The sequence below is a fragment of the Rousettus aegyptiacus genome, unplaced genomic scaffold, assembly GCF_014176215.1.
Source record: "Rousettus aegyptiacus isolate mRouAeg1 unplaced genomic scaffold, mRouAeg1.p scaffold_m13_p_5, whole genome shotgun sequence".
In the NCBI taxonomy this organism is placed as follows: Eukaryota; Metazoa; Chordata; class Mammalia; order Chiroptera; family Pteropodidae; genus Rousettus; species Rousettus aegyptiacus.
In genome coordinates, this window is record NW_023416308.1 from 37,772,030 (window position 1) to 38,060,387 (window position 288,358).

A 288,358-nucleotide genomic window follows, 5' to 3' on the forward strand; every position below is an offset into this window, starting at 1 on the left:
AACAAAAACAAACTCATAAATACAGAGAACATTTTGAGGGTTACTGCATGAGAGGAGGGTTGAGGAGGGGAGAGGGGCTGGAGATTAAATTAACCACCAACAGCTTATGATATAATCAACCATGGCTATGTAATAAAGCCTCCATAAAAACCCAAAATGATGGGGTGTGGAGAGCTTCTGGGCTGGGAAATAAGAATTCATCAACATGTGGGAGGGTGGTGCATCTCAAACTTCATGGTAACAGAAGCCCCTGTGCTCAGGATCTTTCCAGATCTCATCCTATGCATATTTTCATCTGGCTATTTATTTGTATCTTTCAATGTCCTTTGTAATAAACTGGTAATCTAGCAAGTAAATTGTTTTTCTGAATTTTGTGAGGTGCTCTAACAATGAACCTGAGGAGGTGGTCATGGGAACTTCTGATTTATAGCCAGCTGGTCAGAAACACAAGTAACAACCTGGATTTACAATTGGTATCTGAAAGGGTGGAGGTTGGGGCAGTCTTGTGAGACCGAGCATTTAACCTGTGGGATCTGATGTTATCTTCAGGTAGTTAGAACTGAATTGAATTGTGGGACGCCCAGCTGGTATTGTAGAACTGCTTGGTATAAGAAAAGTGCTCCTCCCCCTACATTTGGTGACCAGAAATGTAGTACTAGCGGTGAGTAGAGGAGGAAAACAGAGAGCTTTTTCTTTACAAAAAGCTACTAAATTCCCTGCAGTACTTAAGCTAGTTTTTGTTTCTACAATTTACAATTTACAACCAAAAGATTCCTGACTAATATAAGGGGAGAGGGACAGTGGAAGGTCAAACATTGTGCCTATTTTAATTTGCTCCTTTGCACTATTTTCTTAGTTTGGCTACTGTAACAGAATGCCATAGACTGGGAGGCTTATAAACAACACTTAGTATTTCTCACATGTCTGGAAGTCCAAGATCAAGGTGCCAGCAGATTCAGTGTCTGGTGAGAGCCCATTCCTGGCTCTTAGATGGCCAACTTCTTGCTATGTCCTCACATGGCAGAGAAGCAAAAGAGCGCTCTGAGGCCTCTTTTATAAGAACACTAACCTCATCATGAGGGCTCTTTCCTCAGGACATAATCATTTCCCAAAGACCCCACCTCTAAATGCCATCACATTGGGGATTAGAGTTCAACATATGAATTGAGGGGAGTAGGGAGGAAAGGGAAACACATCCAGTCTATAGCAACTATTTACAATTTTTTGGACCTTATTTCTTAGGTTTTCAGAGGGTGTCTCTCAAGGACATTCCCTTGATCCTATCTTTCTTCTCATTTTTATTAGTCTTGTCCCTTTAATTCCTTTCTTTTGCTTTCTCTTGGTATTTATCACTTTCCTTAGAGAAGTAGTCAAATTTCAGTACCCCTAAGCTTTCTTAGGTATATAGTAAATTTCATATTCTCAGTTCTCACAGGCCATCAGTAGCTTTAGTCATTCACTCAGTCCTGCTGCTCTGTAGCAAGGAGAGGAAAGTTCTGGAGTTAGGGTTAACTGTCTCCCCCAGGAATGGAGGCACTTTGGTATCAGTCCTGAGGATAAGTGGAAGGAGGAGAGGAGCAATATTCCACACTGGGCTATGGGTGCCTTACTCTGGGAGTATCTGTAATCAAGCACAGCTCATGTAAGGAATTCTTATTCTCCTGTTATCATAAATTTGACACTTTGAGAGCAATTATTCTGGCCTTCATTTTATTAAGAAAGCATTTATCCCCTTACTATCTTGAGTTATAACTCAATTTAATGAACAAAAATCCCAAAATAAACAGACAATAAACAGCTTGGGGCCCAGAACACTTCTTTCTAACATGTTCTGTTGCTGGGGTATGGTTAAGGTGAGAGGTTAGATTGGAAAGAAAAGTTTTAGTTGCTCTACTACTGTGGTAAAAAGATATCTAAGGTTCATTCAGGAGGGTGAGGAGTAAAATGTTTAAGAAAACTTACTGAAGGGTGGCTCCATAGAGTAGTGATTAGCAAGTCTGCTTTACATGCAGAAGGTTCGTGCCTTAGATGAAGCCATGGACCATACCCCAGGTGCGCCAGGCCCCACCCCCGAGTGTGCTGGGGGCGGGGGACATGGGAGGAGACACCTCGCCTTCAGAGATCCAGTTCTTAAAGGCAAACGGCAACATCTATAGGTCAGAGGTGGAAGTGGGGGGAGGGGTGATTATAGAGGAGGGAAAAATTTTTTAAATAAATTAAAAAAAAAAGAAAACTTACTTAAAATCGCTTTTGACCCCAAGCTGACTCAACGCTTAAAAAAAATCAGAACTTAAAACAATCATGTATGTGCTCAGGAAGGTTCTCACTCCAAGAAAAATTTCAGGATAAAGTTAGAAGTTTCTTTTTTAATTTAAGCCGAGAGAGTGAAGAGATATTTTCTACTCAAATGGCTAACCTTACAATCAGCTCTTTATTCTGCTTCTGTAGACACGCTTGCTGCATAGGCCGAAGAGCAGAGTGATCTCGAAATCAACTAAAGCCTCATCCTCCCCTTTGATTGTTCTGTCTAGAAAACAGATATATTGCCTTTGCTTGTAAGCCCTAAAAGTAAGGTTACCCCTGACATCGGGACCTAGATCTTCAGAGCATTAGCTCTTCTGGGACCGCCAGCATAATAAACCTGAGTTCTCCAATTCTCTGAGTGGTGCTTGGTTTCTCACTGGTCTTCTTTCTGCAACAAGAGAAATCCAAAAGTAGTTTGAGAAAAAAAAAAAAAAACAGAATAAACAACAGGCAGAGAGAGAGGAACCAAATTATACCTAGGTATTTGGTCTTCATCCCAATTTCTGGCACAAAGCTCCTAAAATTTTTGTCCCTTCAGGCCTAGGGGAAGTAAGGATACCATTACTAATGGTAATAATAATGATAACTAGAATTTTTTGAGTGCTCACTCATATTTTATGTACATTATCTCATTTAACCTTCACAATAACTGTAAAAAGTGAGTATAATCATTATGACTATTTTCGGGATAAAAAAAAAACAAAAAAACAAAAACTAAGACCTAGAGAGGTTAAGTGAATTTCCAAAGACCACATAGCTAATAGAATAGTAGATTTGAATCTCTATCTAACTTTAAACCTTGTGCTCTGAAGTACTGTACTATAGCCTATTAATATTTAGTTACTGTTAATATTTTACTGTTTTAATACAGTTTTAGTTTTTTATTCTTACACAGTTGAGTTTTAAAAAAGCAAGCTAACACCTATACATATTTAACGAGATTATTATCTGGTACAACTATCCATTTGAAGGCAGCTAATTCAAATTGGAAGCATAATTCACAGAATAAGATGGAGAGTTTTTGAAAGTTCCCTTTGCAACAATCCAAACTAATAAAGTTAGAAAATAAAATCATAGGCAGTATATAAACTTTCTATCGGTTTGACAGATGTTAGTTAAATATAAGGTAATTGAATATCAGAAATGTTCTCAGTAGGCATACACACTCTAATATTTTAAGGAGAGTTTAATAAAGCTACATTTACAACATGTGAAGAAATTGCAAGTAATAGCACAGTATCCCAGGCTAATCATAGGGGCAAATTCTTGCCTCCCCCAGGCCTAAAGGGACAAAGCGAAGAAGGAAGCTGTATGGAAGCGGGCTGCCCCATATGAGCTGGGGATCTTTAGTACCGGGACATGGCTAACCCACATAGCTATCTGGAAGGTAGGAAATTGGGAGAATAACTCCCCTGGCTTACTTTCTTTGCTACGTTATGTTCTCCTGCCAAAGCCTCCAATTGGCCAAAGTTAACAAAGTCAGAGGGGCAAAGATTCTGTTGATGTGCTTCATACTACCAGCCTCCAGAAGCACAGAACTGGGTGAAAAGGGATAGAGACTATCTTAAAAGCAAATAGATGATAGCCAGGAAATTGATAATGGCCCAAATCAGTGTACTTGCTTTGATAAAACTGAATTTCTGAGCCTGCCAAATTAAAAACCAGCCCCTGAATATGGGGAGTTCCCAAATGTGGATTTCTATATAGTCTACGTAATTGGTTGGTCTGACTATTATAATTCTCTCAATCTCTCTCTCCACCATTTAAATTCAAAAAGGCCTCTGTCCCAAATTGGACCAGCCTACAGCTTTGGTAATTTTATATAACCACTTGGCACAATAAAAAGTGTAGAATACTGAAAGTCCTTCAGATCTCAAAAGCCAGCATAGTAATCATGCCTTGAATCTACCTCTGGGGTAGCTCTGTTTGTTGTTGTGGCCAAAGTCTTCCTCAGGAAATTTCACAATCCCATCTTCCCAATAGATGTCTGCCCTGAGGTAAGCCTGGAAAGGTTACAAACTTAAGCAAAAACTAGAAAACCTGGCTCTTGTTTCTGGGCTTGTGAAAAGCATGCTGTTGTTGCATAGGCAACAAGACAAGATGCTAGAGCTGATGTATTTATTCAAACTGACATGTGAAAATGTCAACATGTTGGCCTAGTTTAGTTCCCTTTCTTTACCCATCTTTAGAAACCACTTGAGGGAAGTGTTACACACAACTGGCTTGTCTTTTTTCAATTTACTTCATCTAAGGTGGCTCACCCTTACCAGGATGCCCCACTACAATGCTTTGCTCAGTTTGCCCTTCTGAACAATACTCCATGCATTAGTTCTTTCTCTCTGCTCCGGTCTCTATAAAAATATACTTGTCTTGAGTCTTGAGTCTCATTTCTCACACTGGTTGAAGAAAATGGGAAGAGATTAAAAGAAAAAAAAAAACTGACCAAGTAACTGCTGCTAAGTTAGTGATATAGTTCTCAATGTGTGTTCACTCCTTACTAGCTTTTGGATCATACCTTTAAAACCTCCCACTTACCCACTTGATGGTCTGAGTCATCTTGAGTTGCAAATCTGAGGATTGGGGTCAGGCTTTTGAGCAAGGAGGACCCATTTTCTGGGTTTTCACAGAACTATTTCTGAAAACAAGTATTTACCCATAATACAGTCATATGCACTAATGAGAAGGAAGAGGAAAAGATGGAGAAATGAATCTCTAGTAGGTGCTAAGTATATTTGATATGATTTTCATTAATTTTGACAAAGTGACCATGGAGAGAAGATCGTTGTAAAAGTTCAGCATAACATTGCTACACTTTCTCATTCCTAGTTCCTATGTCTACTAGATTAATTTCTTGTATTTACTTTGGTTTGGTCATAGCTTCCTGTTAGAACATACTCTGTGGTCTACTGTGCTTATACCTTAGTGAGAATGAACCCATTTCCCATTGCCTTTAATGAACATTTGCTTCTTGACTCATCATGTCCCCTCATCAGTACCCCTTTGTGTGGCTCTAGAGTACACTGCTATAGCAACCTGGAAAAACTCAGACACATAGCAGATGCACCAGTATATTTAGAATCCTCATACAGCAGTTTGTGCATCCTTCTGCTTCCACTGAAATTATTAGTATAAATAAGACTTAAGGTCACCTAATAATGATAAAACAAAAATAGAGGAGACTCAGATTAACTACAAAGAAGAGTGTCCTGCCTGAAAACATTAGAGACACTGGAACAGGTTACTGAGGTATGCTATAAGCTCCTTTTCTGAGATAATCTAAAAATGGTCAGTTTGGGCTAGTTGGGGTATCTGGAACCAAGAGACAGGACAAAATGATTTTGGCCATTTCTTTCCAGGACAGCGTGAAGCATAGTGATTAGGAGCATGGACTTTGGAGTCAAGCAGACCTGGAAATGAAACCCAGTTCTATCACTTACTAATTGTGAAATCTTGGGCATACTACTTAAACTCTCTGCAGAGAATTATAATGAAAATTAAACGAATACAAAGTGTTTAGCGTAGAATCTGGCACCAGAGAAAGTACTTCATAGATATCAGTTTCTGCATTTAGCCTTGAATTTTATTCATCCTTTTTTTTTTTTTTCAAACTCGTGCCTCCCATGCCCGTCGCACCATTCTCATGCAGCCGCTGAGCTTAATTCTTTTATATCCAGCCTCAAATATGTAAATCTCCAAACTATACACTAGTTTGACAATCTCAGCTGGCTCTTATCAATCAGCTGACAATGTAATATAATTCCCATAAAAATGTGTCACCCAGGTCATATTCTTTCATTGAGTTGACCTTATGTAGAACCTGTTGAAGATGCTACTGCTGACAGCTTGACTGTTTTTCTTCATTGTTCAAGTCTGAAATCACACGTTTAAATGAGCTGGAATCTTTGAGGTGGAAGGAACCTAGGCATCATTTGGCCCAGGGTAAATCCTATGCTACAGATAAACCTAGGGTGGAAATAGAACTCAGACTGTGAGGAGTAGGGCTTATAGTGAAGTTCTATAGATGCAGTGAACTTCTGCATAGAATCTTCAAGGAGGGGGAGAAGTTGATGAGAAGTGGCGTGGGGAGAATGTTTAACAAAGGAAATGTGCAAACAACCAATGTTCTGAGATACAGGAACATAGAATGGCTAAGGGATTGGGTATCACAAAGGAAGTAGAGATAAGGCCAGATAGACAAAGAGTTTCAGAAAAGAAAGAAAAAAAATTTAACATGCTTTAAAGTTTATGATATCATAAATTTCCTTATCATTTCTAATTCTTACCTAATTCCCTTATCTATTATCTAACAAAAAGTTTCTTATCTATTTTCTAATATAGAAGGCGAAGGCAAATATTGCCTTTTCTGAAATATATGATTAGATCAATATCATGTACATTAAGTTCTTAAAATCCGAGGGTTTTTTTATGACTTAAACTGAACCCTCCACAATATCTCTGACAAGCATTTAATCTAGCTTGAATACTTCCAATGCCAAGGAGCATAATACTGAAAGAAGCAACTCATTTCATCCTTTTATTTATTTAAAATTATTTTTAAATGAGGTATGATTACATATAGTAAAATGCACAGCCCTTAAGTATATAGTTTGATGAGTTTTGACAAATATGTCTGTGTATCCAATGGCTTAATTAAAATATAGAAAATTGCCATCACACAGAAAATTTCCATATACTCCTTTTCAATTAATCACCATCCCCATCATCCTTCCACAGACAATCATAATTCTAATTTCTATTCCCAAAGATTAATTTTGCTTTTTCCTGGATTTTACATAAGTAGAGTCATTCATTACGTGCACTCTTTTGTGTCTGGCTTTTTTCAAGTAACATAATATTTTTGAGTTGTCTATGTTTGTTTCTTTTTGTTTATTGGGTAATATCCCACTATATGAATATACCTCAATTTGTGTACCCATTCTCCTATTGATAAACATCTGCATCATTTCCAAAATCAGGATTTTAGAAATAAAGCCACAATGAACATTCTTATATGATATTTTTGTAGGCATATGATTTAATTTTTTTAAGAATTCCTAGATCACAAGATAGGTAAATATTTATAAGAAAATGCCACTTTTCCTAATTGGCCATACTATTTTATACTTTCATCAGCAATGTTTAAGAGATCCAGTTGCTCCACAACCTTTCCAACATTTGGCATTGCTAGAATTTAAAAATTTTATCCCATCGAGTTAAATCCCATTGTGGTTTTAATTTGCATTTTCCTGTTGACCAACAATGCTGAAGATCTTTTTTATGTGCTTATTGACCACACATACATTCTCTTTTGTGAAATGTTTGCCCAAATCCTTTGCTCATTTAAAAATATTAATCATCTTTTTATCATTGAAATGTGGGATTTCTTTGCACAGTCTGTTTATGAGTCCTTTGTCAGAGATACATATTTCTCCTAGACTGTGACTTGCTTATTCATTTTATTAACATATTTTTTGATAATCAGAAATTTTAATTTTAATAAAGTGTATTGAATCAATTGTTTCATCAGTTGTTATTTATGTGTGTATGTGTGTGTCCTGCCTAAGAAATCTTTGCCTATCCCAATCCACAAAGATATTCTATTCTATATTTTCTTCTAGAAGGTTTGCAGTTTAGCATTTACATTTAGGTTTATGATCCATCTCAAATTAACTTTTGTATATGATGTAAAGTAGAGGTTGAGGTTCATTGGGTCCATTTTGTTAAAAAGAAACAACAGGCCCCAAATGGAGTCGTTTGTGCAAGCCTCACATCAGCAATCAACTTAATACCTAACCTAATTGTGGTCTCAATCTATCCCAGAAATATAACCTTTAACCAGCCAACTAGGAATTACCTGGTCAGCACTGGGAAAGTAATCCACCCAGTAGGCTCCTTCTGTTTCCCTTAGGAGGGCAGCCTCGGCTGAAACAATGAATTCTTTGCTAAAAATTTTCTTTCTGTTTTTTTTTTTAAATCTTCAGCAACGCTCCTTTCTATTTGCTAAATGATATGCTGCCCAATTCATGAATCGTCAAATTTGATCTTTAAATTTTCTAACTGGATTCTTGTTTTATAACAATATAAACAACCGATTATTCAATTATTCACTTAAAAAATTACTTTCTTTTCCCCATTCAATTTCATTGGTGTCTTTGTCAAAAATCGTTTGACTTTATAGGTGCATTTCTATTTATAGACTTCTAGTTTTTTTCTCTGTTTAATCTATTTATGCCAATACCACACTGCCTTCATTACTATAGCTTTACAGTAAAATCTCAAAATCATCTCATATAAAAGCTTCAGATTTGTTCTTTTTCAAGATTGTTTTAAATATTCTATATCCTTTATATTTCTGCATAAAATTTACATCAATACATTTAATTTTTGAATAGCTCAATTATTAAAAGTTCTTTTTAATTTGAACTTATCTTTCTGGGCTCTCCTGTAATGTCTCAGTCCCACTCTATAAAGAAATGTGAATACTTCTACTTCCTCTTTCACACAGTAGGTAGTAAGTATAGTACTAGGGAGAAAGCTTCTACTTTTCAGCCAGATAGCCAGAGTTTTGAAGCTTGATGCGGGGTTGTATATCTTCTACAACTAACTCAATGTCTCTGATTTTCAGCACCCTTTTCAGTGAAATGAAAATAATTCCTACCAATACAAAAATGCTTTGAGAATTTAAAAGAGGACATAAAACATTAAGCTCAGTTCGAGTCATGGCATATAAGAGACACTTAAAAGAAAATTTAAAGGTAGTGTTTATTATTTAAATGCTAAAAGATCATGGATGGTTGAGCCAAATCTTCTCTATTTTAGGTTGCTGCCCAAACTTACCTACCAAATCTTCTCTATTTTAGGTTGCTGCCCAAACTAACACAGTGATATCTCACTGTCTAGGCTGAAGTATTTTACATAAATTACAGGCATAAACATTCCTACTGAAGGAGAATCTATAGTTCTAAAGAAGAAAAACACCCCTCGTGTTTTACTTTATAACACACCCTCCACTGCAACGCGACTTCGCTTCTGGCACAAGGATTGTGGACATTTCATACATTGAGCAACCCTGTGATACAAGTTACAATTTAACTCAATACTGACAATATCTATTTGAAGATCTCATCAGACCCCACAGATTAAGCCCTTCAAATGTTAGTCACAAATCCAGGTTATGCCCTGTGCTTGTGACCAACCAGCTATAGATTGAAGGTTCTCATGAACCCCGTCTCAGGTTTGATTAATTTGCTACCCAAATTAATCAATTTAATTGGCTCACAGAACTCAGAAAAACATTTACTGGTTTATTTCAAAAAAGATATAACTCAGGAACAGGCCAGATGGAAGAAATATGTAGGGCAAGATATGGGGAAAGGGCACAGAGCTTCAATTCCTTCTCTGGGTGTGCCTGTATCTCCACGTGTTTATTTACTAGGAACGTGCCAGAACTCCATCTTTTGGGGCAGAGGTCCCCAACCCCCAGGCCACAGACCAATCCACACTTGTTGAGAACCGGGCCACACAGCAAGAGGCAAGCAAGCTTCATCTATATTTGCAGCTGCTCCCCAGAGCTTGCATCGCCACCTTAGCTTTACCTCAGATTAATGGGCATTAGATTCTCATAGGAGCACCAGTCTCTGGTGCCAAAACAATTGGGGACTGATGCTTTGGGGTTTTTGTACAGGCTTCATTACACTGGCATGATTGATGAAATCATTGGTCATCAACGATTGATTTAACTTCCAGCTCCTCTCCCTTCCCCAAGGTGGGAGAGGGATGGGATTGAAAGTTCCAACTCTCCGTTCTTGGTTGGTTCCCCTGGTAAGCAGGCTGCATCCTCAGGTTACTCAGGGGCTTTCCAAAAGTCACCTCATTAGCATAAACTCCAATTTGATTGAAAGGGGCTTGTTATGAGACATCTTCATTTCTCTTGTCACTTAGGATATTCCAAAGATTTAAGGAATTTTGTGCCAGAAAAAGGATGAAGACCAAGTATATAGTATATTTCTTATTATAAATCAATAATTTACAGAGCGTTTCTGTTTTGATGATGCTGGAAGCTTTTCCTTATTTCCTTATTCAGTTGCTATAGTGTCAGGAATTAGTTTTTAAATATTTAAATATAAAGTGTCAGGTACATGTGTATAAAGTAACCATAATTCATGTAGGGGGCATACTATTGACATTTGGAGGATCCTAGTCAGGAATCCATGCTCTGTGATCAGCTTTAAAAGCACCCTGGTCAAGAATCCACGTTACAGAGGTGGCTGGCTCTACCAAAAACTTGCAATATTATTAACTAAATCTGAATCAGATGATGCATGAATTAGCATAAGGGATATTAGAAATAATTTTTCATTGGTGGAATCAGTGCTGCTTAAGGAATTAAGTTGGCTGGCCCTGGCTTGCATGGATAAGCTATAAGAATTCAGTAAAAGGCAGGCTAACTCTCCTCTGGAACTAAGCTAGGGATGGCGTTCATTTAGCCTTTTGTCCCTCCACTTAATGAAGAACTCTGTTCCCTGATTTGACTAGGAGTTTGGTGGATACCTGGCTTCACAATACTGCTACATCTTCCTGGGGTCCATGTTTTCCCGAAAGGGTCCTGGGACGAGAGAAAAGCCTGAGAGCAGGGCCCATCCTGAGCTTCTGGGAACAGGCTGTTGGAGCGCCTCTCTGCCTGTTTGCTAAGAAATGTTTGATGTTTGTGTGTGGCAGAACTGGATCTGAGACACGCTTTTATAGCAACACGTCACCTGGTTGTAAAGTCTAAGGGACACATGCAAACTTGAATAAAAACCTGACAGTTGCTGAATGGCTAAATTGATTTAGTAATAATATCTCTAATCTGAACTTTCCACAATAACAATAGGTTTATATGCCAGGGTTCGAGCTAAACCCTTGATGTACATGGTCTCCTTTAATTTTTTAAACTTGCAGATGTAGGCAATTCATTTACAGATGAAAATTAAGTTCTGAGAAGGTGCCCGAGATGATCCAGCTAGTTGGTGGCAAATCTGGGATATAAATCTAGATGAGTTGGCTCCCAAGTGTCCAAACTGATGCCTCTGATCTCTCCATGTTGCTCCCTGATGCAGGTTATGTTCGTATCAACCTCTTGTTCCGTTTATGTGATAAATGTTCTCGGTGAGATTAAATCATGAGGTGGAGGAGGGAGAGAGGGTCACATCTAACTTTAGTGGGCAGGTAAAACAAGGACACAGTGGGTGCTCTCTTGCTGGGAGGCAAATAAGGCAGATGGGACCGAATGAACCACACACCATGCTTGGCAGACTGTAGTATTCCATGGTGTCATTATCACAGAATAGCAGCCGTTTAGAATCAAGAATAGTCTTAATTTGCACTTCTTTGGGTTTTTCATTTACATAAGTGTTAGGATGCAAAGAAAATTCATACACAAAATCTACTGCTAATTTAGCATTGAAGTTCTTGTTTAAATAACCACTGAAGAGGAGAGGTTTTCTCTTAGTTCTCAGCTTAAGTGGTTGGACAGTTTTCTAACTCTGGCATTGTGTCAAACCCCAAATGAGAATGCATTTGCCTTTGAGCAGATCTGTTGGTATGATCCAAACCCCAATCACTGTTTCAATAATTTATTTGGTGTAAAGGATTTAATGTAATTTGTTTAAGTGCTCTGAGAAAATTTATTCCTTTATCCGTGGCCCCAGTAAAAGCACTTGCAGTTTTGAGTCTGGTGGGAATGATCATTTAAACAGGTATTAATTTGGCCGATGACATCAAGTAAAATTCTGTGTGTGATGGATTTAGAAACGGCAGACAGTGAAAGAGATGATCTGCGTGCCCTGTGAAAGATACCATGCAGGATAAACAGGAGCCTCCAGGTGCTGTAGAAGGAAGTGGACAGAAGAGGCGATGTGGAGCATGTGCAGTGGTTCTGGTAAAATGGCTGATCGAAGAAGCACAGTTCAGGCTGCCCCGGCTGCACAGCATTTATAAATTACCTTGTACTGATAAGAATTAGATGAGGTACTCCATTCAATTCTGATCTCCCCACACCATGCCCTTTGCCTTCCTGCCTCCCGTAACAGGTACCACCCTATATGTTTGCACTCACACTGTACCTTGCCACCATCCTTTTACATTGTCCTCATTCTCCTCAGACACATAAAATAACTTCATGCTCCCCCTGGACACGGAAATTTCAGCCTTCTCCTTCCTTCCTCCGCCATCCCCCACTCCCCTATTTGCATACACTTAAAACCACTCCCCCAAAAGTCTTGTTCTGCAGAAAGTTTTCTCCAATTCACACTCACCAAACTCATTGATCATCTTCCCTGCCACCCCCACCCCATTCCCAAGAACAGAGCCCTTTCTGTTAAAAGATAAACTGGGACATGTTACAAATTTTAAGAGTTTTTTTGAGCAAAAATTAACTAGAATTGTACAGCACCGAACTGGAAATGATTAGGTGTGCTCCCCAGACAGGAGCCAGGGAAAAGACTTCTATAGAGAAGATGTGAAAAGAAAGGAAATTATTCGGTTGGTTATAGTTTAAATCCTAGTTGGCTGTTTGTGATGGGTTTTGCTTAGGTTTTGATTTCTTAACCCTGAACCATTTATAGGTTTAGGTTTTGATTTGCTTAGATAGGCCACCACTGTATGAGAGCCACCTTAGTCTAATGGCCTCCGTGTTTAATTAATACTGTATTCACACATTCCTGCAACTTTTGTTTATCTGTGTTTGTTTTCTTCAAGTTCCTTGAAGGGAGTGGCTGAGTTCTATCCTAGTATTCTATTAGCCTTATCCTTGGGCAGTTGGTAATGAGATAATGACTAGGTTATATGTAACAGTAAATTATAAGGGAAGGACTCACTTCTTGGCAAGGTTGACTCACCTGGTGCTGACAGGGCCCATGGCTATCCTTTGACGTGGATACTATGACGGGAGCAGTGATTCAAAAGTGTTCTTCCTTGCAGAACCAACTGCCAAGGGGTGTGAGTAACAGAGATGAGGGGAATTCTACCCCTCCCCCAAAATCGTTTCTTTCAATTCAACAGGTTGTAATCTATTAACTGCAAGCCAGGAAGATCGATTCAAAGACCTAATTATAATTTAGAAAAGGAGGTAGATACCAAGAGAGTTGCTATAATGCAAAGCAGAAGATGATTATCTCAAGAAAGGCATAAATCAAGGTTGCAGGCCTTTGGGATGGTTAAGTGGAATTGGGGCAGAATCAAGAAGTAGGCTTTTAGTTGATGGGGTAAACAATGACTAGGGGGTAGGGGAGCATTTTTATTTTCCTGGTACAGTAAAATGGAAGAAGAAAAAAATTCTAGGTCCCTGTTGCAATGTATCACAGAGAGGTGAGCCAAAAAGCCAGCCTGGGCGTCTGCTTTCTCAGTCTTGATGACTCCAAGCTCACTTCAGGTCATCTGCTGAACTATAAAGCAACACTTAAGAGTTGTGTCCAAGCTGCTTGGGGGATGCCTCTTGGCACTCTAGTGCCCAGAGCTGTGCTCATCCAGTTATTGTACTGCAAAGGCTCTGAGGGGAAAATATATAATAAGCCTTTGATATGTATTTATTCAGAAATTTCAAAGAATCAGCTTAAATTCTTCCATTCTCCAAACCAGGGAAGAAGAGTCCTAATCTATATTCATGGGGAAGGAAATAATTTCTGAGTGACCCACAGGAAACCATTGTCTTACTTCAGGACATTTTGTCCTTTAGTTTACATAACAATAAGAAACTTTTCTAGGTTTTTCCTTTCATTTACAAAGGTCTGAGTACTTTCTTGTCACAGAAGTTCAAGAAGATGTTTCTGAGAGGCCAAAACAAAATGCCCAGAGTAAACAGTGGAACCAGCCTGTGCTCCCTCACAGATTTTGCACCAAAATCCCTCATTTAAAAATTTGAAACCAAATCCCTAATTAAATTTATCTTCTAGAAAAGTATAGAAAACAGGATTGACTTATGAGCTCTGTAACATTACTCCCTAATTTAACATCACACCTCCAGAGGCACCCAGTGCAGGGACAGCTTGGTTTATGAGGTTTAAAATAGGATAGAGCTGTGAAAGAGGTGAGGACTTGAGTAACTCAGTCTTTCCTCCCACGTTCTCACTGCCTCTCTCCACCTAGGACCTGAAACACCAGCTCCTCTCCTCTCTTCCTAAGGGAAGTATCAGAAGTGGTAGAAAAAGTTAGAGAACTTCGGTTAGACTCTAACACTTACAAACTGTGTGACTTTGGGCAAGTCATGTAATCTTCCTTTCTGAGATTTAATTCTCAAAATCTGTAATTAGAGGTGTCAGTAATGCCTGCTTTGGCCCACTTGGAAGGCTTGCTGTGAGATGAACTCTGATTGATAATGCCCTTACAATGCTATGCAAATGTAAATCACTGCTATCAACAAGTAAGTTACTACTCTTTCCAGAACCTCCTCTTTGAATTTAATTTATTCAAGACTGAGAATATAATTTACTTATTCTATGTTCTCAGTGCATATATATTTTAAACCTTATAAATTATCCTGGAGGTTGCCTTAAATATCCTAAAGAAATTTTTGGCAGCAGTAGGAGAATTATTTCCTTGGGACAGGAGGGTATGTCTATCTTACCCTGCTTGGTGAGGTAAATGGTAGTTATTTGACCACAGGGATGTAGAAGAGGGAATGAAGTTCACCACACCAAGTTTTAGAAGTTCCTTTTTCTGCTTCAGTGACTCAGAGGTCTGGTTGTGACTTATAGTCCAGTTTTTAAGGAATGGTGGTAAGAAAAGTTTTGAAATTCAACTGCATTGGTCCCTTAACCACTCCCCAATCCTTACCACAGCACGTGGGGATGTCACTCCTTCCTATCATTCATATCCATATATTCTATACATATCACCGAGCACCCACCATATGTCAAGATTATGTTGAGCACTGTGAACATAGTTGTGGGCAAGATGGACTTGGTGTTGCCCTCCTGCTGCTTGTAGTTTAAGAGAAAGATGAGGTTAAATAAGCAATGTGACCAGAGAGTATCAAAGACTGCAGGGGACTTAGAGCCTTAAAGCTGGTGATATAAGCTAGGCTAGATGAAGAGAGAGGCTTCTTGGAATATGAAGGATGGATAGTTGTCAGGCCAGGGACTCGGGGGAGGATGAGCGGACAAATCTCAGCATTTGGGAAGGCCACAAAGGGAGAGAGAACAGACAGAGGACCAGCTAGGCTTTGTGAATTTGTTTCCCCTTCTCTTCATGACTTGTCTTGTTGCTATTTAAAACATGACCATCTGGATAAAAATGTGGGATGCTGTGACCTCTGGGTGGTTTTTTTCCCTAGCCCCAACTCCAGTCCTAGCTCAGGATGGCCTAGCATAGGTAGGACAGAGGAGGAGGACAGTTTGAAGTCTGCCCATCGGCTTGACTTTTTAATACACAGTTGTGAGTCAGTATTAAATTTCTATGCAAGTTAATTTTCCTCATGATGTTGGGCAGCATCAAGAGCAAGGCTGTGCAGGTTTGGGGTAGAGGGAGATGGGGTACTGCCTTCTGTCCACATTCCCACCCTAACTTCATGTCACTTTGGAGGAAGTGGTGGCTTGTTTACAACCTAAGTCCAGTTTTGAAGCTAAGAGGAACACTCCTCCCCCCCTCAATTGCACAATTCAGCTCTGACCTTTGTCCTGGGCAGCCTTTCCTGTGACTGCTCCAATCTTATACGTAGGTGGGGTATCCTGAAGGGGGTGGAGAACGGTCAGAGCTGCAAGGTCTTTTATTTCACATATGAAGAGAGAGGTGAGATGACCAGGACAAAAATCAAACAGTAACTCGATTGCAAAGCCAGGATAAGAATACATGTCTCCAATGCCACCTGCATACAATACTACTATCTGGGGCCTTCACAATGTGCAAAGTGATTTTACTTTATATACATTATCTCATCTGATACTCTTAGCAATCCTGTATGACAGGTAGGGATTTAGGTCCTTATTTTGCAGATGAAAAAACTGAAATTCACAGAGGTTATTTGGCCAAGTGCCCAAAGTTAGAGGGTGGACCTTTTGAGTCAAAATTCAGTGTACTTTCCACCTGAGAATGGCTTGGAATGTAGATAATGATTACAGAGGATGGCTTTCAAGGAGTCAGTTGACCATGTTTGAGCATTTCTGCCAGTTCTCTGGCATCCAAGCTGAAAATCAAAATCAAAATCAGCAAGTGGCTGGCCCTGCCCTACTAATCCTTCCCTGCAATCTGAATCTAGAGCCATCAGTTTGTGTGGGCAAAGCAGCTCCCCATTTTCAAATCCATACTTCAAGGACTTGTGTCTCTGTTTTCTGCAGAGATTCTGACACTTGCTTTTGTAGAGAAGGTTCTCATTAAATATATGTTGAAGGAAAAAAAAACCAAACAATAATTGAATCACCTATAGGGCATTCTGGCTCTAACCATGTTCCTCTCATTTTCCCTTGGGCTTTACACAAGGGTACAGATAGATGTCTTTGCTGCTGGTCTTGGGAGGTCACACTCCTGGTAAGGTGACAAGGCAGTGCTGATCTGGATGGGGAGAAGGAACTGGCAGTCATTCAGTGGGTTTCCCAGAGGATAAGCAATTTGCTTGGAGGGGAGAACTGGGTAGTTCTGTGATTATGCTGAGATGGACAGAAAAACTGAAAAAGGGAGGGTGGGAGGAGATGGGGACTGCAGAATCTGAGGCCAGGTCCTTAGCAAGTCTAGTATGGAGACCACAGTGGATATACCTTGGTTGCTTCCACGACCCTGAGAAAAATATTTCCTTTGGCTATGCCTTAGCAGTTTAACAGCATAGGTTTTATCTCTTGTGGTTCAGCGGGTCTGGATCTTAAAGCTGAATTTAGGGTTAAAGTGTGTCCTCCCCACACCTTGGTGTTTGCAAGCTTTATACCCTTGGGTAGAGGACTTGCCCTGTGTTGGCTGTGGCCTGAAGGGACTGGTTTACATGTCCATTTTATGGCTGAGGTCAAGTAGCTCTGTGCTTGGTCACTTTGGAGGGGTCATGAGCAAATCACTGTGCTGGGGCCCTGTATGTGACTGTGATCACTTCAAGTACATTTTGGGGCCCAGAGTACTTGACACTCTGAATTTCACAATGGGAGCGGGCGCATCTAATGTATTCGCCGTGTTCTCCGAACTAATTTTCTTTGGTTTTGAGCGCTTACTCAGAGGTGGGGGTGCGGAGAGGGGAGGTGGCGGTGGTCATGTGGCGGGACAGGGGCTGAGGACGACCTCGACACGATTTAGGAGGCAACTAACCCCAGAAGAGATGAGGGGGCCCCGCACAACTCTTGACTGCTGCAGGGTGAACGAGTAGGTGCGTCCGCGGCGAGGAGGAAGGGGACGCACCATCGCGAGCACTCATTGCCTTGACTTCCCCATCCATGGGGGGAAGTAAAGGGGGAGGGGCTGGAGTCGCCTCTGAGGCCGTAGATCGGAGAAGGTGCGCGAAAGGGACGCGGTTGCCCGCCTCACACGTGACGGCGCTGGGCCGAGCGAAGCAGGTCTGTGGGCTGCAGAGGCTGCAGGCACAGCGGGGCGACTGCGAACGGCGCGGGCGGCCTGGAAGCCCCGGGAGCGGCGTGCGCGGCCACGGGCCCGCAGCTCTCCTGGCCTCGTACTGCACATTCTCTCCTGGCGGCGGCGCCACCTGCAGTAGCGTTCGCCGGAACATGGCGACACGGAGCAGCAGGAGGGAGTCGCGACTCCCCTTCCTATTCGCCCTGGTCGCGCTGCTGCCGCCGGCGGCTCTCTGCGAGGTCTGGACGCAGACGCTACACGGCGGCCGCTCGCCCTTGCCCCAGGACCGGGGCTTCCTCGTAGTGCAGGGCGACGCGCGCGAGCTGCGGCTGTTGGCGCGCGGGGACACCCGGGAGGCGGACGGGAAGCAGCTCCGGAGGAGACGGAGCGCTGTTCTGCAGCCCGAGCCCATCAAGGTGTACGGACAGGTGAGCAGTTTGCAACCTACCTTCTAGTCCTTTCCTCTCCCTGCACTTCCTCATCCCCGTATCCATCCTTTGCAGTCACCTCCAGGTGCAGGCACCTCTGGGGACTTCCCGGCTTGCATTTGTCCTCCTCCCCCCTCCCATGAGTACAGCAGTCAGCACTTGAATTGCATTGTTTTTTTCCCCTTCTTCCTGTCCATTTAAGCAACGTTTTCCAGGTAACTGGAGGGGTGCAGTGCATACTTCCCCAAAGTGAGTGCTGACCAGTGTAGTTTACGATAGGTATAGGAGGGGTGCACCTTCATTTTGCGTGTGGATAAAAATCCGGCTTTCTTTAGTGTATCACCAGTTGGCAGTGGAGACGAGCACCCTGCAGTTGTAGTACACTTACACAGAACATTAAGAGGAGGGGGTTTCCGCACTTAGCATTTATAACCACAATTAAGGTGAGCAAACCGGAAAGCTTGACTCTCTTGATATAGCCCAGAGGAGTGTGTGGGTGGGTGAGCTTCTATCCGTTCCACCTCCCCTTCAAGCTATTGACTTTGTTTTGGACGAGAATATCCCTCATGACACTTGGGGATTTGAAAGACTGCAAGAATTTGGTTAGCATGAATATTCTGTAATATATTTCTATCTAGTCAATAGGTTTATTAGATTGTAAGTAACATGAATTCCACTTTTATGACCAGGCTTACTGCTAGGATTTGCAAATGGCATTTACGGGTTAGTATCATTATTGGCAAAATTAATTTGTCTCTTATGAGCTTATGAGACTCCCAGCCTGGTGGTTATGATTGACATCAGCAGAACTAGAAGGTCAGCGGGGGAGAAAAAGTGGTACCAGTGGAGGTGATAAATTACATGATTTCTAGAGTCAAAATGCTCTTTTAAAGTAAAAGTTAAAGGATTAGAAGTTTTGTCTCTCTTCGCTGATTTTCCTTTAGTCATTTTTTCAGGAAATATATAGAGTTAAATATTCAACCTTATAACCCATCTTACTCTGTTGTGTCATTTTGCTGATGAAGAAACCAAAGCCGGGGAAAGTGAAATGACTAGCCCAAGATCTCTTGGGGCAGCGTTATCTGCTCTTTAGCTTTCGTATGCATTATTTCAATGACCTCTGGGTAATCAAATGGTTTCATTATCCTTATACAATGCTTCTTAAATACCTACTTTTAACTCCTACAACATTGTGCGCGCGCGCGCGCGCGCACACACACACACACACACAGAGCTATACAGGGGGAAAGGATGATGAGTGAGTGGGAGCATTTGACTTCCATCTACCATCAGCCCCAAACCCCCCCCCCCCGCCCCCCGGGCAGAAGTTTGTGCCAGTGGGCATGTAATTACTGGTGGGCATGAGCTGCTGGAGCCTTCCTGCTCAGTTCTGGGTCCAGATCCTTATTCTCTTCCCTATCCCCATCTGAAACTTCTTTTTCATATTGTTGAAAATAAGTCAGCAATGTCCTTGCTCTCAACTGGGATGCCATCATCTTGATGCAGCAGAATGGAGAAAGAGAGGCTCCCTTATTCCTTGAGTCTTCCCAGTCAGCCCAGCTCTGTTGTGGGCTTGAATCAGCACTCTTGGGGCTGGAAGTGGGAAGAGGTGGGAGCTCATGTCCCTTGCAGCTATAGTTCTGGCTGAGGGAAGAGCTTCCTGGTCTCAAAAATATGCATGCAGGTGCCATTTCTTCCTTGAGTTTGGTTTGGGAAAGCTCCTGGGGATTTGGAGCACGTTAAAGATGAACTGTGTTATCACTGAGAGTCACTCCAAAATCCTTGGCTTTTATAGTCCTGAGCCAGCCAGATTGAGTTTTGTTTAGTTGAAGGATGGAGAACTAGCAGTCCAACAAATAAGAAGGAATTCCTACTAAAAGTGAGGTAGGGCAGTGTTTTTTTTTTTTCTAAGGCTACCTTTCTATGGCATTGTTCTCTGTTGCCCTGGGGGTAATAAAAATAAAATTAATTTGAATTTTTAAGGATTTGAGTTACAAAAAAGGAAGATCTTCCTGGTACTGGGCTTTCTGCCATGGGCACTATTTGGTGCAGATCCTTCGGACTGCAAGCTCAGGAATCAGTGACTGAAGGGGCCTGGCCTGCCCCTCTTTGAGCTCTGGAGTAATTCACATCTATTTGGAATGACCTTTTTGGCAAAGGTGACTGACCATTTGCCTGTTTTAGCTGAGACAGATCTGGTTTATAATTTGTACATGCTGGTTATGGAAAGTACTGCCTTTACTTTCAGAAGTGTGAGGATGTGGACTATAAATTATATGGCCATCCTATTTCTAACTCAAAACTAAGTTACACTTTATACTCCCTCCCGTTTAAACCTATGGAATTGCAATGTTTTTCCACAGTATCACTTGAATTGAGAGTGGTTCTATATAGAGATGGGGCTGGGGAATATTTCATTCCTGCTTTTAGAAAACTTATAATTTAAGGAGGAGATAAAGCAGATGTAAATACAGGCATGTAAGTGAAACAAGTGGAAACTAGTAAACTAAACATGGATATAATAAACCAGTCACAAGTCTACAGTGGGGTGTTAGTGGGTTGTGTTATATAGGAGGGCATGGGAGATGGAGTGATAAGGGGTCAGTGGGCTCCAATACCCTCTGACCTCTGAATGAGGTGAAGAGGATGCCTGGCGGTACAGATTGAGCTGCCTGAACAAAAAGTCTGAGGCGCGGTGATGTTAAGGCAATAGCTTCAGGGAGCAAAGAAGTCTTTTACCGTTATATCCTGTATCTGAGAAAAGAGCCCTGTGTTGTAGTCAGTTCTTTTTCTCGGGCTCTGCTAACTTATACAATCAACTAGGCATGGTTTTTCGACCATATTCTTCATGTTTTCAGTGTGGGAGTCTGGGTTCTGCCATGACTCCTTAAAGACATGTTTGTAATAATGAAATATAGTAATAGTGGTGAAAATAATCTACTATCAGATATTAAGACTTACTTTTCTTCTCAGGTTCAAAATTGAGAAGTTGAAAAACTTCTAAAAAAAGACCACTCCATGAATGGGGATTTTGTAATTCTTACCACACTGAATTTATTCTCGATTTCTTCCTGTCAGCTCCATGCCTTTGTACAGTCATACTTGCTTTTTCCTCTGCCTGAAATGGTCTTCTCCTCTCTTGTCTTTGCCTGGAAAACCCCTATTCCATTCTTCAGCATCCAAGGAATACCTCCTAGTATTCGCAGGCTTTAGTGGGAACAGTTTTTTTGAGCTCAGGTACAGCATTTACTGCCTTATGTTGTACTTGTTTAACTGTTTCATCTCCCTATCTGCTCCTTGAGAGCAGAGGTCAAGTTTTTCTCTTCTCTGTGTCCCTGAGGCTTGGGAGACCCTTAAGGATTATTGATGGACCTACTGAACACCTGGAAGTAGAGAAGCCTGGAGGGTAGGAAGCAAATCTGAGTTATAGAAGAGATATTTATAAGGGGGGCAGTGGTGAGTTCACAAATGGAGTGTAAAAATGAGTTGGCTTCCTCCATGGTGAGGAGGATGGTGGATAGTGGAGCCCTGATTTTCCTGTGATATCCTAGGGGTTATTTTGAGCAACATGCTGTGATTCTGTTGTACATAATTCTCCCTTTTAGGGCTCTCTTGGTTATTGCTAATAGTACTGTTTTGGGGAAAAGTCCTTTGGAATGAGGTGCAAAGCCTAACAGGATTTACAGGTTTATTTTCCTTCCAATGAGCTCTGTCCTCATAATTCCTGCATTTTAGAGAACAGGGAATATTCGGTGTCTTGATTTGAGACTGAAAATAAAGTGTATGTTACAGCACGATTTCCTTGGACAAAGAGCCTCCTTTGGAGGTGGAATACTTTTAGCTTTAGATCTCTTTTGAGTAGATTCTTACACGATACAGTTGATTGGGAAAGAATTGTTTGGTTGATTTTGAAGTTAGGATGTTTGACCTGAATGCTTCCACGAGATGAAAAGGCAAAGCATTTGCTGTTTCAAGTTGGCTTCTAAGTAGGTTAAGAGTTGTTTGGCATGTTGGGTTGGCTTGATAAGGGATGTGACCTTGAAAAACTTCCTGGTTCCACTTGGCATCTCTTCTTATTGCATGCAGTTCTTTGCTCAGTCTCTGGCTACTGTTTAGTTCATTAGTAGCTTGCTTGTTTTGGGTATGGTGGGTGATGACTTTCAGAGGTGGAAAGAATGGGAGGTAAAGGGGGCAGGGATAGGAATGAGGAGATAGAGAATTAAAGGGATGAAATGAAAAGCTATCCAATTTGTTTATTTAGTCTTCAATGGGTAATATATATGTACAAAACAAAATTTGGACAAAAGAGTATGTATTGAGAAGTAAATGTCCCTCCCTCCTGTGTCCCCCATTCACATAATGAACTTTCCCAGTTGGTAACTGTCGTCATCAATTTTTTTTTTTTTTTGTATATTCTTCCAGAACTGTTCTACACATATATAACATAGATGTACATAAAATTTACTAATTGAAATTTTGGTGGCTTTCTGTTACCTTAATGCCTGATATCATGAATAATGAGATTAACTCTAGCTCCAAAATATATTTATGGCATTATGACTGTCAATTGGAAGGGAGTTACCTGAAGTGTCATAGCAGAAAATAGATCATTACTTTTTCTCCAGACCAGGTGAAAGAAATGTCATTCTCATTTCACTTGGAGGGTTCCTGCAGGCCAGGAGAGCAGCAATATGTAGTTCTTTCATAACTTGGAAAAATGCTGGAGGATATTTCCCTAGGGTCATAGAGCCCAGATTTGGAGTATACCAGAATAGAGAGATCATGGATCTTGGTTTTAATTCATGTTCTTTTCAAGAATGTTTTCTTATAGTCTGAATAAAGTTAATGGTACTCTTAATAAATTGCTTTGATACCTGGGATCCAGGAGGCAGAGCCTAAAAGCAACTAACATCCTAAAGCAAAAGATAGATGTTATAGGAATATTTTATTGTCATATTTTGGTCTATTCCTCCTTAGAGATGACAACCATCTTTGCGTTGTTATTGTTTAATCCCATGGCCAGAGATAGATAGAGCCAGCTTTATATTGTCCACATAGGAACATTCTAATAATCTGGAGAACAGGTAATCCAAAAATAAGCTATTTGCCTTTTTATATTTATTTAGTCACTTTTTAAAAACATAACGTTACCTTTCTAATTAAATTTTGCTTAGGCAAATATGAAAATGAGTTTGCATTTTTTGAGCAACTGATAATGTGAAATGGCTGGCATAAATGTGCTCAGGAACAGCCAGTTTGGAGTTTACAATTTTCCACAATTCAGATGCAGATAATTAAGAACTGACTGTGTGGAAACGTATTAAAGCTGAGGAGTTACGTTGATATTTAGATTTAGTTGTGGTGGAAACTAAAGGAGAGCTCGCTCACTCTACTTTGGTTTGAGTATTTGGGGATTAGTATTTTTCCAGAAGTGATCTGGTCGGCAGAGGGAAGGCATTCTTTTTGTTGGTGAGCACAGAACCTACCTATGCATTCTCTAGGTATGCTGGAATCCACCGGCACATTGCATATTCAGTACAGCCACATAGATGCAAAAATTTATTTCCCTCAGTTAATTTCGATTTAATTTATCGGTTTATTGACTTGTGAACCTTAGGCCTTCAAAGAAGTGGCGTGGCTGGTGATGATATAAATCAGAGAAGGCAGTGTGGGCTGCTGATCAAGAGCAAGATTTGGGTTTCACCGCATGTTATTGTGAGACTCTTGTTTTCTTTATTGCAACATAAAGAATGCTTTGGGGTGGATTTCATAAAAATAGGATCAGGACCATGATAGTGAGTTAAAAATAATTAGAAAATTCTGTTATCCATTAGAAAGTTAATAACAATGGTAACACTCATGATCGTATCACTGATACTATATGAGAGCCTGATGATCCTATCTTCCTGGCTTCATGACAGATCTAATATAGCGCTCTTTGATAGATCTTTCTGCGATGATGGAAGTATTCTCTATCTGTGCTGTCCAGTGTGTCCACTAGTAATATATGGCAGTTGAGTACTTCAAATACGGCTGGTATCACTGAAGAAATGAATTTATTTTCTTTCATTTAACTTTAATCCCTTTAAGTTTAAATAGCCACATGTGCCCCTCTCTACTGTATTAGACTGTATAGCTTTCACAGATTGTGGGGAGTCTCCTCTTCCCAATGGTAGGCAACCTCTACTTCGGCCAGGAGAGAAGCTGTAGTTACAGCAAAAGCCTGCATTTGTTTTCACCACAAACTGGAGAGAAAGCAAAAGTTGAGGGGCTGTAGTGTAAATCCCAGGTTTTGGTGGCTGCTGACTGCCAAGCTGAGTGGTAGGAGACGGTGGCCTTTATTTCCTAGATTGGAATGTATATGGGGTCTGTGGAGGGTCTGGCAGGTTTAGTGTTCATTTTAGAGGATACCTCTGCACTGTTACCTCTTTCCAGTGCCTTGAGCAATGAAGGCCGACCTCTATGTCTTTACTTCTGATATGGTTTGCACAAACAGCCTTCTTGCATGGCCTTTGCTGAGATGGTGTGCAGACCCTGCAGGTCAGTTTGGCCGTAAAAGATGTAAACAGTGCTTTAACAGTGAAGCCATCTTCCCATCCCTGTACTGTGCCTCCTATGCTCTTGTTGACTTGCCTCCATGTAGCTGGGTCTGTCTTTCATCCCTGCAACCTTTCAGGCTGGCATGAAGACAAATAGCACTGGCGTGTGGTCTTCATCACTGCATATAACCCCGCTTCCCTTTATTTAGCATGCCACTGCTGTTGCTGCCACTGCAGGCTCTTGGCTAGGAAAATCGGGACCCTTCATGATGATTTATCTCCAGTTCCCTGAATTATATTGAAAACACAGCTACAAATTCTCAGAAAGGCAGGCTGATGTGATTATATCTCAAATCTGAGTGGCAGATAAGAGCAATGATAAGATGGATGTGTATCAAATGCTTTTCATGTCCTGTAAGGGCCAATGTGCTGTTGATCATCTCCATTTTTTTTTTTTTTTTAAATGAAGAAGGTAACTAACGTTGCTACTCTTATTTAGAAAAGAGACCAGCCTATGGAGTGGAGACCCATTTCCCCCAAATAACTGGATCAGAGGTGGGCAGATGGCTAGTGTGATTCTTATGTGAAATAAATATGGGTTCGAGCTAATGAGTGGGTCCTGAATTGGGATTTTCATGTTAGTTGGTACTGAGGTGAGATCCATTCTGCCTTGATGGGCTGGGGAGCTGAATAGTGTCATGAGGAAATTTTTAACTCTTAGGAAACCCCTGTGCCCAGAAGAAATTGAGAAAAGCTGGGATGATCTGATTGAGCATGGAGGGCCAAGGTTAAAAGCAACTTTAGGAGACAAGCTAGTTTAAGGACTGTCACTGGGAAGACTCAGGGGTGCTTATGAGATGAGCCTTATGTAGGGCAGGAGCCCGGATAGTTAAGGACACTGTTTCTCTATTAGCCCAGGGGTCACATGCGAGACTGTTCCATGTAGGTCTGCCCCTGGGACCTGGGAAGAAGGACTAGTGCTGGCTGCCCAAGGATGTTAGAAGAGGAACCTGCTGATGGTAGGATGTGGGGACAGAGTGGAGGTGGGTGAGTAGCCTGTGAAACTGTGGCAGTGTTTGGAAGAAACTTGAAATGTTTAAATCCGTGCTCAATTAATTGAGTAACATGAGATTCTATAACTATAACTTACCTCATCTGTATATATTTAGTTCCCTGAAGTTTTCTCACTGAGCAGTTAAAAAAAATCTACAATTAACCGGGAATGTGGTTTGCTGAATTTGGCAAGGTGTGCTGCTGCTGCTGGAGATGTAAGGATTACTGCAGGAACAAGGCTTTGAATCTACAGGAGAAAAATTAAGTGGTGGGTGTGGAGAGTTGGGTAGAGGTGAAAGGGTTACCAACAAAGAGTTGTGGAAGTTAAACTAGGAGTTAAGCTGGTAGAGGGGTGCATGAGGAGCTTCTGCAGGGTGCCTTGCCCCGCCTAGGAGTTCAGGAGCAACCATTTTATTGAGAAATTGGCCACGCTGTTGGTTGATGTGCCTTCTCTTCTCCACTGGCTTTCCCTCACAGTTTGGTAAAGAAGCCACTGGTAAGGTTTGAGGCCTTTGGTTCTGGAATGTAATGTTTCCCTTTAGGGTGAGGAAAATGCTAGAAATGAGTGTCACCACTGTGCTGGAGCCTTGGGAACTGAAGTTGGGTTTCTCCGGCTTTCTGAGCTTGGCTGTGGCTGAAGACTGCCAAAGTGCTGCACTTGGCCATGAGTTCTGAGCTTGACTGAGGCATGCAGTTTCATCATTTCATGTATGCCATTGCTTGGTCTTCAGCTTCGGTGTTCCAACCCTGGTGATGCTCGTGTTAATTTTTTATATGGTGCCATTGTGTGTAGAATGGCTTATTTGAGTATCAAGACTATACCAATAACAAAAGGAAATAATGTTTTAGCATTTTAAGGTTTATGGATAACATAACATTTAATTCTTATGAGTCCTATAAAATTGGGAAGGTAAGGATCATTATTACTCTCATTTCACAGATGAGTATCTTGAGGCTCAGAAAGGTGAAGTGATGTAGCCAAAGTTACACAGCCAGTAAATCATAGAGACCAAGATCCAAAGCCAAGCCTCTGACTTACTGTGCCACATTTGCCTCTTACCAATATTCCAATGAAAGCTTTGCTTTCAGCCAGGGATCCACTGCCTTTTTGACTGTGAACTCTCTTTTCTCCTTTAAAACCTCAAGATCTCGTATAATTCTACCTTCTTTTTGGCTCTTCTGGCTACACTAATTTTCTTTTAACTTTTCAAATGTGACTCGTCCTGATTCTTTTCCCCCACCCTCCTCCCTGGCTCTTGCTGTAGGTCTTATCCTCAGTGCAGCCATGCTCTCTCCCATACATGCAATTATACCTCCCTCCCCCAAAGTCTGCTATTTCCTAACACCGAGCTTAGAATCTGGTATATAGTAATTACTCAATAAATAGCAGAAGCAGGTAGGGGGCTATTCATGGTGAAGCTGCAGAGCTAAAGAGGAGGGTCCAGAAAAGATGTTCTGGAACCTTAAAGAGCTCATAGAAACAGCTTTGGGCTATTAGATGAATCCTCACTTAATGCTAGTCTTGGGTCAGGGCACTCAGCAGCCAGTTAACACTGGTGAGAGGGACTTGCCATGCTCTCTGCCTGTGTACCCTGCCTTGGGCTTGGGTTTGAGGGTGTATGGGACACCAGCTCTGACTCTTTCTTTGAGCTTAACTTTATCTGCAAAATATGGAAGATGGCTTAGATGTTCCTTGAAGTTACTTCTGGCTCCGATATTTTCTTATTTTTCTTACTCACCACCTGGTAAATTAAGGGGTGATTATTTTCAGGACAAAGATTTTTCACAGGTTCTTTTTAATAAGGAGCCCTCATGGAACAGCAAAGTATGCTATTTGCTAAATGACAAAGTGGGGTTCACAGGAGGATATGCCATATAGAGGTCAATAGTGAATAGATTCTATTTGCCAATTGGTCTCTGAGCTGATAATGTAAGTCAGTAAAAATAGGATTATCATTCTTTTGGTAAAGATAAAGGAAAATATGTATATATGTATAATTCCAGTTAAGGAGATTGTAGTGAAATGCTAAGTTTTTTAGCCCAAAGTCATTCTCTCTCATCTGTGGTGGGCATCCTGAATTTATCAGCGAAGTACTTCATGAGTTCTGTGTGCAAAGTGTAGAGAAAACAAAAGTCGAATGAGTGAGCAGAGATTCCATGAACAGGGGCTCAGTGCAGGGAACTCTTAAACTAGATTTCAGCTCTCCTTCTGAGGTAGAGAGTCCAGAGAGGCTAATGAGCTTACTAAATATAGTGAGAACACAGTCTTAACAGAAACTCAGAGGAGTGATTTTCATACCCAGCATTTAGGTTGTGCAAACGGATGATTGGAGAAAACCTGTTATTCTTGGACCTCAGGAGTCTCCTCTTTGGTTTCCTCAGGCCTGTCCTGTAGTTCAGGGGATTTAGCAGCTGCTTTTGTCTCATACTTGAAGGACAGTGTATTTGTTTTATACTTCACTGTAGAATTTTAAAAATGCTTCTTTGTATGTCATTGCTATTGAGACAGAGAAATAAACCAGACTGACTTATTTGTCTTCCTTGTACTGTGTTCTGGAAAGAAGCTCTGCAGGAGTGGTGAGGACTGTAGGCAGTGGTGTGAAGGGCATTCCTAATCTTTGGGTTTGATCGATGCGAAAGAAGTAATAGCAGAAGAAATTAATAAAGATGATGTGTGACCCATTCCAGTAAGGGCCACCATCTTCCTGAATAAGCCTTAATAGTTTATGGTTTCAGATTTGCAACACTAATTTCCCCCAGAAGGGCTCTGTGTGCTCTTGACAGGTAAGAAATGATTAAAGAGCCCTACTGGGTGTCTGGCACCTAGTAGGCCTCAGTGCATATGTAAACTGTAAGTGAATGCATGAGCAATCAGAACCTTTATACAACTGAATTTGTCCTCCCTTCTATTTATAACAGCCCAGAGCTTGGTGCTTGGGTGGCAGCATATTTTCTCCCTTACTCTGAATAATAAGGCAAATCCATTTAACCTCTTTGGAATGCCAGGGTGTGTTGGGGGGCTGAGAGACAACACAGACTGAGGTGTGAGGTGTGTCAGCTTAGGGGTGGTGATGATTGTTGTAAGCTGGAAATGGATGCTAGTGCTATCTCTAACCCTGAGGCCATTTCTCCAGCCAGGGACCAGGAATCAAGAGGCCTGTGTGGATGCTGTGTCTCTGCAGATGCTGCTGACAGCACTTTGAAGGGTTGCTTTGGCCAGAGACTCACTACTTGGTCTGCCTCCTCTCTGACTCATTTTAGCTGCATATTTTGGGTACACGAAGGATCCAGATTAGAGGAAAGGAGCGCTTCCTTAGAGTAGGAGCTCCTAGTTATTAGATCAGCACTTGAGAAGTTAATGTTCTTTACTGGTTATGGAGCCTTAAAAAAAAATGAGACGAAATTCACATAACATGAACTTAACCATTTTGAAGTGAAAAACTCAGTGGCATTAAGCATGTTCACAATGCAGTGCAATCACCACCTATTTAGTTTCAAGTCGTTTCATCACTCTAAAATAAAACCCCTTTTCTTACTCTCCCCAATCACTGACAACTACCAACCTCTTTTCTACCTCTATGGATTTATCTGTTCTGTACATTTCACATAAGTGGTATCTATAATATGTGACCTGTTATTTCTGGCTTCTTTCAATAACATAGTGTTTTTGAGGTTCGCCCACATTGTGGCATATATTAGTAGATCTTGGGATTTTAACATCTACCCAAAATATCCAAAGACAATTCACCTCCTCCCACCCTCCCACCCCCCCCAAAATGAGTTTTCCAGCCACTGTTGTTTAAGTCACAGGTCCTGCTAGGAGGAAGGGGGAAGGACTAGATTCATCACTTTCCAAATAAACTGAATTAGAGACATGTGCAGTATATCTTTTAAAAAGATTGATTCCTTGGCTCCAGTCAGAGGGATTCTGAATCAGTAGGTCTGGGCGATTCTGTCATCACTTGGATCAGGTGACCTCTGGAAGGTTATCTTGACTCTTAACCACCAATCTGTGAGCCTAGCAGAGGCCTGAAGCACGTTCCAGCCCCTGGTGGCTTGGTGGCTGTTTATGGTGCTGTTTCTGTGCAGAGATTTCTGTGGTGTGTGATTTTTCTCTGTTTGCCTTCTGAGGGGTATCATTGGGCCCCCTCCCTGCTGCTTTTGCAGCTCCAGTTAATTGTATCTCCTTTATCAAGCCAGCTACATCCTGTGAGCTGGAGGTGGAGTGAAAGTTGTTCAGGCCCCAGGGTTGTGGTTATAACTGACTACACAATAGGCTTGTATTCCTGGAAAAGACACTCTCCCACCCTCCTGCCCCATCCCAGACCAGTGTCTTCTGGGTGCCCAACCTTGTCTATTGTGGGACCTTAGTGAGCCAGACTGATGAGAGTGATCTGGAAGCCTGAAGCTACCCCAGAGGGCTGGTCTTGGGGAGAGTATAGGGAAAGGCTAGGGAGAAGTCCCTGGGGATGGAAAAGGACTCAAACAAATCGAAAACCACCCATAAAGTGTCATGATTTAGTCAAGTTCTGCAGGTGTTCTTGATGGCTGGGGGCTGCCCTCAGCCTCTGGTTTCCTGGCCCCTTTCCTTGGAGAGCCAGCTTTTACTTCTTTTTCTTTCTTCTTTGCAGGGAGGTGAAAGTGGAGAGAGAGGGGAGATAAGAGGAAGATGAGGCCAGAGAACAGAATGCATGCCTTTGCGTTAAGCTAATTGCCTGCCTGCTGCCTGCCTGCCTGCTGGCTCTATCATCCTCTCCAAGTCCTAGTCCTAGCCCTTGTTATCCTCCGTTTATGTGGATTCCTGTGGCTGACTCTGGGCTTGTGCTCTGGGGGTTGGGCACCTGAGCTGCTTTGAGGATCAGCCATGCTCAGCCAGAGGCAGTGACTCACCAGGGAGTCACTCCCATGATCAGAATGTGCCCATGCTGACATCTTGCCAAGTAGAGGAGCTGAACTATGTGTGTGAGCTGCTTGGTGGCCCTCGGACAAACCATTTCTTGCCAGGAATTTTTTTTTTCTCCCCACTGGGCTGCCCTTTTACAATCTGTTAGGAATAAAAGGGACATCTGATAAAACGAAAAAGGAATTTTTTAAGAAAGTGTTTCACCAAGCTCGCCTTTTAGGCTTCCTTTGTAAAAAAGTCCCTCGGATGTTCTGATGCTTGTCCTTTGTGATGCTTCCACCCCTTCACTTCTTTTAGGATTGGTCGAAGGGGTCTCATAAATCTCATGTCCTCTAAGTAGAATGACTTCAGCAAGTTGTATTCAGACCTCTTTCCCACTCTGATCACTGATGGCTTTGTAACCATTTCACAGTGTAATTTGATTGTTACCTGCCAGAGGGACTTTTCTGTGGTTGCCCAAATTAAATACCAGTGGGCTTTTTCATCTCAGACTCCGGCTAACGTTGGATGATGATTACTCTAGGTTCCAAATCTTTTATCGTATTGATGTTTGTATAAGTTCTCTGTTTATTCTCCTCTGGTTCTAAGGGTGAGGATATTTTTGGAGAGAAGACTTTTAGCCTGAGTTCCTAGGGCACCTGTGCTCGTAGGCTTCTGATCCACAGGTGCTTCCAGATTCCTTTCAGAGGTGAGGGCTGGAAGGAGAGAAGGGGAAAAATAAAGGCTGAAGTAAGGCATTTGTTACCGGCTGGTGAAGAGTCCCCTGGCTGCTTTCTCCTGGTGGCATTCTGGGTTATATAATTGACTTATTTTCTATTTTTTATTTATACTTCTTGGTTGAGACTTATCTCTCTGGGAATGAGAAGGAACATTTTGGAATTGACATATTTTCCTAAAAAATATCAAGGGTCTTTTTCTTTAAAAAGATCTTTTCAAATATTTTCCAAAAGAATTTGAATGTGGATCAAATTAGATGCAGGTGCTTAAGACCCAAAGCAGAGTAGTAAAGGATTAGCTCCTTTGTCATTCTGTCTGCCAAGTTTGTGGCACAGGTGTTTCCTTTCTCTCTGGTGACATCTGAGAGCATCTCAAGAAGTGGGCAGGGAATGTTAGGGGTGGAGTTAGGAGTGGATGGATAAGAAGGAAAAAGTAGGAGAAAGGCCCTCAGGGCAGGGGAGGGGAGGGTTTCTGCTGCAGAGCCTTGATAGGAAAACAGCTCAGAGGGCAGTTCAGCTGGGGCTTAACGGTTTGCATCAGTCCCAGTGAGTGTGTGTGTGTGTGTGTGTGTGTGTGGTGGGGGGGGGGAGGCGCTGGGGAAATGTACTGGCTGGACTTTGCAGAGGCCGCTCGGAGCCTAGAAGCCCGACTTCCTTCTTCAGCAAGGTTAAAGAGGCCAGCAGAATAGGCTTCCCCCAGACATTGCTTAGCAAGAGGGAGAACACGTGCTCCTAATTTTCAGGGCCTTTCTAACATCAGCTCTCAGAATGTTTGTCATTATGGTCCTTGGTTTGCTCTTCACACAGAGGGGTGCAGGGTATGGCTCAGGTCTTCTAAAATGCCAGCCCTTGAACTGTCATCAGTGTAAAATAGGAAAAACCAAAGTAATGTAATTTTTCATAAAACAAGGACTATCTAAAAGAACTGTTTTTTATTCTGAGATTGTATCTTTCCTCAGGTTTCGGTATAAAAATGTTTTTACTTTAAACAGTGATGATCATTTAGATGGTGGTCATATCGCTCAGGAGGGTTAGGTACATAATAGGTAATTCCAGAAGCTCAGTGGTGTAAATACATTTCCCAAATAAGAGAATTTCAAAGTGGGTGGTACTGATTAGCAGAGGGCCTTCTCCTTGGGGACATGGGCTCCCTCTGTTCTATGGTTTTGCTCTCCTCTGGGACTCCAGGATCTTGAATGCAGCCTGCGGAAAGAAAACAGAAAGCTGCATGGGGGCTGTGGGGCTAGCAGCAGGGACCACCTTCTCTCACATTCCACTGGCTGGAACTCAGCCCTGGGGCCACACCTCCCTGCAAGGCCACCTGGACTGGAGAATCTGTGTTCTTAGGAAGCAGAGGAAACGGATGCAGGGAGCAGATGAGTCAAGCTCTGAAACAGTGGCTTGTTTTGTTTTTCTCCTTACCTGGCAAAAGAGAAGTGGCCAACCAATCTTCTGTTAGCTTTTCTAACTTATTTTCATTTTACTGGTTTATAAAATTCAGAAGCCTGGAAACTACTGCTAGCTATAATCCAAAGGTCATTTCTGTGAAGTCCTAGAAAATATTTCCTTACTTGAGGCACTTCAATACTAACTAAATAAAACTGCACTGTGATGTTTTTCCCTTCTTCCTTGTTATGAGCTAAGGATGAGCAATGCCACCTAGAGGCCAGAGACAGCACTAGTTTGAACAGTGGTTTGAAAGTATGTGTACTTTCCTGTGTACTTTTTTGAATAAGGCAGATGTTTTGGTTTCAGCCTTTGGAGTGCTTGTCTCATGTAGGGAGTAAGGATAAGAATAACCAGAAATTGATTTCACAAAGAACAAAAACAAGCAAAGTAATCAGTTATGCCAATGGGACCCGGAGAGGATTTTCTTTGCAATTTCATTATGTTTCAAATATATAAGGGCAGAGGACCAGTGTTTCTTCTTGGGGAAATTGAATGAGGTGGAATTTGTATAGGGGGAAAAATAGGCCACCTGGGTGCTCCAGATCTAAGAATTTTAGTCTTTTCTGAATGACAAAGGTAGAGAGAGTCTTGCTTTGGAATGTTTATGACCTTACTCTCCATGAGTCTTAATTCCTGCATTGGTTTTCTACCTTTCAGGTTAGTCTGAATGATTCCCACAATCAGATGGTGGTACACTGGGCAGGGGAGAAAAGCAACGTGATCGTGGCTTTAGCCCGAGACAGCCTGGCATTGGCAAGGCCCAAGAGCAGTGACGTAAGTATTGGTGTCTCTACTTTCACTCCTGTGTGCTGCCAATATGTTCTTTTGTGATCTCTGGGGTTATCATTCCAGAAAAAATAGTAAATGGGGAATGGGTGGGATTAATTATATGACACAGAAGTGAATCTAGAAAATAATAAATATCCTTTGTTTACTGAACACAGTGTTGTGCAGTCAATTGTAACTCGATTTATGTGATGTGTGATTACTTTCGTGAAGTGATAGGGTTTGATCTGGATAGTCATATCTGCTCAACAAAATGCCAGAAGTACATTTTTGGGCAGAGCTGCATGTCTGTAGCAGAGCCTTGTGGACTCACTGATCTTTCCCTTTGCTGATTTCTTCTAACCTCTTACGTTGGGTGAGTTGTTGAATTGGATTTACTTATGTTCTTAATTTTACAGTTGTCTTATACATGAGATATTTTAATAGGTTGGGTGCTTCAAAGACATAAAACCAAAGCTCACAAATTCAAAGGTCAATGAGAAGCCAGGCGGTAATGGGCAGGAATGAAACTGTCTCCAAGTTTATAACATTCTTTACCTCCACAAAGAATAATAGTCTCTCCCATTTTTCTTGAAGTAAATAGCCCTCTGGGACAATATGTGATTTTCTCACTTTTGAAAGAGATACAAGTTCAAGAAACATTCACTTGTATTTTAATTTGAACATGATGAGTAATACTTGGTCTCAGTGTCTGAGAGAGACAAAGAAGTGGAAAGGACTTTGGCAAACTGGAGAATAAGTGCTTCTGAGGGGGCCGTTGTTCATTGCATCTCAGCTCTGGATAGCATGCAGGAAGCGGGGCCGAGTGTGGCCACATTTGACTTTTTGAGAGAAACTCAGAGATCTGGACTTTTATGTGAAAACTACTGAGTCTTACAAATTGGCAGCTAATGTGTAGTTTTACAAACAATGTATAAGCCAAGTCACACATACATGAGGAGGCAGAGCTGGCCTTTGGGTCCTAAGTCTCCGCCTTTGCTCCAGACTTCCTGTTGTGGGGAAGAACAGCCCTGGCCTCGGGTTAGGGTCTGACATGGTGACAGGGTGACACTGTGGACAGACAATGTGCTATGGAGCTTTGGCTACTCTGTGCTCTGGCTAGAGGAAACCTCTGGATTTGCTAGCACTGTCACATCAGCTTAAGAGCATAATTGTAATTCTTGAGTGTAGATTTGTTTTCTGTGAGGGCCCGCTCTGTATTCACTATTTGAATTGGATATGTTCTAGGGTAAGTGACTGGAGGGAACACCAAGGGTGTTTTCTGTGAGCTGAATCAGGGAGCCACAGACAGGGAGGGCAGAAAAAGGACCGGCTATAATGATGCATAGCTTTGCCCAGGGTGGGTGCCGAGCAGTGACAAGTGGAAAATCACTCACTGTACCTGACAGCCCGTTTAAGTGTAGTGATCTGGAACAGAGCTACGCTTGTGTGGGGTAATGGCTTTGGCCAATTTATAAATCAGTGTTTGCAAGCACAGACAGCAGCATATGGATGCCTGTTGGCCCTGGGAGAGTGTGTAGGCACCTTTGTGTATATTCAGCATTGTTACTGCCCATAGGCATCTCTTTTGAGCAAAGAATGGCTCTATGACTTACTGTGTTGAAAAATGTCCTCCTTAGAGTTTTTATGCATTTAAAAAAATTATTTGTTCAGAAAATATTTTCTTTGTGCAATAAGTAAGGCCCTTAACCATTGTTTTATGGTTTTGCTGGACAAAAAGGAGGCTAGAGACATTAGGTGATGTGCATGAGGTTCCTCGGCATTCCTGTGGGAGAGCTATAACCAATGAGAATTAAGACCCAATCACGTACTTGGCGTGTGAAGATGTAGTATTGCTAGGTGACCAAACCTGGGTTTTAGCACTGTAAGTCCCACATCCTGGGAGTGCCCTCAGTTCTGGACCAACCAGGATTGTTGGTCACTGTGATGTTACCTGTCAACCCAAACGCAGTTCTCTCTTTGTCCAACTATTTGAGCATAGCTAAGAAGCCGTTAAACACTTGAAGTGATACACTATCCTGGAATGAAGTATATGATAAGATTAAAGGGAAAGGAAACAATGCTTGGAGGTAATAAATAAGGATGACAGATTTCCCCCATATATACAAGCTACATTAAAGAATTGGCAGATGAAACTGAGATGTTCTGATGTGAAAAGCTAATGCAAAAATAAATTATGACTCAGAAGCAGGAGTTGGTGGTGCCAGAGTAGTAACATTCTTAGTTTTCTTTAAAGAAGACTGGATTGTAAGGCCCTGTCAGTAGTCCAGTAGGGAAAGAGCCTATACCAATAAGGAACTATGAGTGTTGGAAAATGGCTAAGTGATTGCATATTTAGTATATAAAAAAGGGATGGACCCGGGCGCTGGAATCCCAGAAAATATGCTGTTAAACCAGAAAGAAATGAATATTGTTTCTGAGAACCAGTAGCAAGTGAGCTCCCTTGACGAACGGATCCTGCAGGACCCCTGTTTGTGACGGGTCAGGTAGGTGCAAGAAACAATATTTATCTTGACCCTTCCTACCTCCTTGTTTCTGCCCTCTCCTATTTTAGGAAGTACTCAGGTGTGACATAATTGGCCAGAGTTCTCCAGACATAGTGCTCATCACAAGACCAGAGTCAACCAGAGGAGATGTTGGGAATGGTAGGACTTGCTGCCCTTGTACCCAGTGTGGTATGAAGTTATGGTTGGTGCCACTGAGATTGACTCGGGAGCAGGGACAGGATAGCAAGCCCTTAAAAATGTATAATGAAACTGATTTTAGCACAGGCTAATGGACATGAACAAGAGTTAAGGTCCAAGGTATCTCATCAATATTATAATGAGACAACATTGAAGGAAATGACATTATTTAAAGTCACATTATACTTGCTTATAGTGCAGAACTTGGTAGCCCATGGGACCTGATATCTAGCTGAGCGCTGACTCTGAAGTCAAAGTGCCTGAGTTCGAATCCTGGCTCTGCCATTCATTAGCAGTCTGGCCTTGGGCCAAGTCATTAACCTTCCCTTCATCTTGTCTCCTCATTTGTCAGTGAAACAGTACTTGTAAAAAAAAAAAAAAAAAAAGTTACTTCTTGAAGTGTAGCCTGTGGATCAGCAACTACGGGTATTTTTCTGGGAGCCAGTTAGAAATGTGGAATCTCTGGTCTCACTCCAGACTTCCTGGATTAGAATCTGCATTTTGAACAGTGTCCTGCCGGGTGATTTGTAGGCATTTTACAGTTTGAGAAGCACTGGTAAAAGTACTTAGAACAGTGCTAGATAGGAAACGTTTTCTCTACATTTTAACTCTTTTCCCACTTCTCACTTTTCACTTCTTTTCTTCTTCTCCCCTCTCCTCCTTTCCCTCTTCCTCCTCCTCTTCACTATTATTACATGGTTTTGAAGTACAGAGAAAATAACTTAAAACCATTCATATGAAGGACTGTCTTTACAGGTGAAACAGTTATCTAACTAGCAACTTTTGGCAGTTTAGTACTGCCTTCCCCCTTTAGCTTTGTTCTTAGGGAGTAGTGTCTTATGGAGGTCAGAGAGGACTAATTACTGCAGAGCCCTGTGTTTAGGTGACAAACAAACTAGAAGGCAAGATGATCAAGTACATGGTACTTGCCCAGATTCACCTGCAGGACTTAGTGGGCAGTGAGTGAGTCAGCAGCCTAGTTTTCTTTAAACAAACCAGAATGTACTAGTCAGGGTGCAATGTGGAGCCCATGAGGCAGTTAACCCCCTTGACATTATCTGGACATTACAGGCAGGAGCCTTTTCTGGACTCCTCACTGTGGATGAAAGTGGACAGCTGTGCATAGCCCTTAGTTTGGTCTTCACCCTTTCGAGTTTAGGGTCTATGTTAATCAAATAGAAATAAGAATTATGAGGATAGGATAAAAATATCATGTTGGAATCATTTAAGCCAGAGAAGGGAAGGTTGATGAGCATTTTGAGAGCCCTTAGGTGTAGGGCTTACTCTTGACTTCTGTTGAGCATAAGATTCGAAGAGATGGGTTTTGTTTACAGGTGAGAATTAAGGAAGAGTTTTTGGTGGTGAGGGTTGTTGTACCTCCAAGTGTGAAATGGAAGGAGTATGACCAAGAATCTCAGAAAGCCTCGTACTTTATTAATGTTGGTCTTTTCTGCTTGCCGTCCAGTATTCCTTCCACTGCCTGGCCTGTAGGTTTGGTGTCTGACCTCCGTATGTGGAAAAGAACATTCTCCTAGAAGGTTAACTTGTAAGAGTGGAAAGACAACTGGACTTGGAATTGCAGGAACCCATCACAATAGTCTTGTCATTTACTAGCAGTATGACCTTTGGATAATCATTAACTTCTCTGAGTCTTAGTTTTTGTTATCTCTTAAACTATTCACTCAGTCACTCACTGATTCATTTCACTCTTTTATTCATTTATGGAATGCATTCATTTATTTCGTGGTTTATAATGATATTTATTGACTTTAGAAAGCTTTACTAAGTACCTGCTATGTTCCAGGTACACCAAAGGAGGCAGAGGTGAGAGTAACTCAGTTAGCTTTTGAAGATGAAGAGAAATAATGTATACAAAACAACATTGTGTATTGAAAAATGTTATGCTAATGTGAAACAATTATCATTTTGTACCTCTGAGGAGATAACTCCTAGTCAATTATCAATTTATAAGATGCTGGAGCTGGAAGGGGCCTGAGTTCCCATTATGAAAAGCCATTCATTTGTTACAGGTGACCTCTGACTCTAAGAGGAACCCCTAATGTCCATTCTTGGCCAGGAGGATGGAAGCAAGAAAGTACTACTCTGTCTTTTAACCCACTCAAGTTATCTGTGAATTCTCAACCTGCTGCATTTATGAAATTGCTCTTGCGGCAGCCCCTTACTGTGTTTTTGGGAGTTGGGAACACGCGCTGTGTTTACGTGTGTGTGTTTGTGGTAGGGTTTCTTCTATTCTGAGCCAGGTTTTGGCAGAGGCTCTTGCTGTGCTCTTGTGACCTTGACCTCTAAAAAATTTTGACCCATCTGTGCTCTCATACTTTGTGTAGTTCATTGTTTATGTGGACATTATTTATAAATATTTACATGTTTACATTGTATCTAAAGGGCATGTCTTTTATGTCGGTTGTCCGGCACAGTATCTGGCTCATATAAAACCCTCAAAACATGTTTGCTGTTAAATCAGAGGGCAGTGGAGGCAATATACTTTCTGAAATTAGTTTAGTAGTTCCCATTCTTCTTGGAATTCACCTGTTCTTCTACTTTAATGCTTACTCCAGTTCTAACTAGGTTATCATTAATGTTATATTCCTCTTTCAAGCTTGTTTTCAATCCACTGATTACATTAATTGTATTTTATGTTACGCTGGTAGTAAAGTCAAGGTACAAAATCATGGACAATTTCCATTCTATTCATTACCTGAGGTGTAATGACTTTTGGATTTTGGCTTTGGAGGCAGGCAGCCTGAGTAGGAATCCCATGCTACAACTTACTTTCTGTTACTTTGGCAGGCAACTAGTCTCATTAGCCCCTGTTGTCTTTTCTGACAATTATTTTCATAATTGCATTTGCCACGCAGGGTTGTGGTGAGAGCTACTTGAGATCAGATATTTGAAGGCAGTACGTATCTGGTACCTAGTAAGCACCCAGTGGATGACTCTGGATAGCCGGTGACTCTGGATAGCTGGACACCTAGAAGCAGGAGAGAGAGACTGCTGGTCTGTGCATGGGTCTTGCTGCTGTGGTGCATGCTCAGTCTCCCAGAGTACAGAATCAGAAAACAAGAGTGCTGGGAAAGAGGCTCAGGTAGCCATGTATTTAACCTCTGTGTATACTCAATCTTTTAGCATTTTTTCTTTTCCATCTCTTGGGCTGCTCTGTGGAGACTCATGAGGCTTCTTTTTTTTTTTTTTTTTTTTTTTTTTAAATCTTCTAGCATGCTATAGGAACAGAACTTCCTAGCAGAGGGACGAGGTATTAGATTACCTTTGGGGGGCATTTTAACAGATGGCAAACATTCTCAATCTCTTCCCCTCACAAAAACATTTTCTCTGCCTCGAGATGTAATTTGTTCAGCATTTAACCCAGCCATGGGGAGGAGGTTATCATTGTTTTCATCCAGGTGTCTCCCCTTCCCGAGACTTCTCTTGGCCTCAGACAAGAGGCCTGTGTATTCCGGGCTGCAATGCTTTCATGCTTTCTCCCCGTATGTGCTTGGGGACAGACAGGGAGGGGCCCTGTTTCTCCTTTATGGGTTATCTTTTTCATATCTAGGGATCTATTGGGAACCACATTCAGGATCTAGGGCAGAATGTTTGAAAGTGAGAGCTCTTTCTACCACATTTCTCACCAACTCTTCTTTTTTTCCCCTTCCTCTGCATTCCAGGTGTACGTGTCTTATGACTATGGAAAGTCATTCCAGAAAATTTCAGCAAAGTTAAACTTTGGTATGGGAAATGGCAGTGAAGCTGTGATCACCCAGTTCTACCACAGTCCTGCGGACAACAAGCGTGTAAGGAAGTAGCTATCCCCTTTTTGTGACTTCATGGGGCTTTATTTTCGGATGATGACTGCCCTTGGGGGCTGGGAGGTGGAGCTGACAATTATTAGGATGGAATTGTACATAATCATTCATGTAGGCCAGGTACTGGCCAGGCTGCTTTCATAGACAAACAATGGCAAATTACAGCACAGAAAATCTATCTGCCAACTAAGTTGCTTGACTCACAGGTGGCAAAAATGTTATCAGTCTCCTGAGACTTACCTTGCAGGTCTTGTACTGTGCTGCTAAACTCTTGGTTTTATTGCATCACCAGTGCCTGTGCATCTGTGCAAGTGTGTGTGCATGCTTGTACATTTGTGCACCCATCTCCCTCCAACCTATACAGGTATAGAAAATGAAATAAAGGCGGCAATTCCTGCTGTGCCTCCCAATTTGTTTTCCCAACTAGCTGGCCTGGCCTTGTTTCTGCAAGAAAACCCCATCTCCCTGTGGATAGATCTCTGTGCCCCCTGACTCCCAAGAATCAAATAATGCTTGGATTACTCACTTTGTCAGCTTGTACCTGTCTATTATTGCTGTCATTAGTTTTATACATTGTCCCAGAGCTAACACTTATTTAAGTGATGGCCTTGAAACCACCCATTGTCTTCTTGGAATCTTCCTTTTCAGCACCCCCACACCCCCACCCACTTCCCTTCTGCACCTCCAACCATAGGGTACAGATGTCTGTAAGCAGGGTTCATCTTTCTTCCTGCTTATCACGGTTTGTGGTAAGCAGCCGCTAAAGCCATATGCCTGAATCGTCAGAAAAGATGCAGTTTTGGGCTTTTGGGGGGAGGTTTAGTGCAGGGAGAGGGTAGGGAGTTTTTTGAGCATTAGGTGTGGAGAAGGAGCAGGGCAGGGCCATGGAGAAAGACAGGGATGATTGCAGTGAAGGAATATTAGGTGCTGTGAGGTAAGATGGGAGCAGCATGCCTGCAGCCCAAGTGCTGTCTGCCTTGAAGAGCTGTGCATCTCAGGTTTCTCCTGGTTGAGTTGGATATGCTTTAAAGTTGATGGAGAAAGTGAAAAGGAGTTGCCTTTTTGGAGAGCTTAGTGACAGTAGGACCTGGGCCTGGAGCAGGCTGAGTGAGCTTAGGAATGGAGCTTTCTCTGCTGAGCTTCTAAGTCCCCAGAGAAGGCTGTTAGCCCTACCCAGCCTTCTCAGGAAGGAAATGATGACTCTTATTGTGGTGATTACTTTTGTTGCTTTTGCCTTTGTCCCTTGGAAGGCAGTTTGCTCCACCAAACTTACCACTTTGTGAGAAAAATCACATAAGGCTGGGTGCCTCGCTGTCAATGCCAAGGCACTGGGGCCAGGCACATCACCTATAAAATGTTAAGTGGTTTGTCAAGGAGCCTGATTTGAAATGGTCGAAATGACTCTTAGCATCTGTTCTGAAAGGTTATGATATGACTATAGAGCCACATGGAAGTCTCAGGGGGTGTGTACCTGTGGAAGGGGAAAGTAGATGCTAGTTAGGCGACCAGCTCTGGTCTGCTGGCTCTGCCTTGCTGTGGTGATGGTATGGTTACAGGGGATGGAGTGGTTGTGGGTCATATGAGTGCGTGAGTCTATTTTTGCATTAGCCCGAAGTCCAACTTTCTTCTTCTCCATCCTGTGTGCTGCCTCCTGAACCAGTGTGCAGCTCTAGCCACGTGGCAGTTTCACTAGCCTCATAGCACACCCAAGATCACTCAGGCAGTGTCTAAATATGTCTGGGCTCTTTTAGAAAAGTTGCTGAATGTGCAATTAGGCTTTATGACCTCAGCAGAAAAGACAGTTGGTCCTTCCTTTTACCAGGCAGCGTTGGTCCTATGTACAATTATAAAGTAGCTTTCTCTTTCCCTTGGTTTCCACTTCCTAGAGATATGTTTCTTCATCACCTCTTCTGCCCTTCATCCTTTCATTGTGCTTGTGGTTTCTGCACTCAAAACTAGAGAGAATCTCTTATGCTAACATGGAGATAAATTCTGTTGCTAATTTAATCTTTCCAGAGATATTTACATTTTGAGAAAAAACTTCAAGCTAATGGATGAAGCTCTTCTGGAATATTCTGTGTTTACAAACGGGGTTGGAGAGCTGGGGTATGTGAGGACACTCCTGAAATCGCACAAGTTAGAAAACACCTAGTAAGTCTGTCCTGGGAAATCTATGGGGTTGGTCTTGAATAGGCAAATATAGGGACTGAAAAGCAGAGTAGGACATTCTGTGCCTTCCTAATGTGCATGTGTGACATGGTTATGTAACAGCACGAAGCAACACATGCCTAAATGATGAATGGAACCTGCAAGTAATAAGGGCTGGTGTAATTGAAGGAGGTTGCAGCAGAGAAGTAAAGGCTCCATGGGGTATTTAGGATTAGAAATGAAGCTTCAAGCACAGGCATGACTTCAGTGGCTAGAGCAGAGTTAGTGGGAGCTCTCCAAGAGGAGGAAGGTGTGGGCAGAGACTTCAAAGTACCAATATGTGGTTTCTATGCAGGTAGTGAGGAGATTTGCTTCTCAGGGGTGGAAGATTTGCACTGAGGTGCTTCCTGATATCAGTCAGGCCCCTGTCTGAAGGTGGAGGAGTTTATAGTTTACCTAGAGGGCAAAATGTGTAGGGAGCCAGAAGAATCTCTAAATAGGAGAGTTGCTGTGAATACTGTCTCAGGGAAATGTGTCTTCTGGAAATATGTAGGATGGACTGAAGGGAAAGACTAGAGAAGGGTCAGAAAGGAAACCATTGTGGTATTACAGGCACGAAGTTGTCTACTCACTCAATCAAACCTAATATCACACCCTAAGTATTTCACACCCTGCTAGATCCTAAAAGACATGATGAATTACACCCAATGCCCAGTTTTGCTTATGATCTCTAGAAGGGACATGGGGCAGGCTAGTAGCAGTAGGAATAAGAAGGAAGGCATAGATTGTGAAAAATATTTTAAAGTAAAACATAACAATGTAGGTGGCTGATGAGAGTGGGGGCCAAAGGAGGGCAATGTGTAAAACCCCAATGTTAATTGTGAGTAATGGGCTTGGGAGAAGAGCTTGGGACACGAGGAGGGAGAATTGGGTTTTGAAGGGAAGGTGTTGAAGAGTTCAGTTTTGGACATAGTGAAATATCTTGGCATAACAGTGGAGATCCTAAGAAAAAGGTAATGACACAAGAATCTCAGTAAGAAGTCAGGATTAGACCATAGATTTGAAAATCAGGGAATGCTTTTTCTTGGAAGCCATAGTTGAATTTGTGTGGAGGGATAAACCAAGTTAGCAGCCAAGGATGGAAAAGTGATGAGGTTATGTGAGGGTAGGGACCGGGCTAAGAGAAAGGAGCCAGCAAGAGAGTCAAGGACAGAGATGGTCAGAGCTGAAGGATGGAGAGTGGAGATGAGACCCTATTGCAGAAAGCAAGGGAAAAAGGTTTCCAGTAAAAGCTTAACGAGTGAATTAAGAGGAGGTACATGAATCAAATTCAGGAAATATTGCCTTTTGTTGGAAGAAAAGAAGTAAGGATTGATGAAGTATTAAGAGATGGTCTCTGAACCAGCCATACATTGACCCACGTGTTTCCTACTCCTGGGTCTTCTTGGGCAGTTAATCTCTCTAAACTACAGTGTCCTCATTAGTAAAAGAAGAGATAGTGATGTCTACGGCATTGAGTTGCTGTGAGTGCTAAATGGACTAAATGAGATAAGGCTTGCAAATCTTTTAGCTCAGTGCCTGACACATAGTAAGGGCTCTTGAAAAGTGTTAGCTATTATCATAAACAATAATAAGTTCTATGACTGTGTACATGATCTTTAGATTTTAAAATACTAAACTGAAGAAAGCTATGGAATAGATCTCTTTTCAAACTTAGAATACTCCCTTCCCCAGTAACCAACATGGTTTCAGAGCAGGAGAATGGGCTAAATTATTTCTAGGGATCACTTTTATGCCCCAAATCATGATGGTTCTCTTAATTGTTTTTATAATGTTGCACTTGCTTTGAGTAGTTTTTGCTTTTAAAACATTGACTACCCTTTAGAGTTATTTTTCATTAGACTTCTACAGAGATGGGAGTTTTATATTAGATGTGGAGAAAACCTAAGAGAAAGAAGACATAAAACATCTTTCTGGGAAGTTTAGAGTCTAGATTTGGGGGCAGAGAGTGCAAAAGAAAAGGAGCAAGAACATATGAAAACAACATGTGAACAAGTGCATAAGTATTAGTACTCGCAGAAGCTGTTAGTGCTGAGAGAATCAGAGCTGAAGATTGACCTGGATCAGGTGGAATCAATTAGCAAAAGTGGTTTTGGACTGATTCCTTTGGATTGTTGATTTCTAGAATTTCAGTGATTGGTTGATGGTAGAGCTGGTTCCCCCTGTCACTAGTTTCTGGTTCACATATTCCCTTAGTCACCCTGTTCCTCTGGGAACAGGGGCTGTCATCCAGATTTCTTGTGTTCATTCAGGGTCTGTCATCATCTGTGCTTTCCAGCCGTGTTTTCTAATTATTCCCCTCAGCCTTTAAGAGCTATCATCAGACCTATGCTATATTTTTTTTCCCTCCTTTGTTCCCAAACTCTCACTACCCTAGTTTTGGAATGTTCTTTCCCTATGGAAGTCTTGCCTGTCCTTCAAGGTCTAAATCATACCTGGAGTCATTTCTGATCTAAAAAACTATGACCTGTAGTCTGTGGTTTCATAGGACTGTTCATCGTTTCTCATTTAATCTCATTTTCCCTTTACATAGAGTTAGCTGTGGACCTGTCTTTCTCCCATATTAGATTTTAATCTACTTAAAAGGAAGGATCCTGTGTTTTCACACTGGCACTCCCAACGTCTGGTCCATGGTGAATATTCAAATACATATTTGTTAAATTGAATCCTTTCCCCTAGAAAACACTTTAGACTGGCAGTCATCCTCCAGCCAAACTTGTTCTAAGTCACTCGGTTGTGTGGAACCAAAATAAGGTGAGGCCCTTACCGGAATCACTTCCTGCTGTGCCCCAGAGACAGTCAGCCAGCCCCAGTGGCAGCTTGGTTCTCAGTGCTGCCCTGTCACCTGGCCTGGTGGCGAGAGGGTAAATCGAATTTTCGTAATTGGTTGTGATTTTAGGGATTTTCCTGGAAAGGCATGCTAGAGGATAGACAGCCGTTCAGTCTGTGTGCAGCCAGTCTGAAGAGCAGGACTTTTCTTTCTCAGCTTCTGGTAGCTGCCCTCTGATTCTGACCAAGTGATTCACCAGGGAGTGGGAATGGCTGTCATTTGAAAGAAAAATAGAAAGCCTTGACCAGCTTCATTTCTTGGCTAAATGAGAGCAGTGTGTGACTTACCCTGCCAGCCCATCCTGCACCCGTTCCTTCACTGAGCCTTGTTTAGTGTGCACCGGCATCTCTTCATTGCCAAGAGACAGTGACAATGCCATGTGGAAGTCCTGCAAGTCCTTGGCACTGGGTTGGTGCTGGTTGGCCCCTGCATTTGTGTGTGCTCAAACATTGTTTGGGGGGTGTTGGATTGCGCTGGTCAGGTCATGCTCTGAGCTCATCTCTTTTCTCTTGCAGTACATCTTTACGGATGCTTATGCTCAGTACCTCTGGATCACGTTTGACTTCTGCAACACTATTCAAGGCTTTTCCATCCCATTCCGGGCAGCTGATCTCCTTTTGCATAGTAAGGCCTCCAACCTTCTCCTGGGCTTTGACAGGTCTCACCCTAACAAGCAGGTAAGAGAGCTTCTGGAACACAGGTGGAGCTCCTCATGTTTTCTGCTCTGCCCTCTGCTTGTGTGGATTGCATGTCTTTTGAGTGACCTCCCTCTGGCTCCTCCCTCCTCCTCTCTCAGGCTTAACTTTTGTAGCTACTATTTCACTTTCCATGGCTAAGGAAAAATGTATTTCCTGGCACTCTCAATCTGCATCTCAGCTAGAGAGCAACATGTAACATTTGGAAGGCTCTATTAGTTAAATATCATGGCTTTCTCTGTGCAGATGTACCTTTGTTAGTCCTGAGGGCAAATTGAGGCTATGAAAATTAATTGGAGAGATCCAGGTAGAGAAGTCTGAGTTCTACTGGGACCACTTGTCAAATTCCTATTGTGCCTTTCCTATCTGCCACCTTAAGCACACTGCTTTTGCCTACCATTTATTTGAATTTGCCATTAACATTAATGTTTTTTTCCAGTGTTTGTGTATACATGTGCATGTAATATAAATGTGTGTATTTTCCTCCTTTCATCCAAATTTGAAGGAAAGGTGAGTAATGGGGAGGAAGCCTGAGTAGGATTTATATTTCAAGGTTAAAATTTGCCAAGTCAATAATACTGGTCTGGCATAATCCTATGAAACCTGTAGATCCTATAGGATTGGATTTATAAGTTTTGAATGGCTTTGTTCAAAGGAATCTTGAAACGTTTCTTTCTATTAGCAGGTTGTTTAGCCCAAAACATTACCTTCACTTCCTTTATGGAGGAACCTAAGTGTGGACAGGGCCAGTTTACCAGTGTAGATGAATTATTGGTATTTTTTGTCTCCTGCTTCTCATTACATGGTTGCAAGGGCCAGAGGAATCCTCAGGATATGTATGTATTTGGAAGTTGAGCAGCCTTGGCAAAGATCAGCAATTACTCATGGCCACACCCTGTGTATTCAGTTGATTCACTTTGGTACTTTTCGACTCTGTACTTAGCCAGTGTCCTTTCCATTCAACTTTAAACACAATGGCCCATTATGGGTTTTTAAGGACATTATTTCTCAGGTGAGAACTACCAAGTATATAATCTTTATGTTTACCATCACCTGAGGGCTTCTCTTGGCTAAAATATAATTTCTGATAACCTATAAATGGAAGACAAGTCATAATCATTTTTCCTTTCTTTATGCCTTCTATTAAGACCTTAGTAACTATGGAGAAGAATGCAAAGGTGCATTCTGTTCTTCCTTTCCTGCCCTTGTTTGCATTTGGAGTAACTGTGCTGGTCTTGGTGATCTCTGTGCCTGTCTTCACAGATAGCATGTTTTTGAGGATGTATTTCAGTGAATTTTTGGTGATGCCATTCAGGTTGTGTCTGCCTCTTGCATCATGACCACTTCTTATTGCTTTTGTCTTTCTAGCTGTGGAAGTCAGATGATTTTGGCCAGACCTGGATCATGATTCAAGAACATGTGAAGTCCTTTTCCTGGTAAGTTATGCCATCTAAGAAATTTGAATTACATAATCTCTTCTCTTCAGTTCTAGCTCCTGCATGGAGGATAAACCTGCCCTTGCATGAAATGTGAAGCACTTGATTCATGAAATGCATTTCTAAACCTGAGAAGTAGAACTGCAAGTATAACAACCTTGGGATGAGGATGAGAAAAGAAGATTGTGAGAAGAGTACAGAGCTTTTGCATTTTTTAGTCCACCAGAGAACCCAGAGGAATCCTGAAGCTCTTGTATATATAAGTTTCTAAAGACTTTCATTTTTAGAGCGTCATATCAGAAGTGGAGATTTTCTTTTTTACATAAAATCAATTCATTTGTTCATTCATATCATATTTTTTTTAAATATATAAAACATGCTAAATACTTTAGGGTATAAGAAGTTGAGTAATTTACAGATATTAGTTATTAAGGAGATCGCAGTTGAGGGAGTAAGGAAAGATATTTTGTTCACATAACACACATTATAGGAGAAGCTCAGAAGTCATGGACATAGCATGAGGAGGCTTTCCAGATGGGAGCATCATCAGTAGCACCAGGAAATGTACAACAGGTAGCATGCATCTGTGTGGAGGTGTGCAGGATGGGAATTGTAGACAGGAACAGACTGGCCAAAAGCAGAGATGAGACAATATGGTGCTTGGGTGCAGAACACGAGTCTTACTTTTGGGCAGTGCATTGGGTAAAGTTTGGAAAGGGTTATTTGTGTCAGAATCTGTACTGCGTGGTAAGGGAATTCGGACTGAATTCTGAAAGCAATGGGAAGCCATTGTAGGTTTTTGAGAAGGGAAGTGAAATCAGCAGGGCTTTACTTTAAGAGGTACAGTTATTTCTAGTCCTAGTTGCTCCTGAACTTTCAGTGTTACAGGGACGTAGTATATCAACTTGAATGCATGCATTTGTACCTGTGTAGGTGAATATGTAGAACAGATTCCAGGATCAGACTTGCTAGGTCGATGGGTCACTCAACCCATTCAAACATAGCAAACTTGGTACCTTTCAAATTAACTCTTGATCTTCACTGCCTGAAATCAGATCCACTCATGATCTTCCTTATTTCTGTGTGTGGTGCTTAATTCAAAAACTTTGAGTCATCATTGATTCCAGATTTATTTTCTAATTCACATTCAATCAATCAAGAAATCCTTTTGGCTCCACCTTCAATATATAGGATTTATTACTCAGCTACTACTCTATTCCAAGCCACCATCATTGCTCATCGGTCCTCCGATTGGTCTTTCTGCTTCCACTCTTGTACTTCTACAACCAATACTTAGCACACAGCCAGATGGATCCTGTTAAAAACAGGTCAGATTATATTGTTCCTCTGCTTTGAACTCTTCAATATGCATCATTATTTCTCTCAGATTAAATACCAGAGTATATTCTTACTACAGGGACTTTACACTTGGCCATTTTTTCTGCCAAAATGCTCTTACTAAAGACATATTTACTGTTTTCTTTCCTACCTCATTCAAGACTACTCAAATAACGCCTCCTAAATGAAGCCTACCATAGGATCCTATTAAATTGCAACTAATGTCCTGTCGCTCCCAATCTACTGTACCCAGATCTCTTCTTTTTTTGCATAACACGTCACATTCTAATATACTATGATTATGCTTATTATTTGTGCTTCTCTCTTCAAAAGAATAAAAACCCACAAGGGCAGGGACTTTTGTGCACTGATATATCTTCAGTAAATTGTAACTTTGGTAGAGATTGCCAAATTTTCTGTATAAAGTGTCATATTTTGCACTCATCTCAACAACATGGAATTGGTCTTTCTCCATGGCCAATGTGTTAGGAAAGAAATAGTATCACAGTGTAGTTTTAATTTGCATTTTTCTTATGAATGATTTTAAACATCTTTTAACCCACTTAAAGGTCATTTTTATTTCTTTTTTTTTTTTTTAAAGAAATGTCTGTTCATGTCCTTTGACCTTTTTCTACTGGATTGTTAGTCTTTTTGTTATTGATTTCCAGGAACTCTTTATGTATTTGAGATCAGACATGTGTGATAGGAGATAGAGTATATATGTTTATTTATGTTTCTCAGTTTGTCATTTGTCTTTTGACTTTTACATGTAGTTTTAGTCTTCATTAAATGTAATGTCCCCAAAAGATGGTAGATACTGTCTGTCCTTTTTTTAGCCCCCTGTTTGAAGAGGACTATCTTTGAGTTGGTACTACTTTCTTAGTAATTGAGGACAGTAAAGATGGAAGGATCACAGAGAGGAACCTTATACCCGAGTGTCTTCAGGCTTCAGTGGACTGTCCTTTTTATAGAGGACAGCTGATTCTGACCTTTTTGTTATTTTCCTTGGGCAGAGGTTATGGAGTCTTAGTAAAATTATAACTGTAATTTCATCCAAGTACAGCCTCTATCCAAGGAATACCATTAGAACTTTCTTTTTCTTTATTTGCATTTTAAAGGGACAAATTACTTTTTTATCTGTTCAGGGAACCATATATTAAGAGGGCAAACCAGCTGTATTACTGAAAAGAGGTACTTCTCTTTGGGAATTGGTATGTTGTACCTTCTGCCTCCCTGCAGATATCTTAGGAGAAAGGACTGTCCTACCTTATTTTAGATAATAACATGTCTGCTATGAGGGAATTTCTGGCTATTTGGGAGATTTTCCCCTAGGAGATCCTGTAATAAATGAGAGTGTAATCTCAGAGAGTAATGGCATGTATTTGTTCAACAATGCTTGGCAGCCTGGGAGAAGCAGGAATGAAGAAAACCAATGATTTATGTTATTTAGAGCTGGATATGGGCAAGACAGGACAGTGGAAGAGCTATGGAGGAGGGGCTGTAGGATGCCCTGTGGAACATCACTGAAGGGTTGTAAGTGAGTCAGGAGATGGCAGATGATGCCAGGTAAGGACTGAAGACTGTGCTTAAAGATAGAGCAAGGCTTGGAATTTCCAAATGAGGGCAAAGAGAACAGGAAGTAGGTGTGAGTGAGTGTAAGAAGTGGATGGAAGACTAGAAACTTCAAAGTACAAGAACTTGTAGGGGAATGGCTCTCAGAAATAGAATGCCCAAAGATGAATTACGGAAGAGAATTGGGATGAAAGTCACAGCTCTATCTCTAGGTGTCAACTGCTGATTTTGGCTAGGAAGGAATAATGAAGTAAGCTTGTTCTCAAAATATCCAAATAAAGGTCCTTTCCTCTCTGCCTTTTAAAATATGCCCAGCAACCTCATTTTAATTTGCACATCCTCTAGGGTAGAGGAAGTATTTTAATCAATACTTCTAATTGTGGAAAAGAAGAGACCATCACTCTTCCCCCCCCAACACACAACAATTGATGATAATTGTCTCCCACATTAGGACCAAGGCTGTTGGTTTCTACGCTGCCTTAGTAAGACTCCAAAATCAAGTCTCCCCCCATTGTAAAAAAAAAGGGGGGGGGCTCCTTTATTTTTCTATTCCTGTCTCCCTTCCTCTCTTTCACCCTCCTCTTCTTTCCTTTTTTCCCCCTTCTTTCTTTCCTTCTTCCTTCCATCCTTTTTTTTCCTCTTTTCCTTCCTTCCTTCCTCCCTTCTTTCCTTCTTTCCTTCCTTCCTTCCTTCCTTCCTTCCTTCCTTCCTTCCTTCCTTCCTTCCTTCCTTTCTTCCTTCCTTCCTTCCTTCCAATATGCTTGTGACAGTACATTTTTGAAGGAATTATATAAGATCAACCTTCATTATCCTGAGAGCTGTTGTGCATATGGTAGAACTTTACAAAGATAATTATATAAGTGAGCCCTTCTGTATTTCTGTGGGTCATACCTGTATCCTCACTCTGAAGCTCTCTTCCTGATTTTTCTAGTTATTTGTCCTCTTGATGAATAGACTGCCTGGCCTTGATGTTCATGTGAATTCTTATGAGTTTTAGGAACTTGGGGAAGATTAGTCATTCTTCCAGCTGCTGTTTGGGGCCATATTTGGGGGAACAGCATTTCAGAGATTATTCTCCAAGGTAGTTTGATCTCATCGCTCTACAGTCTTCAGTTTGGAATAGTCTCTATAATTATGGTCCATGGATGCAATGCAGCAAGGACCAATTCAACTAGGAACTCTGTAGGATAAAAAGAAATATAAGACATGGACTTTAAAGGCATTCGTATTCTTGGAAGCTCAGACAAACACATTATGGTAAAACAATATAATACAGTATAATGTAATATATTACAGTGTAGAACAGTATAATGAGAAGTGCCACTGTATAAAATAAGGAGATTGATTTAAAATTCACCCAACCAAAGCAGTTCTCTACTTTTGTTTAAAACTCATGTAAAACTCATAAAAAAGGCTTGAAATTGAGTGCTATAGAGATACATTGCCAGTGTTGGGAGAAGGGAAAAGGGCATTAGGGGAAGGCTTCCTGGAAGAGGGAAACTTGAATTTGGCCTCAGAAGATGAATAGAATTTAGAGGTGCAGAATGCCAGGGCATTTCTGCAGAGGGATGTAGTACAGACAAAAGCACAGGGGAAGAAACGAGCCCTGCATTTCTGAACCGATCAGTATATGCAAAAAAGAGTTTGTAAAGTAGCCACACAGGACCTGAATTTGCATTGGATGAATCCTGGCTGCACAAATGGGTGACAATAGCAACAGCACAGTGCAAACATAAAGAGAAAGGGCCAAACATCAGGCCTACTGGTTCCTCACGTGGTTTTCTCTCAGGCTATTTCATCCTGGGGAAACACTTTCCTTTTTTCCTCTGAGGATCATAACTTGAGGCCAGAAACTTGCTGACAGCCTTAAGCCATCCATTTCTTGCTGATTCTAAAACACTCTGCCTTTTACTTTTTCTTCTTTTTGCTCTTCTCAAGCCTGATCAGAGCTTGCCCTGAGTGGAAACCCAGGATGCTTTAAAAACATCTCTAACAACACAAAACACTACAAATGGCAGTTCGTTTTCCTCTATACTGAGTCAAGGAGCAACCAAGGGGAAATGTATGTGGCACAGAGAGTATCGTTTGTAGATCCCAGCATGGTGGCCCTAAGATCTGGTTGCTTGCATAGCTGAACCTCCATGCCTCCAATGGAAATTATGATAACAACTGTTTTTTCTTTCCAGGGGAATTGATCCCTATGATAAGCCAAACACCATATACATTGAACGGCATGAACCCTCTGGTTACTCTACAGTTTTCCGAAGTACAGACTTCTTCCAGTCTCGGGAGAACCAGGAAGTGATCCTTGAGGAAGTGAGAGACTTTCAGCTTCGGGACAAATACATGTTTGCTACAAAGGTTGTGGTGAGTTGAAAGTGCTAAATAACAAACTGCTTTGGGGTTTTCTTTCTGAGGTTTGGCGTTCTCTGATCAGGCCAGTGAGTTCACACAAGCAGGGCCTGGATCATGCTTGGGGCAGCTTGACTGAAGGGCGCTGGACGGAAATAGGTATTCTCAAAGGGCTTGAAAGGTACTGGGAGGTCAAGGAGTAGAGAAGCTTAGACAGCCGCTCAGAGTGTCTGTAGGCTCTAAGAATTTGGTTGTTTCCCAGTAGCCAGGCATCCTGGACAAACATTTCTTTGAAATCCCAATGAAAAGAATTCAGAAAGGAGGGTTGGGGCTCAGTGTCATATTTCTTCGACCCCACTGCCTGATTTCCTTTCAATTTAGGCTAATTTCTTTGCAAATTTTGGCCCCATGTTAATTTACATGGCTAATAGAATGCATAGTCATTGGCGAGTGGGAGTAAAACACTAATAAAAGCAGTAATTAAGCTTCCAGCTGTCAGTAAATAGCTAAACTTTCAGCCTTTGGGAAAATCTTCCCCTCGATTTGATGCATTGGAGCCAGATGCTGAAATGGAGAGCTTCCTCATTTAATACCCCAATTGATTTTTTAACAGGACCTGCCTTGTAGCTGTACGAAGTTGCAGATTGCAGTTATACTGCCCTGTGTAAAGTAAAAAAACAATCCTGGCCAAGAGCAGGCTGGGCTACTATCCTGTGGCGCTATACGCTTGCTTTCTTCATGGTGGCCACTCATTGGCTTCAGGCTGTTGAGGGCCTTTGGTAACTGGGGGATCACTCTGCTTTCTACCACTCTTAACCTTAACAACTAAAATCAGATGTAATATTTTCCTTCAGGTTCTCATTTACTTATACGATTGGCAGCTGGCCAAGCAGAAACAGGTCAACCCCATTGGGATTTTAGGGTAGAAAGAAGGAAAGCAGGGAGCAAGGTTGGAATGAGGAGAGAAGATGGGGTGGCTAAAGACAAGAGGGGTTTCCCATTACCTAGTTTGCAAAATGTTTTTTGTTTTTTTTTTTTTTTTTTTAAACTATTAAACTACGGTAGTTTTTCTTCTGTCAGGCTGCTTACCTTGAGTCACTCCTTGGGTCATTGTCTTTCTACTTTACCTGGCTCTTTCTCTTACACACACACACACACACACACACACACACACACACACACATGCGCGCGCACTCATACACACACTAACTCACATACAGACACTCACATTCCAGCCTAAGAACACAAGCATTCTTGAATTTCCTCAGGCAGGGATGTGGTGGTGAGAAATCAGCCCTGAGGACTGGCACCTCACGGCTTCTAGTTGGGCAGTTCTGCATCCTAGGACCATCTCCAGTCATCCAGTGTTCATAGGTCTTTTCTGTTTTAGTTTCTTGGGTTTGGATTTTTTTGGTATGATTTTAATTTCTTAATTTTAAAGCACAGTGACTGATTCCCAGATTTGTCCCGTGTAAGAAATGAGGTGGGGGTGGGTATAGTACATTATTCTTAACCCTATTATTTCTGGATAACACACCAGAAGTCTGAGTTATATGCCAGTTGGAACTTTCTGTGCCCTTCATTCCAGAGTAACAGCTATGTCTGTTCTCTAGATGTAGGTGATTTGCAGAGTGCTTGTGGTAAGTTTTTTTTATTGTACCTGGCCAGTGATAAAATTGGGGCTGTGCCTATTTTGATCATCACTGATATAATACTCAGTATCTTGCACAATGCTTGATACATAGCAGATGTGCAGTAGAGTTGAATGAATGCCATAAAGATGCCTTAATTTAGAAAGCATAGGCTAGTAGATTTGGGGGGGATTTGGGGAGTATTAAATTATTGGTACTTTTATAGTCAACTCTCAACTCTTTATTTGGCTTATTTATTTACATTGTATTGGTGGCAAGTCTGTAGTTATGTGTTGGCTTCTTCCTTCAGCACATGGATGGGCCACCATATCCCAAGGCCAGTAGTATTAGCTAGAGGATCTAGGTAAGATGAGCTGGGCCACTACTTGGAAGTGTTTCTCAGATTGTGCTCTTAGGAGCACCTGCAGCAACATCACCCAAGCATAGTTGTTACAAATACAGAGTACAGGGCCAAAATGCATTTTTTTCTTTCCTTTAGCAGCCCCAGGATGCCTAAGAATCTCTAAAATTTGAGGAACTCATCCTTGAGGTCTTCTGTATGCAGATACCTCTAATAATTGTCAATTATTATCAAAGAAACATTTCTCAATGCATAGATCGATGAGAAGAAACAGCTGGCAGTGGATCATAAAATGGCTGTTTTCCTCCATTTTATTACACTAGACTATTAAACCATAAGGACAGATAACATTGGCCCTGGTTGGATAACCTAATCAGTAGGAGTGTTGAGGCCTACAAGTGTAATTCCTTATCTGGCTGTGCCTAGTGCTCAGGATGCCTGGGTTTGGGGAATTCTGCAAAGGTCTGTATAGAAATAGATTCAAATAAAATTTGAAAAGTCAAGGAACTAATTGCAAAACCATAGAAATTCATTTTGGGCCCTTAACTCTTTTGTTTTATTCCAACACCGTGAATAATTACAATTCTCTGCAAGTTAGTTTTTTAGAATGTGTGGGGACAGCCATCTGGTTTCTGGGCTAGAGCATGTATCCAAGTCTTCAGAACTTTATGGAGCCCTGTTGGCTTCTTACTTCATGTGTACATTTTGTCTGTTGCCCTTTGATTTTTTTTATCCAAGTCTAATTTTTTTTTTTGACATCAAGTTCACTTATCTTAATGGTTTACATCAAAATGATAGGACCATCTAAACAACAGTGAGGCACCTCTGCAAACTGGCATATCAATTTGTTACCTTTGTAATATATACCTATTTGGTTCTCTCTGGCAGATAACAATAGTGGCCAGAAAGTTGGAGGTAAATGAGGGTTAGCTGCTTCTCTGTAGCTTTACTAGCAATTTGTCACGAAAAGCCAGGTTTAGACATTTCTTGCACAAATGTATGTCATTAAGCAAGGACACAATGTGCGGGCTTTATGGAGTCTCCTCCCTATTCCTATAGGTGATGCAGCCAGCCACACCTTGCATGATGTAGACACAGAATTCTAGAGCAGGAATTGGCAAACTATGCTTCTTCACTGTTTTTATCAGTAAAGTTGCATTGAAACATAATCATGCTTATCTGCTTATATGTGGTCTATCACTGCTTTCATGTTACAGTGGTAGAATTGAATAGTTGCATAGAGGCAGGATGACTCACAAAGTCCAGAATATTTCTATACAGACCTTTACAGAAAAAAGTTTACCATCCCCATTGTAGAGGCAGGATTCTGCTACCCTTTCAATTGGCATTGGACAACCAGAATTCTCTGAGATCGACAAGTCTTAGGCATATGCCTAAAAATTCAGATTATAGGCCTCCCTAAATATTTATGCTCTATTCATGTCAGGGTGTTTTCTTTAGGATATTATGGCCAGTTCAGACATCTTGCATGCTACTGATCTCTTTAAAGAGCTCATTTATACTTCACTACTTTGACCCACCAACCATTAATTTCACTATTAAAAATTAATTTTTAATCTTAATTATGCTAATTTAAAGTCTCTGTAGAGATTAAATAATAATCTCTATAGAGATTAAATAATAACTTAGTAATTACCTCTGGATTGTGGGCTTCTTCTACGTGAGAAGTTAGCTGACCACTTGGTAGTATAATTGAGGTGTGAATTTCTGCATAACTGACTAAAACCAACTGTTGACAAATTATTTTAATTATGATGCTACTTAATTAAATGTATGCAAACATAAAGCTAGTTATAAGCATATACTGTTTATAACTTATATACAACAATAAAACCCAAGCATATTCACAGATTTAAAGTAAAACTATAATACTAATAAATTTAAAATGAATTTTTATAATACCTGCATTGAGATTTAATTCACATACCATAAAATTCACCCCTTTGAAATGTACAATTCGGTGTTTTCTAGTGTATTCACAAGGTTGTATAATGTTCATGACCACCTGATTCCAGAACATTTTCATCACTTTCAAAAGAAACTCCATGCCCATTAGCATTACTTCCCATTCCCTTCTCCCAGTCCCTGGCAACCATGACTGTAGTCTCTGCCTTATGGATTTGCCTATTCTAAACATTTCATATAAGGGGAATTAGATGATATATGACCTTTTGGACTGGTTTCTTTCAAAGTATTGTGTTTTCAAGTTTCATCCGTGTTGTAGTATGGATTATCAGAATTAATGTGTTTTTAGGTTCAGTGCTGTTTTCTTCTGCCAGTTCAGATCTCTTGTTGAACTTCTTCTCCAGTGAATTTTTTCTTTTAAGTTATACTTTTCAATTGAAGAGTTTCAATTTGTTTCTTTTTAAAAAAATAATTTCCAGTCATAATTTCTTAATTGCTTTTCTTTAGTGAGACAATGTTCTCATACTTTCCTTTAATTTTTGAGACATGGTTTTCTTTAGTTCTTTTAACATATTTATCATAGAGGATTCGAATTTTTTGTCTAAGTCCAGTATCTGGCCTTCCTCAGGAACAGTTTCTGTTGACCCTGTGTGTGTGTTGTGTATGTTGTTATTGGATATACTTTGCTTTTTGCTTGTCCTGTCATTTTTTGTTGTTGTTAATGTTGAACAACCAGACATTTTAAGTGAGATAGTATAGCAACTCCTCATATCAGAGTATTCCCTTCCCAGGGTTTTTGGTTGTTGCTTTTTGTTATTGTTATTGTTGTTGCCTTTTTTGTTTTGTTTTGTGAGTTTTCTGCATTAGTTTTGTAAAGTTTACATTCTTCATTATGTATGGCTACTCAAGTGTTTGATCATTTAGTTTAGTGGTCAGGTAATGACTGAACAGAGATTTCTTAAAATGCTTTGAGCCAGTAAGCCTGGCAGCCTTTGCTGAGGCCCTCTGAGCTAGTGTTGGGAGCATGCCTTCAGTGCAATTTGCATCTCTCCCTTAGCCTTTACTTCCGACTTGTGTAGAGCCTCAAGGTTATTAGCCAGGCATGAGTGGCCCTTTTTGGTTCTTTCTTGAGTACACACAACTCTATGTATGTGACCTTATAGATTCCCTGGAATATTTCAGAGCTTATCAAAGCTTCTCATAGATATCTTCTTCCCCAGTTTTCCCTTTCATGCTTTTTAGTTAACCTCTTGTTAATTCCAAATGGTAATGCTTATCCAGTGGTTGTGATGTTAAACATTTGTCAGTTGTCATTCTTCAATAAATGCAGTGGCTATAGGTCTATTTGTACAGTGAGCTAAATCAGGTTATATAGAGAGAAAATCTGAGAATATAACTTTCAAGCAAACTACCAGGCAGATCAAATAGTGACAGCTCTCTGGCTCTGGGGCATTTTGGAAGCTTCCAACTTGTTTTGTTTTCTCTGGTGGCCGCTAGGCTGCTGTTTTTCACAGCTATCGTAGTTGTAAAGCTGTGGGTTTCCAATACTATTGCAGAACTAGAGAGAAGGAGATGGGATTAGGGCAAGTTAAAACATCACAAAGTTGGCTATTTTTACTGAGCTTCAGTCATCGTTCTTCACTAAATGCTCCTTGGGTTTTGCAAGCCTTTGTTTAATATTTAGAATTCCGAAAAAGTTGATTTTGAGAATTTCTGTCAAATGTTCTTGTTGCTGTTGCAGATGAATAGATCTTTAGAGTTCCTTACTTTGTTATTCTGGAAGTACTTCCAATTAATATTACCTTTGTAAATTTTTCATTGTGGACTTTTTCAATTTTACATAAAAGAATAGTTTATGCTGCTACGACCTCCCCATGTGCCCTCATTCAGCCTCAGTATTACCTGTATTTGCTAATCTTTTTTCAGCTGTCTACCCACTGATTTTTTTCCTGGAATATTTGAAAGTGAATTCCAGATATATCATTTTACCTATAAATGTTTAAGTATAAATTACATTAATGTGAATGATGGTGTTTGCTGAAACTTTGTTACTGCTTCAAAGGAGAAGGTGGTAGTGAATGCTACAGCCCAGGTGCTTCTGGGTTGGTGTTCTTGTCCACTAGCCGCCTGTGGATCCCTCATTCTCCCACCAGTTTTTTTCTGAGAAACTTTTAGTTGAATAGCTCACCACGACATCCTTTGTCTTTTGCTTGTTTCTTTTTACTATTGACATAATCTCAAATATAAGTGTAAATGTACTCTCCAAAATTTGGGTCATTCAGATACTTATGTTAATTTATTTTTACTCACCAGAAATGAAGATGCCAAATGAAAATTTTTTAATCATAAATTCTAGACCCTATAATATTGCCATATATCGTGTTTTGTGATCTTTTCATTTATAGAGCAAGACCAGCCTTGGTATACATTCCTAGTTGTGAAATTATATGTGCTTGGTAGATGTATTAACTGGTGTGCCTTTTAGGAAAGCCATTTATAATATCTATCAAAATTGAAAATTTTGACCTAGGAATTTTAAGAACGCATCTACAAACATTCTTGTGTAGTTCTGAAAGAGGTATTATATACAAGTATGTTCACTGAAGAGTGCTTTTGTAAGTAATCTAAATGTCCATCAAAATCTGTTAAATGAAAGATGTCTAAGATTTACTGTTAAGGAAAAAAGTTAAATTATAGAACAGTAAGATAGTCTGGTAATGACTATCTTTATTTTTATCATGATCCAATTTGTATGTGAAAAATAAAATTGCTTGTATAAATTTGGCATTGTTTTAGACTACTAGATATAAAAGTGGCTTAACCAATCAATGCTACTTGGAGGTAGGTAATATAGGGCTATGTTGGTATCTTGGTGTTATTGGGGACCCAGGCCTCTCTTTCTGTTCTATCATCCTAAGTAGTGATTTCTATTCTCAAGTTCCCCTCGTGATCCAAGACATTTGTACTAACTTTTGAGTCTTTATTGGCTTTAGGAAGAATAAAGACAGAGAGGTCAAAACAGAACCCCTTCAGCTGATTCAGTCCCTTTAAACAGCCTTCCTCGAAACCCAGCACAGCACTTCTGTTTATATCTCATTGATTAGTACTCAGTCACATGACCATACATAGTTGCACAAAAGGAAGAGAACCCTAGTCTTTTAGAGTGGAGAGTAGGGGCCAGAACTTTTGCATTTTACCTCATATCTATCTGTAATGTTGGATGTTTTACATAAGCCTGTTTTAGTTTTATAATAACAATAAAGAACAACTCAACAACAAACCTAAGGTTTATTAAGAAAAATATTAGGGCTTTACAATACATCTTATTATCAATAGTGTGCCATAGTTTACTTGTTAATATTTTTTTACTGGCAATAAAAATTATAATAACTCTTTAAGAATGCATTATGAGTGAGCCTAAATTACCCAGGTTTAGGACTATTCTTCTGGAAGGCAGTGGGATAAATATGTTTCGAGGTTCTTTTTTCTTTTCTTTTCCTTTTTTTTAATGACTTGTGTTTTGTGATCTTTTCATTTATAGAGCAAGACCAACCTTGGTATACATTCTCAATTCTCAGGGCTCCCAGCAGCACTCATTATGAACATTTAACTCATGATCAGTCTGGGGTCATTAAGAAAAATGGCTTCTTTTTAAGGTGTAACCACAGTAGGAAGTAGTGAAAAAATATAAAACATAAAAGTATGTGTTTCATTGATATCTGTGTATTTGTATGTATTCATAAGGATTCACATAGGTTACTTAAACTATCATCTGACTTTTATACATAGCTACAAAATTTTATTGACTTAAGGAGGACTTTTGGAATTTATAAATATTTTTCTGGGAACCATTTTCTCATTCAGGTAAAACGTTTTACATTTTTAATAGGTTCATCATTTCCTATAGTCCCATACTGAGTATAAGCTATTAACATGGTTTTTAGGGCGCCATTTTGCAATAGCAAGCTTCTATACTTCTATAACTTGCTTCTTAAAACAAACTACTTTTAACCATTTGTTCAGCTGTGGTTTGAATACACACACACACATAAACTGCTCAAATGAATAACAAATAACTTCATGTTCATCAGCTTGCAGTTCATATAGTATTTATTGGGCATACATGAGCACAGGGTATTCAGTTGTTATTTTACAGTTAAGACAAATTGATATGTTCCTTACTCTATAGGAATTCAAAATCTATAATAAATAGTAGCAACATAACCAAGGATAAAGGAATCCCTTTTGGGTAGGGATCCCAACATTCTAATGCATATAATAGTCATGTGTGTGATTATGCCTACATGAGGGTGTGCCTCCCTCTTAGAAGTGCAAAACTACATAGCACCTTTATAGTGCTTCTTATCCTTTTTTGAATCATTCACCCTTTTGAGAATCTGGTAAAAGACATAGACCCTTCCTAGCACAATGAGTGCATCGACACAAAAATATTACATATATATTTACAGGGTTCCTGGACCCTTTAAACCCTTCCGCACAGAAGCCCTAATCCAAATTAGCTTTTGCAGATGAAAAAAATGAGACCCAGAGAGATTCATTGATTTCCTCTTAATCTACTGCTTTTATATACATTTTCAAGATTTTAGCCATGGTTTAATATCTCTGAAATGCAATGTGATATGGGCAACCTTATGTGGAATTCTCTGTACTCAACCAAAGAAAACATATTCTAGCAAAAGACCTTAATTAATGAGAATTATTAAAAGATTGAAAATTTGGTTTATGGTCATCCTACCCTGAACAAGCCCGATCCCATCTGATCTCAGAAGCTAAGCAGGGTCGGGCCTGGTTAGTACTTGGATGGGAGATCACCTAGGAAGACCAGATGCTGTAGGCATAAAAAATAAAAATAAGGGATCATAAGCTGATAAGATCCTCACAATCTGTGATGTCAACCAAGGGTTGTTGCCTCACCTAAAAAAAAAAAAAAAAGGAAAAAAGAAAAATTGAATTAATGAAAATTCTTTCAGTTCGGTGCACATAAAAGCCTTGTAACTCAAGTGTCCTTATAATATGAAAAAAGGAGTAGAAAGAAATGAGAATATGTTTTGTGTGCATGGTTTGTGGCTGATCTCACCCCGTATTGGTTTTGGGGCTTTTGACTCTGCCCCACTTTCCAAAAGGTCTCTTCAGCCTTGTCATACAGTCCTTTTCTTTTCATTCTCTGCTTAAGCTTTGGCAGCCTCCATTTTCCTACCCACGCCCAAGCTCTTGAATCGTAGGTACCATTGTCCTTCCTCCTCATCTAACATCCAGGGAGTATTTAGAATCTATCGCAGACTGGGTATCTAAGATAAAGCAGTACAGCCCAAACTGTCCTGTGACAGCAGATGTTTGAAAATTGTGCATTGGCAGTCTTATTCCATTTTGTTTTTAGAAGTGTCAGAGGCGTTTGACTTTTCTATTTCCCTTTTCACTTATTTTGAGTGACTGTAATGTGGGACAATTGATTTTTTTCTCTTCCTTGGCAGCATCTCTTGGGCAGTCAACATCCACCTTCTGTGCAGCTTTGGGTTTCTTTTGGCCGAAAGCCCATGCAAGCAGCCCAGTTTGTCACAAGACATCCTATTACTGTGAGTGGGGTTCACTTTGGGGGTGGGAAGAGGTGTCAGTCTACCCACTGCAGAGGTCAAGAAAAGGGTGTTGTGGGAATGTCCTGGGTGGATATTTGACTACATTCCCTGAAGTCCCTTTCCAGATAGGTCTCTAGAGAGAGAGCCATTATGCTTTGGGCATCTTGGTCTGTTTATTTCCTTCATCATTGTTTGAAGTGAAACTGAATGGGAGCCTTAATTTGCTTTAAGTGGAGAAAGATTGGCAGAGAGGTTTAGAGGCAGAGTCACTGGACTCAGTGTGCCGGTACTGAAGGACTAGGAGTTAGTGACAACAGCAGTTGTTTAAGTATCTGCTGTGTTGCTCACAGATGGCTAGGTTTGTAAAAGGTGTAGAATTTGGGTCCTACCTTTTGGTACAGGTAGGTTGGAGAGGCAGAACTAAGCAGAGGTGGAAACCATATATAGTCACATTCAGTCTGCATTATAACTTAGAGATTGATGAGAAAGATTAAAGTGGGCTGGAGTCATCAAAGAAGTGGCCACAGGGAGGAGGTGGTATTTGAAGCCTTTGACACTAGTGGTTGGTATGGTGGAAGGTTAGTAGCTCAGAGGAGTACATGATAGAAAACATTCTTGTCAGTCCTTTGCTTTCTATGGATTCCACCTTCCTTTAGTCACCTTGAAAAATAAAAAGGAAAGGAAATGCACATTAATCTATACTGTACTTTGTACTAATGATAGGTCTCATGGGAAAAAACGGGAGATTTTATTAACTAAAAAGAGGTTTTTGGGTCATTTATGGAGTTCAGTGGCCTATTCTTATTTCGTATCCCAATTTCCAATAGAGGGCCTACCTAGTTCCAGATGTAGAGACCCCTCAGGTTCTCCAAAGGGAAATCCAGCTAGGCTTCTTTGCCAAGACTGGGGAGCTTTCTGTGGGTTTCAGGCCCACATTTGTCACTGGGACATTGGGACGTCATTGCTTTAGTATATGTAAGGAAAGCTGAGAGGAAGTATGCTTTTTATGACGTAATGTATTTTTTTGATTTTTGATTCCAAAGGAATATTACATCGCAGATGCCTCTGAGGACCAGGTATTTGTGTGTGTCAGTCATGGTAACAACCGTACCAACTTACACATCTCGGAGGCAGAGGGGCTGAAGTTCTCCTTGTCCTTGGAGAACATGCTTTATTACAGCCCAGGAGGGGCTGGCAGTGACACCCTGGTGAGGTAAGGCACACGGGAGTTCTCCACGGCTTCCCCAGATGAACACGACCATTGACTTTAAGTGGTGGTTTTTAGAAGTAGCTGTACATTTAGACTCACCAGTGTGTTTTTCAAAACCTCCCTCCTGGCTCATGTTCTTGGAGATGACAATTTAACTGGTTTGGGGTGTGACTGGGGTGTGAGGATTTTCAAATCTCTCTAGGTGATTTTTATGTGATAACAAAGCTGAGCACTGACATTTAGAGATGCAGACGCTCTGTCAACCTTTCCCTTTGGTTTCTTTCATTTAGTCATCTTGTTTTTGTGCAAGGTATTGTTCTGTGGGTATCTGTGGAAAGATACCGATGTCATTGATACTTTAGCAGTAAATCACATGCTTGGGATTGTCCTATAATGGGCATTCTCTAGGCTGTGGAAGAGTCTAGGTTTTGGGAGGGATCAATGCCATGAATTTGTGGGTGGTAATGTGATCCCTCAGTGCCACCACTTATTTTTATTTGTTGTGTGACAAACCAGATGTCTGTGATTAGGATCACTCTTTGCTCTTTTAAAGGGCAGTCTGGTGAAGCTGACTGGTCTTTAGTGAGGTCTGGCTCTAAGGCCATGACCACCAGCTCATAGGGCATGTAACTGCTATGTACTATCTTTCTTCATGCTGGCATTTCTTTTAGTCATCAGTTCATTCAGCGAGTATGCTGCTGCTCTATGCCAGACCTTGTTCCAGGTACAGCAACAAAATAATTTATACAGCAATGAAAAATCAGAATAAAGTCCTTGTTCCATGGAACTTTTGTTCTAATTAAGGGAAGGCAGAATATAAACAAATATGTAATCTGCCTGGTCATTGTGAATGCCAAAGAAGGTAAGAGGACAGAGGTTTATGAGGGTGTTGTTTTATATCAGCTGATCGTGGAAAGCTGTTCCAGAAGGGTCACATTAGAGCAGGAGCCTGACTTTCAAGAGGGTAGGAGCCAGGCAGATACCTGGGGCAGGCTGAGGGCACAGTGACCCTAATGTGGGACTTTATTGGTTTATTTGAGGAACAGTGAGACCAGGATGGGTCAAACAGTTGAAGGAGGGGAGAGAGAATCCAAAAGACAGGATCCAAGAGAGCAGGGCTCAGATTACACAAGGCCTTTAAGGGCATGGAAAAAATTTATGTTTTTCTTCTAAGTGGGATGGAGGCATTTATCCAGAAGATGGATATCATTTTATTTAACCTATTACATTTTTACCATTTAAAAAATTGTGAATTGCATTATATAAAGTGCATACAACATATATGGATAGTGTTATAAATAATTTTAAGGGAACACCCTTGGACTTACCTTTTAAAAAAGCTTTTCTTGATACTGTGTGGAAATTATACTCCTAGAGGGGACAAAAGTGGATGCCAGGAGACTAGCTGGGAAAGTATTGCTGAAATCCAAGTCTTGTATATTCTTGCCTCCTTTGTCATAGATTAATGACCATATAGTCGTTGGTTTGTTTCTAGTCTCTATTTTGTTCCATCAATCTATGTGTCTGTTTTTACGCCAGTACGATGCTGTTTTTATTACTATGGCCTTGTAGTATAGTTTGATATCAGGTGGCATGAAATTCTGATTTTGTTTTTCTTTCTCATGATTGCTTTGGCTCTTCAGGTCTTTTGTGGTCCCATATAAGTTTTAGGATTATTTGTTCTAGTTTTGTGAAAAATGCCATTGATATTTTGATAGGGATTGCATCGAATGTGTAGATTGCTTTGGATAGTATGGACATTTTAACAATGTTAGTTCCTCTTATCCATGAGCAAATTATATGCTTCCATTTATTTGTATCTTCTTCAGTTTCTTTCTTCAGTGTCTTATAATTTTCCAAGTACAGGTCTTTTACATTGTTGGTTAAATTTATTCCTAGGTATTTTATATTTTTTGGTTCAATTGTAAATGAGGTTGTTTTCTTACCTTCACTTTCTGACATTTCATTATGGCATATAAAAATGCAACCAATTTCCAAATATTAATTTTGTGTCCTTCTACTTTACTGAACAGATTTACTATTTCTAATAGTTTTTATTGGATTCTTTAAGGTTCTCTATATATGGTATCATGTCATCTGCAAATACTGACAGTTTTACTTTTTCCTTTCCAGTATGGATGCCTTTTATTTTGCTTTCTTGTCTGATTGCTGTGGTTAGGATTTGCAATATTATCTTGAATAGAAGTGGTAAAAGTATACATGCTTGTCTGTTCTTGATTTTAAGGAAAACGCTTGTAGCTTTTCACTGTTGAGGATGATGTTCACTATGGGTTTGTCATATATGGCTTTTATTATGTTGAGGTATGTTTCCTTTATTCCCACTTGGCTAAGAGTTTTTACTGTAAATTGATGCTGGATTTTTTTTGTATCTATTGATATGATTGTGTTTATTATCCTTCATTTTGTTTATGTGGTTAATTGATTCGTGAATGTTAAATCAACCTTGCATCTGAGGAATAAATCCCACTTGATTACGGTGTATGATCTTTTTAATGTATTACTGAATTCAGTTTGCTAATATTTTATCGAGGATTTTTGCATCAATGTTTATTAGGGATAGTGATCTATAATCTTCATGAGTGTGTGTGCGTGTGTGTGTGTGTGTGTGTGTGTGTGTGTGATATCTTTGTGTGATTTTAGAATCAGGGTAATGCTAGCCTTATAAAATGAACTTGGGAACCTTCCCTCCTATTTAATTTTTAAGAATGGTTTGAGAGAGATAAGTATCAGTTTTTCTTTGAATATTTGGTAAAATTCACCTGTGGAGCACTCCGTCTACCACTTTTGTTTGTTGGAGTTTTTAGATTACTGATTTGATTTTGTTCCATAGTATAATCAATTCGTTCAGATTGTCTGTTTCTTCATCATTCAGTCTTGTAAGATTGTACATTTTTTAGGAATTTAACCTTTTATTTCAGGTCGTCTAACTTCTTGACATATAATTGTTAATAGTATTTTCTTTTAATCCTTTCTATTTCTGTGGTGTCAGTTGTCATTTCTCCTCTTTCCCTGCTAATTATATTTATTTGGATCCTCACTCTTTTTTTCTTGATGAATCTGGTTAAAAGTTTATTAATTTTCTCTTTTCAAAGAACCAGTTCTTGGTTTCTTAGATTTTTTTAAAATTGTTTTTTAGACTATTTCATTTATTTCTGCTCTGACCTTTATTATTTTCTAACTTCTACTCACTCTGGGCTTTGTTTCTCTTTTTTAGTTCATTTAGGTATAAAGTTAGATTGTTTATTTGAAATTTTTCTTGTTTCTTGAGGTAGGCTTATCTTGCTATTAATTTCCTTCTTAGAACTCCTTTGGCTGTGTTCCATAGATTTGGGGTCACTGTATTTTTATTTCATTTGTCTCAAGGTATCTTTTGATTTCTTCTTTGGTATTGTTGTTGACCAATTTACTTTTTAGTGGCATGTTATTTAGCCTTCATGTGTTTGTATGTTTTTCAGTTTTCTTCTTGTAATTGATTTCTAGTTTCATACCATTGTGATTAGTGAAATACTTGATATAATTTCAGTTTTCTTAAATTTACCGAGACTTGTTTTGTGGCCTGACATGTGCTCTATTCTAGAAAATGTTTCATGTGCACTTGAAAATAATGTATATTCTCTTGCTTTTGGGTGATGTGTTCTAAAAATTTCAATCAAATCCAATTACCTGATCTAATGTGTCATTTAAGGTCTCTGTTTTCTTGTTGATTTTCTGTCAGGATAATTTATCCATTGATGTCAATGGGAAGTTAAAATCCACTACTGTGACCATATTTTTGTCAATCTCTCCCTTCATATCCATCAATATTTGCTTTTATATTTAGGTTCTCCTAAATTGGGTATGTAAATGTTTACAAGAATTATATCCTTTTGTTGGATTGATCCCTTTATCATTATGAAATGTCCGTTTTGTCTCTTGTTATAGCCTTTGTTTTAAAGTCTATTTTGTCTGATGTAAGTATGCTACCCCATCTTTTTTGTTTGTTGTCTGTTTCCTTTTGCATAACCTATCTTTATTCCATTCTTTTACTTTCAGTTTCTGAGTGTCTTTTGATCTAAAGTGGGTTTCTTGTAGACAGCATACATAAGGGTCTTGTTTTTTTATCCATTCATCCACCTTATGTCTTTGACTGAAGCATTTAAACCATTTACATTGAAAGTAATTATTGATAGGTTTGTAGTTATTCTTCTCTATTATTCATATTTTTGATATTTTTTTTCTTCTTCTCAAAGAAGTCCCTTTAACATTTCTTAAGATACTCATTCAGTGGTGATAAACTCCTTTAGCTTTTTCTTGTGTGAGAAGCTTTTATCTTTCTTTCAATCCTTAATGATAGTCTTGCTAGGTAGAGTAATTTTTGTTGTAGGTCCTAGCTTTTCATCACTTTGAATAATTTGTGAAAATTCTTGCTTGCCTGCAATGTTTCTGTGGAGAAATCAGCTAACAATCTTACTGGTACTCTGTTGTACATAACTAACTGCTTTTCTCTTGCTGATTTTGAGATTCTCTCCTTTTACCTTTGGTTTTTCATTATAATGTGTCTTGGTGTGGGCCTCTTTGGGTTCATCTTATTTGGGACTCTCTAGGCTTTCTGGACTGGTATATCTATTTCCTCTGCCAGGTTAGGGAAGTTTTTAGTCATTATTTCTTCAAACAGGTTTTTAATCCTTTGCCCTTTCTCTCCTACTGGTACCTCTATGATGTGAATGTTGGTATACTATATGTTGTTCCAGAGGTTCCTTAAACTGTCCTTATTTTTTTCTTTTCTTTAAAAAAATTTTTTCCTCTGTTCTGTTTGGGTGTTTTATGCTACCTTGTCTTCAAGATCATCAAATTGATTCCCTGCTTTACTTAGTCTACTGTTGATTCCATCTAATGTATTCTTCATTTATGTCTGGTTCTTTTTTTATGGTTTCTATCTCTTTGTTAAAGTTCTCACTGAGTTCAACTACTCTTTTCCTAGATGCATTGAGAATCCTTATAAACAGTGTTTTGAACTCTATTTGGTAGATTGCTTGCCTCCATTTTATTTAGCTTTTTTTTTTTTTTTAATGGAGCTTTGTCCTGTTTTTCCATTTGGAACATGTATCTATGTCTCCTCATTTTGGATGCCTCTCTGTGTTTGTTTGTATGTATTAGGTAGAGCTACTGTGTCTCCTGGTCTTGGCAGAGCGACCTTAGTAGTAGGTGTCTAGTGGGGCCCTGTGTCTCAGTCTCCCTGGCCACTTCACCTGGGTGTTCCATAATAAAAAACATATATATATATATATATATATATATATATATATATATATATGAAATACTTAAACTTGCTACATATAGATCAACCTTGAAAATACTATGTAAAGTAAAAGAAGACTGACAGAAAGGTCACACATTGTGGTATGATTCCAGGGATGTCACTTGTGTGGGTTATGAATGCTCTCCTGTTGTAGTTGAGCTTTGATTGACGTTGGCACATCAGTGGGTTGGATTGACCCTCAGGCTGACTGAAGACTGATCTTGACTACAGCAGACAAGCTGTTGCGCAGGGGCTGCCCCTCCAAAATGGGATTCCATTTAGCAGGGCTCTGGTGCGTGCAAGTTTTCCCTTTGGTTTGTCTTTTATGGAGCTAATTAGATGGTGATCTGGTGTGGCCAGAAGCCAGCCACTAGATATGTTGGTTTCAAGGTCTCTTGGTAAGGGCTATGGTATAGGCCCAGGTCAGCCACTGCCTATCTTAGCTTGGGACTAGTTGGCAGGACGTACAAAATGATCTGTGGCTCATAGCTGCCTGTTCTGGGCTTGCAGGTGCCTGGGAGAGGCTATGCTGTGTGACAAGTTTGGCTGTCACTAGTGCCAGGCTTGGGGCCCCTTAGTAATAGGCACAGGGTTAGCTGAGTCCAGTCACTGCTTGTTTGGAGTTTGTGGAACTTTGGGAAATTTTAGGAAAGTCCACAGCACTATCTGAGGCTGGCTGCTGGTAAGGAATAGCTGCTGAAAGAGATTTGGGCAGGTGCACAAGCTGGGTGGGGCAGGGTGTCAAGAAATCACAATGTTTTTGGTTGGGCTTGCATTGTTATCATGGTCGATGGAGACTCAGATTTGGCACCCACCCATCTGTGCCTGCTGACTGTGTTGGAGGGAGGGCTCAACAAAAAAACAATGGTGTCTGTGAGCACTTCGGTCCTAGAGAGAGTTGCCACTCCAGCCCTTCCCTTGAAGCCAGATGATTCAGTTCCTCCCAATATATCCCTAGTACTTTTTGAGTTTCTGTCCCTCTACTAGTGCTTAGGGTGAGTGTTTGTGAGTGAGTGACTGCACTCAGGCCCTTTAAGAGGACACTTGGGCTTCCAGCAGCCCTCTGTCTCTACTGGACAGGTTTCCTGCTAATTTTCACAGCCAGATGTTGTGGGAAATCCTCTTCCTGGAACTGATGCTCTGGGCTAGGGAGGCCAGTATGGGACTGGGACCTTTCTCTTAAGGGGGACCTCCACAGCTGAGATATTCCTCCTGATTCTTACCTGCCACTCTTGGGTATGGCTCAGCCCATTTCATGTCTCTGCCCCTCCTACTGATATCGACATGGCTTCTTCTTTATATTTAATTAGAGGAATTCTGTTCGGCTGGTCTTCAGGTGGTTTTCAATTATGGTTGTTCTAAAATTTAGTTGTAATTTTGATGGTTGTGGGTAGAGGTGAACACAGTGTTTTCCTGCTCTGCCATCTGGAAGTTCATCTTTTAGTCCTTACTTTTTTCCCCCCCAGTATAGGCTGACAGGTTATTTATTATTTCATGTGTTATAATGTGTTATAAACCATTCTTGCCATGATTCAGACTCAATTGTTCTAGTGTGGTCAGTGGCATTGCCTTTGGTTTGGTTCCTGTGGCTTTTTTTTTCTCTTTTTAATCGTGGCGGTGAAATTAGCCTGATTAAAACTTGACCATTTTAAAGTGAACAACTAACTCAGTGGCATTTAGTACATTCACAATGTTGTGTAACCACTAACTTTATCTAATTCCAAATATTTTGATTTCCCCAAAGGAAAACCCCTTATCCATTAAGCATTTTCTCCCCACCGTCCCCTCTGTCCAGCCTTTAGCAATCATCAGGATGCTTTCTGTCTCTGGATTTTCTTTTTCAAGGTCCAGTAAGTTTCAGGTGTACGATTTAACAGTAAGGCGTGTGTGTGTGTGTGTGTACACACACATATATACATATATATGTATATACACACACACACATAACATTGTGTGTTTTATATGTTTTTATGAGTGAGTATCATCCTTTTTTTGTAATTAAAATCGTGAATCATCCGTTAGGACTCTCACTGTTTATTTTTCACTTTGAGAGTGTCTGCCTATGGTATGGATAAATAACAGCTTGACAAAGGTTTTTTTGACATCCACGTTTGTGAGATATTTAGGGTGAATATGTTATGATCAGGCAGAGCAGTAGCCAGAAGCTGCAGAGACTGGCTCCTTAGTTATGCAATCATATGGCCCCTCACACATATAGATGGCCCTCTATACAGTCACAAAAGTCCCTCGCACCTTGCCTGAACATAGGGCCCAGTTAGGCAATTGAAAATAGATTTAGGTCAAGACCAACATCCTACTCAGCCTTTTTATTTTTTCATTTTTATCTCAGGACTAGAGTTGTTCAGATCTGCTCATTTGAGTGAACTTTTGTCATCGGCATCTCCATTTCAACAAGATGAAATGGGATAAAAGTGACTTAACAGATTACATGGGCAGGCTGGTTTTAAAAAAATAAAACCTTTGTGGTATTTGAAATGAGCTGTTCTTTGAACTTAATAGGAAAGTATAGTACCCAGGAACTGGTTCTAATTTACTTAGAAAACTGGAGAAAGAATTCTTAATAGGGGGTGGCCCTGGCATCAGTGAGATATGCCAAGTAGAAGTCTCATGGAAAGTAGTGTCTGGATAGAGGAACAGATTTAGTGATGAGGGAACTGTCAGGCCTGTTGGGCCATCCTGAGGAGGTCTGTTAGTTTGTCCAGGAATTTCTAGGAGAGCTCTGATTCTGCACTTACTGTGGCCTGGGAGGATCTGATGAGCTGCCTGGCTAGGCTTGACCCAGGGGACACTGGGAAGCAGGGGAGCAGTGCTGTAGTGAGGGTCAGTGAGAAAAATGGAAGAAAATGGACTCCCAGAGAGAGTGCTTAGGGTGGGGTGAATTGTAGTGCAAGTCAAATGGGGAGATGACAGGGTGGGCTGGGAATTGGTGGCAGAGGAGTGTGTGAGGTACAGAGGACAAGTTTCTGCTTGGAACTAAAAGAAAAATCTCTAGGGAAATGACCAGGAGAAAGAAACAATGTTTGTTGAAATGAGAGAAACTCAGACCTGCCAGGTATATATGAAAGAAGCCAATAAACCTGAGGATGACAGACTTCATGCTGATAGAATCAAATGTAGTACAGCTGATATAAATAGAGCAGGAGGGTAATAGATCTTGGACTGATTACTAAGGAAGTGACTTAAAAATAATAAAAGAGACCTAAGGAGGCCACATGTCAGAATATTTGGTCTAAACTCCCAGTGTTTTATTTAGAGTTTTGTTCATCTCTCAGTCTGAAGTAGTTTTGTCAGTGTTTTGTGAGTGCTGCTCCTTTTTCTTTTCTGCATCAGAGCTTGTAGTGTGCATCTGTCTGAGGTTACAGAGCAGTCACCCAGCTCAAGAATTGTATGGCAGATAATGGAAAAAAGCAGTTGCTTGCTTTTTAAACAAAGCCCAGTGGTTCAGAACCCTCTAAATAAAGGGAACCCTTCCAATTTTAAAAGCCATGTGTGAACCGTGGTTACCATTTCTTGGAGATATGTTATATTTGTAATATGTGTGCCATTTTCTTACAGAACTACTTTCCAGTGAAATTTCAGTATTCTAACATAGTAGTTAAGGCCTGAAGGGCCTTATGCTCTGCTTCACTGTTAACAGGTATAACTTCAAGCTTATAGATCTGTCTTTGCTGTGTGCACTGCTTCTCTGGGAAGGAATTCTGCTCTGCTTTCTGACAGAAACCCTATGGGCTTCTGTCTGATCAGGGTGTTATCTAATTAGTTGTAAGTGGCTGTACAGTGGCTGATTAACCATTAGCTATATTCCTACAGATTGGGTTAAACTGTAAACTCTAGCACTATTGTTAGTGTCTGGAAAGTCTGGCTTATCATTTGCTGTTTGTCAAGGCTCACCAGAGGATTTTGGGTCACTTTCAATAGTGAAGAAATAGAAGTGACTCTTAACATCAACTTTTGTGTGTTATAGTCATGATTCTGAACCCCTGGTGAGGAATTATTGATGAGATAGGTATCTTGACCCTCAAAGTAAAAAAGCACATTTAAAAAAAAAAAAGATTATTTAATCATAACATGGAATGAAGTACTGATACATGCTACAACATGGATGAACTTTTAAAACATTATGCTAAGTGAAAGTATCCATAAAAAGGGCCAAATATTGTATAATTACATTTATATGAGGTACCCAGAATAGGCAAATCTAGAGATAGAAAACTTATTAGTGGTTGCTAGGGCCTGGGATGGGAAGGAGAAACAGGGAATGACTGCCAGTGGGTATAGGGTTTCTGTCAGGGATGATGAAAATATCCTGGAACTAGATAGTGATGATGGTTGCACAACATTGTGAATGTACTTAGTGCCATTGAATTGCGTATTTTAAAATGGTTAAATTTTATGTTATTTACAGTAAAAACATACCAAACAAACACCAATTCCATTTTCATAGCTGTTCATTTTTTTATTGTAGGTATTTTGCAAATGAACCATTCGCTGACTTCCATCGCGTGGAAGGGTTACAAGGAGTCTACATTGCTACTTTGATTAATGGCTCCATGAATGAGGAGAACATGAGAACAGTCATCACCTTTGACAAAGGAGGGACCTGGGAATTTCTTCAGGCTCCAGCCTTCACGGGATATGGAGAAAAAATAAGTTGTGAGGTATAGATACTTTAACCTTTTTTGGCCTTTTTATGACAGACTTATCTGTAGTTCTACCCTTATAGTTCCCAAACTCTGTACCAAGGTAAATTGGTGCCATAGAAAACTCACAGAGGCACCAGGGACATTTTAAACTTTATAGAGAAACACTGTGGTACTTGACATCTGTTTGTCCCCATGTGAATTACTATCTTGAGTTAGTTCAGTTTCACCATTAACTCATGATATATTTCTTTTGATGGCATCATATCTTTGTGAAGCCGAATTTTCAGCAGTTGATGTGATAGAAAGCAAGTGAGAAAATGAGAGTAGAACAGGTGCTATAGGTGTTTAAAAAATAAATAGATAAAAATTTTTCTCTGAATATAATTTAGAGGTTTAACAACTTTCTCTATCTATGGCTTTATTTGAAAAGGTAACAATACTAAAATGTATTATTCGGTTCCATTAAGTGTTCCCATATACTAAGCAGCTTCTTTATTTTTCCCTCACAAAAACAGTCTATGGATTGTGGTCCCTGGCTTTATATGGTGTACCACACCTTCATTTTCATTTTCATTTATCCTAAGGTAATTAGGATATGTAAAGTAAGTGGGCAGAAGGAACTCAGAAAAAAATAAGCAGCACTGATTTTTGGAAAAATTATAACATTTTAGTGATACAATTACCTGGTCTTTAGATGATTGAATTTTATTTGCCCATAGTCAAATATGTTGACCTCCTAAATGCTGTATCTGTGGCCCTAGGGAAATTTTTTCCTGGAAACTCTTGCTCTAGAATGTACTTGATTACTTGTTCGATTTGGCACCAGGTCTTGACTTACCATATCAGATCTGACTTTTGAAAGAGGCAGGATATAAGTAAGTAGAAACCAGTACTTAGGTGTTTCTTAATTTACTCATTAGTGTCTTCTAGATCTCAGGAGCTCTACATGAGCCTGGTGTGGATGGGACAGGGCATTTTTCAGCTTACAGTGGGGGTCCAAGCCTTGGTTAAATAGAATTAAAGGTATTGTTAAACCTTAGCTTCTTATTTCACTGACTGATTGGTTTATTTATGAACTGTACAATAGTTAATCAGCTTTTAGTTTCTACTTCTGATTTTAGGCGGTGAAAGAAAAGAAGGTTAAAAAGGTTGTCAGATATTTCTTTGAGACCCAGCCCAATTTGCTCTAGTTTTCATTTGCCAAAGTGTGATGTTAGCAAGGTGGGTATTTGTTAGAGATCCTTTGTTATAAAAATAGGTATATCTGCCAAACATGCCACAGTTTTTTACCTGTGCCAGAAGCACACACAGAGTTATCCTGCCCAGAACACATTTTATGATCACTTTCGGGCCAAGAGAATCAGGCATGACCATATAGCAAAAGGCTTTGTCCCCAGAACTGTTAAAATCTTAACATGTTTAGGAGGCCAGTTTGAATAACTTGAAGTCTTACAGTAAACACCTGTAGACTTTGTACCTTGTAGACTTCTCAAAAAAATTTAATGTGAATCATTTGGTGTTTATATCTCATATGTTGTACATCTGGGAGCTTATCAGTGAGATGTTATGACTTCTGATTCTTAGTTTTTCATCTGACAAAATTGCTTAAATCATATTCTGAATATATCTCAACTGACTTAGAAAATAAGTACCATGAAGTCATTTCATTTCTTTTTAGTTGCAAGTCACATAAGAGAATCTCTAGGTAATATGGAGTGATAGCTTTCCAATTCCAATTGAGTTGACACTGATTTCTAATTGCTATTTTTCCAAGATGCTCAGGAAGAATTTTTATTAGTATTCTCTCTTCTTCAATGAGAGACATTTATGTGGTTCAGAGGATCATGTCCATCTGAGGAAGTGTGAGGACAGCTGGGGTGTGACTGATTTCTTTTGGGCCAGGTCTTCCTTGGTATTTAGCTGCAATGTCTGCACACAGTTCTCGGTGTTTAGAGGGTGATCTAGGTATCATGTCACTTGCTGACAGTGCCTGGAACTTGTGTTTTGTAGCTCTCCAAGGGCTGTTCCCTCCACCTGGCCCAGCGGCTCAGTCAGCTCCTCAACCTCCAGCTCCGGAGAATGCCCATTCTATCGAAGGAGTCGGCTCCTGGTCTCATCATTGCTACTGGTAAGTTTGCTTTGCCTCTTCTCACTTACTGGTTAAGCCATTTGGTTATGTGCAGCCAAATGCACAGTGACCACTGACATCTGTTGTAGTAACTGCTGCCCATGGTTTTAAGACATTCTTAGTTGCTAAGCCCTCAAATTTCTAGCTGGGCAAGGCAATTATCTGATATATTCTTGAAATCAAAACTAATTATTATTCTTGCATTTTAGGTTCAGTGGGAAAGAACTTAGCAAGCAAGATGAATGTGTACATCTCTAGCAGTGCCGGAGCCCGGTGGCGAGAGGTCAGCCCCCTGTCCCCAGTTCTTGTTTGTAGGGGAATGACATTTTAGGGACACATACAGCTCATGGTAGAGGCCACTGATGCCAAATATGACTATAAAATAAAGAGAGGTACCGGAGTCACATGTGAGGGTCAGCTGCTCTGATCTGTATTCATACTTTGTAATGTGGGCTTGTGATTTTGCCACAAACGCTACTTTGAATCAAAAAACTTCTTAAAAAAGACCTTTAAAAAAAAAATTGACCAAACGTTCTAAGATTATAAGTTCCATGAACAAGACAATGTCTGTTTTACTTATTCTTTACCCCTGGGACCTAGCAGTGTTTGGCATGGGGTGGATGCTCAGTAAATATTTCCTGACTCTATTAGCAAATTACAATTTAGTTGTAGTGGTTTCAGGTCTGACCCTGGTTATTTATTTATTTTTGTATATTATTGAAGTCAAAGTCAAGCCTATTCTCACTGGATTGTGATGGATTTTCATCTCATTCTGTGCCATGAAAGAAGACTTTTTTTTGCCTTTGGGATGGATCCTTAGACATTGATTGTACCAATTTTGAAGGTGGAGCTAGTTTTCCAGTCCTGGAATGCTAATGCAGCATTGGACGTTAGGGAATTTCCAAACTTGTAAAAAAAAGTTTTCCACCAAGCCCCTCATGAATTATTAAGACTAAGGGAAGTGAATCTCGTCTCATTCTGTAGGAGCTGCAGTGCATATCCACCAGGAAAACTCAATAGAGGGCTTTGACAAGAGCACCTCCTGCAGGCTAAGTCTGATGTCAGGAAGTACATGGAGTTCTCGGAAGAGTAGTAGATAGTTCCCATCCTCTTAGTGCTTCTTATTGGGAATTCATTGTGTATACTTTCATGTTTAAATATGTAATAGGTAAAGCAGTAATAAAACCCAACCTTTGTGTGGCTTTTTGGAACTACAGAGACCTGTCACATACTCTATCTCATTTACGTAGAGCTTATCATCTTTCTACCTGAGAGAGATCTGGGACTCTGACACAGCCTGCTTGCTTGTGTGTGTGTGTGCACACACATGTGTGTGTGTAAATAAAGGACCGATCCAGTATGGTAGACAATATACGTACTTATTTAGATGAAGGAGATCATTAAGGCCAGAGTAGTTGAAAAGTGAGAACAGTTTGGAATTTTTGGGTATTTTTGTCCTGCTCCCATGGGAAAGATTAAGCAACTGCTTTCTTATTCCTTGGAGCTGGACATTCCTTTTGGATATTCTCTGTGGATAGCCTTATGGTTTGTTTGTACCTTCTGATGTTAGTATGATCAGGGATTTGAACATCTGTAAGTGATTTCCTTCTGGAAATCAGTATCAGTAGAAAGCAGTGTCTTGTTCCTCCTCCAGTGAAGTGGTACCCTCTGGCTGATGCTGGGGCAGCTGTGTCTCTCTCCATGAATGCTTAGCACCTGCCAAGAGGCAGCCATCACATAAGGGACCTTATACTTGGAAATAGCAGAGAACTAACCAAGGGATGTAAAGGTTGAGAGTGTCTGTGTGACCAGGCATCTGAGTCCTCGTTGGCAGCCTTTACTTTATTTTTATTTTGTTTGTTTGTTGGTTGGTTTATTTATATATTTATTTATCGCAGCCTTTACTTTAGAGGGACAGTCTGAGATGTGTGAAGGGAATAGGTATTTGCAGGGGGACGACAAAATAAGATGCAGTAGAGTGCTGCCTAGAAAACTGATGACTATAATTCTTGTTCCCTTTCTGTTGCTAATTGGTTGTGCAAATTCTTCAATTCAAGATGCAGTAGAGTGCTGCCTAGAAAACTGATGACTATAATTCTTGTTCCCTTTCTGTTGCTAATTGGTTGTGCAAATTATTCAATCCTCAGAGTTCTCTTTTTATGCTTTTTAAAAATCAACTTTTTAAGGAGTATGGAATCATAGTAAACTACGAATATTTGAAATTTACAGTTTCAAATCAGAATCGATCACCATGACTACAGCATTACTACACCACAAATACAACAGACGTTTCCATCACCTTCCAAATGATTGTTGTGCACCTTTGTAAATTATTCTTCTCTTTACCTTTGGTTCTGTCAGATTATTAGTATTTCCTAGAATTCTGTATAAATGGACTCATACAGTATGCAGTCTTTTTGCCTGGTTTCTGTCAATTATGATGATTTTGAGGTTCATTCATGTTGTTTAATGGTTCTTTTTTATTTATTCCACATATTCATCTGTTGATTGACTCTTCTAAGTCCTTTGCATTTCCAAATATATTTTAAAATTTCTACAAAACTTGCTGGTATTTTGATTGGGATTGCATTGAATATATAGATCAATTTGGAGAAAACTGACATCTTAACACTACTGAGTCTTATGATCCATCAATATAGTATATTTCTCCAATTCTTTTAAAATTTCTTTTAGCAATATTTATATTTTTCAATGAGGAGAGCTTGTATAGCTTTTGTTAACTTTATTCCCCTGTTATTTTTATTTTTAGATATTGCTGTAATTAGGATTTTATTTTAAGGTCATTTACCAATTTTGCTCTAATATTTAAGGCTACAATTGAATTTTACATATTAACCTTGTATTCTGCAAACTTGCTAAAATAGTTCATTAGTATTATTAATTATTTTGTAGATCCTGTATAAGCAACCATATCTTCTGCAAATAGGGACAATTTTATTCCTTTGTGCTCTTTAAATCTCTTATTTCTATTTTCTTTCCTTCTCATTAATATGTAATAATATGGGTAATATGTAATATGATGTACTATATTAAAGAAAAAGTATTTTTCTTCACTTTCAGAAAACTTCTGATACCAAATGTGTAGACATTTTCCCATCACATTAAGCAATTCTTCAAATCTATGGACACCAACTGGATGTCCTACAATTCAGTCATGACACTAAATAGCTGGAGTTAGCATAGACCCCACAGATTAAGGGCACAGTTTCTAGAGTGCCCTTACTCCTTCACCTTCAGATTCAAATTGCAAGTTCTAGGTTATCACCTGTAATTCTTACTTACTGGCTATAAATCAAAAGTTCCCATGATCCCCTCCCCAGGCTCAGTAATTTGCTAGAACAGCTAATAGAACTCAGGAAAACATTTACTTATAATTATAGGTTTATTATAAAGCATATTACAAAGAATACAGATGAACAGCTAGATGAAGAGGTACATAGGACAAGGTCCATTGGGTCCTGAGCACAGGAGCTTCTGTTTCCATGGAGTTTGAATGTGTCATCCTCCCAGCGTGAGGATGTACTCCCAGCTCAGAAATTGTCCAAACCCTGTAGTTTAGGATTTTTTTTTTTTTTTTTTTTTAAGTAGAGGTTTCATCACATAGGCATGATTGATTGTTAACTCCATTTCCTGCCCTTCTCCCCTCCCCAGAGCATGAGCAGTGGGGCTGAAAGTTTCAGGCTTCTAATCATGGTTAGTTTTTCTGATGACCAGCCTCCATACTCCCCAGGAGCCCAATAAGAATCACCTCATTAGAATAAAAGACTCTTATCACTCACGAAATTCCAGGGAATATTGGACTGTTCAGCGTAAGATACTCTGATCACCTCCATCACTCAGGAAATTATAGGAATTTTAGGAACCGTATGTCAGGAGCTTGGGTCAAAGACCAATTAAGACAACAAAAGGTGCTCCTATTGCTCTCATCACTTAGGAAATTACAATGGGTTTAGGAACTCTGACCAGGAACCAGGGATGAAGACCAAAATATATATTTCTTCTTATAATATCACATAGGTAACATGTTATATTTATTAATTTTGGGGCATTAAACTAATCTTGACTTAATGGGATCAACCCGACTTAATTATATGTATCTTTTTTTATATGAAGTTGGGTTTCATTTGTTAATAGTTTTTTAAAGATTTTTGCATTATTCATGAGACATTAGTCTGTCTGTTTTTTGTTTGTTTGTTTGTTTGTTTGTTTGTTTTTTGTAACATCTTTTCCAAGTTTTGGTGTTAAGGTTAGGCTGGTGTCATAAAACAAGTCAAATAGTGAGCCCTCCTCTTCTGTTTTCTGGCAAAGTTTGTGTAAGAATGGTGTTATTTATTTATTTATTTTTCTTGATTAATAATTCATCAGTGATGAAACTATCTGGACCTGGAGTTTTCTTCTTGAGAATTTTTTATTAGAAATTTACTGTATCTAGCATAGAGAGAACCATTTGGATTTTCTACTACTTATGTTAATTTTGGTGAGTTGTATATTTTAAGAAACTTGTCCTTTCATCTAAATTATTGAATTTGTTGGATTAAAGTTACTCAAGATATTTTCTTTCTTCCTTTTTTTTTTAAATGGAGGATCTATGTTCATAACTTGTTTTCATTTTGGTATTGGCGATTTGTGTTTTTTCACTATTTTTCTTGATAAGTTAGTTAGTGGTTTGTCAATATTATTGCTATTTTCAAAGAACATACTTTTGATTTTAATTTTCTCTATTGTCTGTTTTCTACTTTATTGATTTCTGCTCTTCAGTGTTTTTTTTTTTAAATTTTATTTTTACCTATTTACTTTGGATTTATTTTGTTTTTCTTTTTGTAATTTCTTATGATATAACTTTAGGTCATTGATTTTAGATCTTTTCTAATATACACATTTTAAAGCTGTAAGTTTTCCTCCAAATGCTGCTTTAGCTATATGCCACAAATTTATATATGTTATATTATTGTTATTGAGCTCAGAATATTTTTCATGTCTTCTTTTAAAATTGGGATGCAATTCGTTATTTAAAAGTGTATAGTTCAGTAGTTTTTGTGTGATGTGTAATTGTTGCCACTCTAATTCCTGACCATTTTTATCATTTTATAATGTCCCTTTGCTTTTTGTCTTTGGTAAGTTATTTAGAAAAGGGCTGCTGGTTTTCAGGTATTTGAAATTTTCATAGATATCTTATTATTGATTTCTAATTTAATTTCCTTGTAGTCAGGAAATATACTTTGTGTGATCTTGATCCCTTTAAATTTATTGGAGCTTGCTTTGTGATCCAATATGTGGTCTATCTTGGTGAATTCATTATACACATTAGAAAGGAATGTGTACTCTGCAATTTGGATGTAGTGTTCCAAAGGTGTTATTTATATGACTTGGCTGGTATTCTGTTGCTCAGATCTTCTGTGATCTCATTGCCTTTTTTTGGCTACTTCTGTAAATTGCTGAGAGAGGGGTGGTGAAATCTCCAACTACGATTTTGGAATTGTCTGTTTTTTCTTTAAATCCTGTCAATTTTTGTTTTATGTATTATGAGGTTCTGTTATTAAGTACATGCATATTTATAATTTTTATCTCTTCTGATTGTCCTTTTTATCATTATGAAATATTCTTCTTTATCTATGGAAATATTCTTTTTCTTGAGGTCTGTTTTATCTAATTTTGAAATAGTTACTCTAGCCTTTTTATGTTTACTGTTTAGATAATACGTCTTTTATCATCCATTTACTTTGTACTGTGTTTTCATAGTTGAAATGTTTCTTATAGCCAGCATATAGTAGGGTCTGGCTTTTTTATTTATTCCCTCAAGCTCTTACTTTTTAACTGAAACACTTAGATCATTAATATTTAATGTGAATATTCTTATGGTTGAATTTAGGTCTAATAATTTATTTGTTTTTTATTTATACATATTCAATCTTTCAGTCTTTTTTGAATATTGCACTTAATATTACACTTAACATAAAGTTTTGAAACCTTACAACCATATAGCCCCTTTTCTCTTCCTCCAACCATTTTGTTATTGTTGTTCTGTGTGTCAAGCAACATACATTGAAAAGACCGTAAGACCGTGTTTTCGTTTTTGCTTTAAATCATATTAATTTTAAACAACTTCGGAGGAAAAAAACAGTATTATATATTTACTCAGGTGTAGTTACCATTTCTCTTGCTCTTTTATTCTTGAAGATCCCTGTTTTCCCCTGGTGAGTTTCCCTACATCCTGAAGAAATTCCTTTAGCATTTCTTACAGAGCAGATCTATAGGCTATGCATTCTCTTGGTTTTCCTTCATTTGAGAATCTCTTTATTTCACCTTCATTCCTGGAAGATATATTTGTTGGATATAGAATTCTGTGTTGATAATAATATTCTTTTGGTACTTTAAAGATGTGCTGCTATTTTCTTGCTTCCCTCGTTTCTGAAAAGAAATCTATAGTCATTTCACTTATCACTTTCCTATATTTAATGTGTCAATTTTCTCTAGTTACTTCAATATTTTTTCCCTTTATCTTTAGTTTTTAGTAGTTTTGTTATGTTGTCTCTAGATGTGGTTTTCTTTGTGTTCATCCTTTTTGGGGATACTGAACTTGAGTGTGTAAATTTATGTTTTTTACTCAATTTGGGAAATTTTCAGCTGTTATTCAGATATTTTTTTCTGCTACATTCCCTTTCTTCTGTTCACTTTGGACTCCAATTACACGTTAAACCTTTTGTTGTTGTCCCATAGGTTCTTGGTACTTTTTATTTAATTTTTTTTCTATACCTTCTTTAAAATGAATAATTTCTACTGTTCTTTATCTTAAATCTTGCTAATTCTTTTATTTCTATTTTATTGAGTGCATTAGTGAATATCAGTTCAGATATATTTTTAAGTTCAAAATTTTTTCTTTTAAATACTTTCACTTCTCTGGAGAAAATTCCTACCTTTAATTTTTTTCAAATGTATTTTCTTTTATCTCATGGAACACAGTTGTGATAACTATTTTGAAATCTTTGGTAATTTCCACATTTGCATCATCTTGAGAGTGAGACCTATTGTCTTTTCCCTTGAAAACTGGATGCATTCTACAGATAGGTTTGTATATTCAGTAATTTTGGATTGTGTCATGGACAATGAATGAAATGCATGAAATGAAATCTTCTGGAATATGTGGATATTTTTGTTTTAGCATGTAATAATAACCTGTTTAGACTCATACCATAAGTTCTGTCTTGAATTCTGTGGGTGATAGATGAAATCTAATTTCAGTTTGCTAAGCCTTTGCTGTGCTGGTTTGTGTCTGTTCCACACATGTGTAGTCTGGGGGGCTGAGACTTACATGAGTTCATGCACAGAACTAAAGGATTTACTTCTTCAGCACTCCTGTAGGATTCTACCCACATTTTCCCTAGCCTGTAGGGAGGGGCTTCTTTTCTCGGTTCCTTAGGCAAGAACAGTTTGTGTTGAAGTTTTAGCTGTCTGGCTGAGACTGAGGTAATCCATAATTGGTGCTTTCCCTGGCTAAGCCATACCAGGAAACCCCAGCTGTGTGGCTTCTCTAGGTTTCAGATCCCCTCCACAGGCTGCCTGATTTTGTTTACTTTTCTGCATTCTCAGGTAGCAGTCTTTTGTATTTTGTCCAAAGATTTTAGTTGTAATCAGCAGGAAAGATAGACTTATACCATCATAGAAGAACTGGAACTCTGGTTGGTTAATTTTTAATCACTTATTGGTGAGACTCAGGGATTTGAGTTTGACTTCTGTCTCTATAGTTTGCCACTTTAATAGCAACTCTAGTTTCTTCATTTGGGAAAAAAAAAATGGTATATGAGAACTTGATCTTCCCATCCCTCAAGGCTGTGCAGAGCAGATGAGATAATGGATGTTTATGTGTTCTGGAAACTGAAAAGTTGTAGTAATGTGGTCTATATGGCTGCTGTGTGCATGTGTGCTTGCGTGCGTGCATCTATGTGTGGGCGTGCAGTGTGCATGGTTTCTGTCTAGTCACATCCACAGCAGTGGCATCAGCATTGGCTTTTCCCCTTTAGGCACTTCCTGGACCTCACTACTATACTTGGGGAGACCATGGCGGCATCATCATGGCTATCTCCCAGGGCATGGAAACCAATGAGTTGAAGTAAGTGTCTCTGATGAAGCTTTTTTTAAACATCACACTGTTCTCTCAGGAATTTAAGTCTGATTATACCTGGATTATCGCTTTCTAGCGCTGGGCCATTGACAGCACAATTTGTGTTGTCAAGAAATCACTTAGACTTTGCTTATCGATAGAATGGAAATAATAATCTGCCTTTCCTATCTCAAAGGGGTACCACGAGGAATAAATAAAATAATTTTATTGATTTGAAACAGTACAATTCTGTATAAATATCGAATAATTCTAACTAAAAAATTAACTAGAGGCTCTTTAAATTGTCTTTCATTGTTTTGCATGTGGTATACAGAGATTTACTCATGGAATGAATAATAATAAATAATAATAATAAATAATACATGAGTAATAATTTCAGAATGCATATAACTTGATAGCTGACTGACTTTTATGCTATATTTGGTTTTGGAGGTTCTTACAGATGGATATAGAAGGGATCTTTGGGGTTAACCACTTCATTTTACAGATGAGAAAACTGAGGCTCAGCAAGGTAAAAAAATCACTTGCCCAAAGTCTTCCATTTGTCTCTAAATTATGTTCTGTACTCTTTGCAATATATTGCTCTGAAAAGCAACAATGTTGGTAGTTTGTAACCTCTGCTTACTGAATTTTGATTTTATCAGAACCAGTCCTTTGATTACTTTTGTCTGTAAGGACAAAAGTTAATTTTGCTAATGTTAGGTCAGGGCAAACTGGCCTCTCACTTCTTCTTATTTTGAGCTGAAACCAAAGGATGAATGACTGAAGGAGATGAAGAGGGCTTCTCTAATCATCTTTAATGCAGGGAAGAAAGCTTTTTTCTTTGCTCCTTTTAGAAACAGGGCCAGCATCAAGAGAGAGGTGCGTGGTTTGAAAAAGAGATCTTAGCAGATGGTTTCCCCTGTGGTTAATTTGACATGTGCCGAGCAGCCTGGCCTCCAAGAAGCAGAGAAAACCAAAGTACTGGTGCTTGGCATTCCACCTGGTTGTTTCTCATCTGTGTGGCACTGGTCAGCTGCTTCCTTTAGAGCCAAGGGTCAGAAGAAGCTGTGTTTCTAAGCAACACTCTGTATCCACATTCAGATTGGTGTGTGCTCAGGCGAAGACTGTCACAAAGCACAGATCTTTTCACATTTATACCGTCATTTATTTGTCTACCAATTTATTAATTTTTATTTCACATATTTAGCAAGCACTAATTCTGGGAGGTACAGTGTATTTAACAATAAATAAGATGTTTTCCCCCACTCTGAAGGAGTCCATCCTCTAGAAGTAAGATAATACAAGTAAACAATGTGATATTTGGTACACTACTATAAGAGAAATATGGTAGGGGGCATAGTTTAACTTTCTAGGATTACATTTAATTCTTTGTATGGCAGTCAGATCATAGAGTCGGTTCCTGATTTTCCTTGTTTAATTTTCTACACATTACATTTGCATTCCAGGCCGGCTTCTGTGAAGTAGTTAGCATCATTCTAGTTCTCTTACACCATCTGTTGGTGCATATGTGCTCAGGGAGCACAGCATCATTGCTGCAATAGCTTGTACAAAACATGATCAGGAAAATAAACCTGCTGCCAGAAAATCACAATGCCCTCCCCAGACATTAAAAAATGACTTTAGGTTGTAGACTCTGGAGCTTATGGACACTACAGCATTCCTCTATTTGTATAGGTTATTTGTAGGCGTTTGCATGTATGGTTCAAATGAAACATTTGTAAATATAAAAATATGTACAAGCCTCCTATTGGTAGATGTACATGTCCCAATTATCAGCCTGAGCTTGGCAAAAATATGTGTAACCACCTGGCATTTACTCAGTAGGTTTTTCACAGAGTTTTTTTTGCTCCTCCTGCTGCTCTGCTTTTGACCTGTCACTGCATGCTGCTGTCGGCTTCATCAGAATAAAAGCAGGAAATAATATGGTAGTTCATTCGTATCCTCAAAGCACAATGGCAGTCAACTGTTATACCCATGCGTGAGTGAAGGCTGCTTTGGACCAAGTTGGATTTCAGTTGCTTGTCTAGGGCTTCAAGCCCCTTCTGTGTCTACCCTAACCCTGCCTCCCCACCCCCCACCCCCACCCCATCACTCTCTCCTTTGGGTCTTATAGTATTTATTGCCTGTCTCATTAGTTTGGAATTGATCACATACTGACTCCTTTTGTTAGTTACCTTTTCGTTATATGCCTGCATTACACAATTTACTAGCAAGGTCTTTGTAGACAAAGTGTTTCTATTTTATAGAGGCTAGGAGGCACTTAATAAATATGTGATTGTTCAATAAATAGGTCATCCACACTTGATCTTCCAAGATTTCTTATTTACTAATTTATGAAATTGGAAAGGGTGCGATAATGTGGCAGTTGTACCGCCCTGGTGGGGGAGAGGGCCTCCCATTATGCTCTGTGTAAATGACAGTATTTGGAGTTCAAATTTGAGTGTGAGGCCCTGATTTTCTGCAACCTGGTGGTGCCCAGAGGCACCAGAGATAACTCAATCCACCTTTCTTAGTTTTTACGTAAAGAAATTCTATGACTGTCATTAATTAGGGGCCAAGCTGGAGCTGGATTGTATTTCCATTAGGTGTAATTTTAGGTCAATTACACAAACACTTGTTGAACAACTATAATGAACCAGATGTTGTAGATACCAGTGATACTAAGGTGAGTAAGGCATCTTTTGGGAGTTGACCAGGCCCACTGTGACTCTATTTTGTTTCTCAGCCAGCTGGAGAGAGAGGCTGTGGGAAGGGTTCTTTTTGAAAGGGAGCTTTCCAACTCAAAGCTTACCCAACCTCAAGGAAGCAGAGTAACATCAATAACTCTAATAAAGACGTTTAGTGAGGATGGATGTGGAACATTGCTTAAAGTAAGGTTTTTGTTTTTGTTTTTTCTCTTTTTAAATTATTTATGTCTTTCTCTCCCTGATTAGTACAGATAACTAAGAATCGACTGATATTCCTTTCAGCTTCTGCCTTGATTCTCTACTGAGGCTGTGTTACCTTTATTAGTTAATCAAAATTGAGAGGAAGAAGTGGAACACTTTGTTTCGCTCATGTGTCTACATGTTTGAAATAAGTAAATAAAAATGTGTTCTGAGGATTCATTTACTCATTCACTTAGCATACTGTCACCGTGAACCTGCTCAAGGGAGGCAAGTATTTCTTGTTTGTGTTCAGCATTCTGCTTAGAAGGGGCTGTTGTGTTTTTGCACAGTGACCAAAAAAGACCCAAACACAAGTTTGTTGGCTTGATCATGAAGGATGAAATCATTTTCCATTGTTTCTCAGCAGTTTTCTGTTAGCATAACAATATTATTGGTAGTTACTAAAAATGCTTTGTACTTGCCCCAAAGCATCTTTCCTCATAGGGGATTTCTGGGTTCCTAGGACTTCCCTCTGGGAGTCCTGAAAAGCTGCTGGAAAGACTACACCTAGCAGAGCAGCTGTCTTTTCTGGACCTGAGTTCTGGAAGCAGCTGCACAATTCCAGAGCATGGGTGGGAGGCAGCAGTTAACCTTTTCACTGGATTGCAGTGCCTAATGCTAGTAGTAAATAAATATTTAGTAAGAGAGTTGCAGAGAGAGCTGCCCCCTTTCACGTCGTTCTAACTCCATGTGATTTCTTCCACCCTATGAGTTATAGAGGAGCAGATGTTCTTATCACCTTTTAACTGTTTTTGGTATTTATCATCTGTACAAGTAGCCTTGTGCCCTTTGCAAATTCAGCAGATTTACCTTCCTGATTGTTATTATCCAGCTCATTGACAAATGGGTCCAGCTCTGTGAGAACTAGATGTCTTATTTTGGGTTGAGATCAAACTATTTATCAGAACTTTACGATTTGTTTGTTTCACTGGAAGTGAATTTTTTCTGTGTGGTCCACAAAAATTCTTATGAAGAAAAGAGTGTTCTATATCGTTACTCTGCTTTAAAAGTGGTACTAAGAGTTTTGCTCATCTCACTGGTACAAGAAGGAGATCGAGTGAGTTAACTTATCCCTATATCTGCCTCAAAATTAACTTAAACCAAAAGCATATCAGCCAGATGAGAATTTCTCCTCTCGAAGATCTGTAGGAGACCACTTAGTACCCAGTGACATTTTTTGTGTCGCCTCATAACATCACCACTTGGTTTAACGCATAGCCTTGCAGAAGTATCAATTTTAGTAATCACAATATTGGAGGAAGAGTTTGGATTGAATGATGCCATGAAAAGATTTATGTCAAATATTAAGATCCTGAGTGAGTATATGAAAATCCCCAAAACATAGGAGAGTTGAAAGAAAAATAAGGTGTTTTTTTTTTTTTTAAATATAATTAGGATTTCAGGGAGTTTTAATAAGTCTGTGATCCTAATGAAATCTCTAATTGAGTGGTTTCTCATGTTGAGAATCTCACTAGCCTACTGGGTGAAGGAGCAAATATTAGGCACATTTTCTCCTCTTCCTTCTCTTCAATATAAAAGATAATTTAAAATCAGTACAGTTAACTTCAATGCTGCTTCTTTTTTCAAGGGCTTGCTTTTTTGTTCTGGTAGAATTGTTGGCCTTAGAGACTTTTCTCAGGACATACTTTTCATCCAACTTTTTAATTTTTAAGATCACAGGAGGAATTGGAAGAATTACATAGAACACTCATGTAATCTTCACCAAAAATTATTAGTTGTTAATATTTTGCCCATCTGCTTAACTTCTATCACCCATGTATTTATCCTGTTTGTCTCTCTGAGTGCCTACCTGCCTATCTGTCAATCTATCATCTATCTCTCTACCTACCTAGCTACCTACCTACCTATCAATACTTATATCTCCAATAAATAAGGGTATTTTTACACAATCAGGATGCCATTATCACATCTAAGGAAATTAACATGAACTAAATATTACTTATAGACTACATTTATCTTTTCTCAATTCCATATTCTTATAGCTACTCTTGTTTCTAATCCAGGACTCAGTCAAGCTTTACACACTGCATTTGGTAGTTACATCCACAACAGTTTTAAGATAAACTTGCAAGACAATTTATGGAAACAGAAGACTGCTTCACCTTTCTTAGTGATGTGTGTTCACTCCCCTCCACTATGAGGGCTATTTGGGAGGAAAAGATGAGGAAGACTGCTTTACACCAGGCCTGTATCTATGGAAAAGCTCTTCCAGCTGAGAGAAGTGATCTCCTGTGGGTCTCTGCATCACATCAGCATGGCTTTGACTTGGTCCTTCAGACAGCATCTTTCCAAATTCCGGATTCGTTGGAGCAACTGCAGTCTTGACATGGCTTCTTCTGTATATCCTTAGTTATAGGACTTCTGTTCAGCTACACTTCAGGTTGTTCTCAATGGTAGTTGTTCTGTAGTTTAGTTGTAATTTTGATGTTGCAAAGTCTTCTTTAACCGTAAAAAGCCTGATACTATAATTGTCTACACACGCAAACTGGTCATATAACCAGTATTTCAGCTGGACTTTTTTCCCTATAGTCATAGGGATGAATCAAAGTTTTATGAAGACTGACACATACACAATTTTGGGGGGCTATCCCAGTGAAAGAATATAAAAATCGAAATACAAAATTAAGCATAAAATGAATATTTATTTAAGTTAGAAGAAACTCACAAATTTAAGAAGCTGAAGCTACCATGAACATCGCAACATCCAGAAAAATAATATAATATTTTAAGTAATCTTCCAACACACCTCTAAACTCCATTTTCCCTATACTTCTTTGCTGTACACTCATTGGTAACTGTCCATAGAGAGAAAAGAAAGATAGTTGAGTGTTTTCTCTAGCATGTTTCTGCCTTCTGCCTTTTTTTTTTTGTTTTCATAACCTTGGTTTTTTGTTTGTTTGTTTGTTTTTTGAAGACCCCAGACCAGTTGTCTTGTAGAATGTCTTACATTCTGGAATTGTATAGAATAGTATATAGATGATGTGTTATCCTTATTGCTTTATTGGAAGCACAGTGTCAAGTTGTCCCACTATTTGTGATGCCAATTTTGGTGAAGGTTGTGATTCTTACATGGTCTGCTGTAAACATTACATTTCCCCCTTAATCTGTGGGTTGATATCTTTAGATCATGTGACCATGCTGGTCCCCAGTGCTTCTTACCCAGTAATTTAGCGTCCAGTGATGATCTCGTCTGAGTCAATTATTACAGTGAGGGTTACAGAACAGTCAATTTTCTCATTCTGTCATTGTTTTCAACATTTATTAGGTAGCATTGAACATAAGAAAAAGTTTCCTCCCCTTTTCTCTTTTTAGTGTCATCTAGAAACTTATTCTCTATTTGCATTCAGTGTATAATCTATTTACATCATTTTACTTTTTATGCTCAAATTTTCCTAAATTTGGCCAATTAGAGTCCATTGAGGTAGCTCCTATGTCCTTTTGTGTTGACTCTATTAGTCTCTGAGCACTTCTTTCCTTTCTGGCACAACCTTAAACTTTCCTTACTTTAGCTCAGGATAAGCCATTTCTCCAAGGAGTCCTGGTTCCTATTATTGGTGGAGAGACTTTAACTGCAAGTATCCTTTTACTTGCATTTGGGCAGATACAGTACCAATGAAGGGGAGACCTGGAAAACATTCACCTTCTCCGAGAAGCCAGTGTTTGTGTATGGGCTCCTTACAGAACCTGGTGAGAAGAGCACTGTCTTCACCATCTTTGGATCCAGCAAAGAAACTGTTCATAGCTGGCTGATCCTCCAAGTCAATGCCACAGATGCTCTGGGTAAGCTGCTGCCTCCTTAGCTCTTTTCATAGAAATATTTATTGACCAGAGCATCAGCTTAGATACCTTGTACTCAGAAAAGTTTATGATCTGTTTAAGGAGATGGGCACATATAGAGTAAGTGAGTGAAAAATATATAGTCTGCTACTCGGGTGATTCTTAATAGGACCATGTGTTATTTTTTTTTTATATTCTCATTTCCTTGTGCAGTCATTGACACATAGTAGGTTTAGGAATATGTGTGTTAAACATGTGAATAAATAAATGGATGAATGAATGAAAGACATTCTTCCAAATTAGCAGTTGTAGTTTGATAAATTCAGCCAGTAACTACTATGTGAAAGGCAGTGTGCCACATGGGTCTGGGTCCTCTCAGAGCTGTTTAGGATCTCATCATGATCTGCTAGTCTAGGCACAAAATGTGTAAGTAACCAAGGAGAAGTAAATATCTTTCTTCCCTGCCTCTCTTACCTTTCCTTTTTCTCTGCCTGGAATGACCCCTGTGCCACCCATTCAATTTCCACTAATTGAAATCCTTTTCATGTTTCAGCATCCAATGTGTTTGGCTGCTAATATTACAACCAGGAGACTCCTCCCCTCTTCTCTGTGTCTGGAATATAAATGTACTCATCCGCCTTGAATTATAAATTTGTATCTGTTCTGTATGTGTGTCATCTCTGATTAACTAGATTATAAGGTTCTTGGAAATAAGAACCTGTCCTCCGTACACTTGTTTTACACAAACTGCACAGCCTGATAGCCTTTCAGGCAGTAAGAGTTTAATAAGTACTTGCTAATTCGAATTGCATTGAGTTGACAGTTGTTCATCATTTTCAGGCAACATTTAATCTGATTGAAGATATGTATATATAAAAAAGACATAAAGTACTAATATTGACATAGGTTTATTTTGAAATTCCTGTAGACACCACTCTATTTAAATCTGGGGGTGCATATGGGTAGATGGAGTGATCATCCAAGTCGTCTTACCATTTTTCATCCTTCTGTGAAGACCCTGCACCTTCTGCACTGAAAATTCTCTGTTGCTCTCAGACCATACTACTGGATGTTCCCACACTACCCCCAGAAAGCAGGTGGGGGAACTGTACTCCTGAATGACGCCATCTATCAAAGATTCAGCATTTCCCTAACTTCCTAGCAGATAAACACCTCTGGGCACCTATTTCTAAAAGGAATTACGGAATGTGCTAAAATATATCAGAAGTTAAGATAGTGCCGAAGGTGGCTTGCTTCTTCTCAGCTTTCTCAAATGAACATCTGTATTTTAGGGGGCATCATTTTCATTTGTGTGGGTGTCACTCGGCCTCAAAGCAAGCTGATTGGAGGCTTGGGACAGCTCCAGAGGCGTGTGTGCTTACCAGGCAACAACAGGATGATAGGAAGCGGGTGGCTGGGCTGATGGGAAGGAAGGACAGGAAACCCTACACGGGCCTGCCTCTAATGCTGCATTTCCTTTCCTCAGGGGTTCCCTGCACAGACAATGACTACAAACTGTGGTCACCATCTGATGAGCGAGGCAATGAGTGTTTGCTAGGACACAAGACTGTTTTCAAGCGGAGGACCCCTCATGCAACGTGCTTTAATGGAGAAGACTTTGATAGGCCAGTGGTCGTGTCCAACTGTTCCTGCACCCGAGAGGACTATGAATGGTTGGTTCTTCATCAATTTCTAGGGATTTAGTTGTGTTTTATTCTCAGCAGCATGGAAAACAGGCCAGGATATGGTCCATTTCCCTGAGGAAAGGAAGGGAACCATAGGGAACAAATGTTTAAGTACCTTTTTTGTGCCAGGAATTGTTCTAGGCACTTTTTATGTAGGTTATTCCATTTAGTTCCTATAGCCATGTGATGTAGTAGAGGCATTATTACATGGCAAGCTGTGGTAGTTCATTCAGGAATAGATGGCTCTGGGGTTTGTTTCTATGGAGCAACCCAAACAAGGAACATGCATTGTAGGTAATTCCTTTTCTTAGAAACTCCCTTTTAAAGGGAATTTATTTCTTTATTCGAAATGAGGGAATGTTACCGTGTGTGTGTGTGTGTGTGTGTGTGTGTGTGTGTGTGTGTGTGTGTGTTCATTAGTCCTTGAGCTAGGTAGCCAAGGCACTGCTGAAAATGCTAAAAGCAGAATAAATGACATGCTCACAAATAATTGTAAAAGGAGATGGAAAGCTGCAAGTACCTCGGAGGATGTACTTCTATTGTGAATATTGACAGGAAGGAGGAGGCTGTGATTTGTTCTTGAGGAATTGGGAAGATTTTGGAAGAAGCACTGTTTGATATGGGCCTTAAGGAAGCATCTGGATATATGGACAGGGGCATTCTGAGAAGATGTAGCAGCAGTGTGAAGGCATGGAGGCAGAGAAGTAGTTGGCTGTTTAGTTTGGGTGCCTTGTTGGGTATATGAGGTGGGGTCAATGAGTGGAAATGAGGCTGAAAAGAGAATCCGAAAGAGGTAGAGACCTAAGGGTATGGACCTTATTCTGTAAGCAGAAGGGAATCTTTGAAGGCTTCTGAGGAGAGTTGAAAATCAGAATAGAGCTTAGCTTTAGAAGTTGATTATAGCAGTAAAGCACATAGGGCCTCAGAGGTCCTAGGCAGTCTCTCAAATCTGTAACCCAGCACAAAATCATCCCAGATTAGGCAGGGCTATTAGTAGAGCATGGGTATTGAACCTAAACATGTAATTCATTTTTCAGTAGTTGCTGAGGTACAAAGAAACTAATGTTTGCTTTGGGAAGCACACTTTTCTTGACTAAAGCCAGAAACCTCTGATGCATTCTAGTCCAGAGTTTGCAACAAGGCTATATAGTAAATGTTTTAGACTTTGCAGGCCATATTGCCTCTGATGCAGCCACTCAACTCTGCCTGTAGTAGTATGAAAATAGTCATGGTGAACAGACATGACTGTGATCCTATAAAGTTTCATTCACTAAAACAGCTAACAAGATTTGGTTAACTCCTGTCCTATACAGACCAATGTTTCCTAAACTTGAATATACATATGAATGACCTGGGATCTTGTTAAAATGCAAGTTCTGACTCATTAGTTCTGGGAATCTGCAATTCTGCTGATCCTGATGCTGCTTATCTGAAAACTCATCCTTTGAACAGCAGGCTTTGGACAGTACAAGATGCGATGACGCTCATGCCCTTTGAAAGCTGTGCACTTCTAAGATAACAGCGTAGACGCTTCCATGGCAAAGTCACAGAGCTGTGTGATGTTTGAAGTGATGTCAATCCAATGCCTTTTTGCTGCCTTCTGCTCTCCATTAGATACCATGAAATTGTAATTCTAATCTGAGAGCTTTGCTGGCCCGAGGTAGTACCCCTGACTCTAGAAGCCCTAATGATGCAAAAGGTTATAGTGCCCTCTCTCTTCCCCCTTCCCTCTTTTATCCCCATTAAGTACTTTAAAATGAAACAAAATAAAAAATAAGTAAAAAAAAAAAAAAAAGAAAGAAAGAAAGAAAAGAAAGAAACCTAACAAATCTTTGATTTTTTTTCTGATGATCATTATTATGTCCTTTCTCTAAAATCTGCCTGACAACAACAACAAAAACCAGGAAACATGGGCTAGTGTGCCTTCCTGGTAAACTGGCTTAGCTCTCATTGGTCCACCAATGCCAACCCCACTAACCTGTAGAAACTTGGTGGGTGCTAAGTTTTTATTTTATTTTTATATATTTTACATATATATATATATATACACACACACATATATATGTATATATATTTATATATATATATTTCAAAGTATATATACATATATGTTTCAAAGTATAGTTGACTCTTTTACATCTCCATGTTTTCCCACACTGCCAAGAAGTGTGGCCTTCAAATTCTTGACTGCAACCCCTAGTACACAGTGCATTTTGTGGTATGACTGTGTACCTACACATACTTATGTATGTAGACACATACACACATGTAATTAAAACAAAAGTTTTATGAGATAACATTTACTTTTAAGTATGACAAATTTTGCAATCTTCTGTTTTGGGGGGAAGGTGGGGGAGGAAGCTGATCTTAACCTTCTGAAGTGCTTTACTGCCATCTATGTTATTGCTTACAGCTTGAAGAAACCTGCCTAAGAAGGGTGCTCTGCCATGGGAGGGGAAATAATCAATTAGCTAATGTTCCACTTAGTCCCCAAAAAGATTTAAAGCAGCCATCCAGTAAAAATTACCTAATTTAAGGAATGAGACCTGTTTGATACAGTAATAAAACCCTTCTGAATAATTTTCTACAAAGTGCTAAATATGTATATGACACAATATAAACACAAATCACTTTGCCCTGTACCTGTTAAAACTTTTCATATAGTAGGTGTTTCAGTAAATATTTGTTGAACCAAAAAGAGTAAATGAAGCCTTTCAGGTGGAAAATACCTTCAAATTGCAAAATTCTAGTTTGGGAAGGGCCTTGGGAAGTATACAGCACAGCTATCCTAGAGCTGTTCAGTGCAGCCAAGGGAAGTCATGTGATTAAGGGCAGAGCCAAGAGTAGGCCAGGGTCCTCTGCTTGCTACTCGGCCCCTTGAGCTGAGTGATTTGGCAGAGGTGTGGCCCCAAAATGCAGAAGTTCTTGTGGATCAAACCACTGTGTCCCAAAGTGCAGGATGAGGCACCCAAGGTGATTTTAAGTAGTACATGGACATGGTCTTAAAAAACATTAGTTAAAACAAAAACAAAAACAAAAACAAAAACAAAAAACCACATTGTTAAAAAAAAGTACTGTTCTTTTAAATTTCTTTTAATTATTCTAATCATGTTAAGAAGAAAGTCTCACTAGGTGCTAGTAATTCTTTAACAATTGCTAATCCCTTTTAACAAAGAGCAGGCAGGCCCAGCATCTTTGGGTAGGAAACTGGATCTAGCAAAAAAATTTAATATTTTTTTTTTGCACGATTTATATTGTTTTTGTTTGTTTATGTCATATGATAGTGGTTTGTAATTACAGTTCTGATATCAAGTTTCTTTTAGAAATGTATTAGTGCAGAAAAGTGAATAGTCTTTAAGGGGTACATTAACTTATAATACAGGTGGCAGGTAGTATGGTAGAAGTCACCAGGGTTGGTACTGAAATGCCCGAAGTATGTAAACCAGTGGCCTTAACAAACACTAATTGTCTTTTCAGTGACTTCGGCTTCAAGATGAGTGAAGATTTGTCACTAGAGGTTTGTGTTCCCGATCCAGAGTTTTTTGGGAAATCATACTCCCCTCCTGTGCCTTGTCCAGTGGGTTCTACTTACAGGAGAACAAGAGGGTATGTCTCACAAAGGCTGCCATGTCAGGGATGCTGTGGAGGGGTGGGGATCTGCACTTGTTATGAGAGAGCACAGCTAACCACCTAGGTATCTTTCATACTACAAATGCTATATTTCTAAGTTAGCAGATTTCAAGTAGTTTGGGCATTGACATTTGCAAATTCTTCTGCCCTCAGTAAGAAAAAAAACGCAAGTCTGTAAGTTTTTTTACAACTCTCGTTGTATCTTAAGTCACAAATTTCAATAAGGATATATCTTCATAGGAGTTTTTTGAAGAGATATATGTGAAACTCTTGCCTAGGACAGCACTCCAAATTGTCTGGGCTGCCTAATCTAATTGCAAACAGAACTGATTCAGAATGATTAAACAGCCTTTTTACTATTCTATGGAGAAGTGAATAGAAGAACTTCATTGTCCCTGGATAGGAAATGTATTTCCAGTTACGAAGACTTTGTGACTGTTCTTTGGTGTTTCTGACCTCTTGCTCTTGGGGTGGGGGATGACAGCTATCGGAAGATTTCTGGGGACACTTGTAGTGGAGGAGATGTTGAAGCACGACTGGAAGGAGAACTGGTCCCCTGTCCCTTGGCAGGTAAGAGGTGATTTCTTTCCTTTGACTTCTTGAGCCATCATTGAAGCATAATTATGATCTCACCCAGATTCGGCCTTGTGACTCTTCTAACTTAGTGGAAAAAAAGAGTAGAAGTTACAAGCATCCCAGAGCTCTCTAAACTTGGGATCCAAACTAAATTTATTTATAGACTTATGACATTATAGGAATGGAGAATGTTTTTTGAAGGAAATCCCCTTTGTTCACTGACAAATGTTAATTTGGCATCTGTTGTATTCTAGGCATGGAGGAATGAGGAGTGCCCATAGGCCTTTTGTGTGTACCTTGCTCTGTTTGTCATAGTGGAATATAGAGACTTGTGGGTTTTTGGGAAGTAACTAATTGGTCTATCTTAATTTTTATAAAAATAATTATAAATATTTTAACAGAATTTTATACATTTTAATGTACTTTTCCATGTGTCATCATTTTAATTCTTATGACTACCCAGTGAAACAGATATCATTAGCTCCATTTTTTTTAATACGCGGAAGCATGATCAAAGGAGAGGGTTAAATGACTTATTTAAGGTCACACCTGGTAAGTAGCAAAGCTAAAATTCAGACTAAGCGCATGTGCACCTAGACATCAGCCAAGTGGCAAATAAATGTCATTCCCATTATCTTAGATGATCATTATGCATGCTAATTAAGGAAAACTTTTTTGGAGTGCATGCACACGCTATAAGATTTAGTGTGTTCCAAGCATGTTTTAAGTTGTTTTAGCAGTGATGGCACATATTGAGGTATTTTGAAGTATACACATGAAATTATGATCCCTTAACAAAGAGTTAATCTCTTAGCATCTTTTTTTTCCCTTTTCTTTGTTTCTAGTTCTTATTCATGTAGAGCTTCCTTATTCTCTCTGAGCCCTTCATTCTGCTCAGACCTCTTGGTGAAGGGGAATGATTGGGGCTGACTTCCATCAGCAGTGGTGTTGTCTAATGGAACAGCCACAAATGCCACATGAATCATGAGAGAAGCATGTCATCCTCTGTAGGCAGAGCAGAGTGGCTCTCTCTTTTGCTCACTGCTTGCCAGCTTGCCCTGTATTTTTTATGCTAAGCTCATTAGTCCCTTAATTTAATATTCCATCATAACCAGAGTAATTAGCATACTCACTGTAGAGACTTAAAAAGAACATGGCTTCAGCATATTCTCACAAATGAGCAGATAATATTCAAATATCCCCTTTACAAGAGCTGTTATTGATGAGGGCTCGGGTTAGTAGAGTTTGAGTGATTGCTCTTAAGGGGCTGTAGTACATATTTTTATAATAAATATTTCTGAAAATAATTTAGCGAGGGACAAAACAGTTTATTTAAAGTTGTTTAAACTGATAAAGAAGCTATTTTGATAAAGGAGAGGATAGAACAGGGAATGAAGTAGAAACAAATCTCATTTGTAGTGTAAGCCACCTTCTAAATGCTATATATAAAAAAGTGGAACTAAAGGTACGGATGTACCAAAAAAAGAAAAGACGGCTTCATAAGACCAATGAGAACCATAACATCTTTGCAAAGATGAGATAATCTGGGCACCTGAAAGGATTTTAATTTAAATGAAGTAAGTTTTTTTTTTTTCTTTTATGAATACTGTAGTAAGATTTCTATGCTGTGCTCATGTATGGCTGGAATTGACTAAGAATTCTCTTCCTTTTCTAACTTAAGTATTACACATGGAAATGCTATATGTTCCTTTGTACCTAATCCTAAAGCAAGTATTTCTGGACTCAGGCTCTACTGTGAAGGCATTCATTGAATGAAACAGAAGAAAAAAACAAAAGACAAAGCAACAGAATGAGATTTAAAGATATTAGAGAGAGATATGGAGTGAAAAACTTGCTGCTGTGAATGTGTTCTCCATGATTCTATGTGGCTAAGCTTTGGCAAGAGTCCTTGATTTCAATGTCATTTACAAGCTAGACAGTTTCATCTTGACCGCCCCCCTTTACTGGGAATTATAGTGGGAAGATTTTCTTGAAACTGAAAGGAGAGATTAGTTATCATGAAGTTGCTTAAATACTTTTGAAGTGTGGTACCAAAGGAAAAGGAGGTAAACTTTATTAAAAGTTGTAGGTAGATTTATATTTTTGTACATTATCTGTATTGAACCCTTTATAAAGCAAGAGACTAGTACATCGGAACTCACTGAATAAATGGAATGAGAGAGGGAGGGAAAATAAAACCAAAACAGCAGTAACTATGTGGACATTGAGTGAAGGAACTCAGATTTATTTGCATTTAGTCCCATGTGCAACGCATTAGGTGCTTTCAACACGAGTTCACGTGTGTTGCTCATCTCCATTCTCTTGGAAGAATTTAGTGTTTCCCAAGCTGTTTCCTAAATGGAAGAGAGAGAGCACTAGCTTTTCCAGTTACTTGTTATCTATCATTAAGTAAGTCTCTTTAGGAACTCTGGGCTTCTATTTCTACAACTTAAAAATAGCAATATTAGTATTTACATAATAAGAGACAGCATTGTATAGTGTTTAAAATGTAAACTTTGGATCCAGACGGCTGGGTTTGAGTGTTGGCTCTGCCACTTAGTAGTTGTGTAATTTTGAGTGAGTTACTTAACCTCTTTGCTCTCAATTTTGTCATTTCTAAAATTGTGTTATAGTAGCTCTCCCACTATACAGTTGTTAATATGTATTAAACAGTGTCTGGTACATAGTATGTGCATTGTGTAAATATTTATTATGTAGGAATAGGATTTTTGTGAAAATTATGTTGGAAAACATTTTGTAAGTAGTCAAGGACAAATGTATTATTGTTTTAAAAATGTAATAGATTGATAGAATTGGCGTATGCCATTGTGAACAATATTGAACAGGTGAACAAACAGATTAGAAAATTTAGCTACAAGTCTTCAGTAACTAGTAGTCTCTAGTTCACAAAATTATGGTGCCATGTGATACAGGCATATGATGAGGACAACATACTGTCTGGTGTCATTATTTTGTCAAGTGTGATTAGTGATTTTTAGGCTGAGCTCAGAAGTTTGGATGTTCAAGCATGCCTACTGGGGGAATATAGATTAAAAACAAACCAAAAAAATGATAAGTAATACATTTTACAGATGAGGAAACTTGTTTAAGATTCACACGAGTTTAAGTAACATGCCCAAGGCAGAAATGTTTTTCTGTTACACACCTTCTAAGCCTGGATTCCTGTGCTCTTTCACTTGATTCACACCATGTGCCATTGGTTCTGAGGTTTGTGTCCGAAGGAAAAAATGGGTCAGACATGCTGGGACCTCTTCAGCATCCCCTAGATTCACCCTCCCTATTGTTTTGTGTGTCTCTGCAGAGGAGAACGAATTCATCCTGTATGCTATGCGGAAGTCTATCCACCGCTATGACCTAGCCTCAGGAGCCACTGAGCAATTGCCTCTCACTGGGTTGCGGGCAGCAGTGGCCCTGGACTTTGACTATGAACACAACTGCTTGTACTGGTCTGACCTGGCCTTGGATATCATCCAGGTGAGTCAGCCCTTGGTCTAGTCCCAGGGGCTTTGACTTGCAATGACCCAAGGAAGTAGGTATTAGAAGTTTTAAGCCCAAACTCATCTCAGGGCTTACTGATAAAATGTTTCAGTTTTCTGCTTTAGTTATTTTCTTTCCTTGTAGGATGAACAAAGACGCCCCCAAATCTGTGGTCTTGCTTATAAGCGAGGTCTCACTTTTCCCTTTGGGAATATTTTAAGACTAGGAATATGGGGTTATTAGTCACTCCCAATCATACCACCTGCCCCATAGCATCCTTCTTCCTAAGCCGTGATATAGTCATACTTGACTTACCTATAGTTTATGTAATGATCCACTTCAACTATTCTGAACACAGTCAAGAACCAGGAAGTGAGCTATAAAGATCCCCTCACAGTCTAGATAGATAGCCATACACTTAAACCCATGCACTTTAAAGGAGAGCTGTTTGATCTTTAATCCTTTTAGAAAAGCAATTCCAACAAATTTTATCCAGACTTCCAACCCAACAGAAATTTTACAGTGCTTGGGTAATTGAGGGGGTAGGGATGGGGAACAGTGGTGGTGACTGCTGAGTGTAGCTGTCCCAACAATAGCATCTGATGGCTAAGAGCCTCTCAAGGGAGGGAGACTCTAAAAAGCAGACATAAGGACTTAAAAATAATACCAATCTGGTTTCATTTATTTTAAAAGGAAAACAGACTCATGCATCTCTGTTATCTTTACCTTATTATGATATGGCATGGTTCACCGGCCAGTGTTCATTATGATAATGTAGAATAATACAGATGATTAAGTTCTGTTTAATTATTCTGCTTCAAACAGGAAGCCATGATACATTTTAGAAATGCTTTTATTAAAAACTGGCTTCATTCATCTAGAAAGTTTACTAATATTAAAAAACAACAACAGCAAACATCTCATCTGTTGCCAGTGAAGCCAGTTGAATAAAGGGTTACCATCCCTGAGACTGATTTGGCAGGAGGTCATTTGAGCATTTTACAACATTTCTTTTTTTTTTTTTTTTTTTTTATCTTCAGCGCCTCTGTTTGAATGGGAGTACAGGGCAAGAGGTGATTATCAGTTCTGGCCTGGAGACAGTAGAAGCCTTGGTCTTTGAACCTCTCAGCCAGTTACTTTACTGGGTGGATGCTGGCTTTAAAAAGATTGAGGTATGTATATTCCCCTGCTGTCCTTAGTTAAGTAGGTAGTAGGGGGAGCAATTGGGCTTTAAGCCAGATTTGACACAGACATAAGAACTAGTGTGTCACATTACTCTGGAATTTTTCAAAGAATTCCAGAGAGTGAACCAGCTGAGCCTCTGGAGAAGAAAGAAAAGCAGGATAGTCTCATTATTCCTCACTGCTGTGAAAGTCCTACAGGAGAACCAGAATCCGTCAAAAAGATTTCATTAAGATACCTGAAAGTTTATATTTTGGCTAGAAGAAATGGTAGTAACAATGATAATAATAATTCAATGTCATTGTTAAAATGCTATAACATCAATACTCTAGTAGTATTATAGTTGATTAGAGTAATAATAATATCACGATCATCATCACCATTATTATTAATGATGACAATGACCACTTGGTATGTGCCAAGCCCTATTAGAATCACTTTGCAGGAAATATTTGATTTACTTCTCACAATAACCCTGTAAGGTAAGTATTCTTATTTTCCTCACTTCATCTATCTGTAGTTTAGCTGCCCAAGGCAGCATGAGGGTAAAAAATGGCCTCTAAGCCACCAAAATCACTGTATCCAAGAATATAGGTACACCCAACTCCTGAAAGTTACTGCTAAGGCCCTGGGGCACTGCCTCAGCACCTCTTTATATTGATTTTCTGTGGGGGTATAGCCTATGGGTAAAGTGGAAAATACAGTAGAACCTGGGAGACCTAGAAAGCCACAAACTTGAAAGATAGACCTGGGTTCAGTCTTTATTTTAGTAGGCCAGTGACTCAGGTTTCAATTTCTAGATCTGTAAGGTGAAAATTCATTCATTCATCCACTGAGTCATTTAAAAAGTGCTTTTTGAGTACATGATATGTGCCAGGTATGGCTTTAGGTTGCAATTATACAGCAGTAAGCAAGGTATAGGGCTTCTGATACAGAGTAGATTTTAATGGAGAAGCAAAATAATGAAAAAAGTTAATCAGTTCCCTTGGTGGTAAGTGCTGCAAAAAGCATCAAAGGGCAGAGTGATTATGTAATTGGGCAGTGGACAGCGTTAGAAAAGGTTGGTAGAGGAGTCATCTTGAAGATGTGACATCTGAGTTGAGCCCTGACCGAGGAGAGGAGGATCATTAGAGTATTCGCCTCATAGAGCAGCTGAGAGAAAGGAATGAAAAGATGCACAGTACCTGCCACATACTTAGTACTGTATTGTTGGTTTTGTTATTAGTACTTCTTCCCTTCCTTTAATTATGTGTGGCAAAGCTTAAGTGTTCACACTCTCATAGGCTGGATGGGAGACCAGTGTACAACTCAAATACCGCTTGTACACAATGGTGTCAGGTAAGTCAATGATGAGAACTAGAGATGCCCTTTGACCAGAAGAGTCAGCAGAGAAGGAAGGCCTGGGAATGAGTTTTGAAAGAAAGATAGGATTTGATTAGAGAGTAGAGGACAGTTTCAGAAGGGGATATGGCAAGTATAAACAGGAGTATGTCAGGCTTAAAGAACCGTGAGAAGACCAGTGTTGCCAAAGTCATGGGAGCTGAAATGGAAGAGAGAGAATGTGGGACCGGTCTGTGGAGACTCTTAATTGCAAGACTGTGACATTGAGAATTTGTTCTGTGGATAGTGTTGAGCCATTGGTGATTGGGGCATGGGATAACGTAGGCAGGTAAAATAAGTAAACACATTTGAGGACTTTGTGCAGATCATTACCATGTTCTGGGAATAGGGGCACAGGCAGTGCTTGCTCCTCGGTCAGACCCTGTGAGAATTATCACATGAGTCAAAGGAGGGAACAACTCATTTTGACTGGAAATGGGGCAGATTTTCCAGATCAGTCTGTAGAGGAGGTGGCCATAGAGAGACATGTCCATAGATAGGAGCTGAGCAGGAGACTTGGCAATGTGGGGCTTTTTGCTTCCTCTTTTTTTTTTTTTTAAATCAGGTAGCTCATCCCGATGGTGACTTTCGACTCACCATCGTCAATTCCTCTATGCTTGATCGGCCCAGAGCTCTGGTCCTCATGCCGCAGGAGGGGTAAGTGTGGCCCCAGTGGAAGTCAGTATGTGTCAAATGCCGTAGCAAACAGATTCTCATGGAAATGCAAACTGTTGAACAAAAACTCTGTTTCTCATTATTGTGATTGAAATAATCTATTAACAGAGTTTTGAAACCATAGTGTTGGTCAGGTAACTTTTCATTAGCAAACATCAGAATTTCTTTAGATATCCAGATGTCTCATATCTGAAGGGGATTTCTCCAACAAAAGGTAATAAAAATCTCTCTGTCCTCATAGTCAGGCTTGGTTGGATATTGTGAGGATTCTTTATCTTGAGTTTCACATGTGGTATGGAAATTTAATCCATTTCATCTATTCTCTGCCCTCCAGCATATATAGGTTTTTTTAATAGCAATTTGTATGCACTTGGGGAGTGCAGAGGTGCTTTTTATTTCTTTATTAACTTAAAGAAACATAACTAAAAGGAAAATTCTAGAGTAGCCTTTCTATCCTTTCTTGTAGCATTTATGATTGAGGATTAAATCTATGTTTTAAAAGAAAACCCTGAAATTAATATATGTACTTAATTAAAAATATTAAAAGGGAACAAAAGTATATGAAATGAATGATATTTGTTTCCTCTTTTCTCGCTCTTAATTCTTTACACTTCCTAGGGGTTCCTAGTTTCTTGTGTCTCATTCAGAATTTTTTAAAATCCATTTACAAGCATATATCCTTAAAACACTCAGAGATAAACATATATACACATTTATGCCAAATAGAATAATAGGATATTTACTATTCTGCACTTATTGAAAAATTTAATGTGTCGAAGATAGTTTCATGTGACCACATATATATTTTAGGCTTCCTAATAGTCTTTTGTATGTACCATAATGTATCACTTTTTCTATAGGTTAACATATGTGTGTGTGTATACACAAGTAAATGTTTTTTAAAAGACTATACACATATATTTTTTTCCTAGTATGAACACTGCTGTGATGACCATCTTTGTACCTTGTCTTTGCATAACTTGATTGTATCAGTAGATTAATTCCAGTAAAGGAATTTTTGGGGCAAGGAATTAAGTGGTTTTAAGTATTACAATTACATACTGTAATAATAATGCTGAAATAACCAGCCTGGGTTTTCTGAAGGGGCTTTTCACCTCCTTGGAGTAGCATTTGAGCTCCCATTTCCTAGTCCTGATGTACTGTGTGTTCTTTCTGGTTTTGACCAGGGTGATGTTCTGGACTGACTGGGGAGACCTGAAGCCTGGTATTTATCGCAGCAATATGGATGGTTCTGCTGTCCATCGCCTTGTGTCTGAGGATGTGAAATGGCCCAATGGCATCTCCGTGGATGACCAGTGGGTCTACTGGACAGATGCCTACCTGGACTGCATTGAGCGTATCACTTTCAGTGGCCAGCGGCGCTCGATTATCCTGGACAACCTCCCACATCCCTACGCCATTGCCGTCTTTAAGGTAGGGACTCATTTGTTCCCAGCATAGGGTCTGTTAGAGTAGGTGAAGAGCAACTGATGTAAGGAAACTACTATCTCTGGGGTTTTGCAGAGATGCTTCTCTAACTTCCAGAAAACCAGCTTAATTCTGAATTTGACACAATTTCTTTCAACCCAAAGAAGGGATACTACACAGAGGTGCCAGGGGTCCAGGTTGCTCACTGTTCACATTTCAAAAGGTTAAAGGTTGAAGTTACTTCACACGAAATTCCCAGCTTGCCCTTCAGTGTCGGTGGTATTGTTTTGACTCTGTGGCTCCATCTCTTGTGAGGTCTGCTCACTTTTTTCTGTAATGCACTACCTGCATTGCCTGTCATTTCTGTTTTGACTCTAGAGACCCCAAACATTTTGGCACCAGGGAACAGTGGTCCTATGAGAATCTAATGCCTGATGAGCTGAGGTAGAGCTGTGGTGGTGATGCCACCACTGAGGAGAGGCTGCAAATACAGATGAAACTTCACTCGCTCGCCTGCCACTCACCTCCTGCTGTGTGGCCTGATTCCTAACAGACCATGGCTGAGGGATTTGGAACCCCTGCTCTAGGGAACAAAAGATTCTTCCCAACATTGGGAAGCAGATTTCTAACTGAAGGATTGGGCTTGTGGTCAAACTTGAATGCTTATCGTATAGTTTCTTTTGGGCCATTCCTTTAGTGTAGATACTTGGTAGGTTTGATAAAATCACCGAGTCTTGGATTTAAGTATAATCTTGATTGGGCCCATCATTTAGCCAGTGTTTGCCAGGTGTCCACTACAAGGTGGAGCTCTATTTTTTACTGAGGGTCCCGAATAGACGACTGAAGCATTGGACTAAAGAGCAAAGGTTTTCCTTTCAGAATGAAATCTACTGGGATGACTGGTCACAGCTCAGCATATTCCGAGCTTCCAAATACAGTGGGTCTCAGATGGTGGTTCTGGCAAGCCAGCTCACAGGGCTGATGGACATGAAGATATTCTACAAGGGGAAGACAACCGGTAAGGCAATGTCTCCCTCTTAATCTCTATCGAGTTGATCTCTAGAAAGGGACTGGGTGTGGGCAATCTCTGCTCAAGCAGGATTTGGCAGCCTGCATCTTTGTTGTCACGACAACACAAACATTATTTAATTTCTTCCTAATGACATCTTAATTTCTTTTCTAATGATACACAAACAGCTGGAAGGCAACATGTTTTTGCCTGCCTGGAGTGTTGGTGATTGGTAGATAATTACACCCTCCTCCTGTTTTTGCCCCCTTACTGATTGGCAGTGTGGCTTCTGTTGCAGCTGGAGAATCCCAGCACGTGCTTAACCCCCGTTTGGCACCCTTACTGGGGTGTGTACCCATGCTGTGCTGGGTATGCAAGCAGTTGCAACTTTCTGATAGGCTTTGACCTGCTGGAGTCTGAGACTATTTGGTCCTGGAGTCTGAGACTATTCAATGGAAAACCTTCTTCCTTACTTGATTACCTTTTCACTTTATCTCCCAACCATACTATTGATTCTACAGGAGAAAGCAGAGTACTCCAAAAACAATAGTCCTTTTAAGAAGTGCTGCCTTTATCTCAGCAGAATTAAATTGCACCTTGGTCTGCTGATTCTCCTTTATTGACAGACTACTAGGTTTCCTATTTTGAACTAGAACATTGGCATTGTTTTGTGTGTTTTGGCTGGCCCTGTGCTAAGAGAAAATTGACAAAGGGAATTAATACGGGTATAGATGTTATTGTTATCCTTTGGGGACCAGTGAAGATAGCGGGAAAACACCCTTAGAGAACTATAAAGTATCCTTGAACTTTACATCGATATTGTTACGTTTTCATAACTGACCTATGAGGTGGGCAGGGCTGGTATTAGGATCTATGATTTATAGATTAGGGAATGAAATCTCAGATATTTTGCTTTCCCAAATGTCCCTCACTAGTTTAGGAACTGGGCTTTTGTTCCATTTCTGCCACTAAATGGAGAAGTCACATTCTTTCTTAGAGGAGGTGCCTGTTTTAAAATAGAGTGGGTAAAGGAATCATGCTTCTCAGCTCCAGTAACTGAAATATTGGGGCTTTTCCACCCCTACTAATCCACAATGCTAGTAAGCTAAGGAAATTGTCACCATTACTTTAAATTACCATGCAGTCCAGAAGAGAGGGTCCTGGTTTTGACAGGTGCTTGTAAGCATGTGTTTGATGAGCACACCGCAGCTCCCGAAACACCATGTTTGGATGAATCAGTGGCCCCTGGGTTCCCCACTCCTCAGTCTTGGCTGGTCACTTTATCCCAGCTGATGTACAGTCATTCTGTTACCCAAGAGTTTCTCTGCCTACTTAAAATTAAGGAGATTCTCAGGCATGAAGGGAAAATCACAGCCTGTCTCCTGCTTCCAGGAGGCCTACCACAGACATAGGGCTGGAAAGCCAGTTTGTAATCTCTCAGGCAGGCCAGTTTAGGTTAAATCTAAGCTTTTACAGTGACATCTGACTGCCGGCATTGCTTGTATACAGCAAGTATCTCCTGACCTTGAACTTGTTTGCTCTATCTTGCCTGCTTTTATGAACACTGAGGAAGTATTGCAAATTCATGCTGCATGTTGGCAACCTTTGGAGCTGGTCAATCTGTTATATTTGTTGTCTGCTCCTAACAGATGTAGGACTTGTTACTAATCTAAAATAATGATGATAATATCTACATTTATTAAGGGATTGCTATGTCATAAGCACTACACTAATATGCTTTGTGGGTTTGTATAACCTCAGTTAATCTTGCCTAAATCCATGTGTACTATTAATATTTCCATTTTATAGATAAGAACGTGAATATCAGGTTCAGTAACTTTTCTACATCACATATTTATTACAAATTTGGACAATGACCTGGTTGACTTCAAAGCTTGAGTTCAATAAAGCCATCAACTCTGCTCCCTCTGTCAGCTATTGTTGAAATGCAGTGCCCTAGGATTCCACAGTGATTTATTTATTTATTTATGTATTTATTTTAATTTTTCATTTGGCTTTTTATTTTATTTTATTTTTTATTTCTCATTTGTTTTTTTATATTTTTTAATTTTTAAAATGCCAGTTTATTTTTTTTCATATTATATATACATATATATTTTTTTAACATTTTATTTTTATATTTTCTCCCACCCTCCTCCCCTCTCCCTTCTGGTAACCATTAGTCCATTGTTCGTGTCCATGAGTCTTTGTTTGTTTGTCCTGTCCTTTGTTTGTTTGTTGCTTTTAGGTTTATATCCCACATATGTGATATCATGTGATTTTCAACCTTTTCTCTCTGATTTATTTCGCTTAGTAGGATTCTTTCAAGGGCCATCCATGTTGTTGCAAACGGAAGTGTTTCATCTCTTCTTATGGCTGAGTAATATTCCATTGTATATGTGTACCACAGCTTCTTTAGCCAATCATCTATCATAGGGCACTTGGGTCGCTTCCATGTCCTGGCCACTGTGAATAATACTGCTATGAACTTCAGTGTGCAGATATCTTTTCAAATGTGACTTTTCAAGCCTTTGGGATAAATACCTAGTAGAGGGATTGCTGGATCATATGGTAGGTCAATTCTTAGTTTTTTGCGGAACCTCTATACAGCTTTCCATAGTGGCTGTACCAATTTAGAGTCCCACCAGCAGCGTATGAGGGTTCCTATTTCTCCATATCCTCTCTAACATTTGTTATTACTTCTTTTGTTGAATATAGCCATTCTAACAGGTGTGAGATGGTATCTCATTGTGATTTTGCTTTGCATTTCCCTAAGAGCTGGTGCTGTTGAGCATCTTTTCATATATTTGTTGGCCATTTGTATGTCCTCTAGGGAGGAGTGTCTATTCAGGTCTTCTGCCCATTTTTTGATTGGATTGTTTGGGTTTTTTATTATTATTAAGTTGTATGCATTTTCCCATTCTGATGGTTGTCTCTTTACCTTGTCGATGGTTTCTTTTGCTGAGCAGAAGCTTTTTAGTGTGATGTAGTCCCATTCGTTCAATTTGTGCTTATTTCCCTTGCCTTTGAGGTCAAATTCATAAAATCCTCTTTAAGTCCAAGTTCCTTGAGTTTCGTTCTTGTTTTCTTCTATGCATTTTATTGTTTCAGGTCTTATGTTCAGGTCTTTAATCCATTTTGATTTAATTTTGGTGTATGGTGATAGACAACAGTCTAGTTTCATTCTTTTGCAGGTGGCTTTCCAGTTTTTCCAGCACCACTTATTGAAGAGGATTTCCTTTCTCCACTGTATATTTCGGGCTTTTTTGTTGAAAATTATTTGCCCATAAAAATATAGATTTATTTCTGGACTCTCAGTTCCGTTACACTGGTCCGTGTGTCTGTTTTTCTGAAAATACCATGCCGTTTTGATTACTGTTGCTTTGTAGTATAATTTGAAGTTGGGCAGAGTGATGCCTCCAGCCTCATTTTTTTTTTTTTTTCAGGATTGCTTCGGCAATTCAGGTCTTTTGTACTTCCATATGAATCTGATAACTTTTTGTTCTATTTCTTTAAAAAATGCCAATGAGATTTTGATGGAGATGGCATTAAATCTGTATAATGCTTTAGGTAATAAGGTCATTTTTGACTATGTTGATTCTTCCAATCCAAGAACACAGAATATCTTTCCATTTCTTTGTATATTCTTCGATTTCTTTTAATAGGGTCTTGTAGTTTTCATTATATAGGTCTTTCACATGTTTCGTTAGATTTATTTCTAGGTATTTTATTCCTTTTGTTGCAATTGCAAAAGGAATTATTTTTTTCAATTTCTTTTTCTGACACTTCGTTATTAGGTTATAAGAATGCTATTGATTTTTTATCCAGAGACTTTACTGTATTTGCTTATTGTTTCTGGTAGTGTTCTTGTGGAGTCTTTAGGGTTTTCTATATAGAGAATCATCTCATCCGCAAATAGTGACAATTTGACTTCTTCATTTCCTATTTGGATGCCTTTTATATCTTTCTTTTGCCTGATTGCACTTGCTAGGACCTCCAATGATATATTGAATAATAGTGGCATTAGTAGACAGCCTTGCCTTGTTCCTGATCTTAGAGGGAAGGTTTTTGGTTTTTCACCATTAAGTATGATGTTGGCTGAGGGCTTGTCATATATGGCCTTTATTATGTTAAGGTACTTTCCCTTCTATACCAATTCTGTTAAGTGTTTTGATCATAAATGGGTGCTGTATCTTGTCGAAGACTTTTTCTGAGTCTATTGATATGATCATATAATTCTTCTTTTTTAATTTGTCTACATGGTGTAACTCATTAATCGATTTGCATATGTTGGACCATCCCTGTGCCCTTGGGATGAAGCCCACTTGATCGTGGTGTATAATCTTTTTAATATGTTGCTATATTCGGTTCCCTAGTATCTTATTTAGGATTTTTGCATCTCTGTTCATGAGAGATATTGGTCTGTAGTTTTCTTTTTTTAATGTTATCTTTATCAGGTTTTGGTATCAAGGTGATACTGGCCTCATAAAATGAGTTGGAAAGTATTGCCTCCTCTTTGATTTTTTGGAAGAGTTTGAGGAGAATAGGTATTAAATCTTCTTTGAATGTTTGCTAGAATTCACTAGTGAAGCCATCTGGTCCTGGACTTTTACTTTCTGGTAGGTTTTGATGATTGTTTCTATCTTATATTTTTGTTTTGTTTTCAATTTCATTTATTTCTGCTCTAATTTTGATGATTTCTTCTGCTGTCTTTAGACTTCATTTGTTCTTTCTTTTCTAATCTTCTAAGATGAAGAGTTAGTTTGTTTATTTGGGCTTGTTCTTGTTTCTGGACATAGGCTTGTAATGATATGAACTTTCCTCTTATGACCATTTTTGTCATGTCCCAGAAGTTTTGATATGTTGTACTATCATTATCAGTAGTTTCTATGTATCTCTTGATCTCTCTTTTTATTTCTTCTCTGACACAATTATTCTTCAGTAGTGTATTGTTAGTCTTCATTTACTTGTGGTTATTTTCACTTTCTTTTTACGGTTGATCTCTAGTTTCAAAGCATTATGATCAGAGAATATGGTTGGTATGATTTCTACTCTCTTATATTTCTTGAGGCTATCTCTGTGTCCCAGTATGTGGTCAATTCTTGAGAATGATCCATGTTCACTAGAGAAGAATGTATAAGCAGCTGTTTGGGGATGGAAGGCTCTGTAAATGTCAATTATGTCCAATTGCACTCATGTGTCATTTAAAGATGTTATTTCCATATTGTTTTCTGTTAGAATGATCTCTCCATATCCAATAGTGAGGTATTTAGGTCCTTTGCTATGATAGTGTGTTGATCTGTTTCTCCCTTTAGTTCTGTTAGGAACTGCTTTACATATTTCTGGGCTCCCTGATTGGGAGCATAGATATTAATAAGCGTTATGTCTTCTTGGTGCATGATTCCCTTTATCATTATGAAGTGTCCCTCAGTACATTTCTTTACCTTTTTTATTCTTAAGTCTATTTCATCTGATATTAGTACTGTTATTCCCTCTATTCTCTGAATGCCATTTGCTTGAAATAGCATTTCCACCCTTTTGAGTCTATATTTGTCTTTGGAGCTGAAATGTGTCTCCTGGAGGCAACATATGGTTGGGTTTTGTTTTCTTGATCAATTCTGCAACTCTGTGCCTTTTTATTGTTGAGTTCAGTCCATTTACATTTAGAGTGATTATCGAAATATGAGGTCTTCTTATAGCCATTTTATCTTTTGGTTTCGGGTAGCTCAGTGTTTCTATTGCTTCTTTGTCCTTGTGTTTCTGTTTTCTTTATTTTGATTGGCTTTTGTGAGTTTTCCCTCTGGTTCTTTTTCTTTTATGTTATATACTTCATTCTAAATCTTTGTCTTGTGGTTACCATTACGAATATGAAAAGGGTAGTTGTATATATACAGTCATCCATTTTTTTATGAGTGTGCCTTATCTCCTTTCCTGTTTGCGAATTTGGAACTCTGAATCCTCCCCTTTTCAGTCATTGTTGCCTCAATTTGTCCCTATGTATGATGAACATTCATTATTATCTCGCTATAGCAAATCTTTTTATTTTAAGCTTATAATGCCTATTCCTAGTAAGAGTTGCACTCCTCTGCTTTTATCAGCCTGCTAGTCACCTTACTCCTAATTATGATTGTTTTTTTTGTCATTTTGTTTTAGGCGAGCTGACCTCTTTCAGAATTTCCTGTAGTGCAGGACTTGTAGTAGAGAATTCCCTTAATTTTTGTATGTCTGGAAAGGTCTTTATTTCTCCTTCATTTCAAAAGGAGAGCTTAGCTGGATACAATATTCTTGGCTGGTAGTTCCTTTCATTTAATAGTTTGAATATTTGATTCCACTCCTTTCAGGCTTGTTAGGTTTGTGCTGAGAAGTCCGACCATAATTTAATGGGTTTTCCTTTATCAATTACCTTTTCCTTGGCTACCCTGCGAATTTTGTCTTTGTTATTGATTTTTGATAATTTTAATATGATGCGTCTTGGTGAAGGCCCTTTTGGATTGAGATGATGGGTGTTCTATTGACTTCTTGAATTCCAAGCTCCAGTTCTTTCCTTAGCTTTAGGAAATTCTTGTCAACTAGTTTTGTAAAAATGCTTTATAATCTCAGTTCCTTTTACTCACCTTTGATAATGCCCATTATTCTTATGTTTTCTCTCCTGGTATCAGCTAGTTTTTCAATTTCTCTTTCATTATTTTTCATTCTTTGGTTTCTCTCTTTTTCCTTCTGATTTATTTCTAGATTTCTGCTTTGATATCATTGATCCTATCCTTCATTTGGTCAACTCTATTTCCTAAAGTTGCTATTTCATCTTTCAGCCCTTGCAGTGTGTTCTTTATCTCTAGAAGGTCTATTCAGTTCTTTTTGAGGGTTTCAATCTCCTTGCTAAAGAACTCATTCTGCTCAATTAGTTGTTTTTTCAATTTCTGAAATCGTTGATATAGTTCATTTTGGATCTCACTGAGTTTTGTCAGAAGTATCATCCTGAATCTCTGTCATTTAAGTCACATATTTCTATGTCTGTAAGCTTATTTTCTGGAGATTTTTCTCTTTCTTTCTGAGGTGCCTTGTCAACTCGGTTTTTCATGGTGTTTAATGGACTATTTCTCTGCCTGGGCATTAATGGAAGTGTGTTCTGCTCTCCCCCCCCCCCCCCCACCCAACCCCTTCCTGAAAGATTTATCTTATAATGGTCCCTAACCTATTGCAAATGAGGTATTTTTCTTTTGGTTTTCCAGTAGGTGGCGTCTAAACCTCTTGGATGTCTGCCTTATATAAAGTGTTAATATATATTTTTTTTCCTTAGAGATATTTAATCATGCTCACTACCCTCAATCTCAGTTCCTGTCAGTTTAGGTAGCATTTGCTCAGATTCCCCTGGGGCTCTGCGTCATTCTGTCTTGGTAGGTATGGAGGAAGAGCCCTCTGGGTTGGGGGTCGGAGGCTGTAGCTCAGCCTCAGTTTTGCAACTGCAAGTGGTAAAAATGAAATGTTTTTTTTCTTTGATGTCACTGCTTTTCTGCCATCCCCGTTTCTCTGCCCTCTACCATGCTGCCTCCAGCTGCATGGAGCTCACAGCACTCTTGGGCAGGGCTGTTCAGGGAACTCGCTAGCGGCACCTTCTCACCTCCCCCTCCTCCTACAGGGAGCTCTGGCTGTGAGAGGCAGCTTCTTTCTTTCTCCCAGTCCATCCCCCGACACCCAGGGTTCTGAATTGTGGTAGCTCTTACGTGCTGATCACATGCTCAGATGTGCTGGTGTGCAGTTTGGTTTTTTTCCTTGAGTTTTAGGTATTCAGCTTATTATTGTTTCAAGGGGAGAGATCTAGGAATATCTCTTACACCATCATGTTTAATCCTATCTCAAAGTGATTTAGAAGTACTAGATTTTGATTGGTTCTTGTTTATGATGAAACTTGTTCACTTGGAACATTTGCCAATTTGGGATATTTGGTAATAAATGTATGCATTTCTTGTCTTTATACTTGGCTGATTTTTACATAGTATTACAGGGATGTATTCTTCATAAAGAGTGTTTTTTTTTTTTTAAACAGCTTATTCTGCAAGGCTCTTGATGTATTCAATTGATGCTGTAATGGGTTAAAATATTTTGACGCTGTTGGCATTCTCTTTCAGAGCCTACAGTAAGCACATGCTTTTAAATATCTATAATGAAGGTGAATATGTATTATCTGGGGAGGATTTGATTTGGATAATTGTCAAGTGTATAGATAACTAAACAAGATAATAGCATTTTTGGCTCCTAAACTAGTTCTGGAGGAATTTTCTAAAGAGTATATATGAAAGTGTTCTGAATATGCCTAGTGAAAACATCACGAAGCTAAGTATTGGTTTTGTAAGGGAACATTTTTGGAGATGAAGGTTGTCATTTGCCCACTCTTCACATTGGGATGATGTTCTTTTTATTGCCCACCTTGCCCACACAATGCTGTGGTATACTGTATAAGGGTGTATAATAGGGAAAATGCTGAAATTCTCTAGGGAAACTGCTGAAATTTTCATCCACACTGTCCCAGGGTCTCTCAGGTACAGCACTTCTGTTTTCTGTACTGTGGCTTTGTCCCAGCCCATATACTCCTGCCTAGCCTACCTCTTGGAGTCAGTGACTTGGTCAGCTTGGTTTGAGGTTTGCCCTAGATACTGCTCCTCAGATTTCGTACATCTCTGTTTAGCCCAGTTTTCCTGAAATACTGCGCCCCATTTTGGGTTCTGTGCTTTTGGCTCTTGCTTCTTTGGGTAGGAACATCTGCTCTGCATGTGAAATGTTAGTCACATTATTTTATAGATACAACCTATGTGCAAATATCCTGTCATTGAGTATTTTTCAAATATTCTATCATTCAATTTTTTGGAACATTGAATAGTATGTCGTCCTTTGAATACAAAGAATGTGTTCCAGATCCTGGTGGAGCTGTTTTTCATTAGCGGCAGTGATGGATTCCCTCCTGTAGCCTATGGCACATATACTTTAGATAAAGAATCAGTCTCAGCCCGTGGAACAGATCAGGCCAAACTGATTTTTGGCATTTCCGCTATACTCAGCCTGTTATTCTGCTGTGGTAATTTGCACCTTTGGGGTTATCGAGTTACTCTGGAAAACTTTTTGAATGTTTCATCATATGATTTCCCTCAGTGGTTGTATAGATTTTATCTATTTAGTAACATCTTGTACTCTTTGGTCCTTAGCATCAAAATGACATGTTACTATATGATTGCAATTTTTAATTTTATATGTAATGCCGGTTAAACATTGATAAGGTGCCCACACATCCAAAGCTAATGAGTATATTGTCATATGAGTACTGATTGTCATTAATGAATGGGGCTTTCTGGGAGATGGCATTGCTGAGGAATCATTGTCAGTCGAGTTTTGTCAAAGGATTCATGTTTATTTTTCCCAATTTTGATGATGAGTAGTCACATGCAAAAAGAAAAACACTTTTCATGATCTATGTGGCTTTTATGTTGCTCAATAGTTGTATCATGTTTTTAGCTGGCGCAAAATGGTTTATGCATCCTCTCCTCTCCTTCCCAGAAAGACATGCAAGAGAGGAAAGCACCTTTTCCATCATTGTTCATCCACAAAGGTTCTCTCTCAAGAGTAAAATGAAGGAACTTGTGAATTTTATTTGGAACTCTCTTCGGAAAGCCAAACAGAGAAAAGATTGTAAATAGTGGGATAGATCGACATTAACCAGTCCTCGTGTGGATTTATAGCATGACATACAGTGCCTAATGAGTACCAGGTTGGCTCCTCAGTTAGCTTAGCAGCTACATTCTGGTACAAAAGAATTTAGAAGGGGAGACCTGGATTTTTGTCCGGGCCCTGTTGTTACTCAGGTATGTGTTCTAAAAAGGGCATTTAGATCATAAAAAAACAAAAACCCACTCAAGCTAACTAAAGGAAAAGTGCTATTGAAAGAATAAAGGGAGATAGTAAGGAACCTAGTAATAGTTAGGAAGTATAGATGCGCTTTATAGGGATTAGAGCTGGGAATGGCAAAGCTATCCTCCTCTCCCTTTCCCCACAGGTCCCTAGTGTTGTCCTTTTTTTCAAAGTCTGCTTTAGTCTTCTAACTATACATGCTTATCGTCTCTGCATACTCTGAGCTTGTTTCTACATAGCTTTAACTTACACAGGTTTGGGCTTGTGCTGCATCACCTTTAACACTCATGCAATATGACTTTTCTCCCAGCCCCAGCTCCCTGGTTACTTTGTGGTCTTTCATCATCCTGATTCCAAATTCTCTGGAGGACCAGGTGATGCTTAGCTTTTTTCTAGGGAATTTTGATCTAGCTGAGACCCTGTGTGGGTCAGGCCCTTCCTGAGGACACTGAACAGAGTTTGTTAGGACAGTAGGTCCCCCAACATCTGCCACTTTGCCTTTATCTTTCTGAGCTTCACATTGTCGTTTCTGGAAAATGAGTAGGTTGTGTTGGGTTGCAGTCTCCATTTAGTGCCTCCTGGTGTTTATTAATGTAGATGCTGCCATTTTTTTTTTTCCAGGAAGCAATGCCTGCATGCCCAGGCCATGCAGCCTGCTCTGCCTGCCTAAGGCCAACAACAGTAAGAGCTGCAGGTGTCCAGAGGGTGTGCCCAGCAGTGTCCTCCCATCTGGGGACCTGATGTGTGAGTGCCCTCAGGGCTATCAGCTGAGGAACAACACCTGTGTCAAAGAAGGTGCATCCCTTTTTCTTTTCTGACCACCGTCCTCCTTCCCTTTTCTCCTCTTTCCCAGTGCTCTCTATTTTCTAATGTTTTGGGGATTATTGAAAGTGCCCAAGCTAAAAATACAATAGACTAGATAACTATAGACATCTGGTTCAGGTTCTAAGGCTGTGGTCCTTCATTCCTCATCCAGTACAGCCCTAAGCTGTTTGTTTTTAAATAATACTGCGCTTTCCATTTAATGACTTTATAATCATAACCTTCCTTCTCACAGCAGCCTCTTAGTCTAGGCCAGTGAAACACAAATTTGCCTTATGATGTTTCTTCCTTAAGAAAAACAAATAGAAGAAAGATGAGCCTTCCTTTTTAGACACAGAAGACTCTCTTTCGGCTATTTGGAAAGAAACAGAGTTAACACTAAGTTCCAAGAGGAGAGGGAAGAAGGCTTTTTTATATTCCAAATTAGAAGGCTTTTGGTATCTAAGCAAGAGGCCAATCATCATGGGTTCTTGACCTTTACTAAACAATATTTTTTGTGTGTGAGGAATTATAACTGCTTGTTTTAAAGAAGTCATGAGGTAGAAAAAATCCTCAGAGTATGTAAATAAAGTCTTCATAACCCAGTTGGTTGGTAAATTGAATATATGAATATGTATAACTGTATATATTATATATAACATATGATACGTATAATATAATATAATATATATAATATATAATACATATAATACATACTATAGATACATTAAATATATGTGAATCCTGTATAGATGCAGTCTATGAAGGAATTCCTTGTGGAATTAGTATTTTATAATGTTGGTATATAATATCTCTCTACCCACTAGACCCAATTTGCATCATCACTCCTTTTTCATCACTGTAACCACCTCTAAATGCTCCTCTGGCTTGCCTCTTCTTTAATTTTAATTAGGAAAGGAAAGAAGGAGGCCTGTATCAGAGGCTTCTATCTTTGCATGTATGTGTGCTTCCCACCCCTCTTCCTCTTGATCATCTAAGGCATGTTATTTGAGGAATAGAAATGGAAGCTAAAAAAAGGTCTTGTGGTCCATCAGTAAAAATAATATTGATTTTGTTTCCTCCCTTGCCTACTTTGGATGGCTAGAGAACACTTGTCTCTTCAACCAGTATCGCTGCAGCAACGGGAATTGTATCAACAGCATTTGGTGGTGTGACTTTGACAACGACTGTGGGGACATGAGCGATGAGAGAAATTGCCGTGAGTCCCTGGCTTGGCCAAGTTTTCAGATTGTTAAGCATTTACTGTTACCAGCAGGCTGGTCCCCTCAGTGATGTCCATTTAAGCTTATGGGGCTTGGAGAACACAGAGAATTACACATTTCCAAATCCAACAAGATATAACTTATTATTTAAAAACAAATCCACATAAGTTAACTATGTCATTATAAGAGATTTAAAATAAGCATCATGTGGCTGAAATTGAACTTATTTGGGAATCTGGTAAGCTGGGCTCTAACTGTGGCCCAGCTGGTGATTTGGGGCAGTGACCAGGTGACAGTCTTTGATTTGTAAGTTCAGTATTCAGCCTTTTCAGATGTGGGAAAAGATTTTCCTTGTAAACCACTGCAATCTGTTGGTGTTGGCTGCCAGCCAGGCTCCAGAGAGATTGTTCTACTTTATTGGTAATGCCTACTTTGGTCTGGAATCTGTTATGTTATATGTGCATATAAATGTAATCTTTGAACTATATAATTTCTCAGGTCTATCTACTAAAATATATGATTCTGTTTAGCAGGGTTTAAAGACAAACAAATAATTATTTGTAATGGATAATTCATTTACTACAAATTTTAGCTTCCTTTAGTTAATTTTTACTTAGAAGGAGGTGCTTTGCCCTCTGTCAGTCAATAATATGTTCATACATTTACTCCATAAGTATTTATGGAAGACCCTTTGTTCCAGGCTCTTTTCTTAGCCTGGGACTATATTGCTGATCAGGATGGACAGAGTTTAATGTCTGAAGGGATGTCAGAAAAGCAAATATCAAGTTACATTGGAACAATGAGTGATATGATGGGGAAGCACCAGGGCACCCAAATCAAACTTGAAGAGCCCTGAAAGGTGAATAGAGGTGAATCAAGCTGAGGTGGAGAGAGGAAAGTTCTAGGCAAGGAAGCAGCATGTATGAAAGCCCAGAGGTGAGAGTATATGTAGCTCAGTTAGGAAACTGGTGTGGGTAGGTCATTGAGAACTTGAGTGGGAGCAGTGGGTTAAGGGAAGGCTGGATCAGTGTGTGGGGCCTAGAGCAGCAAAGGCCTTTGGATTTCGTTAGAAGAGCAGTTGAGAGCCATTGAAATGACATGATAAGATTTTCCCTTTGGAAAGATAAGCTATGGGCAGAATGAATATGATGGGAAAAAAAAAAAACAAGAGCTGGGAAGCCAGAGAAAAACAGTCTGAAGGTTTCTCTTTCAAATATTTTACCTTTGGAAATTCAGAAGCTCGTTTATCATTTTGTATTGTAAGAACAGATTAATGGTGGCTTCTGGCTCTATGTCCTCATCTTGCCTTTAGTGGATATATTTGGCCTGCCATCTGTAGAGCCTGTGCCAGGTTCCCATGGCACTCTACCCAGAAAGCAACTTTAGAAGCAATCAACTCATTAAACTCATCTGGCCCTGCAATTCTATCTATTGCCTTCTCTGTCTTTTTGGAGGTTTTATACCAAACCTTTCCTAAATCATTTTTCATTGGCTTCAGTGGATGCCTTTCTCACTTAAGGAAAAGAGCTTCCTGAATGGCAGATTTGGGAGAGCACTAGCCTCTGTGTGTTTTTCTTTTTTGCAAAGTGGACACTGATAAAACTCTATCTACCTACTAGAGTCTCCGGAAGTGTGATATTTGTCGAGGACGAGCCAAAGCTCCTTGAAAACATTAATAAATGTTAAGAGCATTGGAGCAGATTCTGGAAAGGACTTTATTACATAATAGGGTAGGAGAAGAGATGCTTCTTAGAATTTACACATTGCAAGAAAATTGCCTAGATATGATTAGGCATAGTAGAAGCAGAGAGATATGAACTTGATGACCTCATGTCCAATAGCTAGGGACTTTTCCTTGGGTCCCTGAGCTTTAGTTTCTAGTAGATGGACTAGCTGGGATATCAGATTGGTTCGGTGTTTTGAGAGAAACACATACCTCCATCTTTAGGCGGTGCTGCCCACTCACCCAACCCTGAGGTATGCTACCAGTCTCCTGTGTTTCCACATAGAGTTTAAGCTCCTCCCCTGAATGAAGTGGGCAGCTGGCTCTGACTTCCTCCTGGTGTAAATGTCAGCTGGAATTGACCTTCCCAAGACCCTGAGACTTGCTTTCTCACAATCCCACTTGACTCAGGCCCAGACTGGTCAGAAATGGCAGAGGTAAGGAGATGAAGGAGGCAGAGATTAAAAGGCAGAGGTTGGGAACCAAGGTTACAGTGCTTATCTGTGCCTTTCTGTAGTGTTTCCCTCATTAAGGAGGAGAACAGCACTTATGATGGCGAGACACACCCCCTCCTAGAGGTCTGCAGGGAAAGGATGGGCCATGATGGGCCACTACTGTCTGGGAAGTTAAACGAGACATCTTGTCAGCTGCCAGGGAAGACAGGAGGAGTGGAGACAAAGGGAGATGTGGGAGGGATGTTGTCAGCAGATCTCACTCCCTCTTAAATAAATTCCTGTGCTGGGTAGTTGTCAGACGTTTGAGGTTTTGACGTGAATCCCCTACAGTCTTGTCATTTTTGCATTTATCTCCTTACTCCCACCATGAGCTCAGTTACAGAGAAGGAATGGAGCCTCAGAGAAGAGCTGCCAAGGATGTCTGACTGCAGTGCTGCCATTGGCTTTTCATTTTACAGCAATCCTTGCCACCACCACCACCATCACATTGCACCTGATACATGAGCTGCTCCCCTGAGCAGCCTTTCTTCCCAGTTTCTTTCTCTAGTTCTAAGGGCTGTGCTTAAGCTCAGATAATTCTTATTTAAAAGAGGGAGACAGTCTAATTCTGTACTCATTCTTTTGCAGAAGGGCATGAGGAATGACGAGGGAGGGAAATGACATTTGTTTGGGGCTTATTATATTTACATCCTATTTAATTGGCTCTGATCCTAAACTTGTTTTCTTATTTACCTTCATGATAATGCCATGAGGTAGATATTAACAGTCTAGGGAACTGAGGCACAGAATAGTGAAGTAAGTTGTAGACAGTAGAATTTTTATATCTAGTCTTTCTGTCATCACGAGCACTTGGCCATGTTAACTTTTCCTCATTTTAATGTGGAGGAAGCTGAGGCTCAGAGAGGTTAAATTTAATTGCTTGAGGAAGAGGCAGAGCCAGGATTTGAAACCCAGTCTTTACTGATTGCAGGGCCCAGATTGCTGCTGCAGAATTCTACTTGCACACTACCTTTATCACCTATATGGTGGCTTTGTATGTGAAACTGGGCTTCCTAATGGTGATTTTCCAGATAAAGGTATTTCTGCCACTTAAGTAGGGAGACACTTCATGTTTAAGGGGATCTTAGAAAGTAATCGAACCCATCACTCTCTCTCAGCCAGATGCCGGTTTCCTACTTTTCTCAGCCCTGTTATGATCTGGAAGCTGTCCATAGAAGGATAGGCCCTTATTTCCCTTGGTTGCGAATTTCAGGTTCTTATGCAGTTTATTTGTTCCAGAAATCTAGGTTTTGTTTCCGTTACTGCAATTGAAATCTGCTTCCTTCTTTTTAAAAATCATTTTCCAGTGAGACATTTGTATTTGGGGTGAATTAATTGTACTTAACAACTATGTCTTCTCTCTTTCCCATTTTAGCTACTACCATTTGTGATCTGGATACCCAGTTCCATTGCCAGGAGTCTGGGACCTGTATTCCACTGTCCTACAAATGTGATCTTGAAGATGACTGTGGAGACAACAGCGATGAAAGTCACTGTGGTAAGGGGACATGATGTCCAGGAACCCTGTTCCACAGGGGGCAGCACCCTTGCTCACTGGGCTGTCTTATTGGATGGGATGGGTTGGAAATGGAGGATTTCTGAAAGCCATTTTGGAACTTATGATATCCAGCTGTGTGATCACCCCTGTCGGCATGGTAGGATTGATTCATTCATAAGCAGTGGATCCTGCTTTACCATGAGAGTGAATGTAATAATAAGGAAATGAGGTTTCTAAATGAACTCAGGCAATTATTAGCAGCTATACACTTGGTCCACGTCTCTGAGTAGCTGTGAGATTAGACTCCTGAAGATACAGATCTATATCTTTATGAAATTTTCTTTTAACCAATCTAATTCAGAAAACTCTGTTAGAAGTCAATAGATGATGCAAGCATTGTTTGAACATCTATTTTCTGAATGAAAATTTTTATATTTAGAAAAGTAGTGTGTTGGAATTGCAATGAGTGATAGGGATTCTGTAGTTCAGTCCTTTTGCTTTCCAGATTCAATGACTGAGGTTCATAGAGGGTGGGGGGCTTATTTGAAGTGCCACAATTGGTTTGTGTCAGCATGGGGAGCTGAAACCCATGTTCCCCATGCCCTTCCAGTTGCACAGTACTGCCCGGTCAGTTTCATGAGTCTTGTCTCAGTTAATGGGCTCTGGTACCAAACCCAGAGTCACTGACTGTTGAAGGAAGAAGCACTATGTAGTACACATAGTGTACCAGATTGGAGGAATCACAGGCATGAAAGGGAAGAGAGACTGGGGCCAGATACTCTGTGCTGTGTTGGGGTGGCCCTGCTGGTGGCATGTCCAGGCAAGTTTATGGACAGGGCCTGCTTTATCATGAGCAGGTAGTTTGCCTCAACAGGGACTGAGACAAGGGCAACAGAGAAAATGTTCCTAGCCAGCTCTAAGAGGAATTTTGGGGGGCGGGGGGATTACTTAATTTCTTTCATCTTTATATAAATAAATTTCAGAAAACAGTCCTTGGGATTCACAACTATTATCCTTTCAATTCTTCCATTTCCTCCTCAGAAATCTGAGGGGATTAAAGTGTGTAGCTAGTTTTGCTCTGGTAGAAAGGAAACTCCACATGGTTACGTGTTTCTGGTGTTATCTTCTCACTCACTGGACTCACATTTGACCATTAAACAGTTTCAGTGCCCTCAGATTTTTAATTCATGGCCCATCATGTTGATGTACCTTGAATGCATCCCAAGGTCTCAGTTAGTCCTTTCCTCAGAGCCAGGTTGCTTCGTCAGTCTCTGGACAGTTTCCTCATAAATAATTGAATCACCAACTTTGCCATCAGCCTGTCTCTTGAGTGAGGCAACTGAGGCAGCCACCCTAGGTCCCAAAGTTGGCTACTACTATTCTTGTAGAATCTTTAAAATTCCATTGGAAGGTTCTTTAATGCAATCCTCAGGGCCTACACAATATGTTGCCAGTGCAGCCTCCTTTTAAGTCGTGTTCAGGCTGCACCAGTTCATTTACCCCAGGCCCCCACCCTTCTAGAGACTGCCCACCAGCCACCATTCCTGGAGCTCCACTCTCAGAAAGTCCCAAACTGACATTTCCTCTATTTTGAAAGTTCAGCAGCGATCTCACTTTTCCCAAGCTGAGCACCTCAAATTGATTCCCATGCTCAAAAGTTTTAATCACCCCTATTCTGAAACCACAGGTTCTGTTTCTGTCTCTAGAAGACTTCTGTTTCTTAAAAATTCTACTTTTTGGACAACTAGAGGTTGCTTTCCAAACTTCTTTCCATTATAGCAAGAATAGAAAATGATGATACTTATAAAATACACTGAGATCAATGGACATGGACAAACTTCTCTTGCCTAGAGACAACCAGTGGCAAGAGTGTGAGGTGTCAGTATCTCAACACACTTGTACACCGTTTGCAGCACATAGTTGGAAACCAGCCTTGATGACCTTATATCCCTGGTTTAAGTCTCTGCATCCATGCTCTTTCTGGATAATCAGTGAAAATGAGGTAATGGTATATCTCTGAACCTTAGTAGCTTTGACACAAGATAAATTCTGAGCGAACTTTTCCCTCACATCTCTGTGGTCTCACCTGCAGAAAGGCACCAGTGCCGGAGCGACGAGTACAACTGCAGCTCTGGCATGTGCATCCGCTCCTCTTGGGTGTGTGATGGGGACAACGACTGCAGGGACTGGTCTGATGAAGCCAACTGTACTGGTCAGTATTTCCTGGACTCTTAACAGCTGTTCTCTGTTCATGTGCTAGTGAGCATTGAAGCCCTACATCATCAGAGAATCCAGCCTCTAAGAAATGGGCCTTAGAAAGCAGTTAGTTCAGTGCTTCTCAAAGAATTGATCTATGATGAGCTTATGCCAAAATGTAAATCTTTCTTTGTTGAGAGAGTCTTGCTATGAAAAAAAGTTAAATGAGTTAAACTGTCCTGAGTGATATGTAGTTGATTTACATTCTGGCTCAAGCTTCATATTCCTTCAGGATCAATAATAAACAGTTTACAGCCTGACCTCCAGTTTTGGGACCATATGCTGAGCAGTATTGAACTATCTTTTGTTTTCAAGTGGAACATCAGAGGGTTCCCCAAACAGTGAAAACTTAAAAACTGTGCTTATACCTGTTTGGGGGAAGATTTCATTAAAAATAAAAGTGGAAACAACACGAAAATATCAGAAGAAGGCTAGGTGGTATAAAGTCTAGGCAATGTTCTGATTCTTCTGTTGGGTAATAGGTTCACTCATGTTTATTGCACTATTTTTGATTGTGTGAATGAATGAATGAGTAAATGATGTGTACATTATGGTTGAATGGGGTAAAGCAAGGAATTGGAGAAGTTATGGTGGAATAAGAAAAAAATTTACTACCTGATGAGTCAATTTTCTCTTCAGCCTCCTCTAAAAATAATATGGTTTGTTTAACCATATTATAATGAAGGCAGACATGTTTTACACCATGATAAATCAGACTTTGTTTTATAATTCATCACTAAGGAGTCAACATCTCATTCATCTGGTATGGATTATTACTGTCACAAAATAGTGGAGTGACTTTGAAATCCTGTGCCTTAACCTTCCTCGCCCCTGCAGTACCATAACAGTTTCTATGCTGTCCAGCATCTGGGAGCTCAAAAGCATGCATATTTATTTGTAAGAACACATAAAAAAAGTTAGATCTATTACCATATCCCAAACTTAAACTTAAGTAACTGTGTTATGCTTTGGTTTAGAAATGATTCCTGAAGGGCTTCTATCTTCTACTCGTTTGTATCCTCCCAGTGCTTAGCCTGGCGGAGTACATGTTCAGACAACCTTTGTCAACTGGATGGTTTTACACAACTACCTCTCTCCATCTGTTTCAGTTTAGACATGACCTTATGTTCCCTTTGAGGAGTAAACGGATCTCCTCAAATGTCATGTACATCACACAGGATGATCTGTGATTTTACTGATTCCCTTCCCTTGTAAACTTCCCCTACATCCTTTGTGATGCAGTCTCGGTGTCTGCACCTCTGCTTCTGGAAGGACTGCAGGAAAATTCTCTCCATATATGAGCATGGACTGAAGAAGGAAGAAAAACCAAGGTCTATGAAAGAACTGCTGTCATCCCTGACAGCATATGAATGCTGTTTGGAAGCTTTGGGTTTAGGTGGATAATTGGTTAATAAATTAGATGGGTGCACTTGGGCATTTCAATTTATAAATTGCAGGGTAATTGAACATCTTGTTAGCACAACCACATTAGTCAAACTTGTGTTTCAGAAGCATGTGCCAGTCCTCCAGAATGAATTAACAACTTCATTTCTATGAGGTGGCTTCTTATAGACCAGTGGTTCCCCATCTTTTTTGGCCCCAAGGACTGGTGCTCCTATGAGAATCTAATGCCCAGTAATCTGAGGTAAAGCTGAGGTGGTGATGCTAGTGCTGGGGAGCTGCTGCAAATACAGATGAAGCTTTGCTTGCATGCACACCACTCACCTCCTGCTGTGCGGCCCCATTCCTAGTAGGCCATGTACTGGTCCACAGCCCAGGGATCGGAGACCCCTGTCATAGACTTTTGATTTTATCTCTGGCAGGGCTAACTGGAGAAAATGTATAGAGTGCTTGCACCTCAACTGCAGCCTTGTTCCAGTAGCTGTTCTTCCAAACTTTTTAAAGGTGATTCTATTTCTCCATCATCTCAAAATAGTTGGAGGTCAGATGTGAGCTTCAGATGTGTGGCATATCACTTCCTTTGTTGACTTAATAAATTAAGTCATGTGCAAAGCCAAAGAAAATAAGTCAAGGCCAGCTGACTTCCTCTTGGCCTCAGCTGGTATGCATAGTCTGTGCATATGTTTTCTTTGTTCTTCTCCTCCTCCCTTTTTGCTTTCCATGGGATTGAGGGTTTATTATTATTATTATCATTATTATTACTATTACTCCTTTCTCACTACCCCTCTGCATTGATTTTGAACTTAAACATTTGATATTTCTGTTCTTTTAGCTGTTGCCCTCAGGCATCTTATGTGTATGCTTAATATCTTCTCTTTCTCCTAGACCGCAAGGGCTTCCAAACGCTTTAATTCTAATCTTTGCATACAGTTTCATTATCAACATACTTAGTAAATACTTTATATTTTAATTTTATATTTTTAAAGTCCTGAAATTAGCCATTATTACTATGTTTTAGTAACCAAATTTATTTATAGGTATCTACCTATTCTCCAGTTGCTTCTTCTAGCTAGTGCTTCCTTTCCATGTACATCCTTCAGTGTTTCCTGTAGCAGGAGACTGTCAGTGGTAAACTCTTTTAAGGTTTTATTTATATAAACATTTTTTCACTTTCAATCCTGAATACAGATGTTTCTGGTTTTCTAGGTTTATAGTAATTTTCCATAAGTATTTTAATGGAATTATTCCATTTCCTTCTGATATCTTTTGTGTTGATTTGAATTCTCCTTTCTGATTATCTTTTGAACAACACTCAGACATTCTTTTCTCTATAGTTTTTAGGTTTTATGTGTGTGCATGTGTGTGTATATGGCAGAGAGGTTGTCGTTGTTATGCAGTTTCATCTACCTAGGTATGGCATTATCCTGCTTGAGACTAGTTTTCCTTCTAAAATCTGAGGATTTATATTTTTCATCAGTTTTGGGAAATTACAGCCACTATCTTTTCAGCTGTGTCTGCTATTTTTCTGATTTTGTCTTCAGCGGTGACCAACAGCCGTTTGTTGGACTGTCTTATTTCATCGTTCATGCCTCTTGTTTTTATAGTTGTTGTCTCTTTATGACTCTGTGCTAGAATTTAAGGTACTTCTTCAGCTTTCTCTTCCAGTTCAACAGTTTTTTTCAGCTGGATCTAATCTGCTCTTTCACACATGTTGTTTTTATTTCCATGACTATATTTTTTTATATCTAGAATTTCTATTTGGTTCTTTTTCAAATCTGCCTTTTAGTTTTCAGTACCCTTTCTTTTTGCTTTATGTTTTTTTTTTACTGTTGTTGATTTTGCGTTGAGATTAGCATTTCTTTTCTTCATTCACTTTAGTGAATTAATATAGGGCTTTGAAAAAATTAGGCAGTGCTTTCCTCATCATAGTAATTAATTCACATCTTCTGCTCCACTTTTATTTGGTTAATGCTTTTGATCAGGTGATATAGAGGATCTTGCTGAATCAGAAAAGATCTGTCCAAGTTAGAGAGTAAATTGTTGGGTAATCTCCTCTATTAGAAACCCTGGTATTCTAATTTCATGATCATTTACCCATTAACCTTTCCATTCTTATAGTCACAATGAATGCGGTCATGTAAAGGATTCTTTGTTCCGTCCTCAAATTCTTCAGTCTGTATTAAAGTCAATCTCTTCCATCCTTATAATTAAAAAATATATATTAACTGAGCATATGTTAATTATCCGACAGTGTCAGAGAGCTAATAAGTTACTTGACAGAAAAATTCAGAAGAGAATGTGTTAAGCATTCTGATCATACCTGGCCACGTGAATGAAATTATGCAAACTGGTCAGTCTTTTGGAGCTCAGCTTCTTCTGTGATAGAATCTTGAGATCTCAGACATGCCTCCTAGAATTGTTATTTGGAAACTCCATTAGCATTCTGAAATTGTTTTCAATTAAAAGCGATATGCATACACTGAATAATAACAAGTAGATCAGTATGGCAATGAGTTTAGGCAATGGTATGTTTTATGAAAGTGAGCAAGGCCTTGATGAGGAATTGTTTTTGAGTTGAGTGCTGTCAGACTTGTAAAACTAATAGATCAAAAATATTCTAGGCAATGGCTGTTAATGGAGCAAAAGCTCATGTAGCATGCATGATACACGTAATTCCTCTTATCAGAGATAAGTATATTTTAAAAAGACGTTTAATGGGTTCTGAGTTCTAAAGGTTGTAAAATATTGAGACTTTCTATAGACTTGTTTGCATGCTACCAATTTTAGTCCTGGACTTCAGAGGGCTACGAAAACAGCAGTTAATAGACCACCACTTGTTTTAAAATGGCTTGAAAAATCAGGTTCTTTATATTTCCGACTATTACAAAAAATAGCCTCAAATTCAGTAGAAATTCTAGAGGGCATTGGAAGCCATTTTTCTCAACCCTTGAGCAATAAGTATTGCCAACCATCTTGATTAAATAAATAACTAGTTTACACTCCACACCACTTGTGTTTGTTTTGCCTTCTATCATGAAGACATCCTATTCACACAGTTAAACTAACAGAGAGCCCATCCCTCTTGGCTATATTATTTTATGCCAGTTGTAACCAACTTTCAAACATGGCTTTCATTCAGCAATGAACAGACACAGCTTTCTGTTTCAAAGGAGGAAGGGGAAATCTGGTGGAGAAGGCATAAGGTTAGTAGTGTTGGTTGGGTTTGAGGCAGATGTTATACATTTGAACTATCTTTGACCAAGGTTTTGAGATGTTTCTAAAAGACTTCCAGGTAGCCTCAGCCCATGTGTGCAGATGAGGCTGTTCTTTTATAACAGTGACTTTCTGTTTCATTTGCCTCTTGTTTCTTTTAATGATTGTACTGAATGCTATGTATTGTTGCCTGGTAGATGTTGCTCTAGACTGTGCAGTGAGTCAGACAATTCTAGGTTCTGGGGCCTACTTTCTTTGATATTTTGGATAAATCTTTTATGTTCTTTGACCTGAGGTTTTTCACATTTGAATTTGGGTTGTTTATTTAGAATTATAAAATCATGGCCTTTTAGAGCTTATAAGGGTCCTTAGATATCAATATAGTTGATGAAATTGAGGCCCCCAAACAGTGGCTGAACCAGGTCTAGAACCCAGTCTCCTGAGCACATGCTACCTCTCTTTATGCTGCCAGAATCTGGAAGAGTGAGAGGATTTATGTTAGAAGATAAAGTATCAAGGAGGTGTAGAAACAGCACGGGCTTTGGACTTTGACAGCCATGGTGTTATTACTTAATTATCTCTGTGAATGTGAGCAAGTTTTGTAATCTCTCTGAGCCTATTTTTCATCTGCAAAAGGGGAATGATTCTTTGTTGTAGAAAATGAATGTTCTTGTGTAACATTTATAAGCCCATCAGCTCAAGTCATTGCCCATTCAGGAGGCTGCACTCCACCTTAAGGGCAGCCCCAGGTGCCTGCTTTCTCACCTAAGATGTATTCTCAGATGCTCCAGTTTATGCCTTATTACCTAATACAATCCTGTTTCAGGCAGTCTCTTGATGGTTTATGGAGGGAGGAGAGATGAAAGGAACATTGATGATTTCTCTCTTCTCTTTTGCTGGCAGCCATCTATCATACCTGTGAGCCCTCCAACTTCCAGTGTCACAATGGGCACTGCATCCCTCAGCGGTGGGCATGTGATGGTGACATGGATTGCCAAGATGGTTCTGATGAGGATCCAATCAACTGTGGTAAAAACAAATTCTTTGGCCCTCACCTGGAGCTTTCACAATGTCTGCTATTCAGGAAGAGGCAATAGGAAATGAAATACTATTCTGTTCCCGTGTGCTCACTCTGACAACTAAACATGCCTACTCACTTTCTCTGTGGCATCACCATATGATATGTAATAGTGGTGTGTTATACAACCTTGATTCTTAGTCAAGCAGTTTGCCTCACGGCTTTTCTATAACAGCTTTGAAGAAAAGAAACGGAAACCAACTAACCTACACAGAGTGCTAACTACAGTCACATTACCAGTGTTCTGCCAGAAAAGTAGGCAATAGCTCCCGTGTGAATAGCATACTTTATGACTAAGTATTCTCTGTATCCTTAGAGAAAATGGCTCTCCACCTCGTAGGTAGAATTTTCAGTGTAATGAATTTAAGAAAGAACTCTGGGATAGTCAGTCATCTTCACAATAGAAATTAACCACAAAATAGCTGCCACAAAAACATAATATATAAAATACTTTTTACACCAAATATTTCTAAGGTTCCCTATGCGTACCCTTTTGCTGTCTGTAGGAAAAGCTCCTTGTGTTTCTCCTTTGCTCTCAACACTCATAGAATACTTCTGACACTTCCTGGCCACCAAGTATATGTTTTCCACACGAAGCAGTTTTCCAACACCCACTAAATGTCCCACAGTTTAGCTCAATCCTGACACCATTTTCCTCTAGATAAAGTCATTTCCCACTGGTCAAGAGGCTCAGGCCTGCAAGACTCCCTCCCACCTACTTCAGATGCTAGTCCTAAGTCCCATACCCACCTGTACTTTTCTGACTGATCAGCTATAAATCTAGATTCCCACAACCCCCTCTTTGATAATTTGCTAGAATAGCTCACAGAACTCAGGGAAATATTTAGGTTTCCTGGTTTATTATGAGAGGATATGATGAAGATAGAGACGACCATCCAGATGGATGAGGAAAGAGTACAGAGCTTCCATACCGTCTCCATGCGCCACCCTCTTATCACCTCCATGTGTCCAGCAACCTGAAAGCTCTATGAATTCTGTACTTCTGGGATTTTTTATGGAGGCTTTGTCACATAGCCTTGATTGATCAGTCTCCATTTCTTTCTCCTTTCTAGAGGATGAGAGGTAAAAAGTTTTAAGCTTCTAATCATGACATGGTTTTTCTGGTGACCAGCCCCCATCTTAAAGATATCCAGTAGCCTACCAAATGTCACCTCATTAGAACAAAAGACACTCCTATTACCCAGGCAATTACAAGTGTTTCAGGAGCTTTATGCCACTAACCAAGGATAGAGACCAATAAATGTTTTTTTTATTATTATTTTACACCATATATTCCAAATTTTCATGGAATTGTAGTCATTGTCTACGTGTTGTTATATAGTATACTCCCTTTGTGTCCCAATATTAAACAGATTTTTCTGTAGTCAGCATTTTTATGGCAGATGCATATTCACTACGTATTACTATAACAGTTTTTGTTGCACCCTGGTTGAGCATTCAAGTGTTTTCAGTTTTATACTATTATGCATAGTAAAACAATTCATGCCCTTAGAAACAAAGGCTTATTTTTCCTTTGAGATACAGTCGTCTGTTGGAATCCAACAGGGATCAGTTCCAGCAACCCCTTTGGATAGCAAAGTCTGCCAATGCTCAAGTGCCTTGATTGGCCCTCCATATCTGTGGGTTCTGCATCCTCAGGTTCAGCCATCTAGGGTTTTCGATTGGAGGTTGATCGAATCTTCAGACGTGAATTATGAATATGGAGGGCTGGCTACTTTTTGGGATATGTTCTGCAGGTTAAAGGTTCTGTTTGACTTTAATGGTTCTTGTTAAGTGCTTTTAGATTTCATCTCCAAGTGATTATACTAAAAAGCATCTCCAGCAGTAATGTTGTATGTTTACCCAAGTCTCGCTTGGTATTGCATTTTAACTTTTGAGTTGTTTTCTCTAATTTAATGAGTGAGAATCATGTTTTGTACTTTTAATTTTATACTTTTTTAAAACTTTAGTGATTAAATATTTCCCCAATGCATGGTACTCATTTACTATTTCTGTTTGATGTCCTTCAAATGATTTCCTAGTAATGATGACTTTTTTACAGATTTAAAAGATATTTTCTCACCTTACACCTGATCATCCTGGAACTATTTTACTAAAAGTTAGGCTTGCAGTGGCCAGAACAGACCTGCTAGAACTGATGGCTAAGCCTACTGTCTGGCAGCAGCTCTCTTTGTAGGACAAAGGGTGACCTGGTACTGAGAATTCCATACTAAGTGAGAAGCCTAAGGTTCTTAACATTTCTCAGACAGACTTTCTCCAAAAGGGCTTTGGCTTAGAATTCCTGAAGAATTAAGATGGTGAGTGATTTAAGAGAGCTTTAAAAGCCAGGGTTTATAATGAGGGTTCATGTTCTCCTTTATTCCATTCACTAAAGCTTTTCTTTTACATTTCTTAAAGATACATAATTATTTGAGTACATAACAGATTAAAATGATTCAAAATGGAAAAACTATAAAAAGGTATACAATAGACATTTTTCCACCCATCTTCCCAATTTCCACCTTGTCCCCAAAGAAAACCTTGATTATATATGCATTCTGAATATTTTTGTTCACATATGCAAATTTAAATATACTGTGTATTGTCTAGTTTTAAACAGACAGTAATCTATGCATGTGGTTTTGTACCTTGTTTTTCACATAACTGTATATCTAGGACATAATTTACAGAATGCTTTTTCAGTCTCATTATAATAACAGTCTAGTGTTCCAATGTATAATAACTTCTAAGGTCCCCTATTGATGGACATGTAGGTGGTTTTCAATCTATTATAAACAGTGTTGCAGTGAATAACCTTGTACTTACATTATTTTTCACTTATGTAGGTAGATTACATTTCTCCAAGAGGCATTTCTGGGTCACAGTATATAAACATTTGTAATTGTGATAGCTGTTGCCAAATCGCCCTCTTTAGGGATGGTACAAATTTCCCAACAATGTATGTATGTGAGTGCCTGTTTCCTCTTGGCCATTCTTTATTATTGAATTACATTTCAGAGAAGAAGTGCAATGGATTCCGCTGCCCGAATGGCACCTGCATCCCATCTAGCAAACACTGTGATGGTCTGCAGGATTGCTCAGATGCCTCAGATGAGCAGCACTGTGGTAAGTCCTCTCTCTGCCCTAGGGAACCACCTGGTGGTAATGAGTGAAGGGCATATATTGGACTAAATCCTTTCATTTCCTCTGTACCTGCTTGTAGTTAGCTTATAACCAAGTGGATGCTGAGTGCTTGGCTAGGACTCTGAGAGGCTGATCATGACAGAGAGCCTTGGTTTAGGTGAAGGATAGTGGAGTGGGAAGAGGGGTGATTGTGGAATTAGGTCATAGGTGAACGTTATTGTTTAGTTGTAGTATGTTCTATGACACAGCCAGTTATTTTGAATTGGATACTTATTTCTCTTACTTTATTGGTTTTATTCGTGTCATTGATTATCACTTTGGTAACATTTTGAGGCCAGGTGACCCTTTTTATCTCCAGTTTTCCTTAGACCTAGAAAGGATGTCTTGGATCAGAGATGTCCATCCATGAGTTTATCCATTGGAACTCTCTGGGAGCTTTAAAGGCTCATGGTGACCAAGTCTCATCCCCTTCCCATCCCCAGAGATTCTGAATTAATTATTAGAGTATGGCTTGAGCATTGGAAGTTTTAGAAAGTGCTCCAGGTGATTCTAACATGAAGTCTAGGCTGAGAAGTGATATAGTAGTGCAAGGGTTGGTAAACTGGCCTGTGGGGGAATCTAACCCATACCCTGTTCTATTGAGTGAAGTTTTATTTGAGCACAGTCACTACCATTTGCTTACATGCTGTCTCTGGCTGCCTTTGTGCTACAGTGAAAGAGTTGAGTAGTTGTAATTGAGACTGAGTGACCTACGAAGTCTTGAGAATTGCTCTTTAGTTGTAATAAGGTCTCCAGAGAAACAGAACCAGTAGAATGTGGATGTATATATAGAGACATTGATTTTAAGAAATTGGCTCATGTGATTATGAAGGCTGGCAAGTCCAAAATCTGCAGGGTGGCTGGCAAGCTGGAGACCCAGACCAGCCAGTGTTGCTGTTCAATTCCAAAGGCCATCTTCTCACTATGTCTTCATATGGCCTTTTCTCAGGGCCTTCCATCTCTGGTGTCTGTTTCTTCTTGTGAGAACACTGGTCCTATTGGATCAATGCACCATTTTTATCCACTTAACCTTTATTTACCTCTTTTAATTGTATTTATCTCATTTAACTTTCATTACCTCTTTAAAGGCCCTGTCTCCAAACATAATCACATTAGGGATTAGGGCTTCAAGGTATGAACTGGGGGGGGGGGGCGGGGCAGGGATAAAAATCAGTCCATAACACTGGTACTTCATAGAAGTGTACCAACCCCTGTATTAGAGAGCTAGTTTTATATTAACAGAGATTAAGATCATGGGCTTTGATGTCAGACAGCTTTGAATTTCAGTTTTGGCTACACCTTCATCAGCTGTGTGCTCTTGGCAAAATACTTAATACTGCCATCCCTGTTTTCTTATTTTGAAAACAGGACAATAAAATCTTTCATAATACTACCATGAGAGTTTAATGATGTGCTTTTATGTCAAGTGCTTTAGGTCAGGGTGTGGTACAAAACAAATGCTAAGTAAATGGCAGCTGTTACTACTATTTCCTGCATGCACATCTGTACCAAGTGCTCACAGCTTCTTCACTGGACCGCTTTCAGAGCCCCTCTGCACACGCTTCATGGACTTCGTGTGTAAGAACCGCCAGCAGTGCCTGTTTCACTCCATGGTGTGTGATGGGATTATCCAGTGTCGAGATGGATCAGATGAGGATGCAGCATTTGCAGGATGCTGTGAGTGGGGCAAGCCATGAGTGGGGGCACCGGGGGTAACTGACACTCACTGAAGAAACTACAAGGAGGGGCCACCCTGGGGAGGCACTTCCATCTAGTTTACAGGTCCTGTTTATGTGTCCAGTCTTGCCTTTTCTGAGAAAGACTTACTGTTGCTGCTTCAAAAGTAGTGTTTGTTAGTTGCTTGTATATGAATAAAGGGAAGATGAAGAATAACCAAGATCTCTGCTCAAATGCTGCCTTTCCTGACAGGTCTTTCTTGCCCCCTGGCTTGCTCCAGTGGTCTTCACGGCACTTAACACCACTTTGCACACTGTGCATTAATTTTCCTGTGTGTCTCCCCCTGCTGGAATGTGCGTGTCATGAGAGCAGGGCCTTTGTCTGGTTCACAGCTTTAATAGCCCCATTCCTAAAACTGTCCTGCATGTAGTAGGTACTTATGCTAGTGTGCTCGAGCTTCTATAACAAAGGACCACAAACTGGGTGGCTTAAACAACAGAAAAGTGTTTCCTCACAGTTCTGGAGGCTGGAAGTCCAGTGTCAAGCTATTGGCAAGGTTGGTTTCTTCTGAGGCCTATGTCCTTGACTTGAAGATGACCATCTTTTTTCTGTGTCTTCAGTTGGCTTTCCTCTTATAAGGACATCAGTCATATTGGGTTGCAGCTCCCCACTAATGACCTCATTTGAACTTAATTACCTCTTTAAAGACCTTATCTCCATATGTAGTCATGTTCTTAGGTACTGGGGGTTAGGCCTTCAATTGACTTTCTCTTTCTAGAATACCTTTAGCTAGACAGTCGTTGGAGGCCTTTTACTCTTTGCTCTTATTTCCAAGCAGCGTTACTACCTTGAACTCGGTATGGAAATAGTCTGGGTTTCATGGATGTTTGTTTCTTATCTAGCCCAAGACCCTGAGTTCCACAAGGTTTGTGATGAGTTCAGTTTCCAGTGTCAGAATGGAGTGTGCATCAGTTTGATTTGGAAATGCGATGGGATGGACGACTGCGGCGACTACTCCGATGAAGCCAGCTGTGGTAAGAAGGTCTTAGGTCTGCACCCTCTCACCCCTCTCTTCGGGTTACAGTGGTCCCTGTCGTTATAGAGAGGATGCACACCAGCACACTCGTGCTAGCTTTGCCTTCTCCTCCCTCAGCAGACCTATTCTTGAAGCTCCGTGGAACTGAGTCTTGAAGTAGCAACCTGATTCTGAGTAGGTGTTAGGGGATGTTTATTCCATTTCTTTTTCTTTCCCTGTCTGAAAGTTCACATTCTGTATTAAGGAATACAGTAGGTAAAGAATTAATGGTAAATATTTCCTTTTATGAGAGGAGTATGCTTCCCCTTCCTCCTCTATAAGTAATAGATACCACATTGTAATAACATCATTGTCACCATTGTGTTGTCATCAATAGTTAGGTCATTCCTTTGGTAAAGCATCAAAATTAAGAACTCGAGTATCATTTGCAAGATATATAGAAGTGTAGGTCAGAGAAACATGAGTTGGGGTCTGGGAGGATGGCCTTCCATTGAATTTATGGATGTATTTTTGGTCACCCACTGGGTCCAAGAAGCTGCCTTATCTTTCTCTGGTAGGGAGGGATGTGCAGGCCACCCCGGAACTTGGGTGTTAAGGAGGCTGTGTATTTGGAGCTTTATGTTCACACTGGTGCAGGGCAAACGACTAATAGTATGTTTGTTCTCAGAAAACCCCACGGAACTCCCAAACTGTTCCCGGTACTTCCAGTTCCAGTGTGAGAATGGCCACTGCATCCCCAATAGGTGGAAGTGTGACAGGGAGAATGACTGCGGGGACTGGTCTGATGAGAGGGATTGTGGAGGTAAGAGGTCCTGGGGTCTGCCCCACAATGAAGACACTCAGTGCCTGACTTAGGCAGTGATGTTTTGGGGGAGGGGTAACTCTCTGAGTTCTGTTCTCCTCCCATTTGGAAAATCACTGTGATTGGTTTCTTCCGTTTCTAGGAGTATTAATTCCATATTTTACAGTGCACAGTAAAGAAACCTACGGCCTGGTTACTCCGAGTGTGGTTGGCAGACCAGTAACATCTGCCTTTCCATGGAGCTTGTTAGAAATGTAGACTCCCCAACCCCACCCCAGACCTCCCTCCTGAGTCAGAATCTGCATTTAAACAAACTTTCTAGGTGCCATGTGTGCCAGGATACAGTTGAGAAGCCCTGAAGTAGAATGTATGCTCATCCCTTTCAGTTTTGATTGTCTCATCTCTGAACCAGGCCTTGGGGTAATTGTGGTATAATGTGAACCAGAACAGTGTTTAGACTCAGAAGGAATTCTCCCCATGCATTGAGCCACCTTCCTTCCATCATCCTGTACAAGCTCCTGCAAAAGCACATTCGTCTGAATATTAGCCTAAATCAAATAAAATAGGTAAGGTGCATCTGCTCCAAAAAATTAAAAAAAAAAAAAAAGTATATTTTGATACCCCATTATAAATGATTTTTAAATGAACTGCTCTTCAGAACTTTGCTTGGCACTGGGCTGCTGCAGCTAAAACTGAGATATCCACAATTGTTTTGAGACTAATTTTAGTCTGAGATCAAGCTTCTCATAAAATTTTGGGTTTCCTTGTTTGGTGTTTTCCTCAGATTCACATATTCTTCCCTCCCCTACTCCTGGTCCCTCTACGTGTCCACCTAATTACTACCGCTGTAGCAATGGGGCCTGTGTGATGGACAGCTGGGTGTGTGATGGGTACCGAGATTGTGCAGATGGCTCAGACGAGGAAGCATGCCCCTCATTTGGTGAGTGTTGGCCCCTGGCTTCTCCCTTAACAACTGCTTTTATATAGAGGACCTTCCAGGGATTCATCCTGGGCACAGCATGGCCGGGCTGATGCCCTGATCTCTGGAACTCTGCTCATTGCCCAGGCTGCTTCTCATCAACAGAGCAGAGACCCATGGGGACTCGGAACTGGGGTAGCTCATCATCAATAATTTTCCTCTGATCTTCCCGCAAGAATAGGGCAGCCACCCTGTTTTCCACCCTGGCTGTGGTTGGGCTACCTTTGCTTTCTTCTCTGAGGGAAATGACAGTGGGAATTATGGGGATGTGTTCCGTGCGTATATTACTCTTAGGAGAGAGCCCAGGTTTCCTGCTTGCTAGTTGCCAGACCTTCTACTAAACAAAGGGTAAGCACTGTCATCTAGTGGCTGAATATGGAGAGGCAGCTGAAGGTTTGTGCGGGTAACCATATTGCTGGAAGCTGGGTGAACTCTGAGATCCCATTTAGTGCATGCCCTTAACTAAATCCAGAGGTAAGGATGCTGCGTCCTCGCCTAAACAGGATTTTATTTCAAATTCAATTATTGTAAGAGAATTGACAATTATTTGCCATGCTTTTTCTTAGCAAACTTCTAGGTCAACTATCTGATTTTCCTTCTTTAATACTATTTTCATCTCACTGCTGCCCTATTTAAAATCATGAGTGGTTTCCTCTTTTCCTCTGTGCAGGAGCTAGATCCTCGCCCCTGAGTCCTATTGTCAAGGCCCTGTGTGAGCTGACCAACCCTTGCCTGCCATTACTTCTTACATCCACCAAGCTGGGCTCCTCATCCACTCTGGACAGACATGTTGTTTCTCTGCCTATATTCTTTCAGAGTATTGCCTTGTTCTCCTACTTCCATCTCTGTGAAATCCACCATTCCTCACAGCAGAGAGAAGCATGGATTTTGTAGCTAAAAGAGACCTCAATATGCTGTCAGTATTTCTCAAAATGTGGCACACAGACCACTCATAATGGAATTACTTGGGATCTCTATAAAGAACATATAATTAGAAATTCTCAATGGAACCCAGGAGCTTCCCATATGATCCTTAGGTTCATTGACGTTTGAGATTCCTGCTTCCAACAAGGAGGGAATTAGTCTTCCTCTCAAGCCCCTCGACCATGAAGTTTTCATTAAGTCCTGCAACTCAGTGGTTCCCTAACCTTTTTGGCACCAGGGACCGGTGTTTTTATGAGTATCTAATGCCTGATGATCTGAGATGGAGCTGAGGCGGTGATTCTAGTGCTGGGGAGCAGCTGTAAATACAGATGAAAATTCCCTCACTTGCCCACTGCTCACCTCCTTCTGTGCAGCCCAGTTCCTAACAGGCCACAGACTGATACCAGTGTGCAGTATGGGGTCTGGGGTCCCCTACTTTAACTGATCTTTTTTTGATCTCTTTTCCAATATCATTCAACTTACCTTTTGATACTTACTATGATCTGCCATTATATCGCTTCCTAATCATTTCATGTGTATAAATCTTTTCTTTCAATTGCGATTGTGTGTATCTTGTGTTTAGGCCACAGATGTATTCTGGAAATTTGTATGTCAATCTGGTTTTTGCCAATTCAATAGATTCTTAAAGAAATTAGAGAGATTTGTCATTTAATAGAGTTCAAACCTGCCTCTTTTTATAAAGTGAAGGGTCCTTTGTAATGCAAATAACATCTTCTTTCCCTGAACAGAAATTCTGTCTTAGCTTTCTTGAAGTGAGACACACCTCTATGGGGCAAAATCTGGGACTTACGTGCAGTATTTTAAATGCATGCTAGCGTCCAACCCTGCCTTTGTTGTAATCATTTGCTTTGGTGTTCTTTGTTGATATCAAGTATTATTTTGGCCAGTAGAGGGCCCTCAAGATAGAAAATGACTGCAGAATCCTAAATGTGTTCCCTGAGCCCAGACTTCAGCTCACACCCAGATTTTTGAGTATGCAGCATTTCTTGCAAATCGGATTTAACTGAAGAGAGTAGCAGTAGCATTGATGTTTCTTTTATTTAGGAATTTAAGCATAAAAGAAACCTCTATTTAAAAGAGCAGCTTTTGGATTATAGTCTATTTGGAGCTGCATACTACTTTGAATACACCACTGTGCCAACCACAATAATAGGCATATAGTTGGTATCCCATAAATTCTTCTCAAATTAAAACTAATTGTAAAACAAAACAAAAACTTATCTCTGCCTTTTCCCCCTAAGGCCCACCTCTCTATCGAGAAACCTGATAATTCTTTTCTCAAAATTGTTTTCAGTTATTGAAACTCTGACTAGGACATTAACAAACTGTAGTGAATTCTGACTAATCCAATGAGTGAGCAGATTTCTATTTAGATATTCTATTCAGCTTTTGTGATTTTTTTCTTGTACATTGTGTAAATTTAGATTGGTGTTATCTCTAATGCTCAGATGTTATTTCTTCAGAGTGAAAGTCTCCTACTTGGATTTTCTGCCTCATGTCTATTCCCTTTTCACTTTATATTCCAAGAAGCCACAAAGTGATACACAAGCATATTCTCTGCCAGTACTAGAACCTTCTGATGGTTCCCTTATTGTTCAAGTATGAGTGCCATAATTTGCCTTGACCTAGCTTTCTAGCCTTACTTTTTACCACTCTTCTCCAGGCACCTGTTTTAGCAGAGTGGTTTCGAGGGTTGGAGAAGCCCATTTGAAAATCTAGTTAAAACTATGGAATGCACATAATATCCAAAAGTTTAATACCTTTGTTTTTTGTTTGTTAACTCAGATCGTTTTGTATCATTTGCTAATGCTTTCCATCTGTCAGTAGCCTCTAAGAATAACTTTCCACTAGGTAACCATGTCAGATGATTCCTCAGCTGCAGTGTTTCTCTTGGCAATCTCCCTTCTCACAGCTGGGCCTCTCCTCTCTGTGCTTACGGCATGCCCCTGACCTGGGACTTCACTGCCCTTCTCGGAATTTTTTTTGCTTTCTTGTGATTTAGATTCCCCATTTCCTGGATCTTGTGTTTTGCTTTTTCTTGATTTACTCCCATGTTTTGGTGGAGCACACCCTCTAGTAGCTTTGTCAGGTGAATGTGATGGTACAGTGGCCCAGGACAGTTGAAGGCCTTCAGTGGGTTTGTCTATTGAGTTTTACTGCTCTGGTTCATGCTAGTTGCCCTTTATGCCTGGGACACAGGTGTCTTCTGGACTGTTGCTTCTCCATCATCCTAAGGACTCACTTTAGCTCTCTTTTGTGTTGGAATATTAGTTTTCTATATCCTAGATTTTTCTTTTTCTTTTTTTAATCCCATTTTTTGGTAGAGAACATTTTCCAGAAAGTTCCTGAGAAAGGGTATATGGAGTGAGGTCTTGCTTGTCTGAAAGTGCTCTTCTTTTCTGTGTTTAGAACTGACTGATAGACTGGGTTTGGAATTATAGATTGTAAAGAATTTTTCTTCAGAATTTGAAAGTATTGCTTTACTGTTCTTCATACAACTCTTGGGCGATACAAAGCCTTTCTGATTTTGATCTTTATGATATAACCTATTTTTACCCTCTGGAAACTTATAGAATCTTCCCTTTGGCACTAGTATTTTTATATTTCACAGTGATATACTTTGATATGGGTCCTTTTCTGTCCAATTAGTGGACATTGATAGGCTTTTATTTATTCTGGAAATTTATGTATTTTAGTTTTAGGAATTTTTCTTGAAATATTTCATTTATGATATTTTCTTCTGTTTTTGTTTTTTGTTTTCCCCTGAAATTCTAGTCATTCATATATTGGATCTTCTGATCTGGCTCTCTTTTTGTTCCTAATCTTTTCTATTTTACACACACACACACACACACACACACACACACTCACACACACATATATACATGCATACATATATAAATACATTTTTTTTTCTTACTCTCTGCAAGATTTACTCAGTTCTATCTTCCTACTCTTCTACTGAGTTTTCCATTTGAGTTTTCATGAAATTAATTTTAAGAACAGTATAATTTTTAATCCCGCTTTTTTTAATGACATCTTGTTCTTTTCTCATGGATAAATATATTCTTTCTGAACATAGTAAAGATTTTTTTTTTTTTTTGAAGATTTCTTACAAAGTCTCCATTTCTTCCATGTTTCCTTTTTTGCAGTGGGAGGGGGTCCACATTGGTTTTTGTCTTTCATGTCAAAAGCTTTCCTCGGCTGCTTGCTTGTGTTTAAGGTTGGGGACTAAAACACTGCTAAGAAATTCTGTACACGTGGGTAGGCTTGTCAACTTTGAGTTTCATGGTTGAGCTGTTTGGAGAACTCTTGATCTGGGTTACTTTAGGGTTTGTCTTTGAGGCTGGTCAGTTTTTCTACAGAAGATTTTTAATCTCCTGACTGGAAAATATAGGTCTTACTGGCACACTTTCTGAGCAAGAGGAGAAGGGTCTTCCTTTGCATTCAGTAATCTGTAGGTTTAATCCCTCCTTTTTAATACCACGTTCTCAAGTCCCAACTATGCCTGTCTAAACAGGATTCTTTTTACCCACTCCAAACATTTCTCTAGGGTTCTGTGGTGCTATGTGCAGAGTGATTACCTCCTGGAACTAGTGAGGGAGAGGATATAGAGAGTCTAGCTTCTTCTTACCCGTCTTTCAATTGTTTTCTTCATTGTGACTTTCTATTTCTCCCCCAGCTGAGATACAAGTTTTGAGCTTTTTGAGGTTTCTGTAATGTTGTTTTGCTGGTTCTTAGCTTTCTCCCTTGACAGCTTAGGATAGAATACAGTCTACTATGGCTTCTTTAGTCACCTACCACTGTCTGTCTGCCTTCCAGCTTCCAAAATTTTGGCACTCTCTCTTCTTATAGTGGGGTCCTATGAGTGCAAAATTAGATGCCTACGTCTAGTCACTCTACAGTTTTTATCCAAAGCTGACATTTGTCTTCAGATTCTTGTTGTAATTCCTAAAGCGCTGTAACCTCTTAACGCATTAAGTTAGTTGCAATTGCTGACCAGCTCCCTCAACACTAAAAAGTGATTTTAAAAAATCGTCTTTTCTAGCAAATGTTACTGCTGCTTCCACTCCCACACAGCTTGGGCGATGTGACCGATTTGAATTCGAGTGCCGCCAACCAAAGAAATGTATCCCCAACTGGAAGCGCTGTGATGGCCATCAAGATTGCCAGGATGGCCAGGACGAGGCCAATTGTCGTGAGTAGTTGGAGAGAAATTCACCCTCCAGGGAAGATTTTTTGAGAACATGATATCCTATTACTTTTGCTTTATTCTTCACAATAACCTTGCAATTTTGATATAATCTCAGTTTTAGAGATAATAAAATTAAGCTTCAAGGAGGGTCATGTAACAGACTGAGGTATTTATTTAGCTTTTTTTTTTTTTTCATACAGTTATGATTTTTTCATCATGCCATGTTGAAAGTTTTTATATGGTAGAATACTTCAAATAACACAGAGAAATTAAATGAGGATTAGTATAAAATTCTACATATACATTAAAAGAATGAAAAAGGGTACCCTTGGGACATTAAAATGACAGGTCATTTTGACCCCACAGTTACCAAATAATAATACGAACATCTGAGTCAAGTAAGTAACCACACAATAGGTGAACATTGAAAATAATTAACAAAAGGACCTGGAATAGGACTTCCTCTTGGGTGAGATTAATTCATTAATTGGTATTCTTTAAATAAGTTTCTTTAGCCTGTTTTAAGTCTGCCTTATTCATAAGGATGTTGCTTAATTAAGGATGGATGGAAAGAAAGATGGATGAATTTCATTGTAGGCTTCTGAGACTATTTCACTAGTGGTTCTCAAACCTTTTCTAAATACTCTAATTCAGTTTTATCAGTAACAGAGCCCTCCTTCCTACTTCTCCAAGGCAAACCAATTTCAGCTCAGCATATACCAACTCTATGATACAATAATTTTTCAGGAGATGAGGGATTATAGTTTGTAAAAAGCCTCACAAGTGGTTTTGCAATTTTCCATCTCCCATTGAGAATTAGTATATTAAAGAGTTCCTTAAAAATATATATTTAACTGAAGTCTGTACCTCCACTCTAGAGACATGCAAAGAAGTCTTATTTTTTCTTTCACATGAAAACTCATCAGTTGAGGACAATTGTTGTAGCATTCCATCCCTACCCCCAACTTCTATATCTTTTCATCTCTAGGAAAATATCCCTGGATCCTTTATCCTCTTGACCATTCTGGTTGCTCTGATGTGAACAGTGTGTACTTTTTCTGCCTACATCTCAGAGTGTATTTGTGAGAAGTGGATACAGTGCTTGAGATAGAAAACAGAATTATCTGTTCTTGTTCTAGGACAGAAGTTCTCAACCTTGGCCAATTCTGTTGAATCACTGTGGAGCTTATAAATGTTGCACATGCTCAGCTCTATATTTCTGCTTTAATGTGTGTTTAGGGCTTGTCCTAGGAATCTGTCAAGAATTATATAGATTCTCTACTCTCAGATTAGTACAGTGGTTTAGTGGTCTCTTTGTTAATTTCTTTTAGTACTTAAATAGTCATTGTGTTGAATATTGTGTGTATGTTTGCATGGGTTGGGGAGCAAGAACTAGGAGGGGTTTGGTCTTGAGTTCCAATAGAGAAATTATAGTATGAACCCAGAAAACCAAGGAAGATGTAAGATCTGGGAAAATACAGAGGTTTGAGCCTATGTTAGTTTTCTATGACCACTGTAACAATCAACACAAACCTAATAGTAAAGCAACACACATTTATTTTCTTATACTTTTCTAGGTCAGTAATCAGGCACATGTCTTACTGACTAAAACCAAGAAGTGGCCAGGGCTGGTTTCTCTGGATGCTCCATGGGAAAATCTCTGTCCTTGCTTATTCTAGCTTCTAGAGACGCCCTTCTTCTATTTTCAAAGCCAGCAGCAATCCATCTTTTCTGTCTTAACATCTTCCTCTGTGACCACAGCCAGAAAGTGGCATCTGTTTTTAAGGACCTAAGTGATTAAATTGGACCTACTGGGATAATCCAGGATAAACTTCCTATGTCAGGGTCTTTAACTTAATCACACCTGCAAAGTCCCTTTTGCCATGGAAGAAGACATTTAACGTGTTCCAGGGATTAGAACATGGACATCTTTGACTTGGAAAAGCAAGAGGGATTTCAGACCCTCTTCACTGTTATATCCCCTCCTGAATCTATATAAAGAAGGCCTCAGTACCTGTATGTGGGCCTGGCCTAGACCCTCCTTGGTCAGTAGATTTGGTTTCTATGGCCATTCTCTTTTTTTCTCTTTTTATAATCATTTGCAATTATATTGCCATCGCTTGCTTTTTAGAGCCTCATGCAGTTTAATTCTATTTACAGAAATGGAGAGAATATCAAATTATGGTTTATATAAATACAGTTGTATAACTCTTAATTTACCAATGCTCTGTATTTGTGATATTTCATTTTTTGGTAAAATACTTTGAAACCTATACAATTAAAATATTATATAAAGTGGACATGCCTCCTAATATTGTAATTCATTTTATTAGTAGTATTACTCAAGCCAGAAATCAAAGTATCATTCTGCAAACTAATACAGTAACAATAATCAGTAGCACTGTAGGGTTATAGCTACAATTTGTTGATGCCTGCTATCAGCCAGACACTATTCCAGGTACTTGATCTCACTGGATCCTTGTAGACACAATAGTGATGAAATTGTCACCCCAATTTTACAAACAGGAGCTGAATGTGGGTACCATTAAGCAGTTTGCTCAAACTCTCATAGAGCCAGGATTTAAATTCTAGTTTGTTGGACTCTTTCATGACTCTTGCTTGTCATGAAGGTAGATTCCAATGAAGAGTATCACAGTGCCTACATGGCGTCACCTCTCATCATTCCAGAGGCATATTATAAAGCAGAAGCTGATTAGTTCATAGAATGCAAACCCCTTTTCCCAAACATGATAAACCTTTAGTACAACCTGGCCCCTTCCCTGTGTTTCAGCCACACATAGCACTTTGACCTGTATGAGCAGGGAGTTCAAGTGTGAGGACAGTGAGGACTGCATCCTGCTCTCTGAACGCTGTGATGGCTTCCTGGACTGCTCTGACGAGAGTGACGAACAGGCCTGCAGTGGTAAGTGCTGGGTTCCTCACTCCCTCATTTACCTCAGGGCATATCCTGGGCCCTCCTGTGTGGATCTCTAGTGAGAACCATTCTGAGCTTTTTCTCAGTTTGAAAATGAAAGATTTTTGTCCCATTTCAGAGTACCAAGTAAGGTGAGGCTTGTCCCACCTCTGATATAGTGTCCAGCTAATCTTATCCCTGTTCGAGAAACACTGGTCTAAGATTGGTTTTCCATGGACTTCCCACCTTATGTTGATGCACTGTTGCACTCTCAGAGCTTCAGGCTTTGTGATGGGATACATGTCTAGAATGCATTTAGAAATCGTCTTTGTCCTTTTTGGCTGCTACAACAGAGTACCACAGACTGGGTGACTTATAAACAACAGAAATTTATTCTGCAGTTCTGGAAGTCGGAAAGTCCAAGATCGCATCACCAGCAGGTTCAGTGTTCGGTGAAGTCCTACTTCCTGATTCTTAGACAGCTGTCTTCTCACTGTGTTCTCACATGATGGAAGCTGTGAGGGAGTTCTCTAGAATCTCTTTTATGAGGACGCTAATCTCATTCATGAGTGCTCCAACTGCATGACCTAATCACCTCCCAAAAGGCCTCATCTCCTAATGCTATTATATTGGGGATTAAGTTTCAGCATATGAATTGGCGGAGGGCCACGAACATTAGTTTGTAGTCATAATAGATACTGCTTTGACCAATGGTCTTGTACTTATAGCATTGAGTATTAAGAAACAGCCTAAAATGAGTACAGCCAAGGAGGTGAAATGCAAGGAAAAATATGAATGGAAATTGAGGAGACCCTGGGAAAGGTCATATGGGAAGGTTTCCATTCTGTTTTCTCAGGTGTCTTTAAAGATGATGATTGTGGCCTGAGAGTCTAGATCATGGTAGATTTACTAAAAATGAAAGAATCTCTGAAATACAAGAATTCGTAAGATATCACCTTCTTTCCCTTTCCCCCCTTTATCTCTCTAGATGAATTAACTGTATACAAAGTACAGAATCTTCAGTGGACAGCTGACTTCTCTGGGGATATAACTTTGACCTGGATGCGGCCCAAGAAAATGCCCTCTGCTTCTTGTGTATATAATGTCTACTACAGGTAGGTCCCTAATTGCCATGGGAGAAATGATGTCTTCATTTTCACTGGATGTTCTGTAAACTCTAGTGGAATGCATGGAATGGCTCTTTATTAAGAGTCAGATATTTCAGCTACCTCCTGCTGCTTTGATTGGACTGTATCTTTATTGTGTTGCTTAGGGTGGTTGGAGAGAGCATATGGAAGACTCTGGAGAGCCACAGCAATAAAACAAACATGGTATTAAAAGTCTTAAAGCCTGATACCACATATCAGGTGAAAGTCCAGGTCCAGTGTCTGAGCAAGGTACACAATACCAATGACTTTGTGACTCTGAGGACTCCAGAAGGATGTAAGTGTTATAGTTTATTTGTATGGCATGTATAAGACCTTATGTGGAATTTTCTGAGTTTCATAATGATGCTTAGGACTGTTGGGAACATAATCACATGTGCCTCATATGTACAGAAGTATTGTGGCTAAGATTTATGGGTCTTCCTTGAGGGGTTCATGATGGGAAGGCCCTGGAAGATAGGGGAGACTGCTGAGCACAAGAGCTGTTGGGGGAAATCATATCAGGAACTTATATTTGCTTGTGACACTGCTGTCCAGCATATGTACTTGCATGAAGGGCTAGTGTCAGTTTAAGGGCCCCTGGAGGCTGCTTGGACAAACAAAATGGATACCAAGGCAGCAAGACCATAGAGTAACTCAGCTAAACTCTCAACATTATGGAATTATCTTTGAAATATCCTATTCATTGCTTTTCTTTCTACACATATTAGCTGGACACCCATTATTGCTCAGGCATTAATGTTAGGAATTGGAGATTTGGAGATAAATAAGACAGAGTTACTGCCCTTAAAGAGCTCACAGGTCAGTCACACTGATTTTTGATGAATTCTCATTATATTAGTTTGCTAGGGTGGCCATAACAAAGTTTCATGGACTGGTCAGCTTAAACAACAGAAATTTGTTTCTCACAGTCTTGGAGACAGGGAGTCTGAGATTAAGGAGTCTGCAGGGAAGGTCTACCTCCTGTGTCTTCACATAGTCTTCCCTCTGTGTATGTGTCTGTGTCCTAAATTCTTCTTATAGGGACATCACTCATATTAGGTTAAGGCCCACCCCAGCAACCTTACTTTAAGTGAATTACTTCTTTAAAGACACAATCTTCAAGTACAGTCATATTCTATGGTACTGTGAATTAGAACTATAACATACGAATTTGGCAGGGGACAAAGGCCATACAGCTCAACCCATAACATTCATTTTCTGTGGATAAATGCTCTCTACAGAAAAAATAAAGTTTGACTAGACAGTATTGTAACTGGCTTTCATGTGTGGCTTCTAAACTGACTCTGAAAGCAGTCACATAAGACAAGACCCAGAAATGGCTTGAATGTGCCTCCACTAAAATCATTAAAGAGTCTGCTTTGAAGGCAGTTCTATTCATTTAGACTTAGAAGTTCTGTGCTGTTAGAAAATAAGTCTTCTTCCTTTGTAGTCACACCCACAGTACTCTGTTTTGTTGTATGAGAAGTCTAGGCAGCAGGTGCTATCCTTGACAATTAAGATCTCAGCATTGGAGGTCCAGGGCCAGTGGTGACTCAGCCTGCCCAAGTAATTCCATCCTGTAGCTCTTGTGGGCCATAAATCTATGTAAGAGTCGACTAAGGCATGATCTAATGCATGGACAGCACAGCTTGCATTCTGGAAGAGGGAAATGTTTCTTGAAATGTGAAGACCAAGCTAACAGCCTTTTCGAGTTGATAGGTCACAATGCCAGCTCTATATTCTTTCTTATCATTATTTTAAGCTCAGGGAAATTTCTCCAGTTAACCAGTATGCAGGCGAGTTTTAACCCCAATTGACTCTTTTCTAGTGCCAGATGCCCCTCGAAATCTCCAGCTATCACTCCACAAGGAAGTGGAAGGTGTGATTATAGGCCACTGGACTCCTCCCATCCACCCCCATGGCCTCATTCGAGAGTACATTGTAAGTATCTTCTAGGAGCTGGCCACATGGATTGGGGCTCTTAGGAGATTTCTAGGTCTTTTAAAGCAGATATTGTCCTGCATAACTTGACCTGATTTGGTATAACCTTGTAAATAATGATTCATCTCTTAGAAGATTTTGCATCTACCCCTTCACCTTCCTCTGGCCTCCTTGTAAGGTGTTAAGATTTCCCAGACCTTTGGCTACCTTTTACTAAAATCTTTTCCTTCTCACTTTAGGTAGAATACAGCAGGAGTGGTTCCAGGATATGGGCCTCCCAGAGGGCTGCTAGTAACTTTACAGAAATAAAGAACTTATTGGTCAGCGCTCAATATACTGTCAGAGTGAGTTTTAGCATCCATTTCAGCCCTTGGCTTAGCCTTCGATCATGGGGAGATGGGTGCTGTTTTCCGAGAATTCCCTGCTTACCTTTATGAGATGCTTATTATCAGCCTGCTAAATACCTAACCCCTTGCCCTGGGGAGTCATTGTTTCTTCCTATTTCTTAAACCACTGTCACAGAGAAGTTAAAATCAGACTTCCTTCAGATAACCAAGAGTTTATGGTAATGCCACTTTACCTGCCTTTAACCAAGATATTCTGCTAACTTCAGCTCTTATACTTTTGCACCTACCTCTTTTCTGCTTATCTGTTGCTGCAGGGTGATACAGAGCTATAAGTGGCATTTATAAGTTGATACTGTGGGGTTCTTATAAAAGAAATATATTACCAAGATCTTCAGCAGAAAAGAGATAGGTTTTGTGCAGAACATGTTTGTTGAAACAATTAAGTTCATACACAGACTCCCTTACACTGATAATATTCTCAGTACTCTTTTTCATATATATGTGTATGCTTATCTGTGTATATATGGGCACACACACACACACCCACACACACACACAACACAACACACAACACAACACACACACACACACACACACACACACACACACACACACCACACATACCTGCCCTTTAGGGAGACCTTGACATTCATCAATCAGCAGACATTTCATAATCTCAGCATTGGCCCCATTTCCTTTACCCCAGTTCTTTCTCATTGCCTCTTTCACTTTCTTATTTAAGTTGCTTTAGCTTCTGAATATCCTGGATCCCTCCGTGGACACTTTTTTCCAACCTTACTGCCAAAGTCTCACCCCTTTAGCTCTCTCGGCATTCTTACTCTATGGTACCTTGCCTTTATTTTATACTAATTCACACTCTGATTTGAAAAGGTGGCCGCGGTGACTAGTCGTGGAATAGGAAACTGGAGCGATTCTAAATCCATTACCACCATAAAAGGAAAAGGTAAATGATCCCAGCATTTGCAGATTTAGAGAAGTGAGCAACCCTGTGGAAGTAGCTTTCAGTGTGACTGGAAAATGGAGAAGCATAGATTAGAAAACTTCACACAGTCTCCTTCCCCCAACACATTTGCTTCTATGCCTGTCTCCACAGTGATGTAGGTACAGATTTTGGGTACAGTTCTCTTCCTAGAACTAAGCATTTCTTATAATGCAAGGGATTTCCAATGGCCATCAGACCCAACCCTCTGTCCTCATGCAAATACACAGAATAGAAGATGTCCTTTCCTTCACTAAAGAGAAAGATGATTTTGTAATGTTCATTTATGGTGTTTTAAATAGAGTGCCATGCTGATGCTTGTTCCTTCTGCCAATGGCACTGACACACGTTGTGTAGGTGGTGGTTTCTAGCACTAGAGCTGATATTAGTAGTAGCTGATTGCTGCCAAGTTCAGGGCACTTTGGAGTGCTCCCTGCTTTGCATACATCAACTCATCTAATTGAACCCTCAGAACAACTATAAACAGATAAAGAACTGGAAAGAGGTTATGTTATTTGCCACACAGTAAGTGACAGAGCTGGCAGGAAACTAATTTGCCTGACTCCAAAGCCTGTGCCCTTAACCACTGTGCTACCCTGCTTTCCTGGGCTGAGACACGTGCTTACAGACACTGGGTGGCTGGTTTGTCATATGGTGTGTGTGCCTCATGAGGACAGACTCTGGCACACTTTGAGAGACAGAAAACTCAACTGTTTGAGTAGTTTTCTTGACTTGGTACTTGGGGCTTTCATTTCTGAACTTGTGAGTATTAAAGTCAGAGTGTCACATGGAATGTGATTGGGTATATTTAATCTCTGCCTGTGAGAAATAAGCTCTGGGTTGTAAAGGGTCACTGGTTGCCTTTAAAATTTAAGGTCATTGAATCAGGGCAAGAGGCATGCCAAATTAAGTGAACCCTGTCAGTCTTTGGAGGAGGGTGTTTGTAGGTATTAGAAAATGTGTGCCGAATTCATCCTACCGTAGAGTTTTTATATGGTATCATTTCCTTCTACAAAATCAGGGTCAAAATATACTAACTGTTCAGACTGAAAAGAAGGGACTTTGGAAAGTCAACAAAAATATGTACCTTGAATTCCCTAGACACAAGTCATACCTGCATTTGAAAATTTCAGTGGGTGGTTACTTCTCTTAAAATTCTTTTATATGATTTTGATGAACCTAAGAGTGCATTTTAGTTAACATATATGCAAGAGGCAACTATGTGCTGATTTTTATGAAACATCTGTGACCTCACATCATAATAATATAAGAAGATGAAGGACAAAAACAGCAGTGGCATCAACCAGAAGGACTAAATTAATTAGTGAATGTAGTGGATTAATAATAACAATGAGAAAAGCCACGGTTTATCCAGCACTTCTTGTGGAGTAAGCAACATGCTTGTTATTTTACATGAATTGATCTCTTTTAATCCTTATCAGTCCCTCAAGTATTCTTATGCTTATTCTGTAGCAGAGGAAACTGGTTTGGAGAGGACTGTGACTTGTCCCTAGTCACACAATTATAATTCAGCTCAGCTTTATAGCAGCACCCATGCTATTTTTCTCTGAGTTGGCTGCCTGAAACTCCTAATATCCTTTCTTTTCCTGGTTACTGCATTTTCCTCAAGCTCAGTTTTATTATTATTACATGGTTGATCATCTGGACAAACTCTTCCAGATTTTGACATATCTCTTTTGCCTCCAAATCTTATCCATTCCTTTGAGTCTCTCTTGCCTTATCTGTAGAAGAGGTATAGGTTCTGAGAGTTTAATATACAAGTTGCCATTTAAAGATTATCTATTCCATCAAGCCCTTTTAGATTTTACCTAACAAAGCACTATCAATTTTCTTGTGGACAGACCTTCAAAAGGATAACATGATGCTCATCACTTGAACTGAGATGGGTCTTTTCTCTCTGCCATTCTCTCCTTGCCCACCCCCCACCTCCACCTCCACCAGCTCTCAGCTTGAGCTCTGGTCTTTTTAAGAATGCTGGTGACTTATTGGTTCTTTAATCTGTCCTCGATGGGACTTTATTGGAAAGGGAGAGAAATGGAACATTAGTTGAGTGCTAGGTACTTTTATTTTAGTGAATTTCCCCAGCTCTGTGAAGTGTAGATCGTAATTTTCAGGCTCAATGAGGATAAGTAACTTGCCCCAGATTACGTAATTGTTAATGTCTGAATAGGAATTTGAACTCAAGTTTGCCAGACTCCAGGGCTATGTTCTTTTCATTATGCCACAATACATTTATAATTTATGACTTACTATTTACCTTGCTGTCATCCTTCCAAAAGGACTGAGGCTCCTGGGTCTCCATTAGTGCCAGTAAAGGTGACTCTCATTGTGATCTCTGTACCTTTCATAACCAGACTGAAACAGTTGTTTGGGGTGCATTTATATAATAGAACTTTATTGCTCGCCCTAATTGCCAGAATAGTGGACTGAGCCAAGATAGCTATGTGTTCACCAGGCAACTGTGGACCCAAACTCAGCTTCAGGAAAACAGTGGTAAAAGAGATAGATGAGTTAAAAACAGCCAAAGAAATGCCCTTTCTTCCTCTACTGAAAGATCACTTTGTCTGTTGTGCTGAAAACTAAGTCCTACCTTCCTCACTTTTCATCATGTGGTTTCTCTTTTTGAATTCCCTTTTGTTTTCAGTGATCTCACCACCAGATATCCATATTGACAGCTATAGTGAAAATTCTCTGAGCTTCACCCTGACCATGGATAGTGACATCAAGGTAATGTTGAAATTTCAAACTAGCAGTTGGATGGGACTTGACTTTGTATGGGAACTGATACAGCAGAGCCCAGTAAGATTAAGAAAAATAAATGACATAGTCTAGTGAAGCTAAAATACCACAACTAGGTCAGTTCCTTTTCTCATGAAGAATAACTTGAGTCTTCACATGTAATTATTCTGCCTCAGCCAGCCTGGTGCCTTTTTTTTTTTTTTTTTAACCATATAATTAAATGGTTCACAGCTACAGTGCAAATAAGGAGTTGGTGTTACAGAATATGTATGCCCTGTAATTTTCAGCTTTATTGGATTTCCTGATGCTAAGCACTAATGCAGAGGCTCCCACAGTGGAAGAGTCTTATGAGAGTCAGATACCTGGAAATGTATCCACTAACATCCAGCCAATATCTTCCTCTACCAACACCACCAGCACATCCGCTCGGCCCATCTTCATAACTAGCTTCACCATAGTTATCTGTCCTACCTTCCTCAAGTTGAGATCCACCTTCCATAGCATTCTTTGAAGTTGTGACAGGACAAACAACTTTCAGAGTCCTTGTGCCATTTACTGAACTACAATTTGGTGTCAGAGACAGTCAGTGCAAGAAATGGCCTTATGTAGACCTTGTCTATCTAATCTTTTATTTTGTTTGTTTTGTATTTAAAGATCTTTAAATCAAATTCTTCTGTGAGCTCATCTTAGAAAAGATAGTCTTTCCTGATACATGGATATATGTGCTTCTATTAGACAATGAGATCTAACCAAGCCTCCTTTGTATTGTTGACTTCTTGGACTTCACTAAGATTTATCCTTAATTGTCATAACCTAATCATCTTTTCAAGTTTTCTTTCTTCTGCCTTTATAAGTTGGTTCTTGTACTTTTATTTTATATTAATTTTTTGTTTCATTGAATCTGCACTTTATAAAGGTCTCAAGTTTGTTTTTAGAAGTAGGTAGAGAACAACTAAATATTCAATGATAGCACAAATCGAACTATTTGAAAGATCAAAATAAACAACCTGTCCATTATAAGAAATGAGATACCTAGAGAAACTATAGAAAAGGATTACCTTTTGTATTTGGTGTAGTCTATGACTATACTGTTTGCATGACACGTTTCTTGATTTCTGGCAGGTGAATGGCTATGTGGTGAACCTCTTTTGGGCATTTGACACTCACAAACAAGAGAAGAGAACTTTAAACTTCCGAGGGAGCATATTGTCCCACAAAGGTAAAACCTTGGAGCTGGTTGGTGTGTGAGCAGAATGGAGTAAGGCTAGAGAGATGCTTTCCTGGCAGCATAGCTTGTGTGGCAGGTACCCAGGAAAAGTGTGTGGGGTTTCTTCTAGCTGTCATTCTGGGTGGACAAAATGAGGATACTATAAATGACTACTGACTTCAGGTGAGGGATCCAGTTGGTAGTTCCTCAAGCTCCCTTTTAACCTGATGGTTCTCATATAAGCTGGAGACTTTAAAAACAAAACAAAACAAAACAAAAACTTGGGAAGAAACTAGATTAACTCTACACAAATGATTTTTGCATTCTAAAAGAGTTTCTAGATTTAGTTACCTGTTTCTCTTTTCTGGCCTGGTTCACTCCTCCTCTGCTAATACAAGGGCCTGGTGCATAACTGGTGGTCAGTAAATATTTGTCGACTGCATAGACAAACAAACTAAGCTAAAGAAGGAAGAAAGGAAGTGAGGAAAGAAGGAAGTGGTCTAAACTCTCATATATCTGTGCAAATACTGAGTCTCAATTAAAATTCTCATATCTGATGGGCTCAAGGAAGGATTTTAATTTATTTCCAAGACAAAACCTTCAGTGGCAAAGGCTGCCTGTGAATATTGAGAATGACATGGGAGCTTCTTTCTTTCCCCATCTACCCTGATCACAAAGTACTTTCAATCATGTTTTGTTCCTAATGGGTGCTCTATTATCTTGTGTGTGTGCGTGTGTGGAAACTGAAGGTCATGCAAGCAGGTTCTACAAGAGTAGAAATAACATTGAGCACTTACTATGTGCAGGCATTTACCTAGGCATGCTGAATGTATTGTTTTACATAATGCCAATAATAAATCTGTGGAATAAGCTTATTTTAGAAATGGGAAAACAAGGTTCAGAGATTCCATGAGAAAGTGGCAGAGCTAGGGTTGGAACCTACATCTTTCTAATTCCAGAGCCTGTGATCTCGTTACCTCAGTGTCACACCAATAGAAATTGGCAGAATCAAGAACGAAAGGCTTATTAACTATTGCTTGAAATACTTAAGGGCTAGCTCTGTGCTAGGCATCATGCCAAGTACTATTCAAGCGTTTTCCTTTTAATCCTCTAATAGCCAGCTGCAAAAAGTGCTGTTATTTTTCTCTATGTTACAAACAAGGACTGAGAGTTTGAATGCTTTACCCTTGTTAATACAACTACAAAGTGTAGAGTCAGTTCTCGAACCCAAGTCATTCTAGTTCCAAAGGCTGTACTCTTAGATATCCTTTGTTCACTTCTCTTTTACTTTTTAATAACATTTCCACCTAATTAGAAAAGAGGCACATGTTTATTACAGTGTCTCTGTCATTTCGAAAATGAAGTATAATGAGAACTTTAAATTTCCTATAACTTCACTTCCCAGGAAAACCACTTTTAAACTTTGATATCTTCTAATTAATATTTGTTTGCTTCATTCATCTTTTATATATTTTTTTATAAAATCAGAATAATATATACAGCTTCGTATTTTGCCCCTTTATTTAACATAAAATTTTGAGAATTTTCTAGTCTTATTAAATATTCTTGGAAGTAACTTTTAGTGGCCGCATAATAGTTCATGGAATGCACATGAAGTTCATTGAATGTATGTTATTTAACTATTTCCCCATCACTGGACAGTCAGATTATGTACAGTTTTTTCTACTCTAACAAGGACTGTGATAGACATCCTGGTTGCACAAATTTTGGGGTCCCTCTGACTTCATAGGATAACTGGATTGAAGTTTATGTTATGTAGAGTAGTCATTGAATAACACTTAATGATTCTGTAAAATATGAAAATCCAACATGTTTGACTCACTTAAATTGAGCACTTAAATTTAAAAAAAAAAATGATGTGCATATCAGGACATAAATTCTTGAATAACACCTCTAGTTCCCTCCTGACATCTCCTTGTCCCTGTTTTTACAGTTGGCAATCTGACAGCTCATACATCATATGAGATTTCTGCCTGGGCCAAGACCGACTTAGGAGATAGTCCTTTGGCATTTGTGCATGTGATGACCAAAGGAGTCCGCCCACCTGCTCCTAGCCTCAAAGCCAGGGCCATTAATCAGACTGCAGTGGAATGCACCTGGACTGGCCCCAAGAATGTGGTAAGTTAGCCAGGATGACCACTATCCCTCCTGCATACACTCCCGCCATGGACTTGCACAGCTTCCTATCCGACATGGCACATCTTCTCAGCTCCTCATGCCCCTGCTTCACACTGGTAAAAGTATCACCCCCTTTTGGGAATCCTCCTCTTTTCCCTGGCTCGTCATACAGTCTAACATCTATCATTCTATGTTTGCAATTTGTTATTTGTAATTGTGTCTGTTTTCCTTCTCTGCCTATCTCTCCTCAAACACGAGCTCTTTGAGGACAGAGACTACGCCATGTTACTTTTGTAGGTGCAAGTACAGTGCCTGGCCCATGTGCCTTCTCTGTAAATGAGTGCATAAAATAAATGTTGAATGAAGACTTCTCTGAGCATTTTTAAAGTGGTTCCAAGGGTCTTAAATCAGGGATTTCAAAAGAATGAGGTCATTTGTCACTGAGCTGATGTCCTTTTCTGTTCTCTTCTTTTATCAGGTTTATGGTATCTTCTATGCTACGTCCTTTCTTGACCTCTATCGCAACCCAAAGAGCTTGGTGACTTCACTCCACAACAAAACAGTCATTGTCAGTAGGGATGAGCAGTATTTGTTTCTGGTAAGTGTCCCATACCACAGAGGCCAGAGGAGTTTCTCTTTTTAGGGGATGTCTTAGTTCCTGAGCTCCTAGGTGAGACCTAGGGTGCTGGAGCCATGGATTCCAGGATTCCTGTGAGTGACGGGAGGAGGGTAGTTACTCAAAAGCACGAGCATCAAGTTCTTGCTTGAAACACAGATTAAACAGCCATACCAACTGTGGCTCCATTGTGGAGGACTGAGAACCTGGCAGATGGGTCACAGGAATGCATTAAAGCTTTTATCCGATTCTACTTCTAGGAATTTAGCCTATATACTTTTACACATGTGGTAAGATATATAGGAAGAGGCGTGTGATATACTATTGCTTGTGATAGCAAAAGATTTGAAACAAATGTCTATCAAAAGAGGAGTGGTTAAAAATAGTGTAGCTTATCCTTGCAATGGAATGCAGGACAACCATCCAAAAGAAATATAATAACTCTAAATGTAGTTATAAGAAAAAATCTGAGCTATATTATTAAGTGAAAGAAGGGAAGAACATAATAATATGCATAACATTTTCTTATTTGTAAAAAAATTTTTTAAGGAAAATAGCCTGTATATACATACATGCATACATATATATAACACACATATATATATGCATGTACACATACATACATATATATAGAATATATATATGTATGTATGTATCTACATACATATATATAGAATATATATATGTATGTATGTATCTACATACATACATACATATGGATTTCTGTACTTATATATACTTAGGACATTTCTGGAGGGAAGTATAAAAACTGTTACCAGTGGTACCTATGGAAAAACTAATTAGACCTGTGGGGTAGGTGGGGAATTATTTTATATTTTACATCTTTTTGTACTGATTGAATTTTAATTATGTGCATATGTCGCTATTTTGTTGAAAAAATGATTTTGTGAAGTTTGAATGAGCCCACATGGTATTCGTTTCAGGTCCGTGTGGTAGTACCTTACCAAGGGCCATCCTCCGACTACATGGTGGTGCGGATGATCCCGGATAGCAGGCTCCCACCCCGGCACCTACATGCAGTTCACACAGGCAAAACCTCAGCTGTCATCAAGTGGGAATCCCCCTATGATTCTCCTGACGAGGACTTAGTGAGTGGGCTGGTTGTCCTGGCACCCTTGCTTATTCATAGTATGGTTTTTGTGGGGGAAGGGGCCTTGTATTGGGGCAAGAACCATAGGCCTGGTGGTTGTAGCTCAGCACAAGGTTTCTCCTTTCTCTCTGGCCAACGATGGGGTCCTTATGGGTGCTACTTTTTTGTTGTCACTTCTCTATTATTTCTGACCGCTATATTGGTTCCTTTTTCTTCTCTGCCTTCTCACATTTCATTCTCTGACCTTCCAAAATGGATTGGCAAACAAAAGCCTGCAGGCCACATCTGGCTGTCCTCTGTCTTTGTAAATAGAATATTATTAGAATGAAGCTATACCCATTCATTTACATATTATCTATGGATGCTTTCATGGTACAAATGACAGAGTTGATCTGGCTTTCAAAGCCTAAAATATTTACTATGTACACCCGTATGAAAAAGTTTGCTGGCCCCTGATCTAAAAAGAAGCATTGATTTTAGAAACAACTCCTGCCCCAGGCTGCTTTTACCTCCATCCTCTCTGCGCTGCCCACATCCCACATCATGTGGTACTTGACACTTGATTGCTAAGATACTTCCTGACTCTCAGCTTCTTCCTGATGATTGAGTTTCTTGTACTTACTACCTGTCCCTTTATTTTCCCCTTTCCTCCATATATGTAAGAAGCAGCCTGGGAGAGAGTAAAGTTTGATGTCCTTTGACCATTTCCCTTTATTATCTCCTCTGACAACATCTCAAAACTGTTAACAGTAGTGGAGATACAGAAGTTGAACAGTGAGTTTGGGTTTTTCTTGCCTGCTCCTATCTACCTGCTGATGCCACAATAAATGTGAATTTCTCTAGAGTATTTTTTGGATTGAATTGATAATTTTATGCACAATTCTGGGAGTGAATACTTGTTATAAGGTTGGACCTAGTCATCCAAAGTCTTCCTAAAGAGCAGAGTCAGACTTTGGGGCCCAACGTGTTGTTGCTATGGGTCCCAGCCACAGATATACGTATGTTATATCAACCATCATTGACCTACAAGGAATAAAAAAATGCCACAGTTTTGATTACCATTAAAACGTTTTTCTTGTCCAGTTATATGCAATTGCAGTTAAAGATCTAATAAGAAAGAGTGACAGAAGCTACAAAGTAAAATCCTGCAACAGTACTGTGGAATACACTCTGAACAAGTTGGAGCCTGGAGGGAAATACCATGTCATTGTCCAACTGGGGAACATGAGCAAGGATTCCAGTATAAAAATTACCACAGGTAAGCAGAGAGAGATGGCAATCTTTCTTGCACAGCAGGGAGTGTACAGTGCTGTTAGAATGCCTTTGCACAGGAAATTCTATCAGGAATTACACAGGAAGTGCAAACACCACCCTTTAGTATCCATACTTGGGTAAAACGGTGTAGGAATCCATTGTCTGGCCGCAGTGTGGTTGTCAGAGCACTATGAACTGGGGAACGCTGTCATTTTCAAGATTCTGTATCTCTTTTAATCTCCTCTATGCAAGCCGGTTTTGACATGTCTAGGAAAGAAGAAGAGGAATGCTCAAGAGAGTTAGGGAATGAAACTGTTTGCCACTAAAACCAAGCATTGCATCTGGGGACCAGGACTAAAGTCACAGTAGTTCCTAGTGACAATATGATATGCAGAAATGAAGAGAGAGCAATAATTGGGCAGTAGATTAAAGAGGAACTTGCTGCCAGCCTGGGGCTGGCTCTATAGCTCTGCATTGAGGCTCAAGTTCAGAAAGCAGGTAATAAGCTCATTTATTTGGACAACAGCAGTGTGAGGAGTATCAGTAATGGAGACTGGCAGTATGATCACTGGGGCTGGGCCATACTCTGTGGTCATTCCAGCGCTCTGACTTAAGGCCCTTTACTAAGCTCTAAGGCCCCTCTGCCTCTGGGGACAGGACTAAGGAGAGGAGAAGTCCAAGTTCAATCCATTCCATTTCATCCCTTCCTCTACCTCATTTGTTTTTAGCTGTCCTTGGGACTAAGGGCTACTAAATTACATACTGTACAGATTTCTTGGATAAAGGTGTTATAACAACGACATATGTCAGTTAAAGAGTGTCTGCCAGATGCTAGGCTCTATACTAACCATACCTGTGTTTTATTTCTTCCTTAGCCTAGGCCCTGCAAGGCTAACATTATTTAATCTCCTTTTGACAGATAAGAAAATGGAAATTCAAATATATAGCCACTAACTGCATCCTATTTCATCTTTAATTTTCAGTTTTGTTATCAGCACCCGATGCCTTAAAAATCATAACAGAAAATGACCACGTTCTTCTGTTTTGGAAAAGTCTAGCTTTGAAGGAAAAGTATTTTAATGAAAGCAGGGTGAGTTCTTTCCTCCTTCTCAATGACTTTGGAAATGTAGTTGAAATGCTACTTTAGAGATGAGCTCATTAGCTGACATAGAGTAAAAAGAAAGTATAAGGCGGTGTACTTGAGAATTAAAGGACCATTTTCTATGAGGTTGCTAATTAGTGAAATATTTATACTGCCCATTAAAGATGAGAATCTTTACACTAAGCACTTTTCAATCATGAACTTCTCTTCACCTGAAAGAAAGAAATGGGCCAAAGCCTTCACTGTGCTTCTTGAAGCTGGATTGGAACTCAGCATTGTATTCAAGGGCCCCATCTTTTCTAAACTTTCTGAGGGCAAGGCTGTGGCTTCAGTGATGGGAAGCTGAGCTGCACTCTCAACCTGATATCAGTTTCTTTCCAGTAAAACTCAAGGGAGTAGGAAATACTTGAAGATAGTGTTGACATATGAAAAACACTTGTTATGCTTAGTTATTAGCAGATCAATTACTGTATTCACACACAACATGTGATAGGAGGAGAAGAGCAACAGCTGGGGACGATTCTTGAATGGAGCTGCTTTAGCCCATTGTTAGACAAACACGAGTTAAATAGAAGCATGATAAATCAACTGTGGCTACCTCAAGGTATAGTGTTGGCAAAGAGTCCTGGGGTTCTAAATAGTCACAGTGCAATACTAGAAGCAAAGCTATATTAAAATTTAAAAATTCTCACAACTCTCATGACTATGACATATAAATGGTTAATATATTTAAATGTAAAGGAAGCTCTCAAAGCAATTCAGAACAGAAATATTATAATTTTGAAAAAGGTACAGGTAACAAAGTAAAAAATTCCAGTACCAGTACACACACACACAAAAGGTTCAACTTCATGTGTAATCTAATTAACAAATATATGACACTTTCGCTTAAATGGGCAAAATTTAGGGGGAAGAGTAATACCGGTATGAGTAATAATTGGGGGAGATTAGTACTCTAGCAGTATGAATTAGTTCAACCTTTTGTAAGGTTCATTAAGTAATATGTATCAAAAATGTTCACACCCTTTGACCCAGCAATTCTTTTAGGAATTTACTCTTAGGAAACAATATGCATAAATAATTTATGTATGGGGCCGTTCGGGGCATTTATTTATGCTAGCAAGAAAGAGAAAACAACCTAAATGCTCAACAGAGAGGGCTGATTAAATACATTTTGGGTGGTTGATGTTTGTGTCATTTGAACTTTTTTCTTTAGACCTTTATGTATTTCGCAAATATTGTACACCAAATATATATTAAAAATAACACTGATGTAGAAAGAAGAAAGCAGAGATGGGCTTCCAGGCAGGTGGTATTAGGAGAGCTGGTTTGGCAGCTGATTGTCATCAGGGATTCTTCCTGGGTGTCAGAAGCCCAGCTTTTAGGTTGGGGTACAGGACAAGTCTATTCCCAGTGTGGGGTTCTGGCATAAACATTTCATGTCCTCCTCTACTCCTCCACCCCGACGCAGAATAGACAGGCCAGTGTAATGAGGACCAAGAGACTGTGAGTATGCAGTGGGATCCAATACCTGGATAGGGATAGGAGGTCTTTTTTTGGTAGTGGTGGAGTAGGTGGTGGTGGTGGGTTTGACACTGGATGTTCAGAGATCAGTGAAGAAATCCAGTAGTCTACTCTGATCTCGGCCTGCATGCTGGGTCAGGACTGTCTCAAGAGTTACTTTTCCAGTGCAATAGTCCAGGACACTTACTCAGTTTATTTACTTCAGTCTCTCCTCCAGAGAACTGGGGCCTGAGCCTACTGAAACACTTCTTATTTCAAGGTCAGGCTGGTCTGTGACTACCATCAGCTTGGAAGAGCTAGAAAGCAAGGAGATAAGAAGTGAGCTGTGTGCTGATAGTGGAGTCCCCATGCATTGTTCTGTGGAGAAACATCCTGTCTTCTGATGCAAGTTCCTTTTTTAGACCCCATTGCTGGAGTCCATTGTGACCTGGATTTATTATTAGTCAAATTCCATTAGAACAAACTATTGCTGAATTGTCCAGATTCTTTGTGGCATTTAATATTCTTTGAGATTCTTTAGGACAAGTAGACTGCTTACAAGAACTTTGAATGCGCACTGAAATATTTGTTAAAATGGCTTTTGTTAGGGCTATGCTTTTTCACTTCTCCTATATAGCTTGAAAGGGGTGTCGTAGTAATTTGAGACATTTGGGATGAGAAAAATTCCCTTTTTTGAATGCAGTATCTCAATAGTAATATGAAAAGACCTAGTAAGAAACCCAAAGTGCTTTAACATCTGTTATAGCCTCTGCAATAAGGGGTTCACATAAAATTGGAAGCATAATAGAAGCTGTCAGAGTCCCTATCTAACTTCCTAAGCAATCTCCTGTGTTTATTTCCAGGGCTATGAGATACATATGCTTGATAGTGCCATGAATATTACAGCTTACCTTGGGAATACTACTGACAATTTCTTTAAAATTTCCAACCTGAAATTGGGTCATAATTATACTTTCACTGTCCAAGCAAGATGCCTTTTTGGCAGCCAGATTTGTGGGGAACCTGCTGTCCTGCTATATGATGACTTGGGATCTGGTGAGTTACTATTGCTGCTAGTTTCTGTCTTCCATTCCGGGGAAATACATTAAGGATGTAGTATGGTTTGATTAAAATATGTTTTTCAAAATGTATTTAAAATATTATTTCAATTCAAAAGAAAATAATTTATTTATCAATTTAATCAGGCACTGATTTATTTACTAATACTTCCTGAGCCAGGGTATAAGGAGCTGGAGTTACAAGGTGACCACATTCTGAATGTCAAGCCCAAAAAAGGAAGGCTAACAGGTTTCGTTTAAAAAGGAGATTCTATTTGGGAAACACTAGGTTAATGAGTTTTGTTGGTTTTTGTTGTCATTAGTGTTTTTAGGACTTTTCAGAGCCCCCAATATGCTAATAGCCCCTATGATTCTCCAAGTCGGTTAATAATCTCCCTGTGTGGAATAACTGATTTTACAGCCTTCCCCTTCATTTTAACTGTCAGCCTCAGCTCAGAACAAGGATTTGGCCTGAGATCTCTCTCTTGTGGACACTCAGAGATATCACCATTGGGTCATGCTGATGGCAGAGGAGAGGAGCCTTCCATTTACACAGAAATTCTGCTTATGTCGTAGCAGCTTGACCAGGATTTCAACAAACATTTTGCCACTGATCTTTTTAGTTTTATTTACTTCCGGCCAAGAACTAACCAGTGCTCAGGCCAGAATCATATGTTAGAGTTGTTATGTGTTCTGTCGCATCAGGCATCCCAGGATGTGTTCTGGTGGAACACTTACCCTTGGTACCACTATAAAGGAGGGAACCTTGCATATCATAACCCTTTGGCGATTCAAAGCATCATACAAGTTCTGAGAAGGTCCTACAGAAAACAACCAAACAAACTCCTAGCATTTCCTAAATAGAGCATCCTTTTTAAGTAAAACCAGTCAGCAACTGTTGAAATAGACTGGGGAAAACTGTCGTGAGGATACCTGCTAGCTACTTTATAAAGGCAAGATTGTCTAACAGAAAGAATCTTTTGGTTAGATCTCTCGGTCTACATCTTGCCTTTTGCTTTTCTCTGTCCCCTTGGAAGTGGGGTGGAGGGCAGGGGCTCACTCATTCCTGTCACCACCATTCTGGCTTCCTGCTCTAGCCGAGAGCATTCAAGGTTAGATATTAAGACACATGAAAAGATTTTGCTGGAGTTTTTTTGTTTTTTGGTTTGTTTGTTTGTTTGGTAGGGGTGGTGTTTGATAAGTCAATAATGAAAGGACTTAAAGACACAAATATTAAATTGTTAGATTAGCCTTGCAAGAAATGGCTCTCTGGTCCATGTTCATGAGTGCCCTGTTGGAAAGAATTCCAGGAAACTAGTGGATTTCTCCATGAGCAGAGGCCCAGCCCACATCATCTTACCTTACACCAAGGAATAGCCTCAGGCTGAGCAAGGCTCCTCCTGGAGACCTAGAGAGTCCTTTTTGCTTCTTTAGCTAAAACTGACTCAGATTTCCATTTCCCTGCCTCAGGCTCACACTTTCCCAAGGATTTCTGATTTAAAAAGCTTACCCCTTTCAGGAAGACTGGTTCTAACCCAATAGGGGGTGGCTTTGCCCTAGAGCCTTATCGATACATCATCATAAAACTAGGATTTGTTTAAAACAATGAAAAGGGAGTGGCATTGTTAGGTTATAGACACTCAAATGGCTTTGTAAAGAGCTTTTAGAAAATGTTAAATATATATGAAAATGTCCCCTGGCTCTCTCTTTTATTTAAGTAAAAACTCATAAAACTTCATGAGCTGTTAAGGCAGTATTGCTGGTTTGTGTCACTTAATGGAGCTTCAGGTAATTGCAGTTCAGAGAGACTTTGGTGCCAAGTAGGGGGAAATAATTGCAATCTTGTTAATTAGTGGTCTGATTTCACATCCTCTTATGTAAGGCAGGCAAGTGGTCTTAAGTAATAATGCTAATGAAATCAATGTTGATAGCCCAACAAAGGTCTCCCTTCCAAGAGATTATCTAAATAACCAACAAGGCAGTGATTAGGAATCTAATGTAATTACCATATTTGCATGCACAAGGCCCATGATCTATCAGCTCATGGCAAGGAGTTGGGAAACATTCAGGCATCACGTTCAGGAACATGTCATACCAGGCTGTTGGGTGGCTGTCGAAAACACCTAGCTTTTTTTGGTGGGAGGGGTATTGAGGAGTTAACTAATCCCTTTTCTTGCCTTTAGTAAGAGATTTATGGGTTGGCATCTTGCCTTGGCAGGTGGAGATGCATCAGCACTTCAGGCTGCCAGATCTACTGATGTTGCTGCCATCGTGGTGCCCATCTTGTTCCTGATACTGCTGAGCCTAGGGGTTGGGTTTGCCATCCTGTACACAAAACATCGGAGGCTGCAGAGCAGTTTCACCGCCTTTGCCAATAGCCACTACAGCTCCAGGCTGGGCTCAGCCATCTTCTCGGGGGACGACCTGGGTATGTGGTTCTTCCTCCCAGGGCAGATCCCACAAAGCCAGGGACTTGATTAGGAAGTATCACCTTAAGCTCATTTTTTGACTCTAGAAGTTATGCATTAACGAATGATCTCACTGCTTTGGGTTATACCAGTTGGAGACTTACTTTGAATTTGCTCCAAAGTTAAAGTCCCAGTATTCTCTTCAATAGTGTAGTCTGGCCCCGAGATGGAGAGCCATTTTGTGGAAGCACTTCTAGGATCTTGCCTTGTATAGGAAGGACAGGCCCTAGGCTCTGAGTACTCCCAAAGTGTTGGCAAATTCTCAAGAATTTCAACCCTTCTCATCCTATGCAGACCTGGAGGTCTGATATCTCTAGAAATTCTAGTCAAGACAAAGTCATGCTTCCCCAATCTGCTTTTGTCCAAAGAAGTCCTTTTCATCTTGTTTCTCTTTCTGAGTGTTAGTGCAACCTCACTGGCCATTCTTCTTTTATGTATTGATAATGTATAGCATGGGAAAAAGAAGGAAATGTCTTATTATAAACATCTGCACATTCAAATTATTAAATGCTAATTGAGCAAGTTGGCCACTTATTATAATAAAGATAATAAAGTAGGTGCGTTTGGGGACCTTCCCCAAACTCAGGCTTCTACAAACTCAGAATGCTAGATTACATATTGATTTTTTTCTGTAAACTAGTAATAATTTTTGTTTGTTTGTTTGTAAAGATTTTTCTGTATTCCCATTCACTGATCATTTGATATTAGCTCTACTTGCTTTCCTTCTCAGTTTCCTTTTTTGCTTTATTATAAGTTTTAACTGGTTGCTTTGCATGAATGGAGTGGGTTCTTTGCTTCTGTTATCGTGGGCACAAGGAGTTGACCTATTATGGTGCCATGCAACAATTACTGAATTTAGATTGGTACTTAGTTGTATAGGATTGTACCAGGGGCCGTGAAGGGACAACTAGTAGTCTGGGAAGCTGTCCTCAAAACACTTACTCTCCTCTAAGATCTTTTTTTTTTAGAGTAACGTGGGTGCAAAGGAGAAAACAGACAATGAAGTTTACTGTGCTAGCACAGGGTGTGGATAACTCAAGTTGGGGAACTTAAACCACCCATTGGACTTTTGGGTGGGTAGTAAAATTCTCTTTCCTACAAGATTGACTTTACTTACTTGGTTAAAATCAAGCTACCATTAAAATAAGCTTGGCCACCCATTGATGGGGAGGTGACCCAAGAGTGTCAGAGACAAGTTGGGCTAGGTTTCAGCATTGGTTATTTTGCCCAGCTGCTGTGCTAACTTTCCTAACTGGTGCTTGTGATGGGGTGGGAAGTGGGAGGGACTCAGTGGTTGGGAGGTAGGGTCAGACACAAGTGAGTTGGAACTCACTAAGGACTAACTGTTTTGCCTTTAGGAGAGGACGATGAAGATGCTCCGATGATAACTGGATTTTCAGATGATGTTCCCATGGTGATAGCCTGAAAGAGCTTTCCTCACTAGAAACCAAATGGTGTAAATATTTTATTTGATAAAGATAGTTGATGGTTTATTTTAAAAAATGCACTTTGAGTTGCAATGTTATTTTTATATGGGCCAAAAAAAAAAAAAAAAGGAATGAATAAACTTTATAGTGATCAACTGTGAACTTCAAACCAGGTTGATTTTAGTAACCAAATTGCTTCAACTTGATATTAATGTAGTCTTACAGGGCTGTGCTTGCTGGGCATGCTTTTATGTCTGTGAGATAATTTTGATTCAATAAATTGGCCATTCTTTTTATTTTTCTAAGACAGAGAAACATAGTTAATAAAAACTTCAAGAGAGAGTGATGGGGGGAATCCTTCCTCGAAAGTATGCTCACATTTTAAGTTTTGTTTGGGTTTAGTTTATATGAAAGCATTCGAGTGTATTGTGGGGGAAAGTTCTTTTGCGTTATTTTTTTGATTTATTGAGATTCTGTGTAAGGTAAGGCTTTAGTGGCCATCTGACACCATACATGTTATGAGTCCCTCGCCCATAGGGTTTTTGGGTAAGGAACAAGAGCAATTTGTTGCCATTCTGGAAACAATTCATTTTTATTAACTTGTGTATTTGGCAGGAAAGCGTATTGAGTTATTGCTTCACTTCAGTTAAACAAAGCTGCAGCTTGGGAAGTCTTGCAAGCAACAGCTTCCTCTTTATTATTAATTGATGGAATCTTACATATACGCCTCTAAACAAGATGTGGCCTTCAAAGCTACAAAATAGTAACACTTTTTCTATTATACACTAGTGTCATTGTCATTGCAAAAAATTACTCTGGGTGTGGGAGAGAGTTCTAGATCCGTGCCATGATAGATACACTAGCAAATATAGAACAATTTTTGATTTTTTCCTTTTTACTTATCACTGAAGAATCTCGAATATAAAGTTTTGTATTTGTGTTAGGGTACCTCTTATTGTCCTTAAAAATCCATACTGATATATGCAGTCATTTTGAATTGGGTCAGTGCCTTCTCTTTTTTTTCTTTTCCTCCACTTCCATTGCCCATACCCCTGCCCCATTTAAAGAGAAAGTGCTGTCTACTCTTACAGTGATACTAGAGGTGTACGAATTTGAAACCATTCAATCCAATTCATAGTAGCAGTGACACTAGAATTTATTATCTCTGTAAAATAAACTGGGATTTTTTTTTTCTTTCTTTAAATGCCATTCCTGTATTCACAACATGGCCACATGATAGGTATGTGGAATCCATTGAGCACTGATTCATGCCCTTTAGACTTACTGTTATAAGCACCAAGCTCTAGCATTGTTGTGACCCTTACTGTATGAACTTCATTGCAAAACTTCTTCCCAGCCAAGAAGCAGTGAGCTCTGGAGAAAGTGTTCCACAGTCACAGTTTTCGAATGTGTCTTTTACACACCAACGTTGTAAAAACCCCATCTCTTCTTAGATGCAATGCATCTCTTTCTTACAAGTATTTGCTTTCTTTTATCCAAAAGAATCACTCTTGGGTAATAATATAGTTTCCTTCTACCTAGGGATTGGAAAACAAAGAACCAATTACATATTTTAGTTTAAAAAATATAAATATTTTTTGGATGAGGAGTATGTCATTTAGTATGTCATATAGGTAAGATTTCATTTTATTTCAACAAGTGGTAGTGATAATGAGCCTTCTTCCAGCATATTTTCTCTTCTATCACTCTCCTTGGTTATTTCTTTAAAGACCGGAATTTCTTTGGCTTTATTTTATCTTACCTTGGAGTTTTGAAAACTCCATGCCCTACCACTTCCCCTTTAATAAGCTTTTTAAGTAGCTGAAAGAGTAACAGTCTGGTGGGAGGGAAGTCATTTAATTGAACCACTAGAAAGTATATATATATTTTTATTTTTCTGCCAACTTTTTGGTGGCATTGGTAAAAGCTGATATTAAAGGCTCTGAGACTTTATTTTCAGTTATTCCAGAGAAAAGCCTTTTTACAGAGCATATGTCTCCAGTTAGCAACTTAAGATATTTGCGAGCATCTAATTCTACTTACCAGTGCCTCCCAATGCTTAGTACACAGTACTGTATAGACCAGCCATCACCCCTCTCTTTGGAAAATGCCACTGTGCTGTTTGAGAAAATGCAGCCTTTTAGGTCTAGAGTATTTTATATAAACAGAAGAGCTAAGTTCCTGAAAACAAAGCTAGATAGAGGCAGCTATGTGTAAATTGTATATTTTTATGTACTTTTGAAGCACGCACTCTTATTTCCCTCTGCATAGCTTTGTGAGGTTTTGATGTATATGTGCTGTCTGTAAAAGTCCAGAGGTTGGAGTGACAATAGGAAATAAAAACAAAAACTATGTGCAGCCTTTGAGAATGATCAGATAATTGTCTTCACTGTGACCAGCTGGAGCCCATCGTTGTTTGTGAAGAAGGGGCTTTTGTGCCTTGCTGGATACGCCACCTCAAAAGTTCACACTGTATGAGGAAAAGGTTTTATTTTCCCCCAGGGCACATTAGAATGAGCATTGGAAGTGAACCACAATGGACACACCACTAAAATTTGGCAGGCAGGGGGATTGAGTACAAATTTCCTTTGGAAGTTGATTTTGCCCCTTTATGTACTGAATGCCGTTGAGCCTTATGAGATGTGGGTTTGTGCTAATAAAATGACAGAGTAGGGTTCTGCAGAGGATTCCAGGGAGAAGCCATGTCTGTTTCCATACTGATGAGAAGCTCCAGTAACTACTGGCTACCCTGGAAAGTTGGGGAGATATTTACAATTCTGGGTAGCTGGTTGAAACTTCCTACTTTGGGAAAAGGATTTCTGTCATTCCATCTTGGGTAGTATCACAAGGGGTATTTGTGTGGCACAGATGTAGGACACACAGCTGCATATTCTGTCCTGCCCATCATGTGTGGTCTACTAGATTAAACTATACTTCCTCAATTTAAGGAATGTAACCCTTCTCAAACCAGTGACCATTTTGGGAGGAAAGTGGGGAGATCAGTGGTGTTGTGAGGCTCTTAACAGATGATCACCCACTACTCCATGGAGACTCCTGTCTTTGAGTAGCCACCCAGCAGCTGCTCCATCTAGTGAGATTATAATCTCAGTACTTCCCTAAGGACAGAAACCCCATCCTGTCAGGTTTTGTTGATCACTTTCCCACCAAGAGGGTCATGGCAAATTCCTGGAAAAAAATGTTCTCTTCCTTCAGCAGAGGGTTGGGAGGTCCCTAAAGAAGGGATCTAGTGCTCTAAGCAAACTGAATACGACCTCCATATTGATTTTAGGAATTGACTCAAAAAAAAAAAAAAAAAGAATCTTGACTTGTATTGGGATTATATTTTGACCTTCCTATTATGTTGTTTTTCTTAACAAATGTGTGTGCTGCCTTTCAGGTACAATTTTTGTGTAATAAAAGCCAGTGCATTGAGTATATATAGACTTCTTTCTATGCAAGACTGAAATATGGAATAGATAGCAAGAGATGTATGTATTGTTGGGTGTTGGGTACATGGTCAATAAACATGTTTTCAGAAGGGGAATCTCTACTGAATGTGGATTGAGGGAGGATAGTTTTTATGTATGTTTCTGCTCACTAATTCTGAGCAGCTGTATTATGAATTAAATCATCAGAGCCAAATAACTCAAGAATGGTATTAGTTCGATGTGTAATAATTCAAATGGAATTTGTATGAATGCTAAACTGGGATATTATTCTCAGATAGTCCATGTGATTTTTCATTTAAAGACTCTTGTTATGAATTATTAGAAACTTTAGGCAAAATCAAAAGTATCTGCTACAAAATAAAGGCCTGCTCTGCTCTTATTTAAAGTGAGACTCTGTATACTTATTTCCCTCCAAAGTAAAAGTAGGTATTTATGATTTCAATTGCCTTGGTTTCCAAATCACTGATTATGCTGAAGATTTTACTATATTGTTGCACAATTTTAAGATAATTTTTGTCACAATGTCAATTTTTTTCACTGAATAAAAATTTAACTGGGTCAAGAAAACACCTATTTGAAAATTCACTCTATGCGTGTCTTGCATTGTTCTTTTGAGTGCAATAAAGATGGTTAATACAGTCTCTGACCACTGTTTGATTTGTTTGTTTTAGAAGAACATTTATTTCATAGTTGAGAGAACACTAAGACCTGGAATAATTTTGTTATTAACAAGCTAGTCTCAGGTGGTAGCTCCTTGAAGAACACGGTGTCTTTGTGTTAGCTGAGGAGTGGGAGATGTTGTGGAGGTTGTTTTGAAGTAGATAGAATTATTCATCAGGGGAGATGACTAAAATGGGAACCGTAAAGCTGTAACTACATTTTCTAACAAGGCAATTTCCAAATCTAAGAGAAGAAAGGACAGCAGTATGATGAGCTGTGCGTCAAAGAGCACTTTTAGGTTTCCACAGGCAGTAAAGTCTTGTGAAGAATGCTGCTCCTTCCTTTAATCAGTAGCTGGATGGCAAATGGATCTTTAAGTCAGGATTGGAAAGTGTGGAACTTGGGGGAGGGGAACAGGTGTTTGTTTTTGTTTTGTTTTGTTTTAGTTAAATTTGTCGGGATGACATTGTTTAATAAAATTATATAGGTTTCAAGTGTTCAATTCAATAGTATGTCATATGTTTACTGCTTTTAGTATTTACCACCCAAAGTTAAGTTTCCTTCCGTCACCTTATATTTGATCCCCTTTACCCATCTCTACCCCTCACCCCCTCAAGTAACCACTAAACTGTTGTCTGTGTCCATGAGTCTGTTTGTCTCATTTGTTGCATTCAGTTTTATATCCGACATAGGAGTGGAATTATATGGTTCTCAACTTTTTCTCTCTGACTTATTTCACTTAGCATAATAATCTCAAGACCCATCCATGTTGTCGCAAATGACAGTATTTCATCTTTTCTTATGGCTAAGTAATATTCCATTGTATATATGAACCACATCTTCTTTATCAATCATCTATTGAAAGGTTGTTTCCACGTCTTGGCCACCATGAATTATGCTGCAGTGAAAATCAGGGTGCATATATCTTTACATATAAATGTTTTCAAATTTGGGGAGTAGATAGCCAGAAGCAGAATTGCTGGGCCATATTAATTTTTACAGGAACCCACATGCTGTTTTCCATAGCGGCTATACCAAATTACATTCTCACCAGCAGTGTATGAGAGTTCCGTTTTCCTCACAACTTCTCCAACCCTTGTTATTACATATCCTGTTGACCATAGCCATGCTAATAGGTGTGAGGTGGTGGTATTGTGGTTTTGATTTGTATTTCCCTAATAGCTAGTAAAGTTGAGCATCTTTCCATGTGTCTGTTAGCTATTTGTATGTTTTCTTGGGAGAAGTATCTGTTCAGGTCCTCTGCCCATTTCTTAACTGGATTGTTTGGTTTTGTTGTTGTTGTTGTTGAGTTGTGTGAGATCTTTATGTATTCTAGGTATTAGCTACTCATCAGGGGTGTTGTTGATTGTCTCTTTATTTTGTTGATGGTTTCTTTTGCTGTGCAGAAACTTTTTAGTTTGGCATAGTCTCATTTATTTAATTTTGCTTTCACTTCTCTTTCCTTTGAGGTCAAATACATTAGAGGTATTTTTTATTTAACATCTTCTAGTATACTGCTCTTGTTTAAATATTGAGCCCAAACAAATCTACAGTATTTTCGTCCTGTTTCATAGATGAAAAGAGAGGCTCAGAAAGGTTAAGTAACTTGTTTAAGGGAAACTAGAAAGTAAATAGCAAAACCAGCCTTCATTAAGTGCCGGATATATCTGCAACCACCCTCCCCCCCCCACACACCACCCCCCGCCGATCCTGTTCTTCTATCATTGTACCACACTGCCATCTGTCAGCATTCAGTGTCAGAAAGACACACTCAACCCAGCACCTTGCACCCAGAATGGGATACCTACCACCTGGGCGAATTTACCTGCCCATGGCCTAGCCCTTAGATTTTTGGGCTTAGATCATGTTTTGTCAATGCATGATAGTGAATTCATCTCTGGTAGGCAAATGCACATTAACCAAGCTCATGAGACTGATATGCAACAAAATGGTAATGCCCATTTATTAACTCACCATGGGAATTAGTCTTGTCACTTAGAATGTTAGCATCGCCATTGCATTCTCCCCCATGGGGAGATCTATCCAGGAAGCCAGTCACAATTAGAAGGTTGCTTGGTGAGCATGGATACAGAATAAATGAAATGGGAGGGTTCCAGGTAAGAATAGTAGTTATACAATAAATACTGAATGAACAAACAAATGATTGACACTCCACTACAGGAATAATTTAGTATCTGAAACCTTCAAGTTACAACTCCCTGTATACACTTTTATTTAAAAAGTCTTGTTAATGGGGTTTTATTTCTTGAAGTCCCTTCTCAAAAGATTTCCCTGGATGGGGCTTGGGCACTACTCATATCTGCCACTTTTGATTCATCTTTTTCTGTATTTTGTGGTTGAACACACCCATTCCCCTCACTAAGCTTTCTATAGCTAATGTTAACACATTCAGACTGGGTTATGAAAAATTTTCCTGGCTTGAGAACCATTGTATCTGTAAGATTATTCTCCCTGCTGTGTGTTGATTTTAAAGTTTAACTCTGGATGGACAGTGTTTGAATCCTAGGGGGGTATCTCAATGTCACCCCCAAATTCTGACTACCTCTGTCAGCCTAGAGTATCTGGTTCCCCAGCCCACAGCAAATTTAAAATGGAAAGAGACTGCTACAGGAGACAAACTGACAATAAAATAAAGATAAGAGCCTTATAGTTAGACTATCAGAAAATCTTTATTAGAGATAAAGGAACCCAACAAACAATGAGTTAGGGCCATTTGGTTTAAGCCTTGTAGGCCCAATAGGGACAAAATCCTACACATTAAGTAGCCCACTCAATTAGAATAGTAGTTCCTTTCTATTGAATCCCTGTTCTTTGTAGTGCTATGCTAAACTCTTTATAAATATATACTTTTTTTATTCTAAAGGTGATCTTATGATTTAAATATTAATCTTTACTTTAAAAGATGTGATAATTTACTCTTGAGAGGGTAATTTCTGTAAGGTCTCATGTGGTAAGTAAGTGGCAAAGATTCATACTTACATTTATGTCATTCTTAAGACCTTACTCACCATGCTACTTTGCCCCTTTGGTACAGTATTAGAGGTCTGTAATAGTAATAACTGTTTAGGGAATTTAAGAACACAGGTAATACACTTTAACATTTTTTTTATTTAAGTATAGTTGGTATAGAATATTAGTTTAGGGTATATAGTATAGTAATTTTACATTTATATACCTTGCAGTGTGGCCACCACACTGAGTCTAGTAGTCTTGTCACTATGCAAACTTACCACAATATTGTTGACTATATTCCCCTGACCTTTTCCACCCATCCCCCTACTGCCTCCCCTCTGGCAACCAGCAGTTTGATCTCTGTCTCTGTAAGTCTGGTTTTGTTTGTTATTTTCGATTCCACATATAAGTGAAATCTTATGATATTTGTCTTCCTGACTTATTTCACTTAGCATAATACCCTCTAGGTCTATCTATGTTGTTGCAAATGGCAAGATTTCATTCTTTTCTTAGAGCTGATTAATATTCCACTATACATATAACCCATGTTTTCTTTATCCATTCGTTTATCATTGGACACTTAGGTTGCTTCCATATTTTAACTGTTGTTAATAATATTGCAATGAACATAGGGATGCATTTTTTTTTTTCAAATTACTGTTTTTGTTTTCTTTAGATAAATACCCAGAAGTGGAATTGCTGGGTCATATGGTAGTTTTATTTTTAGTTTTTTGAGGGACAGCCATAATATTTTTCATAGTGGCTGTACCAATTTGTACTCCCACCAACAGCCTATGAGGGTTTTATTTTCTCCACATCCTCATTATCACTTGTTATTTGTAGACTTTTTGATAATAACCATTCTACTGGTGTGAGGCACTATCTCATTGTGGTTTTGATTTGTATTTTTTAAAAAGGATTTCCACCAGAAAAATTAAAATTGACATTTGGAGACATAAAAAAATTATACTTAAATTTCTTTGCAAAATTATTTGTATGGAACATAGTATTTCCTACTGATGCTGAATCAGTGAAGCCTGTTTTTTTTTTTTTTTTGATTGGAAAATGTTTTGTAAAGAATTTAATAATTAGAAACTGAGAGATTCCTTTGCTTTGCAACAATCCAGTGATTTTATCAAAATCCTTTGCATCTTGAGAAAAGAATGTTCAGTACACATTTTATTCACCTTACTTATATACTTTGAGGGGCACACCATTGTAATGTGTTCTATTCAGGCAGTAAGTACCCTAGCCCAGGACCGTTCAGGTCCCAGCAAATGGAGGTGGCTGCCATTATTTTCATCCAGTACTAACTGACTTTGATGCTAGTGCCCCATTAATTTTATTATTTTCAAGATTACGTGTAGGTTAATTTGAGTCAGCAAATATTTACAGAAAAGCAGTGGTGTGAAAATGCAAATGTTATCATTGTGATATTGCAGCCCTATTTAATGCCAAAAAGACAACTGGTAATATTTTAGTATATTTGTATGAAAACAATGACATTTCTCACTTAAAACTTGCATCAGCAAACTTTGAGGGGAAAAGAAGGCTCAAATTTAAATGTAAATCACCATTTTTCTGACATTTGCCCTTTGGCTATAAACTAGTTCACAAAACCTTAAGATTGATTGTATGAAGCGGTCTCATAAGTAAACTTATTTTCAATCTCTCTATAGCTGAAGCAGAACCTATTAGTTACTTAGAGATTGATCAAGCCCTAGATGGTGCTGAATAGTCTGGGTGTGTATCTGCAATGTGCATGTGTTTAATGGAATTCTTCATAGGCAGCAGATGAACACTAGAACATTAAACTCTTGACTTCATAAGCACACCTATTTCAATTCCCAAACAGCTTGATTGCTCCCAAGAATCAGAACATCTTCAAAGGAGGAAATTTTATCCACATGAAGTGATTCAAGGGAATGTGTTTAATAAATATGATACTCCCCAAAAAGTGGTCCAAAAATATTCTGAGCAATGATAGTTTCATGGCAATAAATAATAGCAAATATGTAATTGTTACATGCCAGGTATTATTCTTACATATCAGCTCATTTAATCCTCATAACAATTCTTTAAGGAGCATATTATTATTCTGATGTTATAGATAAGGAAACAAGTACAGAAAGATTGAGACATTTACCCAAGGTCACAACAGCTAGTAAAAGGCAGTACTGAAATTTGAACTCAAGTAATCTGGCTACAGAGTCTGTGCTTTTAATTATTTCACACACCAAATCCAAATGACCCTCTGATAGTCCTATTTGGGTGTATACATTTGAAATTTATTTACCTGTTTAAATAACATCTTATTTAGGTGATTATAAAAGGAATTTGTATCACTATAGAAATTTTTGGAAAATAAAAGCACCAAGAAGAAAACCATTCCCAGAGATAACTGTTAACATTTAGTGTGTGTCCTTTTATCACTTTATTCTCTATGAGCAGTTGCATCTGGTTACAGTTCTGTTGTCCTGAATATAACTAAGTTTATGTGGGGGAGTTTACTAAAGCTATGCTATTTCTGTTAGGTCCTGGTTCCAACCACAAAGGCAAATCTGAATTTGGATCTCAGAAGCAGAGAAATAGTCTCTTCCCCTTTGTTCCTGTAAGCAGTTTTGATATAGGCTTACTCTGAATACCAATAGAACCAGAGGACTGTCACCATGCCACCTATCATCACAGTCAAGTTCTTTGACTTATCTTCCACATTAATGGAATTCGTAGTAGGATTTATTATCTTTGACTCATTTAGGTTTTCCTATTGAGTGTTTTGCTGTTTGGGATATGGGAGGAATGTCTATCAATGCATCCCACCAAAAAAAATAGAGAGCATAATAGACATAAGAGCATAAGACAGATGCATAAGCAGAAAATGGGCCAAAAATGTGGTTGTCACATTAAGCATGTTTAGTATAAAAGTAACCCAGTCGGCCAAGAGGGATGTGTCTGAACTCTAAGGAAGAGAAGGGAGGTGGTCTAAGGATTGCTGAAGGTGAGGTGATGGGATCAGGGATCAGTTTGTGTGTGTCTGTGATGGGGTAGGAGGAAAAGAAGGAATTGGTAGGAGCTTTGGAGGTATTTAGTGTTGGATGATGAACACTTTCTCCATTTCACCTGGGCAAGGAATGTGTTAAATGGCAAAACAGTTCCCCTAAGTATTAAATTGCATCACATAGATATGCCAGAGTTAGAGGGTAGAAAATGTGGATTATATGTAAATAGCTGCTGAGCCCCCTAGTGGAATCTCTTATACATTCTGCAATCTCTAGGATAGTGAGGTATCAAGAGAGAATTCTGAGGATTGGGTCAGTACCTGAAGAAATTAAAGGTTAATGTAAAGTCTCCAGCTCTGGGTTGGCAAGAGTCAAAACTCCTTGGTCAATAAGGCACCCGATTCATGGATCTCAGAGTAACATTCATTCAAGAAGTACTTATTGAGAGATTCCTTTGTATCTGATCCTGTATTAGTCATTGGGAGAATAACATAGAATAAGAGAGATATGATTCCTTCCTTCCAGAGCAACTTAGAATAAAACTTTGGAGTGCGAGGGCTTTTTTTTTTTTTTTTTTTTTTTTTTTTTTTTTTTTTTTTTTTGAGTCTTCATTAGATGTTATAAATGATGTTATAAAAAGAGAAAACATGCTAAAGATGTTAAGTGGCTTGCCTAAGAGCTCACCTAATCGGTGAACTAATCAGTGTGAACTGTAAAAGGCTAAAGTCAAGCTTGTGCTAGCGGAGCATGTGATTACACTGGGGAGAGATAGGGACTCCAATTGGATTTTGAGCTTAAACCAGAGCAGTTCAGCTTTGAAGAGAAACTATTTCAGGTAAAAGAATGTGTCATAGGCTGCTTACCCAGATTTTATTAGCGATGTAATAATACTTTGTTTCCTTTGGCTATTATATTTTTATATATAGACTTTTTAAAGAAAGAATGAATGGTAGAATCTTAGTACCCAAATACTATTTTATAATCTAACACTATACTTTTATAATGGATTAAAAAAAACAGATTGTAATAACTAGCAAAATGTATGAAATGTATGAAAAATAGACAGTATTTTTTGTTAACAAAACATACATAGAGAATAAGTTTTTGAATAATCAATCTACCTTTTAAATTTTTTCCCAGGGCTTCCTGGATCCTTTCTTTTAGCACAAATAATGGAGTGCAGATGATACCTCTATCTTAACCACTTCATCCTGAAACTCTACAATTTATACTAATCTGTACTGAAAAATGAGCCTCTAAAGCATAAATTGACAAGTTTCTTTTTCCTCCTTGCTCTGAACCCCATGAGTCGGACTCCTTCCCTTTGCCTCATCTTTTACACAGCCCTGGAAACTGCATGGCCTGTTGATGTGAACACAGCATCATGCCCCACAGGACCAAGGAAGAGCCACGGTGGAGTCCTTCCCTGAATGCTTGCATTTGTCAACTTCTGTAATGGATTAGAGCAGGAGAGAGTGAGAAATGCATCCTTGGGTCTAGGCTAGACTTGCCACATGCTATTCTTTATTTAAAGGGCAGCCCTCTTCTGTTTATCTTTCAGGTAGGGCCATGTGAAGGAATGACATATATACATGTGGCTTAAGGTGTAATATGGTTTATTATAAAAATAAATCACATTGGAGGGTTCACTAGAGAGTTTGATTGCAGAGATTCATTGGTATTGGGATGCTTTGACAGAAATCCATTTTACCTTCTTACTTGGTAAAAATTTGCCTGACTTCTATTTTGGATCGCAAAACTTCACTAAAATCAAAGGCCATATTGTCTACTTTTCTATTACTCATTCTTGCCATATTACTCTGAACTTAAGATTATTTTGGAAAAGTTTTTTGGGGAGATGAATGGATGAGTGGATAATAATAGCCACAATTTACTGAGGACTGATAGTGTGCCAGGCACTACCATTCAATATTAAAAATTCTTTTAAATAAATATAATTATCCTATTTTACATAGAAAAAAAATAAAGCTTGTTTTTGAGCCAATCTTTCTGACCCAGAAGTTAACCCCAATATGCTGGTTGATGTGTGGTCCAATATATGGAATCAACATGTGCTTTTAGAGTGTTTCCTATGTTCAGAGCCTTGAAGTTTCTAGGGGTCAGAGAGAAAAGAGAAGACAGAGTAATTGTGCCTTATAGGAGACAGCAAAACATTATAAAAGAGTGAGTTCAGAAATGTATGTGATTTCTCTATATCCTCATTGTGAGAGTGAGAGCAAGAGAATGAATGAGTGACTTATTATGTATTATTACATGATTTTTACTATTTTTTACTGCTACAAAATTTTATGATACATGGAACAGATTAGGGTGAATGGACACATTTCCAAGATGTAGCAAACTTCTGAATAAGGACCAGACTGAGTTAGTCCTTTGGGGGCTCACTCTTCTTAAAAGGTACTCCAAGCTCAAGTGAGTTTTTTCTTCACACAAAGATCTGTGGGCCAAAAGTGGCTCTGATAACCACCCCATGGGAGAATCTGCACAGAATGTGCACTCTCCGTTTCAGAAACATAAGTCAGCCCTCTCTGTGAAGGCTGTACACCTAGAGGGGAGAGTACAAAAGTGCAGATTACTGGTCTCACTAGAAAGTAGATGGACTTCTGTGAAAGAAAATTCAGTCATTCGTCCCCCTCGACCCTGGAGGAGATTTAAAGCAAGGCAGTGGTAGAGCAGCAGAAAACACAGAATCTTTTAAAATGGAGCTCTTCATTTGTTGTTTCCACAGATTCTTGAATAATTCTTGATGCTTAGTAAAATTTGTTGATAGAGGAGAACAAAATTTGCTCCCCACCCCCAAATATGCTACTTTGACATATTGATTATTTTGAATTAACATTACTTAAGAAACAGCCTGTACAAGAAGGACATTCTGGTCCTCCTTTGTCCTCTTGAAAGGAGGAAATAAGTCTCCCTTATGAAAGGTGCCCTCCCTTCACCAGGAGGTAGAGAGACATGCTTACCACCAGAGATAGGGAATTCAGGGCTAAGAAGACTGTGAACAAACTGCTTAGTTTTTTTATTAATTAGTACCCAAGCCTAAGTTTCTTTGTCTTGTCAGTTCTTCATAAATTTATTTTTTCTTTGTCCAAAAGTATAAAAGCTACCTGCTTTGATCTCTTCTTTGTGCCTCATGTTTTTATGGAGCTCCCATGTATATGAAATAAAATTTGATTTTCTCCAGTTTAATCTGTCTCATGTCATTTTAATTTTTAGACCAGCTAAAAGAACCTAGAAAGATATGGGGAGCAATTTTTCCTCCCCAATATTGGATGAATGAAGGGATGAGTTAACTCATTCTTGAAGAATCAATCAGTTGATATAAGGGTTAGCTGCATATAACCTAAAACCTACATTACAGCAGTTTTAAAAGAGAAGAGTTTGTTTTCATGTAAAAACAACAACAGCAAAGTTCTAGGCTGCTATAGAAAATTCAGCTATAAAAGATCTAAGTTGTCGCCATCTTTCTGCTCTGCCATCCTTATCATGGCTTTCTTCTTTTAGGTCCCCCTCATGGTCTGCAGTCTGCATAGAGCTCCCATTCCAGCCACCAGGACCACTGTCCAGGCAGCAAGAAACAGTAAGAGACAGGAGTAGCAGGGAACCTCACATCTGTGTTGTCTTCTTTTAAAGAGTTTTCTAAGAATCTCCACCTACCACTTTATGATTATGTTTTATTGACCACTCCTTTTGCAAGGAGTCTAGGAAATGTAGTTCATTTGATGTGGCTCATTGCCATTTCTAATGACAGAGGGCTTTTATTGGAAAGAAGAAGGGGAGAATAGATACTAGCCAGGCAACCAGTGCTCTTTTTCACATACAGTCTTTGGTAGATAAAAGTAAAACAAATTAAAAGGTAGCAGGCCAGACTGGATAGCTCCAACTCTGAGGGGTGAGCTCACGGGCTGAGCTGAGGTGTTGGTCTGGTTCTGTGATAGTGGCTATGTGACCACTGGTACAATTGACCTAACCTCTCCATTGCCTTAGTTTTCTTGTCCATAAAATGGAATAATACTAAAGCCAACACCACAAGGTATTGGGAGGTCTGAAAGAATAGAAGTACAAGTGCTTTTAAATTGGAATGTGCTGTACAAATATAGCTTCCATAGGTGATCAGAAAAAAGAGACAGTGTTCAGAGAATGGTAATTTTAGACTAAATTCTTTTGTAACTGATTTCACTGCATTCACCACTATTTGTGCCACATATTTCATCATCTAATTTTACATAATTCCTCAGTGGTTTCATCTAAGAAAAGTTCTTTTCCTCAATAAGGTTGTAGGGGTCTCTTTGAGCACAGAGATCACTGAGGTACACCATTCATGGAGAATTCAACGTAGCTATCACTTGCCCCTATTAGAGAGGGAGCCTCAGGAGGAAAGATTCAGGATGGTTCCCCCATATCCATCCCATAAAAATCTCATGGTTGCTGATGTTGTTAAAAAGATAAAAAAAAAAAAAAAAAGGAGAAAATGGAGGGTGGTAGAGTTGGTGAATTCTCTTTAGGACATGTAGGACATGTTGAGTTTGAAGGGCTAGTGGCACAATTAAGCAGAGATGACTAGTTAACATGTGACTTCTTTCATTTAGTGAACATCTATTGAGTGAGTACTGTGTTACTGAGTGAGGCATGCTGGAGATACTGTAGCAAACAAAACAAAAACCCTATCTTTGGGGAACTTAGACTCAAGCAAAGGGAGACAAAATAAACAATAAATACAAGAGATTGCAAAATGACATGGTATGTTTGAAGATGATAAGTGCTATGGGGAAAAAAATAGAGTTCAGAAAAGAGCGCTGGACACATGGGAGGGCGGTTTAGGCAGTTTCTGGAGCACTGAGACAGAGATGGGCTGGAGATGTTTGTTTGAGAGTTATATCCAGAAGAGTGGTAGTTAGAGAGATAGGTGGAGATGAAATCCTGAAGAGATAGGTCAGGAGTGAGAAGAGATCTCAAAGTAACACCATATATTTCAAGGATCGAGGAGCCTGGGACAGTCCAGAGAGCAAGTGGAGACCAGGAGCACTCAGGTGCCAAGGAGCACAGAGGTCAAAGGAGGGAGTATTCAGTCTTATCAAACAAGGGAGGAACTGTGACCAATGGCTGTGTAGCACTTCCACTGTGCCAGCACTTTCGCTGTGCCAGGCAGCCTTTCATGCAGAATTTCAGCGTGTTTTTGTGGAGAACTGCATATGTTGGGCTGGGCTGGAAAGCTGGTGATCTTGGTGTCTTAACTGTTTTTGCAGTGTGGTTTCCTTGCTTGTAAATCAGGATCCTATGTCATAGGGTTACTGTGAGGATTAAATTAGATAATTAAATACATTAGATAATGCATGTGAAACACCATGACTATAAGGATTACCAAGGAGAGTGTCCCCTTCTGTCTTTCCTACAGCCCTGTGAGTCAGGCCCTGTTTTTGCAGATGAGACTACTGGTGTCCTCAACGAGAGGGTTTTTGGGACACACCATGCATGTGCACTAGATTAACATAAGATGAGCAGAGAATGGGAGGGGAGGAGGGGGAGTGACTTTAGGCTCCTCTTTCCAACAGTAGAGAGAGAAGTAGATGGAGCTGGCCCAGTCCAAGCACAGAGTCCAGACATACTCTCTGCTGCATAACGTTTGCTGCGGCGGCGGCAAGTGCACAGAGAGAAAGAACCTCGGTCATCATAACAAACTGGGATCTGGTTCATATCTGATTGGGAGGGAGAGGCTGAAGAGGCTAAGATGTCCCCTCCATCACCAGCATACGATGCTGGGGTGAGGAATGCCATTCTGCTTCTCCCAGCATCCACAGTAGCATGCTATGGCCCTGGGTCAGGACAGGCCTAGGGCAGGAATTGCTGGCCCCAACTGCTGCCTCTCTTCCTGAGGATATAAAAGGAGAGAAGCTCTGTTCTTAGGAGCAGCCCTTCTCATTCCACTTCCATTCTGCAGTCCCCACACTGAGCACTGAGGACCCAAGAACAAGAGAGCACAAAGCTGTCCAAAATCTGCAGACTAGAGGACACCAACATTGCCAAGCTCTGTGACAGAGGCTGGTGCACAAGGCTATAGAACCCAAAGGAGATGAGACAGGTTTGCCTTTGGATAGTTGAGTAAGGCATCACAGTGAAATAATCATTTGGCCTGGGCAATGCAGAATAAATAGGAGTTTACTGAGTGGAGAATGGGATGAGGGCAGGCATATAAGTTTGGTGTGACTGCTGCAAGTCATGCACATGCTGAGGGGAGGGGTGTGGTGCTGTGGTGAGGCTCTGAAAGACTGAAGGGACTCTGTGGGAGAAAGTCTCCCTTTCTTCTCCCTTCCTCTCTTTCCCCAATGCTTCTAGGGAGCAAAGATCATGACTAGGAATCCAAGGCCCTAGAGAACTTTATATCTGGTTTGTGTAATCACCCTTTCATTTTACACCAGGAGAAACTGGGGCATGCCTGCCAGACATGACTTACTGAGATGAAGCAAACTTCTGGAAAAACTTCTTGTGAAATATTCTAGATCACCGGCAGGATCCTCCAAGTCCAGAAGAAATATACTGGAGCAACCTCCTGTTATTCTCACAGTGCTTCAGAGAGGCAGTTCTGGGCTCCGAGGACCTTGAACTTGCACTGAGCCTTTAGATCTTCCCACTATGTGTTCTGATCTACACTTTCTCCTCGTCTCATGGTAAATTGCTCATGAAATGGATCAAATAGTGCAAAGGAAGTACAAATGTACGTTGTTTAGGCCACAGATATATTCTGGAAATTTGTATGTCAATCTAGTTTTGCCAATTCAATAGACTCTTAAAGAAATTAGAGAGATTTGTCATTTAATAGAGTTCAAACCTGCCTCTTTTTATAAAGTGAAGGGTCCTTTGTAATGCAAATAACATCTTCTTTCCCTGAACAGAAATTCTGTCTTAGCTTTCTTGAAGTGAGACACACCTCTATGGAGCAAAATGTGGGACTTACGTGCAGTATTTTAAATGCATGCTAGCGTCCAACCCTGCCTTTGTTGTAATCATTTGCTTTGGTGTTCTTTGTTGATACCAAGTATTGTTTTGGCCAGTAGAGGGCCCTCAAGATAGAAAATGACTGCAGAATCCTAAATGTGTTCCCTGAGCCCAGACTTCAGCTCACACCCAGATTTTTGAGTATGCAGCATTTCTTGCAAATCGGATTTAACTGAAGAGAGTAGCAGTAGCATTGATGTTTCTTTTATTTAGGAATTTAAGCATAAAAGAAACCTCTATTTAAAAGAGCAGCTTTTGGATTATAGTCTATTTGGAGCTGGAAAGGGGGTGCTAATCTTGTATGTGAAGAGTGATCTCGCAGAATTCAGAACAGCTTAGGAGAGTGGAGCTTTGAACAAAGGTTATTCCTCTGTGTAAAGAAAAACATGCCAAAATGCATGGAGTAAAGTGGGGCAATAGAATTTATTTTTGTAATGGGGAATTGAGAGTTAGGTAGGACTAGAATAATAGCTTGGAAGGTTGACATCTTAGACATAGTAAAGCACAGAATCACTACTGTTAATTTTCATGACACATTTTTTTTCTCCTGCAGTTTTTCTACTCTGATGTTTGAGTCTAGTTCAGATATTTTTATTTTGCAGAATGTTGACAAAACACCTTAAATTCTGAACTCAAAAATGTCAATGAATACTGAAATTTTTCATATCCTGTCCCCAATGGATCAAAACACAAACTTGTTGCAAAACTAGGTAAAAATGAGAAAAAAAAAAGTGTCAAGGAAAGAGTCAGAAGAGAAATATGGGTCAGTGAATAGGTTTTCTCAGTTTGTAAAACAAAGAGAATTCATCAAAACTCTCCACAGCAGATCAATATCAAACCAGACTAGAATAAAGTCTCATCTTCTAATTTTTTAAAGCCTGAAACAAAAACTAAAGTTGATTGTATTGATTTGCATGGTTCTCCTGAACTAATAATTTTCTAACACCAGAACAGGGCAGCTGCAGTGACAAGTGGACCTATACAGGTATTGAGAATTAGTTTGGGCCCTAACAAAGTAAGCACTTGGGTCCTATGGAAACACGGCCACTGGGGATATAGTTAGTTTATGGCAAGATCTGTGAAGACTGAGTTGGTGCTTATATTATTTGTCCAACTGTAAAATGGGAATAAATCTTTTTCTGACTCATCCTGTAAGTTTCTCGGTCCTATGAAGAGGACAGTTCTTTCCATATTTATTTTGGGGTGAAATGGAAGATTGGGAAGAATTAGGCCAAAAAGAGAACCTCTATTTCCCTTTGAATTTGAGAGTTTATATGAACAGACAGATTGACATCAGACCATATTAGTAGACTTTCCTCTTCTGGGCACCTCAAAGTGGTCAGCAGAGAGCTGAGGGAGTGTTTAGCAGATGAGTGTAAGAGGAATAAAGGGGTTAAAGAGATTGTAAGCCTGGAACTTTTCATGTGACCAGAGCTCTTTCTCTTTTATAGTAACCCTTCATTGCCTGTGTGTTGTTGAGAAGGACTGTTCATGTGGTTGTAGCTCACAATTTTGCTTCCAGCCCAGGAACAATGACTGGGAGTAAAGTTTAGGACCCACCCAATTCCGATTGTGGGTAGTAGGATGCAGTTTGGATCGTATTCTAGCAGTGATATCTTCTGGCAATGAGCTCCTCAGGAACTGTAGAGAAGGGTTTAACTGTAAGGCTGGGGGAATATAGATAGTTTATGGCAAAATCTGTGAGGACTGAGCAGGTTGACTGAAATCAGTTATTTAGGGGATTAGGCTATATGAGGGGTAATCGGGAGAATCAGACTTCTCAGAATTACCCCCCAAACTGGGAAAAAGTCAAATCAGGGTCTGGAATCCTCTCCCTGCTTCTGAATTCACATCTTTCATTGTCTTGAATACTCGTTTGATATTAAACATACATTTTCTTTTGACATATTTGTATTTTTTTTTTTTAACTAATGGTTATGCTGAGTGAGTGCTGGGCACCTAACAGGCAGGCAGTAAATATTTGCTTAATATTGAAAGAATTCCATGGCTTTGCTGTCAGTATGACTCCTATTCAGAATCCATCTCCAGTGCCCCATTCATATGAGGCTGAGTGGATTTCACCTTAAAGGTTGATCAAGTCCTGCCTGACCGGAATGGTGTCTGTGAATGCTGAAACATTCCCAGACATGCTGAGTAAAAACCTCCTTAGCAGGAAAGAAGGACGGCTGGGGGAAGTGCAGCTGGGAGTTTTCCTAGAGAGGCAGTGTGATTTCTTTGTTCTGGTAGATTTCAGCCAGAAGGAACAGCAAATTTCACTGTCTGCAAACCACCAACCAGCTATTCCCCTCCTCCTTTATCTCCTTCCTCCCCAACCTAGGAATTCATTTGCTGTTTCTCCTCCTCCTCTGCCCCAGAGCAGTCCCTGGGGACAAAGCTCTTTGTTATGAACACTCCAAGACCATACAAAATTGCACAGTCTCCAGGGCAAAATCAGGGCTGTCCTCCCAGTAGAGTGATTGCCCGTGCAGAGACCCCCACCTGTTGATCTTCCCCTTCCCCGGGGGCGAGCCGGTAATCTGCATTGTGCTTGAGACTCACGCGTTTCCACAGCAGGCTCAGCAGATGGCGATGGTGAGCAAAGCCATCACCTCCGTTCCCCCGCCCTTCTTCACCACCAGAGCCTTGCTTTTCTAAAGCGAAAACAGATGTTTTCATCATTTCTGGATTTAGCATGTGACTTGCAGTTCATCAGTGTGCCGACATAACCCAGAGTTGTGCGTCCCCCTCATTCGCCCGCAAAATAAAAAATTCTTACTTAAACGAGCCTTCCTCCTAAGTGAGCCAGTGACACATGCTCTGTTTAATCCAAGGGACACGTGTTTAATCGAGCTCCGACTGCAACTGCCTTTGTAGCCAGCCCTGGCTCTAAAATTGGGACGTTGTTGTCTTTTTTCTTCTTTTTCTTTTCTTTCTTTCTTTTTTTTTCTCCCCCGGAGAAAAGCCAAGGCAGTCATACTAGCTATCTTTACACCAAATGCTGTGGAGAGGCGCTAACTTTTTAAAATAGCCCTGGTCTGGCTGGCTGGGGAAGGTGTCTGCATGTGGGCCAGTGACTCAGGAACAAAACAGGAAGGCCAAGGAGGCGCGCCCTATTCCCTGCTTCCACCAAAGGTGGCAGCGTTGGCCGGGCATGGCCTGTTCCGCTGGCCAGCCCCAAAGCAGGGCCCTTTTCCTTTCTGTGGCCTCAACATTATTAGCTCCAGATGAGTTTTTGCAATTGTAATATTTGGTTTAACCCAATCTGCCCGATTGCGTCAGCACACGTTCAAATACAGCCGTCTGGAGTCTAACCAGACATCAGAGGCATGTGTCAGAGGGTGTCAACATTCCTTACCCTTTGAAAGAATTTTTTTTTTTTTAAAGAGAGAGATTGTTTTATCCCAAAAAACTAAAGAAAGGTGAGCCAGAATGGGACTGGGGTGCCGGAGAGGGAGCCAGCAGGGTAAATTTAGGGGACACCATAACAATAGAAGTTTGTGGGCTGAAACCTGCTGGAGCGGAACTGGATTTATTTGTTAAACTAGGAAGGGAACTCTTGGATCTTTGAAGGTTAGAGCAAATAAGCAAAACTGGTGCGCAGTTGGTTTTCTAAGAGAAGAGCGCTTCAAGTCACATAGCTGCTATTGTCAGACACAGGACACACATTATTTGTCTGTGGATGGGCCTCTGCTTCGACTTGGCCTGACTACTCAGGAAGAGGGCCAAGGAGGAGGGGCCACTGCATTTTAACACACAGGTTTGCTGGGTACCCTGAGTCTCCACACTAAGAATGCAGACTGGGTTTCCCAAAGACACCAGCTGAAGCCCGAGGGGGACCCAGTTAGAAGATAGAGACCCACCTGAAGTCTTCTGGCTAGTGGATCCCCTGGAGTCCTCAGGTGCCTTGTAAACAGCCCTGTTGCTCTCATTGCCGCACTCTGTAGTTTGACACTGGAGAAACCCGGACCTCTCTGGTGGTCTCAGGGTTTTATAGATGTGTCAGCTAAGGCTAAAAACTCTCTCCAAGCCCTGGGGCATGATAGCAAAATGTGCAAAGGTAGCCCAGGAATCCTGCTGCAATCACCAAACTAGAAAGGGTATCTTGCTTTCCTTAGCTGAGATGGAAAAACTTGGCATTAGGAGAGAGCCTCCATCATTCAGTTTTCCCCACCCCCACCTGCACCCCACTTTAAAATCTGTACTCAAATTATTCAAACACCTCTCTCAAGGCTGCAGAAAGATTCCTGCTAGCCAACTGCAGGGAGCCTGACTGTTACCCTGCAGGTCTCTGGCTAGACAGGGTACTGATCAAAAGCCAGCACTCGCCTGGCAGATGCTTCAAGTCCTGCATGTCGGGAGCTGATGGCTGGCACTGGCATCAAGCAGTCAGGCAGACTGATCAGCCATCTCGTAGATGTGGTTGAGACCTTTTCCTGCCTGCCTGCTCCAGTGGCCACCCCACTACCTGAATTAGACATAGGAAAGGGACCTCCACACAGCTGGCCAAACACCTCCAAAATGTTTAAGGATCCAAGCTTTATGCTTTTTTCCTTTCAGTTGAAAAATACATGTGTCCCCACAGTTTGCTTGGGAAGTGCTGGTTGCCACTGAACACTCCAAGGGAGTGCTCAGATTGGGGAAATAATCAAGTCAGGCAGACCTAGAATAGTTGTGAAATCCCAGTGTTCCTTTCTACCACAGCTTTTTGAGATCCTATAAACAGAGGTTCTCAAACCTGGCTATTTAAGAATAACGTAGATTCCACCCCAGAGCTGTTGAAATCAGAATGGAAATGGGGTGGGGAATTGGCTTTACAATTTTAAACCACTGCATCCCACCATCAGATGACTGTAATGTACATTCGGAAGTTAAAAAAAAAATTACTGCAATTCTATCTCACTTCCTTTATTTTACAAATGAGGCTCCTAAGAGTCAAGAGGTTCAGCCAAGGTCACAAGTTCAAGTCCAAGCCTGGAATTTCTGTACAAAACCTCTGGCTCCTCAGTGATGATTGAGGTTTTTCCTCACTCTTCAATCCATTAATGACTGAGCCAGTCACCTCGTCCTTTCTAGTCATTTTTCTCTGTTCAATGAAATTCTCCAACTGCAAACCTGTGTTGCTGTTGCCTATAAGAAATTTGGAAAGAACAAATGCTTCCTGAAGAGAATTCAGTTTTGCTGTTTTAAATAAATTCTTATCCTCAGACGGTTAGAAATGAGAATCACCCCTCATCCTGACTTCTCTCTTATTTTTCACTTTTATTTCCAAAAGGATTCACACTTGCAAATGGCCATCATGGTGATAACTGCTCTGCAATGATCTATTTTCACCGATGAGGCGAATGAGCCCTAGAATAGTTCAGTGATGCATTTAAAATACAGGACACGGTGGGCGCAAAGTGAACAGGGAGGTATTTACTTCTCATCCTTAGGGCTTTACTCCTGCCAACCTTTGCCGTGACTGCTCAAGGTGCTGTCTGCTTCTTAGTCTTTCCTCACTGGAGGCAGTGAGCACCCTCTAAAATAACCCCACCTGCATGGGCAAGATAGGGTTTCTGAGAATAGGTTTGTCTAGAATCCTTTGCGGTCTTTGATGCTTGAAGATTGAGTGAATCATTAAAATCAAGGGAGACAAAGAGCCCAGATATTGTTGTCATGACTGGTAAAATTGAAAGGAAGCTGGATAGGGAGTCAGGGACAAAGTTTACCTGTGTGATCTTGAAGGAAACATTGTACATTTCTGAGTCTGAATGCTCTCTCCTGCAAAGTCAGAGAGATGGACTTGATCTCTGAGGTCTCTTCTAGCCCTAACATTCTATGAGATAATGAGTCCCTGATTCCTGGGACTCTCTCATCTTTAGTCAAATGTGAGGGATCAGATTTTTTTCTCTCCTTAGGTCACTCTTGAGCTATTTCTCCAGTGGCCTAAGAAGAAGCTCATGACTATTAAAGTGGTAGTTTGGAGGTATACCCTGGTCCCCTATTCAGTTCCTGGTGGTTTCACAAAGGATACTTTCTAAATATGTCCTTCCAATAGAATTCTGTCTATCTTGGAGGAATTGCCTAAGAATTTTGCATTACTGGGGTTTGTTTGTTCATCCATCTGCCCATTTCTTCTATTATTAAACATTTATTATCTACTGTGTTAAAAAAAGAAGAAGAAGAAGAAGAGTAAGAGATTCTTATACCCAGAAGCAAGTCTTCTAGGTAAAAAGACTAAAGAAGTGTTATAACTAAACGCAATGCGTGAATCTTGACAGGATCCTATATCCAACAGAGATAAAGCTATACAAGACATTTTTGAGATAATTAGGAAAATCTGAATATAGACTCCATAATGGGTTTGTTGATGATTTTTTAGATAGGATAATGGTATTGTGATTTTAAAGGAGAAAGTTCCATTCATTAGAGGCATGCTGATTTATTTAGGGATGGGTGTAATGATGTTTGCAACTTACCTTCAAATGATTCAGAAAAAAAAAAAAAAGCAAATATGCCAGAATGTTAATGATTGGTGGATTAAGGATGCTCATTGACTAGTAATTTAACTTTTCTGTAGGTAAATGTTTTTCAAAATAAAAAAAAAGAAACAAAAAAGAAGCACCCCTTTCCTCAAGGAGTTTTATCTTTTACTTATTTACTGTTTGTCAATGGCAAAATGACGTGAATCACTATATTTAATCCAAAGCAGAATAGAATGGGTGGCCAATGAAGGTATAAGTAGTAAATTTTAGAAGCCTAGATAAGGAATGGTTTATTTTCTCTAGGGCTCTGGTGGTGGTGAGAGAAGGTTCCTAGATGGGGCAGTACTTGATTTAGATATAGAAAGATGAGTAATTTCAATAAGAAAAGGGAAAGACAGGGGTTTCAGGATAAGGGGGCAATAGAAGCAAAGTTACAGAGCCCGAAATTATTTGGGGACAAAGATCAATTAGTACCCTTTAACTGGAAGAGAGTAGATGTGTGAGGGGATTCTTTGTGAGTTAAATATTAATTGTCTGATAATGGGTGCCTTTGAATACAATAGGGAAAAAATAATTCAAACTCTAGCCTTCTCAAGAAGAGAGAAACCAAATCTGTCCTTCATCCTGCATCTACAACTGTCTGCTGTAGAACTGTCAACACTCGGTTGTCTAATTAATGAATTTCCTATGGCAAACTCCTACTGATTCTTCAAAACCAGCATACACAACTCCTCTCTAAAGTTTTCCTCAACCTCTGCAGATAGAATTAGTCACTCTCGCCTTTTCCATTCCTGTTCCTGAAACTCACTTACACTCATCGCCCATGTTGTGGGGAGCATGTGAGGCCAATTTGACAACAGCTGGTTCTGACTACTTTCTCTAGAATTTACACACTGTTCCTTATTCTATTTTTTTTTTTTTTACATTTCTTTTGGCTTTGCAATGCAAATTTCCATACTCTGTCAGGTTCTGCTTTCCAAACCAACTAAATAATGCTCTCAGGGTTCTTCAATTTCTTCATGTTAGCTTGGTTTGCTGGCTCTACGAATCAGGGCTGCAGGAAAGTGTCCTGTCTCCTGCCCAGCTTATGCCGGGGATCTACTTCAGCTGGTCTGCTGTCAGTGGGGCTTCACCAATGCAGAAGATAAAAGCATTGCTCCTCCATATTCTCAGAGCAAATCTGTGTACCTTTATTGTATATAGTACTTATCATATTGTTTTGTGGTTATTTTCTTTGTCCATTTCCCCAACTAGACCATGAGTTACTAAAGGGCAAGTACCATGTCTTAGTCAACTTTAAACCTTCACAACTTGGTTATTGAAAGGATGAGTGGAAGAATGAATGAACAGAAGGAGGAGTATCATTTCATTGGCATACATTTAGATTCCTGCACCATTAGTCCCTTATTTGAGTCCATAATTGAGAATTGACTATTTGTGTAGAAACCAACAGCCGTAAATATGCCACAAAGAGTCTACCTTATTGAAGCTTCATCTCTGTTTTTATTTGTATTAGTGTGAGTTTTAAGTACTGCTCCCCAAGATGGTGAGAGTCTCTAGTAGTAGTCCTCTGGGAAGCTGTTTTTCTGATGCATGTGAAAGACATCAACTCTGCTTTTGAAATTGCAGTGAGATTTCAAAATGTATAATGCAGAGCTTGGGAAAAGTGTTGACTCATAAACCATAGTAACCAGACTATGCTATGACATGTGCCCCTTTTCACTAGCAGATTCATCAAATATGCAGCAAACATTAATTAAATCAAAAGATTTCTAGAGTTGCATTTCTGTCCATTCTGTATGGGAGATACATTGTTATCACATTTATAGGGGCATGGTCATTTCATCTGTTTTACACACCTGTAAATTCTATGCAGAGAGTCACAGGAACCAATGTCAGAACATGAAGATCCAAGGCCAGGAACCATGAGGTCTGTTCTGATCACTAAATAACCATCTTTAGTCCATACAACAGATGGTGGATAATTGTGTTGGCTTATGTGTTTTGTCCTGGCAGTATTCCACCAACCCCCAACACGGGCCCCTACCTCTAAAGGATAGGAAATGAGTCTCCATTTGCTTTAATAATTCAGGATCAAGCTGACCATGTTTGTGGGATTCTTGTAGAAAATAAAATCTTCATGTTGGATCAAATAGCAGCTTAAATCCCATGCTGGATTTGAAGTGGCTTTGGTGACTGATTCTACTGACCAAAAAATGGACACGTGGAAAACTGATTAAGTTTAGGGACTTGACTCCGTGATAAAGAGGGCTTCTCACCCTTTATTTTATCCCCTTAACCAGGAATCACATACCCTGCCCTTTTCTGAGCACTATTCATAGAATCGCTTTGGTTCACTTAACTCTAATAAAATTCAGTGATTATTTATTGATCAATTCTATGAATAAGACAGTGCACAAGGTGCTGCAGGGGCATTATATTATATGTTAGACATTGATCCCGCACCTCAAGCCTCTCTAGGTTCATATCTCATCACTAGCCCCAACCTTTTGTAAGACCACAGACCTGATTTCATCTTCAGATTCTATCAGATAAGTTGGTGTGGAGAAGGGATATTCCAGAAAATAGGAGCACAGGTAGAGTAAGAGAGATTATATTCAATTGAGTGTCTTAAATGATAGTTGCTACACACACAAACACACACACACAAACACACACACAAATCTGGTTGTAAATTTAATTTCCAAAGACCCATTTCCTTAAAAATATTATCTCTAAATTCTCTGGCTTCAGAAACAGCTGTCCTTCTGTCTATTATTCAAAGGACTGGTGATAAGAAGGCTATTAATGGTCTACTATCATTATTTGAGACATTTCTCTTTCCTAGACTTTGATGCCAAATAGAGAATTGTAACCATGGGCACTGGGTAAAGACCTGTTGAAAGAGAAAGATGAGCCTAATTTTGAAAGTGGCTAAAGGAAAATGGTAAGTAAGCTTTATCCATGGAATTCAGGCATCCCTAGACAAAAGGGGGTGATAAATTTGAAATTTTGCTCAAATTTCTCAGAGTTCTTTCCTGCAGGGGATTTTTCTTGAGTTGCTGTGACTCTAGAAGTTTCTGTATTCTGCATCATTATGAAGGGCCACCCCATAATCACTTATTCACCAGCTATCCTGCCATCGATTAAGGTTGTATTTATTAAACATCTGCTAGGTGTCTAGCACTGCATTCATTGCTAGTGGTAAGGGGGCTGGTCCTATCCTCAAAGATTGGTTTTATCACTTAGTTCTTGTTTACCAGCAAGTGATTTAACTCTTCTGAACCTCAGTTTCTGTACTTGTAAATCAAGAATATTCATATCACTTCAGTGAAGAATAAATAAAACATGTTTGACAAGGTCTGGAACTTGGTGGATACTCAATAACCTGAGTTCAACCTGTCATCTTTATTTTTACATCTGAATTTCCACATTGCAAAATGTAGCTCTTTCACTGGGAAGTTTTAAGGATTAAGTAAAATAATGCATGTTAAAGTGTTTTGTAAACTCTTAACTATTGCAATAATGATAGACATTAAAATAGCCACCCTCAAAGAGCTTACGATCATGCTGGAAGGCCATGACACACACCTGTGAACCACTTACACATACTACTTAAGTACCTCAATGCCCCATTTCCCTCTGTCAGGACACCAATGCTCTAGTGCCCTCTGTAAGTACCCCTATGTTCTCCATAAGTACCCCAATGCTCCTGTGTCCCCATTTAAGTTCCCTAGTACCCAGTGCCCTCTATAAGTACCTCATTGCAGAAGTACCCTCTAAGTGATTTGACCTAACCCATATTCCTTCTTCCCACATGAAAATAGGGCAATAAAGGAAACTGCTACAAAAGGTTGGAGTAGTGATGAAGTATGAATATAGAGATGCTTGAGGTGCAGGATCAATGATATAATGATTTTTGAATAGTGCCACATTATTCTTCCTGCCAACTCAGCCATACGAAGGTATTACTTGAGTGTTATACATTAGCCATTGCCTTGCTCTTCACCTCTAAATCTTGGCTCCAGTGAACCCTCATATGATCTGAACCCTCTGTTCTAGCCAGGTTGGGTTGCCTTACTGTTCATCGGGCCTATCTTGTCCTATTTCACCTCTGAATCTTTAGTGAATCCTGAAGCTAGAACACCATTCATTGTGTTGTTGACTCACTTTCCCTGTATGTTTTATAAATCTTTATGTTTCATGGCAACCAGCACCAGCCACTGCACATGGTATGTGTTCCATAAATATTTATTGAATGAATGTCAATTTTTTCTCTATATTATATTAAAAAGATTTAATCGAAGGATTAACTGTTTGAGGCACTATGCCAGGTGCCCTACTGAGATAATTTCATGAAAAATTCCTGTCCCTAAGTAGCTTAACATCTAAAAATGTTAAACATATATAAACATTCATTTATAGCAGTCAATTACCTGGGTTCTTAACTTGGAATCTATTGACAACTTCCTCCTCCTATGAAACCTATGAATTATATGGAAAATATTGTATATGTACATATTCATGGAATAAAGTTCACAATCATTACGAGAGTTAGAGCAGAAGATTCTTGATTTTATCTGTATTTATTGATAGACTGGAGGAAGAATATGACTGTAGGGCCAGAAGCAAAGATAACTCTTGAGTTTTCTATTTGAGCAATTGGGTGGATGTTCTGCCATGTATTGAGGGAATAAAGGTTTGATGGTGGAGGTGGGAGAACTTAGGAAAGAGGAAAAATCAATAGGTAAATAATAAACTTGAGATGTCTATTAGGCATCCAAATACAGATACCAGTGAGCAGTTGTGTGTATGAAATAAAGTTCAGGGGAGAAACTGCAGCTGGAGATACAAATTTGGGAATTGTCAGTATGTAAATGGTACTTAAAGACACTGGGTTAAATATCACCCAGGGAGGAGGAGAATCTAGCAAAGGAGACTCAGGTGGAGAAGCCACTGATTTAGGAGTAAAACCAAGTAAGTGTAGTATCCTCAAAGCCTAGAGAAGAATATTCAGAGAAAATCAGTGGCAGCCATGTGAAAATTCTTTCCTGGAAACTTTATTACCTTAATGTACTTATTTACTTGTCTGTATTTCTGATTAGACTAAACTTCTTGAGTGCAGGAATCATGTCATTTATTTTAGAATCACCAGGGTACAACACAAAGCTGGGTGCATAATTAGCATCTGCTCATTATCTAATAAATTGGAAAAAAATTCAAAGGCCAAGCAGGAGAATAAAATGTCCCCAAAGCAGAGAAATCTATGGCTGAGTATGCACTGCTTCTAACTTGCTTTATAGGAGGTATAGGGATAGGTATGTTATGACCTGTCTCAACACAGCAGGAGGCAGGACAGGAGGCATCGCTGTGTCAAAGACCTGGAGCCTTGGTAGAATACTGGACCAACAATGTTACTGGTGCACAAGGGTTCTTGACTGGGAAGCAACTACACTTCCACCTCTACCATCTGCTTAGTTAATTATCAGCCCACTATCTCCTGTGTCACTGATTTCTCAATTATCAGTCATCCTTCCCCCTTGGCTCAAGAGAACAGCTTTGCTTCCCTGTTGCATTTTAAACAGTGATCCGATGAATCCATTTCTCCTGGCTGAGATTTCTTTTGGTCACATTCAGCAGCCTTTCTCCTCTGAGATGTCCTGAACTTGCCCATTTAGGGGTTCAAAGCAGCTTAACATTCTGGTGGCCCTGGCTGCTCTGAGCTTGTTCTGTCTACCCAGGGGAAATGCCCCACAGAACAAACTGGCATTTAGAGGCTCTGAGAGTAGCTCACACAGAATAAAACCAGTTAAGAGGACAAATGAGAGATGCCTGGGACGAGTAGCATAATCTACCATCAATGCGATAGACTTTCCAAGTCAGGATGACGGTAATTATCTGAATTTTAGATGCCCTGTATAAAGTTCTGACATCCTTCCTGGAAAGGAGCCCAGTTTAGTTGTTTTATCTCACCTCAGATTATGTCCACTCTTGAACAATTCTCCCTTTGAAGTTCATTTTAGTGTGTGTGTGTGTGTGTGTGTGTGTGTGTGTGTGTGTTTGTGTGTAAGAGATGGCTCTGGGTTTATGGCATCTTGGTTTTATGGCATGAACCCAGAGTGGAGAGCATTCTCCAGCTGAGTTGACCAAATTTGCCTCCTCTTAACTAATGCTTTTTTAAAAACTCCAGTCAATAGAGAAATGCAAAGTTTATCTTTTCTCTGAATGAGTTGCTTCTATTCTAGTTTATTTTAGTATTTCAGTTTTTCCCTGTGTGGGAAAACTTTCCATGACTCTGACAATGAAAGAAGCATGATGCCTAGATTTCTGAGTGTCATAGTCTCATTGAGAGCAAGAACATAAATTCAGATGTATGTGAAAGCCTAGAAATGTAGATTTGTCCAGCATATTTGTATGAATGTTCTAAGGAATAGAGACTACTATTAAGAAGCCAGCAGAAAAATGCATTTTCTCATTGTTTCTCTTACTATCCTAAAGGGGAAGAAAGGAGAGAGGAATCATTTTTCCTCTCCTTTTCACAGGTGGTCATTGTGACATAGAAGGATTAGTTAGTTACCCATTCGGTGGATCTGTGACTTTAACCTGGCTCTTTAGTTTCCTGCCACAGGTATAAGTTATTTAAGGGCAGGAGGAGTCTCATGTGATTCCTGATTCATCCTTCTGGGATGAAGATGGCAGAAAACTGCTCTGTTACAGGGCCTCAGCTAGATCTCTACCCACCTGGTACATATCAGAATTTTAGAGTGAGCACAGGAGAAAAAAAGAGTACTTTTTAGAAGTAAATTAATTTTACTTTCATGTTTGGAAAATAAATGTTTATACTATGAACCACTTGGAAAAAGCCTTATCAAATTTTTGACTAGATATGGGTTAAAAAATGTTGACAAATAGTTTTATCTGTTTTGTCTTCTATCTTGACTGAGGAACTATGATCTCAGGACTGGGACAGCTGCTCCACAGCTCAGCCATCATCTAACTATACCCTAACAGTGTATAAAGTTAGTTGCTCTGGAGGAATCAGCTATTGTTGGAACTCTTACTACCAAAATATGATCTCAGGTAGAGTGGATGCTGGTGAACTGGTGAACTGAGGCTGACCCTGCATTAATCACCAAGTCTTATTATACACACATGCAGTGCTGTACAAGGTCCTTTGACCAACTGAAAAAACCCACAAAGGGTATGCAGTCTAGAAAAAGAGTCAAGTAAAACATTTAAGTTAGATTGAGCAACATTAAATTATTAAACATGTTTATAAAAAATATTTTTGTGCACTATTTATTTAACATTTGAATGTTAAGTACCTTTTATGTGCTATGTTTCCTGTATCAAGTGTCGAAAAGGCAGGGTGGTATAATAGTCAGGATAAGCAAGGCTATGCTGAAGTAATGACAATCTCCAAATTTCAGAGCTTTAACACAACATAGGTTTATTTCTTACTCAGATAAACACATCCAAAAAGGGTTGTCAGGAATTGTCTCCTTCAGGGACCAATACTGATGGAAGAATGACATCTTATAGTTGTACTTTCTGGAGACATGTAACTTTTGAGGTTTCCAAAGAGAGGAAGAGAAAGCTGGATGAGGCACACTGGTTTTCAACCCTCAGCCCACAAGTGACATCTGCCACTTCTGCTTGTAGTCTGTTGACCTAAACTAGTCGTATGACCCTAAGATCATACAAGAGAGGCTGGGAAATATAAGACATATTAAATATTTGATGAGCACTAACAGTTTCTGCTACAAGTGGGAAGTGGAGATAAAGATAAATGTAGCACCTATCCTCAATTACTGTGCAAAACTGGAATACAAAACAGACAGTGCTATACATTATCAGAGATATAGATAAAATTTAGGGACTGGTTAGATTTGCATGGCTGAATCCAGGATAGGATTTGGGAGACCATGGTATTAGAATGTGTCCTAGTAGGTTTGATAGACTTTATGAACAATGGATGTTGGTGGAAAACCAAGTAGAATAGTGAGTAGTCTGCTAGAGGGCAGGATTTGTAATAAGGATGAATATATTAATTACAGTGATAATAAGAAACACTCACTGAGCACCAAGTACATTCCAGGCTCAGTTCTAAGTGCTTAACTCACTTAATCATCCTAATAATAATCCTTTGTTGAAATTGAGGTTCGACAAAGTGAAGCACACTAGTGTATGGCAGAGCTGGGTTCTCATCAGCCTGTCTGGCTCCAGAGTGGGTACTGTTAACCACTGGTTGGAGTAAAAGGCCAGGGCCAGAGTCCAGAAGACAATGACACCAGGCTAATGTACCCAAACATTAATTCTGAAAGCAGAGGGTGAAAGTGAAGATTTTGAGGCAGTGGGAGCGGTGGGGGGGGGGGGGGGGGGGGGGGGGGGGGGGGGGGGAGGGGATACATTATCAAATTTGCAATTAAATAAAAAATGTCCCAGGTCCTGAGTGTGATTGTCTGGGAGAAAAGAACAGAAAGCTTTGGGGACAAAGGGACCCAAAGTTGGGTTCTGAGAGAAATAAAGGACATTTCAGGCAGGGGACAACTGACTAAGGATGTAGAAGTGAGAATATCTTGTTTGGAACAAGATATTGGGGTTTGCCCTACTGACTTGGAATAAGTTTCATAGAGTGAGGACAGATAGGGAAGAGTATGATGGCGAGGGATTTTAGAGTCAGCCTAAGGAGTTAAATTTGATTTAGTAGGAAGGAAAGAACACCGACTGCTTTGAAGACACAGCTGAAGAATATGTTAAGAGGTGACTCTTTGCCCTTCACTGTCCCCAGCCTGACACTAGTCCCAGGCCCCAACACACCTGGCATTTCAAAGCCTGGGGGCATTTTCAAAGTAAACCTGAAAGGCGCATTGTCATTCTTCTAAAGATCTCCCCTGCCCTGCAAGTAATAAAATAATTGAAGTCAGGTTGTTGCATTTTCTTTCATTCTTTTTTTTTAAAATATTTTTACAAGAGCCATTACAAAGGTGTGAAATATTAGACACTTATGCATCTGTGAATAAGATTGTAGGCTAAAACGTATGAGTTCCCATCTCAGCTAATGAACCAGAATATGGTTTTAATTTTTGAACTGCAAATATGTTCTGGCTTTTTTAGTAGTCCCTACAGAAGTCTTCATATTTTAATAATTCAGAGCAGCTTAATTACTTTAATTAGTCATCTTCTTTTTAGAGGTGTCTTCATTATTTTCTTGCTATTGTAGGTACTGTTGGGAGTTTTAAGGAATTATATATATATGTATATGTATGTGTATATCCTATGTTAATTCTTTCATGAGGTCTAAGACATGTACCTTTTCCCTTAGAATGCTCTGTCACTCACATACGGTAGGTTAGTTATACCCATATCTTCCATTTCTTCTATGACTGGTTAGCAAAACTATCTCTGGTTATTCTGTGCCTTAAAACTGCTATCTGGAGACAAACTAAAATGCTACTTAGAGCAAGTCAATATTTTTGCATCTTCTGAGTCATGACAATACACTGGGAACGACAATAGCTTCCATTGTACAATCAATATAATTTGCTTCCCTTTCAGGAAAACATGATTAGCTTATAGTTCACCAGTGGCAATGAAAAGGTGCTCATTGCTGAAGTTTGTTTGTGGGTGGAGGGTCTTTTCCTGATCAGAGTTGGGGGTGTTTCCTCCTGGCTTTTGACTGGGTGTCACTAAGCAGGCTGACTGGGTGTCACTAAGCAGATCTCTTAATTTTCAGAGCTCCTGTTAGTTCTTTGCACCAAGGAATGATAGTGCTTCTATACAGAGTTAATAATACATAAATGGAATATTCAGAGGCTTGAAGTTAGAGCCCAGGCTTGAAGACAATCTATATTGCTTAGATGACAGAGCTCTCTCTAATATTGATTGTTCAACTGGCTCTCTCTCTCTCTCTCCCTCGTTCAGATCTTATGATTTTTACTTATGTCCTCAATAAATGAAAAAGGATCCCTAACTGATTAATAAATTACTACACAGGATGAGAAGATATTATGTAACCTTCCTTCTTTTTTTCTGGGATCTGTTTGGTGGCCACTCAGGCTCCAGTGTGGGTAGCTCCTGCAACATTACTCCCTTGCATTTTATACTCCCTGCCACTAGTCTCTGGAACCTCCACTCAAGCTCAGGCTATGCAGCTTTGTAAGCAGTCTGAGATTTTATGAGTACTGAGAACAAAGTGAGGTTTGAGTGGAGACCTAAACTGAAGTGTGTCTCACAGGATTTCTGGTAAAAGGCTGCAGAGAGGACTCTGTTTGGGGCTCAAGGCTGAATGCTTTTATTTTGAAATGTCAACTGTCTGAAATCAGATTTACTAAACCTGGACTTTGGCTTTGAACTGAAGCACACAGCTACCTGTCACCTGAAGGGTACAATTAGAGTCTGTACTTGGAGTTGTGTTTTCTATCAGTGCTGAGAGGTGGACATGAGTAGAGCCTCTGGGATTTGTTTGGCTGAAAGAAAAAGAAAGGCCTATTATTATAAAATCTCCCTTTTTGTTTTATCTCCTCCCATTTTTTTTGCACATGCTCCACCCTCCATGCCCCCAGATCTTACACAACCTGGAAAGTCACAGAAATCTGCAAGAAAGAAATCAATAATCAGATCCATTCTTGCCATAGATCCAATAAAGACTTGTGGCTGAAAATCTCCTGGTCATTCTGAGTTTCCTAAAATCTTCTGTTGCAACCAGAGAAGTTAATTGGTTGAAACTGCTTGTGGTCTTAGGAAGTACTCCTGTTACAAGCAGAAATCCTTTTATGTTTCTGGATTCCAGCCACAGAATCTCTGAAGTAGGAATCTGGCAGAGACTGAGTCCCCTCCAGGGTATAAATAAACTGGCCAGGTCTATAACCCAATAAGAAGTCAATTTATTGCGAGTGTGTTTCAAGTCACCCAGCCCAAAATTTGCACATTTATTAAAGGTGTGGGTTACAGTCAGAGCCCAGACAATGGAATATGGCAGGGAGGGGAATGATTGTCAAGCTTACACAGTCAAATGAGGGAAAGAGGGGGCCTTGTGGGGATCAAAGCTTCTCTTCCTGCCCAGGTTTGCAAGGAACTGCCTAAAAACAAGCAGCTGAGCATGACTGGCACACAAAAACTGCTTACTTTGCTGGATAGGAGGCTGAGATGCAAACAGCTTAAGGAGGTGAACATTTTATAGCCCCGGTCTGGGAACCCTGCAATGTTTTCTGCCACACTGTGCATACACGTGGTGATTATCAGAACTGGACATTTGCTGTGCCAGAGACCATGCTGTGACCCACTGAGATGCCAGGGCATGTTGGGAGGTGGCTCTGAAGCCTTGGGCAGAGAACATGCTGAGACCCTGGTTTACGCACAGAGCTGTTTCACTTACATTGTAAAAGGTTGTTTGGGGTTCACCTTTTTGTGATCAAAACTAGAGGAATCATCTTTACTTACACTCTAGCCTCCCCGCCTCCAGCTCTAGCATAATTACATTCCCTGAATGGTGTGTGGCAGCAGGATAAGGGTGTGAAATGTGCCCCGCCTTGTTTGCATACTGCTCGACTTCAGTGACAGTGAGCTATTAGTGAAACCCAGGACAGTGTGAACAAAGCTGCCTCTTCATTGCTCATTCTTCAGCATTAGTTCATCGGATAACACTACCCACTTAAACCCTAAAAAGTAGACTAAAAAACCCCATAAATTTACAGTATCCCACTTTACTTTAACATAGCAAACACAATAGTCCAGCCTGAGAATCTTTTTGCGGGGGAGGGGTGACTTTTCCCCTCTCCATTCTTTTCATTCCCATTGGTTCCAGTGAAGTCCCAGAGAACCAATGGGATTCCTTTTCTTCATTCATGTCCTAGCAACAAGCCCTGTTCCAATCTTTCTCTGCTGAACTAACACCTGAAAAATTACATCATGAATAATGGCAAAAACAGCAAGGGCCAGAGAAGGGCCTTTTTATTTATTTATTTATTTATTTATTTATTTATTTATTTATTTATTTATTTATGTTTCGTCTGTCTGCTGCAGAGTTCATTTAAGGTGTTTTAGTCTAGATTCTTAAAGATATAATGTCCTAGATTTTTGCCTATTTTTTTTTTCTCAGCACATTGGTTAAACATATACCGAACCGAACAATAACTGAATGTAGCAAAATGCCTCTAGGTGAAACTAGGGGAAACATTTTGTTGTGTCCTCTTGAATATTCCTTTTAACAGTCTTCTTTCAGGGATGCCCCCAAAGTGGAGAAATAGGTTGTCCATATAGTATATTCTTTAGGAAATGACTAAAATATCCCAAACCAACAGAAGCTGCCCATCCATAGAAAAATACAGCCCTTCATGGTGGCTTCTCTTGCTCCAGTTAACTATACCCAAGGCTCTTTCTATTCCTACTTTGGAATAAAAGGTCCATTCTGTTAAGGGCATCTTTCTGGGAAAGGTGTGGGGTTGTCAAGGTAAGGGCTTGCAAAATGGGGGTGCCATGAGCACGGGTATGTCTGTGCACATGCAGGACTGCAAATGCAGACAGGCAGCTGGGGAAATGCAAGAACAATGAGATCCAGATGACCAGGGAGGGAGGAGGCTGGTAGAGAATTCAGGTGGGGGAGGTAAGGCGATAGGGAGCGGGGTGTGGGGGAAGAAAGGGGACAAGGGAGAGGAAGTAAACTGTGCAGGCAGACTTGAACAAATGTGCAAGGGTTTCTAATGAAACTGTCCATGCTTCTAGGCATTTTTCAAGACCCAGATGCTGATTCGCTGCTTCTGGCTTTCCCCGCCCCACCCAGTCTAGCACAGACAGCCAGTGGAGACTCAGATACAAAGAACTGCAGGCTTGCGCTAGCAGAGAGAGAGAGAGAGAGAGAGAGAGAGAGAGAGAGAGAGAGAGAGAGAGAGAGAGAGAGAGAGAGAGAGAGAGAGAGAGAGAGAGAGGAAGGTTAGCGCTTCCTCACTCACACATGCACTGTTTGCAGCCAGCCTGCAATCCCCTAACCCCTCAATCCTAGGCACCCAAGCCCACCCACTCTGGCATCCTAGTTTGGATGTACACGTCCCAGGCCCCACCCTGCCACTCGAGGCCGGCTGGTGCCTTGCTCTAGAAGCAGAAAATAGATATATTCAGTGTTTGGCTTGCCTTAGCCATTGCGTTGGCACAGAATGGTTAGAGGTGCTGGCAGACAGTCTGCCTTGGTACTTATGAAACTGCATGACTATATAAGATCCGGGAAGGAAAAAGAAGGATGCCAACTTGAGGGATGCGATGGCAAGGGTGGGGAGAGAAGTGCAGGGGTGCTGAGCTAGTGATGTTCCCCTTGCCTATTTTCCATAGATTGTGGGTATAAGAACTCTTCCTGACAAGTTCTGTGACTCTGTGGAACTAAAAGGTGTAGCAGTGGGGTGGGAAGGGCACTGCACCAGGCATCTGCAGAAATAGATGCTTTTTCCCTGGTGGCCTATTTGGCATCTCCCTCCTCCTTTGGCCTGTGAGGCAGCTAGCTTCAGGTGGGTTAAGAAGTCCAAAGTCTCAAATAATCTGGTATATACCACATTTTATGGTGCATAGAATTTGGGTCCCCTAGCCCGAGGGGCATCTTTGTAAAAATAGACTGATAGACAGTGTAGGCCAATTAAAAGGCAATAGAGGAGGAGCACTGGAACGGGAGTCAGGAATCTTGTATTAGTTATCACTCTGGCAAGGTGATCTAGAACAGTGCTTTCCCCTCTCTTATCCACTGCTGCTGTTGTAGTGACCAAATCAGACAATTATCTTGTAAAGTGCTTAGAACAATGTCTAGAATGTTCAGAAAGTGCTCAGTCATGTTAGACATTATTATCACTACCCTCTCACTGGCCTCATGCATAAGTCTGGAAGTTTGAGTTCGAAGGGGTGCTGTCTGGGACTGCATCCTCCTTGAAATGCTCTCTTCCCTTCCTTGGCTTCTGCGGAATAACATTTTTCTGTATTTCTTCTTACCTCTTATACATTTGTCATTGTTCTTTGTGGATCTTGCTTTCCCTGGCTGGGCCTTAAACGTTGTTTCTCCTCTGGGCTCTGTCCTGGGTCCTACTCATCTCCCCCACACACTTCTGCTTTTGTGATCTCAACCTCCCAAAGATTTTGATGACTTGTTATATCCTGATGGCTACAGCTGCAGCCCAGATCTCCCAGACTTCAGTCATTTGGACTTTTACATATCAGTGTCCTCCAAGTACTTTATATGCAGTATGTCTCTCATTTAATCCTCCCACTCTTAAATTTGCTTCTTCATCTTTGTAGAGTTTCTCAGTAAAGAATGCTTCTTCCCATAAAGGTGTCCAAGGCAGAAACTGGCTGTCATCCTGAACTCCTCCTTTTCCCTCATCCCCCATATCTAATCCTTCAAGAATTGTCAGTTTTGCCTCCTATTAGCAAAAGCATGTACTTCTTTACTTCTCCACATCTATCACCTGAGTAGAAGTAGCCAACTCTCACCTAGACTGTTGTGTCAGTGCCTGCCCGCCACCTTAGCAGCCTGACTTTATCACTTCCACTCAGGACCCCTCCATGGGCTGTCACTGCTCTCAAGACATGGATTTGACATGGTTTTCTGCCTTTTATCCTTCATTTCATTTCATTCTCTCTCTTTTTCTTAGAGGTCCTGCCAGACCTTTCTCTAGTTCCTTCAAAATACTTCCATCTCCCACACAGGGACTTTGTAATAAAAAATGCACCCCTAAATTGGATAAGTCCTAACCACTTGTCTTTAAGCTCCCAACTGGATGGGAGCCTCAGGGAGCCTTTTCCTGTCCCCTTTAGCCTCAGCCAGGTTCCTTTTATTTATATAGTCTCATAGGGCTGTTCAGTTTCTTTCAGCTTAAAATTGTACATTCCACTGATTTGATTAATGTTTGCCTAATAAGACTATAATACAATGGAGATTAGAGATCTCTCTTTTTCTTCATCATTATAGACTTAAATGCCTAGCATATAGTGGCTACTTAAAGAATATGTGTCACATAAATAAATAAAAGAAACTCCTCCAACTATGTGCCTCAATAAACTTGATAAGTATAATTTCTTGCTACATAAGAATATTGAATCTGGTGAGGCTGAAACAAAATCCTGTACTTTCAATTTAGTTTATAGCATCTTTTTGATTATTTAAACTCAATGTTATAAAATTATACCTCATGTAAATTGCGTATGTTAAAACAAAACCATTAAAGTTTCGTTTAATGATGAGTTTTGACAAATGCATGCACCCATGTAAGCACCACCACAACCAAGATATAGAACATTTCCACCACCTATCATGCCTCTTTAAGGCAATCTTCAACCCTCCCTGGACTCCATAACTCCATAGACAACCATAAATCTGTCTCCTATCACTACTGATTAGTACAGTATTATTGCTTTAGAATTTTATATAAAAGAATTATACACTATGTATTATTTCTATTTGGCTATTTTTACATAGCATATTGTTTTTAAGGTTCACTCATGTGATAGCATGTATTAGTATTTTGGTAGCTTGTTCTTTTTATTGCTGAGGAGTATTCCATTGTATGGGTATATCACACTCGATTCTGTTGATGGACATTTGGGTTATCTCGGTTTTGACTATAATGGTTACATCAGTCTCAAACATTCTTGTACAGTCTTTGTGTGGACATATATTTCACTTCTCTGGGTAAATGCTCAAGAATAAAATCATTAGCTCACAAAGTAAGTGTATGCTTAACTTTATTAGAAACTATCAAGTTTTCCAAAGAGTTGTCTTCCTACCAGTAATGTATGAGAGTTCTAGTTCTATTTACTTGTGAACACCTGTTACTGTGTAGTGGTATTTTATTGTGCAATTAATTTTTATTTTCATAACTAATGATGTTGAGCTTCTGTTCATATATCTTCATTTCTAAAGTGTTTGTTCAAATCTTTTGAGTCTATTTTTAAAATGGATTGTTTGTATTCATCTTTTTATTATCAAGTTGTAAAAGTTCACATATATACATTATCTGATTCAGGACATTTTTATATATGTGTATATATACATATTATTTATATGTATATGTATATATTTCCACTCCCCAAATCTGTGGCATTCCTTTTTACTTTTTTAACAGTCTTTCAAAGAGCAGAACAAAAATTTAAAATGTTGATACATTTTATCATTTTTTCATTCTTTATTTTCCTTGATAAGAAATCATTGCTACCCTAAGACTGATAAAATTTTCTCCTTTGTTTCTTTTTAGATTTTTTCCCCAGCTTTATGGAAACATAATAGACAATTAGTTGCTTGCATTTACATTGTATAATTTAATGAGTTTTTAAAAATTATGGTTAACATATAATAATATATTAGTTTCAGTTGTACAGCAGAGTGATTGGCGATCTATATAACTCACAAAGTGACCACCCCACTAAATCTAGTACACCTCTTCTTTCTTACATATTTATTACATTATTAACTATTTTCTTTATGTTACACTTTATACCTCCATGTCTTTTGTAACTATCCATTTGTACTTAACCCCATTGCTGTTTTTCACCATCCCCCTGAACCCTCCTTCCAACTAGTAGTCCTCAAAATATCCTTTGTACCTATGAGTTTATTTTCATTTTTGTTGTTGTTATTTTATTCTTTAGATTCCACGTGTATGTGAAATCATGCGATATTTGTCTCTATTTATCTGATTTATTTAATTTAGCACAATACCCACCATCAAAGCAATATCTTTTTCCATTCCCTTTCTTTTAGTCTGCGTGTGTCTTTTAATCTGAACTGAGTCTCTTGTAGGCATAGTAGGGGTCTTGTTTTCTTATCCATTCAGCCGCTTTATCTTTTGGTTGGAACACTTAATTCTTTTCCATTTGAGGTATTTGTTGATAGGAATGCAGTTATTACCATTCTTTATTCATGTTTTTTCATATATGTTTTTTTCTTTTTAAAGAAGTCCCTCCAATATTTCCTGTAATACTGGTTTGGTGTTAATAAATTCCTTTAGCTTGTTTTTGTGTGGGAAATTCTTTATCTGTCCTTCAACTCTTTGCTGGATAAAGTATTCTTGATTGTAGAGCCTGAGTTTTCATCACTTTGAATATTTTGTGCCAAACCCTTCTGTCCTGTATAGTTCCTTTTGAGAAATCAGTTGCCAGTCTTCTGGGTGCTCCCTTGTAGGTAACTAACTGCTTTTCTCTTGCTACTTTTAAGATTCTCTGTTTGTCTTTAACCTTTGACATTTTCATTATGACTGGTGTGGGCCTCTTCAGGTTCCTCTTTATTGGGACTCTCTGAGCTTCCTGGGGTTGTGTTTATTTCCTTTACCAGGTTAGGAAAGTTTTCCGTCATTATTTCCTCAAATAGCTTTTCAAGTTCTTGTATTCCTTCCAGTACCCCTATGGCACGGATATTTTTACATTTAATAGTGTCCCATAGGCTACTTAAATTATTATTATAGTCTTGGTTTCTTTTTTCTTTCCATTCTGATTGAGTGTCCTTGGCTTCCTCATCCTCTATATTGGTAGTTTGATCCTCTTCTTTATCCGCTCTGTTTATTCTCTCTAATATACTCTTCATCTCTGATAATATGTTCTTCATTTCTGACCGGTTCCCTTTTATAATTTCCACTTCCATTTTTATGATTTTTATCTCCCCATTAAAGTTCTCACTGAATTCATCTACATTTCCCCTAAGTTTATTGAACACCTTTATAACCAGTGCTTTGAACTCTGCATCTGTTAGATTGCTTGGCCCCTTTTTTCCTAGATCTATGTTCTGTTCTCTCACATGGTTTCTGTTTCTTTGTCTTCCCATTTTATCTGCCTTTCTGTATCTGCGTCTATGTTCTAAGCAAAGCTCCTAAGTCTCCTGGTCTTATTGGTGTGGCTCCATGTAGTAGGTGTCCAGTGGCACAGTTCTGAGAGGGGTTCAGCTATAGGCCAAGTTTAGCCCCAGCCTGTGCCCCTCTGGGGCCACCTGTTAAGGTTCGGCAAGCAATCCACAGATGCTGTGCTTATAGTTGCCTCAAAAGGCCACACCAGAAACCAAGGCCAGCTGCCACCAGTGTGAGTCTTGGCACTGCTCAGCAAGCAGCACCAGACTTCCTGAGGACACAAATGGATGCAGCTTGGGTGGAGCTGAGAGTTGGGGGAGGAGGAGTTTTAGAAAATTCTCTGGGTGGAGCAACCTCTTATCCAGTTTGAGGATGTCTCAGGTATGGCAGCCTCTGCACACTGGGAGCAGGGTGGGCTCAAAAGAAAAACAATGGATACCACCAGCACTTCTGCCCAGGAGAGAGCCTCACTTCCTGCCCTCACTTTAACAACTAAGTGTCCCCCTGTATGTCCCTGGTGCCCCCATGCAGTCAACCCAGTCCTGGTGCAAGCAGGTCCATCACCAAAGTCTGCTCATGGACACAGCCCCTTTAAGAGGTGTCTACAGCTGCTGGCTGCCACTACTGCAACCTCTGTCCCACTCAGCTGCTCGGGACCAGGCAGCCTCGCCTCTTCATCCCCTCCTTCCTTCTACTGTTGCAGGGTGATGAATTATTTCTCTCTCTAGTTGTAGGGCTTCTGTTCACCTAGACCCCAGGTGATTCTGCTTGCTATTTGCTCCGTGTTTCTGTCACAACTTTGATTTTGTCACAAGAGGGATGAACAAAGCCTTTATCATATACGCTATTTTTTTCCACCTCCCCCTTTTAGGTTTTTTATTTGTAAATTTCAGGCTTAGTTCAGTGATCCATTTTGAATTACTTCTTGTGTGTAATGTGAAATAAAAGTCAAGATTTGTGGGGTTTTCCATACATTCCAGTTATTATAACACAATACTTTGGAAGCTATTTTCCCCTTATTCTACACTGTTATTCAACTGTTTGAATTAATTAACCAAAATGTTGAAAAATTAACTGACCAAATAATTTGTAGGTCTATTTCTGAAACCGCTATACTCTCCACTGACTTGTACACCTATCCTTACACTAATACCACACTGTGTTATTTAATGTTGCTTAGATTTATAGTAAATCTGAAATTAGATAGTATAAATCCTCCAGCTTTGTTCTTTATCTAAAATTACACACACACACACACACACACGCATGCACACACACACACACATTAGATTCTTTGCATTTTTATATAAAATTTAAAATTAGATTTTCAAATCCTACCAGACAAGTAGATAATTATGTAATTTTCTTCTTTACTTTGTTATGGTGAATTTCAGTGGTTGAGTTTTAAATGTTAAAACTGCGTTGCATTCTGGGTGTAAACCACATTTGGGTATGATGCATTATCATTTTAATACATTGCTGAATTTAATTTGCTAATATTTTTTAAAGATGTTTGTGTCCATATTTATGAAGGCAATTGGTTTGAACATTTCTTTTCTTTTAATTTGATTATTTACTATTTTAGTGTTTTTCATTTCTTTATGAAATAGATCTGAGTTTCCATCTGGTGAATTTTCCTTCAGCCTAAATTTCATTAACAACTTTTTGTAGTGCAGATCTGCTGATGACAAATTCTTTTGGGTTTTGTATTTTTTTAAATTTCTTTATTTTGCCTCTATTTTTGAGGAATATCCTAAATGAAGATAGAATTCTGGGTTGACTGCTTTATTTCTCCGCACTTTAAAGGTGTCATTCAATTGCATTGTGGCTTGCATTATTTCTGAGGGAAGTTTTCAGTCCTTTTTACTTTGCTCATTTGTATAAAATATCTTTTTTTCCTTTGGATACTTTTATAATTTTCTCTTTACCTTTGATTTGCAGCAGTTTCACAATGATGCATCTAATATTTTTCTTTCCTATTTGCTCTTTGTTGAGTGTGTTCGATCTGTGGGTTTATAATTTCCATCAAATTTGGTAATTTATTCGACTGTCATTTATTTAATATTTTTTTATGCTTCCTTTTCGAGGACTCCAATTACACATATGTTAGACTGCTTTGTATTATCTTGAAAGTTGCTGATATTAAGGACTTTTTTTTTTTTCAATCTTTTTTTGCTTTCCCTGTTTCAGTTTGGATAATTTCTATTGCCTATATAAAAGTTCACTGGGCTATCCTTAGTATCACCTTTCTCAATCTTCATGATTTCTCAGGATTTGTATTATAGTTAAACCGCTTAATTCTTTATTGATTCTAAATAGTATTTGAGATACCCAAAGAGTAGCAAACATCAGCACTAATATGGGGAACTTCAATGTGTATCAAGTATGTTTTACTGATTAATTAATCTAATCTCTTTCTACTCTTAGGGCAATACAGGCAAACAAAACAATATATGAAGCAACAACAGAGGCATGAAACTTCAGAATTCATTAACTCAAATGCAACATGAGGTCTACAGGAACTTCATATGGATGTTGTGAAGGTAGAAAAAAAAGGCTGAAACATATTTTAGATACAGAAGGTACTGATAATGAGAAGGTGCTTTTAAAGTTCATAGATATATTTAGGACAACAATGACTAGAACACTTGCATGAATTTAATTTGTACTTTTCCTGTGGAAAATGTAAAGTACTTAAATATTCCATAGAATATTGTTAGTGATTTTAGGAGGGGAAATCATTCACTAAAACAAACAAACAAATAAACAAACAAAAAACCCTGAGGAAAAAACCATGACAGCCAGACAAGTGCAATGTGTTGGCGGTAGAGGAGGCCTATATAAGGGAAAGATCAACCTAACTTGTCTATTTAACAAAGAGTAAGCATTTGCCTGACAGATGGGAATAGTAAGAGCTGAATAGAGGGCATTCTATGCAAATGGAACTATACATATAACAACACAGAGGCAATGAAACAGGCTACATTCTCTTTGATCAATAATTTTACATATTACATATGTAAAATTGCATAGATCATTTACATAGTTTAAAATCTTAGTTTTCTCCCCCAAAGAGTTTATAACTTAATTGAATAAATCAAGTGAAAGTATGAAAAGAAAAAAAATTATAATACATGATAGGTTCCTGACAAGATAAATACTGATTGAATAAATGAGTGAATGATGAGTGACTAGTAGAGTGTCCTCAATGTCACCTTAATGATGCTAAGGTTGAGATCTACACGAGGAAAGAGCAGAGTATGTCCATTTTGGGGTAGTACAATTAGGCAAGCCTTAAAGGAGAAGTAGGACTTGATCCAGACTTTGAAGGGTAGGTAGAGTTTGATAAATAAATGAGAGAAGGTATTCCAAGAGGGTGAAGAATAGTGTGAGCAGAAGCAAGCAGAATAAAGGGATATATTCTAAGGCAGGGAAGAAGGAGTATAGAGAAGAAGAGACCACAAAGTAGGCATCGCCAGATTATGATGGTCCACGAATGCCAGGCTGAGTTAGAATTCTGTTCTATAGTTTGTAGGGGAATCTTTAAAGAGCTGTAGGCAAGTAACTGACAGTATAAAAACAGCTTTAGCATTTGTGGACTAAGATGAGGTATATATAATTTGACACATTTGAAATACATTTCATACAATAGAGCAGGCGAGGAAATAGTGATAGCAATGAGATTAGCAAGGTGGGGCAGGGACTTTTGGGGAGATGATGTGGGAGCTAATAGGTCATGGAAACAACTTTGAATTGTGCTGTGAGATGGGAAGCCCTTGGAAGATTTAAATAGAAGAGTGCTATAATCCGACTTATAAAGAGCATCACTCTGTGACAAGAAAAATTCTGTTTGGATGATAGTAATCAGAAAGTCTAATGGAAATTGATCTGGAGAATATGAGAGGAGAAGAGACAACAAGTGTCAATAATTACTTTTAAGGACTTCTGTTGTAAAAAGAAGCAGAAAAACAGGATGATGTGGGGTCAAGGGAGTTTTTAATTGAAGAGGAATGTCACAGTTTCTTTGTAGGTTTATGGGAATGGTACCTTTGAGAAGAAAATATTGAGGAGAGAAAAGACAGACTTGGTTAAGGATGAGAAATGAAGGGGCTAGCCTTGGAGATAGGAGCAGGGACAGTTCACTATGGTAATAGAAATAGGAAATGGAGTAATTATATCTACTCCATCTTACAATGGGGATGTAGGGGTTCACATAATATGTGTGAAAGTGCTTTGCAAAGTATAGTGTACCAATAAAACCATTACAGATGATCCAAAACATTAGGCAATTAAAATCATTGGTAATATATTTGAATTTATAAGTCCAAAGATATATTAGCTCAGGCCAACACTAAAAAAAGTCTTGTGGCCTCTAAAAATATATTTTACTAATCCCCAGGGTTTCAAAGCCATGTATCAGCACTGTTCAATGGAATATAATGTTTGTGATTAATAATTTTCTAATATCCACATTAAAATATAAAAAAGAAATATATAAAAATTTATTACTATGTCTTATTTTACTGAAATGTATTCAAAATATTATGATTTTAATATTTAGTCAGGATTAAAATTATTAATAAGTTCTTTTACATCCCTTTTTTATTTTAAGTGTTTGAAATTCAGTGTGTATTTTATACTTATAACACATTTCAACATGGAAGCTAAATTTTCAATGGTTAAAGTAAAATGTAGTCCTACCAAACAGTAAAGTTGTGTTTAACAAAAGAATATTTTACCATGTTTTAGCTCCTTAGTAGAACTAGATATGTCTCAAATAGTCAAGAGGAATATTAGACAGTACTATACAGTATGGCTGTCTGTCATCTGGCCCCTCTTTATTCTAATTTATGCTTCATTATGTCGCCAGGGACACCTGCCTCCTATAATTAAGCAGGTGTCCCCTGCATTATCCCATGAACATAGCACAATTATTGAGGCTCAGTTTCCTCATCTGTCCAATGAGGGTACTAAAAATGGCTGCCTCACATGGTGGTTGTAAGGAGTCAACAAGATTGCTTAAGTGAGATACTGTATCAGTGCCTGTTGAGTAGTAAATGTCAGCAAATACCAGTTCCTCTTTCCTGCTTTATTGTTGCTGTTCAAGGACCTCCTTTTCTTCTACCATCTTTCTATCTCACACATAGATATTATCTGTGAGATATTTTTCAAGATTTCGCTTAATCTCAATTTTCCATAACATTGGCACTGGTTACTCTGACCATTCATTGCTAGAGATTGTTCCCTATAGTTTGGCCCTTTGGTCATAGCCACAGTTTTGTCACTTGAATTTTGTCACATATATTCATCTTATTTTCTGAACATCATTGTGAATTTCTTCAGGACAGGACTGAAGCCTTCCATATCCCCCACACATTTTCTACAATGCTGAATTCAAAGCTGAAAATAAATACACACATTTATATTTTTTGATTGACTGATTGATTAATGTTGCCTCAGAGAGGTTCTTAGTGAGCAGGGAAATTACATTTGGATTTAAAGAGTAGAACATAGACAAAACACTTTGCAGCACACAGATAATTAAGAATTGACTGGGATTTGCCCTCATATAGAATTTAACAATTTCAAGTTACTTTTATGTTAAATTTTACAATAAATTAAAATTCTAAAAACAATGTAACCATATTTCAAAATGCTTGGAAAATAAAGGATAGAAAAAGAAATCCATCCATAACGCTATCATAGTCCTTACTATGTAGGCATTTTTTTTTCCCTCCCAAGTCAAGTTACCTTAATATCATATTCTTGATATAGGTTGCTAGGTAGAAAATAGGCTGCTTTCTTCATGTTGCGGAAAGTGAAACTAAAGTTCAGAGAGTCAAAAAATTGCTCAATTTTGCATCAGAAACCAGGGTAAAGACACAAGAGAAAGGTGGGTGCCTTGACAGCCTCTCCTAGCATAGTACTAGCAGCTTAGGTTAGAATAGCCCTCCAGTAATCACTGTTTTGAGCTCCCCTGAGCACAAGGCATTACTAAGAAATTGCATTACCTTTATTTTCATTGCATGTTAGTTGCCTTCTAGGATTATGTCAAGGTTTTTTAAAGAAAATAGGGAGTTTGCAAAAACCAAATGATTATGGTGTTCAGTTGTATCTTTGAAAGAAACCTGGATTCAGTTAGATCATTGAGGCATTGTTAGACCTTAAATAGCTTTGACAGTTTAAATATGAGATTTTAACCCCTCCATAAGGCTGTTAAACCAGCCAGAAAATCTGGAGCATTTGAGAAATTCCACAGATTGAGGGGACACAAATGGACTGGAAGGAGCCCAAAGCTGGAGCTCAGGACACAGGTGCAGATGGAAGCAGAAGCAGCCGTACCAGGGGCGGCAAGGCTCAGGAGCTTCCTAAATGATGGGGTTCTTTGATCTTCATCTCTGCTCTTCCCCAACACATCATGTGTGCCTGCCTTTCTGGACTTTCCCAGAGAATGGATCTTTGGTACCTCAGCATTTTGAGCAAGAGTCAGGAGAAAATTATAACAGAGCTACCTTGCTATCCTGTGGGGAGTGTACCAACTTGTCCTTCTCATGAATGTTTAAGAGTCTGTGACACATTCAAAGTGTGCAGAGGGTTCAGAAATAGATCCAGATGACATCAAAGGTCGAAGGCATTTTTACTTGTTTTGTGGTTAATGGGGTTTAGAGAGGTGCTGTGACTTGCTCTTAACTAACCAGTCTACTGCTATTTGAATAATTCCAAGTGCCCTATTTCAAAAACTATTTTGACACCACCTTTGTTTGAGTTTACAATTTGCTATGTGTAATCATCAAGCAGGAGCACAGGCTTCCTGTCTACAAAGAAGATAGTGATGAAGTACTGTCTGAACTTAAGGCCATTTCTTACCCACTTAGGCCTTGCTGATGATGCCTCATAAATCTATTTTTACATGAGACCCCTTTCCCAAGCTTCAGATTTTTATATTACAACTTTTCTTTCCTAGTGCTCTCTTTTGCTTCCCTCTGGCTTCCTTGCCAGTAATCAAGTCTCAAGGATTCCAGTGTGAACATCATAGGTCACTTTATCCAAGTGAAACAATGAATGGTCTTTTGCAACCAAAAAAACAACCACCTAACAGACATGGTCCCAGATGAGCATGCATGATTATGGTCACTATCTGATGGGGCAACTGAGAGGTCATAGAAGGGAATCAGTCAGCTCAGAGGCACTCAGTAAGTCAGGATTAACTGAAGAGCACTCCTCTGGTACTTGCTCTCATGCAGATGTGACAGTGACCTAGAACTCCAGGGCTGGTGGCTTAGGCTGTCAGAGTCTTCCTGACTTCTCTGTGTGCCTTCCCTCTCTCACCCTCCAAAAAGCTGAGTTAAGCTTCCAAACAGCTCAAGTTTCACTGGGGGATAGAGTGGGAGGCAGACAGGCCTGGCTTAGGAGGTAATTTGTCTGGTTTACTAGGTCAGTTTCCTGTCAGGCCTCACTGTGGTCGAGAATGATTGTGGGGCCAGTTTCTTATTGACAGAGGCTTTATAAGCCCTGGAATGTCTGTTCCTGCTTCCATCCTGGAGGGAGTAGCTTCTCCAAAAATTTTCCAGGCCTTGCTTCTATTATTGAATGCTGGACATTGTTTTCCCGGGTGACATGTGATGTGTGCAGCATCAGGGCCTTCGGTGCCACACTTTGGGGCTGGTGGAGGGGCCAATGCTATCTTTCCTCAGCTCCTTTCCTGGTTAAACACTTCTACAATATGATTTCCTTTTTTGAGGGGGATTTCACTTGATTTGTAAATGCGATCTATTGTCTTATCTCCTCCCTTTTAACTATGTTTGTGTGCTTTCCTATATTGTAGTAACCAGACACTTGTGGCTATTGCATACTTGAAATGGGGCTAATCTGAATTCAGATGTCCTCTAAGTAAAAAACAGTAGGTCAATTGGCTCACTGAAACTACTTATATTAATTACATGAGAAAATGACAATATTTAAACTATATTGGGTTACATAAAAATATTAAAATAAATGTCACTTTTTAAAAAAATTTTGTTGGGTGACCAGAAAAATTTTAACTTACTCAGGTGGCTCACATTCCATTTCTGTTGGGCAGTGTTGATCTACAGCAATTTATTTTCTTTAAAATTATGATTACTCCTGTGCTCCTGTTACTGTTGAAAGATCTTGATTCAACTCTTAGTTCCTATATTACTAGTTTACCATCCACAGCAAGTTGTTTGCCTATACCTACTTAGCTTTAGGGTTTTTTGCCTGATGTTAATACTGCCTGTGCTTCCTGTTTCTCCTGAAATTCATACATGGAAGGAAATCCTTTGAAATGCGTAGCACTAGCTTTAAGGAATTATAATTATTAATATTCATAGTGTAGTAGTAGCTGCCACCTATAATAGAGAAATCTACTACATATGGGATTATCTCTCATCCTCCACTCTGTGCAAGGAGAAAACTGCGAAAGCCTTTTTCTTCCAAAGAGTTAAAAACAGCAGTTTGAGAGAATCAGACTATCCTTTGGTTAACAGTTCCCAGAACAGATCTGGGGATATAAAAACAAAAAGGCCATCGAATTGGGTTAGGTGACTGAAAGCTGCTGGCATTTCACTTCTTTTGTTTTCATTCTTGGCCTCAGAACAGAAACTGATTGGCAACCTTTGCAAAGTGGTCTGATCAGATTCCTGAGCTTCTAGGTCATTGGGAAGGATCATGACTGGCCTTGCTGGAGCCAATGCTACTCCTTCCTGACCTTGAAAGGTATGACAAGTGGACTTGCATTCATTGCTCTGCAAGCCTCTATTGAGTATCTGTGATGTATTGGGATACAACACAGAAAACCTTGTCTATGTTGTTTGTCCCATTTATCTAATGCCCAGCATAATGCATGGCACAAAGAGAGTGTTCAATGGATATTTTCTGAATAAATTAATGTTTATAGTAGCTCATGTTTGGGTTAAACCAAACATCTCTAATTGTTGAATTTTGTTGGTGTCGGGGGGCCAAGTTGGAAATGGTTTTGGAACTAGAATGTCTTCTTTTGTGGTTTTGAAATATCACTGATTCAAAGACTTCCCCTTCCACTTAACTCTAACTGGTATTACTGTAGGTGATAGGAAATTCTAGAGTAACATGCAATAGAGAGCAGTAGAGGCTGCTGGAGGTGCCACCTTTTGTTGCCCAATATTCTGTTTTCCCACGCTAGGTTCTTGTCTTTCTTCAATGCCCAGAGTCAGTACTGGTAAAGAGAGCTCACTACCCTTCAAAGGGCCAGAGAAGTTGGAAATCTCTCAGCAAAGCTCTGAAATCTTTTGTAACCTTTAAGAGAATGGCACAGCTAATTGAGGTCTTCCTCATAAAAATTTTTCCCCCTTCTATCAACTCATAGAGAGCACATGGTAGACAAGAAGAGTAGGTAGAAAAGTGAGAAAACATGACAAACATTTTCTTCCACATCTTCACTCTCTCCCTGGGGTTGAGGTTGGGAAAAACAAGCTAGATTAGCAAGTAGTACCTTCTTCCCACCATCACTGATTCTCAGGTAAGTTCTTAGGTGGAGAGTATAAAACAGATTTTATTTAGATTTAAAGCCTCTGGCTCTGTGGTCTCCCAACAGCAGGATACTTCTTTTCTCAGCCCTCTTGCCCTTTGAGAACTATTGTCTGCTTAAAAAATATACTCCATGCTACTCCCTACAATTCTAGGCTTTCCCTTGCCTGAAGACAGGTGCAGGTTATCTGAGGTTTTTTGTGTTGACCTTCCAGTGTCTTCTCTCCTAGGCAGCCAACCCACCTGGGCTTGGGTCCATGAGGTCATCATAAAATCTCCAGGAAGTTTAACCTTGTGGGTTATGTAAATGACATCTGCATAAAGATGGTACTTTTCTCCAAATAGTGCCTGTAGCAAGTCAAAGCAGGAAAATTGTGTAAGAGCCACAAACTTTTTGGTCCACAGGGAGACTACAGATTCCATCTCTTTTGGAATGTACCACCAGCCCAGGGATGGACTGTGATGAATATTTGGCCTCAGGCAATGCTGGAGCTTAGGGAATGCTTTAGATGTATGTGTGTTTTCTCACAGAATTTTAAAGCCCAGCAGCTCTTGATGCCAGAGGCTGCAGAGAGTTTTCTGTATTTTTTGACTATTCATTAGTGATCACATACCCCCCTGAACACCTGCAAGACCAATTCATAAAGCAAGCATTCATGGACTTTGGCAAGGCCTTCATGGGAACTGCAGAGTATGGGCCACAGTCATTGTATCTCCAGATAAAAACATTCTCTTACCAAGGAGGCCTCTGAAAATAGAAGTAGGCTGCAATTTCAGTTCAACACCATGGGGTATTAAAAAGAAAAGTCTTACTTCACCTCGTCTCTTTATAAAGTCAGCACACTGCAGGGCTGCGGCATTCCTCTACAAATCCTCTTTTAGGACCCTTTGCTGAGTGAGAAGAGGGGAGTGGTGTACACTACATTGATTGTGACAGAAGACAGGCTGGCCATCAGTGCATTGTGGCATGCTCTCCTGCAAGTTACACTGATTTACATCAGGATAACAGGAAATACGGAGTTTGGGTGGCCTTCAGAGTAATTCTAGGTGACACATTACTCTTTCCATTTGTACAACCAGTGCCACAATTAATCCAAAAAGGCCAACAATAATAAGTAACCATCAAAAATAACACCTTTATACAAAATATGGGGTTGGCTTTTAACATGATTCTTTTTCACTTTTATTTTTTCTTTAAATGCTCACTCTTAAATGACAAAATAGCTACACTGGAAAAGTAAGGCCTTGAAAATCAGTGTTGGGTGATTCTTTCTGAGCTGATAGGGCAGAGCCAGCAGTACACACAGAATTGCTGTGAGGACCATTTTACAGAATCAGGTAGCTGAGACTTATCTGGGCATCTGAAAACTCAAGCTCCTCCTGAAAACATAAAAAATATTTTGTCTATAGAAGCAAAATGAAGTTTATGTTGATCCGCTATCAGATGAAGTTGTCCTGTCTTGATAATTTAGCAGGGTTTTTCTTGAGTGTGTGTGTGTGTGTGTGTGTGTGTGCGTGTGTGTGTGTTTGACTGGGGCCTTGGGAAGGGCTCCAGATCTCTCCTTTGTTCTGCCTGTGTAGAGAGCCTCCAGTGCTCAATTAGCCTCCTGAAGAGCCTCATTCTCAGATAAAAGTTTATACGCTAGGAGAAGCGATGCTCACAGTATGTTTTATCCTCACAAATATAAACATACATCGTCACCAACTCATTTAGGTTAAAAAGGAGTTTTAATGGGACATCTGGCTTCTTCCACAACTTCTTGTCAAGGCAAAGTAGGTTCCCTTGTTAAAATCCTGTAACAACCACAGAGATGACTAGAATCTGTGGTTATGTAGAAATACTTTTTGTCTCTTTTTATTGATTTGGAGAAAAAAATGGCCAAAAACAAAGGAGCAAAAATTAAATGGTTGAATATAAGAAATTACAGTTTGAATTTTCTTATATATAATCTTCCTGAAGAATGGAGGAAGCTTAAACACTGGACAAATAAGGAAAGCTATGGCCAGAACCTTTACAGAGAGAAGACAATGGTAATGGGGATGAAATGACTTGTAATTGGAATAAAAATCCAGCTTTTCTTCAGCTGAGCGAATCAGTAGAGTATATATAGTGGTTAACGTTATGAACTCTGGAGTTGAACTCCTTGTGCTTGAATCCCAGCTCTGCTACCTACTAGCTATCTTTTGAGGTTTAAGTAACTTCCTCATCTGTAAAATGGCATGATAATAGTTGCTAACCTCGGAGGGCGATTGCAAGTATTAAACAAGTTAACATATACAGAGTACTTTAAATAGTGTCCAGCTATATCAATATTAATGTCACTAGTTAAATTATCTAGATCATTGGTTATTGATAAATAATGATTTATATCATTCATTATTTATATCATTAATGGCTCTATGTTTAGTAATAATAACTATTAAGTGATAACTGAGTGCCAAATATTGTGTATGCCTCAATTCTTTTAATACATACAATGGCTTTCCATTTTACAGAAGAGAACAGTGAGATTAGAGGGAATAACTAGTTTAAGATCACACAGCTGATAAATAGTAGATCTAGAGTTGAATCCAGGTAGACTCCAGCAACCTTAGTTTTAATTAAAAAGCTATCTCACTTATATTTGCTTCTGAAGAGTTAAAAGCTACAGAAAATTTTGTTTTCTATTTTTTATAGTTGTTTTAGTGTCCTGATCAATATTTTTGAAAATATAATGTAAGCAATGCTGAAAATTAGCAAACATTTATGTTTAGATAGCAGTACTCTATTTGGCTAGATACAGGGCAGTGCAGAGAGCACTCATTCTGCAATTAATCCAACCTGAGTTTACAGCTTGCCACTGCCCATTATGTCCCAAATCTCAGTATACTCATCAGTAAAATAAAGATAATAAAAACCTACCTTGAAGGACCTTTTCCATGCTTAAATAAAATAACAAATGTTAAAAACGTGGCCTATGTTTGGTGCTCAGCAAATGTTTTATTAGTATCAGCAATAGCAAATTCTTCCAAGATCTCAATGGATTGTTTTAGGGAAGTAAAAGCTGATTAATAAAATGAGAAAACTTCGTCAACTGCAGTAACATCAGATACATAAAAATGCTGTATCTACTTATATCTCCTAGTGTTAATACATAAGCCAAGTAATATGAAGCACGTCATTATTTAAATAATTCAATCTGTGCAAAAAGTTAATAAAATCAGGTCTCTATCACATTCAGCTTTTCCTCGTGGTAGGAGGAAAAGCTGAATGTGATAGAGACCTGATTTTATTAACTTTTTTGTTTTGTTATAGATAATTTCCTAACTTCCCAATGTACTTTGCATGGAGGTAGCTATGATCTGAATACTTGAGAAGAGCAACTAGATTTTGTAAGATGACTTCTGTTATTCTGTACATGTCACCTGTTAACTTGAGGCTGATAGAGAGCCATCTGCCATGTGGACTCCAATGTAGCAGGGAGCAGAGAAGTTTTTCAGTTACCTAATAATGAAACTCTGGATAATATAGGCAGGATAACAAGCTTTCTTTTTTTTCTGGAAGAGCTGTTTAATTACCTTTTTGTCAGGACAGTCTCTCTGGAAAGCCAGGTAACTATCTTTTTAAGAGCTATTAAGGCTTGAGTTTTTTTATTGACATAATCCATCATCACGGAAGACACTCAGTTCTTCACTTGCCTTTATGTACATAGATTTGGACTGAGATTCTTGAACAGTTCTATTTAAAGCACCTTATAGATGCAAAATATTCAAACCATCTCTCTCTCTCTCTCTCTCCCCCCCTACATTACACTACACACACACACACACACACACACGAGAGAGAGATCTAAGTTTGAGTTGTGAGGATGCTGGTGCTCAACATGGAAGATTGGTAGCAAATTTTCTCAAGAGACACAAACAAACATACGTAACTGGAATATCAATGAGGTCTTTCTAGAGGTGACACATTAAAATGCAAGGCAGGAGATAATAAGATAAGCGATTTATAGGTTTTTTAATTCTAATGTTGGGGTGAGAGAGAGAGAGAGAGAGAGAGAGAGAGAGAACAAAAACGGAATACCACTGTAAAATAGCTTAGCACTGTAAAATAGTTTTCACTGGTCACCTCATTGACATAAATAAGAGTTAAAGAATTGTCCTAGCAATGACAGAATAAATATTAAAACTATGCAAAAATTTTGTTTCAGTTTTTAGTTTATGTCTATTTTCCGATTCTACTATCATATTCCTGAGTCAAATGTAGGACATCTCTTCTGGATAGGGCTTGACTTTTTCTGGCTATTCTTTGTAGCAAAAAATGGTACCATTTCTTGAGAACAGACTATGTACCAGGCATACATAGTACTGGGGACCTTGATCTCATTTATACTAACCTTATAGTACCCCTATGGGATGATGTTATTACCCTCTGTGACAGATAGGAAGATAGAGGCTTGCCAACTATTGTTTACGATTGGAAATCAGGTTGTTTGTACTTCAAAGCCATGCTCTTAGCCATAACTGCATTTTGAGCTACCAAAATTATGCCCAGACAAATCGTCTAACTGCTAGGCTTCACTCGGACATAGAAAAGAGACAGAATAAAAATAAGTCTGGTGCTAATTAGTGGAAGTGCAGTTGAAGAACACTCAACTTAGAGTCAGAAAATCTGAGCATTAGGCTAGCTGTTGCCTTTAGCTATATGGTTTTGGGCAAGTTACTCAACTTTTCTGAGTCAGTCTCCTTATTGGTAAAAAAGGAGAAAAATAGGTAATACCTATTTTTCAGGGGATGTTTTGAGGTTTAATTGATATAAATGAAAAGTGCAGGAGGACTTAATTCATATTTAAAAAATAAAAATCAAACCAAACGAAAAAAAATGCAAGATACAAAGTCCAGGGGTAAATCAGGATAAGTACCCATACGATTTAAACTTTACTTCCTCTCTTCAATAAATGGTGTTGGGAAAACTAGACATGCAAAAGAATGAAATTGGATCACTCTCTACACCATACACAAAAATTAACTCAAAATGAATTAAAGACACAAATATAAGAAGACCTGAAACCATAAAATTCCTAGAAGAAAACATAAACAGTATAGACCTAAACATTGACCTTGGTGATGATTTTTATTTTTTAATTTGACACTAAAGACAAAGGTAACAAAAGCAAAAATAAATAAGTGGGACTACATCAAACTGAAAGCTTCTACATAGGAAAGAAACCATCAGCAAAATAAAAAAGTAACCTACTGAATGGGAGAAAATATTTGCAAATCATATACCTGATAAGGGGTTAATATCCAAATATATTAAAGAACTCTTACAACTCGATAGCAAAAAATAAAAAACTGATTAAAAATGGACAGAGGATCTGTATAGACATTTTTCTAAAAAAGACACACAGATGGCCAACAGGTTCATAAAAATGTGCTTAGTATCACTAATTATCAGAGAAATGCCAGTTAAAACCACAATGAGATATTATGTCACATCAGTTATAATGCTTATTATAAAAAAGACAAGAGATAACAAGTGTTAGTGAGAATGTGAAGAAAGGGAACTCTTGTGCATTGTTGGTGAAAATGTAAATTGGTTCAGGTGTTATAAAAAACAGTATGGAGTTTCTTCAAAAAATTAAAGATAGAACTTTCATATAATCCAGCGATTCTACTTCTGAGTATATTTTTCTGAAGAAAACAAAAACACTAACTTAAAAAGATATCTGCACACCTATGTTCATTGCAACATTATTTACAATGGGCAAGATATGAATGAAACCTAAGTGCCCATCAATAGATGAATAGTTAAAGAAAATGTGTTTTACACACACACACACACACACACACACACACACACACACATAATGACATGTTATTCAGCCATAAGAAAAGAAATCTTTTCATCTGAGACAACATGAATGGAACTTAAGGGCATTAACGCTAATACCGTATAAACTCATTTGTACCTATCCTATGTGGAATCTGAAAAACAAAACAAAACAACCTCCCCAAAAAACCCAACAAGCTCATAGATACAGAGAACAAGTTGGTGGTTGCCAGAGGCTGGTAGTGGTAGTGGTGGGGTGGTGAAATGGGTAAAAGTAGAAATTTTGAGTTCTAAAATAAATATTATAGGAATGTAATGTATAGTATTGTGACTGTAATTCATGATACTGTATTGTATATTTGAAAGTTGCTAATACAGCAGATCTTAAAAGTTCTCATCACAAGAAAAACATTTTTTAACTATGCGTGGTGAGAGACGTCAACTTATTGTTGACTTATTGTGATCATTTCACAGTATATACAAATATTGAATTACTATGTTGTACACCTGAAACTAATATAATGTTATATGTTAAATATACCTTACTTTAAAAAAAATCTTACTTTCTAGTTCCACTGTTATCAACTTAATTTAGCCCTCATATTCTCCCCCAGACTTTTGCAACATTTTTGATCAGTTTCACCTGCCCCCAAGTTTGTTTCTTTCAAGGCACCCTCCAACCTGCTACCAAAGAGAGCATTTCAAAACTAAAACATGATCCTGTGATTCCACTGCTTAAAATCCTCTAATGGCACCTCATAGACTATGAGGCAACATCTAAATTCCTCACTGTAACATGTATCTGTAGCTCATCATGATTTGGTCCCTGCCTCCTTTTTTAGCCCTTGGTCCTGACAGGCTTTTGTGTTCATACTCACTGTGTTTAGCTACTTGTGGTTTTAGCAATGAACCTTAATTATCTCTACCTTCAGGTCTTTGCACATGTTTCACCTTCTTTTTGGAATGTCCCTCAGCTCTGAAAACCTTTTCTTATTTTTCTGGCCAAAAGTTGCTGTATCCTCCTCTTTGATAGCATAGCCAAAAAACTTATCAAACTGGCAATGATTTTCTTATATGTATCTCATCTGCTAGATTGGAAGCTACTTGAAGGCAGGACTAGGGTGACTTATCTCTGTAGTCCTAGTACCAGGAATGGTACTTTTATATATCTCATTTATTCAACAAAGACTGGGGATGAAAGTGGACAAATGACCAGTTAGGAGGATCTTGCAATTGTCTAGGGAAGAAATGACCAAGGGATGGACTATGACATAAAAAAGATCTAGTTTTCATCAATCTCATAACCCAATCCTTTCTCTCTACATTGATTGATTGAATAGCTAAGTAGGAACCCATTCCCTTGCTTGCATATCTACAGGCATCTCTACTGAAACACAACTTTTTTCAAAAGTGAAGAACCTGAACCAAGGCAGTGGCAATGGAATGGAAAGGGAGGAGTGAGTTTAAGAGATTTAAGAGGTTATTAAAAAGTAGAATTAAGAGAAACAATGTATGTGAAGGTCATGACAGAAAAATAATTCAGAATTAATTATCCCAATGAGTCAGGAAGAAGAGCATGATACTTCCACTTTCTATTTATCATTTATAAAAGTAACTACTTAAGGGTGGATCATGCCCAAGTCAGTCTGAGTAATTCGGAACTAAGAGTGTAGCAACAGAGGAGTAAAAGGTGTTCATGAAGAGACTAGAAGTCTTCAGGAAACTCATAGGTGAGCTCAGTCCTTTATAAAGGAGAAAGGAGAGTAGGTCTCAGAGGAATTCATGTTCCTTACTAGGGCAGAAATATTTTTGGTCTTATAGTGGCTGACACGACAGACAAAGAAAGTTGTTATTCTATTATGCTGTTGTCCAATATAAAGGTGAAGATCTTGCATCAAGATAATTGACCCAAATACCCTCTAGTTTTCTCTTCAAATATTTGCAGTTCTGGGAAGAGTTTGTTTGTTTGTTTGTTTGTTTGTTTGTTTATTATTTTTATTACTTAGAGTACATGGCTGTACTTAAATGGACAGCTTTTAATAAGGGGTAGCACTTTATGCAAGTTTATATCAATCTGATAGCTCCTGGGGAATAGTAGAGGAAATCATTTAAAGGCTATATTTCACCAACCTACATATTTGGTTTGCAAATGAGGAAATGAAGCCCCCAAATTTATATGGACTCTTCCCCAGGAGCAGTAGTATCAAACACACTTCCCCATTCCTAGTCTTCGTGCAACTCAGCCCTTATATAACTTTCATTGTTCCCTGCTAGCCACTAGCCTTCAAAACCAAATGCTTCAAGAACCAGAAAGCTGACACTCTAAAAGTTATGGTAGTTGGATAAGATTTTTGAAATTTTTGCTTTATACCTTGGTTAAGAAAACAAGTCTTGGTCTTAGGACCTGAAGATCTTATAAATTTTGGCTTCAAGGTAGAAGCCTTTTGTACTCATATTTCCTACACACTGGTGATAAAGAAGAAGGTTGTTCATGTTTTAGACATTATTGATTTTAAAGCAGTGGTTTCAATGTTGACTGCATATTGGAATCACTTCAGTGCTTAAGAGATACTGATGCTTTCATTCCATTCCCAGAGTTTTCAATTTACTTGCTGTGGGGTGTAGTGTGGGCATTTGGATTTTTGAAAGGTCAAAGGATACAACCACTGCCAAAACATGTGTTCCTGGTATACAACTAAGAGAGAAAATCACTCTCAGATGCTTTATGACTGACCCAACAATTGGTATCTGATTCAGAAGCTAACTTTATTGGATTACAGCTCTACAGCTGTTCTTAGTCTAAGTCTAGCTTCTCCCAATGGGACTTATCGTAGCAACATGTCTCATTTACAGAATTCATATGCAGGAGCCCGGAGACCCAAAACTGTAAATTAAAACCCTGTTTATATTTGGTGAATTCAATTCCAAGGCATTTTGGCTTCTCCAAATAGGCCATTTTCACTAAAAATGAGAGGGAGAGAAACATATGGAAAGGAAATCAGTCTTTTATATTCATCCTTCCTATTTCTAGTAGGAAGTCTTGAGATAAAGATAATAAAGGAAATAAATTCTAATGAAATGTTGAGGCTTTGGTCAGGCTTTGATACTGGCATGTGCTGGAGAGGGAAGAAGAGAAAGAAAGCAAGCAGGCAGGAAAGTAAGAGCAGAACTCTGGAGCCTGAGTGTTGGAGCTAGAAATTCCTTAGAGAGAGTCTTCTGATGACCAGAAGATGGCTGGAAGAGGAGCAGCTCAAAACTTATTTATTTTTGGAAGCATTCCTGGATACTTTTTGCAAGCTGATAAAAGAAAAGGAAACTGAGACTCAAAAGAGAAAAATTACCTTGATCTAAATCACACTGTTATTTAGCAGGTGAGATGGAACCAAAAGCTATGTATCTAGATGCATAATCCAGTGTCCTTTTTTCTTATCATGTTGCCTTAAAAATACTATGGTGATTTTAAAGGAAACAAGAGGAAGGAATTCTAGGTGCTATTTTTAAAGCAATGTAATACTGTAAATCAGAAAAAAATTTCAGGAATTTCAGGTCAAAAAAATTCTCCTGGTTTGTCTCAGATAAGATAATGGCTGGGGCATGAGGGTGATGTAAAAGTAGGAAGAGATGTGGAAGACATTTTCGAGGGAGAACCAATGAGATCTCTGCCTTACTAGATGTTAGAGAAGAGAAAAAGGGACAATGAATCAGGACACACAGATTTGTTTTAGAAATGCTTTGATTGCACACACACACACAAAAGATTGCTACTGACCTGGTATTCTCTGTTCATCCCCATTGCTTCACTTTTCTCAGTTTCTCATTCCTTATTAACATATCAGGATGGAATGTGGGGAAGGCAAAGAATACAGCTGCAGAAACAAAGCAGAGCAGGATACAGATTTAATGAAAGTAGACAGCCCACTTGGGTTAATTAATTCAATATACCATAAACACATATTGGGTCTCTGTGTACCAGGCACTGAAGGCACTGGGGAAATGGAGAAAAATAAGATACAGTTCCCACCTCTGCAGGAAGTTAATCTAGTGTGACCATACAGTCATGTGGGCAGACAATTGTGATAATACACTGTGAGGAAGCCAAAGAAGTCAGGGTGTAGGATGGAGCTGTGGTTAGAAACATTTTCCAAAAGAAGTGATTTTAAGCTGGTCTTTATTGAATGAGTGGGTGTTTACTGAGGGGAGATAGCAAAGCAGAGAGCACACCATGTATACAGACAGGAGATGTGAAAAAAAAAAAATACCCTATGTTTGGGACTTGGCAACCAGTTTGATGTGTCTAGAAAGATATAAGGGATATAGGGAGAAATAAAACTAGAAAGGTGATTTGGGGCCAAATAAGGAAGCCATGCTAAGGAGTACAGACTGTATCCTTAAGGGAATGGGGTGAGGAGGCATTCATGGCTTAGAAGCTAAGGAGCGACATTCTCAGATGGGAGTGTTATAGTCATTGTGAGTATGAAATGATGTATTTAAAAAAGTGGATGGCTAAAGGGGTGGAGACCAGGTGAGAGGTTTCTGGAAAAATCCAGATAAGGTAGAAAGGACTTGAGGATGATCTAGAAGTAGGGATACATGTGGGAGACATTTTAGGGGGAGGATCATCAAGACCTGTGACTAACTAGGTTTTGAAGAAGAGAAAAAAGAAAAGGGTCAAGAGATGATGATTCTCTCATTTTTATGCCTCAAAGATTTATGTTTCCCTGTACAGTTTGTTTACTCAAATTACTTAGGTAATAGCTTTATTCTATACTTAGTTCTCCTCTATTTAGAGCCAGATGTTTCCCTCCTCTCTAATATTAGTAAGAGATCAAAGAATAACACTATAACTCTTTTGCTTCCTACTATTAACCTCTATCATTACTATTCCTGATGCTGCTACTGATGATAACACATTTATACCCCCAAACAGATAAGTCCGAAGCAAGGTTTGTCATGCTATTTCTAGCCATTTCCTAACCCTACCATATGTAACTGAAATTTATTTCCCAAATATCTAAAAGAGAGCTTACTTTTGTACCAGTTACTGTGTCAGGCTCAAAGGAGTAATCACAGGGCCAAAATCGAAGGCATCACAAGTATGTTAGGAGTTCAGACAACGGGACCACTATAGGAGTTGGTGAACCAGGAATAGCCCTGTAGAGGATGCAGGAATGAGAGTCTAAGTCTTGAAGAAATGAACAGGTTTGAGTCAATGCTCTGCCAAGAGAAATGAAAGACCAAGGGGCAGAAAGAAGATCTTGAGTAAAAATACAGACTGGAAAATGCCTTTGACATCCTGGGTGTACAGTGATTGAACCAGTGGAGGGAAGAAGGGACTGGATGGTGCCTTGGGGGGGGTGGTTGATTTGCCTTCTATCTGTCTAGATTGACAAATTGTTGGATAGAGTCATTCGCACCTTGTTCTGAACTAGCTTATGACTCACATTTTGCACCAATGGAGTGATTGGATCGAGTTCTACTACATCCTAAATCCAGCAAACTGTGACCATTAACTACTTTTTGGTCTGTGAAATGAACAGGCAAGAATGCCTTATTCAAAGCAACTCAAATATACTTCACAGCCTCCCCAACGCCTTTTAACTATGACCTACTACATCCTCAAAAAATAAAAAAATAAAAAAAAACTTCTAATACAGCCCTAAGTGAATGGTTTTGAAACAAGATACATCTTTTGTTTTTTTTCTCTCTTTATCTTTTCTTATGTGTTTTTTACTTGGAATTTAGTTTGCAACCACAGTTGATTGCCTCAAGTAGTGAATACAATGCTAGAGTAACTATATTCTTTTCTTGTAAGATATCCTGCAATTTAACAGGTGAAGCAAATATAAATGAAAAGGGTATAGTGAAGAAGAATATGAAGGTCTGAGTGGTTTTGCTTATGGGGCAGCCAAATAATTCCAAGTTGTACATATACAGTAAGTTTCAGGGGCTTCTTTTACAGCCCACTCTTTGTCTTGATGATAGTGGAGCTTTACCTCAGTCAGCATCAGAGAGTAGACCACATGCAGGAGTGGTCTGTGAACTCCATCTCAGCATATCTTTGCCTGGACCTGGGGAAAGACTCAAGTTTGCTGCAGAGTTGAGGGCTTGTGTTATGATTTTTTTTTGCTCAATCTATTCACTGGCCAAGGCCAGGTCCAGAGTTGCTTCTAACACAAAACTTGTCCACATCTTTCCAGCTGACTGAGATTGTTACCTATCTTAAATTCACAAATCTGGTTGCTATAAAACTCACTTGAAAATAATTACATATTATCTTGCCAAATCACTTCTCAGGTCTTTTCTGTAATTTAATCCTCCTGCTGTTACTTACATTTGATATATTTATGCTTTGTTCCTCCAGATAGGTTGCAAGCTCCTTGTGAGCAAAGGCCAGATCCACTGCTTCACTGTGTAATGTTACTTTGCATTTCTTTGGCACTTTACTGCTGATAAATCCCTTCCACCTATATTAACTTCTTTGAGCTTCACAATAATTTTGTCAGTTTGGAAGAGCTGATATTATTAGTATCTTAATTTCTTAGATAGAGAAGCCTAGAGTAAGAACTATTAAATTACTTGCCCAAAGTTATACTCTACCATGTTTTCCACAGTGCAGGGACATCAAGTTATTCAATAAGCATCATTGCTTTATCTGTTCACTAAATCCTAACTGAATTCCACAGCCAGCCTGACGGTTCAAGCAATAGGATTTGTATTTTGGGGAGATGATTGGTTTTAAAGACATACTGAATTCACTAGCTTAATATGCAATCTTCCGTGTCACCCTCACTGTTTGAAACACATTTGGTGAATCAGGACATCAGAGAGAGATGATAAATCAGGTTTCCAACATTTACCTCTCCCCTCTATTTTCCTCCAAAGTAAGTTTCAGAGAATCCTTTTGCTGCTTCACTTCTCTTCAAGCTGCCTATAAAGATACAGGTGGGGGTAATGAAAGAATAGGTTTTAAAATTCTTTCCAGATGTCATCTATTTAGCTTTTGCAATATAAGTTGGCAGCCATGTTTGATTTTAGAAGTGTGAGGATTACTTGAAACCATATGATAGAACTGTTTTTCTTATGGAACCAAATATTGTAAAAGGCTCTAGTAGTAAAAGTGGTGCAATGAAAATGTAATTCATAAAGAGGGATTTTATAACTTTTATATCTCCAGAAGCCTGTCAACCTTGGAAGAACAAAAGTACAAGCGCTTTATAAAGTCCTCAGTGGGTGGAGGGCTCTTTTTTTTTTTTTTTTTTTTTTTTTTTTTTTGCAGCTTAAAGTGAATCGAAGGGTTGAGTAAATTAGCTATTCATTCCTGCCTTCATCTCCTCTCTCTCCTTTTCCTACCCTCTCTGCATCCCATTTTGTCCTCAGTGGATTTAGACTAAAGGAAAGTTTTCAATTTGTCTGAATTACCTGAAAAATTGTAAGGATAAATGAGGTGTGAAAGCATTTTAAGAAGAGAATTGCTTTGAAGAATCCAAATTCAGTCTAAACAGAACCCTCTGTACTCTATAATCCAAAAAGAAAGATGATGATAATTATTAAAATGAAATTTGGAAGGAGGTAATGACTTCTAGGATGTGTCCATGGGTCAAAGGTGGCTGTGGTACAGGAAAAAGTACAATGGAATTAGAAGATTTGAAACTCAGTTGTCACTTATTCCTTGTGCAACTGGAAACAATTCATCAGATCTCTTTGTATGTGTTTCCTTATTGGTAAATGGTGGTAATAGTGCGGGTCTTATAGGTTGTCTGTGAAGAGCAAATGAGATAAACAACAGAGAAAAGCTATGTAAAGCAAAAGGTGTTGTACAAAAGTAATGGGTTACTTTTGAACACTATTTATTCCTTTGACATTTGCATTTATGGAAGTATATTGTGGTTTTTAATGTTCACATCGATGATTGAGGTTCCAAAATATCTACAATAATTGAGCACACTCAATTATAACCTCTAGTTACTGATTTAGAAAATGAATTAATGCTCTTGTGAAACCATGCCCCACTACTTCATGAGAGACACCTCTAGCAAGAAAGATTTCTTCTTGAGCACAGACATACCCTGGCTCCTCCCCTGCCTCTGTGCTTTTGTCTATTTAGTTCTTCATCCTGGAGGTGAGGTGTGGCTGGTAGGGAGGTTCTCCTTTCATTGTTTATTATAATGCTGTCCATTATGCGAGGTTGGTTCTCTTTTGCTTCCGTGAAGACTTTTCTTGAACTCTCCATGAAAAATTCTTTCTCCTTCCACAATTATTCTGCAGAAACTGATTCCTTTTGTTAGTTTAATATTTGCACCTGTGTTTCAGAGCGAATTTTGATAGATCTCTTCTGCTAGAATTGTGACTCCTGCCAGGGCAGGGCTCTTCTGTTATTTTACTTGGTATTGGGTAAGAGGACCGACAAACAAAATGGATGTAGTCAGGCTCCCTCCCAGCAAGCTGAGCGGTTTTCCTAGTGGCCTTAGCTACAGAGTCCCAGGTGACCTTAGATACAGCACATGGTCACTGTAATTGATTGTGATTGATTATAGTACCTGACCTTAGCCCACCGTTGTGCAACTTGTTATAAGAACAGCCCCGCCTGTGTAGGTGAAGGAGCTGGAGCTGTGCCTGTGCCTTGCTGTTTCCTGCTATGCCTGAATAAAGCTATGTTGCATCTGCCCTCTCCTCACATATTCTTCCAACTGCCAGAACTGCAGCTTGGGGTACCCGAAGCTTTGGTACCCCAAACCTGTAGAACACTTGGTGTCCCCATTGCCTGACACAGAGGCTGCCTTACCCATTTTTTGCACTCACCAAATGGTAGTGGTTTGGAAATCTCTGCAAGGTGTCTGATTTGGGCCTAATAACAACAGCCTGAAGAGCCCTGAATCAATTATGTAGTAGGTATTCAGAAAAAAATTCTTGGCTGAGTACTTGAATCTTGGCAAAGACATTCGAAGAAGGATTCCTAAGTCATCTGTAGTTTGTCATAACATTAAACCCACCAAAACATTTCATTCATCTGAGCATTCTGGGCACTTGAGGTCTCACAATGCAAGCCATCTTTGATTTTAGTTTTTAACTTCTACGGGCATTTTGTCTCTGATATAAAAGTAGCAGAGGTTTAACTTGCAAATTTTGCAGACTACAAGAAATTAAAAGAAGAAAGTAACAATAATATAATATTGATATACTTTGTTTTGTTTTTATTGGGTATATAATTTTTGAGATTAAATTTTAACATATAACTTTGTAATATTTTTCACTAAATAAAACATGAGAGACATTTTCCATGTTATTAAAAATTCTGACAAAGTGTATTTTTAGTGATTACATAATGTTCCATCACATGGATAGACCATAATTTACAAAACTATTAACTTGTATTAGTCATTTAGATTGGATCCAATTTTTCTTTAGTAGAAATGATTCATAAATGAATATCTTTATTTTGAAAAAATCTTTGCAATTCAGATTTTTGCTTAGGATATATTAATAGAAATGGAATCATTAAGGTATAAACATTTTTAATCCTCTGTGTACATTTTACCAAATTTATTATCAGAAAGATTGTAACCACTCTATGTATTTTCATTAATGGGTATTAGAATGCCCATTTCATTATATTCACTCAATATTTTATAACTTTAACTCTTTGGCTGACTTTATTTTTTAAAGAAGGTGTTTTTGAATCAACCTATTTTTAACATGATTTTATTTAATGTTAATTATTTAATTAATTGTTTTTGTGAGTGTGAAATAATAGATGTTATATTCTAAGTTGATGATTTAGTAATATAATCCTAATGACTATAACATTAACTTTAAATAATACAAACCATACAGTGGCATACAAGTGTGAGCTCTTCTTATTGTTATTCTCATTATTTCCCAAACACAGTAGAATTTAGGAAATTGACATGTTTAACATGTCTAATACAACAATTTAAGAAAGAATTAGTCTTTTGTTTTAATATGTTTATTTATTTATTTATTTATTTTTCATACTATATGTACATAATTTTTTTTTAACATTTTATTATTATTTTTTCTCCTTCCTTCATTCCCGCTCCCTTTTGGTAACCACTAGTCTATTGTCCATGTCCATGAGTCTCTGTTTGTTTGTCTTGTTCATTTGTTGCTTTTAGGTTTATATCCCACATATGTGATATCATGTGATTTTCAACATTTTCTGTCTGGCTTATTTCACTTAGTATGATTATTTCAAAGTCCATCCATGTTGTTGCAAATGGCAGTATTTCATCTCTTCTTATGGCTGAGTAATATTCCACTTTACATATGTACCACAGTTTCTTTAGCCAATCATCTATCGTAGGACACTTTGGTTGCTTCCATGTCCTGGCCACTGTGAATAATGCTACTGTTGGTGTGCAAATATCTTTTCGGATATGGGTTTTCAAGTCTTTGAGGTAAATACTCAGTAGAGGGATTGCTGGATCATATGATAGGTCAATTCTTAGGTTTTGAGGACCCTCCATACCGCTTTCCATAGTGGCTATGCCAATTTGCAGTCCCACAAGCAGTGTTTGAGGATTCCTATTTCTCCTCATTCTCTTCAACTTTGTTATTACTTGTCCTGTTGATTATAGCCGTTCTAACAGATGTGAGATGGTATCTTACTGTGATTTTGCTTTGTATTTCCCTAATAGCTAGCGATGTTGAGTATCTTTTCATATATTTGTTGGCCATTTGTATGTCTTCTTGAGAGAAGTGTCTGTTCAGGTCCTCTGTCCATTTTTTGATTGGATTGTTTGTTTTTTTATTGTTATTGAATCGTATGAGTTCTTTGTATATTTTGGATATTAGGTCCTTATCGGTGGTGTTGCTGGCAAATATATTTTCCCATTCAGATGGTTGTCTCTTTATCTTATTGACGGTTTCTTTTGCTGAGCAGAAGCTTTTGGGTTTAATGTAGTTCCATTTATTTAATTTTCTCTTATTTCCCTTGCCTTTGAAATCGATTCATAAAATCCTCTTTAAGCCATGCTGTTTAGTTACTGTTACTTTATAGAATAATTTGAAGTTGGGCAGAGTGATTCCTCTAGCCTCATTCTTTTTTCTCAGGATGGCTTTGGTAGTTCAGGATCTTTTGTGCTTCCATACAAACCAAATGATTTTTTCCCCCATTTCTTTAAAAAAATGCCAATGAGATTTTGATGGGGAATGCATTAAATCTGTATAAAGCTTTAGGTAATATGGTCATTTCACTATGTTGATTCTTCCAATCCAAGAATATGGAATATCTTTCCATTTCTTTGTATCTTCTTCAATTTCTTTTAATAAGGTATTAAAGTTTTCATTATATAGATCCTTCACATGTTTTGTTCGATTTATTCCTAGGTATTTTATTTTTTGTTGTTGCAATTGCAAAAGAATCACTTTTTTCCACCTCTTTTTCTAACGCTTCGTTATTAGAGTATAGGAACATTATGGATTTTTAAACATCGATTTTGTATCCAGACACTTTACTGTATTTGCTTATTGTTTCTAATAGTTCCTGTGGAGTCTTTAGAGTTTTCTATATAGAGAGTCATGTCATCCACAAATAGTGACAGTTTGACTTCTTCGTTTCCTATTTGGATATTTTTTATATCTTTCTCTTGTCTGATTGCATTTGCTAGGACCTCCAATTTTATAATGAATAAAAGTGGTGATAGTGGACAGTCTTGATCTTAGAGGGGAAGTTTTTAGTTTTTCACCATTAAGTATAATGTTGGTTGAGAGCTTGTCATATATGGCCTTTATCATGTTAAGTTACTTTCCTTCTATACAGATTCTGTTAAGTGATTTGATCATAAATGGGTGCTGTACCTTGTCAAAGACTTTTTCTGCATCTATTGATATGATCATATGATTCTTACTTTTAAATTTGTTTATGTGGTGTATCACAATTGATATGCATATGTTGAACCATCCCTGTGCCACTAGGATGAAGCCCACTTGATCGTGGTGTGCAATCTTTTTAATATGTTGCTATATTCTGTTCGCTAGTATCTTATTTAGGATTTTTGCATCTGTGTTCATGAGAGATGTTGGTTTGTAGTTTTCTTTTTTGTGTGTTATATTCACCAGGTTTTGGATTCAAGGTAATATTGGCCTCATAAAATGAGTTAGGAAGAGTTTGATGAGAAAGGTATTAAATCTTCTTTGAATGTGTTGGTAGAATTCACTGGTATAGCTATCTGGTCCTGAACTTTTATTTTTTGGTAGGTTTTTGATGATTGTTTCAATTTCCATACTGCTGATCAGTTAATTTAGATTTTCCAGTTCTTGACTCAGTCCGGGAAGGTCATATTTTTCTAAGTACTGGTCCCTGTCTTCTAGGTTATTGAATTTAGTGTTACATACTTTTTCATAGTATTCTTGTATGATTCTTTGTATCTCTGCAGTGTCTGTCATAACTTCCTCTCTTTCATTCCTGATTTTGTTTATTTGTGTCCTTTCTCTTTTTTCTTCAGTGAGTCTAGCCAGGGGTTTGCCAATTTTATTAACCTTCTCAAAGAACCATCTCTTTGTTGCATTGTTTTTTCTATCGTTTTTGTTTTCAATTTCATTTATTTCTGCTCTAATTTTGATGATTCCTTTCCTTCTGCAGATTTTAGGCTTCATTTGTTCTTTCTTTTCTAGTTTATTTTTTAAATGAAGAGTTAGGTTGTTTATTTGAGCTTGTTCTTATGGCCGCTTCTGCCATGTCCCAAAAGTTTTGATGTGTTGTACTATCATTATCACTCGTTTCTATGTATCTCTTGATCTCCCTTTTTATTTCTTCTTTGACCCACATAGTCTTTGGTAGTATGTTGTTTAATCTCCATGTATTTGTGGTTCTTTTTGCTTTCTTTTTACAGGTGATATCTAGTTTCAAAGCATTATGGTCAGGGAATAGGGTTGGTATGATTTCAACTCTCTTATATTCAGTGAGGCTATCTCTGTGTCCCAGTAGGTGGTCAATCCTTGAGAATGTTCCATGTGCAATAGAGAAGAATGTATAAGCAGCTGTTTTGAGATGGAAGGCTCCTGTTGGTCTAATGTGTCATTTAAGAATGCCTATTCTTATTGATTTTCTGTTTGGATGATCTGTCCATATCTGACAGTGAGGTATTTAGGTCCCCTACTATGATAGTGTTTTGGTCTGTTTCTCTCTTTAGTTCTGTTAGTAATTGCTTTACATATTTTGGGCTCCCTAATTGAGAGCATAGATATTAATAAATGTTATGTCTTCTTGGTGCATGATTCCCTTTATCATTATGAAGTGTCCCTCAGTATCTTTCTTTACCTTTTTGATTTTGAAGTCTATTTCATTCAATGTTAGTACTGTTACACCAGCTTTTCTCTGAATTCCATTGCTTGAAATATCATTTTCAACCCTTTCACTTTGAGTCTATATTTGTCTTTGGAACTGAGATGTTTCTCCTGGAGGCAGCATATGGTTGGGGTTTGTTTTTTGATCCAATGTGCAACTCTGCCTTTTTATAAGTGAGTTCAGCCCATGTACATTTAGGGTGATTATTGAAATATAAGATCTTCTTATAGCCATTTTATCTTTTGCTTTCTGGTAGCTCAGTGTTTCCATTGCTTGCTTCCTTGTTCTTGTGTTTCTTTTTTTGTTTGTTTGTTTGTTGTTTTTTTGGTTGATTTTTGTGCGCTTTCTCTCTGGTACTTCTTGTTTTATGTTATAGATGTAGATTCTAAATCTTTAACCTGTGGTTACCATTACTAATATGAAAAGTATAGTATAGTTTTATATACACAGTCGTCCCTTTTCTTCTGCACATGCCTTATCTCCTTTCCCGTTTGCAAATTTGGAACTCTGAATCCTCCCCTTTTCAGTCATTGTTGCCTCAATTTGTCTCTATGTATGATGAACATTCATTATTATCTCGCTATAGCAAATCTTATTTTAAACTTATAATGCCTTATTCCTAGTAAGAGTTGCACTCCTCTGCTTTTATCAGCCTGCTAGTCACCTTACTCCTAATTATGGTTTTTTTTTTTTGTCATTTTGTTTTAGGTGAGCTAACCTCTTTCAGAATTTTCTGTAGTGCAGGCCTCATAGCGGAGAATTCCCTCAATTTTTGTATGTCTGGAAAAGTCTTTATTTCTCCTTCATTTCAAAAGAAGAGCTTAGCTGGATACAGTATTCTTGGCTGGTAGTTCCTTTCATTTAATAGTTTGAATATTTGATTCCACTCCTTTCTGGCTTGTTAGGTCTGTGCTGAGAAGTCCGACCATAATTTAATGGGTTTTCCTTTATCGATTACCTTTTCCCTGGCTACCCTGCGAATTTTGTCTTTGTTATTGATTTTTGATACTTTTAATACGATGATGGGTGTTCTATTGACTTCTTGAATTCCAAGCTCCAGTTCTTTCCTTAGCTTTGGGAAATTCTTGTCAATTATTTGTGTAAAAATGCTTTATAATCCCAGTTCCTTTTACTCACCTTTGATAATGCCCATTATTCTTATGTTTTCTCTCCTGATATCAGTTAGTTTTTCAATTTCTCTTTCATTATTTTTCATTCTTCGGTTTCTCTCTTCTTCCTTCTGATTTATTTCTAGATTTCTGCTTTGATATCATTGATCCTTTCTTTCATTCGGTCAACTCTATTTCTCAAGGTTGCTATTTCATTTTTCAGCCCTTGCAGTGTGTTCTTTATCTCTAGAAGGTCTATTCAGTTCTTTTTGAGGGTTTCAGTCTCCTTCCTAAAGAACTCATTCTGCTCAAATAGTTGTTTTTTCAATTTCTGAAATTGTCGATATAGTTCATTTTGGATCTCACTGAGTTTTTTCAGAAGTATCATCTTGAATTCTCTGTCATTTAAGTTGCATATTTCTATGTCTGTAAGCTTATTTTCTGGAGATTTTTCTCTTTCTTTCTGAGCTACCTTGTCAACTTTGTTTTTCATGGTGTTTAATGGACTATTTCTCTGCCTGGGCATTAATGGAAGTGTGTTCTGTTCCCCCTCCCACCCTCTGAAAGAAGATTTATCACATAATGGTCTCTAGCCTGTTGCAAATAAGCTATTTTGGTGTTTTTCTTTTGGCTTCCAGTAGGTGGCATCTAAGCCTCTTGGGTCTCTGCTTTATATAAAGTGTTAATAATGTCTTTTTATTCCCTTATAGATGTTTAATCATGCTCACTACCTTCAATCTCAGTTTCTGTCAGTGTTAGTGACAGTTTTGGTAGCATTTGCTCAGATTCCCCTGAGGCTCTGTGGTGTTCCATTTAGGAGATAATGGGGGGATGGGCCCTCTGGGCTGGGAGTTGGGGGCTGTGGTCAACCTCAGTTTTGCAACTGCGGCTGGTAAAAATCAACTGTTATTTCTCTGCCATCCCCACTTTTCTGCCATTCCTGTTTCTTTGCCTTCTGCCCTGATGATTGGGCATTGCCGCTGGCCGTGTGGGGCTCACAGAACTCTCAGGAAGGGCTGTTCAAGGAAGTTTCTGCACCTTCTCCCTTCCTCCTCCTCCTACAGAGAGCTCCACCTGAGAGAGGCAGCTTCTTTGCTCTCCCAGTTTACCACCCGGCACCCAGGGTTCTGATCTGTGGTAGCTCTCATGCACAGATCCCATGCTCAGAAGTGCTGGTGTGAAATTTGGGTGTTTTTTGTTGAGTTTTAGTTCAGCTTACTGTTGTTTCAAGGGGAGAAATCTGGGAATGTCTCTCATGCCGCTGTGTTTAATCTAATCTAATAATTAGTCTTCTACATTACATTATTATAGTAACGTAAGATAGTATATTAAAATTAAAGAATAAATAAAGCATACATCAAAAATGGAAGAGGAAATCTAGGTCCATTGTGTTATTATATTATCTGTTTCTTTCCCCGACCCCCCAGGTGAATTAGAAACTCAAAGCTGAATGTATGTGTTTTTGTGTACACTTATATACTATTTGTGTATATATATATATTTATTAACATTATTATTTGACTTTCTTCTAAAACTTTTACATTATTTTTTTTCCTTTTTTTTCCAGGTAGTATGGGGACTAATGCTTTTACAATAAACGTCTTCATGGAAAAAATGTCTTGCAAGGAAAAAGTACTGATTTTATTTCATGAGACTCATTAGAAGTGACCAGAACAGCAACATTGAATCATAGTCATTAAATGCTTAAAGAGATGAGAGATAGTGTAGTCTAACTCTTCTTCTTGTAGATGAAGAAACTGAGGTCTGTTGAAGTTAAAATAATTTGTCTAAGGAGTCAAATTATTTTGTCTAAGGAGAAATAGTAGAGTGCTGCCAGAAGTGTGTCTCAAATACACATCTCCTTGTTTCTGGTGTAATACATTTTCTATTAAACCACTCTGTCTCTCAAAAGATAATTTTGTTAACAGGTGGTATTGCACAGAGATTTGTGAACTCTTCTCTGTATCTGGCAACTCAAGACCTTTTTCTGAGTGTATAAAAAGAAACATTCCTAATTCTATTGTATAGACATCACAGAAGAGTCAGTTGCAGTTCCCTAAGGAGGCACCAAAACAACAGACAGGGTGGGATCTTTCACTGGCCCCCAGGAACTTGATGGTACTCCCACAGACATTTTTCCTCTATAATTCTGTGTTGTCATTTGAGACTAATCAGGGTGAAATCATTGTAAATCACTGAGATTTGTCTTATCTAATACGACAAATACTTTTCCAATTCCAAATGCATCCTATGTGAATGTTACATGTAAGGACAAAGATTTTGGAAAGAAAAGCATTATGGAGTCACATTAAAATAACATTAGTTATGAATGGGCTTGTCTCCAGAAACATATTTGGACTGAATGGGTAAAAGGCTGGGACATGGTTTTCTGGAGCAAAATGAAGAATGGAGCAAAATGAAAACAACAATTTTTATGATTCGGGGATGACGGAGGAGGGTATGTAACAAAAGAGCGGCATGAGGGGTCTTTTGTTTTTTTTTTGTTTTTTTTGTTTTTTTTGTTTTTTTGAGTGAGGTGGCTCAAATAGTCAATTTCACAAGGTTCTTGTTCAGTTTTGATTTCAAATGTCAAAATTTTCCTTGGTAAAGCTAGGTAGACAAAAGGAGATATGCAATATTCCCTAGTCGTTGTTCTCAGTTCTGGCTCTCAGATTTATTCCCTTGGTTTATCTGGTGAGATCTGCCCTGTGTTGATTTTCCATCCAAAGGGAAGGAGGGCAAAGAGGCTACAAAAAGCTAATATTTTCCTTTCATATAATTAGTCTAATCCAATTCCTGATTGCCACCTTCACTTCTATCTCCATTTTTAGGCTGACCAATCAGAAAGCCATCTCCTGCTTATCCAGACACTGGAAGAATTACTCAAGTCTTAACTTTCTTTTTATTACATTTCTTAGGTGTACCAAGTAATAAATCAACTTGCAAGGACATATATAGAAAAGCAATATTTAAAATGAGTTATGATATAAAGAAATGGCTGGTTATATTTTATCAAAGGCACCACTAACAAGCATAATATAATTCATAATGCTTAAGCAGGGTGAGTTTAATTGCAACAGTCATTAAGCTTACGAAATCATTAAATGCATTAAAGGAGGGAGCTAATGAGCTATCATGACTGAAATAAGGACCCTTACTCACCCCAGTTCACCTATTTAACTGAAATTGAACTTTAATGTGAGTCTCCAATATGTCACAACACTTGACTTCCTCTACTCCTTTCTATACTAAGTCACTGTGACTTTCAGAACAGCTCAGACACAGAACCACTCAAAAGAAAAGAAAGGCAAAGAGAGGCATTGTCAAACTATAGTTTAAATTTACTAGTAGATTAAACTTTGCCTATTATAATTTTAAAGACTGAAGTCTAACCATTTATTCATTTTCAATAAATTTATTATCTTTAGAAGCCTAAAAAAAGAACTACCAGACTAAAAAGTTCAATTTCCCTAGTAATTATAGAAATGTAAATTGAAGCTTATCAAATTTGTAAAAATAAAAACAAAATGATTTTTCCTATTTAAGGAAATAATATTGGGAAATAGGTATTCTTTTATATGCTGGTGGGACATCAAAAATTAATAAAAATTTATGGAGAATGATTTGGTACTATGTATCAAAAGTCCTTGAAAAAGTATTCATATATGTTTAATCGGAAATTCTGTATCTAAGAAATTATTATTAAAAGTTGTTAAAGTTTAGCTTTAAGGATAAAATATAAAAAGAAATTGGAAATACCTTAAATATCCCACGGTAAAGAGATTAGTTAAATAAAACAACATAGAGACAATAAATGAATACTAAACATTTATTTAAATGCAATTTTAGAAGTGCATTTATTGAGAAAGAAAAGATATTAACAACATAAAGTGATACAATGAGAATCACAAAACCTTATAAATGGCATGGACCCATTTTTGTGAAAACTATTTTTAATGCATATTTTCCTCTGAGACTGAAGTAAAATAAATGGTGAATGACTGAATTCATAAATGGGTCAATGAATAATATACATAGTTTTATTTTTACTTTTTATTGTGGTAAAATATGCTTAACATTTAACATTTTAGCCTTTGTTAAGTGTACAATTCAGTGGCATTAAGTATATTCACAACTTTATGTAACCATTACCAGTGTCTGTTTCTAGGAGGTTTTCATCACTCTTATAATTTATTTTTTTAAATGCCTCTTCTATTATTCAAAGGCTTAAACATTTTTTTCTAGATTCTAAATGGTTGGTGTGACCAAATAACTAACCTTGAGATAAATGCCTTGTTATCAAAATCCTCCGTGGATGAAATATTTCAGAAACTGTTCACCAGAATACTAATGCTGAGACAGTTTTCTCAATATAGTGGTCATATCAGTGGTTTTAAATTCTCTGAGAAGAGTTAATATCTAAAAGTCTAACAGCTGCAATTGATGAATCATTCAGATGATTTCAGATCTGGGGGTGATGTTGCTCTGTCTGCTCAGTGCTTTTTCTCCTGCTTTCTACTGCTAATAGATTTTAATCCTTTGCCTACAGGGTGATCATGTGGTTCAGGTCAGGCTATTCATAGTACCTCACCCCCAAGCCATAGTGACTAGTCCAAAGGATGGCCATAGAATCCAAACCATGTTCAGAATTTTTATCTTGGTGTTTTTCAAATATCAGTTAAGAGAAAAGGGCCTTTATTTTTGGAGCTATTGGGATACAAATATGGAGTAGCCGGCAGCCGGGCACTCCACTCTGTTAGGTAAGGTAGTTTGAAAGAATAAATAGAATATTCAGAGAGAAGTAGAGATGAGAAGTGAAGACAGAAACTCTTAAAACATTTGATACTTGGTGTAGTTGTGCCTAAGGTCATATCCATTCCTGCTCTTTCTGCTATTGGATTAGTATTAATCCCCCTCTTTTGCTTAAATTGTTTTGTGTTTCTGTTCCTCGTAATAAATGCTGTAGAATTTATAATTGTAGCCCAACTATGTAGTAATTTGCATGCCAGCCAGTGTTGCTACACTGTGACTTTATGGGATAAACATAAGACAGGAAGATACTGTTTCTTATATCCATCTATCCGCAAGTCTAACCCTGTCTCCATCCATACTCCAGCCCCTGGGATATTACATATATGCAGATATAAAATAACATTTTAATTGCTATAACTTTTTCTGTCTTGTGAGATCCTACTCATTGTTCAAAATAGTCAGCATATAATTGCAGGGAACAGGAGGCACTCTATCCATTTCAAACAGCAAGAGATTTAATACTTACAAAATCATTGGATGTGTTAGAGAAGCAGACTGGGCCTCCAGGAATGACTCTTAGAAAATTATGGTGAAATTTGTCTGTTGGAGTACTTCTACTTCTGCCACAATCAGAGTGGAGAGGAATTAGGAGGCTACCACAAGACCTATTGGCTTCAAACCAGGAATCAGGAAGTCACCTCAGATATCTTCACAATTGTCCTAATATAGCCCATGAAACTGGTGATTTGGAAACTTCAATCAGCTGCAGAAAATCCCAATCTCTACAGCTGTACTTGCCAATGGCAGTAACATGGAAATGCATACTATGGTAATTGGGTAAAAGAAACAGTGTTTAGAACAGAGGTAAGGATGAGCCTGCTCTCTGTGCTGGTTAAAACTCCCCTGAGCATTTAGTTTTGGGTAGCCCACTTTAAGAGGGAAAGAGGTAAATAATGTATTTGGGAACAGAGGACATGGTATTGAAGAGACCAAATATATATATTATGTGAGGACTAACTGAAGGATCTGGGGGTACTGAGCTGGGAGAGAGAAAACTCACAAAGACTCTGCCAGCTTTGCTTGATATTTGAGAGGCTAGTCTTTATGGTCCTTATGGGCAGTATAAAAGCTAAGGGAGATAGATTTTAATGGACACTAAGAAGCTGCTACTACTCAGAACTATGGAAAGATTGGGCTGCTGGAACTCTCCATCTTTAGAAGTACCCCACCACTAATTTACATTACCAGGTGATAGTGATGTTGTGGAAAATATTGTATTTTTGGATACTAGAGATTTTCATATATATTCATTATGAAGTTGGTTAATTTTGGCAAAGCCCTTCACTTTTCTCAGTTTTCTTGGTTAACTGTCTATGTTAATGTTGGACTTAGAAAGAAATGGTGTAGAAGAAGTCTGAACCCACCATCTCTCATTTCAGGATCTAAAATAAGATCTTATGAAGGGGAAGGGCTATGTGTAACTCAAAAGAGGGACAGAACATTATTGAAATAACCCCTTCAGAGGTTGGAGAGGAATAAGAAACATCAGTACCTCTCCAAAAGGATTTTAGGAATGCATCCTATTGGAGATTTGGGTGGAATTGAGATTTGACTAAAGGGTATAAAAGGGCCTAGTATAAAAAATAATAGGTACTGAGTATTGAGCATACATACTCTGTATGTTACATATCGTTTAATACTTACGACATCCTTTTGAGTGTTCTTTGATCTACACATGAGGAAAATAAAGCTTAAAAAGGCCAAATGACTTGTCCAAGGCAACAGAGTTACTGAGGGGCAGAGCTAGAATTTGAACCCTAGATCTCATATATATGCATTCCACAACATTATGCTCCATGTCTAAGTTGGGGAAGAATAAAAATCCAGCTGATAATGGATCCTAGGCTGTTAACAATCTGATCTACACAGCAAGGCCAGGAGGGTAAGGTAAGGCAAATATGAGAATCATTTCGGGCAATGAACCACCCACTTTTCTTTCCACAATTTCAATAGCACAATCAAATATATATATATAGCCAAAGAATGCTATTTTTGAGACATTGCTAATAACTGATTTCAGCACCATTTATTCTAGTTACAGTTTTTCATTCACGAAATAGAAATGAAATCAGATGCCTCAAAAGGTTCATGTGAGGATTCATTAAGATAATGTATTTATTTAAAAGTGTTTGCCTAGAGTATGGCTGCTAAATAAAAGGGAGTTGACTCTGAACTCCCAAACCAGGAGTTGTTTTGCTTTTAAGGACATGGTCTCAGTCTGAGACGATCTAGTCAGTTAGAAGAACAGAAGAAAAAACATTTAAAAAAATTCTGGGGAGGCTTTTATTAAAAAAAAAAGGGGGGGTGAGGGGAGGAGGAATTTAATTTATGAAATGTTATTTGAGTCCACCTATTGGGTCAAATGGCCAGGAGAAGTATAAAGTTCACCTGGTATTCAGTGAATCCAGTTCATGTCCAGGTTAAATATAAGGCCAACTGATGTATTTTTGTGTGCGTGTATAGTCACTATTTTTATAAAAGAGTAGACAGCTTCTTATGTGATGTGATCTGAAAAAATACTGAAAAGGCTTCTGTAATCAAATCTTTCCTCTTTCAATCAAACATGTAATCTGAAATTCCATTCTGGGAAATCTATCTTTGGGTTAAGGTAGTGATTCTCAAATTTTACTATATATCAGAACTGCCTGAGAATTTACTTAAATTATTGATGCTGTGACTACCGAGTCAGACTTTCCGAGGTTGGGGCTCAGGCAACTGTACTTTTAACTAGGTGAATCTAATGCATGACAAAGTTTGAGAAATACCAGATTAATGCATTATATCTACAGGAAGTCTCCTACTAAATTCCAAGTTTTCTCTCTGGGTGGTGGCCATGATTCTCGAATTACAACTTCTATCTCTTCATCCTACTAACACTAATCTCGTCAATATTGTTAGTAAGCTCTTTGCTGTCCCCGCTAATGGATTATTTTTGGTCCTTGTATATTATGGTACATCTCAGCATTTGGTGCTGTTTGCTATTCTTCTTCTCTTCATCTCTGAGATATCAATGTCTCCTAGTTTTCTGCCTTAACTCAGTGACTGCTCAACATTCTCCTTTGCTGGTGTTTCCTCCTCCTTTTAACTCCAAATATGGAAATTCCTCAGGACTTGTAGCCAGAGCCTCTCTGCTCTTCTCTGTGTATTCTTTTCCTAGGCTTAAATATATAATAGCCAACAATTTCCAGATTTTTCCTTACTACCTTGTCTTCTCTCCTGAGTTTCAGTTTTGTGTTGCCAACCACCTACTTGACAGACACTTGGCTATCTCATAGTTATCTCAAACTTAATATGTGATTCCTAGATTCTCCTTTACCCACCTCCATATTTTTCTCTAATCTACACTTCTTAGGAAATAGTACCACTGTTAGATAGGACAAAGGTCTCAAGGTCTGGGTGGTCCTTACTAAATGCTATTCTTGCTAAATGTTAAAATGTAGCACAGTATTTTGCAGATGTAACCACAACCTGATGAGCTTGACTGGAACCACAACCCATCTGATAAGTTTAGCTGACTGCAAAGAAGAAATCAACATGTAATTAACCAAATAATGTATACATGAGCAATGGATAAGCCTCCCTTGAGACAGAGGTTTGGCTAAGAATCACCTTGTCTCCTTTACTTGTTGCAAGTAAAGAAAACTACCTAAACAACAACCACATCTTGTTCTTGAATAGAACACTAAGTGGTGAACCTCTTTGAGTTTGGTAACCCTGCCATTCACCCAGTTATTCAAATTAGAACCTAGAAGCCATGCTTAGTCCTATGTCTCCCTCATCACCCACATCTGTTCCATCAGCAAGTCATGTCAAAGTACTTCCAAATAAGTCCTGAATTTTCCCATCTTTCTATTTCTCTTGAGCTCTATCCAGCAAGACACCATCCTTTTTCCCCGGGATCCTTCTTGGCATCTTTTACCCTCTTTACATTATTCTCAAAGAAGCCATAGCATTCTTTTAAATAATTCAAAACATAAAAATATAAATCAGATACTTAATTTATCTCCTTAAACTATTCAGTGGCTTCCCACTGCATTTAAAATAAAATTGATTCCCTACCTGGGTCTGTAAGGCACACAGGAATTTCTTCCTCATCTTGGACTATAGGCTCTTTGTTTTCTGACTGACTCACTATTCCTCACAGTATCCCAGTCACATTGGCCTTATTTAAATTTTTCAAATATTCCAAATCATTTTCCTTTTCTGGGCCTTTGCATATTCTGTTCCTTCTCTCGGAATGGTCTTAACCTCCATAACTGGCTATTTCTCTTTCAGATCTTAGTTTAAGTCTTGCCTTCTGTAACCATTTTCTCTAAATAGCTATTGTCTATTATTCTCATTAATTCTTCATAGTGCTTTGAATTTTGTAATAATTTATTCATGAATTCATTTGTTTGTTTATTGTCTATCTCTCACTCTAGAATATAGGCTCCATGAATTCAGAAACTATGTATACAAATCTAACTTCTAAAATAGTGTCTGGCATATGTTACTTGCTCAATAAAAATCTGCTAAATACACTTTTAAAAAATCATAAAAATGTTAGAAAATACAGCAGAATATTTTATTTTCTGGAATTTTGAAAAAAATATTTCTAAGCATGGCATGAAACCTAGAAACCATGACAATACAGAAAGATTGAGCAATTTGACTACATTAAACATTTAACATTTCTGTATGACAAAATCAAAACTGGAAAACATATTTGGGAAAAATCCTTGCAAAGTATTCAAAAGGATTTCTTTAAATAAATGAGAAACAATAAGTAAGCCAATAGAAAAGATACAATTTATATATAAGAAATACGTTCACTTTTACTCTTAAAATGTCATACACTAAGTCAACTTTCTGCATTGTAAGTTAGCTTAACATTTTTGTTGAACAGTTTAGATATGCCTATTGAAATTTAAAGACATACTTACTTTTGACTCCACACTGTTCTGAAGGAGAAATTTTAGAAAGTGATCCTAAAGTAATACTTTCATAACATGTGGTATATATTCATATGTGACATATATTCTTATATTGATATTTATTCATATATCATATATATTTATTGTGGCATAGTTTTAATAAATACTAGAAACCATCTGAATATGCAGTTAAATAATGAGGCATTTATATAAAGAAATACTATGCAGTTGTTAAAAAGAACAATGGTGTAGATTTACATATTCTGTTTTGGAAAGATATTCTTTGATGTATTGTTAAATTAATCAGATTTAACCCAGTGATATGTGTAGTAAGATCTTGTTGTTTCTTTTTAAATAAATATGTAAGTATTTATAAACCTTATAAATATGTTCAGGCATGCATGGAAAAATAAGCAAATAACTGAAAATCTTTACCATGACTATATTTGGGAAATTGGATCTTGAAAAACTTTCTCTTTTAGCATGGTGCATTTACATTTCATACATTTTGGTATTGTTTGGACTTTTTTAAACTTCAAGTATGTATAATTCTGCAATTTTTTAAAATATGAGAGAGAGATAAGGAGAGAGAGAGAGAAAGAGAAATGATTATTGTTTCATGTGTTTTGCCATCGGTGGTGGTTGGAGCCTCCCCTCTGGGCCTCCTGGAAGGTCAGACAGACTTCGTCAGGGTTTCAGGGGCTCCAGTCCTCTCCTCCTCCCTCTTTACACCAAGAAGAAGAGGCACTTTACCATCATATGCTTTTGTAAGGGTTAAAAGACATAAAAGTTGTGAGAAGCTCTTTCAAATACAAGAGATTATTATCATAACTAAAATCCACTTCCTATCCCAGACAGGAGTGGTGGGTTATGAAGAAAACCCTCCCAGTGTGTGCTTGGTGCCAGAAACCCACAGTCGACTTCATCCCCCCGCCCCGCGCCCCGTGCCCCCGCCCCGTCCGCCCCGTGCCCTGTGTTTCTCAGGGAGGGAGTCGGGCCTGCCTCCTGCTGCATCACTTCACCCGGCCGTGGCCCAGCCGTTTCCCAGCAAAGCTTGGCTGTTCCTTGAACTTTCAGTGTTGGTTCGGTTTCCTCCAGTGGTACCACATGCTGCTGTGCAAACAGAGCACGTGGTCTGGCCAAACAAAGGAACATGTGTGCTGCAAACCATCCCCCTATCGCTGGGGCGCCAGCTCCGCCGGGAGAGGGCCGGGCTTGCGCACCGGTAATTTTTCACCCCGTATGCTTTCGTCTGCGGCGCGAGAGAGGGGGCTTGCCTCTCTGCTTCTTCCAGCAGCGTTCTGGAAATAGCTGCCGAACGCGCACCGCCGGGTCAGGCCAGGCTTCGCTCAAACTGCTAAGGTTTCATTTCACCTCTGACCAGCTGCATGGGGACTCGCGGTTAAAAGATTACTCTCTCGGGACGCTGTCTGGGGGACGGGGTCCGGAACTGCATACCTCTGTCAAAATGACTCAGACAGGAGGCTCAGGCATATCTGCAAGAACCTGTCTCGGCTGAGGGGCACATGGGGAGCGCCTCAAACCTATCAGTGTAATGGCGAGCAGTAATTGCATTAGGATTAGTTATCTTCTGCGCACTGTTCATTAGCCTAGAGGATGGCTTGCATTCAGCGAGAGGGTGGCATAGGGACAGGGAGAGGATGTGTGCCTAACAGGTCGTGATAATGAGACTTGCTCTCTTATAGTTTGCTTTCCCCTCTGCTCCCCCTCCCGGTCCTCTACTCTCCTCCTCCGTTTTCCTCTAAAACCTCATTTTTGACTTTTTTCCTGAAGGTTTTATGAAATGCGCAATTTAGGAAGATTACAAGGCAAAACAAAACAAAACAACACAAAACACAAAATCTAGAATGGCCAAAGGTGGGAAAAGGATGCTACGGAAGGAAAGGGATGCTGCGAAGGGCACAGGCTGGGTTGCCTGAGTCAAAGGAAAGGAAGAAAGCGGTTGGTATTTTCTGATACCAAAATTAGGCACGAAGATGCCTAGGTGCTTTTCCTGGCGGGGCCGGTTTCTGATACATTTTAACTTCCTTCTCTGTGTGATGCCTCAGACAAGGGTGAAAGGGAGAGATGTGATTTCCAGGGATTTGGATCCTGGGTAGCATCATTTTAGATTGTATGAACTCTCCAGCCACACCCACTGGGTCCTCCCGCAGCTCTCTGGATGGCTTGATTAGAGAAGTTAGAGTTTTTTGTTTCACATCTGTTCCATGAACAAGAACCCAGTCATTTTATTCTTCAGCACACCCAGTGCACTGTCTGGCATTCAGAAGGTGATAGAAAATGCATGATGAGTAATAATAAAAATATAAAAATCAAGGCAATCACCATCAAGAGGCACAAAATTCACTTTCAGGAAGACAGACTTACTAGCAATGTGACACGCCACAGATAATGACTGATAATATAACTTCTCTAAAAGTGTTTTTCATCTGCTAAACAGGATTAAAATTTTACCCATAAGCTTATTCACACATGTGTAAATCGCCCCAAATAGAGCTTAACTCATAGTAGGTACTCAATAGATATTAGTTCCTCTCTACATCTTGCTTTGTTCATCTCTAAAATGACGATTAAAAAAACTCTTTGATGTCTCAGGAGAAGGTAATTAACGTTTTCTTAACCCATCTGAAAGGGCCAATAGAGTACAAACTTGTTTTATAATTAAGAAATGTATCAAACCCTGTGCAGGACTAATTGCTGCGCAAATGTGATTGAGGCCTGTGAGGACAAGATTGCCTTTAATAGGTTGTAGCAAAGGGGACTATTTAATATTCTTCAGGGAAGTTTCAATACTCAAGTCTCAAGATCGTAGACTGCATCACTAACCATTATGAGTATTACTCTGTGGTTTAAAGTAAATACACCAGAGCTTTGCTTAAATAATTATTTGGAAACTGGAGGTTTTATGGAGAGTTCAGTGTTCAGATTTAGAAATGTCAGAAATAGAGTTTTATTTGTTTCCATTGCACATAATGAATTGCCCTTTAAATAATGAAGCAATGAAAATGCCAAGTACCAGATACACCAAAGGATTGCCAAATGTTAAATTTGGCCCCTGTGAGACTAAGATTTCAAAGCCACATATATCAGAGAATTCAGGCATTTACAATTTTCACAGAAATCATTGATCCAAAGGGAGCTTGATGAAGGTGTCATCACCAAGTATACCACCTACGCTTTTCAACTTCTGTTGTAGTATCATGGGAATACTTGGCCATCCTTGTCATTGGGCATCTGGGATAATACTTTGGAGAGGTGGCAATGAAGGAAGCTCCTTGTGGATTCCACTTATTTGTATGGAACACAAATATTCACTCTTTGATAGTAAGACCATGTATATTTATTTAAATTGGGACCAAGTAGGAATGAGGGACACTGATGGGTTCCCTTCCCTGTGGTCCAAGGCCATGGGTTCCCTTCTCACAGATAAGTACAAAAGATTGTTTGGGGGTCAAATCTTTCTCCATCACCCACAGACCCTAGAACACCAGTAGTTTTCTCTTATCTCCCCTCCATCCTCTCCAGATAAAGGATATCCCTCTTTTATCTCTCAGGCTAATTCATCAATGTTTTCCCATGACTTGATTATTTTGCCTTTGTTTGCAGTTTTGTCCCTTACTATTTTTCTCCTGAATATAATTTTTACTTTGTTCACTGGGCCTTTACCTGGTTAGATCTGCTTTCAATCACAGTCCAGTCTTCTTGATATTGAAAATAATTCCTCATTGCATTTGCTCTTTTTCTAGTATTTTTTTTCCAGATCTCTCTCTCCTCTTACACTGCCTGTGTTATTCGTCTACATCTACTGTCTCTATTGTGACAATCGCCACTGTCCCTTTAATCCCAGAATCTTGACTTTGACTCCCCGGCAAGTCTCCTGACTACAACTTCTGTGGCCTATTCTGACCCCACCCTCCTTTGTTTATCAACCTCTCCTTAAGACCCTCTGGGCATATGTCATGTGGCACTTTTCTAAGTCTTTTCTGAATTTCTCCTAGTTTTCCTCTTCTGGGTCTTCTTTGCCTCCCTTTCTCTTCTTTCTCTTCAAATACGTGTATGTCTCAATAGCCAGAGCTGACATTTACTGAGTACTTACTATGCATTTTTAAATTCCCATTAACCCTCTGACAGATACTTTATATTATTTTTAGAGGAAGAACCAAAGCTAAGATAGCTGGTACATGTCAAATCCTAGTCTGCTCTGCCTTGAGTCCAAGATTTTAACCGGGCTGCTCTATTGCCCAAGGTTTGGTTCTCTGACTCAGTCACCTGTTTTTCTTTCATTGCTGTGCAAATCTCACCATGTCTGCCTGTCCCACTAGATCTCAAATCCCAAATGTACTGTACTGGTTAGCTAACCACCTTCCCCTCCTTCCAACTCTCCTTCCTGACTTCTCTAACAAAACCACTATTTTCCCAGGACCAAGGCCTGACGCCTAGAATCGTCTTTTCTTTTTTTAGCTCACTTTGCTCAGAGCTTCATCCTATTAAACACTAGGCCTGGAGCATATTTCTTTCATAATGTCTCTTGTATATTTTTTATTACAATCTCACTGCTATCCCTTAATATAGATCATTACATGGCCCCTTGCTGGAACCAACACAGTATCCTGATGTTCTCCTACCTGTTATTTCTGCTGTTGGTTCCCACCTAGCTCATCCTGTTTATCACAGCCAAAACAACCTTCTTCAAATGTTTTTTCACATTCACATGGGTTTACTCTAAGAACTCTGTATCTGCAATAAAATCGATAATCCTTAACTTGTTACTCAAAGCTTTCTATGTTCTGATCCCCTAACTTTTCATTCTATATCACCTTAATATTTCTAAGCAACTTGTAGCTCTGAATTAATTAATTAATATCTGCCTTTTGCCCAAAGGCCTTAAAAACCCTGTTGTAACCTCACCTGCATGAACCTGCTGTTGTTTGCAAGTATAAGAGCTATGGACCTAGATTCAGAATCTAGCTTTGCATTTGTTAGCTGGGAGAACATGAGCAAGTCCCCCAATTTCCCCTCAACTTCCTATTCTTATTTGTATACTGAAGAGATGTTCTGAAGTTTAAATAAGGACATAGACACTTACATCTATTAGTGGCAAAACAAATATATTCAACAAATAGTAGCTAAATTAGTTCTTTTTATTTCACCAATGTGCTTGGTGCTTTTCTGATTCTGTGCCTTTGGTTATGTACCCCCTTATGTATTTACTTTCTTCTGTGTCTCCACTGATCAAAATTCTCCCATTTCTTCAAAGTACACTCGACCCCACTGTCTTAGTGAAAACTTTCCCCCAACTTCCCTTTGAAGAGATCTTTTTTTTTTGGTCTCATTTTGGCACTTGGAACAGGTATCATGTCAATCAACCCTCAATTATATGCTGTCTTGTGTCATCTTCTACTTGCTCCAGGCCTTTTTCCCCACTCAGCCAACCATCTCAGGGCTGCCCATGAGAAAGAACATCAAGCACCTGGGATGAAGGCAGGTGTGGAAATGTTAAATGGAGGAAAACAATGGAGTTGAGGGGAAGGAAAGTAAGTGTATTAAACAAGAAAAGTCAGGGAGGGTATCTCCTTTTTCCTTCCTTTCCACCTTTCTTGTACAAAATAAGTAATGTATTTAACATATTTTCACTAAGCACAATAAAAGGATGTGATCCAAATGAAAACTTTATTTTGTTTCCCACTGCCTATTCGAACTTTTTCAGTGGGGTTAAAGTTTTCCTGCCTCCAGATATGGGGTTTTGACAATATAAAAAACTATACATTTATTAAGATATAATTTACATACAGTAGTACCCACAGATCTTGTGTTCGGTGTGATGAGTTCATTAATACTATATACCTGCGAAACCATCACCCCCACACAAGATATAAAATATTTCCATCACCCCAGAAAGTACCCTAATTCCTCTTTCCAGTTATTTTCCCACTAACTCTAACCCCATCCCCACTGCAAGATAAAACTGCCATTCTAATTTCTCTTGTAATAGATTAGTTTTGCCCATTCACAATTTCATATAACTGAATTTATGAAGGACATACTATTTCTATTTTTTATTTTTAAAAATATATTTACTTATTAATTTAAAATTTTTTTAATGAGTAGAACTTTGTAATAGGAAATTTTTATTTCACAAACAAGTTTCTTTTTGTAAGAACATAATATTGAACATAATACTGAAGTTTTGATTGTCCTTTTAGTAAACAAAAAGGGATGGCAGTAAGCTTGTAAGTATATTATAAAGCATAAGAGAATTAGAATTCTCTGAGTGTTGTATTGTTAAACCAGACATATATTAATAAGCATTGATTTAAATGTGTAACTTTTGAAGGTGGTTTTTATTTTTAATTTTTAAAATTAAGTGTGTCATATTAAAATAGGAAATGAAAAAAAATACAAAGCTGTTTATGAATCTCTGGTCTTTTGTTTTATCAAGCTTCTTATTTTATTTTAAATTTATTTATTTATTTTTATTTCTAATAAAATTCCCTTTGAAACATTAGAATAAGATCATTGGAAGTTATTTTCATTTTCTTTTCAGTGTTATTTGATACTTAATTGCATTATTCTTTGTTGCAATTTATTTTTATGTTTTATTGATATTTAGCAATACATTTAGAAGATTATCCTGCAAATGGAATATAGCCATATTACCTGCTGCTCAGATGAATGCAAAGACATGAAATCTAAAGTTAGTTTTCTCGTTTTCTGATATTTTATAATGAATTAGTTGTATTACTTTTTTTAATAATATTTTTTATTTTTCTATTACAGTTGGTATATAATATTATATTAGTTTCGAGTGTACAACATAGTGATTAGACATCAATGTAACTCATGAAGCAATCACCCTAATAAATCTAGTATCTAACAACATACATTGTTATTACAATATTATTGACTATATTCCTTACTACTATTTTGTTAATACTATTTTGTATTCCTTAATCCCTTCCCCTTTTTCACATATCCCCACAACCCCTTCCATCTGATAATCCTCAAAATGTTCTCTGTATCTATAAGTTTGTTTCTGTTTTTCTGTTTTGTTTTGTTTGTTTGTTTTGTTCTTTAGATTCTACATGTATGTGAAATCATATGGCATTTGTCTTTCTCTATCTCACTTACTCCACTCAGCACAATACTCTCTAGGTCCGTCGTGAAATATCTCTTTCCATCCCTTTACTATCTGTCTGTGAATATCTTTAGTATAATGTGAGTCTCTTGTAGGCAGCATATGTAAGGGTCTTGTTTTCTTATCCATTCATTCACCCTATCTTTTGATTGGAGCATTTAATTCTTTTTTTAAAATTTGAAGTAATTATTGATATGTAGTTATTGCCATTCTTTATGCATATTTTTTGTACTTTTTTTTTTTTTCTTTTTAAAGAAGTCTCTCCAACATTTCCTTTCATACTGGCTTGGTGGTGATGAACTCCTTCACCTTTTTCTTGTCTGGGAAGCTCTTTATATGTCCTTCAATCTTAAAGAATATCTTTATTGGGTATAGTAATCTAAGTTGTAGGTCCTTGCCTTTCATCACTTTGAATATTTTCTGTCGAACCCTGCTGGCCTGAAAAGTTTCTGTTAAGAAATCAGCTGACAGCCTTATTGGAGCTCCCTTGTAGGGAACTAATTGCTTTTCTCTTGCTATTTTTAAGACTCTCGGTTTGTCTTTAACCTTTGGCATTTTAATTGTACTGTATCTTGATGTGGGCCTCTTTGGGTTCATCTTGTTTGGGACTCTTTGAGCTTCTTGGGTTGTATGTCTATTTCCTTCACCATGTTAGGGAAGTTTTTTGTCATTATTTCTTGAAATAGGTTTCAATTCCTTGCACTCTCTCTTCTCCTTCTGGTATCCCTATGATGCAAATTTTGGTATGCCTGATGTTGTCCCAGAGTCCTCTAAAACTATATTAATTTTGGAGGAGGGGGGAATTTCTTTTTCTTATTGCTGGACTGATTGAGTGTTTTCCGCTGTATTATCTTCTAAATCTTGATTCAATCCTCCGTTTCATCTAATCTACTGTTGATTTCCTCTAATGTTTTCTTTATTTCAGTTATTGTATTTTTCATTTCTGACTGGTTCTTTTTTATGTTTCTTAGCTCTATTTTTATGTTTTCTATCTCTTTATTCAAGTTCTCATTGAGTTAATCTATTCTTACCCTAAGTTCATTGAGCATCCTTATAACAAGTGGTCTGAGCACTGCGTCTGGTAGCTTACTCATCTTCATTTTGTTTAGTTCTTTTTCTGGAGCTTGTTCTATTCTTTCATGTAGGACATGTTTCTTTGTCTTCCAATTTTGACTACCTACTTGTGTTTGTTTCTATGTATTAGATAGGGCTCCTAAGTCTCCTGGTCTTGATAGAGTGGCTTTACATAGTAGGTGTCCCGTGGGGCCAAGTGGCACAGTCTTCACTGTTGACCTAAAAAAGATGCTCTAAGTGTGTTCTTTGTGTGGGTTGTGTATGCCCTACTGTTGTAGTTGAGCCTTTGTTGCTGTTTGTACTTTGATGGGAAGAGTTGATCCTTGGACTGATTGATTGGTTTTGAAGATTGGCTAGTGAGGGAATTACCATACTACAAAACAGGATTCACTTCCACAGGGCTCTGGTGCCTGCCAAGTGTGTCCTTTGGGTGTGTCCTCACCTGATGCAGCCCTAGTGGTGCTCTGGTTCTGGCCGAAGCTGGCTACTGGGAGGGGCCCAGCTGCAGGTCAAGTTCAGTCACAGCCTGTGCACTTCCAGAGCCACCTGGTAAGAGCCACCAAGCAATCTTCAGATGGCTGCCACCTGTGCTGGGCTTATAGATGTCTTGAGAGGCTAAGCCAGAAACTAAGGCTGGCCACTGCTGATGCTGGGCTTGGTGCTGCTCAGCAAGAGAAATGGGGCATGCTGAGGCCAGACAACGGTTCTTTGGGTTTTATGAGCCTTTGAGAGATTTTAGGAATGTTTGGAGCATGAGCCAAGACAGGCCACTTGTACAGTATAAACCACTGGAAGCAGCTTGGGTGAGCCCACAAGTTGGAAGAGGTGGTGGTCTCAGGGAATCACCTGGGCAGAGTGACTTGTGTTATCTGAGTTGATGGAGACTCAGATATGGTAGTGCCTGTGTCCACATGCTGGTTATGAGGAAGGCTTAACCATGGAACAATGGATACTTTGAGGACTTCTGTCTAAGAGAAAGCTGCCCCTCCAGCCTTTGCCCTGAAGCCTGACAACTCGGTATCTCCCCATATGTGTCCGGTGCTCCTTGAGTAGCTACCCTATGCTGGAGCTCAGAGTGAGTAAGTCTGTCAGCCCTCTATCTCAATCAGTCACAATCTCACAGCCAGAGTTTGTGGGGCCAGGACCCCTTATTCTTCATGGAGTGGAGGGTGCTCTGCAGTTAAGATAACCTCCCTGATCCTCGACTGCTCCACGTGATTGTGGGAGTGGACCATTCTGCACCTCTGCCTCTCCTAATAGCTTCAAGGTGACCTCTTATGTATGTCCTTAGTTGTATGACTTGTGTTCATCCAGACCTCAAGCGACTCCCAGTGATGGTTGCTCTGTAGTTTTGTTGTAATTTTGGTGTGGTTGCAAGAGGAGGCATACACAGCATTTACATTCTATGCTATCTTGGCCAGTCTCTTAAATATATTTCAAATTATAGTTGACACACAATATTATATTAGTTTCAGGTGTACAACATAGTGATTCAACAAGACTCTTGTGTCTGGTTTATTTGGCTCTCCAACTATGTAGTTACCTATATCAGTAGTTTGTATATTCCTTTTTATCGTGCATCACATTGTATTATTGTGTAGTTCTGTTTTATTTCTAAGAAGCATTTTAATGTATAAATATTCCACAATCTGTTTATCTATTCTCCTGTTAATTGACACTAAGGTTGTTTCTAGATTTTGGTTACTATAACTAAGATTGCTGTTAGTTGCACATATTTGTGCAAGTTTTTGTGGGCACGTGTTTTTATTTCTTTAGAGTGAATACCAGGAATATAGTTGCTGCATTATAGAGTAGATAAATGTGTGATGAAAATATGCCATTGGGAAGTTGATCAATAAAACTGTGTGGTCAAATACAATCACTTCATCAGTTGCTCCATTTGAGTTTCTATTTTCTATGAGTTCTTTTTGAACTCTGTTGCAAGCTGAATCCTCATGTTGTCAGCCATTTGTGTACTTTATTAAATATTTCTGGAGAATCTTATAACTTACAGACTGCACTTTTATTTATGTGACTTTTTTTTTTTAGGAGTTGAAATACCATAGAGGTATCACTATACTTTTTAGTACTTCTATGAACCAAAGATAGATCAAAGATGCCCATTTTATAGTTGGATAAGTTGAAGCACAGAATGGCATTAAATGGCACTAATTCCTCTGTAGAATCTACAATGTCCCAATATTAGTCTGCTTTATTCAGACTGAAATGTTTATTACAGAACAAGTGAGCAAACAACTGGCGTGATAGGCCATGAAGTCCCTTTGTGTGTGTATGTGTAAAACCTCACTGCTGCACCGCATCATTCACCTCATCATCAAAGGGATTAAGACCCTAATCCCTTTGGAGTCACTTCATTCTGGCATGACCACTTAGTAACTTCCTTGAGATCCATTCCAGATGTAGTATATTTTTCTGAAAAATACTACAACCAAGTTCCACAGTATCACTTCTTGGTTCTTATAAACAAAGCAGAGTTTGGTCTTGTCTATATTTAGATGAGAATCCTCTCAAAAAATTAGCCAAAATATTGGCAGAGGAAGGTTGATGATTCACTGGTGGGACAGAAAATGACATCAGGTCATGTGATTGTTAAATTTATGTATCAACTTGACTGGACCGCAGTGCATCCAGATAGTTGGTCAACAGTTATTTTGGGTTTGTCTGTGAGAGTGTTATCAGTTATGATTAACATTTAAAATTAGTAAGCTGAATAAATCAGATTGTTCTCCCTAATGTGGATAGGCCTCATCCAATCAGCCGAAGGCCTGAATAGAACAAAAAGGCTGGCTCTCCCACTAGTGAGAGGGAACTTCTCCTTACTGAGTGTCTTGAGCTGGGACATTGGTCTTTTCCTGCCTTTGGACTTGATTTCAAACTAAACACCAGCTCTTCTTGGGTCTTAAACCTACTCTTGAACCTTTTGGAATAAAACTACACTACTGGCTCTTCTAGAATGACAGCTTGCTGACATTGGGACTTGCTGATCTTGGGACTTTTTAGTCTCTATAATTGCATGAGCAAATTTTTTACATACACATTACAAAACAAAAACAAAAACATGTTTTCTGTGTCTCTGGAGAACCCTGACTAACACAAGTCATTTTAGGAGAAAGAGTATCTCAAGTAAAATAATTTTCATCCTGAGAAGTCAGGGCATATGATTAATTTCCATTGAAAAAGTGTTCTTTATTTGAAGTTATTTATGCTCAGAAAGGTTTTTAAAACTTAGGTTAAATATTTTTGATATTAGAAAGTGTTTTTCTCTGAGTGGTAGAGATACAGATGATTTTTCTTATTTTTTGTATATGTTTCTATATATGTGTTTTCTAAATTTTGTAAAAGTATTATGTATTACTTTTTAAAAATTAAACTTTTAATTTTAAGATAATTATAGATTCACATGCAGTTGCAAGAAATAATACAGAACAAAACCATGTACCTTTGATTCATATTCCCCCAGGTAATGTCTTGCAAAGTTACAGCACAGTATCACAACCAAGACATGGACATTATTGATACAGTCAAGATTTCATCACCAAATAATCTCTTATGCTGCCCTTTATAGCCACACTCAGTACCCTCCCACTTCTACCTCTTCTTAACCTCTGGTAACCACTAATCTATTCTCCATTTCTGTAATTTTGTCATATTAAGAATTTTATATACATGGAATTATATGGTATATAATGTTCTGGAGATCCATCCACGTTTTATGTATCAATAATTCATTCATTTTTATTGTAGAATGTATTATTCTGTGGTATAAATGTATTGCAGATTGTTTAATCATTTACCTGCTCATCTGAATTATTTTCAGCTTTTTAGTTTTATAAATAAAGCTGCAATAAATATTTGTGTTCAGGTTTTTGTGTGAACACAACTTTTTATTTCTCTGAGATAAATGCTCAGGAGTACAATTTCTGGGTCATATAGTAGTTATGTATTTGCTTTTAAAGAAACAACCAAACTCTTTTCTAGAGAGGTATACCATTTTACATTCCCACCAGCAATGTAAGAGTAATGCATTTTTTCTGCATACTCATCATCATATGGTGAGGTATATAATGTTATCTCATTGTGGTTTTAATTAAATTAACCTAATGGTTAATATATTTTATGTGCTTATTTGCCATTTATATATGATTTTTAGTGGAACATCTCATGATTTTTTGCACATTTTCTAATTGGATTGTTTGTTTTTTTCACTGTCGAGATTTGAGGGTTCTTTATATATTCTAGATATTAGTTTTTTATTGGATATGTAGTTTCCAAATATTTTCTCCCACTCTCTAATTTGTCTTTATTCTCTTACCAGTATCTTTCATAAAACAAAGTTTTGTAATTTTAAGGAAGTCCAATTTATCAATTTTTCCTTTTATAGATTGTGCTTTTGGTTTCAAGTACAGGATCTCTTTGCCTAGCTCTGGGTTCCAAAGATTTTCTCCTATTAAAAAAAGTTTTCTAGTTTTGATATTTATGTTTAAGTCTATGATTCATTTTGATTCAATTTTTGTTCAATGAATGAGACTTATGTCTAGGCTCTCCTCCTCCTCCTTATTTTCTCCCTTCTTTTCCCTTTCCTTCTCTTCCTATCCTTAATCTTTCTCCTTCTTGCCTGTAGATGTCTAATTGCTCCAGCACCATTTGTTGAAAAGCCTGTATTTTCCCCATTGAATTGCTTTTACAATTTTGTCAGAAATAGATGGGCAAAAAGATTTGTGTAAATCTATTTCTGGGTTCTTTATTTTATTCCATTGATCAATGTGTCTATTCCTCTGCCAGTCCCACACAGTATTGATTACTGTAGCTAATAAAAAGTTTTGAAGTCAGGTAGACTGAGTCTTCTTACTTTACACCCCTTTTCAAAATTGTTTTGGCTATTTTAATTTACCATATAAAATAATTTGCCATTCCATATAAAATAATATTTCTGTGATTATGATAAGAATTGCATTAAACCTGTACATAAATTTGGAGACGAATTACATCTTTTATTATATTGTCTTCCAATCCATAAACACAATGTGTCATTCAATTTATTCAGATTTTTAAATTTCTTTCATCATTATTCTGTAGTTGTCAGCATATAAATCCTGTGCATGTTTTGTTAGATTTACACATACACAGAAGTATTTATTTTTTTTGAGTAATTGTAAATGGTATTATAATTTTAATGTCACGTATTTATTGCTAGTATGTAGAAATATAAAGATACATTTATATTTATTTTTATATGATATGTAAATATATAAAATATGGTTATATATTACAAATGTATATGGATTTATAAGTACATATATATATACATACATATATATAATTTATTTCTATCTTGTATGTTGCAATGTCGCTGAACTCACTTACTAGTTCTAAGAGTTTTGAAAGTAGATCCCTTGGGATTTTCTACACAGGCAAACATTCTATGGGCAAATAGGGACAATTTTATTTCTTCCTTTCCAATTTATATGTCTTCTCTTTCCTTTTCTTACCTATTGCATTATTTAGAATTTCCAGCCATGTGTTTAATAAGACTGGAGAGTATATATCCTTACTTTATTCCTGATCTTAGGAGAAAAGCATTTTGACTTTCACTATTAGGTTTATTAACCATTGGTTTGCTGTAGGTGGTCTTCATCAAGTTTAGAAAGTTCTCTTCATTCTTTTTTTCTGAGTTTTTTAAAATCATGAATAAATATCAAATTTTGTTAATTTTTTCTGCATTGAGTGATACATCATGTAATTTTTCTCCTTTAGTCCATTAATATGATAAATTACATTAATTGACATTTGAAATTGAAACATCTCTTGGTTTATAATTTTTTAAAAATAATTGCCAAATTCTATTTGATAATTTTGGTTAGGGATTATTGTGTTAATTTTCTTGAGGGATACTGGACTACAGTTTTCTCATTTTGTGTATGTTGTCTTTGGGAGTCACAATAAGACTGGCTTTATAAAATAAATTATGTAGTGTTCTCTTCTTTTTTCTGGAAGAGATTGTGTAGAATTGGTTTTATTTCTTCTTTAAATATTTGGCGGAATTCTCCAATGAAATTATCTGGGCCCAGATATTTATTTTGAGGGAATTTCTTAGTTATTAATTCAATTTTCTTGATAACTATAAGGATATTCGAATTATCTATTTCATCTTGGATGAGTTGTGATAGCTTCTGTTTCTCAAAGTATTGACCCATTTCAACTAAGTTGTTAAATTTATGTATGTAGTATTTTGAAATCAGAAAATATGAGTCTTCCAACTCATATTTCTTCTTCTTTTTTGTTGTTGTTTTTTGTTACTTGGGGTTCCTTGAGATTCTATATGAATTTTAGAATGGGGTTTTCTATTTATGCAAAAAAAAAAAAAGAAACAAAACAAACAGACCAAAACAAAACAAATAGTATTGGAATTTTGAAAGAGATTGCATTGAATTTGTAGATCACTTTGAATAATAATGACATCTTATCTGTATTAAATCTTTCAAACTATGAACTTAGAACGTAGTTCTATTTACTTACTTCTTTAATTTTTTTCTGTAGTGTTTTGTACTTTTCATTGTATAAGCTTTTTTCCTCCTTGGTTAAGTTAATTCCTAAATAATTCTCTTTGATACTATTTTAAATGTAATTGTTTTCTTAATTTCCCTTTCAAATTTTCTATTATTAGCATATAGAAATGCAAGTGATTTTCGTGTTTTGATTTTGTATCTTGCTACTTTGCTGAATTCACTTATTGTTTCTAAAGTTTTATTTTGGTGTGAATTATTGAGATTTTCTACATATAAAAAGGGATATATTTACCTTTTCGTTTCCAACGTTGAAGACTTTTATTTCTATTTCTTGACTAATTGCTCTGGCTAGGTGTTCTAGTCCTACGCTGAATAGAAGTGATAAAGTGGGCATCCTTGCCTTGTTCCTGATCTTAGAAGAAGAGCTTTCAGTGTTTTAGTGTTGAGTATGATATTTGTTGTGAGTTTTTCATATGTAGCTTTTATTATGTTGAGGTAGTTTCTTTTCCTCATTCGTCGAGTGTTTTAATACCACGAAAGAGGGTTAAATTTTCTTAAATGCTTTTTTGTATCAATTGAGATGATCATGTGTTTTTTATTCTCTATTATATTAATATGGTGTATTACATTGATTGATTTTTTTGTATGTTGAACCATCCTTGTATTCCAGAAATAAATTCGACATGGTCATAGTATATAAACCTTTTAATATGCTACTAAAATAGGTTTGTTAGCATTTTGTTGAAGATTTGGGTATTGATGTTTGTAAGGGATTTTGGTCTGCAATTTCATAGTGTCTTTGGCTTTGGTATGAAGGCAATGTTAGTTTCATAGAATGAGTTAGGAAATGTTCCTTCCGCTTCAATTTTTATTTTTATTTTTGGGAAAAGTTTGAGAAAGATTGTTGTTCTTCTTTCAATGTTTAGTAGAATTCACTAGTGAAGAAGCCATCAGGTCTGGGGCTTTTATTTGTTGAAAAATTTTGGATTCCTGATTCAATTTTCGTAACAGGTATAGGACTGTTGTGAATTTTTAAATAATTTAAACAATTTATTTAAATAATTAAGTAATTTAAATATTCTCTCTTTTTTACTTAGTCTACTTAAAGAGTTTGTCAATTTTGTTGAACTATCCATAGAACAAACTTTTGGTTTTGTTTATCTTTTTTTCTGTTGTTTTTCTAGTCTCTATTTCATTTATCTCTGCCCTGATCCTTATTTTTTTTTTCCTATCATATTTTGGGTTGATCTGTTTCTTTTTCTAGTTCCTTGAGTTGTTTTAGTTAAGTTGTTAATTTGAAGTTTTCCTTTTATTAATAAAAGCATTTTTTTTTTTTGCTATCAGTTTTTCCTTAGCACTGTTTTTACTGGATCCCATATGTTTTAGCATGTTATGTTTTTATTTTCATTTCTCTAAAGATATGTTCTAACTTTGCTTTTGATTTCTCCTGTGACCTATAGGTTATTCAAAAATATTGCTAAATATCCACAAATTTGTGATTTTCCAATTTTCCTTGTATTAACAATTTCTAACTTCATCCCATTGTGGCCAGAGAAGATTTTTTTGTTAATGATACATACTTCTAAAACTCTATTGGCATTTAATTTGTGGCCTAACATGGCCTATCCTGGAGAATATTTCATGAGCACTTGAGAGGAATATTTGTTAGAACTTGTTAATTCATTGTGTCTTCTATTCCCTTACTTACCTTTTGTCTAGGTGTTCAGTGTATTATTAATAGTGAGATATTCAAGTCTCCAGTTATGATAGAACTATTTCTTATTTCAATATCATCAATTTCTCTTCACATATTTTGCTTGTCTGATACTAGTGTGTTAATATTTATAATTGTAACATCTTTTTGCTGTATTGAATTCTTTATATTAATATGTAATGTTCTTTGTCTTTTGTAAACTTTTTGCTTTTGATTTAAAGTCTGTCGTGTCTGATATTAGTATAGCTACCTCTGCTTCCTTTTGGTTGTGATTTTTATGAAACATCTTCACATTCTTTTACTTTCAACCAATTTTTGTTTCTGGATCTAAAGTGAGTTGTTCATAGATAACATATAGTTGGATAACGTATTTTTTAAAAATAAATCATTCCTTTTAACCTTTGTCTTCATTGAAGAGTTTAATCCATTTCCATTTCATGAATTTTTTATTACTTTTTTATATTACCATAATTTTTCTTACTGAAAAAAAATTTTTTTAATGGAGAACCAAAGAAATAAACCCTAAAGGGAAAGTTTGGGGTTGTTTAAATATGAGAGTAAATAAATGCATATTTTATTATAAGCACAGAGTTGTAGAGATTAATACTTCATTTGGCATGAAGCAGACAGTGAAATTGAGTTCTATCTAGACTCATTCTACTGAGACTGGTTAAAAGTTATTTATTTATAAAATAACTCCATCTTTGAACATACAAATTGACCCTCTTATAATTGACCCAGTTTCTAAGACCATAGTATATGTCAGCATAAATGTGCACATTGAATCCCTTTCCCTATTCACCCGGTTTGATTTCAATAGCACGTTTTTTGCTTTTCATTTAATTGCAAATTAATTATCCTGTAAGCAAATCCCAGAACTCTTATAAATAAAATTCTGCCTCATTTTTTTCTTTGCTCTGACCGATGAAAACTTCTAGAATCCACTGAGATTTTTATATAATGATGTTAATTATTTTACATACTCTGGGAGAAAAGGCTAGTCTGGTAACATTTTTTAATATTTACTCTTTCCATTTCAATTGATGTACAATATTATATTAGTTGCAGGTGTACAACAGTTATTAAACATTTATATACTTTGTAATCATCTGATAATCTATATGATCCCATACATAGTTATTACAATGTCATTGACTATTTACTATTTATTATGCTATATTTTACATCCCATGACTATTTTGATAACTGGCAATTTGTACTTCTTAATCCCTTTCCTTTTCTCATCCAACCTCCCTCTCATTTGGTGCCACTAATTCATTCCTGTATCTATGAGTTTGCTTCTATTTTAGTTTATTTATTTTTTTAGATTCTACAAATAAGTGAAATCATATGATATATGTCTTTCTCTGTCTGACTCAGCTAAATACCCTCTAGGTTCATCCATGTCATTACAAATGGTAAAATATTCTTTTTATGACTTGGTACTATTCCATTGTATGTATGTGTGTACACACACACACACACACACACACACACCACTTCCTCTTTATCCATTCATCTATTGATGGACACTTAGGTTGCTACCATATCTTGGCTATTGAAAATAATGTTTCAATAACTGTAAAGATGCATATATTTTTTTGAAATAGTGTTTTGGATTTCTTTGGATAAATACCTCAAAGCTGGGTCATATGGTTGTTCTATATTTAATATTTTTGAGGAAACTCTATACTGTTTTCCATAGTGGCTACACCAATTTTCAATTCCACCAACAATGCACAAAGGTTCCCTTTTCTCTACATCCTCACCAACACTTGTTGTTTGTTGATTTATTGCTGATAGACATTCTGACAGGGGTGAGGTTATATGTCATTGTGGTTTTAATTTGCATTTATCTGATGATTAGTGATATTGAGCATCTGTTGGTCAATTGTATGTCTTCTTTGGAGAAACTTCTATTCAGGTTCTCTGCTCATTTTTTATTAAATTGTTTGTCATTTGATTTTAAGGTGTATGAGTTCATTATTTATTTTGGATACTAACCCCATATCAGATATATCATTGGAAGATATCTTCTCCCATTCAGTAGTTTTTTTGTTTTGTTGATGGTTTTCTTTGCTGTGCAAAAATTCTTTAGTTTGATGTATTCACATTTTTTTTTCTTTTGTTTCCCTTGCCCAAGGAGACATATTCAAAAGATTTTGCTAAGTGTGATTCAAAGATTTACTGCTTGTGTTTTCTTCTAAGAGTTTAATAGTTTTAGGACTCACATTTAACTCTTTAATCCATTTTGAGTTTTTATTTTTTTGTATAAGGTGTAAGAAAGTGGTATAATTTTTTTTGCATGTATCTGTATTTACCCCATTGTATATTCTTGCCTCCTTTGTCACAGATTAATTGACCATATAGGCGCAAATTTATTTCTGGGCTCTCTATTTTATTCCATTGATCTGTGTGTCTGTTTTGATACCAGTGTCATGCTGTTTGATTACTATAACTTTGAAGTTTAGTTTGATATCAGATAGTGTCATACTTATAACTTTGTTCTTCTTTCTCAAGATTGCTTTCACTATTCTGGGTCTTTTGTGGTTTTTTATAACTTTTAGAATAATTTGTTCTAGTTCTGTAAAAATGCCATTGGTATTTTGGTAGGGATTGCATCGAATCTGTACATTACTTTGAGTAGTATGGGCATTTTAATAATGTTAATTGTTTCTATCCATGAGCATAGTATATCTTTTCTTTTTTTGTATCTTCTTTAATTTTTTCTTCAATAACTTATGGTTTTCTGAGTATAGATTCTTTACCGCCTTGGTTAAGTTTATTTATAGGTATTTTATTGTTTTGATGCAATTTTCAATGAGATTGTTTTTCTTAATTTCACTTTGTGATAATATGTTATTGGTTGAATTTATTTGTTATTTCTAAAAGTGTGTGTGTGTGTGTGTGTGTGTGTGTGTGTGTGTGTGTGCATGCGCACACACACATGCATGTAATCTTTAGGACTTTATATATATTATCATGTCATCCACAAATATTGACAGTTTTACTTCTTCCTTTCTAATGTGAATGCATTCTATTTTTCTTGCCTACTATGGCTAGGATTTACAATATTATGTTGAGTGAAAGTGGTAAAAGTGGACATTCTGTTTTGTTTTTGATCTTAAAGAAAATGCTTCCAGCTTTTCACCATTGAGTATGATGTTACTGTGGATTTGTCGTATATGGCTTTTATTACGTTGAGGTATGTTCCCTCTATTTCCACTTTGCTGAGACTTTTTATCATAAATGCATGTTGGATTTTGTCAAATGCTTTTTATATATCTATTGATATAATTATATGATTTTTATTCTTCATTTTGTTTATGTGGTATATCATGTTAATTGTTTCATGGATATTGCACCAACTTTGCATTCCAGGAATATATCCCATTTGATCATGATGAATGGTATTTTTAATGTATTGCTGAATTCAGTTTGGTAATATTTTGTTGAAAAATTTTCATCTATGTTTATTTGGGGATATTGGCCTATAATTTTCTTCTTCCCTCCCTCCCTCTCTCCCTCCTTCCCTCTCTCCCTCTCTCTCTCCTTTCCTTCCTTCCTTCCTTCCTTCCTTCCTTCCTTCCTTCCTTCCTTCCTTCCTTCCTTCCTTTTTTTTCTTTCTTGTAGTGACTTTGTCTGGTTTTGGTATGAGGATCCTATTGGTCTCATAATATGAGTTTGGGAACTCTTCGACTTTTTGAAATAGTTTGAGAAAGATAGGTATTAATTCTTCTTTGAATGTTTGGTAAAATTTACCTGTGGAAACCATTTTGTCCAGTACTTTTGTTTGTTGGGAGTTTTTTGATTATCGATTTGATTTGATTAGTAGTTATGAGTGTTTATATTTTCTGTTTCTCCTTGATTCGGTCTCGAAAGAATGTATATTTCTAGAAATTTATTCATTTTTTTTCCATATTGTACAATCATTGGCATAGAATTCTTCATGGTATTTTCTTTTAATTTTTAATATTTTTGTGGTGTTGATTTTCACATCTCCACTTTCATTTTTGAATTTGTTTATTTATTTAGGCTCTTTCTATTTTTTTTCTTGATGTGTCGGGCTAACAGTTTATCAATTTTGTTTATATTTAAAAGAACCAGCTTTTAAATTCACTGATCTTATTTTTTATTGTTTTTGCTTTATAGATTCTATTTCACTTATTTCCACTCTGATCTTTATTATTTCCTTCCTACTACTCACTTTAAGCTTTGTTTGTTCTTCTTTGTCTAGTTCCTTTAGGTGAAAATTTAGATTATTTTTTATTTTATATTTTTCTTGTTTCTTGAGATAGGTCTATATTACTATGAATTTCAAGCTTAGAATTATTTTGGCTGTTTCTCATAGATTTTAGGTAACTGAGTTTTTATTTTTATTTGTCTCAAAGTATCTTTGGGTTTCTTCCTTGATCTTACTGTTAAACTATTCATTGTTTAGCAGCATATTATTTAGCAGCCATGTGTTTGTGTTTTTCAGTTTTTTTTTAATGGTTTCTAGTTTTGTACCATTGAGATTGAGATGTTACTTGATATGATTTCAGTCTTTTTAAATACATTGAGAATTGTTTTGTGGCTTAACATGTGATCTATCCTGGAAAAAGTTCTATGCGCACTTGGAAAAATATATATTCTGCTGCTTTTGGGTAAATATTTAAAATGTCATTTTACTCCTTCTGGTCTAATATATCATTTAAGGACACTGTTCCTTGTTGATTTTCTGTGTGAATGATTTATTCATTGGTGTAAATGGAATGTTAAAAGTTTCTTACTATTATTGTCTTACTGTTGATTTCTCTTTTTATGTCTATCAGTATTTCCTTTATATATTTAGATGCTCCTCTGTTAGGTGCATAAAGGGTTATAAGTGCTATATTCTCTTGTCAGATTGATTCCTTTGTCATTATGAAATGTCCTTCTTTGTCTCTTATTACATCCTTTGTATTAAAATCTATTTTGCCTAATACAAGTGTTGCAACCACAGCTTATACCCCATTATCATGATACATTTTTTCATCTCTTTAATTACATTCTTTTTGTGTTTGAATGGAAGTGAGTCTCTTGAAGGCAATATATGTATGGGTCTTCTTATTTTAATCCATTCATGGAACCCTATGTCTCTTGATTAGAATATTTTGTCCATTTACATTTAAAGTTATTATTGATAGGTATGTAGTTATTGGCAATTTATTAATTATTTCCTGATGGATTATGGGTTATTCTCTGTTTTTGTCTTATTTTTTGGCTCTCTTCTCTTGTATATTGATGACTTTTCACAGCGTTATCTTTGGATTTTTTTAAATCATTTCTTGTATAACTTTTGGCATTTTTGGTCTTTGTTCATATATATCAAGTTAAGTTTATTGATGTGTGCTTAAGTTCAGATACATATTAAAATCATTACAATTTTTTACTCACCTTCTCTATACTTATGCTTTTGTCATTTTTTACTAATTTTTAATTTACTAATTTACTAATTTTTTTTTTACTTCTTTTGTGTGTGTATGTTTTCCTAGTTTATTGTTGTAATTAAACATAACCTTTCTATTTTTGTCTTTTAACTTTTGTGCTAGCTTTCTAGTTGGTTTATCCTCTGCTTTTACTAAGTATTTCCATTTGTCGGGAAGAATTTTTCTTTTCTATATTTTATTATCCATATTTTTGATATTTTCTTTTCTTCTTAATGAAGTATCTTTAACATTTTTGTGTGATACTTGTTTACTGGTGGCACACTCCTTTAGTTTTTTTTGTTATCTGGAAACTCTTTATTTCTCCTTTGATTCTGAATGATAATCTGCTGGGTAGAGAAATCTTGGTATTGGGATTTGCTTTTAATCACTTTGAATGTTTTGTGCTGAGTCCTTACAGCCTGCAAAGTTTCTGTTGAGAAATCTGCTCCCAGTCTTATGAGATCTCCTTTGTATGTAACTAACTGCTTTTCCCTTGCTGCTTTTAAGATTCCTTCTTTGTCTTTAATGTTTGATATTTTAATTATGATTTGCCTTGGCGAGGGCCTCTTTAGAATCAACTTGTTTGAGACTCTCTGAACTTCTTGGAGTTGTATGTCTATTTCCCTCACCAGGTTAGGTAAGTTTTCCATCATTATTTCTTGAAGTGGGTTTTCAATTCCTTGCCCTCTCCTCCTTCTGGTACACCTACGATGTAAATGTTGGTATGTTTGTTGTTATCCTAGAAGTCTCTTAAACTATCTTCATTTTTTATTTTTTTTTCTTTTTGCTGTTCTAATTGGGTGTTTTTTACTACTTTGTCTTCCAGATCATGATTTGATCCTCGGCTTCATATAATCTGCTGTTAAATTTCTCTAATGTAGTCTTCATTTCAGTTATTTTAATTTTCATTTCTGACAGGTTCTTTTTATTTTTTAATATTAAAAAATTTTCAATTACTGTTGGCATACACTATTATATTAGTTTTAGATATATGACATAGTGATTAGACATTTATACAAAGTGATCATCTCAATAAATCTAGTACCCATCTGACGTCATACATAGTACAATATTATTGACTATATTTCTTGTGCTATACTTTACATCCCCTTGACTATTTTGTAACTACCAATTTTTATTTCTAAACCCTTTCCTGTTTTCGACCAACTTCTAGTATTCCTCCCCTCTGGAAATCCTCAAAATACTTTCTGTATCAATGAGTTTGTTTATATTTTGTTTGTTTATTTGCTCTTTGGGTTTCACATAAAGTGAAATCATATGGTTGTCTTATTCCACTGAAAACAATAAATACCTTCTAGATCCATTCATGTTGTTGCAGATGACAAGATTTCATTCATTTTTTAATGGCTGAGTAATATTCCGTTGTATATACATAATCTTCTTTATCCATTCATCCATTGATGAACATCCAGGTTGACATCATATCTTGGCTATTGTAAATAATGCAGCAATGAACATATAAAGGCACATCTCCTTTCAAAGTAGTATTTTGTTATTGAGTTTCTTCAAATAAATATCCAGAAGTGAAACCACTGTGTCTTTCTTTATCTCTTGTTATAGCCTTTGTTTTAAATTTTGTTTTGTCTGCTATAAGTATTGCTACCCCAGATTTTATGTTTCTTTGTTTCCATTTTCATGAAATGTCCTATTCCACTCCTAATTTCAGTCTGTGCATGTCTTTCGATTTGAAATGAGTCTCTTATAGACAGCATATGTAAGGTTTTTTTATCCATTCAACCCCCTTATCTTTTGACTGGAGCATTTAATCTTTTTTTTTTTCATTTGAAGTAATTGTTGTCAGGTATGTAGTTATTGCCATTTTATTATTCATATTTTTAAATCTTTCTTCCTCTTCTTCCTCTCCTTCTCCTCCTCCTCTTCTTCCTTCTTCTTCTTCCTCTTCTTTCTTCCCCTTCTCCTCCCCTTTCTCCTTCTCCTTCTTCTTCTAGAAGTCCCTTTAACACTTCTTGTAATATCGGTTTTGGTGTCAATTAATTCTTTTAGCTTTTTCTTGTCTGAGAAGCTCTTTGTCTGTCCTTCGATTCTAAACGATAGGTTTGTTGGATAGAGTAATCTTGGTTGTAGGTCCTTGCTTTTCACCACTTTGAATATTTTTTGCCAATCTCTTCTGGCCTGCGAAGTTTTTGTTCAGAAATCAGCTGACGGTCTTATGGGCTTCTTCAAATTCATCTTGTTTGAGACTCTGTGCTTTCTGGGGTTGTATGCCTATTTCCTTCACCAGGTTAGGAAAGCTTTTGGTCATTATTTCTTAAAATTAGTTTTCAATTTCCTGTGTTCTCTCTTCTCCTTCTGGTATCCCCTATGATGTGAATGTTGGTATGCTTGATGTTGTCCCAGAGGCTCCTTAAAATATCATCATTTGGGGGGTTCTTTTTTCTTATTATTTGTCTGATTGGGTGTTTTCTGCTACCTCATGTTCTAAATTACTGATTCAGTCTTCCACTTCATCTAATCTACTATTAATTCCTCCTAAGATATTCTTCATTTCAGATATTGTATTTTTTATTTCTGACTAGTTCTTTTTTATGTTTTCAATTTCCACTTTTATGTTTTCTATCTCTTGTTAAAGTTCTTCCTGAGTCCATCAACTCTTTCCCTAAGTTCATTGAGCATCATTATAATCATGTTTTGAATTCTGCATCTGGTAGATGGCTTACCTTCACTTTGTCTAGTTCTTTTTCTAGTGCTTTGTTCTGTTCTTTCATGTGGGACATGTTTCTTTGTCTCCCCATTTTGGCTGCCTACTTGTGTTCGTTTCTATGTATTAGGTAGGGCTCCTAAGTCTCTTGATATTAGTAGAGTGGCTTTATGTAGTAGATGTCATATGGGGCTGAGTGGCACAGTCTTCCCTGGTCACCCAAGCCAGGTGCTCCAGGTATGTCCATTGTATGGATTGTGTGTGCCCTCCTATTGTAATTGAGGCTTAGCTGCTATTTGCACATCAGTGGGAGGGGCTGACTTTGGACTAATTAGTTGTGAGTCTTGGCCAGTGAGGGACTGACTTTTCGGAGAAGGATTCACTTTCACGGGGCTCTGGTGCCTGTCCAGTTCACCTTTTGTGTGTGTCATCCTCGGAAGCAGCCCTGAGTGGTGGTCCAGTTCTGGTCAAAGCTGACCACTGGGCTTGCAAACTCCATAGCCTCCTAAACGGGGCCCCACCACAGGCTAAGATCAACCATAGCCTGTGCATTATCTGGGACCACCTGGTAAGAGTCACCAATGGCTGCCACTGGTGCAGGGCTTAAATTTGCCTTGAGAGGCTAAGCTGAGAACTGAAATTGGCTACTACTAGCTCCTGGCTCAAGACTGCTCAGCAAGAGGTTTGGAGCCCTCTGAGGCCAGATACTCTTTGTTTTGGTTTTGTGAACCTTTGAGTGTTTTTAGGAAAGTTTGTGGTATGGGCCAAGCTAGGTAGGCCATTTGTACGGAAAAGCCATTGGAGACAGCTTGGGTAGACTCGTAAGTTGGAAGGGATGGGGTATCAGGTAATCACCAAGGTGGGTGATCCATGTTAGTCCAGGTAATAGAGACTTAGATATGTTGGCCACCTGTGTCAGCACCCTGGGAGGGGGAGGGCTCAACAAAGAAACCATGGATTCTGCCAGGACTTCTGTCTGGGAGAAAGCTGCCCCTCTAGCCCTCTCCCTAAAGCCAGACTATTCAGTTCCTCTCCTTATGTCCCTGGTGCTTTTCAAATAGCTGCCCCACCACTTGAACACAGAGCAAGTGAATTTGTCAGTGAGTAAGTTTGTGAATGGGCCTTCTAAGACAGGGGTCCACACCCCCTGGGCCATGGACTGGGACAGGTACCAGGCTGTGGCTTGTTAGGAGCTGGGCCACACAACAGGAAGTGAGCAGCGGGCAAGCAAATGAAACTTCATCTGTATTTGCAGCTGCTCCCCAGTGCTAGCATCACCACCTCATCTCCCTTTTAGATCACCAGGCATTAAATTCTCATAGGAGCACTGGTCCCTGGTGCCAAAAATATTGGGGTACATTTGCAACTCCTGCAGCCCTCCATCTCACTCAGCTATAATCTCTTCTGTTTTTCGCAGTCAGAGGTTGTGGGGACTTCTCTTCCTGGCACTAGAACGCTGGTCTGTGGATCCCAGTGTGGCGTCTAGACTCTTCGCTCTTCTGGGGCTCCTCTGCAGCCAGGATATCCCTCCTGATTCTCAATTGCCACACGTGGTATGGGACTAGCCCATTTTGCATTTCTGTTCCTCTTACCAGTCTTGAGGTGGCCTCTTATGTATGTCCCCAATTGTAGAATTTCTGTTCAGCCAGACCTCAGGTGACTTCCAATGATAGTTCTGTAGTTTAGTAGTACTTTCGATGTGATTGTGAGAGGAGGTAAGCACAAATTCTACTTTGTCATATTGATCAGAAGTCTGACTAGATCTTTTATTGTTTTCTATTTCTTCGTTGATATTCTCAGTGAGTTCATCTACTTTTTCCCTAAGTTCATTTAGCATACTTATATCCAGTGTTTTGAACTCTGTGTCTGGTAGATTGCTTGCTTCCATTTTGTTTAGTTCCTTTTATGTTGTTTTGTCCTGTTCTTTCATTTGGAACATGTTTCTGCATCTTCTCATTTGACTGTTTCCCTGTGTTTGTCTTTGTTTATTAGGTGGATCTGCTACAGACTTGACAAAGTGGCCTAATACAGAAGTGTCATGTTGAGCTCTATGTTCACCTCTGTGTCACATTGGGTGCTCCAGTGTGTCTCCTTTGTGCCTTGTGTTTGAACTCCTATTGTAGTTGAGTTTCAATTGCCTTTACTATGTCAGTTTGTTGGGTTGATACTCAGGCTGACTGGCTATGTGAGTTGATAGTAACTATAGTAGATGAGCTGTTGTGTGGGGACTGACCTGGCTGAGCAAGAGTTGCTATTGCGGTGTTGTTTCCAGCCAAGTTCTCCCTTCATTTGTGATACTGATTGGGTGGTACTCTGTTGTGGTTTGACACCAGCCATTGGATGTGTTGATTCTGGAATCTCTTGAGAGGTGCATCAGTGCAGGCCAAGCGCAGCTGCTTCTTGTGCCTGGATTAGGGCCCCTTGGTAGGATTTAAAAAATGATGTGTGTTTGGCTGCTGCTTGTGCTAGGCATGGAGGTGTCTGGGAGATGCTACACTGTGAACTGAGGCCAGTTGTTACTTGTGCAATGTTTGGGCCTCTTCTGTGGTTTCATGATATGAGCTTAGGCCAACCACCATTTGTGTCAGGATGTGGCCCCTTAGTTGAAGCTGTGCTCCAGGCCCAGTCTGGCTGCCACTTATGCTAGGCTTGAGACCACTTGATGGGAGTTCTAATGCAAGTTGTGGTCAGTCTCCACTTTTGCTGGGCTTGGGGCTGCTTAGCTAGAGCTAGAAGGCAAGCAAGTTCAGCTGCTGCTTATTTGCTGTTTGCGAACCTTCAGAAGATTTTGAAAAAGTGCAGTGTGAGCTAAGACAGGACATTTGTGTAGAAGAGCCACTGGAAGAGGATTGGGCAGGGAGGGCCAGTTTGGTGGGGCAGGGTGTCAGGGAATCAGCAAGACAGGGTGAACAATGTTATTCAGGTTAATGAAGAGCACAGATTTGGCTACTGCCTGGATCTACCTGGGTAGGAGGGGATCTCCACAAAAGAAGACTGGTTCCTGCCAGCATTTCCATCCTTGGAATGAATCACTCCAACCCACGTCCCCACCAGCCCTGGGACTAAAGTTAGTGAACTGAATTCCTCTCCGTATATCCCTCATACTTTTTGAGCTGCTTTCCCTGCACTGGAGCAAAAATTGAGTTAGTTTGTGAGTGAGTGAGTCTATGCGTGGGCCTCTTAGGAAGTTTGCCTCAGTCTCTGGCATCCTCCTCGGATGCAATCCCCACTCGTTTTCACAGCCAGAAGTTATAGGAACTTCTTTCCCTGGCACTGAAACGCTAGGCTGAAGAACCTGCTGTGGTGCTGGGACCCTGCTTTTCTTAGGGAAACTTTGCAGATGAGATATCCTTCTTGATTCTTAATCACCACATTATGGATGCGGGACCTGTTCATTCTGTATCTCAGCCATTCTTACTAGACTCATCTTTAAGTCCTTAGTTAAGGGGCTCTTATTTAGCTAGTTTTCATATGGTTTTCAATGACAGTTGTCCTGTAACTTAGTTGTAATTTTGATGTGGCTATGAGAGGAGGCAAGCAGAGAGTTTACTACCATCTTGACCACAATGCCAACAATTCATGAGTTTTTATTTTAATTATTTATTTTCTATTATAATATTCGCATTTGATTTTTCTTTTTTTTATTTGCTTAGAGTTTTTTTTTTTTTTGCTGAGGCTTTCTTTGTTTCTCTCTTTTTTATTTGTTTTAAGAATGTTTATAATTGTTCATCGAAGCATTTTATCGCAGCCCCTTTAGAATTATAACATCTTTGTCATTTTGTTGTTTGTGTTGACACCTATTGATTGTCTTTTATTCATTCTGTTTGCAATCTCTAGTTGTCATAATGAGTAAATTTCAATAGAAATTTGAACTTTTTATATTATATTATGATATTCTGGATTTTATTTAAATGTTCTATTTTATCTGGGTTTCTCCAATAACACTTCAGTAGGGAAGAGGAGGACCCACTTTTGATACTGCTAGGTAGAGGCAGATGTATGGGTTCTACATTGAGCCTCTGTTGACATATAATGTGGGAGGATCCTTGTTATAGCTGGATGATGATAGGCACTCTGGCTCCCAGCTAGGCCTCCACTGATACTTTCCTGGCTGGTAGGGGTCGAGGTGCCGCATTACTGCTCCCCATCTGGCCACACTGTCACCATGGAGTGACAGCTGGGCAGTGGCAAAAGTTCTGACTCTTTATGAATCTTCCAGTGGAGAAGGAGAGAGATACCTCAATATTTTGAGTGGGAATGGAGGTCCAGGGTCTCCACATTGTCTCCACTGACACTATAAGGAGAGAGTGATTACTGACTGGCAGGGGTAAAAGTTGCAGTTTCCTACTTGGCTTTTTCTAACAACACCTGATAGGGGATTGTGTATCTCATTACAGCCTGACAAGGATAGAAATCCAAGCTTGCCACTGTCCCTTGCTGGTATGGGTGGGGATGGGGCCATGATAATTTTTCTGCCTTTTTGCAGGAACAGAACAATTATTTTCTAAAAGTTTCTATGTTACTAGTCTGCTTCTTTCCTGGTCCTTTGGCTTGGGAGAACGAACTTTTGTAGAGGCTATATTGAATTTGTGTCCATTGCTATATTTGAGCTTCTAGTTTCTGTAGCACAGTCTGGGATACATGGAGCAAAAAGAAAATCCAGGGAATTCAACGCTGTATTATTCTTTGGGTCTCAAGTTCCCTAGCCAGCCTTCCACTTTATTCCACCTTTTAGAGTCTTATATTTGTTTCATATAGGAAGAAATAGGAAAATGTATATCTACCCCATCTTCTTAGAAGTAGAAGTATATCCATGTATTATTTGTGTAAGAAAAAATTGTTTTTAACAAAATAAAACAAAAAAAATGACTTAAATTGCAGCTAGAGACATCTGAGTAGATCAAAGAGTATTGTCTGATTAAGCCAAAAAAAGTTAAATTGGTGACCATTGGGTGGGTGATGATTAAAAACAAGAGTCATGCTTTTTCGATCACACACTATGTGTCTCACATACATTCTATCACTTTTTATAAATCCTTACAGCAAAACCGTGAGACTAGCATTACTCTCATTTCATAGTGAAGTAAACTAAGATAGAGATCACTTAAGAAAATTTTTTAATGTTATATATCCAATGAGTGAGACAGGAAGGATTTGCACTCTAGCCTGTTTTAATCCAAAACCCCAAATCTCTGTGTTTCATTGCTTCGTGGACTTCCTTTTAGAAGAAGGAAGACTGGAAGTATTTAGGTGACATCTTGTGGAAGACAGGAAATGTATAATGTGACCGAGCAGCACCCATTATCTGTGGTTCTGTAAAAGCATTTAGAGTTCCCTGAAGGGATCTATTTTCTCCTAGACTACTGACAGCATTTCTACAGAACTTGTATTTTATATTACTTCCTGAAAACAACTCTGAGATGTAGATGGAAGCCACATTCACTAATGAACAGATGACACATCTGTAGCTCAGAGATGCCGGGTGACTTACCTAAGACCATATGGCATTTAATGCAGGAAACAGACCTGAAAAGAAAATCTTTCCAGTCAGGAGCCAGCATGCACGCCACCAGCTCCCAAAGCTGCTTCCAGCTGGGTCTCTGGACTACCACCTTCTTACGAAGAAGAGTCCTGGTATAGGCAGAGCCTGCTGCAGTTAAATGAAGGCCTCTCCTCCAGAAGGCCTCTCCAGCTTGCTCTAGTTTTCAGAATGTATCTGATGAAAACCTTATGTGGAACAAAAAACAAACCTGAAAACCAGGCCCATCTCAATATCTCCATCCGCTGGATAAACATCTTCAAGACAGAAACACAGGGAAGCCAAACTCCCTTTGCCAAGTTTTAACCTACAGTTTGGAAGCAGCTTATATTTTCCATAGAGCAGTAAACCATTTTCATTCCTTTTACAGTGAATAACTCCTTATGGGGTGATAATTTAATTTTAATCTCTCTTTCAGGAACTGATGATTTTGCCTTCTTGTCTGAAAGAAGTTGTGGGTTAAAAGAAAGAGCCCATTTTTGAAGTTTTCTTCTGTCCCATCTTTTCTTTTTCCCGTTTGAAATCCTGCTTGGGCATCTTTGGAGCCTTGCCTCTTTATTTGGAGAGAACTTGGCTCCTTGGCAGTGCCCCCATTCTTCTGCTGGATCTAATCTGACTGTTCTATTTATAATTCTTAAGCAAGATGAATCTCGTCTTTGTGTTTCTCTCTGAGCAACAGTGTCCCCTCCCTAGGATTTGAGCCATTTAACCTCTATAAGAATCTCTTTAATTTCCCTGCAAATTGCCAGAAAGCAGGCAGCTGAAACTCTATCAGGTCCTGGATCATATCAGACCTGCTTCAAACAGGCACGCTCCTTCATCCCTCAATCTCCTGGGAGTTCCTGTAGGAACAGGATTGTCCGAAGAAATTCCCAGGAGCCTTTTGGAGACGCCAGTGAAGTCTGGGAAGTCTGAAAGGAAGTGGCACACTCTGGAGAATGAAAAGGCTCTAAGATAGAAACCCTGCCCACTTCTAATCATGCCTTGGTTCTTCTCAGATCTGTCAAGGCATATATATATATATATATATATATATATGTTATGTGCTTCTTATACCTAAACTTAGATTCATCAAATTATTTTGCCTGGAAACCATCTAGCCCAAATTGCTTGTTTTGTAGAGAAGAAAATGGAGACTAAAGAAGAGAACTGACAGATTGAGTCACACAGCTAGTCAATTCAAGAGTTAAGACTAGAAAGTAGGTAGGTATGCTACCTATACCCTCTTGAACTTGTGAAGGAATTATTTTAATTTAATGTATCCACTCTAATTAAATGCCAGTTTAAAATGCATTTCTATTTTTATGCATTTCTAATTTTGTGTTTTTAAGCATATGCTAATTCCTTTTGTCACTCCCCGTCTCTCATACCTAACTTTTGCCCAGTCTCCTATGTCTAGTACACTCAATTAAGGATATGAACGCTCATTTAGTACACCAAGAGAAGGGAAATAATGTTCTCAAAAGTTTTAGTAAGTGTAAAATAGGGTGTTCCATTGTTCATAAACATTTTTCTTTTTAAATATGTACAATATTTGTGGTGGGCAGGTATGATTACCCCTATTTTAATAATGGAAAAATTAAAGCTGAGAGAAATTTAAAGAACTTTTGCAAAAGGTTACTCAGAGAATAAATAGTTTAGACACTCAATCCAGATCTCTGATATCAAAGCCAGCTATTATTATGAATATTCTTGTTTTTTATTTCTTGTGAAATATGTATGAGAATTTCGTGTGTGTGTGTGTGTGTGTGTGTGTGTGTGTGTGTGTGTATGTGTGTAGAACTAGAATAATGGGGTGATGAAGAATATACATTTTCAACATTGTCAAATTGCTCTCCGTAAGTAATGTACTTATATATATTGTCTCCAGCAGTTAAAGAATTTTTGTTGCTCCATATTCTTGCTAACATTTTGAGTGATCAAAATTTTTAATTTTTTTTTCTGGAACCGCTTGGTACTTTGTTGTGGATTTAATTTATAATTTCTTGATTACAATGAGATTTATTATCTTTTTCTTATTTATTTAAATTTTTATCCTACCTACTGCCTTCCTTCTGTCTCCCCTCTACCCTCTGGTAACCACTAGTTAATTGTCCATGTCCATGAGTCTCTGTTTGTTTATATTGTTCATTGGTTGCATTTTGGTTTATATCTCACATATAAGTGATATCATGTGATTTTCAACTTTTTCTGTCTGGCTTATTTTGCTTAGTGTGATTATTTCAAGGTCCATCCTTGTTTTTGCAAATGGCAGTATGTCGTCTCTTCTTATAGCTGAGTGATATTCCATTGTAAATATGTACCACAGCTTCTTTAGCCAATTACCTATCGTGTGACACTTGTTGGCCATTTGCATGTCTTCTAGCAAGAAGTGTCTATTCAGGTCCTCTGCCCATGTTTTTATTGGATCATTTGTTTTTTTATTTGTTGTTGTTGTTATTGAGTCCTATGAGTTCTTTGTACATTTTGAATATTAGGCCCTTATCAGAGGTGTTGCTTACAAATATATTTTCCCATTTGGATGGTTGTCTCTTTTCCTTGTTGATGATTTCTTTTGCTGAGCAGAAGCTTTTTAGTTTGATGTAGTCCCATTCATTTATTTTAGCTTTTACTTCTCTTGCCTTTGAGGCCAAATTCATAAAATCCTCTTTAAGTCCAAGGTTCTTGAGTTTTGTTCCTATGTTTTCTTCTATGCATTTTATTGTTTCAGGTCTTATATTCAAGTCCTTAATCCATTTTGAGTTAATTTTGGTGTGTGGTGATAGACAACAGTCTAGTTTCATTCTTTTGCAGGTGGCTTTTCTGTTTTTCCAGCACCATTTATTGAAGAGGTTTTACTTTCTCCACTCTGTTTTTGGCCTTTTGTTGAAAATTATTTGCTCATATAAAAAAGACTCCAGTTTACTTCTGGATTCTCAATTCTGTTCCACTGGTTTGTGTGTGTGTGTGTTTTTTTTTTTTTTTTTTTTTTTTTTGCTAATACCATGTCTTTTTGATTACTGTCACTTTGTAGTATAATTTGAAGTCAGGCAGAGTGTTGCCTCCAGCCCCATTCTTTTTCTCAAGGCGGCTTTGGCACTTTAGGGGTCTTTTGTGCTTCCATACAAACCTGATGATTTTTCGTTCCATTTCTTGAAAAAATGTCAGTGGAATTTTGATGGGAATTGCATTAAATCTGCATAGCACTTTAGGTAATAAGGTCATTTTAACTATGATGATTCTTCCAATCCAAGAACATAGAATATCTTTTCATTTCTTTTTATCTTTGATTTTTTTAAATAGGGTCTTATAGTTTTCATTATATAAGTCCTTCACATGTTTCATTAGATTTAGTCTTAGGTATTTTATTCTTCTTGTTGCAATTGCAAAATGAATTTTTTTGACACTTCATTATTAGAGTATAGTAACACTATGGATTTTTGAACATTGATTTTTGTATCCAGAAATTCTACTCTATTTGCTTATTGTTTCTAGTAGTGTTCTTATGAAGTTTTCTATATAGAGAATCATGTTATCTGCAAATAGTGACAGTTTGACTTTTTTCATTTTCTATTTGGATGCCTTTTACATCTTTCTCTTGCTTGAGCGCACTTGCTAGGACCTGCAACGTATTGAATAAGAGTGGCGGTAGTGGACAGCCTTGGCTTGTTCCCGATCTTTGAGGGAAGGTTTTAGTTTTTCACCATTAAGTATAATGTTGGCTGAGGGCTTTTCATATATGGCTTTTATTATGCTAAGATACCATTCTATACCGATTCTTTTAAGTGTTTTGATCATAAATGGGTGCTGTACCTTGTCAAAGGCTTTTTCTGCATCTATTGATATTATCATATGATTCTTATTTTTTAAATTTGTTTATATGATGTATCATATTAATTGATTTGTGTATGTTGAACCATGCCTGTGCCCCTGGGATGAAGCCCACTTGATTGTGGTGTATAATCTTTTTAATATGTTGCTGTATTCGGTTTGCTAGTATCTTATTTAGGATTTTTGCATCTGTGTTCATGAGAGATATTGCTCTGTAGTTTTCTTTTTCTGTGTGTTATCCTGACCAGGTTTTGGTATAAGAGTCGTATTGGCCTATTGGCCTCATAAAATGAGTTAGGAAGCATTGCCTCCTCTTCAATTTTTTGGAAGAGTTTGAAAAGAATAGATAGTAAATCTTTGAATGTTTGGTAGAATTTACTGTGAAGCCATCTGGTCCTGGACTTTTACTTTTTGGTAAGTTTTTGATGATTGTTTAAATTTCCATACTGCTGATCAGTTAATTTAGATTTTCCAGTTCTTCTTGATTTAGTCCAGGAAGGTTGTATTTTCTAAGTACTGGTCCATTTCTTCTAGGTTATTAAATTTGGTGTTATATACTTTTTCATAGAATTCTTGTATGATCCTTTGTATTTCTGCAGTGTCTGTCATAATTTCCCCTCTTTCATCTCTGGTTTTGTTTATGTCTTTTCTCTTTTTTTCTTTAGTGAATCTAGCCAGTAGTTTATCAATTTTATTGCTTCTTCAAATAACTAGCTTTTTGTTGCATTTATTTTTTCTATTGTGTTTGTTTATTTTCAATTTTATTTATTTCTACTCTAGTCTTTAAGATGAAGCTTTAGGTTGTTTATTTGGGTTCATCCTTGTTTTTGGAAATAGGCCTCTAATGATATGAACTTTCCTCTTATGGCCGCTTTTGCCATATCTGAAAAGATTTGATATGTTGTACTATCAGTATTATTCGTTTCTACGTATCTCTTATTCTCTCTTGTTTCTTCTCTGACTCACTTATTCTTCAGTTGTATGTTGTTTAATCTCCATGTATTTGTGGTTCTTTCTGCTTTCTTTTTACAGTTGATCTCTAGTTTCAAAGCATTATGATCAGGGAATGTGGTTGGTATGATTTCAACCCTCTTATATTCGGCGAGGCTATCTCTGTGTCCCAGTATGTTGTCAATCCTTGAGAATGTTCCATGTGCAATAGAGAATGTATAAGCAGCTGTTTTGAGATGGAAGGCTCCCGTTGGTCTAATGTGTCATTTAAAGATTTTATTTCCTTATTGATTTTCTGTTTGGATGATATGTTCATATCTGACAGTGGGGTATTTATGTCTCCTACTATGATAGTATTTGGATTTTTAGTAATTGCTTTATATATTTCTGGGCTCCCTAATTGGGACCTTAGGTATTAATAAGTGTTATATCTTCTTTATGCATGATTCCCTTTATCATTATGAAGTGTCCCTCAATATCTTTCTTTACTTTTTGCATTTTGAAGTCCATTTCGTCCGATGTTAATACTGCTATTCCTGCTCTTCACTGTATGTTATTTGCTTTAAATATTATTTTCTACACTTTCACACTGAGTTTAAATTTTCTTTGGAGCTGAGATGTGTCTTCTGGAGGCAGCGTATGGTTGGATTTCTTTTTTGATCCAATCTGCAGCTTTGTGTGCCTTTTTATAGGTGTGTTCAGTCCATGTACATTTAGGGTGATTATTGAAATATGAAGTCTTCTTATAGCCATTTTATCTATTGCTTTCTGGTAGCTTGGTGTTTCCATTTTTCCCTTGTCCCTGTGTTTCTGTTTTATTTATTTTGATTGGCGTTTGTGAGTTTTCCCTCTAGTCTTATTTGTTTTATGTTATATAATTCAGTTCTGAATCTTTGGTGTGTGGTTACCATTATGAATATGTAAAGGATAGTTACACACACACATATGTATATATGTATATATGTGTATATGTGTGTGCGTGTGTGTGTGTATAGTCGTCCCTTTTCTTCTGCATGTCTCCATTCTCTTTCGTGAATTTGGAACTTTGAATACTCTCATTTTCAGTCTTTGTTGTCTCAATTTGTCCCTACGTATGCTGAACATTCATTATTATCTTGCTATAGCAAATCTTTTCTTATTTTTAAGCTTACAATGCCCTGCTTCTTGTAAGGTTGTGCTTCTTTGCTTTTATCAGCCTGCTAGTCACCTTGTTTCTAATTATGTATTTTTTTTGTCATTTTGTTTTAGATGAGCTGACACTTTTCAGTATTTCCTGCAGTGCAGGCCTTGTAGTGAAGAATTCCCTCAATTTTTGTAAGTCTCAAAAGGTCTTTATTTCTCCTTCATATCTAAAGGAGAGCTTAGCTGGATACATTGTTCTTGACTGGTAGTTCCTTGCGTTTAATAGTTTGAATATTTAATATCACTTCTTTCTGGCTTGTAAGGTTTGTGTTGAGAAGTCCGACAAATGGGTTTTCCTTTATAGGTTACCATCTTCTTCTCCCTCGCTGCCCTGAGAATTATGTCTTTGTTATTGATTTTTGATAATTTTAATACAGTGTGTCTTGGTGAAGGCCTCTTTGGGTTGAGATAATTGGCTGTTCTGTTGACTTCTTGAATTCTAAGCCTCAGCTCATTCCTTAGATTTGGGAAATTCTCATCAACTATTTGTTGGAAAATGCTTTGTAATCCCTGCTCTTCTCCTCCCCTCGGAGAATTCCCATTATTCTTATGTTTTCTCTCCTAATGATATCAGCTAGTTCTTATATTTCTCTTTTATTATCTTTCATTCTTTGATTTCTCTCTTCTTCTTTCTGATTTATTTCTAGATTTCTGATTCTAATATCACTGATCCTTTTCTCTATTTGGTTGACTCTATTTCCCAAGCTTGTTGTTTCATCTTCCAACTCTCACCACAGGTTCTTTATCCCTAGAAGGTCTATTCAGTTCTTTTTGAGGGTTTTACTCTCCTTTCTAAAGGATTCATTCTGCTCATCTAGTTGTTTTTTGTTTGTTTGTTTGTTTGTTTGTTTCAGTTTCCTGAAATTGTTGATATGACTCATTTTGGATCTCATTGAATTTTTTCAGAAGTATCATCCTGAATTTTCTGTCATTAAAGTAACACATTTCTATGTTTGTAAGCTTATTTTCTGGAGATTTTTCTCTTTGTTTCTGAGCTGCCTTGTCACTGGCTGTTCATGTTGTTTAATGGACTATTTCTCTGCCTGGGCATTAATGGAAATGTATTCTGCTTTCTTATTTTCCAGAAAGAAGATTTATTATATAATGGTCCCTAGCCTATTGCAAAGAATGTGTTTTTCTTTTGGTTTCTGGTAGGTGGCATCTAAGCCTCCTGTTTCCCTGCTTTATATAAAGCATTAGTAATGTCTTTTTATTTTTTTATAGATATTTACTCACACTCACTATTCTCAGTCTTAGTCTTGATCAGTGTTAGAGACAGTTTCAGTAGCATTTTCTCGGATTCCCATGGGGTTCCGTGAAGTTTTGTCTCAGAAGACATGAGGGGAGAGGCCCTCTCTGTTGAGGGATAGAGGCTGAGGCTCAACCTCAGTTTCGCGGTCACAGCTGGTAAAAATTAACTGTTTTTTTCTTTGCCATCTCCATTTTTCTGCTGTCCTTGTTTCTTTGTCTTCTGCCCTGATGACTGGGAACTGCCGCTAGCTCACAGTTTTTCCAGGCAGGACTGTTCAGGGAATTTGGCTCTTCTTCTCCCCTCTCCCTCCTCCTACGGGGAGCTCCAGTGGCTGAGAGAAGGAGGTTCTTTATTTCTCCCCATCCGATGTGCAGTTTGGGTGTTTTTGTTGAATTTGAAATATTCAGCTTATTATTGTTTCAAGGGGAGGGATCTGGGGATGTCTTTTACTCTGCCATGTTTCTGACGTCACTTGATTGTCTTTTAGATGTATAATTTTTTTGCCTGTTTAGGTGTGTGTGTGTGTGTGTGTGTGTGTGTGTGTGTGTGTGTGTGGATTGCCTGTTTATAATTTTTGCCACCTTTTCTTTTTCAAAACTTTGTTTTCTATTTCTAGTTGATTTTTAAGAGTTTGTACACACATTTATATTCTGGATTCTAATTATTCTATGATTATACATATTTTAATTATCTTCTATCAATCTATAACTTGACTTCTTATTTTTTAAATAAGTTTTAAAAAACAAGCTATATTGAAATATAATTAGTATACCACCAAATTGACTCATTGTAAATGTAAAAATTGATGTGTTTTAGTAAATTTATGATTGGGAAACCATAGCTACAATAAAATTTGGGGGCACTTCATCACCTCCAAAAGTTTCCTCTTGCTTATTTTTAGTCAATCTTATCTTTCAACTCAGCCTCATCTAACCACTGATGTGCTTTGAGTCTCCAGTTGCTTTTTCCAAAAATCTCATTGTCTGCAATATATAGTCTTTGTGCCTGGCTTTTTTCACCTAGTATAATATTTTTGAGGTTCGTCCATAATATTGTATGTAATAGTAGTTTGTTTCTTCCTTTTTTATTGCTGAATAGTATTCCATTGGATATACCACAATTTCACTTACTATATGTGTTTTTCCAGCTTTAACTATTATGAATAATGTTGCTGTGAACATTTGTGTATAAATTTGAAGGCCAAATATATTTTTAGTTCTTTTCAATAGGAATTCATAATGGAATTTGCTGACTTGTATTTAATTTCGTGTCTAGATTTTGAAGAAACTCCCAAACTATTTTATAAACTGGTTGTACCATTTTTTATCCCCACTAGCACTGTATGTATTTTTTTCTAAATAGGCTGATATTTTGAATAGAAACATCACTGAAAAAGATAAGCGAATGGCTAATAAAAACATGAAAAGATGCGAACATTATTAGTCAGTAAGATAATGTACATTAAAAGCACAATGACACAACACTAAATACCCACTAGAATAGCTGTAGTCAAGATTAACAATACCAGGCATTAGTGGAGATATAGAGAAATTCTTTCTACCAAGATGTATAATTACTAAAGTTATCTGCTGAGTTTTTTTTTCTTATTTTAACTTTTATCTTGGCTTTCTAGAGGTCACCTCTATATCTGCATAAGTTAGTGGTCAGGCATTGATTTATGCAGAGATTGTGCTTGATTATGGAAGGTTTTTACCCTGTGGTGATAGCTCTGTGTATGAATTGGAAAATCATTTAGACTTGCAACCAGTTCTCAAGTCTCCTTCGGTTTTATCTCCAGACTTCTTAGAGTCTCCCTTGCACATGTCTATAGTTTTGCAGTCACAAAAGTATGTGTGGAAAGTTTATTTCAGCTTTTATATGGCTTTCTTATTCCTCAGATATCTCCATTAAATTTCTGATGGGCCTACTACTCATTCACAACTAAGATTGTAGTCTTGGACAAGCAAGCTGTTGTGGGTTTTCCCATTTATTTTTAATAAAATCCACCACTTTTAGCTGGAAAAGCCCTAAATTCTTGCTCCTCACTCAGCCCTCCCAACCATCTTCCTGAATTGAGCTGGCTTCCTCTGGCAGCAAATCTGGTTTTGCAGCTAGCCCAGCATTAGCAAACTAAAATTCTTACTAACCACGCCAGGGCAAGAAATAGGAGTACCCTAATGCAAGATCACAGATCCCTGCTGTTCTCACCCAAAGTTCTAGCAGCTTTTCAAGAATCAGTGCTTTCTACTAAATTATGTCTTTACCTTGAACTGATTGATTTTGACAGTTTTGTCCAGTATTTTATTTATTTTTGAAGAGCTATTCCTTTGTCCTACATAACAAAAAACTCCCTCTAATCATGTCTTTTAAAGCACAAACTACTTTAATTTTAACATAAATTAACCAATTTTTTTTATGGTTTATGCTTTGAATCTTTAAGGAATTCTTCCACAACACAAAGTCATAAATATATTCTCCTATAAGTATTATAATACTTTTAATATTTATACTTTTGTTTCTATTATAAATGTCTTTTAATAGATGTGAAATAAGGTAAAAATCTTTTTTTTTCCCTCATGCAGATTATAGTTATCGTAGCACTATTTATTGAATAGCCCATAATTTCTCTACTGGTTAGCAATGTTTTCTCTAGTATATATGAAGTTTTATCATACACAACAATCTGTTTTTGAATGCTATAGCCTGTTGTTTTTTTGATTTGTCCACCGCTTTTCCAATCCTGCAGTGTTAGTCTTGCAATCTGTTAGGACCAGTCTTTATCAAGACTGTCTTGGTCTTTTCTTGGTCCTTTGCTCTTTCACACAATTGTAGAATTTGGCTTCTCAAATTCCATGAAAAATTCCATTAGGACTTTGGACCTTTTTCAGTGTATAGATTAATTTGGGGCATAGTAGACACAATTAAGATATCAAGTATTCTTATCCATGAATTTGGTACATCTTTTTCTTCATTTAGCTCTTTCTAATATTATTCAATAATATTTTCTCATTTTATCCTTAAAGATTTTGTACATTTTAGCTCTTTCTAATATTATTCAATAATATTTTCTCATTTTATCCTTAAAGATTTTGTACATTTTCTGTAAGATTAATTTGGTACTTTGTACTGGGTGTTGTAAATGATATTTGTAAAATTACATTTAGTGAGTCTTTTTGTTTGTTTGTTTAGTTTGTTAATTTCTTTTGTTCCTTAGATTCCACCTATAAGTGAAATATGATATTTATCTTTCTCTGTCTGACTTATTTTACTCAGCATAATACCCTTTAGGTCCATCCATATTGTTGCAAATAGTAGGATTTTATTTTGTTTTTGTTTTTGTCTTTTTAATGGTTGAGTAATATTCCATTGTATATATGTGCTAATTTGTCTTTATCCAATCATCTATTGATGGGCACTTAGGTTGCTTCCATGTTTCGGCTATTGTGAGTAGCACTGCCATGAATATGGGGTGCATAGACCTTTAAAAATTAGTATTTTGGGTTTTTTTTTTTGATAAATACTCAGAAGTGCAATTGTAAGGTGAAAAAATAGTTCTATTTTTCATTTTTCGAGGAACTTCCAAACTGTTTTCCATAGTGTCTGTACCAATTTGCAGTCTCATCGACAGTGTACAAGAATTCTCTTTTCTCCACAACCTCACTAACATTTGTCTTTTTGATTTATTGATTATAACCAATCTGACAGGTATGATGCAATATCTCATTGTGGTTTTAATGTGCATTTCTCTGATGCTTAGTGACCTTGAGCATTGTTTTCATATGTCTGTTGGCCATCTATATGTCCTCTTTAGAGAAATACATATTCAGGTCTTCTGCCCAATTTTAATTGGATTGTTTGGTTTTTGTTGTTGTTGAGGTATTTGAGCTTTTTACAAATTTGGATATTAACTTCTTATCAGATGTATTGTAGGCAAATACCTTCTCCCATTCAGTAGGTTGTCTTTTTGTTTTGTTGATGGTTCCTTTGCTGTATAAAAACTCTTTAGTTTGATGTATTTCTATTTGTTTTTTTTTTCTTTTGTTTCTCTTGCCTAAGGATACATATTCAAAAAATGTTTGCAAATATTTTACTGTCCATGTTTTTTTTCTAGGAGTTTAATAGTTTCAGGACTCACATTTAAGTCTTGAATCCATTCTGAGTTTATTTTTGTATATTTTGTAAGAAAGTAGTGAAATTTCATTTTTTGCATGTATCTGTTCAGTTTTCCCAACATCGTTTGAAAAAATTGTCTTTACCCCATTGTATATTCTTGCCTTCTTTGTCATAGATTAAATGACCATATAGGAGTGAATTTATTTCTGGGCTCTCCATTCTTTTCCATTGATCTATGAGTCCGTTTTTATGCCAGTATCATGCTGTTTTGATTACTATAGCCTTGAAGTATAG

At 38.5% G+C, this 288,358-nt stretch overlaps 1 protein-coding gene, 1 long non-coding RNA gene and 1 pseudogene across 5 annotated transcripts; 2 read left to right on the forward strand and 1 right to left on the reverse strand.

Moving 5' to 3' along the window:
* The first annotated feature begins 17,744 nt into the window (after positions 1–17,744).
* On the forward strand, positions 17,745–169,861 carry SORL1 (sortilin related receptor 1). Of its 4 annotated transcripts, XM_016161274.2 has the most exons (48): positions 17,747–18,251; positions 33,569–33,685; positions 40,065–40,190; positions 45,756–45,917; positions 47,304–47,371; positions 52,468–52,648; positions 62,044–62,145; positions 63,189–63,358; positions 73,141–73,333; positions 75,329–75,446; positions 75,656–75,729; positions 83,486–83,574; positions 90,139–90,317; positions 91,801–91,987; positions 95,477–95,605; positions 96,114–96,199; positions 99,528–99,700; positions 100,744–100,875; positions 102,831–102,922; positions 104,128–104,374; positions 105,248–105,386; positions 115,896–116,069; positions 117,181–117,294; positions 120,891–121,013; positions 123,106–123,225; positions 128,787–128,912; positions 131,980–132,087; positions 133,690–133,821; positions 134,724–134,855; positions 135,525–135,659; positions 136,444–136,599; positions 141,632–141,781; positions 144,570–144,701; positions 145,681–145,807; positions 145,966–146,135; positions 147,669–147,781; positions 148,021–148,125; positions 149,020–149,092; positions 151,794–151,876; positions 153,011–153,107; positions 155,050–155,234; positions 155,713–155,832; positions 156,795–156,959; positions 158,045–158,219; positions 159,199–159,305; positions 161,684–161,876; positions 164,097–164,306; positions 165,705–169,861. In XM_016161274.2, the coding sequence occupies exons 1-48, from the start codon at positions 17,976–17,978 to the stop codon at positions 165,770–165,772; spliced, it is 6,633 nt and encodes a 2,210-aa protein (XP_016016760.2). In that variant the 5' UTR covers positions 17,747–17,975; the 3' UTR covers positions 165,773–169,861. The 4 variants fall into 4 exon arrangements, with proteins under 4 accessions (XP_016016762.2, XP_016016761.2, XP_016016760.2 ...); XM_016161276.2 differs by lacking the exon at positions 133,690–133,821 and having other exon boundaries at positions 17,745–18,251; XM_016161275.2 differs by lacking the exon at positions 40,065–40,190 and having other exon boundaries at positions 17,746–18,251.
* On the forward strand, positions 61,291–61,409 carry LOC118603389 (annotated as a pseudogene).
* Positions 169,862–185,023: 15,162 nt separating the features above from the next.
* Positions 185,024–186,017, reverse strand: LOC118602923. Its single transcript, XR_004951009.1, has 2 exons — positions 185,645–186,017; positions 185,024–185,519 (listed from the first exon to the last, which is right to left on the reverse strand). It is a non-coding gene; the product is annotated as an uncharacterized LOC118602923 (long non-coding RNA).
* Positions 186,018–288,358: the final 102,341 nt, after the last annotated feature.

What these genes read in the sequence shown, in the direction of transcription:
- SORL1 (XM_016161274.2), top strand. Translation starts at nt 17,976, where the DNA reads ATGGCGACACGGAGCAGCAGGAGGGAGTCGCGACTCCCCTTCCTATTC. An exon ending in ACCCGAGAGGACTATGAATG is followed by an intron (nt 91,988 to 95,476) that starts GTTGGTTCTTCA and finishes TTGTCTTTTCAG; the next exon opens with TGACTTCGGCTTCAAGATGA. An exon ending in ATGAGCAGTATTTGTTTCTG is followed by an intron (nt 155,833 to 156,794) that starts GTAAGTGTCCCA and finishes TATTCGTTTCAG; the next exon opens with GTCCGTGTGGTAGTACCTTA.